Raw genomic sequence first — 241,737 nt, forward strand, 5'->3', positions numbered from 1 at the left:
ACCAAGCAAGATCAAGGAGAATTTTTTTCTCATTATCCTAAATGTCCTTGCGCTGAAGGAGGGACAGAGAGGACAGGCAGGGTGGCCAGCAGGCAGGACACAGCAGTCCGCCTTCAGGAGCCGCACCCAGCTGGGGGCCACATGCCTGGCACTGCCCTTCGCCCTCCCTTAGTTGGGACTCCCCCCTCGTAAGTGGGAATGACAGAGCCGCCCTGTCCTGGTGGTTATAAGGTTTGTGCACAAGTGGAGGAAGTGCCTGGCGCTGTGCTCGGCAGGGAGCTGGTGGGCGGTGTAGGACACCAGGTGTCCTTGCTGGGCCCCTGCTTCTGGGGACCAAGACTACAGCCATCCCCAGCCAGTCTGCCTCCGTCAGAGCTTCAGGGAGCACACCCCTCCTCCAGCTCTGCCAGGGTGGGGAGACTGCACTTTCTGGGGACTGGCACCAGTTCCCTAGAAGCACTGTGTTGCCCAGCTTTCGAGATGCCAGGACTCACAAGTCCTATGCAGGATTAAAGCATTAAAATGAATTTGGCATTTTACCCTTGAAAATGAGCATCGTGTCTCCTGTCGTTCCTTCTGTATTTTGATCCTGGGAGCTGAGTATTTGGAACTTGGAGGGATGGGGTGGCTTTCCGTGGTGAAGCCCCCTGCCCTTGGATGGGGAAGGGATTTGGAGGGAACATTGTCTCCAGCTGTCTCAAGATACGGGGATGGAGAGGGTGGCCTTTCTCCTTCTGTGTGGGAGGAAAGGCAGAGATGTCTAGCCCAGGGAACCACAAAACACAAAACAAACTAAGGAACAGAGTGGTCCATCTAAAGCCACACAGGGCCTCAGCTGACTGAGCCCATGGCTGCAGCTGGCATCAGTATTAGCTGGTGTATTCACCTCCTGGGCGTGCTATGACCGACCACCAGAAACCTAGTGGCTTAAAACAACACCCATTTATTCTCTTCTGGTTCTGAAGGGTGGAAGCCCAAAATCAGTTTCAGTGGCTCAAGGAGCAGGGCCGTCTCCTTCTGGAGGCTCCAAGGGAGAAAGAGTTGTCTCATCTTTTCCCACTTCGAGAAGCTACCTGTGTTCCAGATGCTTCTAGAAGCTGCCGGCTCCTGACACCTTCCTCACATTTCTCCAGACTTGCTCCCATGATCACATGTACAGCTTCTGTGACTCTCTTGCCACCTTCTTCGAAGAACCCTTGTGATCACACCTGGGTAATCGGATACTTTCCCCATCTAGAGACCTTTATCTTGGTCACATCACCAAGTCCCTTTGATCACATAAAGTAATATTCACAGGTTTTGGGGATTAGGATATGGATCTCTGGGGGTGGGGGGCATTACTCTAGGGGTTACTGCAGGCAGGTAACCTCATGTGCAGGCTTTTCACGAATGTTCCTGGAGCCAGGCCCCGATGAGGGCTGTGGGGACAACACACAGACACCCAACAATGTGGTGAAGAAGATGGGGCCATGCACACATGTTCTAGAACCAGAGGGCATGGAATCAACACCCAATGAGACTCGAGCAAAGGGCTGTCGGAGAGACAGAGCGAGATGAGACAAGAAAGGAAACTGAGCACAGAAGAGCACAGAAGACCTTGAAGAGCAGGTTGGAGAGTTGGGATGTGAGTCCCTGGAGGGCCTGTGATTCCCATGCCCGGCAGTTACAGAGAAGCCCCAGGGAGGCCAGGGACCCATCTGGCAATGGGGGCGACCATGTGGCACCCACTAACAAACTGAGCCTTACCTGAGCTGATCTGTGAAAGAGGCCCCGAGGCACTTCCAGCGCTCCCCTTCCATGAGATGGAGGGAGCAGCTTTACAGTCTGACGGGCTGGGTCTACACCCCTCTTACCAGCCTTAGGGAAGTCACTCCGCTGCCCTGACTCAGTTTCCCCACTTAGGAAAGGGGACTCTTAAGACTTGCCTAGCCTCTTCGCAGAGCCAGATGTGCTGAGGTGCGCAGCAGACTCTTGAAGTAAACAGCCTGGACTTGATGTTAGTTTCAGCAGGAACTGAAATGAACCAGAAAATCACGGCACTCCAGATAGTAAAGATGATCTAACCTGCGCAGTCCTGCCTCACAATCAGCTGGGAGGTTTTACTGAGATAAAATCTAATAAAAGGAAGTCTAATCTTACAGCCAGAATTGGAGAAGCCCACCCCTTATGTAAAGCTCAGAGAGGCTGTGGGACTCAGCCAAGTGGGGGGGTGAGGGGTGTCACCCTCTCACCCACCCAGCTGAGCATTGAGGGGGTGGGATCGGGATGTAGAGACTGCAAAGGCACCAGCCATCATGGGGAGAGAGCAAGAAAAGAGGACAGAGTAGAAGGCCACCAGATGTGGTGGTGAAACCAGGTGGGCCCTGCTCCACAGGAGCCAAAGTTTTCCCCCATCCCACAAAAACCAAGAGCTGGAGGGCAGGAGATACCCTCAGAAACACAAGCCAGACGCTTGCTAGGTGTCTCTAGGCAAAGGCCCCCATTTAGAAGGACAGCCTGGTGCAGGCCAACTTAAGCCTGGTTCTCTGGGGTGAAAGGTTAATTCACTATCATAACCCATTGTTCTCGATACAGAAATAATGGCTATAAATTGCTCCTTCTCCCTTCTGCCACTGGATAACGTGATTTATATGAGATTTATGATTTATATAAAAATTCCAGAATGGACTTGAGAAATATCATCAGAATCCCTCCTTTAATAGATGGGGAAAGAGAGGGCCAGACAGAGAAGGGATAGGGTCAGCCTCACTCAGTTGGTCCAACACTAGAAAGTGCTGCATGTTTCTAGCATTATTCCAGTGGTGAACCTGGGGTCAAGAATACATGGGAGATACACTGGGTGAGATACACAACAAATCTGACCCTGCAGGTAGAGCTGCCTGTGTGCAAATGAGACTTGACCCACAGGCTCTCCACCTGGCACACTGAAGCCAGGGGTTGAGGACCCCAGAGTGTTGAAGGAACGTGGACCAAACCTAGGGCCACTCTGCTAGTCACCATCACTAGAAAGTGAGGACCTCCCGGGGGGCTAGGGGATGGGGTGTAAAGGCTTTAACATCCTCTCAGCCTCCTGGTGTCGGCCCTGCATGTAACCAGATTGAGATGTGGGCATCCCAATGGGATGCAACAGGGTTGAGTGAAGCTGTCCCAGAGCCTTCCCATAGGGCCATCCAAACTAACCAAGGGCCTGTGTCTCTGTGTGCTCTCCAGGAACATCTCCAGGCTCCAAGATGGCCTTGCAGAGCTCCTTCACCTGCTGGAACGGGACCGTCCTCCAGCTCGGGCAGGCCTGCGACTTCCACCGGGACTGCGCCCAGGGTGAAGACGAGGGCCAGCTATGCAGTGAGTAGATGGGGCTTCCCTACCCTCCCCAGCCCACGCCTACAGCCCCCTGCCCACCTCACCCCAGGCACATGAGCTTGGACACCTTCCCTCACGTTCTGTGCTACTCGCGCCCTCTCAGTGGTGACTTCCAAAAGCTACATAGTCTTCAAGAGACGGAGCTGAGTTACGACCCAAATAAGATCTTGTAAGTTATGCTGGCAGCATCCTTGTGGCACAGAGGAGATGTGCAGCATAAAGCCTGACTCAGGAACATGACATTAGAAGCCCTCTGTACCCACACTCCCCTCCCTCTTCGGGCTTTCTCTTCCGCCGCCCACCTGGACCTCCCATCCGCTCAGGCTTCCATGTGCCCCAGCGCCAGGTGGGTCAGACCGCTTCTCTGTGGCTTTGCTCGTGCAGTACCCCTGGCCCAGAAGGCCCTTTCCTTCTCTGGTCACATCTGCTCTTCCAAGACTCACCTCTAGGGCACCTGGGTTGCTCAGTGGGCTAAGCATCTGCCTTTGGCTCAGGTCAGGATCTCAGGGTCCTAGGATCGAGTCCCGCATTGGGCTCCCCGACTCAACAAGGAGCCTGCTTCTCCCTCTCCCTATGCCCCACCCCCCACCACCACCACTCATTCCCTCTCTCTCTCTAAGAAATAAAAAATAAAACCTTAAAAAAAGAAAAAAAAAGACTCCCCTCCAGAATCAATCCTTCTGGGGAGGCTCTTCTGATCATTCCCACAAACATCTCCCCAACACGGACAGTCATTTCTCCTTCCTCTGCTCCCCTCCATGGGCTGCATCCATGCACCCCCCCCATACATCCATTATTTATCTGCTAACAGCTTTTTAGAACTATAATTCATATACCATTCAAGTCACCCATTTAAAGTACACACTTCAGTGTTTCTTCATCTGGCCACCATCACCACAATCTAATTTTAGGACATTTTTATCACTTCAAAGGTAACCCCGAGCCCTCTTTCCTCGTTTCTCTCCAATCTCAGCTAGCCCTAAGCAGCCCCTAATCTACTTTCTGTTTCTATAGATTTGCCTATTTGGGGCATTTCATATAAGCGGAATCACTCGGTTTGTATTCTTTTGTGGTTAACTTCTTTCACTGGCGTCATGTTTTCAAGGCCCATCCCTGTTTGTCCTGTGTAAGAACTCCCTTCCTTTTTACTGCCAAATACTGTTTCTTTGTACGGCTACTCATCTGTTCGTCAGCTGATGTCCATCTGCGTTGGTTCTACTTTCTGGCTATTATGAATTAGGCCGCTTTGAACATCCGGGTACACATTTTTAGATGGACAGATACTTTCATTTCTCTTGGGCATCTACCTAGGATTAAATTGCTGGGTCAGCTCTGCATTTAACACTTCTAAAAACTTCTAGGCTGTTTTCCAAAATACTTAGGCCATCTGACCTTCCACCAGTAACGTATAACCCTTCTAATTTCTCTGCAACCCTGTCAGCACCCATTGCGATGTCCTTATTTGTGCCAGGCTAGCGGGTGTGCACCGTCCCATTTCACCGAGGTAGTTTCCATGTCTGTCTCCCTCTCTGTGGGCAAACTGAATCTGGTAGTGTCCCCCATACCAGTATCTCCTGGCACGGCATGGGGGTCACTAACTATTTGTTGATTGAACATGACTAAATGCGTTGGGAAATTTGGTCCCCGTAGACAAAAACCACTTGCTGAGGTCATCTGGGGACAGTTAGACTCCCAGGCTAGTGCGCACTCCACCTGAATCCGGTGTTCTTAGCAGTGGCCTGGCTCCGAGTATACACACGTGTACCAGGGGAACCACAAATACTTATAAAACCCACACATTATGAGCTAGAAAATGTACTAGAGCTTCCAGCAGAGATGAATAACACAGGCCCCGTCTTCAGAATGCTGAAAATCCAGCACAGGCACAGGGAGTAAGACCACAGAGTCGGAGTAGGGAGCGGATGTATGCCTGGGGCCCAGACATGGGAGCAAATGCCTCGCCTCCCAGATACACTGGCCCTAAGACACTGTGGCCTGCAAAAGGACTTTAAAAATTAATGGTATCCCTCACATCATCTGGAAAACAGATTTTTCCCTTGGGGGGATCCAAGGAATTATTTATTTTCTTTTAAATGAAGCAATAAGGAAAATCCATTTTTCAACTTGAAAACTTCCTTTTTATATAAAACTTCCTAATGAAGTTTTCTGGTCATGATGGAATTGTGGCTGTTTAGATAAAACTTAGTCAAGACTTGCAGGTAAGCCCTTTGTTTATCCCACACTGGTCCTGGCCTTTCTCACAAAGCTCTCATGATTCACTATGCATGTGAATCAAAATGAAGCCAGCCCACCCGCGTTGCCCTGGGCAGGGGTCTGTGTGTGTCTCTCTAGTTATTGGCCCCTGCAGAATTTCCAGCAGTGCATCTGAGCTGTGTGATTTTGGTTTTCCCTTTTTAAAGGGAAAACCCACTTTGATACCCACTTCCCAGCTTGGGCACAGGTCAGGACAGCCATACCCTGATTTACAATTGGGTAAACGAAAGCACAGAGAAGGTAATTGATTTGTTCAGGGTCACACAGCATGTCAGAGACAGAACCATGATTAAAGCACTGAGCCTGTGGGATCCAGCCCATTACTGTGGGCTCAGGGCATTTTCTTACCTTTCTGGGCCCGCCATGAGTGGATTTCCAGGGCTAACTCCAAGCTTGAGGACAGCCTATCTCCTGTATGGAGGGCAACTTCCTAGGGCCCAGAGGTCTTTCCAGCCACACTTGAAAAGCTGCTCTGACCAGCTCTCAGAATGACAGCTCCACCCCGGAGGATCCCCCCACTGATTTCTTTGCTACAGAAATCACTTGCTAGGAGGAGAAGTTCAATTCAGAAGGAGGGTTATTTCGATCTTTTTCTCCTCTGATCTTGGCAGTACTCTTAGCAAATATCCTTTTCCTTTTTAGCGTGCCCCATTCTGTGTGGCATCAATGCAGCTTTCCCTATCACATTGATTGATGTTGATTCCAGAAAGCATCCCCATAGAGAAGAAAAAAATGATAATGACGGCGATGATGATGATGATGATGACGATGATGGCTAACATTTATTGAACATTTTCTGTGTGCCAGGAACTGTCCAAATACTTGTCATGTATGAACTTATTTTGTCCTCAGAATAATCCTATGTGATGCTATTATACCCATCTTAGAGATGAGGAACCTCAAGTCCATGAAACTGTTAGCCAGTGGCTGAGCAGCAGCTCAGACCCAGTCTGAACCACTGTGAACCAGATTCATTTGTTATATGAGTTTCCAGTGGTTGGTTGTACCAAGCACAACACTAGCTACATATCTACCCAGGAAGACGGGGAGGAAGGGAAAAGTCAAGTAGGGTCCAGAGCTCTGCCACAACGTTCTCCTGTGGGGAGAAGGGGGCTCAGATCATTCGTCTCCACCCTCTGGGCCTCTTTCCTCACCTGTAATAGAACCTGTAACATGATGCCCGCTGATGTGTTGATGTTTGTGTTGCATTTAGGACAATGGTCTGTGACATCACCTGGTCCTTCCCAGCTAGTCTGGAACCTGTTAGAATGTCTTCTCTGGGAAGGTGGTCACCCAAACTTGTTGGGAATGTCCAGTTCTAAGGACCCCCCCCCATGAGTGAGGGTCTCTGGCCAGGGTAGTCCACGAAGAGCTGCCATCATTGAAATTTGGAGGGGAAAGTAGGTTGGGTCCCATGAACTCCGAGCCTTAGCTCCCCATACTTGCTCCAGAAGGAAGTCCACACACGGCTTTATTCAGATAATCACACTCAATCCTGAGCACCATTGCGAGCCAGGACAAAGAGGGTACCTGAAGTGCAGGGGGCATTGCCTTTGCCTTCCTGCATCCATCATGAACATCCATTCACATCACATCCTCCAAACCACACACCACATGCCATCCTCCGTCCCTCCTTCCACTTAAACATTGCTGATACAAGTGAGATACCCCAGCATTCAGGAGCCCACCAAAGGATGTCTTCAGGGTTCCCTGTGAGTCAAGCCATAGCATCAATGTCATGTGACTCACCAGAAAAGGGTCAGGATCTCCCCATTTCCTCCCCTAATGGGTCATTGACTCACTGAGTAATCCGGGCAGCTTGCTTCCCCTCCCTGTACTCACTCACCTCCTCTGTTTCGTGGGGACACTCTTCCTGCCAGGCCAAAAAACAGTTTTTTTAAGTTTATTTCTTTATTGTAAAATAAAACATATTGGCTGTAAAATATTTGGAAAATCTAGAAAAGTACACAGGAGAAAATAACTATCACCCATAATCCTCTCAGACATTCAGAGATAACCATAATATGGTGATGTATTTCTTCTAGCATTTTTTTTCCATGACTCTATATTTTCAAGGAAGCATATAACATGTATTTATCAAAAATGTTAACAGAGCTGTCACACAGGAAGGAAAAGAAGTAGTGTCATTTGGCCTGGAGTTTACACTTGGCAGCTTCCTGCTGCTCCTGCTGAGGCCACATCTTTGTGACTCTCCCAATCTGTCTCTCTTACACTGGAATCAGGTGTCATAATTGCCAAATGTTGCAGGATTGATTGGCCCCCACGCAGGCTGATTTGGCCATCCGGCCAATGAAGTAAGAGACTCCGTTAGGGCAGTGTTTCTCGGCCACTAAAGTGCATAGGAACCACCTGGGAAATGTTAGAAATGTGGATTCTCACTCAGCAGGTGGTGATGGGGGAGCATGGCCTAAGAGTCAGCACTTCTAGCCGTTTCACCAGTGATGGGGAGGTGGGTATGGCTGGTCCCTGCACCACATATGGAGTAGAAAGGGGTTAGATGAGTGAACCCATGCCCATTTCATTCAGCAAATAAGTATTTCAATCCTACAGTGTGCTGAGCACTGAGAGGCACTTTTGGTGAATGAGAGGAGAAGGCCATGAGTTGAAACCATTGGACTCAACTCTGCACACCAACATTGGCCCTGCACATCAGCCATTGGCCCTGGCAGCAGTGTTCCAAACCTGGCCTAATCCATCAAGGGTCTTTGTTTGGATGCCCCCCACCCCACCGGCTTCCTTAGAAGTGGCTTCTCGTTGAGCTCACAATGGGTTATGTTGGCAAGAACAGCAATCCTCTCCTCCTATATCCCCTCCCGTCCTGCAAGGTTTTCGGGGTCACATAAATTGTCTGTTGACCCAACTAGTTCACCTACCTCCTCTCCCTTTATTCAAGCAGCCAAAAAGAAAGGGGCTCCCAATCCTGGCTCACCTGGATCTTAGGGAAAACCAGCACAACGATGGGCTTCCAGAAGGTGGAGAATGCCAGTGGCTTTCCTCTTTCCTGTCCAAGGAGGAAGGGATAGGTAGAGCTATGATGGGCATTTCCAGAAAGGCAGCTGAGGCATCTGTCTTCGCCCCCAGGACAGTGCTGGCTGTTGCAGTTCGTCCTCTGATGAGTCCTCTGCACCAGGAGTGATTGGTGATTAATAATGCCACCACCACTCTGTCCACTAACTCCATCGGCTTACAGAACTCCACACTCTCTGCCTTATTTGATCCTCACAACAGCCCTGTGAAATAGACACTCATATCACCCCAGCGTACAGACGATGGAGCTATGGCTCTGAGGGAAAGAGGTGACTTACACGGTAGAATCCAGCTGGTTAAGCTTAAAGCCAGGTGTCCAGATCCCAGGACTGTTGAGGCTAACTGCTCTGTGTCTGCCTCCTAAAAAGGGGAGGAGGGAGTGGTAAGCTGTGAATACTTCAACCCAGCCCTGCCTCCTCTTACTACCAGGAGCCCTTGCCTGCTAGGATCTTCCTTCATGGTCCCTGGTTTAAAGCACACTTGCAAAGGACGCTTCGTGGAAGGTCACTTCCAGCTACCAGTTAGTTTTTGAAAAAGAAGTGGATGTGGGGTCCCTTGAGAGGGCATAAAAAATAAAACAGAAAGATCTCCTTAGCTTTTGGATTTTTAATCAGAGGAACATGCGGGGCTTGGGGGGAAAATGATTTCTTCAGGGGGGTATAAATGGGAAGAGATGCTCAAAGTCAGTGACAGCTGGTTTTAATTTATAATTCTGCCTCTGTGTGAAATGCACGGAGAATCAGGGGGAAATGAGTAATAATTCACTAAGGTGCTGTCAGAGCCAGGAAGCGTTAGGGCCCTCTTTGTCAGCCTGCCATTGCCGGGAAGGCTGAGACAGAGGAAGGACACAGAGAGTGGTGGGTCCAGCTAGAGCCCCTTTCCTCCTGCTCAGAGACATAGTCCTGCTCCTTCTCCCCCAGCCTGGCCTGGGGCTGTTGGTGCAGTTGGTGGAATAGCCTAGAATGGCCCACTAGCTCCTTGGGGCTGAGTGCCTTCCCTGCAGCCATTGTTTGAGCGAGCCGCAGAAAGTGAGCTCTTTCTGACCCTCTTCTCCTTCCTTCCTCCTTCTGCGGGCACTTGGGAAATATATGGTCATAAAGCTGACTGTGGTCTTTTCAATGGGACCCGAGGTCAGCCTGATGTAGAGAAAAGGGTAAAAGGGCCCTTTATGCTGAGACAACAGATGATATAAAGGGGCCCTGTGGCTGGCATTGCTCGGCCAGGGTAAGGTAGATTAGAGCAGTAATAAACCAGCCCCAAATTTCAGGGGCTTAACATAACATTTACAGTATTTGTGCATCAAAGTGAGGGGCTCCACAGCATCTCTCGGGGCCCCAGGCTGGCAGGGGCCCTGTCATCACACAGCAGCAGTCTTAGGAACAAGAGCTCTTCTTGACCACTTCAGCAGGGAGAAAGACTGAAGAATTGCAAGAGGGGCTCTTTGCAGCCTCAATCCAGAAGCGACACACATCATTTCCACGTACATTTCTTGGGCCAGAGCCACTCATGGTGGCGTCTTGTCACTGGAAGGGAGGTGGGAGATAAAGGGGGGCAAGTAGAAAGTTTGAGCAATATATTTCTCTGCGGATGGGAGTGATTGAGAGACCAACACTGCCACTGCCTCCATCACATTCTTGTCACTGTGTCGACCATCAGAAATGTATTCCAGTGCCTTCTCCCAGGGGCACATTTGTGGTGAATCAGAATAAGGAGCACAGATTTAGAAGCAGAAGATCTGTGTTCAAGCCCAGCTGTGTTACCTACCGGCTGTGTGACCTCAGTCAGATTGCTTCACCCTCCTGAGCCCTTCTCTGTCACATATAAAACTGGGTTATTCCCCTGCTACTGCACTATTATTATTATTATTATTACTATTTTATTTTCTGAAGATCACGTCTACATGTTAGGGACTGGGCCTTCTTTTCATTGTTATCAGTATGATTAGCCATTGAGGGTCCGGCCTGGGAGCTGTAGTTGATGAAGATACTTACTAATGTTAGTTGACATTAGCGTCTTTTGCTTTCAGCAGTCCCGGAAATGACCGTGCCCCTCTGGTCTCCCTGCAGGTAAACTCCCTGCTGGTTTTTACTGCAACTTCGAGGATGGCTTCTGTGGCTGGACCCAGGGCACACTGTCATCTCACAACCCCCGGTGGCAGGTCAGAACCCTGAAGGATGCCCGGGACCAGGACCATGGAGGTACTGCTGCTCTCTACCCTTCCCCCTGGTGCACCTCTGTCAAGACAAGAGACGTAGGGCCCTACCCCAGAATAGCTGGGCCTCCCCACCCCTGCAGGGCAAGGCCAGGGGCCTCCCAGAGCTTGCCTGGGGTGCTCGCTCACAATTCCCTCTTTAGACTTTCCGGGCTTCAGAATGATCAAATCAGGCCAAGGTAGATGTCACCTCTGATTCCCTAAAATAAGAACCTAGATGAAGGATTAGCTAAAAGATGAGAAGAGTGGCAACAATAGTAGTCATTCATTCATTTACTAAGTGATTGTTGAGAACCTACTTTGTGACTGGCATGTAGGTAACTCACTGAGAGGTAAGGAAAACCCTTGACCTTGTGTCATTGACCCAAGATCGTGCCCTGGAAACCCAACCCCACATCTGGTCCATTCCCTGGAGCCCAGCCTCCTCAGCCATATGCCCCATCCCGGCCCAACTCAAGCTGGCAACTCCCACCTTCCCAGTGCCAGAGCCCAGCCTCCCTCTGCCCCTGCTGGGCTGCCAGAGGGACAAAGCCTCCACACACTCAAGAGATGGCCACCCACACCTGGGTGAGCTGATGCCCTGGGAGACATGGCTGGGGCATGGAATGAGGGAGGAATGAGGCCGGGCCTGTGAGGCCAACACAGCTCCCAAATTTGGGCTGCTGGAGAGGCCGGACCACCCAGCCATGTCCCCAGCCTTGGGCTCTACCCAGTGGCTAGGCAGGATAGAGCTGGGGTCAGGGCCGAGGGCCCTCTCTCGCCTTCTCTCACCTGCATTTGTCAGCTCTTTGTGGAGCTAGAGCCCCTGAACCAAACCCCTCCCTTTCCAAGTAAAGATCATACGTACATCCTATGGATCCCTTTAAGAATTAATAATAGTAATAGTGAAGATGCTCAAAGCATGAGAGAAGGCAGTGTCCAGCGCTACCACCAGGGATGCCAGAGCCCATGCAGTCCTGTCCTTGGCCCTCAGAGCTAACCGCACCTGAGCAAGCTGGCTTTGGCCCGTGAGGAAGACGCCTGGGTTGTTGAAGCCATGGAGACGAGAGGGACTCAGCAGGGACGAGAGCCCAGACCTCCTACTTCCCCTCCCGGCCTCCTCACCATTCAGCATCACCTCAGCACCTTGTGGAGGAGAAGAGAACAGAAATGGGGCTCAAAGCAAGACCTGATCTTCATGTCTCTGCTCTCAGCTGCGTAGCCTCCCTTGGCACCCATAGCAAGTGGATGACATACGTCTAGGGACAGGGCCCTCATGGCTTCCTAAGGTTATCCCTTCCATTGATGGCTGCAACAAAAGACCAGTCTTCCTTTCTCAGAGATAAGCTTCACTTCCCTATAAACTCTACTTATGGATCGTACTTTCTGTCTCCTGGAGCCCCTAGGAACTGTACTCTTCCCTTTCTCACCAGAGAAGCCCATCAGATATTTGAAGACACTGCTTGTGTCTTCACCGCTGGGGGCCTTTCTCTCCCTAGTCACAGGTTCTTCCTCAAGGATGGGCCACATGCGTTCTAGGCTTTCTGGCCTGTCTTGAATACTCTGCTCTGGACCCACTTGAATTTGTTACTTAGTAGTAACCCCAAAACAGACTTTACTAAGAGAGAAAAGCAGAAGTGAATAACGTCATGTGTAGGGTTCTGTGGGGTAAAGATTTCGGGAGCACCCTGGCACCCATTTCCATAGCACTGACCACCCAAAATGCTCTGTAGTCCCTGGAGGTTTCCAGATGCTTCTTCCCTACCATGTGGGGTTGGGGGCTTGTGTTCTCCCAGGTTTATAGACGGATCGTTGAGAACACACAAGCAATAGGACTTCCTCGTCAGGTCATGGGGCACAGGATGACCTGGTGGAAGAGAGTGAAAGTCGTGGAGACCAGGGGAGGGCAAAGGGCTGGCAGGGCCAGAAATGGGAGGGGTGGGGGAGGGGGAGTCCAGTGTGCTTCAGACTGCTCCTGGGCTGTGGGCTAAAGCTGGTGACCTGGGGAGATGAAAGGTACAATAGCCTGGATGTATGATGCTGGGATATTGCAGGGCACTTGGAAACCTTTGCATGAGCCAAGTTTTGTTGACAGTGACAAGTCGACTGCCTTACCCATTGGACCACAGAAAGCTGTGTCCTCAAAGATGTTCCAAGTCTAGAGAAGAATGATGCAGAGCCCATTAACCCTGCACCCTGAGGCACTTCAGTGCAGGAAGTCAGTGTGTTTCTGACACTTTTCCTCTCTGCCCCAGGCCATGCCCTGTTGCTCAGCACCACGGACAGCCCTACTTACGAAAGTGCTACAGTGACCAGCGTCACGTTTCCTGCCCCGATGAAGAACTCTCCGTGTGAGGCAAGTCTCAATGTCCCCCTCATTCTTGGACTGGTCCTCCCACCCCTCACCTTGGGTACTTCCAGCCGAACTCATAAGCAAAGTAGCCTGAGTAGTAGGGCTGCTTGTTCTCCTGGGGAGAGGACAAGATGGCATTTTGGTCATCTTTGACACAGAGTACATACACCAACACGGTGAAGTCCTATCTGCAGAGAATCTGGCCTTAAACACCCATAGCACCCACACTGGACTCTTTGCAGTGGGGTCTCAATTGAAGCAAACCCAGAAAATATTTCCAAGGCATAACACGGGAGGGTAACAGTGATCTACAAAAGACCTTCTGCAAAAGCTTTTTCATAAACATGAAGCTCTTGTGATACATTTTAAATTTTATAGCGCATCAAAAATTTTATCTATGTAAATTTCACTAAGATATGGGTGGCATTCAGTACGGTACCTCCAAAGCCACTGACCTGAATGGTTCCTGTGGCTGTAACATCTTTCGTGTGTGGACTGAGGGGCTTGACATGTTTTTTTTTAGCTTAATGTCATCATCTCTAGAGAACAAGAAATGTGCTTAGACCCAAACGTGGCCCAGTGATTAAGCTCATGGACTCTGGAGTCAATTGCCTGAGTCCAAGCTATGTTCCACCACTGAGCAGCTGTACAGTTTATTTGGGAAGTTAATAACCTTTCAGGGCCTCAGTTTTCCCACCTGGAAAGTGGGCACAATAGGAGTGCGTACCCCACAGAGGAAAGAATTAAATAAGTTACTATGTCCTCAGGGCTTATCGCAGCACCTGGCACAACTATTCATGACAATAGTTAGCCAGCAGTGCCTGGCACCCTGAGGAAGCATAAGTAAGGAGAATGGGGACGGAGGGAAAGGACATGAGCCCAAACCAGATTCCAGGTTCTCCGAGAGCTCTGCACACCTCTGCTTCTTTTGCACCACCATCAACATCTTACACTGAGTAGAAAGCCAACACGTACTTTAGATTTAGCCAGTTTTCTCTTTCTGGAAACTCACAGGAGAAATCCCTCCCTGGCTTTGTTTCAGAAATAGCTACGTGTCCCCTGAGCAATTTGTTTCCTTCCAAACTGTGGCCCGTGTGAAACTGACCAGACTCGCTTCCCCTGCGCCGGAAGCCCCGGGGAGATGTGGGGAGACGGGCTTCTGTCGCTCAGCGACACAGCTCAACTCAAGCCCTCCAGGCTTTTTGTGAGATACAAACCCACAGGCAAACACAAATTTGTTTTGTTTTTTTAATTGGAAGAATGGTCAAATTAAATCTGAAGTTCCCCTCTTAGTAAGCAAATAGGAGTTCATGGTGTATAGTCTGTGACAGCCTTTCTCTTAGCTGGATTTTCTAAACCAGCGTTTGGCCAATTTCTCCCCCTCTTCTAGTTAATTTATGTTTCCTTACTAGATTTTATGTATCTCTGTGAGCCACCTTAAGTCCTTTTTGGAAGAAGTCAGGGCACAAATAAATAGATTCATTACGTGGAATCACATCGCTGACTGTGCCTCCCAGCAGACCCCCAGGAGGGAAGGCTTCTGAAGAGGGAAATCTAAATGAGGAGAGGTGGTTGGCCTTCCTGAGAGTTCAGGGAGATCCTTAAAAGCATTTGATTTTTTTTTTAATTTATTCTTCCATAGATTTACAATGAACCTAATTTTGGAGTAAGAAATGTCAAGGTTAAAAATGCTATTTTTCTAATACTTCATCATTTCCCTGATAACCTTTGGTTGATCAATAGCTTAAACAGGTGTTTTGTTTTACTGGCCTGTTTTATTCTCCCTCTAGTCAAATTTGCTCTGGGCTATTTCTGCTATTTCCTGCCCTTTTCCAGAACTTGGCTCAGCAGGAGTAATGAAGGGAAAGTAGTGAGTACATTCCATTCTTTGCACACAGCTAGTTCATATTCAGGTTTGCAGACCATTCATCTAGTGCTGATGGGTCCCGAATCCCCAGTGTTGGGGGAAATGTTTTCATCAGAAAAATAAATAACCAAAATAGAAATATGCATTTCCAGGTTTGTAAGCCTTGCCATTTATTTTACTCGGATCCTAAATGCAGAAGGCGGCAAGTTGATTTCCTCCTCCCAGGTTGCCGAACATCAGTGACAGGGGATGGTGCATTGCTGTGTGAACTGTGTGGGATTAACTCGCGGCCTTCAAACACCACCAACTCGAAAGGGGCCTTTGCTGGCCTTGGGGACAGGTCCAGGAAGGGGACACGAAGCAGAGATGGGGGAAGGTCTCAGATGAGGGTTAAGCCCATGGGGGCCAAGAGGCTGGCCAAACTCCAGGGCTGAGTCTCAGCTCTGAGCATCTCCTCTAACCGCAGACCAGTCCTGGAAGCCCTTGGGTCCTCCCAACTCTTGGGAGTTGAAATAATTGCAGGATATCTCAAAACGCTCCCTCAAGAAACCCAACAGCCATCAGTGGATCCCCGAAAGGGAGCTGACATCGTCACCTTCTGTGCATTTCCTTGAAAATCTAGATATAACCTGACTAGGTAGGCCTCTGTTTCTCCCGTCACCAGCACATAGAAAATGTGATCATTGCGGATTCCTAGGTCTTACCCCAAGCCTCCCTGAGGACACCCCAGAGCGGGGCCTGGGAATCTGCATTTTCCAAACCTCCCCCCACAGCGATCTGGAAGCACACTGACACTCGGAAATAATTGGCCAGAGATGCGCCTGCCCGTTGTAACCGAAATTCATTCTGCGTCCGTGCAGGGAGTTTTCCTCCACTACCTGTGATGTAACTTCCCTTTTGGAGAGATGAGTCAGAAGTGGTGAGAAATGACAGGGTGGGGGACAGAGAGAGAGACAGAAGGGGCAGGGAGAGTAGCACACTGGGAGGCAGGTCCGATGCCCACCGATCAGTCACGGAGACGTAGCCAGACATTCCTCTGTGCCAGTCGGCTTCCCGGGTATTCCAGAAGGCCGCCAGCTCTAGCCTCCTGCCCCCCTCTACACATGCCCGCAGTCACCACCCCTGGCCCTGCGCGTCTCCCTGGCCCGCCTGTGCGGGCACCGCTTTCTCCTCCCTCCCCCCACACAAATGCATACGGGGCATGAATATTTAAAAACCGCTGCCTAGCCCAGCTACAAACAAGAGAGAGGGTTGTATCTTTTTTTTTTTTTTTTTTTTTTTTTTTTTTTTTTTTTTTTTGCCTCCCCCAAGCTATTCTCTGCGGGAAACTGGAGAGCCACTTACAATATATAGGTTTTATTTTTATTTTTATTTTTACTTTTATTTTTATTTTTATTCTGCTGAGCTCCAGTTCAAATAATTAAAGTTGCCACGGGGGAGGGGAGCCTTGCAGTGGCTTTCGTGTGTTCGCTCACTGTCAGACCTGCTCTGTCCGCCTGGGCTGGGAGACACACTCCGATGTGTCTAGCATCGCAGCTGCTGGTAATAAAGAGGACGGGGCGAGTCGGGAGGGGGCCTGTCTCCGCCCCTCCCCCTGCCTTTCACACAGCCCAGAAGCCTGAATGTCTCAACAAGCCCCGTGCGGTTTGAAATTCTATTTTATTTGAATAGCCTGCCTGTGACTGGAATATTTTAAACCGTGTTCTCAGGACAGAACAAGGCCTGGGGAGAGAAGAAGTAGGCTTCCCTCATTCGCTTTCCCTCTCCAAAGCATGGACGCAACTTTCCTTCTCCGCCGAGCTGCAGGAATGGAAAGGGCCCAGGAAGTGGGATAGGACCCACTTGATGGGTGGTGACACCCACGAGCAGGGGATTTCCCAGCTGCTGGTCTTCTGACCTTGCCGGAGCCACAGCCACCTCGCTCCTGCCCCTACAAACATGTCCATGCCCAGGGACATGCCCCTGGGGCCTTTCTGCCCCTGATGTCAGCCCTGTGGTGATAATGGGGTCAGCTTCCATCAGGCTGGGTCTACCGAGATGAGGACAGAAGGCCACCAGCAGGCCGCCTCGGGTCGGCGGGGGAACTGGCCCGCAGGGAAGGAGCTCTCCGTTCGGTGTCACTGAAACCAGTAAATGTGGCCCAGAGGGACGTGGGAGAGCAGCCTGGCATCTGAACTTGCCCTCCACCATCGGCTAAGCCTGGCACAAAGCCCCACTGAGAAGGGCCTCCTAGGGTAGTTAGGGCCCTGAAGGCTGGCAGCCAGGGAGTTTTCCAGCAAATTGCTCTCTGGTTGACTTGGTGAGACTTTTCAGGGTGGCAGACGTTATTCCTGGACACGGGGCCCGTATCCAAAGTAGGTAAGCCATGCCTGGTATCCTTTGGGTTTATGTAAGCTGACCCCAAGCTCTCCCCAGGGGGCAGACGATTCGGACTTTCAGACAAGATGCAGAGAAGTGCTTTTCTGACTGTTTTAAGCGTGTATTAAACTCAGTGGCAGAATCCTCCGTGGAAAGGCAAAAGACAAGGATGAGCAATCATAATTATTATAGGATGGCTTGAGGTAGAGGAGAGAACAGAAGGAGAAGACTCTTCTTCAGCAGCCCCCGCTGATTTCTCGACAAGGGCATTCTGCTCCGCTGGCTTTACGGAGCCGGTCTGGGTGCGGGCGCACGCGGGGCCGCCCAGGGTGGGAGCCGGCCTTCTCAGCCAGGCAGGAGAGGAATGTACCCAGAGATGTCGAGCCAGGAAATGCAAAAACAAGAGCAAACCCAGACCTTTCAGCCCAACCCTCATGCTCTTTCTGTCACATTGCCCTGCCCCTTGGGGCTGTAGTGTTGTTGGAGTTGGGAGGGCACCTTCTCCACTTGCGGGGCACTGGCTGCCGTGGGCCTTACTCAGAGCCCCTGCCTGCCCCCCACAGACCCCTCGTCTTTGGAGGCAGGAAGGAGACACCGCCCCATTTTGTAGCAATCCAGTCAGCCACTTAGCCTCTCCCCAGGCCGAGACTAGTCGCTGGACCCAGTTCCTGAGTGGCCGATGGGACATTGTTACTCACTAAGAGGACCTAGAAGATGTGTGCCTTGTGGGGGCCTTACCCTTCACCCCGCGTGGCCTCATTTGTTTTAGCAAATCAGGAAGAAAAAACTATTCCAAGAGGCTTCATGGTCTTGATCCTGAAGGAGGGTGTCGTTTCCTGGATCCGTTCCCCTGTCGATAGAACACGAGCCCATCTGGGGAGGAGGAGAGCCTCTCCTCTCTCTCCACTCATCCTGCGTCCAGGCTGACTGCTGACCATCGTAGGGCAAGGAGGTCCTTACCAGGCTCCACCTGGGACCACCCTGTGCCCTTGTGTGGCCAGGCAGTGCTGCACAGACACCTCAGGGTGGCTATAGAAATCCTCTTTGTAAATAGGGACCAGAGCCACACTGGGGGCATTCCAGGAAGACATCATCCCTAGCTCCCCACACATAAGCCCAAGCTCCTGGGGTCAGGTAGGTGGGGACTGGAATCCAACCCCCGTCTCACCAAATGCTGTGACATCCACTGCAGTGACAGAATGCTCATGGGGAAGACCAGCTCGCTTGTGGACAGCTCCAGACCTTGGCGCTTGCAGGATTGTCTGCGGGTTGTTTTCCCCTCTCTGTTCTCTGCCCCAGTCCCCTCCGTGATGGGAACCTTTGGGGAGCCCGGGTAGGACTCATAACGTGCTAGCTCTGTAATATCCAGCTGGGCTGCCCCCTGGATATTCTCTGCCCAGGGAGACATAATGACAGACCCCCACAGCAAGCACAGTGCCCCTCGGGCTCCCTCCTGCCCGGCGGCCCAACACACGTGCCATCACGCATGTGCAAAGGAAGGCAGCTGGTCACGCAGGGCCGGGACAAAAGGAGCATCACCAAGGCAGTATAGTGTGACGGGGAGAGCAGCTCCTTGGGGCCGCTTAGACCTCAGTGGGGCCCTGCCCCTTCGTAGTGGGGGGATCTTGTGGAGATCACTCACCTCTCCTCAGCTTCGGGATTCTCTACAGGTCTGTCAGGAGAAACTCATAGATGGGCATCAAAAGTGCCCAGCATAGTGGATGCTTAATAAATGGTGCATGTGGTTTCTGCTCGTCTACTGCTGCTGTTCCTATCACTACCTGACTTTGTGGCGAATCCAAGATCAGAGAGAGGCTTGGCGGCCGTCCTATCTGAGGGTCCTGAGTCTGGAGACTTTGACTCTGCCCTGCCCTGGCTGACCTGGCCATAAAGGGGAAGGGGGCTGTTACCCAGCTGTTACCCTGGACTGGGGTCCAGGGAAGCTAATGCTCTCCCAGAGACAAACGGACCCCTCACCCCTTCCATCCTCCCGCCGCTCCTCTCCCCACAGCCAAGAGCCGGGGGAGCAGCCTCTTCCAGTCTAGTGAAAGTTCCTTTTCTCCACTTTCTCCATGGCCTAGCCCCACCCCCACTTCCAACCTGGCAGGAGACACCTAGAAATGATAGTGTCTCTCTTTCGCAAATGAGGAGGGAGCCCACAATCATGCACGGCTGGCCCACAGTGTGGCCACAGGTCCTTAAGACATTTCCCCTGGGGGGCCCCTTGCAAACGGACAGCTGCAGTATGTAATGGGATGGTCTAAGAGAGTAGAGGAGGCACAGAGGGGGTCTGGCCAAATGACCCAGAGCAGAACATCACATGCCTGACTTTTAACATCTCTTTTTATAACTTGAGAATGAATGCCAGTTCTCTATCTTACTCTCTAGCTTTGCCTGTTTGTTTGGATTAAAAAACATGACTCACTACTTAATATGGAATGGCTAGAACTTCAGGAAGATATACCCTGATTATCTTGTGGTTTGGGGGTCCCCTCAGGAAGACCTGGGAGGCATATATCCCCCAGTTTAAGAAGCGCCAAGGAGTCTTAAGCTGGGGTGTAAGCATGGGTTACTTTGCATCAGAGAGGAAGTAGGTAGAGGTTGGAAGTGGTTCCCAGAAGCATTTTTTTTTTTTAAAGATTTTATTTATTTATTTGACAGAGAGAAATCACAAGTAGACAGAGAGGCAGGCAGAGAGAGAGAGAGGGAAGCAGGCTCCCTGCCGAGCAGAGAGCCCGATGCGGGACTCGATCCCAGGACCCTGAGATCATGACCTGAGCCGAAGGCAGTGGCTTAACCCACTGAGCCACCCAGGCGCCCCCCCAGAAGCATTTTCCAAAAGGCTTTCCCACAGACCCACTGGAAACCTAAGAGATTTGAATCCTGAGGTCAGTCTCATAATCCTATTAAGAATCCTCTATAGGGGCGCCTGGGTGGCTCAGTGGGTTAAGCCGCTGCCTTTGGCTCAGGTCATGATCTCAGGGTCCTGGGATCGAGCCCCACATCAGGCTCTCTGCTCAGCGGGGAGCCTGCTTCTTCCTCCTCTCTCTGCCTGCCTCTCTGCCTACTTGTGATCTCCGTCTGTCAAATAAATAAATAAATCTTTAAAACAAACAAAAAAAAGAATCCTCTATAATGTCGAAGACCACAGAGCCTGCCCATCTCCACAGTCACCCAGTGAGGTGAATGAATGGAACCTTCCACATTCTACAGAGGAAGAACCTCAGAGGGCTAAGGGACACCCCCCAAGGTCACAGGCTAAGGCGAGCCGAAACCAGGACTCAGATACTAATCTCCTCACTTCAAAGGCTACCCCCAAGGTAGTCAGGGGGTGGCCCCCTCAGCCTGCAGAGGGTAGGCAGCTGTAGGGACAGGATTCGAGCTGTAGCTTGGAGCCTGGCTGGGTTGGCTGGGCACGCAGATGCCTGGCAGCAGGGAGGGAGGGAAGGGCACCGAGGTCTCTCAGTCAGGCAGTAAACCAGCAAGTACTCATTTCAAACCCACCATGTGGCCAGCCATGCTGGAGATAGACTGTGAGAATCTGGGATCTCTTTGGGGTGCTTATTTGGCAGAAAAGTTAAAAATACTCTCAGTCTGACAAGTCCTGGTCTCTGTGTAGCTTAGGGATCACTCAGCTGCATCACATTAAAAAGCAAGCCAAAATTCTTAACTAGAGCCCTCAAACACCCTAACTCTTTGACCTCCTGGGAAAACGAAACCCTCTTTAGACCGGATCTGAGGAAGGAGGCTTCCTCGATGGTAAAAGCCAACTCCGGGAGCGTGTTTTAAATATCAGTCCCTTATTGTGTGGCTAGGACTATGCTGAAAATGTCACTTGTTTTGTCTTATCACCAAAACAGACTTGTGAGGAATCTTTGCCGCCGGTCCCCCCGCCCCGCCCCCTGTTCGCTGACTTAGACCATGGGACCCAGAGAAGTTAAGCAACTTGCCCCAGGTCACCCTGCTAGTAAGACGCAGAGCCAGGATGTAAACCAACATCAGGAAGCTCCAAAGCCAGATCTGCAAACACTTGAAGGTCACTGGACTGAGGTCACGTGTTTGAATCCCAGCTCTGCCCCTTATAATTCACTTGACCTCAAGCAAGTCACTCCCTGCTAACTGGGGATAAAAATACCTGTTTCCGTTGTTGCAAAGACCAAATGAAACTGTGAAAACTCTCTGTAATCCCTACAGTGTTTTATGGATGGAAACAATTACTATTATCTCCTCTTACTTTGCACAGGCAGGCAGAAGTCAGTCCACCATGAATTCAGACATTATCTGTGGTCTCGTTTCTCTTTTCAGTCAATAGCCACATGTGGGGAGATTGGAAGCATGACTTTGCTCAGTGCCTAGGACTAGCATCAGAAGGATATGCCCCTTAATCAGTCACTGACTAATTAATTGCACAGCCTAACCCTGGTCCAGGATAGGAACTAACAAAGAGACTCCTCCTTGATTCTCAAGGATCCAATAAACATGGCCCTATTGAGATCTCTGAGCCAAAATAATTCTCCCCTCAGTATGCAGAGCTGGGAAGCTGCTGGCACCTAGCGTTCTGCCATCCCTTACTGATGCGGTTGACTCTGCCAGGACACATGCTAATGGCCCAAAGGAGTCGACAGCAATTGTAACTGCAGTCGGACATAATTAATTTAATACCTTGGAGCCATTCAAAATTAATACCTCTCTATTACATGATGAAACTGAGGCATAAGGAGAATTACTATCAAGGCTCATGGGTGTGGATAAAATCCTCCTGGGCACTTGGCAGAGATCTGGATCCTGTTCAGAATCCACCTGCCAATCGTGGACCCTTGTAGCTCCTACGACAATCCTTATGACACATTCTAAAGGCCATATACAGGGGGGGCATCCTGTCGAAAGCACAGGCTCTCCCCAACTGCCAGAGTAAATACTCCCCAACGAGCCCTGGGTCCCTGCAGACACTCATGTCCATAAATTCTGTAGGACTTTCATTGCACGGACTGGATCCCGTTCCCCAGCTAAAGGATTACAGAGCGATTTCGCTGCCTCGTCCCCATCATACGCAGAGAGACGGAGGTACAGAGCAGACTGTTAGCTCAAGATCATACCATCGCAGTGTAACTCAAAAGAAAATATCACCCTTTTCTTTCCTGAAGACGGGAGAGATAACTCTCTGGGGAGACTGGAAGATAGAACACTGAACTGAAATTTTTAAACACAGCAATCTTCAGGCTGCCCCTTTCTATTTTATTTTATGAGCTGTTTGTCTCTAACGTGGTGTTCTCTGCCCACCCTTCCCGATGCAGGAGGAGGGAACTAACATTGATTGAATGTATTTGGTAGCTGGGCACTGGGCTCTTTAATGATCTTATTAAAAGTTCCCCAGCGACTCTCTGAGCAGAATATGATTGGCCCCATTTTACAGATGAAGGCTGAGGCACCGATTATGCCACAAAGACAGAACAAGTCTTTGATTTCATAGCTCATGCTCTGTCCAAAGCTCTCATTCCCCAGAAGCACCCACCTTCCCCGGTCTTCCCACAAAAGCCCACACGATATAGGCAAGAGAAACTTACCTTCCCCTAAAGGGGTGAAAAGAAAGCGCTCTCTTTTCCCCCACTTTCAAATGATGTCAGGACCCTCCTTGCTGCCTTTTAAAATGTAGTGTTTATTGTTTTTTTTTCTGATACAGAAGTGTTCTATGTTCGTTGCAAAACATTAGGAAAATACAGGAAAGCATGAAGAAAATTGAAATTGCCCACAGTCTTACCCTGCAATGGTAACCCCACTTACCACATTGGTACATTTCCTTCATGACACACAGATGTCAATTTGAGCAGAGTGAAAAGGGTTTATACAAATTTGGCATCATGCCATATGGGTATTTTATGTCTCCTTTCTTTATTTACTATTATATTTTCCTATATTAATATTATTCTTCATAAACATGCTTTTAATAGCTGCATGTACCACATTTATTTTATTGTTTTTGTTCAGGTTATGAAAAAGTAAGAGATGTTCATTGTAAAAAATTTAGGAGACCAAAGAAGGGAGAAAAAGTATACTGATAACTCCATAACCTCACCAGCCAGGGATCCCACAGTTATTATTTTTGTATATACCCTTCATGTTTTCTTGCTGTGTTTTCACAAACGGGGCTTGCTTGTAGGTTTCTCTGGCTGGCTGTTTCTGGCTTCGAAGTGATGCCTCAGAAAGCAGGAGACATGGGGTGCTGTTTTCAGAAAGGATCTCAATCTTTTAAGTCCCCTGCATGGCCAGGAATTCAGCATTTCTTAAGCCTCTGTAATTGCAAGTATTTGCCAGCATATTTTATTTGCTTGTTATCAAAAGTCTGCATCTGGTCCGCTTCTTGCTGTGCTGGGTTGATTTTTTCATTAGGCTATTTATAGCTAGAGAGTCGGTATTTATTTTATTTTTTTTTTCCAGGTGAATTAGGAAGTGGCATACAAAAACACTGGGTTTTACAGTGAGTCAATACTCTCAATTAAGGTTAATAAGAGACCACGTGGATACCAAGGAACCCTTAAAGTTATCAGTTCACACCAGAATCACAGCCCCGTGGCAGCGTAGGTGGGGAAGCAGCCTTAACCTCCATGCAGAGCTTGGATGTCCCCGACCCCAGCTCTGATCTTGGCTTCCCAGTCACTGCTGGATGGACTGGACTGCTGGGGAACATCGGGAGAGCACACACCACCACCCCAAGCAAGCTCATCTTTGAGCATCTCCCTCTCTGTTAAAAGCATTTCCTTCTTTTGCAGTGACCTAGACACTGGAGCATGCATCCTGGCTTTGTCTGTCCTGCAGGAAGTCACGCAGCCCTTCAGAAAGAGGAACAAAGGGCACCCCTTCCCCCTCATGGCATGACCTACATTTGGGGGTGCTGCCCACAGAATGGACATTATTTGATACCACAGAGTCTCTTTTGTCCAACCTCAGCCTAAATTCCACGCTGATATTTTTCTTTAATGGGTTCAAGAGATTGTTGTAAAGTTACCACGAGGTATGCATAGCAAACACGAGGCATATTCTCGACATAAAATTGCAGTAATTACCTCTGGAGGAGGAAAGGGCCATGAGAGAATTAATAGCATTAGCCCTAGCCACAATGCTGCTCTTGCCTTACGTACAGAACTTTAATTAATAAAATGACAAACACTGGTAGCACGTAATTGGAAAGTCTATCAAGACCCACTGAGTCGGGGGGAGCGGGGAAGGCCCTTGTGAAAGGGTCTGCTAGAGCCAGAAAATATAATTGCTGGTAGCGTGTTCCTGGCGTTGTCTCTTCTCACTTGTCTCATTTGCTGTCTGCATATCAAAGAGTTTATTAGTCAAAAGCTCTCATTTATAACCTATATCTACTAGGACGTGTCTAGAAGGATCAACATTTTTATTGTTACAGCCTCCAACAAATGGTATTTCTCACAAACATTATTTAGAATTTTTAGAAGATGTCTCATATTTGTGTGAATACATTTGTCATATATGTGTGTGTGTGTGTGTATGGAAACACGTGTGTGTGTGTGTGGAAACACTATATGTGTGTGTGTATGGAAACACACATGTGTTTCCATACACACACATGACGACTCATTGTCTGGCAGAGACAAAGGTTGCAAATGGTTTTAAAGCCCTCTATCTCCCTAATTCCTCTGTTACGAAGGTATTTGTGAGCTATGATCTTGTTAGAATATGAATTCTGACTTGGCAGGCCTGGGGTGGGACTTGAGACCCTACATTTCTACTGAACTCCCAGGTCATGCCAATATTGCTGGTTTATAGACCACACCTGGAGAAAGAAGGATCTGGAAAACCTTCACAATACACCTCCCAAAGATTTAAGTATCATCAAAACATATTACATGTACGAGCCCTATCAGTATGGTAGGAAACGGTACGCAGACCATAGCATGGTATCCAAGTCTGCAGCACATGGGCTCAGCGACCACAGGTGACTTCACCTACCTAAGCTTCATATGCCACATCTGAGAAATGGGCTTGATCATACCCACAGGAAGGAGTGTTGTGAGTAGAAAATGAGACAGCTTATGTAACAGTCAGTTAACAAATTATCCTATAGGACCTCAGATAGAAACTGGTCTTAGTAAGATCAAATTCCAGCAGTGTTTTTTTGCCCACTCTGAGTACCTGATCCTTAACTGTCAGTATCAAGCAAGGTCTACCTGGCATATAATGGTATCAGAGGGGTTCTTTTATCTGGGACTGTATTTATAAGGAAAATGGAAGTCTTGGAGAGGGCCTTGAGCATACAGTCTGCCCTAGAAACCACAAAGAGTCACTCTACACACTTAGATACAAATAATGAATAAGGGATATTCAGAAAGAATTGGCATCAGTACTTGAGATCTTCTAATAAAGAAATTGGTAAGAACCTGACCCTGTAGGTCCATGAGGATGGTTCTGGTCCCGTTTGCATCGCTAGGTCATCCCTGCTCACCCTCAGGGCTGTCCTCTTTCTTGGCCTAGGGATGACATGGCAGCCACATGAAGGACCTCTGCTGGGGTCTGTGTCCTCCCCCTTGCAGGAAACCACTCTTTGCACACCTTGGTGATGGTGGGCATGTGTTAAGCCATTTTTTAGTGATTAAGAATTACCTCCTGCTAGAAGTCCCAGATAAGAATGGACCCCTCACTGAGAAGGCCAAGCTACTTCTGGCCTTAAGTAGCCCCATGTCCCCAGGGGTCTCCACCTAGGATGTGCTTTAGAACCACCTGGAGAGATCTGAAAACTGCTGATGCCCAGGACCTACCCAAAACCAATGAAATCAGGATCTCTGGGGTGGGAACTCAGACTCTAGCAGTTGGGTAAACTCTCCAGGTGATTCTAATTTACAGCCCATTTGAAAGCCACTGGTATCACCATTTCATTCACCACAGGTGGGCTCTACTTCCACATTCCTTATGTCGGTAGAACCACATTTTAAGGTGGACTGGAAGGTTATGGCTATTATCATAAGAAAATGGAGACTCAGAGGGGATAAGTGCTTGGCTTAAAGCCACACAATTCAGTTACTTTGATATTGGAGCACAAACCCCAGGTTATCCTATTGTCAACAGGCAAGGAAACAAGATAGACTGATAAGCCACCCAAGAATGAATATCCATGTGGAGGGCAATTGCTTCCAGGGAATTCCGGAAAGGAAGTGGGATGAGTCATAGGAGCACAGGGGCAAGCGCCTAGAGGCTGCTTCTCTGCAGATTCTGATGCACTGAGTCCAGGATCAGACCAGAGATGCTGCCTCTCCCACAAGCTCCAGGTAACACCCGTGACACTATCCTGAACATCACACTCTGAGCAGCAAAGTGGTGACTGACTTTTACAGATAAATCTGGAATGACTGGGGATAACTACAGGTGAGAAGTATGCCAAGTGAAAGACCAGAGGTTCTAGACTGCTTACATCTGAGGAAGAATTGTATCATCTAGATACATCTCCTTACTACACACTCAGTGGGTGAAATAAAAGTGAATGGCACTTGCTTGGCAAGTACTTGGCACGTACCTTGCTAGCCCTTCACTGGCTGCCAGTTTGTGATCTCATTCTAAACCTTTTGCATCTGTTTCTAGAGATAGACTTTGCTGAAACTTAGACAGTGCATGCCTTGACTTGAATTGTAGCTGTAGATACGTGTTTTCTGCTGTAAACTTAGGTGGTGATATTGTAAGATGAAAGGAAAGCCAAATTTTTCATTCTCCTATTTATCCATAGTTCTGAAGAGTTGGATTAAGTGGTCATCTTGACCCAAGTTCTGACTGCCATGTCAAGTGCCTTGACTTGACTGTCTTTTTTTTTTAAAAATATTTATTTATTTATTTGTTTGTTTGAGAGAGAGAGAGAGCAAGCAGGGAGAGGGGAAGAGGAAGAGGGAAACAAGCAGACTCCCCACTGAGCGGGTAGCCCAGCTCAGGGCCTGATCCCAGGACCCTGAGATCACAATCTGAGCTGAAATCAAGAATCAGATGCTCAACATATTGAGCCAACCAGGTGGCCTTTGATTTGACTATCAGATGTTTTATGTCTTCACTGTCAAGTGGCTTTATTTACTTCCCTTTTTGCTACGTGCAGTACCATTGCAGTTACTCATTTAAATTCAGACTTCCTGGCTAGATGATAAGCTTCATGAAGACAGAGAAGATATATGTAAATGCAGTACAGAGTAGATATGTGTAAATATTTTTTGAATGAATAGATGATCATCTCAAGGACTGATTTCAAGAGGGATCCTGGTAGACCTCAGGAGCTAGGGATGCCCTCCCTTGGCACCCAGTACTGTTCTCACTTCCCAGGCCTTTTGGCCTAAAATATAGTGCAGGAAAGTGGAGAAAGCTCAACAGTCAGATAGCCAGTGGCCCTACTGTTGATGTGATGGCTACATCTCACTGACATGCTCATACCACTAGCAGAATCTACTTCAGACTGAAAGTTTCCTAACAATAGCTGAGACCTGGGCCATTTCAACCATAGCCAGTTAGCTGCAAGATGCATGGATCCTCTTTCCTTCCCTAGAACCCAACCCCTAGAATGCAGGAAAGTGCTAAGGAACTTCACAGGTGTCAGGTTGGTTTCTGTCCATGAAAGAGGACCTGGTAAAGACAGGAAGCTCTTCCTGGAAGTGTATCCATCTTTATATATTCTGACACTGATCAGCCCCTCATGTGCCCTCATGTGCCCTCACTTGACAATGGCTATGAAGACAAGATAAGACAGTCCCTGCCTTGAAGGAACCTGTGGTCCGAGGAGGATGGAAGGAAGACAAGGCAGCTGAACTATGTCCTATGATGATCCCAGTAGCCTCAAGCATTACATTTCAGAAGAGGGGAAAGTCATTTCTGAGACAGATGATAAGAAAAGTTTCCCTGAAAATTAGTGAATGGTTTCTTAAGTGGCGAGAAGGATAGAAGAGGTAGAGGAAATGGAAGGATCAAAAGCACGAAGGCTTTTGAAAAATGTGTAGACTACTGGGGGAAAACTACTCATCTGGTTGCTCCAAGGTAATACAGTTTTCTAGTCACTTCAAAACACAATGCAAAGGCTTATTTAGAAGCCAAAATGCCCATATGGTCAGAACTTCAAACTTGCTTTAAAGTTAGGGCTTCTTGGGGCACCTGGGTGGCTCAGTGAGTTAAAGGTCTGCCTTAGGCTCATGTCATGATCCCAGGGTTCTGGGATCGAGCCCTGCTTCGGGTTCCCCATTCAGTGAGGATTCTGCTTCTCTCTCTCCCTCTGTCCCTCACCCCTGCTTTGCTCTTTCTCTCTCTCTTTCTTTCATAAATAAACAAGATTTTTTAAAAATTAATTTAAAAAACTAAAAATAAAGTTAGGGCTTCTTTCTTTCCCTGCCATGCTTGGCCCTATTGCAGGGGAGAAGACTGAGACTGGGGAGAGGGTCTTTGATGTCTCTCTCTCCTTACTCACTCAGTTCTCCTCCTCTTTAGTCTTCTGGCTTAATTGTGATACTTGAAGATCTCAAGGACAGGAAAAGGAAAAGAGATTAAGGGGAACAAGAAAACTCTTACACGACCAGAACTGTTGTGGTGATCTGGCACTGATATTCTCTGGGTGTGACCAATGTTTAGTGCCTACTGGTTTTCACAGGGGGCACTTTTGTGCTTTCTTGGGAGATTTACCTTTCTCCTCATGCCTTCCACTATGGCTGGGAATCTTTCACCTTGATGAGGGACTATGTAGCATCCCTGGTGGTCACTTACTCTTTCCTCTGTCCTTTGGCCTCTTGAGATGCCTGTAACTTCTTTCTTCTGAGTTCTATTTACCCCTTCAAGAAGCCCCCTTGGAAAAGATCTAAAATGACCCACGTGGGCTCCCATGTACATGGCTCACTCTAGTCTACGTGCGATGTTCACACATGTTGTATACCGTCAAACTCCGGGAATGCAGGCCATTCAATGCTTCCACTTTACCTTTGTTCTGCTACCAGAGCAGCCAACCAGCCCCTTGTTCATACTTTGGATTTTCCAGGTTGGAGTTAGACAGTGTTCTGTTGAGCTTCCTAAATTGCAGGGAATTAATTGATGATATTAGGGGGTATCATTAAAATTGCTCTCTCTCTCTCTCGACTTGGGATGAAGAGGGACCCTTCTCTGCAGGAGGGTAAAGTGCTATGGAACTCATGATATACAAAAGCACACTCTAAAAACTCTCTCCTCATAGTCAATCACCAACTTTTTTAAAAATCCAAAGAGATTAAGAATTGTGTGACCTGTTTTCATCCACCCCTCACAGAAGTCCTGCATCATTGTGCTCTCAGATGTTCCTTTGAAGTATGGTATCTGTGGCCTCCGTGCTTCAGCCAAAATGGCTTTTCACCATTTTGTTAAACTATTTGTCATCTCTCATTAAGTTGCCACTATAATCCTAATAGACCTATTCTCATCTTGGAGAATACGGAACTGAGCTGCAAAAGAACCAAAGTGACAAGAACAGTTTTTGAATCCAGATCTTTCTAACTCAAACTCTTAGACCATTCTCGGATAGAGGATACATGTGACTCTGTAAGTACTGAATACATATTCACTGAATGCCTAAAAAGCTTATTTTCTTAGATTATAGAGGAACACGAATGCCTTGATATTAATTGCTAGGGAGTGAGAAAGCACTGAAGAGTCACAGATGGCAGTGGTAAACAGGAAGACATGCTTGAGATACACAAAAGAATTTAGAAGGGAGAAAGTAAAGGGAGAGGCACTTTGAGAGACCAGGGAGAGAGTTGAAAGAATAAGTGATAAAGGACACCGTGGATGCTACTTTGTCAGAGTAATGAGAACAGAAGTCAGGTTAAAAGAATTTAAAGAAAGAATGGGCAACAAGGAAATAAAAGCAGTTACATGCCAGTTATCCACAATGTTAACATCTGAATGGAGGTGCAGAAATAGGTTGCAAGTCAGAAGAGCTAGCAGGATCAAATAAAGGATATTTTTCTGGGGCAGATGAAAGCTGATATTATTTGTAGACAGAAGGGCCAGAACGCAGAAAGAGTCTGAAGATGCTGGATGGAGGAACAAAGACCAGGAGGAGGTAGAAACATGAGGGACTAACGTAGAAGAAAATGAAGGATACATCTTCTGCTAAGACAGGAAAAGAAGAAGGAAGGTGGATAAAGAAAAACCTACATGAAGAAGAAGAAGACGAAGAAGGAGAAAGGGAAAAGGAGAAGGAAGAGGGGGAGGAAGAGGAGGGAGGGAAGGAAGAAAAAGAAAGGAAGGAAGAGAGGAAAGCAGAGGGGCTGAAGGAGATTTCACCTAATATAGTAAATCTTTATCAGTAAAGTAAGAATCAAAACAATAGTCAGGAGAGTTAGGGACCAAGAGATAACAGCCTTAGTGTTTGAGGAAGAGTTTGAAACACCCACTGTGCTCTGTGCGTTCAGAAATCAACCATGGAAATCCACAGTGGAATGAGTAAGTACCAACAACAGTCCAGGGCAACACTGTGATTTCACAAAAGTCCAAATCAGCAATATTCTGTGGCCAGGGAGCAAAAGGAGAGAAAGGACATGGCAAGCAACATCCCAAGTTAGGCACTGAAGGGCATGGGCTAAGGACTGAGAGAGGTTAGTTGGCACTGGTAGGATTAAAATTTCTAGCCATGGCATCCAGACTACACAAGGAAACCAAGTAAGGTCAGGAAAAAAAAAAAAAAAAAAAAAAAACAGTTAACAGATTTGTTAAATTATCCTTGGAGTGCTCATTGGTGACAAGTATTTTTGCTACACTGGATTTGGGAAATGGGAAAGGTCTAAGGGAAGAGGTTATGGTTATAGACCAGGCTTACCTGCCTCAGATAAGTAGAACAGCACCTGGGCAAACCAGTGCCAGGTATGACCTTGTTAGTGAAGAGGTCATGTGCAACAAAGTGGAAAGTTCATGGTATGTGACATTCTTGATCAAATTATGAGGAAACTTTGAGCTCAGGGACCGGGAGAAAAAGGAATGGTGACTTACAGAAAAGCAAGTCTTCAAACAACAAGAATGAAAGAAAAGGGGGTACCAAAGCAGATGAAAATGCTAGTTTTCCACAATAGCCATTCTTTTGATTATAGGTTCTGAACAGGAATATTTGGGGCAACTATATGCTTTAGTTGTCCTAAGTTTTAAATGTTGTTTACAGACTGTTTCTATCAAACACAAAGACCAGAGATCTTGTTTATTGGATATACTGATTCTGGGCATGACTTCCCTTAAAGTCTTTTAGAATTATCAGCTGTAGTCCCTTTCGTATGTCTAGGGAACAATGCCATCGGAACCTTTAATCAAGCCACAATGAAAAAACATGATTGTAGCTTCCTTTTGTCAAAATGGATATCCTCATTCTGAAAGACAAGCGTATGGAAGTACCTCGATATGAGATTTTTATCTCACCTTTACCTACCAGTGTCCACAGGTAGCAAGTCATAGCATCCCCAGTTAGCTAACACATGGTATGGTATCGTTCAAATAAGATTATTAGAGTCTGAGGTTAGGGAGGAATAAAAATCTATGCTACCCAAAGCATTAAAGAAATTGGGTCATAAAATCACTTGTCCAAAAGTCACAAAGTGAATTGGGGCCACAGACAAGAATCTTTGGATCCACTTTAAGAAGTTCCTTTACTATCCCATGGATCTTAATATCAGCTCTGACACAGAATCCTGTGAAGTATAGGATCAATCTGAAAAAATTCCAAAATTGTCCATTGTTGCCCCTGCTCCTTGAACCTTCATGAAAGCCATCTTGGGAGACTGAGCAAAATCAGAGAGCCACCCGCTTTCCTTACTGGGCACAACTTGGCTGAGTCTCCAACACCTTTGAGAATTCCAGGAAGGGGACCTGAGGCTTCCTTTTAATATTAACAGCTCTCCTCTGGCTCTTCTCTCCCTTACAGCTCCGAATGTCCTGGCTCATCCGTGGAGTCTTGCAGGGAAATGTCTCCTTGGTGCTGGTGGAGAACAAAACTGGGAAGGAACAAAGCAGAATGGTCTGGCATGTTGCCACCAATGAAGGCTTGAGCCTGTGGCAGTGGACAGTGCTGCCTCTTCTCGATGTGACTGACAGGTGAGCCTCCACCCATTCCTGTCACTCTCTTCCTCTGTCAGCCAAAATACAGAAAGGGGTCATGTCTTCCCTCCCCCCATCCCTTCTACCCAAGATACACATGCACATGAACACATACATGGGCATACATACAAATATGTACACATGCATACATACACACATACACACACACTTTTGTAGACTTGTAGGGAGCACTGAGTTTCTCTGTGGGATTTCCATGCGAATGAGCACTCACCTCTTGCATCTCTGGCCTGGCCGGATTGGCTGCCTCCAGTGTCTGTAGCAGGAAGAAATAAAACTGAACAACTTACATTACTGCCAAATAATAATCACACTTTATAGGTATATCACATTTTCTCTTAATTAACGCATTTGCCTTACTTTCCCATTTGACACTATATTTATCCCTTATGAGCAACACAGTCTTTGGCATAGGTAATACAGACCTTATCATGCTCCTTATTCCTGACCTTTCACAAGATTCTCATTGGGAACCAAAGAGTTACCACACCAGCAAGTTGACCTCAGCATGAGGACTGGTGCTCAGGTCAGTCCAAGTCCGAGGCTTTGTGGAGTCAGGTCACTGATGCAGGTAGATGAGGGAGATGACAAATTCTTCAGTAAATAGAGGAGGGCTTCTCCCAGAGGTCCTGGCTCCTATTTGATTTCTATCAATAGTGGCTTTGTGACCTTGAACCTCTGGGTCTCAGTTTCCCCAACTTTAAACTGAGAGGGTTGGACTAGAAGATCATTGACTACTCCATGTGGCTCTAAAATGGAGCCATAACCACTGAGATCAGCGGCCACTTGTCTACCCAGGATGGCCTCAGTCTGCCACCTGCAGTCAGCCTGGGACAAGCAGTGCCTGGCCCAGCACAGCAGCTCACATGACTCCCTGGTGCAGCATACTGAGTCCTCCATGATTGGTGCACTGATCTGTTCCAGATCAAGTAAGGCAGAGGGCAGATGGTGGGAGTTTTTTTCTATAAAGGGGGCAGATATATGGCTCTGGAGGGGGAAAACCACCTTTAATAGGCTAAATGTCAAACCCAGCAATCCAGCACAGCCTCTGCATTTAGACGTTTAAAACCCATTCAAATTACCATCCTCATGGATCCACCTTTGAAAAATGAGGACAAATGGCTTAAGGCAAGACAAGGGTGATGCCAGTTGGCTTGCAGCTTTGTAAGTATAAAGTTGGGTCTCAAATTCTTCACCCAAACTTCACAGAGTCTGCTGTTTCCAAGAGCTCGTAACATGAACTCTGCTGTCATGGGAAGAAGTGATTGTCCTCACTGAGCACCAGCTTCCCACTCCTTCAGATGTGTGTGGGTTAGAGATCAAAGCCTTTGGGCATCCTGAGGTGCAGTGCTGCCCTCAGGACAAATGGATTTAATTAAAGTGGAAGAAGGGGCAGTGTGGGCACTCCCTACCATAGACTAGTCTTTTGTCCTTCGGGATTGTGGGGTTGCGTGAAGGGGATGGAGAACAGGAGGATAATGCCAGAGCCCTCCCTCCTGGGAGATGCTAAATTAATTCAGATGAATCAAAGGGCTTTTTTTCCTCCTCACTCTAGCAAGTCCTCTCTCTTTCATAACCACTCCAGGGGATTTAGAGCAAGTAAGATGTTGACTCCGTTCACTCCCATCCCCTAGAGTTTCGTTTGAAGGAGACTTTGTTCTCAGCCTCCATCCTCCCTGTTAAAGGCTGTTTACCAGACTGACATTTCCAATATTGATACTGAGACCAAACTGTCCAGTGGGAATTCAGACAAAGGCCAGCATGGTTTGATGATGCCTTGTGACCTAATAAATGTGCAATTACAGAACACATGAGTGCCCCTACTTACTGGGATCATGCCCACCACTGACATGGTCTAATGTGGGAAGCTACTCCCTCCACCCAGGGCTAGAGATGATATAGAAGGTATCAAGACCCAGAGGAAAATGGAACTGCAGGAGAATGGGCACGGCAGTTTTCAGTTGCTAAAATCACTTAGCAGTAGATGTGACTAGCCCATAAAACTAAAACAGCACTGTGGATGAAAGAGCATAGATTTCAGTATCAGATAGTCCCAAGTTTAAACCTGTCCCGGCCACTCACTAGTGATGTGTCCCCAACCAATCACTGAACCTCTCTGGGCCTTGTTGCCTACATGTGTAAGGTAAGTATAGTAGCAGTACAACTTCATAAGATTGTTATGAAACTAAATAAAACAACTGTTAAAAGCATCTATATATAGTAAGTATCAATGAATTTTATTTCCCACATCTTCCATCATCATCCCTCAGGTAGTCTGAGATAACTGATTGAAAAAAAGAGCACAAGTCTTAATCACTGATCTTCCAAATTAAACCATGTTCTATAAAACAGACATAATAAAATTTACCTCTGAAGCTTAGGGAAGTAAAGCAGTTGGTAAACTGTCTGGCTTACAGTAGGTGCTCAGTCAGTGATAACACTAACGATAACTATAAAATGACAAAAATAGTATCTCCCCACCTAATGCCGCAGAATAGGCTGGGTTGGCCAATTTAGCAATAATAACTACCCATGCAACCCTAAGATAGGGGTGAGTGTTCTTCTGAATCTTCTACCGTCAATGCTAGGTAGACTTCTTTTAAAGAAAAGTCACTGATGGAGGAGGAGCAAGAAACACATTCTTCCTTTTCCTCCCAGGGAGAGTGATCTATAGCTGCCAGATTGCCAGAAAATGAAAATGGGAAGAGGGAGAGGTAGAAGGAAATATGTAAGGGAAAGAGAAGGGAAATGGATAAAAGACAAAGACCAACTCTCTTTCTCCCCACCCTGAGGTAGCCATTAACACCTTATAAGGAAGCATCCTTCCTTAGGCAGGTCCTGGCTTTAGCTATTCAGCACCAAAGTCCCCAACCCTGGACCTTGAAGGACAGAAACTATTCCCAATGCTGTCTCAAATCTCCTCCACTCCTAGGTTCCCCAACATTACATCACACTGCATACATCACAAAGTTTTTTTTTTTTAAAGATTTTATTTATTTATTTGACAGAGAGAAATCACAAGTAGATGGAGAGGCAGGCAGAGAGAGAGAGGGAGGGAAGCAGGCTCCCTGCCGAGCAGAGAGCCCGATGCGGGACTCGATCCCAGGACCCTGAGATCATGACCTGAGCCGAAGGCAGCGGCTTAACCCACTGAGCCACCCAGGCGCCCCATCACAAAGTTTTTTGAAGCAACTTTATTAGGGTTTACAGATTAGCTCTAAACTGCTCCTAGGTTCTAGACACTTCTTTGAATTCAGTTGTGCCTTGTTAGATTCTTACAGATGTTTGCACCTTCCATTCTCTCTACTGGAAATTTTCTTCCTCTACTTTCCTTCTCCCTAACTACCACTCTTCCTTCACTTTTTAAAGACTTCTAAATAGTATACCTACAATATTTTCTCATGGCTCCTGAAATATCCCTATAATAACTTGCTATTCTTTACTATCTGTTTGTTGTTATTGTTGTTGTTGTTGTTTTAAGTACCTAAATATACACACTAACAAGACAGGGATCAAATCTATATTACATATCACTGTTCCTTGAGCATCTAGAACCATGACTAACACATCATATGCACAATAAATATGTATTTACAGAATGACGTGCTGAGAGACATTGCATACATTTCCAAATCCTAGCTGAATTAACAGAGAATTTCACTTGTTGGAATCTAGCTAACATTCTCCCTATGTTCCATCTAACAAAACAGATTAAGTCACATTACAATAAGTACCACTGCAAAGTGTTCTGTATATCAAAGCAACACCTATGTCCCATCAGATGAACCCAAGCAGCATTTGCTACTCTTACGACAAGGAATTTTCTTTAGGGACTTGCCTGGTACCTGTGCTCTCATTGTCTCTGGTCACTGTTCTGTCAGAATCACTTTGTATGAAAGACTTTGATCTTAATTGTGTTCCCTAATCCTTGTGAGTAGAGAGAGCTAGACCTGAGCACATGAGAGTGAAGAGCTATATTCACAGTGCTGCCACCACCTAGTAGTCTTTCCGTGAGGGCTCAGAGCATATGCCATCGGTATATAAAAGTTGATGATAGGGAGACATTGATCCATTGAATGGTATTTCTTACATCCATTTATAAACAGGTGAAGGGATAGAAATAATGCCACAGTCCATCATCATTTTGAAGTGTTATTAACCAACTAGGATATCAAACCATACTATAAAGAGTAACAAGAAAAATCTCCATGAGTAGTGCCCATGATGTTTTGAGCAGTGGCAGTGTCCCTGGAATACAGATATGTGCTTTCAAGGTAATTTTGAAGGACAGAACCAATTCAAATACTGACTTGATGTGTGCTTAAAAGTTATCTCATTACTTTACCTCTACCTCGTATAACTAGTTTTCTTCATTCCCTCCCCATTCAACTGCCCTTCTTTCTGTTGGAATTAATTCTACTTCTTCTCAAAATGGAAGAAAGGCATGTTCTCTCCCTTTAATCTGCCAGTCTCTTACAGGGACATAGTTTTCCTCTTTATAATCGTATATCCTAGTAAATTAAATATAATGTTTTAACACCATCTTAAGCTTTGACATGCTTACAGAGCAGAAGCAGGTGCTAAGTTTGACTCATTACAAGATGGATTTGGAAACACCATGGATCAAACCTTGTCCCACAAATCACTGCAATCATACAGCCAGAGAGAAAGTACATAACTTAACGTGCGTGTAGAGGCTCTCTTCCCCAGCACTATCATTATAAAGGCTTTTAGCTGTACCCTATATACATAGTCTAACAAGAAAAAATGTTCCCTCTGAAGATATTTAGATTTCTGTTCCTTCTGTATCCTTTGTCCTAAATGACAAGCAGTGTGTTTGACAAATGCATCTTTCAAATGGGATCTGTTAAACTGAGAGTTATGTCTTCATGTACTTAGGCCAACCTCCACAGAGCCAAGATTTTTCTCATATCCTATTCTTATTTCTCATCCACAGAATCTCCACTTTAGATGGGGTGCTATCAGTAACAATATTCGCCTTTTGTGTAGCATCTCTCTGTGATGAAAAAGGCATTTTCATTATTTACTCTTACCTGAGTAGAGAAGTAGTAACTTCCAGGGAGAAAAAATCCAGAAATTTCCAATGAACCTCAGTTTTCAGGTCTCAGCGCACTCCTAAAAAAAAAAAAAAAAAAAAAAGCTGTGTTTAATTGATATTTTTGTAAAGTGAATCACAGTTTCCTCCTAGAGCCACAAGCAGAGTTACTTGATAATGATCAGAGCTAGCTTTCTTTGAGTTCTTACTTCATGCCCGTCACTGTCAAAAATACTTAACATGCATTATCTCATTCCATCCTTATAACAGCCCTTTGGCTAAATGCTATAATTAATCCCACTTTTTATAAGAGGAATAAGAGGTCTAAGAGGTTAAATAATTTTCCCTTAACCTTTAGGCTAGATTACTTTATATATACATGCCTGAGGAAATGAAGGCACAGTACTTAGCATGTCGTAGAAAACTTGACAAGTGATTGCCATCGTTATGAATAAATTATTTTGGTTTTGGATTTTTTAGGCCACACCTCTTATTCATTTTGAGTTAGTTTATTGTCTTTCCTTTGCATCTTCCACCTTGGAAACCCATTGTCTGTTTCCCCAGTCCATTCCTGCTGAAGACCACTCCCCACCCAGCCCTTACCTGTTCTCCTTCTCTCACACTCCAGCCCAGGCAGCACCACCAGCCCAGTGGGAATGTCTCCTTGCTCTCCTGGGACACAATGGCCCTTTCCCCCACGTGCCTTTTCAAGTCACCACTCTTGCACGTCTTTGACTGTCTCCACTTCAGAACTAGAGCATAAGTCCCAATAACCACTTTTCATTTGAAAATGTATTCATGTACCATGTCTAACAAAGGCATAAAAATAAAATACATTTAACAAATCACCCTTGAGTAGAAACTAAAGTTCACTTCCATTGGGGCCAACACAGAAAATCTAGGTCATACAATAGCTACACGGTACCCAGGAGAAACCAGCAGAGGGTCAGGCCCTGCCTGAGTTCTTCACCTTCTGCCTGCCTTCCCTTCCGCAAAAGTTTCCACTTGTAGCTGCTTTGCCTCCACCATTTCCATGCAGGAAAGACACCTATGGAAGGAGTGGATGTCACCCCTGCAAACCCCAAAAACCAGTGTCAGCTGCCCCTCTACAAGGTAGGCTGTGTCAACTGTCACAGCAGCTTCTAGAACTCCCTGAACTCTGTCCCATATTCCTTGTACCCACAGCAGCCATGCACTCTGAGGCAGAGTGCTTTACCCCCTCACAACTCTAGGTATCCACTCTGTCCCACACTTCTGGGTAGCTGGGACAGATGTCATCCCCCATTTTCAGGTGAGAAGATGGAGGCACAGAAGTGTTAATCAAGGTACAGGTAGTTCATTAAACATAAAGACTCTTCCTCAGAGCTCCTTCCACCTGCTTCCATCCTCTAGTGTAAAATGGTACCAACCTCCCAAGTCACCCAGATATTATGTGTGTAACCAGCTAACACTTACTGCCCTACTTGATGCCAGACAACAGTCTTACCTGGACAAGCAATGTATTTCAGCCCTCTAGGAATGTCATCTAAGGGGAAGTCTGGTAGGAAACCAAAACCTTTGCATCACAAGGCAGTCAAGGCCAGGAAAGAAGAAAGCACAGAAAGAGAGAAGAGCATGAGGCTCAATCAAGCCACAGCTTCTGGGGCTCCTTACTTGCCAATCGGCCCCTCTCTGGTAGCCAGTTTGGGGTTCTCCCTCTGCCAGATATGCCCACACTAATGGAAGCAGAGAGCAATGACTGTCCTCCTGGGTAGTTTGCATTTGTTCATTCATTCACTATCAACAGAAGCACATCAAGGACTTGCTCAGGAGTGGCCCCAACAGGCCCCAAAGTCAGAGGAGGGGCAGTGGGAAGGGGAAGATCTCAAGGCTCTCTTTCCCAGGCAGCATCTACCCCTCCTGAGTGAGTCTGACTGCCCTGAGTCCATGTACACAGGCAAAACCCAGCACTTCCAGGGCCCTCTTCCGAGTAGGTAAAGAAACAAGATGTTCTCTGCCCCTAGCCAGCTGTGGCAGGTCAAGTGTCCCTTCCTGAAGCTACAGGGGGTGGGGATCACCACATGCTTATTAACATCAACCTGACTCAGTTCTTTGAACCAGGATAAAATGGTAGGTTCCAGTGTGATTTTAGACCAAACAGGGTGAATAACACTGATAAAACCCAGCAAGCTCAGGGCCCTTCATGGACAACTTGACTTTGCTCTTCTTGCCTTCCCCAGAGAGATGAGAGAAATAACATCCCAGAGCACTAGACCAAACTCTAGTTTGGTCTAGTCCACCTTGCCTCACTCAGGGGTGTTCTTAGTCCTGGAGTGGTATAGGGTATGCATTGTAGATGAAAGGGAGGGGTTCTTCAGAGTCCTGCAGCCAGCCAATGGCTAACTTTACCTGTCATCCTACCTCCAGGAGGGAGTTAGTCATCAACCCACCTATGTCACATACATGAAGAACACCTAAGTAACTAGGTCTGCGCTACATGAGATGTTAGTTGGGTAACACTACGCAGAGTATCATGAAACCTCCAATCCTCAGGGATACACAAAAAGAAATGTATTTCTCGCCCATGTGAAATCCAAAATGAGTGTGCTAGTTGGAGGGTGGCCTTCCATCTTGTCATCCAGGGGCCCAGGCTCCTTCTCCCTGAGGATCAATCCTTTTCTCCAGTTTTGGAGTCCTTTACATTGAGACAGCCAATGGAGAAAGAGCATGCTATGCTTACCTACAAGGGATACTGAGGAATGTAGTTTAGCTGTGAGTCCAGAAGAAAAGGAAATGGATTTGATGGGGAGAAAGAGAAAAGATATGTTGTGTCATGGAATATAGCCCCATCTCTACACATCTATCAAAGTGTCACTTGGGAATATCAGTTCCTTATTTAGCTACTCCAAGCACTGATCAGTCTTTTCCTAGAACTTTCATAATTCAAGGATGAAATCAATTCCAGGATCTATCCTAAAGCATTAATATTTCATTCCCAAAATTTTATGATGTAACAAAACCTTTACTTTCTTGCAGAAATCACTCAGAATTTCCCTCATTGAATTTTTCCTTTCTAAAATCAAAACATAAAACAAAAAGTATTTTTGAGAAGGCTTAAAACTAGCAGGATACCATAGGACAACAGTTGAAAAACTTAGCTAAATATTTTTCAAATTCCTTTTTTATTTTATTTTTATTTTTAAAAAATTTTTATTATGTTCAATGATTCATTAGTTGCATATAACACCCAGAACACATCATAACACATATCCTCCTTAATACCCATCACCTGGCTACTCCATCCCCCCATGCCCCTCTCTTCTGTAACCCTCAGTTTGTTTCCCAGACTCCAGAGTCCCTCATGGTTTGTCTCCCTCCTTAATTTCTTCCCCTTCAGTTTTCCCTCCCTTCCCCTATGGTCCTCCATGCTATTCCTTATGTTCCATGTATGAGTAAAACCATATGATAATTGTCTTTCTCTCTTTCTTTGCTTGACTTATTTCACTTAGCATAACCCCTTCCAGTTCCCTCCAGGTTGATGCATATGGTAGGTATTCATCTTTTCTGATGGCTGAATAATATTCCATTGTATCTATGAACCACATCTTCTTTTCCCATTCATCTGTTGAAAGACAGCTCAGCTCCTTCCACAGTTTGGCTATTGTGGACATTGCTGCTATGAACACTGGTGCTCATGTGCCCCTTCTTTTCACTACATCTGTATCTTTGGGATAAATACCTAGTAGTGCAATTCCTGGGTCATAGGATAACTCTGTTTTTAATGTCTCGAGGAACCTCCATACTGTTTTCCAGAGTGGCTGTTCCGGGTTGGATTCCCACCAACAGCGTTATAGGGTTCCCCTTTCTCCACATCCTTGCCAACATTTGTTGTTTCCTGCCTTGTTAATTTTTGCCATTCTAACTGGTGTAAGGAGGTGTCTCATTGTGGTTTTGGTTTGTATTTCCCTGATGGCTAGTGATGTTGAACATTTTTTCATGTGACTTTAACCATTTTTATATCTTCTTTGGAGAAGTGTCTGTTCATGTCTTCTGCCCATTCTTTAACTGGATTATTTGTTTTTTTGGATGTTGAGTTGAGAAGTTCTTTCTAGATCTTGGATATCAGCCCTTTTCTTGTCATTTGCAAATATCTTCTCCCATTCCATGGGTTGCCTCTTAGTTTTGTTGACTATTTCCTTTGCTCTGCAGAAGCTTTTTATCTTGATGAAGTCCCAAAATTTCATTTTTACTTTTTGTTTCCTTTGCCTTGGAAACTTGTCTTGAAAGAAATTGCTGTCGGCGATGTCAAAGAGGTTACTGCCTATGTTTTCCGCTAGGATTTTGATGGATTCCTGTCTCACATTGAGGTCTTTCATTCATTTCAAGTTTATCTTTGTGTATGGTATAAGAGAATGGTCTGGTTTCATTCTTCTGCATGTGGATGTCCAATTTTCCCAACACAATTTACTGAAGAGGCTTTTTTCCATTGGATATTTTTTCCTGATTTATCAAAGATTAGTTAATCACAGAGTTGAGGGGCCATTTCTGGAGTCTCTGTTCTGTTCCATTGATCTGTGTGTCTGTTTTTGTCCCAATACCGTGCTGTCTTAATGATCACAGTTCTGTAATATAGATTGAAGTCAGGCATCATGATGCTTCCACCTTTAGTTTTCTTTTTCAAAATTCCCCTAGAAATTTGGGGTCTTTTCTGGATCCATACAAATTATAGGATTGTTTGTTCCAGCTCTGTGAAAAGTGCCAATGGTATTTTGATAGGGATTGCATTGAAAGTGTAGATCAAATTCATTTTTTTATAATGCAGAGCCCTGGGCTCTAGTCACAGAGATTCTAACTCAGGAGGTCACAAGTGAGGCCAAGGATACATTTTTTTTTTTAAGTTTCGTAAGTGATTTTGATGTTTGACCACATTTGGAAGGCACCAGCATAAAATGTCAGATTCAGAGATGTCTTGTGGACAAGACAGGGAATTGAGTGACTAGGGAAGGATCGCTGTCACATTGTCAGCAAACATATATTAAGCCCCCATCAAGCACATAGGATTGAAAGGTGTGTGGGACCCAGCCTCTTGCCAGTCACAAGCCTGCATGCTGGGGATGGGGACAAACACGGAGCATACACTGAGAGGCAAACAGTAACACATGCAGTATTATGCAGAGTCTGACAGCATGGAAAGCGGTCAGATGGCGTGGTGGCCTCCCTGTCAGGGTGGATATCATGGAGAACATAGATTACTATAAGACGGACCTTGATATATATCTGTATCAATATCAACATCGATATATAGATATATAAATTTAGATCTTCCAGAAGTGGGACAGGGACAAGAGCATTCCAAAGAATGCTCATCAGGGTGAGTGGCGGCTTATAGGCAGGAATGTTTTATGTGGGTTCGTTCAAGAAGAGCCAACTACATTGTGTCAGAGAATCCTTGGGAGAAGGTAAGCATGGATATTGGGCCACATAGTTTGGACTCTGCACTACAGAGGATGGGAAACCAGAGCAAGAAGACTATTGAAAGCTCTGTGAGGGACCAAATGTGAAATGCTCTGAGCCTGGAAGTAGAAATCAGAAGGAGGGGAGAGGGGCTGGAGGAGAAGAGGCCTCTTCTGTTGCCACCTTCTATGGTGCCATTGGCTCAGGACAGCCTTGGGCCAACCCTCCTAGAAGAGAGGGAGAGATGTGGCTGGGGGCTCAGCAGCACACTGTGCAGCAAGGCATAGATATATACAAATCAAACATTCATAACTATGAAAAGATCTGGCCCTTTTCTTTCTCAGAAAATATCCCAGATCACTGGAGCAAGGACTAGATTAGCAATTCTGAGCTTTAAATCCTATTTCTAACACCGATTTACTGTGACGTTTGGGACAAGTTGTTGCTTTTGATTGCTAAGTTTCCACAATCAAGAGTGCAAAGCAGTGAGACAGATCCTGCCTGTGAGCCTGGTTTTAAGAAGTAGTCGCTCAAAATGGCAATAAGTGAACCCCTTTAGAATAACAGGATGTTTGGATCTGCTCGAGATTTCCTCGGTGATATCCACAGCTCAATATTCAAGTCAACAGATGCACGTGTTTTTCATAACACTTAGTGCCTCTGAGGATGTAGACCTAAGTTCTCGACCTTTCTCTCCCCAAGCACAAAGTTTGGAATTTAGGGGGAAACTGGATGCTGGTATTTGGAACAAAGCAGAATCCAATTCTATGCATGCTGTTCTCTAAGATCTCATCGATGCTCACCACTTCCACTCTCACCTCTGTGCAGGTGACACAGGGTCCTTATCTCACCTGAGTCTCATACCTGGGTTTCTGGCTGCCTGACTGGCATCCTTCCCATGCTTTCAGTATGCCCCCAACACCCCGCTTCTATGTGATTCTTCTGTCCATAGCCCTACCATTATCCTAGACATTCAGTTCTTCAAAATCTTTCTTGACTTCTCTCTCACTGCCCAGATTCAGTGTTTTCCCAGGTTGTACACTCTAGCTCTATGGGGGCAGAGCTAAAAAGATGTATGGAAATCTCCTAGTCACTGAATAATATGAGTCACCTATCATCTGAATTCCTCAAGGTCAAGGTCGATGTCTTGCGCATCTCTATACTCCCAGCTGCAGACACAGTGCATGAACACAGAGTAGGAGCTCTAATAGTCTTTACCCAAAGGCAGAAGGGGAGATACAGAACTTACAACACTGCTGAGGAGGCACAGATTTCTAATAAAAATATAAAACAGGAACAATGAACTAGAAACTAGAATGCTAAAGGAAAGCTTCCGTTCTTAAAAATAGATTAATCTACATCACAGAGTTGTGTGTGTGTTTTCAAACCAAGATGTTGCCTAACAAATTTCTGTGACTTGCCCAGGGTCCTACCAAGTATGTAGCCCAGTCCTCACTCCACTCTACCTTTTGAAACTCAGCCCTCAACAAGCAGAGAAAGCTGCTAATCCACCCTCATAAAGATATTTCTGTCAGTCAGGAAAGAAGGGAACCAGCAACCACCCTTTTCCTGGGTCTTCTCACCATGAACAGTGCCTCTGTCTCTGGCATCCTCTCAGCCCTCAAAGCCATAATCCCACACAGCAGCAAAGAGTAGAGGAAGAGACCAGGGTTGGACATGTCTTTGTGTCCTGAGAAAGGTACAGTAGATGTCTCAGTCTCTTGAGCAGAATGGATACAGATGCCATCTAGCTCTGGATGGCCTTCCAAAGGACCCCAGTTGTTCCAAGGGATCCCTGGGCCAAGGGCATGACCCCTCCTTCCTCAGGGCACCTGACAGTTTGGAGCCTGCTGAGCAGGTGTATCTGTGCACAGAACCACCACCACCACCACCACCCCCGCCAATCCCCGCCAGGTCAGGGCTCCAAGAAGCAAGATCTGCCCTTCTCCTTTTCCTTCAAATTTAGGATGCAGAATGAGAAAATGAAAGCGCAAAGTGGGAACTTGCCAGAGTAGAGCATCTTCCCGTCCTGCAGTCTGGTGGAACACCCTCGTGGGAGGCCTTGCCGACTGGTGGCATGCCAGGGCAAACGTGGGAACCAGGACCATTAGTCACACACAGCCAGTGCCTGGAAGCCTGGGACTGAGATTGTTGAAGAGTGGGAGTGATTTTCTCTGCTTGCTAAGCTTGGCTAAAAAACTCATTTTCTCCCCTCTTCCACCCCATAGGGCTCCCTCACAAAAGCCAGTTCATTGTGAAAGATCTCTATGGCCTTTGGCAACCTGGGAATCACTCTGTAGTGACTCCCTTTCACTGCTGTGGGGATCATGATCCCCGGAAGGGAAACCAAGTCAGAGGATGGTAAATTCCTTCTGAGAGTTAGGGCTGAGCAGGAAGAGAGGGTGCTTTCAGCCACTGAGTCTGGCCGTTAATGTCCAGACCCACTTTCCTATCTCAGAGCTGACTTCCAGAGTCAGGCCAGGCACCCATGTCCAGTGCGGGTCATGGTGATCTGAGCCAGGCTGGTCCCGGCAACCCAAAGCCGGCCGTCAGCCGCTCCTCTTCGACCGGTATCCGAAGTCAGTTATGCAGATAATAGGATGGATGCTGCAGGGCCTTCTCATCACATACATTATTCTAATAGAAATGCATAACGCGACCCGAGCTCTGTGACAGTCCATTTTAGAAGACTTTTGCCGAGCAAATCAAGTGCTCAGGGAGAAATTGGAGAAAGCATTTTTCCTCAGCAGTATCTGCCAGCTCGATCCTAAGCAGCCAGAGCCCAGACAAGCCCCAGCTGCGAAAAGGGTTGCGGAACACTGCCCCCCCTCCAAGCCCACTAAATGGTCCAGAGGAATCTGAGACGTGGTGCCCATCCGTTAAATAAATGCCTTTTACCCAGGCGGGCCATTCTTTCTTGCTCTCTCTCTCTAAAGCCTTGCTATTCCCCCAGTCCACATTCAGACACACACCTTTTTGTCAGCTACTTAAAATCATTAAGTGAACTTAATTAGGTTTGTCCATCCCCAAGGCTGCCACGGTGGCAAATAAGGCATTATATTCACTGTCCATTAGCAGTCTGTTGCCTGAACGAGACTGTGCCTTTTTGGAGCGGTGCATGAGCCATGTCAGCATTTCCGATGCAGAGATCTGCCCGGTGAGCCTGGGAGACAATCAGTTTCAAGGCTGTCCCCTCCATACCTGGCCCACTGCCCCAGTGGCCACCTCCCTGAACCACCCCCCACCCCGGGACCAGTTTTCAACAGGCCTCTCTCTAAAGCCAAGCAAGAACAGAGTTGAGGGGTACGTTCTTTGTGCGAAGACAGGCTCCAACCGAGATCTCAAGCCAAGTCTGTTTTATCAACAAGTTCCAAACCCCACCAGCTGGAAAAAAAGAAAAACAACAATAATCCATGCAATCAAAAGTGTCTTATTTGGAAAAACTGAAAGAGCTGAGCAGGTGTAAACTATTGAGGGGCAGGGAGTGGAATCAACTGCTAAAGGCTAGAAAGAGCTCAGCTGCCTTGTTCTTAAATAGCACGGAGTAGCGAGGGAGCTGGAGGAGGCCCAGAGAGCTTGCTCCTCCCTTCTCCTTGACCAGGCTGCCCAGAGAAGGAGGGCTAGGTTCTCCTAGCCGTGAGGGCTCAGCTTTCTTTCTCCACACAGGGCTAAGGCTTCAGGATAAAGAGCGCAGGAGTAACCAAACATTTGTTAAAACCACCTGATATTCCCAATCCTGGAAGTAATGCAGCATGGACCTTGCCTTTCCTTAGACTCAGGGAAGTCCATCTGCTGCATGCTAGAACATTCCCTCAACCCTAGAGCAGTCTAACTGGTGCATGCTAGAATGTTCCCTCAATCCTAGAGCAGTCTAACTGGTGCATGCTAGAACTTTCCCTCAATCCTAGAGAGTCTAACTGGTGCATGCTAGAACTTTCCCTCAATCCTAGAGAGTCTAACTGGTGCATGCTAGAACTTTCCCTCAATCCTAGAGAGTCTAACTGATGCATGCTAGAACTTTCCCTCCTCCTGGAGCAGTCTAACTGGTGCATGCTAGAACTTTCCCTTCATCCTAGAGCAGTCTAACTGGTGCATGCTAGAACTTTCCCTCAATCCCAAACCACTCCACCTAGTATATACCTAGTATAGACAAGACCCAAGGCCACAGCTGATCTGGAGAGTGACTTGGTATCTGCACTTTTGGGGGAAAGCAATAGGAAAAACTGGTTGCATCAGAAAGACTAAGAACCTTAAGGAAATCTCACTCATCCTCAGCAGGGAGGGGAGAGAAGCAGAGCCAAGAGCAATCTCTTCTTCCCCTGAGGTTCAGCTGAAGACACTCAACCAGGTACCATCCAACACAGAGAATCCCAAATCTCCTGAATCTAGGTGGCCCTAATGGCCACCGGCCTCTTGCCTGGTGCCCCGAAGAACAGAAACTCCCAGATGGGTCCTGCTGTCCCCTCCCTGCCCCTGAACCTGCCACTGCCAGAGACTATTCCCAGAATGCCTCTGCTCCATACCTGCTGTCCCCACACCCCAGCGTGACCCACCTTCGTCCCTCCCCCTCCGACCCCCTCCCTGCAGCCTCTGGAGTCTGGGGCACTTGGGGCAGGGTCGGCAGGGTGGCCTTGTGGGTGGAGGGAGGCCTCGTTGCATGTTTACATCTGACTCGACATCTGATTGAGTCTTCCCTGATTGTTAGGAGTGTTCCTGACTCCGACTATGTGCAATTCCCTATGTCAATCAAACTCTTTTAAACAGCAGCTGCCACTGCTGTTGCCTTGCAGAGCACTTTAGAAACTCTTCTATTTAGAGACCATTCCAGCCCAGCCTGCACCATGCCATCCATGCTAAGAGGCCCAGTGGCGGGTGGAGAACCTTGCAGCCCTAAACTCTCAGTAATGAAGAAGGAGAGCAGAGAGAAGGGAGGGAAAGCAGGCGAGAGAGGGGAGCTGTGTATCTCCCAGAAAGGGCCCACTTCGGGCAAAACAGGGGTTTTGTCCCTCTCCCCCGTGCTCAGCAGGTGCATACAGGTAATTCACTCGCTCTGGCAGCCCAGGCCACCTGGAAGGGACACCCAGGATGCTCGGCACCTGGCCTGGCCCCTCAGCCTGTGGATGACAGATGAGGAGCTGGTGACCTGGAGTGGAGAAATGGGAAAGGTGGGCCGTGGGGCCTTCCCCACCGCTCTTCCACCCAGGGATGTGATTCTTTCTAGTCGCCATCCCCGAGGGGCTCTGTGCACCTGTTCTCTTGCGGTCTGCAAGCAACCTCTCTCCTCACCCTGGCAGCTTCTGTAAACAGAACAAGACCACAGTGTCCCAGCCCCTGTTTGGCCCCTCAGAATGCCAGGCCTGGGTTTGTCCGGGCTGACCCGGGCTGGAGCTGGGGACTTATCCACGGGCCGCGTCCCCTGGGGAAATCTAAGGAAACCGTGACCTCACTGCGGCTCATGGAGAAGTCTGAGGCTGTGTGGCTGTGTGTACCCACTGGCCGCTCACCGCATCCTTCCGCACCCCTCACACGTGAACCACAGGGGCCCGGCCCTGTGCTGAGCCGTTCCTCACTCTGGTTCCTCCGCCGCAGATGCCCTCCCCTCACTGTTCCTCGCCCCACATCCTGGTCTTCCTTTGAAACCCACTTCAAGGCTGCCTTCTCTGTGAGCAAACCTAAGTAGGTTTACTATTAATTCAGGCTGCTCTGTGTTGGTTACAAACACTTCCAGGGATCAGAGCCAAATTATTTAATATTCAACAATGGGTCAGGCACCACACAGAGCAACCCCAGTGGAGACTGACATTGGCTAAGATGCCAGATCCTTGAGGAACCGCTCCCCCCCCCCCCCGCCACCGCTACACTGTGCCGGGGGTTAACCTCTCTGTTGCTAAATAATGAGAAAAACAGGGGGTACCCAGGAAGAAGCCAGGCTGCCTGAGGCAACAAGCAGGGGACACTTGGGGGACAGTGGCTGTTATCAGTTGGCACAAAGCTATTTTAGTAATGACTTCGGCTCCCTCAGGGAGCACCTGCTGAATATCAAGCCTACCGATTCCTGCCCGCCCTCCCCACCCAGTAAGTGAAAGAGGTCTCCGAGGAGTTTCTGAGCCGTTTCAGGGAGCCCCGCACCAAGCCCCAAACTCCAGAACGGATTAACCTATGGAACAATCCCTCAGACAGGGAAGTAGAGGACAGCTCCCTTATCACAACTGCTCTGCCATGAAGGAAGACTGACCAAAAGGGCAGCTGTGAGCCCCTCATGGGCACACGGCCGCCCGACGCTGAGTCCTGCCAGGTGACCGACCCACGCCGTTCCTCACCCAGGGTCCTCTTACCACACCTACAGGTTCTGGCTGCAGATGGTTGCTTGGTGGGGACAAGGATCCAGAGCTACTGTGGCTTTTGACAATATCTCCATCAGCCTGGACTGCTACCTCACCAGTGAGTTCCCCCTGTCCCTGTCACTTGTCCCCAACCCAGACGACCCACGGCCACACTCTCCCTCCTTAACCTGAGCCCACCCGCCTCCCCCACCTTCCCTGGGCATATTTCTCTCTCTCTCCCTTAAACCGAGCCTCACTTAACTCAGCCCGTGGGGTCTTCTCTTCTCTAGTCAGTGGGGAGGACAAGATGCCACAGAATACGGCACCCAAATCAAGAAATCTGTTTGAGAGAAACCCAAGCAAGGAGCCGAAAGCCTGGGAAAATACAAGAGAGACTCCCATCTTTGACCCCACAGGTAAGGGTTCGACTTACAAACTTGAGCGAGGTCGTTTTGTTGTTGTTGTTGTTGTTGTTGTTGCAAAAGGCAGAAGAAAGATACGGGCTGTGATGGCGGTAGGGAGCTGTGTTTAAAGAATAAAAGAGTCAACCGCTAAAAGGACCATCACCTACACCCTGGCTGTGTGGCTGTAAAAGAAGGTCATTAGGGTCTCTAATTTTCTGGCCGAATGGATCATCTGGAAGTTGAGCGAACTTCTCCTCTGTGCCTAGGGAGGACCCAGGAACAGACCCTGAGTACCAAGCCAATCTCCTTTCCTCAAACTCCGTCCCTTGAAATCACTCCCCCTTTACAGAGCAAAGCAAACCTTACACCAGATTTCTTCTCTTCCTAAATAGTGTTGGGTCCACTGTGCAAAGCCGGGCTAGCCCATCACAGGTAAAGGCCCAAAATCTTCAGATTCAACACGATTCCCCAAAGCTTGGCTGCCTTCCAAAGCTGTCTGATTCAGCATCTTCTGGGCTGAAGGACTTCCCATGGGGACTTCAAACACAGTCTTCTTCAGCCTCTGGCTCTAAACCATGGTGTGACTTCTCAGCTATTCTTCGTACCAGGAGGAAATCTCTTAGAATCGGTTTCCAAAGCCAGTATGATGTTCCTGAGCAGATGCTAGATCTGTGAGCCTCGCCCCAGAGAAGCTGGGGCCTGACACTAGCAGGTCAAGGGGTTCCCCCAGGTGGTCTGGGTGCCTGGGTATGGGAGTGAGATGAGTAATCTGGAGAAGCATGTGCACAGCACTGTCCACCCACACCCTTTTTCCTATAAAAGATCACTTTATTAAAATCACAATAGATAAATGATAAATTTCTGCTTATAATGTGAAATCCTTGTTTAGTGCAAAGTTCAAAGGAAAAAAAACACCTTCATACTAAATTCATTGACTCTCAACTTATTTCATAAATATCAGCTTTGGTTTATCTTCAAAGAAAGAAACCCCTTCCTTTCTCTGGTTGAAAAGCCACCCCAGGTGTAGCTCTCTCTGTCCCGGATTCCTGCCTGATCGAGCGGCCGGACCAGGGGGAAAGGGTTCGTTGCTTTTCCCCCTCACCTCTCCCCTCTCCTCCCTTCCTCTTTAACTAAAACCTCAGAACACCCTTTCATTTGTCCACATGAAAGGGAACCTGCTGCCTCTATTTCCCTACTCTGCCCCGTTGTTCATGAAAACAGCCAAGGTGAGGCAAGCGACCTTCTGTCCATCGTCCGCCGCCCCGCCACCCCCCCCCGGGGACAGACCTCCAGGACTCCCTGGGTCCTGGTCAGTGACTGCCTCCCTGCAGTGCATTCAGGACAGGTTCAGCAAACCTCGTGGCAGACCCTGGCCCCACCTTGCCACCAGCACTGATTACATAGCAGGGGCTCTGGGAACACCTGTGGATTGACAGGGGGTCAGAGAGCGGGGGGGAGGCCTGAGGCTTGAGCTCAGTTCTCGGATTTTAGCAGCCAGCACTTAGCAATCTGACTCCCGGTTTATTGCCATATGACTCCCACTGTCCCTAAAAGGCTCATCGATGAGGGTCTGCCCAGTGGCCAATCAGACTAACAAAATCATGAGGCAACTGGAAAGCAGCCATGCTCCCCACCACCTCCAAATAGAAGCAGCAGCGAGTGGCTGCCCGAGAGTCCGGAGCTTCCTCTGCTGCCCAACCCAGCCTCAGAGCAGGGGTCAGGGGTTGGGGGGCGGTGATCAGCATTCCATCTCCAGACTCCCTTCTGCAATGATCCCACCTCCAAGGGAAGAGGACGCTGAGGCAAATTCAACCCCCAGCAGCCTCAGTGGGTTCCTTGGAAAGGCTTTAGAAAACTGAATACAGAGGCCATGTTTTCCCAGGAACCCACTCTTGCGCTGGGGAGCTCAAGGGGAGGGAGAAACTGAGGTAGGCTCCCAGCTGACAGATGTCCCAGCCCCAGCACCCCCTGATTCATCAGGAAAGGCAGGAGCAGGGTCACCCTTCCCCACCCCCACAGGACAAGCCCATCACGCCCCCTGGGTGCCACTCATGGTCAGGGAGATCAGGCCACCCTGGGTCCATGCTGTGGCCCTCCCTCATCTAGCTTTCATCTAGAACTACAAACGGTTCCTGTACACTTCCTCTGTGGCCAGTTACGTGCTCAGAGATGCTGAGCGGAGCAAGACCCAGGTCAGGGGGTCAAAGAACTCCAGTCTACAAGAGAGCACGGATAGACGGGGAGGAGTGGCCTGTGAGCCAGCAGGTGACGGCCTGCGAGGTGAAGCTGGGCCCAGCTCTGAGCTTCTGCCTGCGAGGGCCTCTAGAGAAGAAGGGGCGGGGGGGGGGGGGGGGGGGGGTTGGGGGGGCCTGCAGTGTGAGGGGAGGGGAAGGGAAGGAGCTATCAGGAGCCCATCTGCCTGCTTGACACCGGGCCGGGTGTTTCATACACCAACCCATCCCGACTTCACTCTGGCCAGGGAGAGTGGTTGTCATTACCACTGTGGGATGAGAAGATGGTTGAGAGGGATGAGTCCCCCAGAAGGTAGCGAATGGAGCCAGGATGTGACCCTGAAGTCTACAATCTTTCAGCCAACTAAGCCACTCCAGGTAGCCAAGTCTAGAGAGTAACACTGAACATGGGGAAGAGCAGGAGAGCTTCCCAGACAAAAGGCCCAGCCTGTCCAGGAAACACATCAGTTCCCAGCCTTCCAGCCAAGGATGGGGGAGACCAGATAACAAGATGTCCTTGCCAACGTTCAACGCTGTCAGTTTCTGCGGCGCTGGGCCAAGGGCAGCTGGTGGCATTTCCACTCTCCTCCTGGCAAGTGTTAGAGCACCTCCTAAAACAAAAAGGTTACACAGGGGCTTTTAAAAACAGTCACTCACAACACTCCCTAAACACTCTGCACATCCCCTGAGTCAGGCCCGCGATGAGGTCCTGACCTCCATCCAGCCCTAGGGGTTCCTTCACCCCGAAGCCCACAGGGCAGAGCTGAGCGCCTGGAGCTTCTAGGCAGGGGAAAGCCTGTCCAGGTGCTTCGTGGAGCTTTCTCGGAAGCCTGAGTCACTTTAGCTAATCAGATGAAGAAACTGAGAGAGAAAACGGGGCAAGTATTAAGTCTGGGAAAATTACATTTGTCAGCTTTGCACATACAATTACGTTAACCAAATGCTTGGGATAATGCAATCACAGGGCTGCAGAGCTCGCTCTCTCTCTCTCTCTCTGTCTCTCTCTCAGCAGTAATGAATGTGCAGGCAGGCTCTGTCACCGCCCACCAAAGCCCAGAAAAGGACAGACAGGACCCTCAAGGCCCATGACCCTGCCTCAGCTTCCTTACCCCTCTCTCCTTCTCCTGTGAGCTCACGTGTTGTATAGGGAGAGCAGAAAACTTACATGAGAACCAGCCCAAACCTTGGGCCCAACCCACAAGTATTAGTAGCTCACGGAGCCCTGGCATCAAACTACACTCTCGCCTCTGAGTTGGTTAGTTATGGTTGGTTTACTGCCTTCTGAGTTCTCATCTCTTGCCAAAGGGCAGGGGGACAATTAAAACTACATAGGACCATGGAAAGAGCACTGGACCAGGAGTCAGCAGGTCTGTGCCCAGCCTTGGCAGGCCTGCACTAGCAGGCTGTGGTCCTGGGGAGGGTCCTGCCCCCGCACAACCTTCTCTCTCCTCATCTAACAGCTGGGGCGTGTCAGTAAGGCCCCCAAGTAGCAGAGCTAGAGGAGAGCCGCTAATGCTAAGGCAAAGGCAAGAAAACTGCTTCTTTTAATAGTCCAGGTTTAAAGTAGACATCTCCAGGTCCCTCCCCATCACCAGCCCCACGGTTTTAAGAGCTGAAGGGATAGGGTGTAAGGGAGCCAGAGCTTCCTTGGTCCATCTCTCTAATGAACCCATGGCATTGTTCATGTGCCCAGAAGAAAGGGTGGCAGACTGTCCATTTCCACACACGCTCCTACGGTTCAAGAACAGATGCCAATTTCAATGAGAAAGTTTTATGTGTTTCATATAAATTGATTGAGTCTATTTCTGCTAAATGCATTATCCATTCACCACAGAACAACTATTAGAGTTAATAGAATTTGTAGTGAGAGCCATTATGGTCCACGCGTGCCCTTCTGGGGATGACAGCATTGTTGCAAGGCGGGCTTGCCAGGGCCCGGCCCCCTCCCTCAGAACCTGTCTTCTCGTTTCCACCAGAACCTTCTGCGTTCACGCGCTGCAGGCCGGGTCTAGCTCACTGTGGTGGCATGCCCACATAGTGGGGAGTTGCAGAGTTCCTGACCAAATAAATGTACTGTAATCCAGCCCCAAACAAATCATAGCATCCTGTGGGCACTGCACGTAGCTCCCTACAAGCAGCAGGGAGCTGGGGTCACTGCTTTTGCCTTAGCTCCTTACTGTGGGCCAGTTTGGGAGGCAGGAGGGGAGGACAGGAAACAAGTAAGAAGAGAAGCCCCGGGGAGCCCCACTCACCCCCCGCAGTGGGGAGGGAGTAGGGGGGCGGGGTGGAGGGAACAACTCCATTCGGATGCTCGTCTCCATTGCATCATTAACAGCCTTCCCCAGGGATGCCCAGTGACAGAATCTGGGACTTCCTGAGGGCAGCAGGGACCCAGAGCCACCCCAGGCTTTCTCCCGCTGTGGCCTCACACCATCTCCTTCCGGTCACCTTGCCAGGGGAGGGAGGACCCAGAGTGCTGCTCCTTCAAAATCAAGCTTCCTGGTCCACAAGGACCTGTGGAATCTGAATGGCTAGGAAGAGGAGGTCACACTCTGCATTTTTAACAAACTCTCAAGGAAAGCCTGATTTGAAGTAAAGCGTCACAACCCCAAAGGGCAGCCTGACCTCTTGAACACAGATGAGGAGGAGCCTAGGCCTGGGGAAGCGGAGGGGCTTCCTCGGAGTCACATGGCATACTTTTATGTCTTTCTCTCTCAGACAGCAAAGCATTTTGTCGTGTCCTCTTTTCACACCTGAAAACCACCAGTCACTGGGCGGGACTGGGTGTCAGCAACTCTCCTGGGCTCTTCATACGTGTTATCTCGTTAGTTGGGACTCTTAATACAATCCCCCTTGTACAGATGAGGAAACAGGCCCACAGGGGGTGAGTAAACTTGCCTTAAGTTATACAACTTGTGTAAAAGGCTAAAAAAACATGGTGCTTTTTAAAATCATGTAGAGAAATTAAGTTTTCTAAGCCAGGTAACATTTGGAACCCCATTTTTAAAAATTTTTTTATTTTTTTAAGGTTTTATTTATTTGTTTGAGAGAGAGAGAGAGATAGCATGAGCCAGGGAGCAGCAGGCAGAGGGAGAGGAAGGGCAGGCTCCCCACTGAGCAAGGAGTCCAATGTGGGACTCGCTCACAGGACCCTGAGATGGTGACCTGAGGCGAAGGCAGAAGCTCAACTGACTGAACCACCCAGGTGCCCCGAGTTGTGATAAATCTTAAAGGAATTCTACCATTGACTAGTATTCTAGAGGAATCTCTTCTCTGAAAAAAAAAAAAAAAAAAAAAAAAAAAAAAAAAAAAAACACCTCTGTGCCTAAAGATTTGCTTAGAGCGCATCTGCCTCTTCACCCATCCTCCAAACGGCACCCTAGTCGCATGATGTCCCCCCACACACTTAAGAAAGCTCATAATGGCAGCTAAATGGCTGCCCTGGCCCTCTGTGCACCCCAGTTCTCACTGGTGCACATGGGACACACTTTTGTCAGCACCCATTCGCCTGAGGGGAGCAGTTCCTTAGGACTTGGGCAGGCATGGGCCGTAGATAGAATCCTGGGGACTAGTTTGGGTGGCTGGCCATTTTCCTCTCAGCTGGCCTGCTTTTTTTTTTTTTTTAATTCATTTTTTATTTATTTTCAGCATAACAGTATTAATTATTTTTGCACCACACCCAGTGCTCCATGCAATCCATGCCCTCTATAATACCCACCACCTGGTACCCCGACCTCCCACCCCCCCACCCCTTCAAAACCCTTAGATTGTTTTTCAGAGTCCATGGTCTCTCATGGTTCACCGCCCCTTCCAATTTCCCCCAACTCCCTTCTCCTATCTCCCCATGTCCTCCATGCTATTTGTTATGCTCCACAAATAAGTGAAACCATATGATAATTGACTCTCTCTGCTTGACTTATTTCACTCAGCATAATCTCTTCCAGTCCCATCCATGTTGCTACAAAAGTTGGGTATTCATCCTTTCTGATGGAGGCATAATACTCCATACTGTATATGGGACATATCTTCCTTATCCATTTGTCCGTTGAAGGGCATCTTGGTTCTTTCCACAGTTTGGCGACCGTGGCCGTTGCTGCTATAAACATTGGGGTACAGATTGCCCTTCTTTTCATGACATCTGTATCTTTGGGATAAATACCCAGTAGTGCAATGGCAGGGTCATAGGGAAGTTCTATTTTTAATTTCTTGAGGAATCTCCACACTGTTCTCCAAAGAGGTTGACCCCCTTCCACTGTTGGTGGGAATGCAAGTTGGTGCAGCCTCTTTGGAGCTGGCCTGCTTTTTAACCAAGTGTTGTGGATTATCACCTACTAATAGCAAGGGAACTCGTGAGCACTCGTGAAGCACCAGCCTTAACAAGGCTCGTGGGCCCCGGTCCCGGCGGCAGGTTCAGTGCCCGCCGATTACCATGTCACTCTTCATTTGAGAGCGGCTCCCTTCCCTGGAAGCTAAAGCACCCGGGCTCCCAGAAGAGATGCGGCGTGGAACTAATTCCCGATACGTGGGCCTCACGACTGCCCTTCAAGAGTCTCTTCCAGTGCAAGAGGTTGTGTGTGTTGCAGACCCTGTCAGCACCCCCAAGATGTGGCCTGCGTGGTTGTCAAGGGAGAGAGAGCCCTTCCACGGGGATCTGGGGACAGCTCAGGGGGGAGGGGAAGGCTGAGCTGGAGGCTTGCTCACCCACTGCCCCCACCCCAAGGGATCCCCCACCAGCAACAGCTTCCGGGCCAATAGTTCACAGGCTGCCCCCTTGGATCTGTACCCCAGTTACTAAGCACATTCAGCTTCTTTCCTTTGGTCCTTACAGCGCCCCAGGGTCCCCGAGGATAGACGTCACTAACAGAAAGCCGGATGGCATGGCTGTTTGTTTGTTTGTTTGTTGAAATATAGTTGACACACAACGTTACATTAGTTTCAGGCGTACAACACAGTGAGTCAGCAAATCTATACATTACGCTATGCCCCCACCCCCACCCCCCCCAGTGTAGACCCCACCTGGCACCACACAACACCATTGCGATACCATTGACCAGACTCCCTGCGCTGTATACTGTGACATCCCTGTGACTTACTCAGTCCCTGACCAGAAGCCCGAACCTCCCACGCCGCTTCACCCATCCTGTGTCTGGCGTACTTTTCAAGAGCACAGACTCCCTGGGTTCACGTCCCAGCTACGCCATTTACTTTAAGCTACTTCCTCCTCCTTCTGTGCCTTTGCTTCCCCATGTCAAAAATAAAATTACAAATAATATAAAATAAAATAAAGTGAAATGAAATGGTGCTCGATGACAGGATTAGGGGAGTGCATGCCTGTCCCAGTCAGAAAGAGCAGGACATGAAGTGAGCTGTCTCAGCCATGGCTGTTTCCTCATTTCAGAAGTGAGGAGACAGAATCAGAAAGGTTCTGTGGCTTGTCCCCCCCAGCCAAGTGCAGAGCCAGGCTCCAGACTCAAGCTGGCAACCTCCGGAGTCTTCCCTCTCTAACCCCATGCCCGCTGGGAGGAATCCCAAATACCACCCAGCTGCTGAAAAGGGAAAAGCTCTTGCTGCATCCAGATCGACTGGCTTTCTCTTTCCAACTCAGAAAATTCAGCTCAGCATTCAACACAGAAAACATTGCTGCTTTCTAGTCAATGTGATCTTAGAATTCCCAGAATCCCCCCAAAAAATCATGTAGGGCTGAGTTTCAATTCACCAAGCTTTACAAGCATGTACAGTATGCATGCTCTGTGCCAAGCCAGGTGCTGGGTGCCCCGGGGCCTGCTGCTGGGAGGGGACCAAAGCGCTGCTCTTGAAAAATGCACTACCCAGAGCCGGGTCCACAGAAGCCTGAGATGAAACCCCTGCTCTCTTAGCACGAGGGAGATCCTGGCTCCCTTTCCAGTTTATAATTCAGATTGCATCTGGAATTCAGACGGGTCTTCCCACTCTATGGCTCTGATTTTACCCTGTGCTGGATGGTGAGGAGGTCTTCATCCAAGATCAGCGCATTGCGAATTCTACCGAACGGAGCATCCTCTTTGAAAAGAATTCTAGGGTCCTTTGAGAAAGGAAGGATACTATGCTGTTACAACAGAACTTCCCAGCCCTGGGCCCCACTGGCCAAACAGCATGGCATTATCCAGCTCCGATGGCCTCAAAAACACCTCATGAACCCCCAGTTTAATGCTGTGTGGTGGTTGGAATCATAGCCAAGCTGCAGATAAAATGGCTTAACACCAGGGCATGGCTCCTGTTAGCAGAAGACAGGTCCACTGCCTTTCTCTCCTCCGGATGGCCTAAAAAAACATGTTGCTTTTACCCGTTTGTTCCAGGGAAAGGTTGTATAAGTGGGAGACAACAAATGATCCGGGAACTCTGGTCTCAGCACAGCTTGATTAAGATCATTTAGCTCCAAGACCAGCAGAATACAAAAGGCCCCTCCATCAGCGCAAATACATTAAGCACTTGTTTTGGGGAAAGATCATTTTTAATTATCGCCCTATTCCCAGACTTGCTGGATCAGCCTGCAGAGCAAACCTGCATACCTTGGAGCCTATTCAGTTTTCTGCTTGCTGCAGCAAAGCTTCAGTGGTCCTGGACAGAGAGATGTTTTGTTCTATTCTGTTCTGTTCTGTTCTAATTCATCTGGGCCCAGAGCTGGACAGAGAAGCTAAGAGGAGAAAGGGTGAAATACTAACTCTAGATCACATAAAGGGATGCCCCCTCCTCCACTTGCTCCTCCACTGGCAAGAGGAAAAGGAACAAGAGGTGGAATCACCCCAACCATCACCGAATCAAGAAAGAGAGAGAAGACGCCTGGAAGAATGCAGCCTAGCCAGGGTCCTCCACACTTGGTGCTTACACAGAAGATGGGGAGTTTTGGAGGTGGCTAGAGAGTGATCTAGTGCTTTATAACAAATTACCATAAATGCAGTAGCTTAAAACAACACACATCTGTTCTATTCCTCTCTGTTGGTCAGGAAACTAAGCACAGTTCATCTGGGTTTTCTGCTTTATCGTTTCTCATATGGTTGCAATCAAGGTGTTAGCTAGGGCAGGGTCTTATCTGAAAGCTCAAGTGGGGAAGATGTCCCTCCCAAGTTCACTCGATTGTTGGCAGTCCTTGAGAAGCCTAGGAAGAGAGGAGGAGGAGGGAAAGGGAGAAGGACAAAGAGAGAGTCTGCAAGCAAGATGAAAGTTACAATCTTATGTAATGTAATCATGAAAATGACATCCCATCCCCTTTACCATATTCTGTTGCTCAGAAGCAATGCACGGGTCTCACCCATACTCAAAGGACCGAGACTAAGCAAGGTGTGACTACTAGGACACAGAGATCACTAGAGACCATCTTAGAACCTCCTGCAATGGGCTTTTGGGTGCCAGAGATCACCTGATTACTGGGAAACTTTGAGAAATTGTGCAGACTCAAGCCTATCCAACACTTAAATATTCAGAAAACACCCCATGAGTGCCAGTCCCTAGCAAAATGATAAATGGGTTGGTCAAGAATCCTGGAGACTACACTATATGTTAATAAAATGCTAGAGGCAAGTTATTAAAACAAACAAACAAACAAACAGAAAGAATCCTGGAGACTAAGGCTCTAGCTTTGCAATTTCAGTAGAATCAAACATTCTGGACCCCAGTTTTTTCTTTTGTGTGTAAAGCAGGGAGAATAGTTACCTGCCACACTTCTTTTTCAGATCTGGCTATTGTAGTGAGGAGGCATGTATCTCTAGCAGGCATGGAAGGGTACAAAAGAATATGCTAATATAAAACATTCTTATGATATTGTTATTAACATTATTATTAAAATATATCATGGAAAACATTGGGCTGGCTCACTCATCCCTCCATATGTTGTCCTCTCTAAATTTTCAGCGTATTTATAATCTTCCTCCTCCCCAAACTATGAGCTGTGCACCTTTTTTTATACATACTTTTTTTATACTGTGTGTTCTGACTATATTTTTCCTGAATTTTTTTGCAAAAGTTGCAAGCAAATCCCAGCTCTGTACTTTTAAAGCTAAAAAGGGTGGAGAGGTAGTATTTTGCGCTTTGGGTCCTTTTGTACAATCAGTTCAGTTCATCTTCAATTTGCAAATTAAGCCCTCGAACTGCTTTTGGGGGAAATACATGACTTTTGTGGGGCTACAGAGGATTGCCCCAAAAAGACCTGCTCACTGATCTAAGTTGAAAGAGGAATTTTAGTCTTTTAAAGCTCGTCAAAATCTCCATCAGATGAGGACTCCAGGACTTCCTCCAGGAGCAGGTTTTTAATCAAATCCCGAAAGATTGGATCTGAGAGGCCTGATTTGGTTTTTATAGCCAATATTGACAGTATCTTCATAACAATGTGAGCACATTTTACCCATTTAATTATTATTTTTTAAGTGACTGACAGATTGATCCCATTCCAAGATTAACGTTAACAAGTGAGGAAAATAAGGCATGGTTTGGGTTTGTCCAACAACCTGACAGAATCAGGAAAACTCCCCGGGGCCTCAGAATAACTACCTGGAAGAGAGGGCTCTTTTTCCCTCAACTGGTTTATGACTTTGGTCCTACTAACTAGTCCATACAGTCTCTCAGTTGACAGTTTCCGTCAACAGTCAAGTCAGTGGAGGGTCCACACTACTAAGGAGTAGGACCCAAGCGTTCTCTTCAAGACTGCGGGGCTCCCTTCTTTTCAGTCCTGCGGGTGTGGTTTTATGCCTGTGAGTGTGTGCTGGTGTTTGAATGACAACGTGGAGCTGTGTGCTGTCTCCTCGGGAGCCTACCCCTTTCTATTGTGTAGTCACGGCTCAGAGACAAAATACCTTTCCACAAACACTTGTTTCTACCAGGACTACCTGAATCTTTCCACCCTCTCTTGCTCTAAGGCTAATTCAGGAACACAAAGGGCCAAAGGCGCTCCCACCAAACCATGCGTGGTACCCTCAGCATGCACGAGCTCTTCCCCCTGACCCCTCGAGTGGCTTTGAGGGCTGGCATTTGGCCTACTCCCTTCTTTCTGTATTGTTTGGTTCTTCACGCAACAAAGGTATATTAACTTCCTCTTATGTGACTGGCACTGTTTTAGGCCCTGGAGACAAAGCAGTGAATAGCATCATCTAAGCCTCACGTAGGCTTACAGAGCTTATACGCCAGTGAGGGTGAAGGGCAACGAACAAGTGTATGGGGATATATTTCATATTTTATGTTCTGTGAAGAAAATAAAGCAAGTTAAGGGGACAGAAATGACAGTGGCAAAGCATATGTGGTGTGTGAACAGAGAAAATTTCAGATTCCTTCAGGTGTGGATCAGAGCAGAAACAGACGATGCTATTTGTTGCTGACACTGAAGTCCTACTTTTTACCCCTAAGCGGATGTGGCCTGGGAAAACCTCCAAGGCCCTCATGATATAGCTACAGCTCTCATTAAGGTCAAGGTCTTGACTGTGAATTGACCTTGTGCAGAGACACAGCCAGGGGTGGGTGAAGAAGTGGGGGGCATGCCTGGGCTGAGCAGGCCAGGTGGGGGAAATGACCCAAATGCCTGGCTTCCCACCTGGGGAAAGGCAAGCTGAAGGCCATGTACAGTGTCTAAAGAAGTTTTAGAAACATACTGCCTCTCTAAGCCAGCATCACTGAGGGATAGCAGCAGGAGTTTCTGATCATTGGTGTTTTTACTCTAACTAAGCAGGTGGGAGACATTGGTTCTAGAAGGGTCCATTCAGATTGAAGTAGGACCCAGACAATGGCTGGGAGCCCAAGGAAGGGTCCAGTGCCATAACAAAAGGTACTTTTTGATGATTGCTGACAATTAGTTCAGTGGCCTTATACATGACTAGTGTCATTAATTCAGGGCCTGATGATGGGGAGATGCACATCTCTGTGATCTTCTTGGCCTTTTCCCCATGTTTGTTTCTTATGATGCTGCATTTCTAGCCATCATGGTGGCATCAGAGGCAGGAATAAAAAAGAAGTGTCTCTTCTCCCCTTTTCTCCAGCCCTCTCAGAGACTTTGCCTTCTCTTTTTGGTCTACCATTTGGTCCTACCTCTTCCCCGACTACCCCACTACTTACCCGTCTGCCCTTGACATTTGGATTTCCCACCCTCTCAGGTGTCCTTTTCCCCCAGTTAATCCTAGAATTGGTCTAGGATGGATCTAACTGATCTTGGATGGATCCAAGACCCAGACCCCAAAGTCAGGACATTTGTTCTTTCTAGTTCCAAATCACTTGGCCAGTTGGGCCAGTGGCCTTCATCTGTCCATCCATCAGAAGTTTTCCAGTCACAAAGGCCTTGTAAAGGATTTTACCCCTTCATGACTTAGAACCAGGCAATAAGCAAGAACTACCAAGAATAAAGCAATGAAGTGTTCTAGCCTCCTGTACTGTTGCCCCTCTCTCCTGAGGCAGTGAATCCTGTTAACATAACCCCCATGGTCAAGCACCAGACTAAGGTCATCTCTCCCCCCAGTCCATGGAGAAGAGCAGATACGGGCAAAAACAATGACTCTTCAGGCCTGCTTGTGGCAAGACTGGTGTTTGAACCACCCCCAATTCCCACTTGAAACTCAAAACCAAATCCATTATGTGTAACCCCCAGATGGGTGCATATACAACACCCCTCTCCCTATCAAATACTTTATTAACACAACTCTGGCCTGAAGCCGACTGGGGAATAACAAAATTAGCCCTGAGGACTCCCTTAACTTAATTTTTACAGCTACGCTTTCAGGAGAGTGTTTTTCCTGTGACCTTTCCCTTCTCTCATGTGTTACTGACTTTCCCTCAGGGAGCAGGGGGTGGCTGAGAACACAACAAGCAGCCATTACAGGAGCCATTAAAAACTCCCTCAGATTGCCAGGTGTCAGAACTGTTTAGGGTAATTCTGTCCTGAAAACAGCTTTTATCTCAACAGCCCTGCCTTGTTGCCCATTGATGGGGAGCTGCCTCACTGGTTCCCTTCCACGAAGGGCTATCTGCCTCCCAGCAGAGAGGGACATGGGCCTCTGGTCTTTGTTCTCTGGGGGACCTCAGTATTTTTAGGCATCCTGCCTGTCTAGTGGAACAGTGTGAGGGGCAAAGGAGATGATGATACAACAGTAAAACACAGATCACGCGCAGAGCGTTTCTAGCACAGAAGACAGGGCTGGTGTTTTTAATTATTCTTACACCTCCTAATGTCTCATCAGCAAAAAAGAACAAAAGAGTAAGGGCCAGAAATCTTTGCCCAAATGAACATGGCTGTGTGTGTGTGTGAGTGTGGTGTGTGAATGTGTGGAGTGTGCAAGTGGGTCTTAAGTGTGGTGTGAGAGTTTGTGTGATGTGTGTGAGTGAGTGTGAGTGTGAGCATGTGAGTTTTGTGGTGGGTGTGTGAGTGTTTGGAGGCTATGTATGGTATGTGAGTGTGTGTGAGTGTTTGAGAGTATGTGTGTGAGAGTTTGCAGGGTGGGTGTGAGAGTATTTGTTGGAGTGTGCGTGTGTCATGCAAAGAAACTCAGTCTAAGAAGCAAACTAGAACATGGAAAATTCTGAAAACTGTGTTGTAGGAAGAGTAAATGTGACCAGCCTCTCCTCACTTAGCCCCAGATTTAACTTTTCTACATAGTCGCCTATCTGGTAAGATAAAATGATTCCTCCCTCTTCCCTATCTGCTGACCTAACATGGTTTTCAGGGGCTAAACTAGCTGGAGGATGGGCATGCTACATAAATGGGCTGTAATTAAGGCATGGAAATTGAAGGCCTTAAAAGTCCTGGCCCTGTTGACTCAAAATCTTAGTAATGTCTTTCTACCTAAAGTTAGACTTCCAGAAACTTCCACCATCTACTAAATACAAGTACCAAAATATCAATATATTCCAAAACTGAGATAAAGGCTTCCTGCAGCTAGTTGGTCCTCACCCTGATGCAGAAATAGGGGGCCACTCTCACACCCTCACCCAACACTGAGTATAAAATTATACATAGTAGAACATGCTGAAGCACTAAGAAAACATACATGATGGTGAGAGAGAAGAAAGTGAATTAGTATAAACTGTTTATATCTGAGGCCATTTAATGAAGGGACAAATAGCCGAAACAACTGGTTAAATCTTGTGTGGCACTATCAATAAAAAGTTAAATTATACTTAGTGGGCTTTATCCCAAAAAAGGCAGACATGATATAACAGCAAGTTCTAGGCCATGGTTTTTGGAGATGTCCCTGATATGTAGTCTGAAAAACCCTGCAGCCCCAGGAGTAGAATGAGGGCGACAGACCTGACCAGAGAGATAATATAAAAGGGCTAATCAAAGCAAGTGACCTCAAGTGATTCTCGAGGATTCTGGGAAGATGGCAGTCATGGTGTGGTACCAGCATAGTTGTCTATCTTTCTGAATCTAAACGCAAAGCAACTGTATATCAAAACTGAAAACCCACGGATATTTACAACAAAATTTTTTTATTAAAAAATACCCAAAATAAAATTAATGAGGACAAAGTACAACCACCATAAGATCTGTCTGATATCAGCATCTGAGCAAGAAAAAGGAGATGAAGACAACAGGCTGTCTTATAAACCTAAGAGCATGAGAAAATCACTGACAGATACTTGCTGGAAATAACTTGACAGCTGATCTAAAAACCATTGTTGAATCTGGGAGAGGCTTTGTCCAGTCCAAGGATATGTGAGTATAAGGGGCCATGGTGATGTTTGAAAGAGCAAGGGGGACTGGGCCATCAGGAAAGAGCCCATACTAAGAAGAAATTTCTGGGTGTCAAATCAACATAGGATAGGAGTAACAGATAGATAAATAGATGATAGATAGATAGATAGATAGATAGATATCCAGATAAATATGAAGGAAAGAAACAGAGCCAGAAATGTTTGAAGGCAAAACTTGTATTTTTCAACACTATATGAAGAAAAGAATAGAAGGAGCTCTGTGAAGTTAGGAAAGTCCTGAACTCTAAGAGTCCTAGAAAATTAGTTTCATGTAAAAATGCATAGGTATTATATGGTGACTAACATAACATAATTAATTGATTAACTAAATTTTTTTAAATTAAAAATAAAAATTCATAGGTATCAAGACCAAATCCCATCCACATTACAATAAGAATTTTAGAGGAGCATAGAGGACGAAACAACAACCCCACATTAAAGTGAAAGCATACCAGAAAGACACACCTACAAAAGAGATCAAAATTTTAACCGATTTCCAAATGAGCTGACATTAAAACAGTGATACAAGACATGAAAAAATAACATAAGCCAGTGTTACAAAAGATCAAAAACTAAGTGATGAAACTCATAAAAGAATTTGAGATAAAAGGAAAAAATAATTTCAGAAATGAAAACTAAATTAGAAAGTATGCAAGAGCAAATACACACCACAGTTAATGCCTTACAAGAAATACAAGGTGAAAAGAGAAAAAAATTTTTAAGTAAAAAAATGACATCCATCAAGATAGGCAGAGAAGATCCAACATGCAGATAACAGGAGTGCCTGAAGAAAATTTGGAGAAAGGGAACAAAACAAATGCTTAAAGCTATATTCAAGGAAATTTTCCTTATTGTATTTAATTATTAAAAGAGCACACTGCGTTACTAACCTAGGTGAGCAATACCTAAGGGTATTCTAGTAAAATTGCTGAAAATTAAAGAAAAAGAAGAAAAGGACATTGGGCTCCTAAGCAAAAATAGCAAGTGATTTATTAGAGTATGAAATTTAGATTATCATCAAGTTTTTCATAGTACTACTTTATACCAGAAAAAAGTGGCGTAATGTATTTAATATACTCAAGGGAAAAATATTATCAATATCCAAGAACTCAAAGAATATTATTCCCATAAGCCCTTCCTAAGGAATCTATGGAAACAAGCTTCAGACAACCAAAGTAACTAGAGATATTCAGCATGACTGTTAAGAGCATTAAACATACAGCACTTTTAGAAGTGAGACTAACTAAAGGTTAAAGAGGAAAAAGTATTGTATGTAATGGTGATATGTCCAAACAGTGTAGCTAGAGTACAACTTCAGGAAATTATAGGAGAAAGGATAGCACATACACCAAAACAAAAACAAAACAAAACAAAACAAAAAAACTCCTCTCAGTTTTTTTTTTTTATTCTATTTTTAGAGAGAGAGAATGCAAGCAGGATCATGGGGGAGGGGCAGAGGTTGAAAGAGAATCTGAAGCGGGCTCCATGCCCAGCAAAGAGCCCAGCGAGTGGCTTGATCTCACAACCCTGAGATCCCGACCTGAGCCGAAATCAAGAGTCAGATGTTAGCCACCTGAGCCACCCAGGGTTTCCTGATCTCAGTTTTTATATCAATGATGGTAAAGTAGCAGTTACTATTATGCGTATTATGAAGGATAAAGTAATTGATTAATTATAGAATATTCTAAATCTATTATCCCCTGTGTTCGTGAGAACCAAGATTCTCAGTGTGGGAAAAAAAAGCAGATGTAATAGAGAAGAGATTAAATTTAAAACGTTGTAGTCCTGAATTTGAGCTGAAAGTATCATTGTGAGCTCATGAGGTATTTTGTCATATATGTATGTATCTACTTCATGTGTATGTAGGTTTATACTGAAAAACATACAAGTATCTTAGCTCTATCTTCTAAAGAAACCTAGAAACAATCACCAGACCACTAACAGTAAGTGTCTATGGGACCTAGATTGTGTACTTAAAGGGTGTTTTTTCACTAAAAGAAATCAAAGCTTTTGAGAAGATGACTGAGTCCAGGTCGAGGGAAGGAATATTTCATCGTACCAGATAGTAGGGGAGAAAAATAACTCAGGTAGCTACCACTGAGCAAAAATGTGAGAATATGAACTTCTTTATTTTATTTATTTTATTTTATTTTTTAAAGATTTTTATCTACTTATTTGACAAAGAGAGATCACAAGTAGGCAGAGAGAAGTGGGGAGGAAACAGGCTCCCTGCTGAGCAGAGAGCCCCATGGGGGCCTCCATCCCAGGACCCTGAGATCATGACCTGAGCTGAAGGCAGAGGCTTAGCCCAATGAGCCACCCAGGTGCCCGAGAATATGAACTTCTAAAGGATAATAATTGTGATTAAGTAAAACTCAGTAATATGTTTTAATTCACGGAGTAATAAATATACATAAATAACTAATTTTTTAACTCCAGAGGATGATAGAAAATGAATCCATCATCTTGAAAACTGTAAATAAGTTGAAAGAATTGAGCACCCTTCCTATATGAACTATACCACTTGGTAACTAAATAGTAGATGAAAGGAAACATCTCCTTATAGATTCCAACTAATAAATGAGTGAAAAAGATACCATTTGAATATCATTATTTTGCAATTCCCAATAAATAAATGGAGCTAAGCATTAAGTCTCAATAACTGCTAATGTTAAAAAAAATCACTGATCACATATCTAGAAGGGGATGCTGCTCCATTATTTAAAGATTTGAGACAGATGATAGAAATGTTTAATCTCTTGATGGCTATACTTGATGGTACTACTTTTATTTTTCCCTAATAAGGAGAACAATTTATAAATTTTCATAATGTACCCCCAAAAGCGTTACTTTTTCCAATTTATAATAAAAAGTGGTGTCATATACACTTATGGATGGTGAGTGATTATATTTACTTGGATTTGGGTCATGACTTTATTTAATGGTAACTACAGTGGCCATCAAAATGGCTCCATATGCCACAGTTCCCGTGAAGTTCAGCTCACTCAACAGATACAGATAGAATTCAATTCCATGGATCAGAATCAAAATGGTACCAAAATATCCATCTGCTGCATTGAGTGCTTCTCTGTGGTACAGTCATATAGGCCTTCAACGGGAGGCAGATTCTTATTATTGTGATTAATAGTAATGGTTGAAAACTTATTTTCCTTGGTATCACGCTTTATTTCTTTGCATTCAATTGAGCAGATAAGATGGCTTAGCAACAGTAATAAAACTAGTACAATCACGGTCTAGCCTATTTTTTTAGCATTGTGCAGTATATTACTAATTGATTTGTTTCTTCTTGGAGGGTACTGCAATATACTTAAAATGAAACCCGGTATTTAATGGACATTTCCTTACTCAGCTGTCTATAACCAATCACTGTTTCGATGTTTGTGGGTTCTTTGTACAATTTAGATGTGAATGAGTATTAAACTAGTTTTCCAGTGTATGGTATAAGTAGGACAAGATAAAGCAGTTCTTTTTTTTCTTTCCTAAATGAGTTTTAATACAATAGTTTTGGTCTTATTTTTGTTGGGTTGATTTTTTTTTTCCCCCAAGAGAAAAGAACCAGAGTTCCTCCTTCCCCCACCCCCAATCCAGGCTCCTCCTTGGGGGGGGCATTTGATCCTCCTGTAGCTCCACAGAGCCTCAGGGACCAATGTAGACTCTCATCTAGGGGGAAACAAGGACCCTTGTGCTCTCAGACTGGCAGCTCAGCATCAAGCCCACTGCACCACTATTCTAACTATGACCTTGATCTTCTTACCAAAAATCAAGCTTTTGCCTTATAGCTTCATAATCCCTCTCTCTTATATCTCTGTTTCCTGGCCTTGTAAACATCCCAGTTACTAGATTTTCCTTTTGACACTTCCTGTCTCTCCATGGCCTCTCTGGGGACTAGAGTCCTGATGCTGAGCACCTGTTTTCCCTGGCTTATGCCTATGACTGCCTAAAGCCTGCTCTTTGCTAGGCTGTGATACTATTGGGCCACAGTTCTGAGGCTGAGAGTCCACCCACCAGGCTATCCTGACCAAACTCTCACCTGTCCCCTCATGGTTGGCCTGCCTACTCTCTGGGCCTGAGAAAACTTGGTATGGTCTCTCCTGGTTTTAAGTGAGCCCAAGGCTTATGGATTTAAAAGGAAAACAAAACAAAACAAAACAAAAAAACAAAACCAGACTCTCAAACAAGTTCTGTGAGGATTTCCTGGTGCGTCTAGCACCTCTTCAGGTCTTGAACTGGAACTCAGATGATCTGTGCCTAATTCCCAGCTTGACTGATTATTCTATCTGCCTTCACTTAGAACAGATCTCATCCCTGGATATCTTGCCTGATGTTCTGCCTCTTCCTGCTCCCACGGTACCATTCCAGATGCCTCCTCTGGGGCCCTCTTAGGCCCATGGCTGTTAATACCACCACACTCAGAGAAGCAGTAATTTACAGTTACATCCATGAACCTACCTCTCAAGCAAGGATCTGGACATTATTATGGCCTGCTGCCAGCAAGCCTTAACCCAATGCTCAGCTGAGGGGGGGGCCAACGCTGTGTTAAGCACTTTAGAGGGACACCAGAAATAAAGCAGAATAACATTGTCCCTGTCCCCTTGCATAAAGCCACAAGAACCCACAGTTCTGGTAACCTTATCTCAAAAAACAGATTCAAGCATTAAAATCCTAGGAAGGACACAGGATCAGGAACTCATATAAGGACAATCTGAAAAGGCTAGAAGTCTTCAGGACAAGAAGATGGGCTTGATCACCACCAAAGGATCTTTGGACATAGAAGGAAGAGCCTCTAATTTCTAGTTCTTTCTCTAAAGCTGATTTACTCAGAAAAATCTCCCATTTCTAGAATGTTCTTTCTCCATTTCAGTGATGAAGTAGGTGGACCTAGTTCACAAATCTGGTTGCTTCTCCTTAAAAAGCTTTTACAAAATGTAAGTAATGTCCTTCCCCAATCATTACCCAACCTAGTATTTACTAATTGGAATCTCTAGAGCTCTGAAATTCATACTTTTAAATGTCCTTTTAAAAGGTCTGGGACCACTGAATTCGGTGATCTCCAGGGTCCCATCTTGCTGTGACATTCTATTATGTCAGATTCCAGACAGAAAGAGCAAAGGGAACCAACAGAATGAAGTTTGAGCAAGGCAAGCCCACACACATAAGAAGCAGGAGAGCCCTTGGACAATGGGCAATGAACTCAGAAACCCCATTCCCCTAAGACGTAAAGCTGGTGGGAAACATAAACTGATTCCAAGCAACTTCAAGCAGATTTATGAGGGTCGGGTCCATCCGAGCCGGGAGGACCACCATGCCTCGAAGGCTGCTGAAAGCAAGAGAATTCTAGCTGTATAAATCATGGATCTGACCTGGGATGGCAAATCTGTTCCCATGGAATCCACTCTGGAAAGAATTTTCTCTCTGGACCTTTCCATCAGAAATCACTGAAAATAAAAACAAAATGTTGTGTATAGAAACCACCTGAGACTAATATATGTCCACTGAGTTGGGAAAATACTGATCCCTTTATTGAGAAAGAGCCATAATGTCCCCCTTTTATGGAATGGTGAACATAAATCTTGAGATTGGGTGTCTCTGCTTCCAACAGTTAGAAATTGAACAGGAAGTTACACAACTTTAAACTGTGTTCATCATGCATCTCTAATGCCAAATGTTCTTCTATGCACTTTGCTTAGGTCATCATTCAGTAGTCTCACTAAGTCCAGTCTTGCTTCATTCAGATTAGGAGACTGAGACTCAGAGGGGTGTATGATTTACCCCAGGTATCATAGCTGGTCAGGGGCAAAATCCAGGATAGGAAAAGTTAGCTCATCAAGATCCAAAGACCATGCTTCTCTTCCTACCTCACCAAATGTCCTACCTGGTCAAGAACTACAATCCCAGCCTCTCTGGGAATGTCCCACAACATTTAGAGCAATGTTAACCCAGACTGAAGTTGAAAGTGGGTCCCACGAAAGGGAAAATGCTCAGGTAGTGTGCCATGCCCATACCTTCAGCTCTCTTCCTCAGTGCACTCTTAAGAAAAAAAGAAATCACACATGTATATGCTTTAATTTCCAGGACTGAGTTAACTGCATGGATTGTCATGCCTCTGCCCCGGACTGAGAAGGCTGCCCGCAAACCCAGGCTGCTTGCTTTAGGCACACATTGAATCTGAGAATAGCTTTCAAAGAGTTGGAGATCATATGGACCAAGTGGATTTTTCTACTTCCTTTCCAGAAGGAAGGAAGTCCTCCTTCCTTTTTTTTTTCTGTCCCCATTCTCATCCCCAACTCACTGAGTTTAAATCCCTAGGTGCTGCTGGTAGAGGATCCATGTTGACGGAAAGTCCTCTGGTCACATTTCCTATTGTCAAGAACAGCACCTGCCCTGGGTGTAGGCAGGAGTCATGGACACAACTCATATTTTTAGAGTTCTGGACTTTACAAAGCCTGTTATATCCCTTGCTTCCTTTTAATCCTCATGCCAATTCAGCCACTTTTATAGACCAAGGAACTCTATCAAGGTCCCACAACCAATAACTGATAAGGCTGCCCCTAAATCTGTGTCCTTTTCCATTCACCACTTGAGGACAGCCCACACTTAGGATTTGGCTGCTGGAGATATGGATAAAAAGGCAACTGGCCAAGAGAGTGCTGCTAAAATGCACTCAGTATTCAAAGAGTTAGCTCTTTGAAGTAACAGGTTACTCCTTTAGAGTATAGAAAGAATCAACCATTCACACCCAACATGAATGGATTCATCTCCTTCTTGCCCTTGAAACAACCTTCAGAAACCAAACAGAGATCAACATCTCCATTTCAAAAAGTGAAGCCAACTGAGAAAGGATTTGAATACACAGTGTTGTATAGCTTTATGCCTTGGAATCTCAGCTAGAACTTTGGTCTCTGACCTTGGGGTCAGGGCAGTGTCACAAAAGCCCCCACACACACTCATCAAGTTTCTAGATCATCAAAACTACCCAGTACAGTCTCAATCTGATTGCTTGTAATTTTAGCAGCCCAAATTAAGCTTTCATTTCCACATCATTAAATTAGTTAAAAGTCTTCAAAGATTTTTCACTTCAACGTTTTAGTGAGCAAAACTATACCAAATTAATTTTTTCACAATGTTTTCTATAGGTAGAATTTAACTTCATCACATTAGAGGGAAACTGGAGTCTATGTCCAATTTACTCTTTTGAGCTTCCCCAAGCTAAGAGGATCTTATATGCATATGCCCAGCCTTTGGGAGCAGGTTCAATGCAGTCACATTGCATTATGTCACAGTAGCATAGACTGAACACCTGTTGGTTTGCCCAGCATTGGGCCAGACTCGGTGAGAAACGAGGAGAGGGTCCAGCCACTGCCCACGCCTGTCTTACCTGAAGGGGGTCTTCAACCGAAGGGATTTTTTTCTTTACCGTCCTGTGTTTTAGATAGTTCCATCCCTCCTTCTTAAGACTGGATCAGTCAGCTCCATCTGTGTCTCTCCCCTCATATCTGACCAGGCCCTGGCACAGAGTAGATCCTCAACAGACATTTCCAGTTTGAATGGCTGATTGGTGTTTCTTGCCCGGGCCTTGGTGCCATATTGGAACGTGGGTTCAGGGCCATGGAGCGGACAGCTCAGAGGCAGCCCAGGGAAGCCTCTGGAAGAGGGAGGGCCAGGCCAAGTGAGTGATTACCTTTCCTCTTGTGCCGCAGTTCACTGGCTGTTCACCACGTGCGGGGCCAGTGGGCCCCACGGCCCCACACAGGCCCAGTGTAACAACGCCTACCGGAATTCCAACCTGAGCGTGGTGGTGGGGAGCGAGGGTCCCCTGAAAGGCATCCAGACCTGGAAGGTGCCAGCCACCGACACCTACAGGTGCGTATGGGGGAGGGGGAGGCCAAGGGACAGATCTCCCCTTCTGAAGATGATGGGGTGCTGCCTGCGGGTGCATGCCCTCAGGGTGCCTGGGCACACCGAGGCTCAGAGGCCACGGACTCTGGCCCATAGTGGGGTATAAGGGCTGGAGATGGGGAGATTTGGGATAATGGGATATGGCAATAAAGATGTGTCCTCTGTCCTCAAGGAGCCCACAGTCTGTTTGTGGAGATGATATTCACGTGTGAGCTAGCTTCAGAATATTCTTTATTACTAATAATTGTAATTATAGTGGATTCTTTGAGTATTGCTTGATGCTGTTCGCATGAGTCAGCACATGTGAAATGTTTGGGAAACAGACGTACGATGGACATGATGCTCTCACCCTTGAGCCTCCTGCCCTGGGCCTTCACTATTCACAAGTAAAGCAGCTGTTCTCAGGTTCTTGTCCCACACCCAACCCCAACTACGCAATATTCCAACAGAGCAAGGCCAGGCCAGAGGGAGGCCTGACTCAATGGGCCACTTTGCTCATACGTGAAGCTGATGGCAAGGCTCAGACCAGTGGTTCTCAACCATCGAAATGACTGGACATCTGGTTAATACAGATTACCGACCTCACTCACAGAGTGTCTCATTTCGTAGGCCTGGAGTGGGGCTCAAGGATATGAATATTAAGAAAACTTTTATGCTATCCATTTTTATATGAATGAAGCAAATATGACAAAATATTGACATTTATTGGATCCGGGTTGGGAAGGGAGACATCAGGGGTATTCATCACGCTGGTTGTATTCATTCATTGAGAACGTGAATTCCTAACAGGTTCCCAGGTGATGCTAATACGGCCCCAAAGAGTGACTGGATTAGGTTGAACCCTTGTGTGTAGTCCTCCCACAGCTCTGTGAACAAGGCCCGGGCTGCAGTCTTCATTTTACACAAGAGGAAACTGAGGCTCAGAGAATGGGGTGCCTCCCCACAGACACACAGACTCGCAGACACGCAGGTCGGATAAAACCTGAAGCACAGGCTTGCTGAGGCTCCTCCCACAGCGAACAGCGAACAGCAGGCTTAAACAGGAAGCAGCTTAATCATGACCTTGCTGGTGCAAATGCCCCCCTGTGGCTGAACACAGTGGGATGTGAGCTCTCTTTCCCCTTCCTCAGCCCCCAACCCCCAGAAGGAAAGGAGCGTCTCAGGTTGCCTGGTTTTCTCCGGTTTTCTCTGTAGCCCCACCCCTGGGACCTCAGTATAAATGCATCTCAGGGGGAGCCCTAAGTGCTTTTTAAATGACATTCTGGTCAGGAATGCAGTAACAAGGTTTGGCTGCAATCAAATTAGCTGCTCTAGGTTCCACACTTCCCCAACAAATGGTTGCAGACACCCAGCCACCCCGGATCTGCCACACTGAGCAGGCCGGGTCTCTCCCTCCTGCCTGGCTGAGGTTCCCCAGCTCAGTCACTGTCCCAGAGAGATGGAGAGGAGTGTTCACTGAGGACTCACCAAGTATTTCTCCCCCTTTTAGCAATGAGGCAGATGTCATTACTATGATTATTGATATTCCCTTGTTTCCATAGGGGGAAACTGGAGTCAGCAGCTTAGCAACAGACCAAAGGCCACATAACTAGTAAACCCAGCGTCCTCTGGCCCAAAGGTTGTGTGTTCTTTCCACAAAAGCCCACACCTGGACTCTGCTTTCAGGGGACAGGAGGAACACGAAAGGGAAAGTAGGCCTAGCAGTCATGCACCACCCACCTCCAGGAAGCCTCTGGAACCGAAAGCCTGGGAGGAGAGGCCCCATCACCTGCAGGGATGCTGGCCTGCCCAGCCCTGGGGGCAGAGCCCCGCATGTAAGAAGCAGTGTGAAGGAGAGAGCAGAGGAGCTGGGAGACAGACTGCCACCTCACCAGTGAACGCCCAGCAAGACCCACTGTCCCATCCCCATCCAGGGCGACTCCCAAGCCAGACAGGCTGTAAGTCCCTTCCTGCCCCGACCACAAAGATCTACAAATAGGAGGCACCATGAGCAGGGTTCCTTTTGGGCTGCATTCCCCTTGAGACTGCGAATCAGACCCACTTCCAGACTTGAGCAGGTCATTGAATCGCTTGAGGCTCTGTTTCTGTAAAAGGCAGGGATTGAGGGTGTTAATATCTGCCCAGCGGGGATCTTGCCAAGATGACGTACAAGTGCCTCGCATAACACTAACACGTCTGCGCACTGGGTGTTCCCCGGCCCGTGGGCAGAGAGACCAGAGGGAGCAGGGAGAACATCTGGCTGCAGGCAGTGGCCGGAAGCATTTCCAGAACAGCTTGATCCCACAGGGTCTACTTCCTGACTTCTCTGTTTCTAAGGACTTTTTTCTGACTTCCTCACGTGGGCCCCATGTTTCAAAAGATCTCGCCTGGCAGACAACCTGTACTTATTAAATAAGCACTAATTCATTCCCCTCCTTTTTATTAATCACAAGCACATCTAAGTCTAGCCAGTTTTCTGATCTGCATGAATTGCCACGTATTGCCGCACTTCCCTCATAGAACCCCAGCCCAAATCGGGGCACAGTTTCTCTTTCTCTCTGGAATATTGAAATGAGCTCGCGGCCCCCACCATTGCTGGGCAAACCTCATTGGAAACAGGGACAAGGAGCCGTCTTGCTGTTGAAGCGTAACACTTGGATGTGTCCAGGTTGACAAAGGGGATATTTTGAACCGTAGGACATAATGAAGCTGGCCTGAGATCAAAAAGGGAAGAGTTAAAACTGAAAAACATTAGGGTTTTTTAGTTGTTTTTGAAATCTTGGGATTTTTTAACCCTTCAAAGGCTGTAACAGATATTTCTGACCTTGACACTGGAGGAGGCTCAGGGCTTGGACAGTAATGCATATTGATTGTATAATTTAGTATCAAAGAACCAGACCATTTAATGATTTGCCTTTTAGACCACATCAAAACATCCCCACATCAAAATATCCATGTTGACAAGTCAGGTGCCCTCTTTCTGAAAGACATATTCCCCATATTAACTACTTCTTGTTTGGTAAGGGCAGTTCATCTAGTGAGAAAGACACGGGACACATCATGTTTTCTCAAGAGGAGAGAAAAAGGTGAGAAAGGGCAGGAGCGTTTCTTATGCTCTCCCCCTGTTCCTGGAAGAGGGTGAGTCTGGCTGCTTCCTGAGGTCTGGCACCTTTATTGTTCCCACGGACTTCTCTATGGCTAATGAGAGAGGTGACACCATATGCCCAGTGTATGTCACGGTGGGGCCACCATTGTCTGGAGCTTCCTCGGGGATACACACGGATGAAAGTGTGCCCTTATCGGTCAGTTATCCTGGGCCTATCTCTCACCCTTTATTTCTTTGCCCACCACCACAAAGGAAGAAACCCAGAAAGAGGGAGAGGAAGAAGAGGCTGGGGGACAGGAAACAGCAGGCTTAAGGAGGGAAATTTAGGGACGACATCTAAGTCCCCATCGCCTCCTGAGCCGCCTGCTTCCCTGCCTTGGGCTTCCCTTCCCCTGGATTTGCCTCTGTCAAAGTAGTGATGCGCTCACTCCCTCCCAGTACCTATGTCCCAGCATCCAAACCTGCTCCCTTCCACTTCCCAGGTCTCTGTGGACGGCACTCAGCGCAGATTAGGACACTGCCTGGCACTAAGTATATGAAGGTGTACAAGATCCACTCTGTGCCTACAAGGAGCCAGTGGGGGTGTCGGACATAGAAACAAAGCATTGATGCGCGATGTAGAAAGTCCTTCGGGGAAGGTTTGCTTCAGGCACTGCTGTCAGAGGCCGGGGAAGGGCCTGAGTTCATGAATGGCTTCCACAGGGAGACAGAACTTGAGTTCAGTCTTGAAGGTGATAGAGTTATCCACAAAGAGGAGGGGAGGAAGGAGCCCCTGGGGCCGGAGCCTCCCATCCCGAATGCCGTTAGCGCCCCCTGGCGCCGGCTTGGGGGACATGCGCGCCTGGAGGCGGGGACCCGGGATGGAAAGGCGGCGGGAGTGGAGTCCTGAGGAGCTAAGCCAGGGGCAGGGAGATACACACGGAGGGACCCGGTGGGGCCAAGAAGTGTTTGGGAGGTGGAATCAGCGTGATTGTAGGACTGAGGGAGGAGGCAGAGCCCAGGTGACAGGCCGTGATTGGGGGCTGAGGAGGCAGGACGGCGAGTGACAGCTGCCATCTCCAGGAGCTTGACTGAGAAGGACAGGCAAGAATTAGGGCAACAGCCAGAGTGACGCCTGATGAAGGGAGATTTCTGGGTCACAGCACTGAGTGACCATGTCTTGAGTGTGCCCGGGGAGTGGGGGGGAGGTGGCCAAAGTGGGGCGCTGAAAGGGCATGGATGCTGGGGCTGTGGGGGGCTCCCCCTCACGGGGGAGCAGAGACAGACTGCTGGGGACTTGGTGTGACTCTGTGTGACCTACCCCACACAGGGCCCACTCAGTAGATATCGGCGGCCCGTCTCACTCTTCCTGCCTTCTTCTCCCGTCTGTCCCTCCCTTCCTCCCCCCTGCCTGCCTTCCTGCTTCTCCAGGGCTCCGCATCTCTCCTCACCCTCCGTCCTCCGCGGCCCCACCACCACACACACAGATCATTTATAAAAACATTTGTCAAGCACGGCCCACAGCTCCTGACGGCAGTTCTCTCATGGTTCACTTGTTCCTCAGACATAACGTACAAGAGGTCCCGGGTCCCAGCTGGAGCCAGCAAATCCTGCCGGCTGACCCGGGCCACAGCTGTTCCTGATGGTCTCCATCACTGACACTCAATTTCCCCACCTGGCTCCGGGGACCGGTGTGTGCAGCTGGATGACACCGTCATTCAGCCCGGTCCACCCACAGCTGTGCAGCTCTTACGTGGGCCGATCACCGACTAGGCGCTCGCAAGAGGACTGAGTCTCTGGAGCCTCTCGCCATCTTTGCAAAGACCGCAAGGCAGAAAAGTTGAATTAACAGTCCACAACGCCAATAAAGTTCTAGACAATTGCAGAAGAGAGTCGCAGGCATGATCAATTGCCAGAGTAATTGTGCAGATAGCCATCGCCATGAGGAGCACAGAGCAAGGAAAGTCAGAGGCAGGGAGATTGCACCAAGATTGATGGGCTGCAGGCAGAATGGGGTTCGGGTCCAAATTCTGCCAGTGACATCATGTGACCTTGAAAGTGTGCTTTCCCTTCTCTCCGGCGGCCCTGTCCTAGAGGGAGGGGCTGTAGAGGGAGGTTGCTGAGATCCTTTCCAGCGCTGGTATTTCTAAGAGTGTAGGACTGTATTGGTCAGGGAGGTTGGAGGAAGATTTGAACCATGAGCCTTGCTCAATGGAGCAATCCAGGACAGAGCTGGGGCTGCGAGAAGGGAGTGCCTCCTCCACTCGCCCTATACCGCCGACCCCCAGCGGGGTCTCCTGCCGGCTCCAAGGACCCATCTAGAGAACACAACTATACATCTAAACACAGATTTCCCATGCACTGAGCCCTTACATACACAGCCCCACAAAAACCCTACAGGCTAGGACAGGCATGGCAGATCTTACCCCCGATTTTGCAGAGGAGAAAACCAAGAAGCAAAGGAGAGGAGGGACTCACCCAAGGTCCCACTGGGAAGTAGAGGCAGAGCCCAGAGTCAGGTACAGGAGAGAAATAAGGAGCTTCACGTAGCTCCAAGTGGGGTTGGCTCACTCCCGTCGCCCCCCCCCCCGCAGTGTCCCCGCAGAGTCACGGCGCTGACAGGCCACCATGCCCCACACTAGCTCGCCGCCTCCCAGGATCCGGCAGGCAGCCACTTTGATTTGCTGCTAATTCTTTATTTTAAAAAGATTCACAACTCAATTACATCAGGTAACAATGGCTCACAGTCAATAATACAAAACGCAAACCCAATAAACATCCGTTCTGACCAGGGGGCACGGATTGAGATGAGGAAAAACAAAACCAAAAAAAAAAAAAAATTACTGCGTCAGCTCGTCAAGAACAGTGTCTTATAATTTCCAGTAAATTGGAAGCACTGCAAGTCATTTTCCCCAGTTGAGTGGCAGGTGTATTTGTTGTCATTTGTCAACCATCAAAAATCGTCTACAGGGGATGGGGTAGATGCTTTGGAGAGTCGGGCTGTGGTAATTATTCTGGCACGAGTTTGTGGGACATGAGTCACAGGACGGGGAGTCCTCAGACATGCCAAGGCTGCCTGTGCCCCCACTGGTCCTTACAGAGGTGGGTCCGTCTGTACCAGGGAGGAAGGTTCCTTTCCCCCTCAGGGCCTTGAGCAACAGCTTGGATTTGGACCCAGTTGTGTCTGCATTCAAGCCCATGCATTTCTCTCGGAGGCATGGCCCCCTCCAGAGATAAGCATTGTAAGCAGCATCTAGAAGCTTCTAAAGGAGTGCAGCGCTATGGTGAGATGTCAGGCCCCAGAGGGCTGGCGAGGGAGGTGCTGCTTCTCCTACAGTTAGTCCAGGAAGGCAGTCACCTGCCTGCTCCCCTGCCTTTAAGACAGCCCCTCCTCCAGGCTGGAAACGTGGGACTGAGGCCAACACAGGAAAGTGAAACCGGCTGTTGATAGCTGGTGGCCAAGCTCTACTGTGTACTCTGTAGAGCCCACCCAGCCTAGAGTCCTACCTTGCACTTGGCATTCCTATGCAGTCTTCTCAAATCCATTACTTCTCCTCATGAGGACCGGGTCCTTGTCCTCATTTTTGTCCCTTGGTGGGGAAGCTGAGGCTCCTAGAGGTTAACCAGCTCGCCCCAGGTCACCCAGCCAGAGCGCCCAGTATATGGCTCTGAACTCGGGCCTCTTGGCATCGCGCCTCATTGCCAAGAGCTAGGACTAGACCTAGATGGGGCTGGGGCTCGTATTTGGGGGTGGGAGTGGCAGGAGAGATAGGAAAGAAGGGCTGGGAAGGAAAAAGGAGTCAGAAACAAACAACTTCTAAAATATAATAATCTGGCTAAATTTAATCTGCCGGAGTTCCGTATGATTCATAATGCATGCAGATTGATGTAAATGACTATGCAAATGATGCAGGAAGGGCTGAGCCGGGGTATAGCTTACCTCTCAGCCATAGCGCAAGTGGGCTGGACAAGGTCTCTGCCTCCGGCGGCAGTTTTCCAAGCAAACCACACCTTCAGGTTGAAAGGATTTTCTCCGGATAAAGCCCTGGAAATACCAAGTAGTGAGCAGAACCAAGGCAGGCCCCGTCCCCCCCCCCGCCCCCCCGACCACACGCTCTCTCTAGATTCTACACAGTTCATCCCTGGAGCGGGGGTGGGGGGCAATGGGAGTGAGCCCCACCACCACCCACCCCTGCCCTAGGCTTCCCTTCTCTGAGCTAAATAATCCTGCTGCTTGCCTGTCACCAATATGTCTTCCTTTCCCTCAACAGTCCTGGCCACCTTCTCCATTTCTAATGGGTCAGGAGCGACGCTGGGCCAGTAGCATGTGGGACCGCGCTGCCATGCATCCAGATAAGCCTCGCACCAGCATGTTGGAGAGAACGTGGCCTCTTTGAGGGGATGGGGGCTTGGACCAGGGTCTGCCAGTGACCAGCTGTGTAGCCTCAGATGAGTTTTTTGGTCTCTGAGCCTCAGTGTCCTCACCTGTCAAGTGAATTACTAGCAGCTACTGTTTATGGCTACTGGGGAGATGCCCTATGCATTCACACCTGCCGCCTTGTAGGATGCTCAGGAACCAGCCCCTACCCCGTCCTGCAGAGCCGGGTCCTCTCGCTGCCCAGCTCCGGCACCTGCTGCAGCCACACCTACCAGAGGCTTCCCTGCCTCTTCACTTCCACTCACACAAGCCCGACTCCTATCCTTCACCTCTGTCTCCCTGTGTGACCATCCTGCCCATCCGACATCTCTGCCACGAGGACAAGTTCAGACCTCAGTCCCCAACATCCAGCAGTGGCATGCCACTGCTCCATTGCCTGTCATGGTCCTGTCTCCCTTCCCAGCCCCGAACACCTATCTGACTTTCAGGACTTCGTGCCAAGATTGTCACTTTCTCGGGGCTTTCACCTATGATCTCCTTTTGACGTTGAACCTCTCTGCTACCCTGTGAGTTCAGAGAAGATACAATTCTTCTTTGACTTCTGGGACTCCAAGAGGACACATAGCTAGGAAACGGTCCACTCTGGTCATAGAAACCCAGAGCCTCTCTGTCTCCCTAATACAGCCACTCTTAGGGTGAGACTCCTCTTTTCATAATGGTAACTGCCTCTCCAGTTTCTTTGGAAGCCCCAGGAGGTGCGGAAGCCCATTTCCAGTCTCCCCTTATGCATACAGCCTTGAGCCATGTCAGCTTTCAGTGAGCTCCAGTCCGTGTCTGGCCACCAACAGGGTGACAGACATCAGACTCTCCATGGCATTCCATGGAGATCTCAGGTCTTCACCTGCCGCATTAGCAATCAGCCAGCCCTCCAGGCTTCTCTCTGCACAGAGGGGCTTAGTTCTGCCTTAGGAGAGCCCCCAGGAGGCCCCTCGCACTTGAGACATGAGACGTTTCCTAGAATTACAGGTGGAGAAGCCACCACGTGTGCACATGTACAAACCGCCTCACATCTCTTCCTGAATGCTTTCCATAAAGGACCTTGGATCTGAATGCATGGAGACATGAAAACCTCCCAAGACCCTTTCCCTGGCAGATGGTCTCTGGGGAGGCATTTGAAACTAGCGTGCAGCTGTCTTCAAGACATGCTGCTTTTCTGATAAGGTTCGCCAGTTGAGTTCTTCTCCTCCTGTCCTTGTGTGACTCCATCTCGACAACCTAAGAGGCACAGAAATAATCCTGCGCTCCCCCTCAACTCTGCTTTTATTCACCATGATTTGTTGTTTTCTGTATACACTTGGCTCTAGAAAGAGTTACTAGTGGGAATAAACAGTCTGTGCTCAGAAACCCTGCTCACCTCGGGAATGACCTCAGTCATTCCATGTGGGACCTCCTTGTGTCTAGACCCAGGGAACTTGAAAACTGTATACCCAGTCAATGACTGTGACTTCCACCATTAATAATAACAATAACAACAATAATACATAATATAAGTTGTAATAATTGTATGATACTATGGATAACTTATGTGTCAGCCACAGTTCTATGGCTACATGTCTTAATTCTTTTAATCTCATACACATACATGCTAGAATGTAGGTTCACTTATTATCCCCATTTTACAGATGTAGAACAGGAACATTAAGTCATTTATTTGTCTAAGGTCACATGAGTCCTTTGATCTCAAAAAGGGAAAGAAACCATAATGGGACATGCCAGGTGTTCAGGAAATCATCACCCCAACACCCCCCCATGAAAACGGACTCTCCCTGCCTTCCCTCTCCTTCTCCCTCTCTTCTCTCTCATACCCCGTACTGGTTCTTTACCTTCCTGGCCCTGGGAATGAGGCAGTTCCTTAGCCCTCTGTCAACAGGACTGTACTTTTCTTACTGTGGGCAAAGGAAGCCTCCTTGCTGACCTCATGGCTGACACAAGGTGCAGTAGGGGAAGAACCATCAGGACCACGATGGTGGGGCGCTGAGCCCCCTGGGAGCTCCTGGGTTGGCAGGAAGGGAATCAGTCTTCATGTGCTTTGTTCCACTGCAGCATCTCAGGCTACGGAGCTGCTGGTGGGAAAGGCGGGAAGAACACCATGATGCGGTCCCATGGAGTGTCTGTGCTGGGCATCTTCAACCTGGAGAAGGGCGACACTCTGTACATCCTGGTTGGACAACAGGGGGAAGACGCCTGCCCCAGCGTAAGTTTCCAGAACAGGGACCAGGATCTCCATCACAATCACAGAACCCCGGGCGGCCCTTTGGAGGGCATCAACCATGGATACCCTCCTTCTGGGAGCTCGTATTTCAAAGATGGCGGGACTCACCCCTCGTTCTGCCTACACATGCCCCTCCCCTTCCGGGCCCATTTGGGTATGGCTGTTGGGGTTTCACATCCCCACGGGAACCAAGGAAGAGGCACGGGTTTTGAGAGTGACCCTTAAAACTTAAGAACTGGATCCTACTTGAGTGGGTAAATGGTTGTTCTTCTCAGCAGACTACATGCTAAAGCCCATCTCCTACACTTGCTTGCTGGGGCACCATTGTCTTTAGCCCTATTATAAACAGGACATTTTACAGATGGGAAAATCAAGAGCACAGAAGGGAAGGGACTTTTCCAAAGCCACTCACAATGCCGCACGGAGGAGGGACTCTGGCTCCCACTAGTGCCGTGCCCCATACTTTGGGGCATTGGTTTCTATGCCCTTTTCCCCTTCCTCACTTAGAGCCCATCATCTGACAAGCCAGACTGCCACTCTCTGCAGCCCCAGAGACAGCCTGTCTTTCTGGATTCTGATCCCATTGGGGTATTCACCTGTCAAACAGTGAGCGCTCCCATGGCAGGACTTGAGAAAGCCAGCAGGGATCCAAAACCGCCAGGAGAATGAGACTCTGAAGACTAAGAATGTAGCAGCCGTGGAGACTCTGGGCATCCCAGTGGTTTGCCTCTTGTCTGGGTTGGGGGAGACAGGACCCTGGTGGTGCGGGCTGGCCTGGCAGGAACACGGTACTGTGAGGCCAGGCCGCACCCTCCCCTGAAGCCCAGCTTCCACTTAGGGTGGGGCCCCGGCAGGGAGCTGGGTCCCAGGCCCCTTCTCCAAGAGCCATTCGAGAGCAGCCTTGGGAGACAGATGTGGGAACCAGGACTACCCAGGAAGCAGTACGATTCCACAAAATAAACTCAGGTCTCCTGAAAGCCGGGCCTCAGGCTGGGAGCAACAGGGAGAGTAAAGCTCGCATCCCCCACCCCCACCCCAACCGCCGGCGCTCAAACAAAGCAACAGGAGTAAGCGCGGCAGGTGCAACCTTGCACGTGAGAAATGTCTGGACCGCAACTTTTATTTAGCAACTATAATCAGGACTTTCGAACCTGATATAATATATTAAGTCATTAAGTTACAGGCTGCTGTAATTTCCACAGGAATGTATCGAGTGCTAATGTAATTCTTTCATCTAAGCAGAGAGATTGCATTGACTTCTGCAAGGGACTTTTACTTGATTGGATTGTAATCAGTTATGTCTTTTCACAGGACTAAGTCCTTTTTTTTTTTTTTTAAATTCAATTGTAATCTACTTGTTCCTCGGGGCTGCCGCACTTTATCATGTTATTAATCAACCTACTTGCTCTCAAACTTTGGGAATGCACAAGGAGAGTTCTAAAGAAGCCCAGGCTCAGCTGGGCCCCCTGCTGGTAGGGCCGGAGATAGCAGGGAGGGGGAGAAAGGCGGTATGGGGTGGGAGGAGGGCAGTTAGTCCTGGGTCTTCCCTGTGGCCCCACACCTCCTCCTGCAGGAGTCACTGGGACAGAGAGAAAGAAGGATATTTTGTCACACTACTTCAATCTCCAGTCCTCTCTAAGCAGAAAAATGGTGCCTAAAGAGGATCCTCTAGTGAATGGAGTGCACTCTTAAGAATTAAACTGCAGAATTTGGCAGCTTTCCTGGTTCAACAGCACATCTGTGTGCAGTCGCTCTTCCTTTGTGCCTGGTCACACCTGAGCCTGACATGGGCTTCAGCCGCTGAGAACCCCCTCGGCTACTGCTCCTCCAGTTCTCCCAAGCCTCATCTGGTGGCATGACCACGCAGTCTGGTGGCACGGCTTTCTTGACATCAGCATTATTGGCATTTTGGAGAGGATGAGTCTTTGTTGTGGACAACTGTTATGGGCACCGTAGGCTCTCTAGCAGTCTCGCTGGCTTCTATCCCCCTAATGCAGGTAGCATCCTCCAGGATTAACGATCAAAAATGTGTCCAGATATGACCAGGTGTCCCCAGAGTAGAAAAACCACTGGCCTAAATGTTACATTTCACAACTTCCATCACTCGCAAGGCAGAAATTGTGAGGGTCAGCACCTACCCAGACAGCCCCCAATTATTCAAATGTATTCAACAAATATCTATCAGTCACTGTTCTAGCAACTTGAGATATATCCATGAACAAAAGAAAAATCTTTGCTCTGAAGGAGCTAACGTTCCCACTGGGGGACAAGGGAAGAACAATAACTAGTAATATTAGCCATCAGAGCACCCGGAAGTGAAAGTGCACCAGTGAACGGAAGTAGGGTAACAAGAGTCAGGTGCGTAGGGTAAGTTGCGATTATAGATAGGGTGGTCGAGGGAAGCTTATTGAACAAAGCTGAGCATTTGGCCATGAAAGGGATCGAACCAGGAACATATCTGGGGATGGTAGCCAAGCAGAAGCCAAGACATTGAGGTGGGAGGGTTCATCCAGGGTAAGTAGGGGGAGCAAGAGTGAGAGTTGGTGAGAGATGAGGTGATCAGGCCACCATCAGGACATTTTTAAGCTATAGGAGGGTTTTGAGCCTAAAGGTGGGAAAAGGTGGGATAGGGAGCAGCTGTGATTTATAAGACTCACTTTGGCCGCTGTACAGCGAAGAGTTCACTTGGGACCAAGGGAAGAGTCAACATAATGAATTCAGTGGTTACTTCATTAGTCCAGACAAGAGATGATGGTGGCTTGGGTGAAGATGGTGACATGAAGATGATGAAGATGGTGGCTGAATTCTGGACATATTTGGGATGCAAAATCAAAAGGATTTCCTGCCCAACTAGCTCAAGAACTGAGACAAAGAAAAGATCAAGGATGACTCCAAGAATTGCACTTGAGCCATGGGAATAAGGGAGCTGCCGTCACCTGAGCTGGGAATGGTGTAGAGGGAGCAGGTTTGGGAGCAAGGTAGGAGAGGTCTGGTGGACAGCCTGGTGGAGACTTCTGGAAGCCAGCAGAGATGGGCAGTGGAGGATGGGCGAGAGTCTGGACTCTCATTAGAAGAAAGGCCATTCCCCAGCTCAACTGCTCCCTCCTTCCCACTTCTGCAATCCCAGACACCTCGAAATTCCGTTCACAGGAAGAGGGCATCCCCAAAGGGTGGAGGTCCTACTGCCGCTGGACAGAGAGATGGGGAGCAGGGTGTAAGAGCACAGACCTTCTTCATATCACTGGTTCAGACTGGACAGCCCCTCGACTTACACAGGAAGAGGCAGGTCCAGGAAAGTGAGGTTCCTCACCCGACGTGACTCAGCAAATCTCCATCAAGAAGCCAGATTGGACCCTGTATTTTGTGCTCCGCTGTGGCCAGTGGACATCCCACATTTGGGTCCCCTGGCCCCAGGCTCAGCCCTCCGGGCATGCCCCTGCCATCTCATGCTCACCCCCGGCAGCAGTTAGCAGGGTTTCCCACTCCCAGCCCATCCCCTCTACCTCCCACCTGGACAGCCCACACACACACACACACACAGGAGAAATGTCAGCTCTCTACAATAGCAATTCAGAACCTTCCACCCGCACTAAATCCACTCTAAAAAATATCAAATTATTTCCATCATTAAATCCAAAATGCCATAAAACAAATTGCATCTTGGCTATTTATCTGGAAATTTCTGTAGCACTCATTGCCGGCACCCCTGAGTGCTTTAGCATAAGGAGTGGCTCAAGATGAATTGCCGTGTCCACTGGCTGGTTACACAGCAGCATTCAATGGAAATGTGGTGTTTTATTGGCCTTTTTTCTAATAAGTGAAAGAAAAGCCATTTTCCTCCAAAGTCGGGTGGATGTTTGGAGCGTTCTTCTTAGCTGCTGTGCCAGACAAACAGGCTGATTCTTCCAGAAGCCCTGCCCTCTTTATTGGGGGATTCCCGGATTCTGGGTCCCAGGGATTTCCTGCACAACCCCAGGGACTCCTAGATGCCTGAGCCTACACCGGGAGCACATGAAATAGCAGCAGCTGTTTATTGAGTCCCTAACACAGGAGACACCCCCCTAGACACCTCTCCTAAAGCCTGTGGCTGTGTGTACTGTGTGTCTGCATTCCCATTCCACACCTGGAGGTCAGAGAGGTTGGAGCACCTACTTCTCAGTCATCCAGGGGTATCTGCAGATTCCTGGGGCCCCACCCTGTTCTCCGTCATGGACACAGAGAGCTCCATTTCGGACTATGCAGGGGATTTATGGAGGCAAGAAGTGGGACCTTAGATGGGAGGGAAGAGGTGTCCAAAATGGAGAAATGATTTTCCCAAAGGTGGGCTGGGAATAAATCTGAGCTTGGCCTCGCACTGCTGTGTCCTTTCCCCACGATACTTCAAAACTGAAACTTCTCAAAAAAAACCTTCAATGACTCACCACTGCCTAGAGAATGAAGTCTGACTGTATTTAAGGCTGCTGGCCATTATCTGACTGTCCAGTTGAATTCCCTGACTCACTCGCATTTACACTCCCTCCAGCCCTACCTCACCATCTAGGGCCTTTGTCATCCCTTCTTCAGAGTCTGGAGGATGCTAACAGGTCCTCCTAGACTGTTTCTCTGTCCTAAAATGGACTTCTCTGAACCAAAGAGACTCCTTGTACTTTTCCCCAAATTCCCCTCTTTCTCCCTGGGCTCATGCTAGTCTCTTCCCCTCGAGTGCCCTAACTTTGCTTCATTCTCTGTTTTAAAATCTCCCTGTCCTTCAAGGCCCAACTAAACACCACTTCCTACAGGCAGTCCCCCTTGATTACCAGTCAGCAACAAAGCTGCTTGCTACCCCCCATCTTCCCATGCATTTTCTATCAAAGCTGTCCTATGGTCCTTCTCTAATACTCTCTAGTGACAGTTATCTGCATGTGTATATATATATTTGTCACTTCAGTTCTACCAGAACTATCTGAGAGGTCATCAGAGCCCATCATGAAGCACTGAAGGTCTGCTGGCAAGTAGAGAACCTTGGGCACCAACCTGAGGGGCTTTTTGTTTCACAGACAAACCGACTAATCCAGAAAGTCTGCATTGGAGAGAACAACGTGATAGAAGAAGAAATTCGTGTGAACAGAAGTGTGCATGAGTGGGCCGGAGGGGGCGGAGGCGGGGGCGGAGCCACCTACGTGTTTAAGGTAAGTCTGGTGGCCCCAGCTCACCTCGGGCATCACGGACCCAGGACGTGGGCTTCTCATGACAACCCTGGGAATAGAGCATGTCAGGTGTCTTTAGCCCCATCCAGAGATGAGCAAAGCAAGGCCCAGAGGGATGTAGGGGTCCCTATCTGAATGAGAAGAAGCAGGTTCTTTCTTCTCTTGCCAACGTCCCAGTCCAATGGCCCCATGCAGGTGTTGCCGACCCTCCCTCAGAGTTCCAGATGGTCCCACGGTGCCCTCCTCTGTCCCACGGTGGGTTTTTCTGATATGATCAAAAGCAGGCAAAGGCTTCTGCTAGGTCCTCGCACCTGGACAGTGATGCTGAGGGCTTAAACTTGAAGTTACGGAGGTCAGAGCCAGAGGCCCCAGAGAGCAGGGAGGAATGGGGGTGCAGAGAGCCATGCTTATAAGCACCAGCGCCCAGTCCTCTGAGGCCAGGGTGAGCAGCTTCTAGAAAAGATCCATCCCACCTCTTTAGTGCTTTTCTTCTTGGACTGAACCCTGACGGGTATGGGAGCTGGGGCGGGGGATGGGGAGAGCGGACGGGTTGCTGCAACACGGGGTCAAAGCCCTCCGACCACAGGGATGTCACCCAGAGCCCAGCAAACACCCTGACACTCTGAATGCGGCAGTGGCTCAGGAGTCCCTGGAGTGGGAGCCCCGCTTGCTTTCTCAGTCTCTGGTCATCTCCCCGGACAGATGAAGGACGGCGTGCCAGTGCCCCTGATCATTGCAGCCGGCGGTGGCGGCAGGGCCTATGGGGCCAAGACAGACACGTTCCACCCAGAGAGACTGGAGAATAACTCCTCGGTGCTGGGGCTGAACGGCAACTCCGGAGCCGCAGGTAAGACGCCGCAAGCCCGCACCTCCCCCGGACCGGCCCCCGGGACTGTGTGCACTCGGGCTCGGCCCGGCATCATCACACACCTGCATCCCGGTTGCTGGTGCTTGAGAAGCTGGGAGCTCTGGAGGCTGGTACCCACGTTGAGGGAGGGAGGGCGGGCTACAGCCTGGGGACCTGGAGGTGTCTTTACTGACGTGGGGTCTGAATTGCAGAGATCCCCGAGCACAGGAGACAGGCAGCCTCCCTGGGACGGGCAGCCCAGCCTCCCCAGCTTTCCTCAAATGCAGATGGACGTGAGCAGGTGGCAGCAACGTGGGCACAGTCAGGCCTCCCTGGCCCTGTGGTTAGCGCCTCCAGGCCCCGGGCTACCAGCTCGCACGTCTAGCTGGAAAAGCTCTTTCAGGAACCTCCTTGGTCTGGCAATCCATGCTCCCAAGTGAGAGCCAGCCACACAGAAATCGGAGACGGACACCGAAGGGGGTGTGAATTCGGATTCCTCGGAAGCCGGCCATGTCTGAAGAGAAAATGCGGTTCAGTTTTATATTTTCTTTTCTCCACAGTCAGACCAAGGATCTTGGGAGGCATTTAAGATTCGAGGTTAATTAAGCAAGTACTCAAACTTGCCCTCCTAGTGAGAGATGGCTAGAAGAGAAGGAAGCGTAGAAATGGGGGTTGGGACCTCAGTGAGGACAAGGACGACCCAGTGCTGGTCCTGGCGCTCTGGCAGGTTGTTTTATTTTCCATATATTTGCTTAAAAGCTCTAAGACAGAGTGGGGGTGGGGGTCAGAAACCCCCCAGCCTGGGATTGCTCTGGGCGCAAGGTAGAGTCACGGGCACCGGTGGGGAGGTGGGCAGGGGCAGACACGGTATCAGGGCGAGGTCATCCTAATTTATTTACCACGCTCACGGCCCACTTCAGGTCCCTAATGTTGCCAAGGGGCCTTCCCTTTGCCCCGAGACATCAATGGCCCTGAAAGGCCCATGTGCCACCCTCTGGCTGACAGAAGGGAGGCCAGCTGCTTGAAACCCAGGCCAGATGCCACAGGCCTGCAGCTCCCAAAGCTGACTTTCCTGGGGGCCTCGATTCAGTTCTGATCGTCCCTGTTCTAGACGGAGCTTGTTCCTGACCTTGGCCTCCTGTCCTAAAACCCGGCTCCTTCTCTCTAGCACAGTAGTGATCTCCAGCTTCAGATCCCACACCTAGACGTCCCTCTGCTGCCCCCTGGGGGTCCAGAAGCGCCTCTGCCACACATTCTTCCAGAAGGCCCTTCCAGGCCCGTTAACCCTCGTGGTTCCACAGACCCACGACGGCTGTTTCTCCAGGTCCTCCCCACCCATCGCCTGCTGGAACGGAGAACATGGTGGGGTCTTCTGGAGCAGACTGCCTGTTGAAATGTCATATGGAACAATATAGGAGGACACAGAGAGGGCCCTGGACTCTCAAGGGCCAGCAGGAGAGATTGACTGTGGCTGGCCTGTGGCCTAAAGATAAAGTTGCCTTCGACCTCAGCTCTGTAAATAACATTTCCTCCCCGAGAGTTCAGAGCAGTCCCAGGCGTTGGGAAGCACAGCTCCAGTGACTGTCATCCCGAGGGGACTGCCCACCCCTTTCCTCAACCCCTACCCCAACCCCATCTTCCCATCTCCCCTGCCCCTGACCTTGGAGCAGCTCTTTAGAAGTGGTCCAGCAAAACGAAGCTTCAGAGTGTGAAAACCTCTGCACACCGATTTTCTACCTCTCACGCCCAACCGTCATGGTTTAGGAAGCGTTTGGCACGCCCACTGTCCCCTTCGGTCTGAACACCAACCCAATGAGGCAAGTCTTACTATCCCCGAGCTACAGGTGAGGAAACTGAGGCTCAGAACGGAGAATAGCTGGCCCACGGTTTCAGAGCCAGTAACACAATAAAGCCCACTGGGTTGTCTGGCCTAGTCCAGGATCCGTGTAGAGGAGCCCCGCCGCAGTGACCCCAGCAGGGTTTTGATGGTTGGCTGCCCACAGACCGGCAGGTCCCAGTCCTTGCTGGGATGCGAAGCATTAAAGAAACCAAGTCCCCACATGGCTGTGGCCAAAGCCGGTCTCACGAGGGCAGAGGGCACACTCTTGTTTTTCCAGCTGTGGATCCTGAAACCCGGAGCCCTCCCCAGCCGCTGGGCGCTGTTGCCGGAGCAAGCATCCTCAGAGTCCACAGCGTCCTGCCTCCCCTGGCCGGCACCCCCTTATTTGGGGTTTTCTCCATCTCTTCCTGCAGGTGGCGGAGGTGGCTGGAATGATAACACTTCCTTGCTGTGGTCTGGAAAATCTTTGCTGGAGGGTGCCACCGGAGGACATTCCTGCCCCCAGGCCATGAAGAAGTGGGGGTGGGAGACCAGAGGGGGTTTCGGAGGGGGTGGAGGGGGGTGCTCCTCAGGTGGAGGAGGCGGAGGATATATAGGTAAAGATGATTCGTGTTCAAGGTGTCACTCCCTCCCCTCTTAGTCCTAGGCTCTCCCTGTCCTCTCCCTGGCCCTCGCCTGCCCTCCCCTGCCCACCCCAAGTGTGGACTGTGATGTCACCATGCACGCCTTCCTCTCAGCCCCATAGGACCAGCCAGAGGCAGGGTGTTGGCTCTCGCGCCAACATCCTGCCTCGAGGCTTCAATACCAACAGCTTCAAGACCTCGTGCATTCTTGATGACCACCCCCCCAAAGCCAATGATCAAGGGCTTTGATTTCCTAGACTATTCTCTGAGCAACCCCTAATGGCGCACCGGCACGAGAACCTTGGCAGCCACACTCCCCAGGCCCGTGCCTCCCTTTGGACGTCCTGGCCTGAGTCTTTGCCAAGCCATTTCCCTGAGGGCCTGGTCTGTGGCCTCTGGCCTCACCCTCTCCCTTCCCTGCCCCAGCCCACCAGCTTCCAGAACTTTGCCCCTCTCTATGCCGAGGGGCAGCCCCAGCCCAGCCCGTCAGCCAGCTGCCAGCCACTGGCCCCAGCTCTCCTCCGAGCTTCAGAGCAGAGCTGGAGAGCCTTCTGAAGCTGCGAGGCTGGGAGGCTGGGAGGCTGGAAGACGGAGGCTCCGTCATCCCCACAGATTAGGAAACAATGCATGCCCGCACTGTGATGTTCTGTCTGTGTTTTGCTTTACGCTGTGTGTGAGATGCTTGTGTTGACCAGACGCTCTTCTTTTCCAAACTCTGGGTGGGAGGGAGGAGCCTGAGGGGGGAGCCCAGAGATCACCCAGCCCAGCTGAAAGGAGGGACAGGAGCCTAAAGGCACAGGGGCCCATCCCCTCCCCCCCCCATGCCTCAGCCTGACCCCATGGGACTGGAGAGCAACTCCTCAGTGCTACTGGCCTGGCCAGTTCTGGAAAAGGCAGCAAGGGGCTAGTCCAGCCTGAGGACACGAGACCCCTTCTGATTCTTGTTCACATGACCTGCTTCCCAGCAGCCCCAGTGCAGTGGCGGGGCCTCCCCGGTAAGGGGCTGGCCCGGACCTGGAGGGAAGGCGGCCCTGACACCCCTCATCTACTGAGCCCCTCCCCAAGTGCCACCCCTGTGCCCCAGGCCTCCCTTCCCTCCCCACCGCCCCACCCTGAGGCCCTTCCCCGCCCCGGGGGGCCCCCTGCATGCCCCGCTGAGCGCAGATGTGCTGAGACCTGGGCCCCCCGCCTCTCTGCGCTCAACTCTTCTCTGGTTTGGCACAGGCGGCAACGCGGCCTCAAACAATGACCCCGAGATGGACGGGGAGGACGGGGTTTCCTTCATCAGTCCGCTGGGCACCCTGTACACCCCTGCTCTAAAAGGTATCCCCTCCGCCAAGCGACACAACTGACCCGCTCCGGCCAGTTCTCCCGCCCAGACAAAACCTCAGGGCCACGGACACGAGTCCAAGATACAAAGGCACGATCACGGGTCCCTCACAGGCCAGGCTTCCCGCCGCTCATCTCAGCAGGATGTGTGGTCTGATCCAGACCTAGAGGCAAAAGACTGACTTTCAGGCAGGCCGGTCCTAGAAAATGCAACAGTTATAGTCCCCGGAGCTGGGCTAGCCAGCCCGAGGGGCTCACACTCGGAGCCTCCCCTCTGCCTGCAAAAATGCATCCTCGTGTCTCCTGAGCTGCTTCAGATGCGTCAGGGACATCCCTCCCCACCGCGGTCCTTCAGGGGAGGGGGGACAGAGGGACGGGGGCCAGAGAACCCACCCCAACCCGCTAGAGATAAAGCAGAGACGCCAGGAGCAGGGTGCGGGGTGGCGCGGGCTGGTCCTCCCTGCCACGAGCCGAGGCTGACCCTCCCTTCTTGTCGCCAGTGATGGAGGGCCACGGGGAAGTGAATATTAAGCATTATCTAAACTGCAGCCACTGTGAGGGAGACGAGTGCCACATGGACCCCGAGAGCCACAAGGTCATCTGCTTCTGTGACCACGGGACAGTGCTGGCTGAGGATGGCGTCTCCTGCATCGGTAAGAGGGCAGGGAGCGCGGTGACGGGCCCAGAGAATGAACCGACGGTGGCTGCAGCTGGTGTCTGTGATTCTGGGACACCTCAGACATAGTTTTGTAAGCATCTGACCCCTGTCTGTCTGCCCCAATACGGGCGCTCTGAGGACTGGGCAGAGGGTCCTGTGTGTGAAAGGCAGGTCGTGGCCGAGGAGAAAGCCCCAACGTGTCCAGTCCCACTTGTAAGCCAGGGCGTGAGCCCCCACACTCCTACCAAGGGACATTTCTGTCTACACTGAACACCCACCCTGCATGCCAGGGACCTCACTGCCCCATCGAGAGTTTGCAAGCTGGACTTGCAAAACCTCTCAGGTGCTTGAAGACAGAGCTGTGTCCTCCTCCTGCTACAAGTCTCCAGATGGAATAAGGCATTTGTTCCATCAGTTCACACGGGACACTTTTGTGTCTTCTCCCCATCCCGTGCCCTGTGTCTGCTGGCGTTCCAGTGACGATGTCCTTGTGAGATCTAGTGTCCAGGACCAGGCAGGCTGTCCCGGTGTGGGCTGTGCAGGTGCGCACCCAGACCCTCTCTCCGGCACTCCGGGCCCAGTGCGCAGGGACCGTGGGCAGTAACTCAGCCGCCGGTGTCACTCTCAGGCACCCTCTGCTCCTGGGTCGTCCTGAGTCTGTGCCCACCTAAGGACTCTGAATCTCTTCCATAGCCATTCCTGGCTCACCTTCCTACCCTCCTACTGTCGTTGTGCCCTTGACATCTGGGATCAATGTCCAGAATTTGATATTTATCCCTGCCAGGAGTTCCCTTCACCCAAAAGCTACTATTGAAAGTCGTAAACCAGAATGAGCCCACTTCCTGCCCCCAGCCCTCTGCAGAAGAAGGCCTCCAGGGTGGGGGAGGAGCGGCTGGCATTGATCCAGGTTGGGGAGGGTATTTCTGTCTGGGAGCTAGCTCCGAGGGCGATCAGCGATGTCACTAGTGCCCCACTGGGACCTATCTTGCAGTGTCTCCCACCCCAGAGCCCCACCTGCCGCTCTCACTGGTCCTGTCTGTCGTGACCTCCGCCCTCGTGGCCGCCCTGGTCCTGGCTTTCTCAGGCATCATGATTGGTGAGTGTGCCAGAGTCCTGGGGCTTCCGGGGCGGCATGGGGTTGGGGGCGGGGTCATGAGGATGGCCGATCAGGTGGAACAGAACACATCTCCTGCTTTGCTGTTGATACAGAGGTGTCGCTTTGGGTGGGTGGTGATTAGAGCAGTCCAAGCCAGCCTCAATAGAAGACCCCTCCCCCAGCCCCCAGCACCACGTTCCTTCCCTAGAGGAACTGCTGATTCCATGCTTCGACCCCATATTGAGCCTTCTACAGGCACTCTGCAGAGGAGGACACAGTCGCTAAAGATTGCCTCACCCCCAAAGTTCACTTCCAGCTGCCATCAGACATAGGCTCCCGGGGACACCTGGCTTTGCTCACTCCCCAGGGAACACCCCCAGCCCCGCCCTTCCCCACGTCAAGCAGGCAATGCAAAGTTAGTTTATAAGTGTTTCTGTTAGGCCTGTGAGCCAAGGAGCTGATAGACAGGTCTCAGAGGGCTCACCGTGGTCAAGTCAGGCCCTTACTGCTGGAAATGCACGGGGCTGGAGGCCAGGGACATGAAGGCAGGCAGAGGGAAGGCTCAGCAGGCTTTCAGAGCAGCCCCTTTGGGGGGCTGGGGGGCCAGTTAGGGAGTCAGGGGTGGACAGGGGGAGGGCAACCGGCATTATTTCTCTATATGACGCCGTCTTTCCAAGAGACAGGATGATGAGAGCGTCCACTTGCTGCACACTTACCACGTGCCAGGTGACTTACACACTTTGGGTCACTGAATCCTCGCTTAGCTCCAGAGTGCGGTTGGTCCATTTCAGAGAGGCGGGCCCTGAGCCCACAGCCGTTGATTTGCTTGCCCTGGCCTCTGACTAGGGCGGCTGCGCTTTCCAAACAGAAGCCATTTTGTGCATCCCAGGTTCGTCCTACCTCCCACGGACTTGGCCCTACAGAATGTTCTCACGGATGGACAGTAAGAGCAGGAATAATGGTCACCCACCCTGGTAGAGCTCTTCAGAATTTTTCAAAACCATCTTACATTGGTGGCTTCATTTCGTTATGCCATCCCCAAGGGTAGGGAGAGGGGGGCGGGGGTGCTTAGGGGACAAGCAGGAGTTACTGTCCCTGCTGGCAGAGAAGGAAGCTGGGCCCAAAGAGGGCGCGTGACCTGGTTGGTGTTGCTGAGCCTGTAAATAATGGAGGTGGAGTTAGAATGCCCACGGGTCCTCTGGCGCCGGCGGAGAGAGCTTTTCGGTCCCTGGCAGTTTCCAGCTGTAGGAAGCCAAGGGACCAGGACACCCAGCTGCATTCTCAAGGCCACCGCCACGTTTGGCCCACCCAGCGACAGCGCTGAGCAGACTGAGGCAGGTCCGTCCCGGGGAGACAGGGAACCCCCTCTGAGGGCCGACTTTGTCTTTGGAACTTGCGGCAATCTTGCTGAAACTTGTTTAGACTGCGTGGCCCTCCTGGGTCTTCCCTCAACCTTCCCTCCATGCTCACACTGGGGGTCAGACTTTCACCACCGCCTGATGGCTCTCCCAGCCTGCCCCTCCCCACCACCACTCAGCCATTTCCTCTGATGAAATCCTTGCACGCTGAATCCTGTCTTGGGTCTGCTCCTCAGAGGACCCCAGCTGACGGGCTTCTGCATAGGAGACAATCAAATCTCGTCCATTTACTTGATTTTAAACTGTCCATCTCCTTTAAATGATCTTTCATTTTGTTATTCTTACTAAGTGTGATAGAAACGTTTAGATCCCTAAGGAGAAGATGGAGATCCAGGAGGGCTTCCTGGAGGAGGCAGCCCATCCTGGGCTCCAAGGGGCCAGGCGACCTGGTCCAGGCCGCGTTGGGCCGCTTTGCAGCTAACCTTCGTCTGTGCATAGTGTACCGCCGGAAGCACCAGGAGCTGCAGGCCATGCAGATGGAGCTTCAGAGCCCGGAGTACAAGCTGAGCAAACTCCGCACCTCCACCATCATGACGGACTACAACCCCAACTACTGCTTTGCTGGCAAGACCTCCTCTATCAGTGACCTGAAGGAGGTGCCTCGGAAGAACATCACCCTCATCCGGTGAGTGCCCCACTCCGGGCGGCGGGGGAGGGGGATGGCGCATGGGGAGGAGTCCTGGGGGGCTGGATGTCATTCCTGTACCGTGGATTTTTCTAGCCACAAGAGGCGAGCAAAGCCACCTCTCGGGTCATTTCCAGCCCTCCCGGGAGAAGGCTTCATGTCCAGGGCCATTTGGGGAGGTATTAATTGTTTATTTCAACAGCCCATCTATTTACGGGGTTTGCAGTGAGAGGAGGGCCTGCCTCAAAATCCACTCTAGAGCTCGCTCCGGAGTCCTCTAGGCCCCGCCTTCTCCAGGTGGAGCCAAGTGCCCCTCTCGCAGCTTCCAGAGCCCCCCATGCCTTCCTCCATCACGGACTGAGCACAGCCCGCAGGAGTGTCTGCCAGTGATCTGTCCCTCCCCAGGGCGTGGGAGCCTCTCCCCAGGCAGGGCCGTGTCTTCACCTCTGCAACCCCAGCAGAGATCAAAGTCTTAGTCAGTCTTCATTGAATGAATGAACGTTCAACCAGTGTCCTGAATTCCCGGTTGGAACCTTTCTTACCGGGTTTCAGATAAGGTAGTGGAGGCCTGGGGTGGTCTAGTAAGGCCAGGTGTGGGGGGCGTTGCGTGTGTATGTGACCCCCTGCCTCTTGTGTGTCTCCTTCTCCTGCCCCCCACCTCCGCCGCTCTGCCTCACCCTGCCTTTTCCTGCGCGCAGGGGGCTGGGCCACGGTGCGTTTGGGGAGGTGTATGAAGGTCAGGTGTCTGGAGCGCCCAGCGACCCGAGCCCCCTGCAAGTGGCCGTAAAGGTAAGAGGCGGCCCCACCTTGGGCCTGACCTTGGCCGGCAGTCTCTGTGGGCCTCAGCTCTGGCCGACAGCCTCCGCCCGCCTTGGCTCACAGCCTTCTCCTTCTCACCCTCCCCTTCTGTGCCCAGACGCTGCCGGAAGTGTGTTCTGAACAGGACGAACTGGATTTCCTCATGGAGGCCCTGATTATCAGGTAACTAAAGCCACAGAGAGGCACCTGCTCCCCGGCTAGACATTCCTGTCAGTCTCCAAGGGAAGCGGTGTTGTCCCCCAGCGCCCCCTTCCTCTCCACCAGTAGACGCCCTAAAATTCTTAACACAGCCTACCGGAGGGAAATAGCCCCAGGTGGTTGTCCGGGAAAAATATCTCTGCGGCCTAATAATGGAGATGTCACTCTGCCTTCAACGAGCACCCCTGTGTCATCCAGCGGGGTGCTCCCTTTTCTTAATCGCATGCTAGTTGTTGACAGGGGAAGACATACACTTTTAACCCAGGTGACTCTTCCACAAGGCCCTTCCCCAAACCAGCTCTCAGATCTTGTGGAAAGGAAATGCTCCCTAAGATGAGGAAGGCCCCCGCACCCTGGTCCCGACCAGCTGGCTTGCACCCTTCAGCATGTGGCTCTGGGGCCCCTCCCTGGAAATCTCAGTGCCCAGGGCTCCTGAGGGCATGTGCTCTGGCAGCAGATCGCCTTCAAGAGGACACAGGTGCTTGACCTTGATATCTTACCATGCTTACGGCCTCCTCTGACACAGGAGAGCCTCGAACCTCCAGACAAAATGGAGTGTTTGGGGTTCCCATCCCCCACCGTGTGGAAGTGGCAGGGGAATAAGGCCAGGACGGCCTGTGAGGTGCCCATGGGGCATAGATCTCAGAGGATGGGCTCCCTTGCTCTTAGGGTAACATATTTAACGATTAGACACGTAAGCCGTGATTGCTGAATACAACTTGGAAAGTGTAAGTTGATATGGAAGGAGACCCAAATCATGCCATCTCTCAGTTGGCTGCTAGCCCATCACTACCGGATTTCAGTGAAGAGCGGTGTGGTCCTTCAGCTCTGCACGACTGTGCCCACAAGGAGTGCACCGGCCCTATTGCCACCCCCCCCATGTCCTAACAGGATCCCATTAACAAGAAGACCCAAATCGTAGGGCCTCGTGGCCAGACTCAGTCCCTCCCCATGAGCACCCCCAGGGAATGTGCCTAGGGCCCTCTTCCTCACTCTCGTTCACATGCGTTCCCTGGAGGAAGCAGTTCCTTCAGCTTCTCTGCCTGACGGCTTCCACGAAGAGCTCCCCCATGAATCCTAGGCAGCAGTCCGTGCCCCGATGTCCAAGAGCCTGGTCACTCTCTCCACCCCTACTCCCTCACCAAGGACTGCGTGGCGTCCTCCTGCCTCCTGTCCAGCACTGAACCCCTGCCCGGCATGCCCTCTGCTTCTGCCTGCTGAGCGGTGAGATGCCCCCCAACCTAGGCCCCTTGTGGGATCCCTGCTACCCACACTTACATAATGTGGTTGCAGAAAACAGAACTTGGTTTCCCACTTTTCCTGCTTAAGATTTTCCCAGACTCAGCTCAGTTAAATGTGGTCACTCCCCCTCTGCTCTGCAGCAAATTCAACCACCAGAACATCGTGCGCTGCATTGGGGTCAGTCTGCAGGCCCTACCCCGCTTCATCCTGCTGGAACTCATGGCAGGAGGAGACCTCAAGTCCTTCCTCCGGGAGACCCGCCCTCGCCCGGTGAGTGAGGCCCAGTGTCGCCCTCGTGGTTGCGCCAGGGAATGGAGCAGAGGCCGGGAGGAGTGAGAGTGGGCAGCCCGAGGAGCCACACCCTCAGCGAGAGGGGAGTCGACCCTGGGGCTCAGATGTGGGGGAACGGCCGGGAGAGAGGGGACAGAAAGGGGGACACCGGCTGAGCCCATCCTGGGGAGCTTGAGCCGGGCTTGTGCAAGGGGTCCTCCCACCTGAATCCACTTTTGTGGCCTGCTGATTCCAAGAATTAGGGACAAGCACAGAGGGGACTCTCATGCCGGCCATGTCATTCGCTCAGCTGACTTGGGGACAGGGCATTCTACGTCTACTCATTCTCAACCCCACTAGCTTCATCTCTTAAGTGGGGACATCCTGACCTTGTAGATTTCCTGTGAAAATAAAATACTGAAATATTTATGAAGGTTCTGCATGTGTGTCGTGATTAAGGGGCTGGAGCTTGGGGGAGCCAAGAAACCTAGGTAGACCCAGGAATGAGTCACCACCCCCAGCCCTGACTGGCCATTAGACAACCATGTGGCTTCGGACTGTGAGTGTCCTAACCTCAGGACCGGCAGTGTGAAATCCAAGGGCTGGACTGGACCATCCCAGAGATGGTTCTGAACTCTAAGACGTAGCCCACAGGGCATACCCTGAGTCCAGCTGCCCACTCCTATCTCTGCTGGGGTCTTCAGGAGGCCTTCAGCATCAGGAACTGAAGCACAGCTGATCCCCGAGCCAGGACCTCAGCTGCTGGACTGTGACAACCACAGGGAAGACTGGTACTCTCCCCACCCCCAGGAAAGCCGAGCAAGAAGATAGCAGCTTTGCTGCAGAAAGCCCAGAGCTGAACACAATGTTTTCAGGGACTTGGACTGGAGGCTGAAACCTGGAAAGGTCACACCTGCCCTCATCCCCACTGTCAATCAGATTAAAGTTAGGATCCCTGAGCCCTGGGAGCCTCACGTGACCTCTCAGCCTCTGAGAAGAAACCGGTCTAACTCCCTGCAAAGATGAGCGTGCGCAGCTGTCACAGCCAGCAGGTGGCCAAAGGGAGCAGCGAGCTAGACCAGCCCGGTCTCATGATAACCGTCATCAGCATTGCCTTCATCTTCCTCGTGGTGACCACATTTCTGAAAATGCCCTCATGTGCAGTAGAGGGTGTAGATCTTACCTTAATTTCACAAGTAAGAACACTGTGACTCAGAGAGGTTAGGTGACTTGCTGAGGTCACACAGGAAGCGGAAGAGCCGAGACGAGAACTCAGAGCTTGGGACGCCTGATTCAGAGCTCACTCCAGCCTACCATCTGCTTATCCCAATGATCCTCTTCAGGAAGCCAAGGACTACCAAGATGAGGTTGGGTCACTGAGTGCCCATACAGCCAGCTGTGCCAGCATCTGCGCCAGGTATGGGCACCAGCCTCAAGACCTTCCCACCACCACTCAGCAAGTCAAAGACCTTCAACTCTTGTGCCCGGAGATTCTCAGTAGTGCTTCTGGCTTAGGTCAAATAAAGACACATGGCATCACACTTTGGAAAGAGACCTAGCTCTGGTTTTCCTCCTGGACATTCCCGAGGCTTGAGAAGGCAATATTGTGCACACAAACGACAGAATTGCTTGTACAGGGAACTGGGACCCCGTCACTTGGCAAGACCAAGGACTTGGGGGTGGCGGTGGAACTTCCCTCTCTCTTGCAAGCAAAAGCATCTCTCTAGTATGATAATAAGGATGATTGGGGTATTGCCCCAAAGAGCAAAGTACCAGCAAGGAAAGGCAGATCATTCCCACCTCACCACCTCCTACCCCTGCTCCACCCTAAGGAGCCTGAGGCCAGGTTGTGATCTCTCAGGGCAGGTGTTGCCCAGGGGATGGGGATGCCCACAGCCGGAAGCTGGTCGACTCTCCTGGGAGAGCTGCTTCTGAGGGTCAGGATCCCACTCACCAAATCCACTCTTCTAAGCCTTGACCCCACTCCCTCCATGTGGCTCTCTTTGCCAGCCCCGCCCCCAAGTCCTGGTAGCGCCCCCACATCCTCCTCGCTTTCACACGCACCCACCCATCCTAGGTGAGCTGGTCCTTCCCGAGGTGCCCCCAACAGAAGGAATTTTACGTGTTGGATGATAGCTCCCCAGAGGGAGCCCTGGCACGTATCTGTGGCCGCAGCTTCCCTGGGGGGTTGGGAGATTTGCTGGACATTGGGCATGGATTCCCAGAGCCACAGAAGCCAGCTTAGCCAGGTGGGGACTGGGTTGACTACAAGAAAGGAATATCCATTGTCATGGGCAGGGGGCGCTATACTGGTAACGCTCACGGGATGAAGGATGGAGGGACTGGCCAGTGAGCATCGCTGCTGGAGAAGTACGCACTGAAAGATGGTGGGTAGAGCTGTAACGTTCTTTTGGATTCCAAGGCCTGAGTTCCCCCTGGTCCGTTTGTTCGAACGCCCTGAGACTCTCAGGACTTCCCTGAGACCTGCTGTGTGCAAGTGCTTGGCTGGGCATTCAGAGTCAGACAAGGTCTCGGTCCTCTGTTCCTGCCATCTCGTGGGTCCAGCAGCTGCACAGACTATCAGAACCGAAGGACCTCTGGCTTTAGACAACAGGTGTGCGGACATGAAGTGACAGAACCAATATGTACAGGCACGATGGGACAGAACGGATGCTCCAGCCAACCCCGTCCGTCATGGAAACAAAATTCATAAAAACCTCATTTGGTCCCAGGACCCCACCTTCTCAAGAAGGAAAGAGTCATGTCAAAATAATTTTACAGACCCAATCTTTATTCAACAAATATTTATTGAGGGTTTAAGATACGCCTGATACAGGCTAATAGCCATCTTTGGTATCCATTGATTCAATCAATAATGACAGAAGCCATTAAGGGGTCAGTAACCTCTCAATTAAAGGCAGCAGTCATTAACCACAACAGTGTCTGTACCTATTTGGAACATGGCAATGCCCATGGGTAGTGGCTCTGAGAAGATGCTTCCAGACACAGGAGGCTCCTGGATCCCAGAGATCACAGTGTCCAGGTGAAAGCCTCGGCTTTGGGCTCCAAGGTTGCCAGACCAGTTCTGGCTCCAAAACGCATTGGGGGATTTGGTGCCGGTGAAAAGTCGGCCACATCAGGAGCCAGGAAATACGAGGCCCCAGCAGCAGGAACTTCTCAACCTTTCGGGCAATGCTGCTTTTTGTACCTGCTTCTTCCTTTCGCCTTTCTCTCTTGCTCTTATATGCATAGATTTGAAATAAATCCTTATCCTGGGTGCTCCTGGCTGGCTCAGTCAGTTAAACATCTGATCTTGGTTTCGGTTCATGATCTCAGGGTCCTGAGATCGAGCCCCGTGTCGGGCTCCATGCTCAGCAGGGAATCTGCTTGAGATTCTCTCTCTCTCTCCCTCTCCCTCTGCCCCTCCCCTGCTCACTCGCTCTCTCTCTAAAATAAATAAGTAAATCTTTAAAATACACACCTATTCTGGTTTTCACTGGTGAAACAGTTCCTAACCCCTGTCCTGTGACTCTTCCCCTCTAAATGGCCCAGGAGCAGCTACTTTAGGAAGGAACAGATACCAATATTATCCTGCGTTTTATTAGTATATACGTTACCTTTTGGGGAAAGCCCCTCAGAAGCTGTAACCAAAGAAATTGTTCTCCTTCGCTGGGCCCGTTTTCTCACTTGTAAAAGTAGGCTCTTGGTCTAAACAGCATCCCTGAAGGGAACACCAGTGCCCCGAGGAGCTATGTGCTCACATGCATGCTTGAAGGAATGCTGTGGACAGACGCATGATCAGAGAGCATTGCTCTCCTATTGATTCATGGTGGACATCAGTGTCGAGCAAAGACGGATAATTCCTGCGCACAGGGAACCGATCCGACCCAGGAATGCCCAGGCCTGTTTGATCAAATTCCATCCCACAAGCCCACCTTGGGAAATACTGAGCAAAATCCTCTCTGAGTACTGGAGAAGGTCTATGTCCATGACCGTGGCTGCCCAAAGAATGGACAGCTGCTGAAGGAAGTGCCACACTGAGTGGCAAATCGCTGAAACAAAACAAAACAAACAAACAAACAAAAAGAACAAAAAACCCTGATTCCAACTCCTTCTTTGCCCAGGATCGATACAAATGCCATTGGACATGAGAGCTATGCTCTGCATTGCTGGTTTATCAGTTTGACACAACAACTAAACCTTCCCCAGTTCTCCCCCAGACACACACACTCCCACACACGCGCGCACACACACACACAGCTTGCCAGCTACCCGCTTCTGTGCTGACTGATTAGTGGAGCAGTTAATTTGCTCTGAGCCGCTGAAGACAGGGAGCTCAGATAAACCTGGCCCGTGGGTTAATGCCTGGAAAGATTTAGTCCCTGCAGCAGCCTAGGCATTCAGACATCAATGGTCCTTGCTTCCTGAGTGATGGAGGCTAAGACACAAAGACACTCAGGGGAAGCTATGGCCGGTCCTCTCTTAGAGGAACAGCGCATTTTCCTGGAGAGAGAGAGAGAAGATATCTCTAATACTATAGCCAAAAGGATTAATATTTCCCTTGGAACTGTATTACTTTTTCACCCCCAGGAGACGGGTACTCTCTCCCAGTGCCCAGTGGTTCTGACCCTAATCAGGCCCTTAGAGAAGCCAGACACAGGGGCCGTTTGCTGAGACTACCGTGGTCCTCCAGGCAGCCCACCGTGACTGCAGACCCCTTCATGAAGGATTCACTCTGGGCCTCTTGCTGTGGGTCCTTGTAATAATCTAGCGAGGGTGATAAGAACACGCCTCTTTCTCAGACAGGGATACCAGCTTGGAAAGAGGCAAAGCAATTAGTCCCAGGCCACACAGTGAGTATTGGATGAGCAGGGATGAAGCCGAGGTCAGCCCAACTGGCCACTGCACTATGTTGCTACTGCGTTTGTGGGCTGTATTCTGAATCAGCTGTACTGAGAATATGAGTCCTCAGGCTGTACACAGTACTGTGCCCTGTGCCCATGTGTTCTCCCTCTCTCCTTGGGCATGTTATCCTGAACAGCCCAGTTTTAACTCCTAGGATGCTGCCTCCCCCAACCCAGATCTTTAAAGCCCAGCTCCCTGCTATAGGCTGTGTGACCTGAAGGGAATCACTTAGCCTCTCTGAGCCCTCAGCCTTCTCTTTCATATGGAGATACCCTCTCTTCCCCACAACTGCACAAGATGTTGCATCAAAGGAGGTCATGTGCATGGACTTGCTGTAGATCATAAAGGCATTTCCTGATGTTCCGTGGGCAGACAGTATTCCCTTCTCTAAGTTGTCTCCCCCAGAATCGAAGCATGCCCTAGAGCTGCTTGCCTCCTCTCCACCTCCCCCAGATCCATACTATTGCTCCAAGCAGTCCCAAGGAGGCCTAGATCTGGGGCAGAGAAAACTCCCAGCCGCCGTCTGGGTAAATCATAATTCAGCTGTCATCGATCAGCCACCCCTCAGTGTTCCCCTGAACTGCCGCCGTGTGCTGAGCGTCGCGCTGGGTACCGGGAAGTGGACACTGAAATCCCCCCTCGGGGACCTCACAGTTTACTGTGACTTTTGCAGCAGCAAAGTGAATGTGACACTGAGTGATAACAGGCTGCTGCAGACTTTGGGGGTTTTAAGAAGGGCTGCAGCCTTCTTGGAAAGTCTGCTGCGAGTCCAGCAAGGCTGCGGAGGAAGCCGGGACGAGCTGCACCCCGGGGGTGGGGTGATCTCTCTCTTTTTGCACAAGAGACTTCATGTAGAAACGCTCGATGTCGCTCTTCACCTGCCCAGCATTTCCTGAAAACTCCTCTTGGTCAGTCAGTCCACTTTAGATCTACGACTGCTTGAAGAAGATTAGCTCTTTAAACATTTTAAAACATTGAAACAGAACACTTTAAAAAAAAAAAAAGAAAGAAAGAAAGAAACACTTATCTCCCTTGATTTCTTCTCAAGATTTGTTCGTAAGATCGGCAGGTTTGCGTGTTTGTGGAGATTGTGGTGGAAGAACGAGCAAAATACACGGAAAGGGGGCGGGACCCTGCCCCATCCTGGGTTGCTCTCAGCCCCGGCTGCGTATTGCATGGACCTTGGGGGCTGTGAACTTGCAAACACTATGCACCCCGCAGAGAGGTGGCTTCGTTGGTCGGGGTTGAGCCCCGGGCATGGGTGTTGAGAGCCGCCCCCGTGATTTCCCGAGGTGCGGCCGGGGCTGAGACCCAGCGGGGCAGGGCGTCCCTGTTCGCTCCTTGTCAGCTCTTAAAGCCCGCGTTGCAGATCTTCTCTGCCCATGAATTCTGGTCAGTGGATCGCTTCTGTCTCTCCCACAGAACCAGCCCTCCTCCCTGGCCATGCTGGACCTTCTGCATGTGGCTCGGGACATCGCCTGTGGCTGTCAGTATCTGGAGGAAAATCACTTCATCCACCGGTGAGTCAAAGCGATCTTGCTCGTCCCTCTGCCTTCTGTGTGCTGCCCTGTGTGTCTCCAGGGCTCAGGTCTGCCCCCTGCAGAGTACAATGGCAGGTGTCTCTCCAGACTTGTCTGGATGACTCAACTTCGCTAGTCTTTAAGATAATTACTGACCCGGTCAGGGCTTCATTTACCTCATATGTAAAATGGGTATCATAAAAGATCAATCCCGGTGCCGGAGATGAGACAAGCTGTTCTTGACCTTGTGTGGGGATTCCCACCTGCACCTTGCAGTCTGCTATCACTTTAACGTTTTTCCTGTCTAGAAAACCAAGCTCCTTAAGGGCAGTTAGAGGAGCTCCTATTTTCACATATTTGACTATGGGTGACTTGAAGGCAGTTTTATTTCTCTTCATACCCCTGTTACATCGCAGGGCACAATTCATGTCTGTTGGATACAGTAATTTTTTTCTAAAATACTCTGAAATGAAGCATGTTCATTTTTTTTTTTTTTGGCTTCCATACTTCATTTCCTCTTTTCTATAGGACCCTTACATTTAAATGGCGTTTGATTAGGACATCAAATCCACGTGTAATGCTCTAGACATGATAGATAATACGTATTTCTTTCCATGTGGATGTTGATGACTTTCTCAGCTGACACCTTGATTCTGAAATCTGAGAAGTCAAATAGATTGTTAGGCTCTTTGCAAAGCTCTTCCTAATGATATGCTTCTCAGTTAGTAAATACGAGCCTGGTGAATGAATGAACAATCACTTTTTTAACGCATGTCTTCAAAGAGTATAAGACATGTTCGAAATAATTAGAATATGTAAGTACAAAGCAGGAAATGAGAGAAGCTGTGTGAGTTCAGAAATGGAAAAAGCACGTAAGCAGATAGCAAGCTATGCTTTCTGCCCTAATAAAAACGGAGAAATTAAAGATCAAGAAGGGCACTCGCCTGGGCTCCTAAAGTCGTTCCTAAAACCAGGCAATAAACATTCACACCAGCATATCCTTCCACTGTCACTCCATCCCTTCGGTCTTCAGATCTTCCTCTTGATTCTAACTCTGTCCGACTCACAGATCTTCTGCTTAATAGAAACAACAGGAGTGAAAAAGGAGCTGGGACCAGTCCTTCAGGTTCTCCTCCAAAGCCACGCCCTCTGCCTCAAAGCACGGGCAGCCCTGCCATTGTTCTCCTCCAAAGCCACGCCCTCTGCCTCAAAGCACGGGCAGCCCTGCCATTGTTCTTGCCCTTTCTGTGGTGCCCAGAACTTTCCATAAATCTCAGCTCTGGGCTCCACTGCTGCTCAGACAGGACAAGGTTGTGGTCTTCTTGGGATTCATTCTTGGCTAGAGCCATCTTTCCACCTGCTTTCTGTGTCCTCTAAGTCTGGACTCACTGGAGAGCGAGCTGGGCGGTCACCTTGGTGACTCTGGCCACCTGCCTTCCCTTCTCCCCGAGATCATTTCTGCTTTCTGGTCTCCACCCCATGTTCATTACCAAGCATCCGGATTCTCCCGGCTGAGGGAATCATGTTCTTCTTTCCTCTAATGTTTTAAAACCTGCTTTCCTGAAGCCGTGAGACATGCCAACTACATCCGGTGCTCTCTTCTTATAGATGATGAGAAACCAGGATCACAGTCACTCTGGGTTCCTACCACTTCCACATCTGTACATGGTTATTGAAGGTCAGAAGTGCATCCCCGAGTCATCATCTATTGCTACTTTTATCTTTTTTGAGAAGTAAAATTGTCAAAGACCAAATCAGGAATGTAGGATCTGCAAAGAGGATCTGCTTTATAAGCACAAGGCAACATGGAACAGAAATTGTCCATCCCAAAACACAGCTTTTCTTCTGGGCTAACTGGCATTAGGAAAGCATCTTTCACACCTCCTCGCCGCCGGCCAGGAGCTCTGTGAACGCACTCTCACGGCACTGTGGCCTCTCATGCTCCCTCCTCCACCAAGGTCCGCCACAAGATTCTCACAGGTTCCCGGGCATGCACATCTCCAGAATTCAGAGCAGAACTCCTTTCCCAGATGCATAGGCTCCCATTTTTCTATTAGATCTGTTTCCTTTGGACATGGTTTATTGCCATTTCAAGAATTATGGGTCGTTCTACCAATTCTTGGTGTGTTCTCTGATATCACGTTCACTTTTTTGCCATTAAATTCAAGATCACTTCTTTAAGCAAACATTTCATGCGCATCAGTGTAAAGACCTTCCTGGAGATATAAATATTGTTTCTGGTCTATTTCAGAGTATTTCTCTTGAGAAATGATGGCTATATATCCTACTACTTTTCTTCTTTTTGATGTCATATATGTTATGCTTTCATAGTTTTATTAGGGCATTTTATGCACCATTGGTCCTCAAAATTCAGCTGAAACCCTCTGTATCAGGTCAGTGGTATTAACACCAATTTCCCTCTCTGCCCCACTCTTCTGGTATCTTAAGTGCCCTAATGACCGCCCCCGCCCCCAGTCCAGATCCTATTTCTTTTCCCCACATCCTCATTTCTCTACCAAAGATCAGGACCTTTGGGAAACTGATGAAAATAGGAAAATGTTACCTGTACTCCCTAAGAAATGCTTTTTTTTTTCTGCCCAGGTCTTCAATATTATTAGAGACTTTCTCTAGACTTTCCAGACTTTCTCTAGATGCATCCTTCATTCTCACATGCATGTCAAGAATGGGTAAGCCGTTGATGACTGGATGAGTCTGGAGAGTTCTGATCATGCCTTCCAGGCATGCTACAGGAAAATAGGCCATCTGGAGTGCAATGGCAAGAAGACATGATAACTGGGGCGCCTGGGTGGCTCAGTGGTTTGGGCTGCTGCCTTCGGCTCGGGTCATGATCTCAGGGTCCTGGGATCGAGCCCCGCATCGGGCTCTCTGCTCCGCAGGAAGCCTGCTTCCCTCTCTCTCTCTCTCTCTCTCTCTCTCTGCCTGCCTCTCTGCCTACTTGTGATCTCTGTCTGTCAAATAAATAAATAAAATCTTTAAAAAAAAAAAAAAAGAAGACATGATAACTTTATGACTTGAAAGAAATGATTCCTCGGTCCCAGAGCTGTGACGCATACAGCTTAGCAAAGGCATTAGTGAAAATCATGGATGTAAGAACAATAGTAGCTTATTTAAAAAGAAAACTAGAATTACTGGGGAATACTATGACCTGCTTGAACTTGGTATCATGGAAGCCATGCTCTCCCAGAACACTCCCCCAGGCAACTGGCAGAAACCAACAGCAGTCTGCACAAAACAATAACCTGAGCCAAATGGCATTTCTTATGTCCCTATACGATCTTCTTTTAGCTTAAGTTTTTTTTTAATAGAACGAGAACAGTGCCCTGTATCTTCTAGGGTTGTTGTGATAATCACCTAGGAAGCACTTAGAACAATGCTTAGTACAGAGTAAAAGGCCAATAAATTCTAGTTCCTATTATCATTACTTTCATTATTATTATCCCATTAAACATTTTCAATCATCTCCCCAAATCCGTTTCCACTTGCCTGTTAGTTCTGAGGGCTAGAATGGCTCTAACTATTTCTCTCAGACTGGAGTGTAGTGTAGTCCAGGAAAGAGAGGGCAGAGAAGGGAACTACTTGAACTTGAGATTGGAGGTGAAAATCCCTGTGATGAATATTACCTGTGTGTCTTCCCAGAAATAAAATTAGGAAGTGCATTGTGTCTTTCCTTTTTTTCTTCCCAGGGACATTGCTGCCAGAAACTGCCTCTTGACCTGCCCAGGTCCCGGCAGAGTGGCCAAGATCGGAGATTTTGGAATGGCCCGGGACATCTACAGGTGAGCAAAGATGGCGGTTACCCATCAAAGCCCCGTCCCCTCAGGAGAGAATGGGACGTGGCTGCCTATGCCCTAAGTCATCTCTGGTACCGTCCATTGACCACCTAACATTTCCTTAAGGCCTTTTCTAAGACATATGGCACCTCAGCTAGTGCATGTGCCTGGTGTGATCCTAATTCTAAGATCACAATGGCTGCCCTCACTGACACCATGTTCTTAAGGAGATCATCTTTCTGGTTCCAACTCTCTAATCCCAGAATGTTCTCAGGCACAGAATAACCCAGATACCTGATATGGAAAAAAATCTCAGTAAGGTTTTACTTCACCCCTCTCCTCTATACTCAGGAATTCTAAGTGGACTTGGCTTCCATCACTCCAGACAGGAGCACCCCAGAACTGACAGCAGAACAGCTGGCTGCCCAGTCTTCTCTACCTACCCCGGGAGCCGCGGGAGGGGGCGTTCAGAGCCCGTAGCTAAGCTTCATCTCTTCATCCCTGTCATAGTCTCAAGGGCACGTTAAAAAATAAAATAATTTTTCTAATGAAAAAGAAAGCTCTTCTGCTGTCCTTTGCCTCACGCTTCTCTTCCCAACCCCTTGTTTCATTTTCAGCTGATTATTTATGACCGTGACTGGCTGTGTGAGCAAGTCACTCCTTAGCATGGTCACTAACTGCGCACCCTCCAGTCCAGGGGTGGAGCAGGGAGAGATGGTCACAGAGAGCTTTCAGTCCTTAGAGAGTACAGGGGACCCCCAAAGTACCCTGGTCCCCTGTAGAACTGGTAGTGATCAACACGGGAGGAAATGCTGACGGCACCCCGTTCCTGCAGGGTAGCAGCGCGGGTGATCGGGGGTTCCGCTCTCCCTTCTCTTTACCTCTCAGAGGCTCAGCGCCCCTCCCCCTCCCTTCTGGGAATACCCAGGATTCCCCTCCGTTCAACAGATGAAAGTTGCAGCAAGCTGACTTAGCGAGCGAGCCCTTCCCCTCCATCTTCAGCTCTGACGGCTCCCCTGCCCTAGCTTTACCACCCCAACCGGTCCACAGCTCCACTGTGCCCACACACGTGTGTGATGTCATGCGTCAGGAATGGTCTTCCAGAGAGTTCCTCACCATTCAGCTCCCTCGGCCCCGGTCTGTGATGCTCTTCCTGTCTCTCACCACTGCCTCTGTGTCCCTGAGCTTCGCACACACCTCCATCACCATACGTGTTTGTCTCCACTGCAGGTGTCGGTATGTCTGTTCCTCCCACTCCACGCTGGGGCGAGAGAAACTGTGACTTATTCACGTCCTCAGCACTCAGCGGAGTAAACACTCAGTCCAGGGGTCCCCCTTTATCCTCAGTTTCCCTTTCGCCAGTTTCAGTTTTCATGGTCAACAGTGTGGTCTGAAGGCAGGTGACCCTCCTTCTGACATACCGTCAGCAGGTCAAGAGTCACCTAACTTCCTGTCCCAATGCCTGTGTCTCTGGGCCCACCCCATCCCCTCACACAGGCTTGTTATCATCTCACGTCAACCCAAGAAGTAGGGTGAGGACAGGACGGGGAGATACTTTGAGAGAGAGACGCCCCATTCACATTTCTATCACTGTACTGTTAATAACTGTTCTGTAGTATTAATAGTGTTCGTTATTAATCTCTCCCTGAGCCTAATTTATAAATCAAACTTTATCATAGACATGTATATAGGAGAAAATCCGGGGACCTGTAAGATTTGGTACTATCTGTGGCTTCAGGCGTCCACTGGCGGTCTCGGGAGGATAACTCACATGGATGAGGGGAGACCATTGTCCATGTTTGTTGAAGCGTTACTCTGGGCAACTGGTGGGGAGCTGCCTCCCCGAGCACACCCCAGCAGGAGAACGCAGGGCTACAGGAGAAGCTGGCTTCAAAGGCGTGAGCTAACTTACTAGTTTTTGTTAGTGATGTCATTAACGCAGCTCATGATAAAAACTGTTCGGTCACCTCACAACTTGGGAGGCAGCTCTGCCACCAGCCCTGTGTTCTCGGCTGGGGTGTGCTGGGGGGAGGCAGCGTCCCTCTGGCTCCCCAGAGCTCTGCTGAGCTCTGCTACTGAACGAAACACCGCACGAGTCCCACGGAGGATCCAAAGCAGACAAGACACAGGCCCTGCTCTCAGTGCCTCCAGGTCGGATCTTCCGTGAGTGTGGGCCTCAGGCCCCAGCTGGAGTACTGTTAGTCCTTGTGAGCTAGACCACACGAAACCCATCTAGGGAAACGTGCCCATCTGCCAGCGGATACTCTAGTCATTGCAGTGGGCCGCTTCCTGTTAAATGACACCAAAGTTCTCCCCTTCATTTTCAACGACCTGTGTGCCCCTCCTCTCCTTCCGAGGCCTGAGAACCCCTCACTCATCTCAGTCCTGGAATGGCCGCAGCCCATGGTTGCCTGGCAGAGCTCCCACTCGGAGCCCCCCTCCAGGACCAAGCGTGGGTCACCTCTTCTCCCCACAGAGCCAGCTACTACCGCAAAGGAGGTTGCGCCATGCTGCCCGTCAAGTGGATGCCTCCAGAGGCCTTCATGGAAGGAATATTTACTTCCAAAACAGACACATGGTGAGTCTTTGCGTGGCCGTCCTGCGGGTCTCGCTGTGGGCCTCACACCAGTGCTCCCGAGCAAGTGCTCCCATGCTATCTCACGGGGAGGGGCAGAGGAGACGCGTCCATGCACCTCTGCGCAGGGGCTGTTGGAGGCGGGCAAGGATCCAAACCCACAGAAAGGCCTGTGGGGCCCAAGTTACTCCCCCCACCCTGAGGGCTCAGGCATCGCCGAGACTCTGCCTTGCTTGCCTTGCTGACCAGTGTCCAGGAGACGCCGAGCCCCCTCACCGGGGACTACGCGTGGAGAGACACAGGATTTGGGGTTTTTTCTCCAAACTCCAAAGTTGGGTTTATTCCAGGAAGGCAACGTTGAGGTAATATTAGAAAAATTGATCAATGACATTCTCTCCACCAACAGAAAAAAGGAGAAAATAATTATCAGCACGAAAGTGCTGTAGGCTTAGTGGGGTTGGGACCCACTCTACAGGTAAAACTGAGAGTGGAAAACACCGCACGTGAGCTCTCCAGAACTTACTCGTCCTGCATAGCTGACACTTTGGGCTCCCAGACCAACAGCTCCCCACGTTCTCCTTCCTCCTGCCCGTGCAACCTCCATCCCGCCCTCCGCTTCTCTGATGCCGCCTCGAGGGGACAGCCTGCAGCAGGTGTCCCTCTGTGCCTGGCTTGGTCACTCAACATCCGGTCCTCTGGGTTCATCCAAGTGGTCGAAAATGGCAGGATTTTCTTCTCTTTGAAGGCTGAATAATATTCCGTGGTTTATACGCACGCCACGTTTTCTTGATCCATCATCTGCCGGTGGGTATTTAGGTGGCTTCCACACGTCGGCTGTTTCGAATAACCCTGCAGTGAACTCGGGACTGCAGATCTCTCTTCGAGATACGGGCTCTGTTTCCACTGGCTGTAGACCCAGAAATGGGATAGCTGGATTGTAAGGTAGTTCTGTTTCTACGGTTTTGAGGAAATATCTGTGCTTTTTTATATTTTACATTCTATGAGAGCAACATAGAATTTGAAATGGCAGATTAAATTAGTGCTATCTGCCAAATACACGTGTACATGTGCACACACATGCACATGCACCCACATGCACACGCACATGCACACACATGCACGCACGCACACCCGCACGCACGCACGCACACATGCACGCACACATGCTCACTCACACACATGTGCACCCACATGAACACATACACATGTACACACAAGCACACGTCCATACACACACGCACACACATGCATACAACACAAAAGGAAGTCTTCTTTACTTGTAGAAAAACCCACAAGGACAAAAATGACAACAATGACAAAAATTTGGAAACTGGGTGGTACCTTACTTAGGAAACTGGAACATTATATTGAGGTCCAGAAACAGCCTGGTTCACACTGCAGAAAATCCCAGAAAGGCCCAGAAGCTGAAGGTGCCAGGCACCCCTGGCCGCAGAGAGCAGTAGACAGGAAACTCGGTTACAGACATGTTTAAAAAGTAAGCAGATCGTTGGCCCATTCCCTCACCCCCATCTCTCCCCTACCATCGCACAAAACCAGGGGTTCCCTCTGCGAAGAGATGGAATTAAAGCCTTTCTGGTGTTGGGCACATCAAGACATCACTGAGGATGAATCTCTGTTAGAAACAGGGATACATCTTTTTTTTTAAAATAGAGCTCTGTAGACGCCATGATTTTATCCCAGGATACTGCACTGATTTTGGATGTCCGGCCTCCAGAGCTGGGAGAAATCAAACTCCTGTGGTCTCAAGCCAACAAGTGTGTGGCGGTTTGTTACAGCAGCCACAAGAGACTGATACTCCCAGGGAAACACGCAAGCCAGCTGGCCCCCCAAGGGACAGGATCCACAAGAGCTTCCCATCGGCTTTGCACTGTCCCAGTCATAAAATACGAACAGGCAGCCAAGAACCCACGAAGGCTTGAGAGTAGAGTCTAATCTGAAAGAAACAAACATCTAAAGAGGGAACTTGGAGGAAGAAAAATACAAAGCTTAGGAAAACTTGTAAAAACCCTAATATCCTCAGAAAGATAAATTATTGCAACCATAATCTAAGGATGAAAGATTTTTTAAAACAAGGCTTTTAGAGAAAAGAGTTCTTAGAAAGTAAAAATAGAGAGTGCTCAAGGAGATGGCGCATTAGTCCCCTGAAGCTTGTGTGACTGCACACAGCAACGTCAGGTCAGGTGATCAAGGTCAATGTCAGCAGTGACTGATCTCATTGATAGCTTGTGCCCTTGATATGCTGTGATAAAAATGACATTTAACCTCTGTGGTCTTTCTCCCCACACCCAACAACTCCCATCTAATCATAAGAGAAGCAGACGAATCCCAGGTGGGCATTCTACTAAAGCGCAGACCAATACTCCTCAAAACTGTCAAGATCATCAAAACCAAGGAAACCCTGAGAAGTTGTCACAGTCAAGAAGAGCCTAAGGAAACATGACAACTATGTATAATGTGATATTCTAACGGGGTCCTGGAACAGAAAAAGTAAATTCGGCAAAAGCTAAAGAAATCTGAAATAAACTGCAAGTTTTAGTTATTAATGATCCCTTAATATTGGCTCATTAATTGTAACAAATGTACCATATGAATGTAAGACGCTAAAAGTAGGGAAAACTGGATGTGCAGTATGTGGGAACTCTGTGTATTATCTGCTTCATTTATTTACAATCTAAAACTGTTCTCAAGAAATTTATTTTTTTACTATGATGATAGATATGTAAAAGTAACAGAAAGCTCGGAAGACAGAGTTAAATAAATCATCAAGAAATAAAACAACTAGGGGCTCCTGGGTGGCTCGGTTGGTTAAGATCTGCCGTCAGCTCAGGTCATGATTCCAGGGTCCTGGGATCCAGCCCTGGGTGAGGCTCTCTCCTCAGCGGGGAGCCTGCTTCCCCCTCCACCTCTGCCTGCCCCTCCCCCTGCTTGTGCACTCGCTTGCACACTTTCTCTCTCTCTGGTCAAATAAATAAAATCTTAAAGAAGAAGGAGGAGGAGGAAACAAATATAAGCAAATGGGACATATAGGAAAGAAAGGAAGAGAAAATTAAGAGGATTAGACAATTAGGTCCAGTTAGCTGACAAATAGGAATCCCAAAAAGAATGTACAGAAGAAATGAAGGGAATAAAGATATCAAAGAAATAATTCAAGAAGATTTTCCAGAACAGAAAAGCATACATGTGCAGAACAAAAGCATCCACCAAGTGCCAAGGTCAATGGATCAAAAGAGCCACATGAAAGCATGTCATCATGAAATTTCAGACCAACGGTGATCATGATTCTGTAAGCTTCTAAGGAGAAAAAGAAAATAATTGTAGTAAAATATGGTCAGAGATAAAAACAGAGAGTCCAAATGGCATCGAATTTCTCAACAGCAACACAGGAAACCAAGAAGACAAGGAATGAGAGTCCCCGGATTGGGAAAGCCTGTGTGGAAGTAACGTCACGAAATGGCGGAGCCACAGTGATCGGAGCCCAGTCTCTGACCCGCGTTTGTCCATGTGAGCAGGAGCCTTTGTTGTTTTAAGTTGCTGAGATCTGACTTACCCAAACCCGGTGGATCTCAGTGTGGTCCTCGGATCAACAGCACGGGCATCACGCGGGATGTGTTAGAAATGTAGGTTCTTAGCCCCTACCTCACGCCTAATGGAATAGGAAGTCTAGGGGTGGGGCCCAGGAATCTGTGTTTTAAGGAGCCCTCCAGGTGATTCCATGTGCACCAAAGTTAGGGCACCACCAGCTGCCCGATCCAGATGCCGAGAATAAGTTAGGTAATTAGGTAATTGTTCTGAGCACTTGTCTCTCGTACGAGCCAGGAATCCCACTTCCACCTGTCTACATTAGACGGACGTTGACAAAAAGGGACTCGGGCAAGGATGCTCGCTTGCAACGTGGTTTGTAATAGAGAAAAAGCACAAAGTATCCTACGTCTCCCTCAAATGGGGAATGGAAAATAAATTGTGGTTTACTGATATCACGGGAAAGTCCCCAGCGGAATAAAAGAGCACCCCAGACACCTGCATCAACACGGATAAATCTGTATGCAACCTTCGGTGGAAGAAAGACAAGTTCCAGAAGGGTAGAATATCATTATATATCATTTTAAATATAAAAATCGAGTCTATAATACAGATTCTTTACTGTTTATGCTTTCACACATTGTGAAAACTATGAAAACACAGATGGGAAGGCTGCGTTCTCACTTCAGTGGGGGGAGGGGAGAGAGGAAGGAGGAGAGGAGGTAGGGCGGGACTTGACGATGTCGATCTTATTTCTTCCAAAAGAAAAGGGGACTGGGCATCTCAGTACCTAAATAGCTATCAAATTACATTTTCTTTAAAAAGTTTAGATTGTTTCCTAATTATTTCCTAATTAAAACACTTAAAGACACAGGTAAATTGCATAACCTTGAATACTGATGAGGGCCGGCGAGACAAAAAAGCGGATGATCAAGAGTGGAGGGGCGGAGGGGCCCCGGGAGGGAAGCTGCGTCATACAGAGGGCGGGGAGGGCTCCATGGAGGAGGTGACAGTCTAATGCCTGAATGGCAGAAAGATGGAAAGATCTGGAAGATTTTTTCCAGGCTGAAGAGGAAGTCAAGTATAAAACGCCAGTGGCAGGAGCAAGACGACTGTGTTTGAGGAATGAAAATGAGTCTTCTCAGCTGGCCCCCCCAGTGAACACGGGGGCGGGGGGAGCAGAACAGTGGTAGGTGAGTGAGAAGGGCAGGCAGGGACCAGACATAGAGGTTAAGGGATGTGGATTTTATTTAGCACACAGTGGGATGCTCCCTGAAAGGCTGAAAGCCAGAGTTTGACAAGGTCTTTAAATATACATATATAATATCACTCCGGCTGCCAATGAAGAGAGACTGGAATGGGACAGGGGAAGATGGGGAGATCCTACCCATGTCAAGATAAGAGAACAGAGAGACTAGGCTTAGTGGTCGGGGGAGGGGGGAGGGGCGGTGTTAGCAGTGGCGGGATTCACGCTCTGTCTTGAAGGTGGCTGACAGGGCTGATGAAAGTCGGCCATGGAGTGGGAGGTGTGGAAAGAGTGAGATCAAGGGCGACTGCTAGTTGCCATCACTGGAGAGAACGGAGGGGTGAGTCGGGTGTGGAAAGAGCTTTTGCACAAGTCCAGTATGAGATGCCTGTAAGACAGGCCAGCGGAGACGTTGAGTGGACTTCTGCTCTGTGAGTCTGAAGGTTCAGGGGAAGTGTAAAAGAAGTGGAATCAGCAGGCTGCATATTTAAATACAACACAAGCTTTTTTTTTTTTTCTAAGCGTAGCCGACCTGTAATGCACAACATAGGGATTGCACAAGTCCACACATGACGCTGTGCTCCCACAACCTGGCCGCCGTCTCTCACCCTAGAGCCCTATTACAATACCAGCAACCTATTCATTCCCTCTGCCCTACCTCCATCCCCAAGATTTACTCATTCTGTAACCGGAAGCCCATACATTTTTGACTCCCAGTTTTCCAAAAACTGTGCTCCGCCCTCTACCACACCTCAAGACAATCTTCCAGGTGTGAAGAGGGGAAAATAAAATGAAACTTAAAAAGACTGATAAGCACAGCACAACTTGTGATTTTTAAAACCTTCTCATCCGATTAGCTTCATTGAAATTTTTGAAGTAATTCAGGCAGCAACCACTTAATTTGTTTCTACCATTTCAGGCAAAGCAAGTTTAAAACCAAGAGCAGGAGAGTGGGATTTTTAAAAAATACTTGTTTTTATTTGACTTTGAATGTTTCAGTGCAAAGCTGTGGGCCCTATTGCTCCTAATGAGGAAAGACTTATAGTGATTAAAGAACCATCTGGCATACAAAATACAGATTTACTTGATCTGTGAGGTTGCTAGACAAAATAAAAGATGACCAGTTAAAATTGAATTTCAGATGAAGAGTGCGTAATTTTTTAGTATAAGTACGTCCCACACAATATTTAGGATATACTTATATTCTAAAAGCATTTCTTATATTTCCTGAACAAATTTGCCTGGATGTCCTGTATGGTTATTTGCTAAAGCTAACAACTCTCCCTACCTGAAATTATCAAAGTTCTATGACCTGCACTACTTCTTGTCCCTTTGAACTTCAAACCAAGAAAATAAACATCTATTTGCCACCTGTATGCTGGTTCTCTCAAAGGACACTACAATCTATTTCCTCTAGCTATCTAGACGGGCAGAAAACAGACATCCGGAATACTTGAGGCCTTGCTGCCAGGCCTTTGCATGATTTTTGCTTATTTTGTTTTGCCTTGGAGGAAAACAAACCACCAAGCAGAGAAAAATAATATATGTACCAGGCAACTTGTAGGTACCAGAGTCAAGGGATCTAATAACGTATTCCAGTCTGTTTCAGATTAATTGCATAATAACCTCTGCTTCAGCCTTCTCACCTGAAAAATATGGAAAATATCTTTACCCAATGCTCCTCACTAGAATCTTTGAAATTTCACCAAGCTGATGTACTTTTTGTCCCTTTGGATATGGAGGAGCTGTAGTTCTCTCCAATTTTTGATAAAATATTTATTAACATCCAAAAACTACAACCAGATACAAAAACAAAGATAGATGTGCTTTTCCCCCCAAAAAGCTAATAATGTAATTCAAAGTTTAAAATTAAAATTTTAGGGGCCCCTAGGTGGCTCAGTGGGTTGGGCCTCTGACTTCAGCTCTGGTCATGATCTCGGGGTCCCACATGGGGCTCTCTGCTCAGTGGGGAGCCTGCTTCCCCATCTCTCTCTGACTGCCTCTCTGCCTACTTGTGATCTCTGTCTGTCAAATGGATAAATAAAATCTTAAAAAATAAATAAATAAAATAACTAAAAATTTTAGTCAAAATATGAAAGGAGATGATTCTGAAACATATTTTAAAGTTCATTTAAAACAAATAACAAATGAGAATTCAGGTGTATTTCTTTAAAAAGAGAAATAACCCCAAAAGTGCCTACCAGGTATTAAAGCATAAATATACAAAAAGTTAACATAGAATTGTCTCAATGCAAGAAACAGACATAGGGACACCTGGGTGGCTCAGTCAGTTGAGCGTCTGCCTTCAGCTCAGGTCATGATCCCAGTGTTCTGGGATCGAGTCCCGCATCAGGCTCCCTGCTCAGCAGAGAGCCTGCTTCTCCCTCTCCCTGTGTTGCTCCCCCTCCTTGTGGGCACTCCTCTACCTCTATCAAATAAATAAAATCTTGAAGGAAAGAATGAAAGAAAGAAAGAAAAGAAAAGAAACAGACATAGAGATGAAGTGACTAGAGAGCCCAGAAACCTGTTTTACACACAAGTCAATAAGGGGGAAAGTATTCTATGCATAGTGTTGGAAGAGCGGTTGTTTGCAAAACAATTCAATTCAGAACACTTACCTCACACCATGCCCCAGACTAAGTTCTCAGATCCAGCTGAGGAGGAAGAACAAATACAAGAAAACAGCAAGTACTCATCTAATCTTTAGTGAAAGAAGGAGTGCATAATCTGTAAAACAGATGAAGGAAATCACAAATTAAAGAAAAAATAAATTTGACTACCTAAACACAAAATTGTTGGTAGTTTTAGCAAGCCACTGATAGAAGTACTTCAATTTTGAATAAAGGTGAACATCTCTGATAAAGTATGTCTACAAATCAAAAAGAAATTGGATAAATACGAAACAGCATGTAGCTACAAATGGGCAAAAGATACAAACAATTCATGGAAGGGAAAAAAAGGAAGTCAATTAATAAATACTTGAGAAAACACTCAACAGTGTTAATTACCAAGTCGATATAATTTAAAAGGTTCTATCATTTTTTTTCCCTTAAAATCATTCCAAGTTGTCATTTTTGATGATACTCAATGTCGGTGACTGTCTGATGCTTTCACACACAATGCTGGCCGCTTGTGATCAGAATCACACTTGGAAGTATGGCAGTGGACAGTAGGTGTCAAGAATTTTTCGATGTTCATATTCTCTTGGTCTAGTAATTTGATTCGAATTATCCTAGATTTTACTAGATTATCTTAATCCTAAATTTGAGGATTTTGTCCTAAGAAAGTTGTCCTTTTAAAAAAATGCATCACAGATTTAAAAGATGGTCCTCAGTCTTTTAAATATTTTTAAAAATTGAAGACAGTATGGAAACGGTAAGGCACATCGTGGCACAACGACTCGATGGAATGTTTTATGGCCATTTAAGATGTTTCTATGAGCACAGAAAATGTTATGCTATAATAGAAATTGCAAAAAAGAGTCAAGGTTCAAAATTGCGTTTGAAATAGAACTGCAGTTATGTAAAAGAAATCTAAGTACAGAAACTTGACCGGAACAAAAAAATAACGTGCTCATCATGGTTATCTTTTTACGGAGCATCACCTGTGACTACTTTCTCATTTTTTTTAATTTTTATTTTTTTTAAGGATTTTATTTATTTATTTGACAGAGAGAGATCACAAGTAGGCAGAGAGGCAGGCAGAGAGAGAGGAGGAGGAAGCAGTCTCCCTGCAGAGAGAGAGGAGGAAGCAGGCTCCCTGCAGAGCAGAGAGCCTGATGTGGGGCTCGATCCCAGGACCCTGGGATCATGACCTGAGCCAAAGGCAGAGGCTTTATTTAACCCACTGAGCCACCCAGGTGCCCCTCTCATTCTTTTTTTTTTTTTTTTTTAAATTTTTGTTGTCCATATTAAGAATTCTCAACTGCAGGAAAACATGTAATAAAATTTAAATCTAATGTTTGTGCGTATGTGTGTGTTTCTGTGTGTGTATGTCTATGTGTGTATATGTGTACATATGGACCTGTATGATCTCTTCTGTCCTGTGCACAGGTCCTTTGGAGTGCTGCTGTGGGAGATATTTTCTCTTGGATACATGCCATACCCCAGCAAAAGCAACCAGGAAGTTCTGGAGTTCGTTACCAGCGGAGGACGGATGGACCCCCCTAAGAATTGTCCTGGGCCCGTGTATGACTCTTTTAGAAACATTTCTACCAGTTGCTAGAGACGGTTTTTCTTTGCAAAAAATATTGCAGCCACACACACTTCTTTTGGTTTTAAGATGGAGGGGGCAGATGGTTGACCTCTTTTAATATGCCCCAGATTAGGAGTATGTCTGTGACTTCAGTGAGGGGAGTTCGTCTTCCGGCCCCTTGAATGCAGTAATGTCATGCCTGAAGAGTTATCCTCTGTCGGGGTGGAGACTGTGGACTCACTCCTCAACACCCCCTGGCAGTCTGTGTCTGGGACTCTCTCCACCCCCTTCAACTCCCATGCTGCCCTGCACCATCTGTCTTAAGTCTCCTTTGACTATTTCCATTCCCTGCATTTTCTGCTGCCCGGTCTGGCATCCCTCACCTCCGTCCCACAAGCGAGGCAGATGGGAAATAGAATATTCTTCCCCAGAGGTGACTTTAGTTCAGAAATGCAATGAGAGGAGCCATATTTCACGTCAATGCCAGGATGTCTGTTCATGAGCTCTGGTGTTCTAGCACCTTCACACCTGGGCACGATTTCTCGGCCCATCAGCAGAGGGCAGCAGATGCCAACCACATGGGACCTAGATGAGGAGTCGCTCTCCAAGACAGTGCCCCCTCTTGTCCCCCTTAGAGAAGTGCTGGGAAAATGTATTCACCCCTCTTCCTCCTGGTTTTAATGAGCGTGTTTGCTCTTCTTTCAGATACCGGATAATGACCCAGTGCTGGCAACATCAGCCTGAAGATAGGCCCAACTTTGCCATAATTTTGGAGAGGATCGAATACTGCACCCAGGTATAAGCATTTTCCCCCTTGACCAGCCTTTATATGGAAAAGATGGCAAACACCAAACTGCGAAATGAATGTTAAGCCGGCCAGAAAATATGAGTTATTGACGGCCATGAGCGTGATTGTCGATCTGTGAAGTAAGCTGAGTGGTACCTCTGTTTGCCCATTTTGTGTATCAGCGCCGGCTACTGCCTCTTCCTTCGCCAACACAGGACGCAGCTGCAGACCTCCCAATACTATTAGGGAGTCAGTTCACCTCCTGAGTAGCAACTGAATCCCTCCTGGGTAGCTAATGTTTTTTAGACAAAACTGGAGCATCAGAGAAGTATGAAAAACACGTGCTCTCTAATGTTCTCTACTGTGGCTAGAGAAATAATAATGTGAAATATTTCCCAGTATAGAATTGCTAAACTGGATGCCCAGTGACAAATATTAGAGGGATTTGAGGAAGGAACAAGGTAAGCTGGAGAAATCTGAACATCACAAATAGGATTCGTGCAGCATCTGTAACACACAAATCATTTTTCCTCATTTTTATCCTCAGATTCATAAAATATCCCCACTTTCCAGATGAGTTGAGGCTTGGAGAACTCCTCCAAGCCACGTAGTTTCCTGGCAGTACCGCTGGTCCCTATGCGCATCCTTCTCCCATTTCCTTCAGACAGGACTCTAAATTCTCTTTCTTACGCCATTTTGGCAGACCCTGCCTCCGGCCTCAAGAAAGAAGAGGCCAAGAATCCATTCCCCCCTGCCCCCGCCTATCTGTGCATGGACCCCCGTTCTCACCCCCCTCCTCACGTGTCAGTGGAGGGGGCGGCCCTCTCCCTCAGAGGAGCCCCTCAGCCTGCACCACCAGCTGCCCCTCAGGGACCCGCCCTCCCTCCGGCACTATCTCCCCTCCATACCTCGGCTTCTTTCCCTCTCTGGGCTGTCACTGTGCCAGGGTGTGTGACTCTGGAGAGTATTCCAGAAGTCGGGACAGGGAACCACTACCTCCCCAAATCGCCTCATCTTGGTTGGGACAGAAGCTCAGAAGCGAGGGGACTGGCTTTTATCTAAATGGACTTCGTCTGTCAAGTTTTGTGGCTCCTTCAGAAAACTTGCCATCCAGTGAACAGCATCTTGGGTGATTATACTGTAATGCTAATGGACCAGACCCACTTAACTATAGACACATTGGAGTAATTCTTCTCCCAGGCATATAACATCCCTCTTAAAAGCAGGCAGTTCTGTACAAGCATATTTTGAATGACTCCCCATAGAGAATGAATAATTAACAGGGAAGGAAGGAAAGAATAAGAGAATCCGAAGGTAGTGGTTTTTATTCTTATACTCTTTTTATTGATGACAACTGGACCAGCGCACTCTTCTGCTACACTGAAGCAATGGTTTTCCCAATTTGCATAAAATATTAATGAATGAAATTCCCCCAAGCTTAAGTTTTCCTTCCACAGATTTTCTTCAGATCTCTGGCAAATGCTTCTGCTGTTCTGTGTTACCATCCATTGCTATAAAAATGATCTAGCACAGACTTGGTTTCATAAGGGGCATTCCTCACAGCACGGCTGTTCCTTCTGGGCTTCAAAAGGGTCTGGTCGGATGCAGACCAGATAAAGCACCACTGTGCCCCCCGCACACAGAAGGCACGATGATATAACACAGGGCACGTGATCAAGTGTCGCCCATCCAAACACGATGAAGTGGGAGGTAGCTAGGAAGAGAAGAGGTAAACCTTGTGAGCCAACACAGCGTGTCTCCTCCTGCCCCACCCCGGTCCCACGTGTGCATATACACACACACACACACACACACGTGAGGTCACAGCCTTTTCAGTGGAGGGGATTTGATTGGGAATAGACTGGAATTATTTTTTGGACAGATTTATAATTTTTCTAAATCCACGAATCTGTAGGACCCAAAGGCGATCTCTGGAAAGCCACTCCCCTGTGCCCAGACACCTCTAGACAGGGCTTACCCTCCACACTCTTCAAGGATGAGGACGGCTCCCCATTCCTCTCCTATTCCCCAGTGTCTGTAAATTAATATATTCCCAGGGAACACCGGATGGTCTCCTCATCTGGAAAATAAGTCTGGATGAGACGCTCGCTAAGGTATCCTCCAGAGCCAGCACTTTTGGTCTGTGATTCAGCGTCTTAATCTGTTTCTCCCGCTTGCAGGACCCAGATGTGATCAACACTGCTTTGCCCGTAGAGTATGGGCCGCTCGTGGAAGAGGAGGAGAAGGTGCCCATGAGGCCCCAAGACCCGGAGGACATGCCTCCTCTCCTTGTCTCTCCCCCACCAGCCAAACGGGAGGAAGGCCAGGATCCCGCTGGCCCGCCCCCCCGGCCTTCCACGTCCTCTGGCAAAGCCGTGAAGAAGCCCGCGGCGGCCGAGCTCTCTGTGCAAGTCCCCAGAGGGCCAGCCGTGGAAGGAGGACACGTGAACATGGCATTCTCCCAGTCCAACCCGCCGTCAGAGCTGCACAAAGTCCAGGGATCCAGAAACAAACCGACCAGCCTCTGGAACCCCACGTACGGCTCGTGGTTTACAGAGAAACCCACCAAAAAGAACAATCCCCCCGCAAAGGAGGAGCTCCGGGAGAGGGCACACCTGGGGCGCGAGGGAGGCTGTACTGTGCCACCGAACGTGGCAGCTGGCCGACTCCCGGGCGCCTCTCTGCTCCTCGAGCCGTCCTCGCTGACGGCCAGCATGCAGGACGTGCCCCTGTTCCGGCTGCGTCACTTTCCATGCGGGAATGTCAACTACGGCTACCAACAGCAGGGCCTGCCCCTCGAGGCCACCGCTGCCCCCGGCGCCGCTCATTACGAGGACGCCCTTCTGAAAAGCCAGCCTGGGCCCTGAGTCCCCGCCCGGCCCGGCCCCTCACTTCTCTTCCTTGGGAAGCTTGAGCCCCACGGAGGAGGGACAGGTCGTGGCTCCTCCAACACGAGAGACCAAACGTCGCTTTTCATTTCGTGCCAACTTGTTTTCAAGTGCCCCCTACACAGCTCTATTTTCAAAACGCTTTAGAGAAAGGTTTGGAGCATGGGTTCATCTTATTCCTTCACAAAAGACGACGACATCACAGGGACAAGTGGTGACTGCAAGGGCCCTGGTTCGGTGGCAGGAGGTTTCCTGTGCGTGGCCGACTGCCGTGTCCATCTGAGAGGGGTGTGTTCTGTTCGGCGCGGTCCACACTAGCTGCTCCTGCGTCTCCGAGTTGGAGTCACGGGTGTTTCCCGACCTTGCGGGTGTGGACCTGGACCACGCGAGGTGGGGAGGGAACAGACACCAAGGCGTTATTTACTTGTCAGGAGCTGGCATGGGGAAAGACGCTCTTTACCAGGAAAGAAAAAATCAGACAACTAGAGGCAATGTCCCTTTAGGGGACGTCTGGATGCTTCCAAGTGTGCCGATTTCGCTGGTGATTGTAAACACGTGAGGACTAGTTACGGTACCATAGAGAAAACGCGCTTTTATCTATCAGAACGGAAAGCAGATATTCCGCGGACTCTGAGGATGATAACGACACAGCCCGTCCGGTTCCAGAGATTCAAACATCCTGTCGCTATACCTCATGCCTTAAGAAAACCCTCCTACGAAAGGGGCACAGAGTGCGAGGTTTCCTACTAGATTAAAAACTCGAGATTTGAGTTCTTACTTAATTTAAAACTTCCCACTAATTAAAATCAACTCTGATCATTTAAAAGCAAAAATTGTAAGCAGCAGCGACACATCGAAGCACAGACACACGTCCCTCCATGGGCCTCGGTGTCGATCCATCCCAGGCCCAAATCCTCCAACGGTTTCCATCACGAAGGTTAAGCACAGGGAGATTGCAGCTGCAGGGGCAGGCGGGTCACTGGACAGCCCGGGCCCTCGGTGGCCCTGCGAGGTGCAGTGTCCGCCCTTCCAGCGTGCACCTACCTTCGTCCCCCTGTGGCACGTGATCCCAGCGTACATGGGAACACGGATTTGCTCACGTAAGGCCTCAGCGTCCTTGGTATAGCTACCAAATGCAGATGGGAACAGGACTCTCTGGGTGGCAAAGGAAGAGCGGGCACTGGAGAGCAGAGACTGACACACAATAGTGGGGGCTCCCAACGTGGGTTTTCCCATAGGACACTGGTCTCCATGAAAAAGAAAAGGGAGTGCGTTAAGCTTTCCACACACATACTTGCGCAATAAGGCTTTATCAGTGACCTCTCATTTCATGCTTGCTTTCTGCTTCTCCCCCGTTCCTCTGCTCAGCTGCTTTCCTGGTGGTAGCTGTGCAGAAACATCGCACTGGGTGGAGAGCATTTTCCGTGACCTGCTAGGCTCTAAGCATTCCCAGGCAAAACGACTGTATATAATATCCACCTTTCCCCCTGCCTCCTCACTCTCCCCTAGGTCACAAGCATCGTTGCAGATGTGGGAAAGCCATTCTGTTCCAGGCCAATACTGGACAAGCGTCCATTCTGTTGGAGGCAGATGCCTTGCCCTGGTCAGGGGTCCTGCACATCTGGAAAAGCGCTCACACCCTGGACACCACTTTTCCTTTATCCTAACTGCCAAAAATATTCTCACCAGACCACCGATGATGCTGAAACGTCAACGAACTCGTCTCTAAAGAACCGTATCAGCGAAGTTTTGGCCCTTGCCAGGAGCAAAAGTAAATAATCTAATTATATAAACATAATTCTCATTCATAAACCACTAGCGGGCCCACGAACAATGCATCGAGAGACACTCTCCTAAAGGTCGATGACAGAGGAACTGACAAGAACTGAGAAGAACCGTTTCATTTTATATCCGTTTAACACCAGTAACCAGTTAAACAGGGAGCATGCTACCCGGCGAAGTAGCCAACTCTTTATTGTCATTAATGGAGAGGGGGGATCGTATCCCTTCCTCTTCTTAAAAACTACAAATCCATTACATTTTCAGGTTGTGCCTTACTACCACTGAGTTTGATTTGCTGATTCTAATTGTCTTCATTGGTATCAATTTTCATGTAAATGATAGTCAAGTCTTCAAAGCCTGTGTACATGGATAAGTAAATAAACAACTCCATACTGAGATATCATGACCTCAAGATGTTTCATTTAATTCGCTGGAAGCCCTAGGTATTGCCAGGCCATTAACCTGGACCGCTGGCCACTCGGTCACACCCTACCCATGTGGCTGTGGCAATTCATGTAGATGCTGTGGATTCTCTGACTTATTAACGCTGAGAGAAGAGTCCTACCTAGAGCCCAAACAGGCACAATTAGAGTTTATAGAAGCCATGTTGATGAAACCATAAGCTAGAATAATGATTTATGGTTCATGTATGTAAGGAAGCTCATCACACGTGCACAGCCCTACCCCTGGGAAACGGACGATTTCTAAGGGAATGACCAGTTTAATATGTGGCACCTCAAAATCACAGCACATTTCAAAAGGGCAGGAAAACAAGCTTAATTTTTCTTAAAGACTATGATCTACTCACTGGTCAAAAGACTGGATTCTCTCCCACCAGTTAGGTTGGGAGTCCCGGCTCTCCTTGGGGTATCAGTCCTGGCTGTCCCCGTGTCTCCATGTACAATGGGGAAAATGGCTTCCCGTCCTCACGGCCCCTCAGGCTGATTACAAACTGTGTCTAAACACAAGTCCTCCCTCGTACATCCCTTCAACTCCCAAGTGACTCAGGCTGGGCGTGGGGGAGAATTTCAAAGTTCAGAATGTGCCTCAGCGTCCCTGCCTCTCTACCACCAAAGCTCAGTGAGAGTTCTTGCACCCACCGCTCTGGGCCTCTGGGTTCTCCCGGTGGCGCCATATTGGATTGCATCTGTCACTCGTGTAATCACAGGAGCAAGAACCCTCCTGGCCCCCAGTCCTTCTCAGCTCAAAAGAATGTAAAGACTCTACCACACTTAGAACTGTTTAATGTTAAAAATAAACATCACAGAAAGGAAGTTATTTTATCAGCCTGAGTAATTAAAAAAAAAAATTCTGGCATCTTCGTATAAGATGACAAACTTGGCAAACTCTCTAGCTATAACTTATTATATAACTACAGGTTAACTTTACTCCACTAAGAAATTCTACATGATCAGGCTGGTTTAATAGATTTTTCTCCAATAATAGCAGGATTCATATTCACATGAGCTTCAGAGACCTAAAATCAAGAAGCATATGAATTCAGACTACCCTTGATAACAGGCTCCCCATGACAAGACTCATAAAACCATATGAAGTGTGTTGTCAATCTGTCTTTAGCTAATGCCTTTTTAAATGGGTCCCCAAAGAACATACAATTTGACTTTCCTAAGTTCACTGCAGCAGATGGTTCCCCATGTTGGGCGAACATGCAAAACAAAACCCAACATTCCCGTAATCCTCCACAGGATGCCCTAAAATAAAAGAGAATTATTGAGAACAAACAGTAAGGCTTCTGGTAAGATTCTGTTTTCCTTTCGTATTCTGAGTAGGTGTATTTAATTTTTAATGAGCAACTCAAGTACAAAGCTTGTTTTTAGCTCTCACTTAACTTGGAAACATTGGAAACGCTCAGTGTAGGAACAGAATATTCCAAGCGATGCTGGGGAGGAGAAGTATGAACTAGAACCACAAATCTACACCGATGACCTCCCCCTCTTCGGTATTCAGTTCACGTTAAACGGGTATGCTACCCTTCCCTGTAATGATGGCTCTACCAGGCCAACCTCAGAAGGCTCAGAAACACCAAAATCCACGTGCATTGCTGGCCCCATGTCCACTGCACGGATGCCTCTGCTCCATACTCGCCAGGTCTCTCCCAACTCCAGCCGTCCACCATGGCTCCTGCCTCCTCGGAAGCAATTACAATTATTTATCCTGCCATCGCTCACATGCGTGTTTGTAGGCACATGGCAGCTGGTAGGAGGTTGAAAGGCAGTCTTATTTTAAAGGAACTCCCTCGAAGCCTCAGCCTCTAGAATATGTATGTTCTAGAGATAATATTTGCTGATAGAGATGAATATCAGACGGACAAAACTTTGGCTGATTAGAAAACCGTGGATAGCTTAGCACTGCTCGGCAGGCAGCTAGACTTCAAGAACCCACGCCCCAGTGACTGCAGCAAGTTCCGGGAAGGCTCTGCTTTCTTAATTCACAACACTGACCGTCTGGTCTCAAAGCTCCTTCCAGCTCTGAGGTCAGTGATTCTAGGAGACTTTTCCTCTGCGTAAGGCAAATTCCGGCAGGACTGGTGTGGGGCTGCATGTGTGTGTGTGTGTGTGTGTGTGTGATTGTGTGTGTGTGTTTAAAGATGTTATTTATTTATTTCACAGAGAGCTCACAAGTAGGCAGAGAGGCAGGCAGACAGAGGGGGGAAGCAGGTTCCCTGCTGCACAGAGGCCGATGCGGGGCTCGATCCTAGGACCCTGAGATCATGACCTGAGCTGAAGGCAGAGGCTTAACCCACTGAGCCACCCGGGTGCCCCTGCAGGTGTGTTCTTTTCCTTGATCTAGGCACCTGGACTCTTGATTCTCCGTACATTTAGAGCCAAAGCTGATTAATTCAGTGCATCAGCCCAGTGAGCCAAGTTATAGTCTTTATACAGAAAGAGACCAGAAAGAAGTTTAGTATCAGTTCTCCGTTTATTCTATTCAAAGATCTCTTTAACAAATCATAAAGTTATTAACACAGCAAAAAAGTTAATGGGGTGGTTTCCCGAAAGCAGGAAAAGCTGCAGGACGAAGAGAATTGAATGACCTTCACGCCTTCGGTGCGTAACACTCATTTCTCTTTTTTATGTCTGCTACAATTGCAGACTTATTGGCAAAGTAGAACAATAAAACTTATCTCTGGAAGGTTTTCCACGCCTGACATTTCACAACAGGTCAGATGCACTTCCTGTCCATCAATGGGCAGTCTCCATTCCCAGAGCCAGATACAAAGCCCAGAATGAGTGACCAGTTTGAGAACAGGAGGTGTCTGCAGAGCCGGGCATCCCTCGGCAGGTGTCACGGTGCCATTATGATAAGGAATTCATTCATAACAGGATTCCTCTCCCCCAGCTACACAGACTAGAGAGAAGCCCTCTTTTCAGGTTTACAGACACACTCACAGCAACTGGATGGCAATTTTTTGAACATGTTGTAAATAATAGAGCTTTAGAGTGGACCTAGAAATAGGGAATCCTCAAAGAAAGCCCATTCAGATATCCCACCAAAAGATAAGATTGTGAAGACTTGCCTGCAAATTTTCTACATGTTAGTACTCCTAATACTAGAGAAAAAATTTTAAAAACGTAAGCCTGTTTGCATTATTCCAAATAAGATTTATGGAGTATTTCACAGTTCCCAGAAGAAATAGAGTGATACTAAAGACAGATTCTTCTAGCTCACGTGTGCACCAGTGAGCAGCTAGTGAAGTTTCATACACGGCAGGAAACATGCAGAACATCACCCGAATTCTCCTCGGTCACACAACAGGCAGCGTGAAGTGAGGTGCCCTGGAACTTCCTGTGATTTCTTTATTCCCTAAACTCTATTCCCTTCAAGAAAAGGGAAAGAGCACTTGAGAAAATTATAACTTTTTAAACTCATATGTATAATCTACTGGAATTATTTTTAGAAACTCACTTTTTTTTAGCAGGTTCAGTGAAGGGGACTGAAGTTTGACACTTTAGTCTTCTCTGTTGTCTCTAATGCAAAATCCATTTGCCCTGCCATCAATATGGGACTTTTTGTGACAACTGAAATTCATTTGAAGATCCACCTTAGGACTTTTTTTTTTTTTTTTTTTTGCCAGAGATGCTGGAGAGTGACCCCTATCCTTCATGATGAGAACTGTGAGGAACAGTCAGTATCTGGAACACTGTGGACCGAGATTTAAGCTGAATCTCAGAAGTCATATTAGAAAAAGTAGGAAGAGAATGCTGGAAGCTTTGTGCATGACTTTACCATGATTCATTTCTTTGTCAGGCTGATTTGACTTGTCAGGTGAGGAACAGTGAGTTCCGTCCTCCAGGAGGTAAGTCTAGCTTGAGTAAAGCCAGCCTGAGCTCTGCCGGAAGACCGTGGGCTCTAGGGGACTGGCTCGGAGGTTGCAGCTTCTGGGTGTCTACACTTCCTACATGTTAGAAATGCCTAACATTCCATTTCAGTGCAGGACAAGTAGATTTCTGAGACTCCCTGTTCCATTCCCTCTACCCAGTTCTACCAACTTTGATAGAATGCCCAATCCTGAGACCACACGCCTCTAGACAAGAAAGCCCGCAGGGACCTGCATGCAGGTAAATAGTCATACCTACAGGAATAACAAATTTGTCCGCCTGGGTTCATTTAGGATTTTAGAGCTGAATTTATGCCAGATTTGTGGGCATTTTTAAAATGACACTAGTCATCTTTAGGAACAGATTTTATTTTAAGCGAAGGGCCTCAATTTAAACACCTAGAAACACCTTTGCTAATATAACTCAGATCTCCACAGTCTCCTGTACCCCAACTGTGACCCCTACACTTCCCTGGGTAGGAAATGATGTAAATGTTGAAACTTGTTGCTGCTGTATCGTGAAAATTCTCTTCACTGTAAGACAGTCTAAAGGAACAAGATGGGGTGGGGCTCCCATACCTCTTGGTACCCCTCTTTGCAAGGGAGAGGCCGTAAGCAGAAACTCGGCGTCATTCCTGCAGAGCATAATGAGGATGCAGCCCCGTCTGTAACGCGTGCTCACCGACCATAATTCCTATGCATGTGCTTCCACCCCCACCCCCGCCGCTCCTGTGAAAAGGAGCATTAGCAAAAATTTTGGTAAAGGAAATCCTTTTTGCCTATGGAAAGGGATAATATTCTGCTTATAAAAAAATCTTAACATGTCCTATTTAACTTGTTCAGCCTACAAGCATCATTAGCAACTGTCTGTTGTATATTCAAGCAGCTTGAATGTGACACTGTAAATAACGGCCGATGTATCAAGGGATATTGTTAAATAATTACTGAAAACATATGTGACGTTGTGAGTTTCGTATTAACTACTGTATTTGTTTAAGTACAGCAAAGCACAGGGCATGAAGAAAAATAAAAAATAAATTCTATTGGCTTGTAATGTGGTGATACACAGTATGTCTCAGAGTCGAACATTTAGATAAAAACTGTCCAGTGAGTAGTTACAATTACCAGATTCATTTCTTAATTAAGAAAGATTCTTAACACCTTGGGTCTCTAGCCATTTGTCAATGTGGCTTAAATAATATTATCACATGTTCTAAGTGGACAAAGGTCCAAAATGAAACTCTGAAATAAAAATGTTTGGCCCCAGAGACCAACGCTGTGCACACTCCTCAGTATTCGACCTTACATAGGAAGACGTTCTCGGAGTTACGGTCCCACCAGAACAGAAATTCAAAGCCGTCCCAGGGAAAGCACACAGGCAGGTGCCTCCGGTGACCCTGCTGTTCTTCCCTCCCCTTCTCTTATCAGCCCGAGCATCCTTCTTTCTCTGCAAGTTAGACTCCCACGATTCTAACCTTCCTTGTCCAGCACAATTACCTGTCCCAGGGCCTGGTCTCTTGAGGCCGCCTGTCTGAAGCTAGCTAGCTAATCTCCCTACTTTCAATGGCCTTCATGGCCCCCGGTCATCCCGCAAGCATTCCCTGAGCATCTACTTGGTGCCCGTATTACTCCAGGTGTCAGGGATAAAGCAATGAATTAGTCAAATCCCTCCCTCCATCGAGTGAGAGAGGAGAAAAATAAGAAGCAAGAAGTCTAACATGACCAAGGATGGTAAATACCAAGAAGAAAAATCACACGTGAGGAGGCTGGTATATGGTTCTGGAGAGGAGGGTGCCAGCGTCTCAGACCAAGACTGCAAGGTCTCAGAGTTCAGAGTCAGCAAATACCTGCACCTGAACACTTTGAAGCACTTAATAATATTCCGACCAAATCACCCTAAAATAAAAAAAATGAAAGCTTTGTAGTAGAATATAGGTCATTATTTATATGTTTTTTTAAATCTAAATTCAAAATAGTTTATTTTGCACTAAATTAACAAATGCAATCCCACTGGTATTTTTTAAAAAGTGAAACAATTTTAGAAAACTCTAGAAACCCATTCTCCTTCTCTTAAATGGCTCTTTGTCCATCAAAATGGGATAGCAGGAGGGTGGCTAAAAACACAACTTCATTTGTTGAGTAGAAAGCATGATACTTTTTAAGGCTCCAGAGGGAAAGGACAAATCTGAGTCATCGTGGTGAGACAAAAAAGTTAAGCTCTCTGAGTTACTGAGAGAAGGGGAGATCAGGGAGTGTGACGACAAGATAACATTCCAAAACCGAAACAGCTTCCCTTTTTTATTGATGCTCAAGAACTGAACTGAGAATGACATTTAATAAGCAAAACACAAATGAAAACACCTAATCTGTATGTGTAGTATATGTAAACATACACATTACTTGGATTTAATGACCCTAGTCTAACTACGAGAACAACTGTTTCCCTGACCTTAGAGTTGGCGTTACTGTTTCTGGGAGTGTTTCATATTTAACAGGAAGAATTATGGATATCCAAGTTCAGAGTAGGCATGAATTTCATATTAAGGTATAAATAGAGTTTTAAAGAAATAAGCTGTGTAATAAAATAAGTTTACTTTTGAATTGCAATACAGGCATTTTCTTCGATCAATAAAAATATTCCTTAATTATAAAGCAGCCATACTTCGCAAATGTATATCAGGAAAATAGCTCTGGCAATATTTGAAATACCACACTTCTTTTTAAAAAGGCAGCAAAGCAACAGAATTTAGATTTTAAATAGTATATTGCAAAATAGTTCAACATATTATTTCTAAGCACAAAGCGAGCTCCCGTTCTAAAGGATACTTTCAATCTTTTAAAGTAAATTGTTTTGATATTTCTGTGTAGTTTAAAGGCTAAATATCTACAATAAAAGATAAATCTTTACACATATAGGACATAAACGTCAATACATAGCACACACAAATGGTTTACATTATATCACTCTGTTTTGAAGACCAGTTTCTTAATGTGTGCTCAAAAAGAAATACAAAAGCATGATACAGTTCTGTAGCTTTGTAACAGGCTGAATTCCACAACAACGGAAAATACAAAAACAGCAGAGATAGCAAACACAACTCCAGTCTTATGAATAGAACCAAAAACATTGAGAAATCATAAACATTTAAAAATGAGTAACTATTAGATTCTTCCTAACACATCTCAATTTACTCTCTTCTCTTAAATATAAGTTTTCTAAATGTTTTTCATATCACAGGAAGAAATAATGGCAAATCCTCCGCAAAGATGAAAGTGCATTATGTTCTGAAAGTGCTTCGTGTGTGTTTTATAGATATGTCCAATAAGGATTTAGACAAGTATGTGCAAAAATATTCCAATTATGACTTGAATTCTTAAACCTAATGAGGGGGTTTTGTAGTTCATTCAGATGAGGCAACTGCCAGCTCGGAAGAAAACTCTGTGATTACATACTGTGTATAGAGGAGAGAGCACAAGCCCCAGGGTCAGGAGACCACCATTCGATTCCGAGCTCTGTTAATCAGCTAGTGAGAGACCCGGGCAGGAGAAGGACTGCTCTAGTGCTTCCGTTTCTCTCTCTGGCAATGGCTGAGAGGCTCAGCCGAAGAGCCTCAAAGGCCCACCCGACTCCAGGGTTTTAACGTCTCTCATGAGGCATTCCTGAAAGGGCAGGTCATTTCACACCAAAAAATATAAAAAATACATGAATCACAGAGCCGCTCTTCTACTGTATTACTAGTACCGAAAGAAAAACTCTAAGAATACTGGACAGGAAAAGGTATGTGAAGGTCATATGTTAACCAAAGCTTGTGAAAACTCTTAAAATGACAGCCTATGAAAAACCCAATATTATGTGCAAAAACGAAAGAGTAAGCAACATCAGTTGGTTACCTAATGGCACGTGTTATTTTTTTCCCCTAAGTCTCAGAATTTTCTTGGCTCTAAAGCTTTTTAAAAGCTCTTAAAAATATTTAGTTTGAACTTGTCTTAAGAGAACCATGGTACCCACAGTTCAGATTTCTAGCTTTCTAAAGGAGTCTGTCTGAATTGTTATAATGGTTATTTTTAGGAGACTAGCTCTACTTTCAAATCTAAAATAATGGGCTAAATAAACCATTGGCCGTGGACTCTCTATTTTACATGTGTATATGAGCTCCCCGAATATGCTAGAAGTGGAACTCAACAGTTCTCATCCACAAGCTTTGAACCATTTATTCCCCGATAGGTCACTCTGCTGGGCCTAACTAAGACCCCGTGGTTTGGCTTACAGGTGAAATAGCGCGTGTCGCCCACTGCTCCGTCGTTTCTCCCCTTGGCACTTCGCAGCTCGAGTCCGAGCCAGATCCCAGAAGCAAAGTCAGTGGGGCCCACGTACCTAACGGTCCCCATCTCGTTCGAGCTGGTGAGGAGGACCTGGGAGCCCTCGTGCAGCTTCACGCTCCCTTCCAGGCTCCCGGCGCTGGTGGCGCTGCTCCAGCTGCGGCGCAGGGCGGGTTTCGATCTGGCGGAGGGAAGAGCCAGGGGCCTGTCAGCAGGGGAGCAACACGGGCCACGCGTCCCATTCCTGCCCCCCTCAACCCCCCCACACCCCCACCCCCACCCCCGGCTTGCAACTCGCTCGTAAAACAAACAAAGCGCTCTGTGTTCACACCCGCACTGTTTCTATTCCAAACAGCAATGTTAGGATATACTTTGGTTCAACATTTGAAACGTCTTTTCTCTCTTGGTTATTTTAATAGTACCCTAATCTGGATTGAAGACTTCACTAGCAATTTCTAAACACACACACACACACACACACACACACACACACACACACACTATCTTTACTTTATGTTTTACTTTGTAAAACAGCCACTAGAAAAAATACACTTATAAACTGTTTAAATGCGCTCAATTATCAAAGCAAAAAAAAAAAAAAAAATGCAGTGTTAGGGCTGAGGTAAATTAAAATGAACTTCTGTTCACTTTTTAAATATCATTTACCTGAAAAACAATGTTTAGAAACTGCTCATCTATAACTTTATAAAATAAGTTTATATACGTCATTTCTGAATGAACTCCAGCCACACCTCAGGCTTTAGGCCCCTCCCAGCCACTAACAGGGAGGAGGAGCTTAGTTCCCAGGAGCAGGACTCTTCCTCTTTTCTCTGCAAAATGTTCTTTAGAATGTACTGCCTCCTGGCACCCGCCACCAACCTGACCTGAGGACAAAACCACTGAGCTCCCACACGGGAAGTGATCCAGGGCCTCAGGCGATACTGCCCCAGTGCTCCTCACGGTCACTGCCAAGTCGCTGGGCCTGAAACCGGCTGTCCTCTGTGACCTAAGATTTCCCCAAATCACCACCACCGCAGCCTTGCACACTCCATCCGCATGGCACCTCTCCTCCAAAACAAACCTCCTCCCCGTCCCCACTGCAGAGACAAGGCAGAACCTACTACCGAAACCACACGGTGCTGGGAAGAAACCAGGTCCTACCGATCCTCTAGTGCATCCTACCATCTGGGTTTCCTAACACACTATCACACACAACGTCTCATTTCCTTCCATTAATGACCCTGTAAGAAAGAAGACCTAATTTCATGGGTAAGAAAATTGAGGTCCAAAGATTTGTCCCAAGCCACATTTGCCAACACGTGACAGAATTCTAGTTAGAAAACATAATGGGAAAAAAGTATTATTTGTCACAAATGTACACATATGATGATAAGGTTAACAAAGAATACTTAATACCTGCTGGGAAAAGCACAAACCTTTACTGAGAAACACAAAAGAAAAATATCCGAGCTTTGCTCCTGGATAGAAACATAGTTGTGTCAATTCTCCCTGAATTCACCCCCCAGAGGGATAGTTTGCAACCTCACAAATCACTCTAAGTTTCTCATTAAAATGATGCTGTGTATCATTTCCTGAGCACCTACTATCTGCCAGGAACTCTCCATCCATTATCTTCTCCAACCTTACCCAAGCCACTGCCGTGATATTATCTCCTTTCAAATGGAAGATGAATTTGAGAATAAAAAAAAATGAAGCTATTTGCCTCCGATCAGAGAGATGGCGAAGAGGACAGATGGGGCTCCCATACAAGGCGGTAACAAGCACAAAGAGGCCAGGCGCTTACAGCCACAGATGGGTGTTAGTAATTAAGACAAAACTGGAAACTAACACCGCAAAGATTTACATTGCCAGCATGTTAAGTTCTAAAGTCATTGCAACTAAAACAATGCGGCTCTGGCACAAGAATGTACTTCTGTGTGACACAGAAAAGATACCTTAGAGAAATACGCATACTTTTTTTTTTTTCTCATGTGATTGAAAAAGGAAACTTCAAATCAGTAGGGACAGGAGTGAACATTCAACTAGGAGTGCTGTAAAAATCATCTAGGGGAAAAGAATATGATTCTTACCAGTCACTGTATGTTAAAATAATTTCTAAGTAAATTTAACAGCTAAATACATACCTTAGAAAACAGGAAAGAACCAGAAGGAAATAGACCGGATATCTACCTGAACACACAAGCGCACACACACACACACACACAGGTGGGAAGGGAGGGAAACCAGACACATGTATGAAAAGTCTGGCATCTACTGTTCGTTAAATTATTATTTTTTTTCACTAATTACCACCATAAAAATGTTTCCATATCACAAGACAGTCTTTTAAAATACTGCAAAAGCCACACCAAGGAAAATTGTTAAAGATTACAGGATTTAATAAGGGAAAAAGCTTTCAGAGGGTATGGAGAGTATGATTTGTCCAATTTGGTTTAAAATTCAGATACATGCTTTAGGGAAAAAAAATGAGAGAGTATATACCAAAATGGAAGTGATAATTTCATTTAGGTGATAAAAATTACAGATTATCTTTATCTGCACTTAGGTTCTTTAATAATTTTTCAATTTTGTACAATCAGCTTTCATAATCAAAAAAAGTTTTCAGAGAAATAAGTCATACATGAATTCAAGGTCTAAACCAAAAATTCATGGTTTGGGTGAGGAGTTAACATTAAATAAGAATGATCTGATTCCAGTTACGTCTAATAGCTCTAAAAGCTCAGGGAAGAGAGAAACTTGGAATTACAGTACATTTAGGAGCTACTTACTAAAAAACATTAACTGACCACGCATGAAACGACTGGGGCGAGGTTCTAGATTTGTGTGTAATACTCAGTAAACCGTCATCAGTGCCACGGTACCAACCGCGCGCGGTGCAGAGCACAGAGACAGGAGGCCCTCCAGCCTCCCCTAAGGGCCAGGGAAGAGCCTTCCTTGAGGAAGTGACACATCAGCCTCACTGGTGAGGGCGAAGGCAGGGAACGCAGACAGGAGCGTGCACGCAGGTGGCCCTCACGTGCTGCGCCAACAAATGTGGATTTCGTCGTGTTTGAGAATCGAGAAGCTTCAAGGCACAATGAATACAAATGCATGGTGTGATCTCATGGAATACACAGCGAACCGGATTGGGAGTTCTGCCTCAAGACATTCGAATTTGAGCTGATCGTGTGAACCGTGTCAACAGGCTGGACTCCACAGCCGGGATGCGCGGTGATGGCATGGGCAGGAGTGGAGAGAAGCTGGTGAGGACCGGGCTGCGTGTGGCAACGGGACCCAGACGCAGGCCGGATGCCAGGTGGGAGAGGACAGACTCCTCAGGACAACCAGGGCGCTGTGGTGCCCCGTTCAGATTCCAAGCCCCCTCTCTCTCTACCCCTACCCTTGGCATTAGATACACATAGAATTCTGAAGACAGGCGACCTGTGTCAAGCCGCCTGCCATCATGTTGTCCTCTGAATGAAATGGGTTCATCACGGTCATCTTGACACATGACGTGGAAAACCAGATCCTGTCCCCATTTCCTCACGTCCTCTCTCATGTGGGGCAGGCAGGTCCTTTGCACGAACCTTTCCAGTTTCCTCCCCCAGCATTTCCATACCGCTACATTTTCCATGTTTCTTCTGGAAGTATCACTTATTTCCATAAGAGCAAACAAGAAGATGGTAGTGTGTGGGGAATCTCAATGTACTTATTTTTCAACTCAGTCTTCATAATGCATCAGGTTTCCAGCCTAGTCACAGTACAGTACCCGATCCTCTCTGTGCCCCTGGCAGATGGCCAGCTGTCACTCTCATGTCTGCACTAGCCCAAGGTCACAGACAGCTCTCCTGATACCTGCCAACGCCCTCTTGTTCCTTAGAACGGCAGCCACCAAACATTTCAGTCTCATACTCTATAAACAGAAATCAATTATTTTTAAAATTGATTTTATACACTCAATAAACAGGTACTAGTTTATTTCTTTTTTTTTCTTTTTTTTATAACAGGTACCAGAGTCTCAATCTATACAAGTACCAGTAAAGCTACATTTCTTTGATTTTTATAGAAAATAAAGAGAAGGTCCTCACATTTTCCTCAGGTCAGCAGATGATCCATACCTGTTGCATAATCCCCATGGTTCAGATTTCTCGTCCTTCCCTTGGTTCCCTGGACCTCGTGCTCCCCCACCCCCAGCATCGCTCAAGACCGCTGACACTGGCTCCCACCCCGGGTCCCTCATATGCCCATGGTCTCTTCTTGGTATTTATTCCATTCTGCCTAAGAAGTCTTGGATATCTTCAAGAAACTGGAACAGAGAGTCACTGCCCTGAACATGCTCAGCTACTCAAGCGAGGAGACCAATTTTAACACTCTTGAAACTGGTGAAAGTTTGGAGGAAAGAAAAAAAATGAAAATAATACCCCTAGCCAACACAGCTAAACAGTACCTAGCAGCGTCTTAGGACGAACAGGGATGGCAAGTGAAATTTCAGATCCTTGTGACACCTCGAGTGACTTCTTACCAGATGATAAAAACTGCCTTCCTGCTGCTCAGCTGACAGCCCGGTTCCCGCGCCTGGGCTCCACCTGCTAGCGGCTTCCAGAGCGCCACACGTAAGCAAGGATGTGGCCTTCCTCCTCAGTGAGTCCTGTTTCCCTTTCCCACCCACCCCTCCACAGCCCTCGGCATTAGCCCTTAGATTAACTAGAAAAAATTTAAATTAAAAAAATAAAAATACATTAAAAAAAAAAAGAACTCCTTTATCCAATCAATCTAGAAGAGCCTCGTGTTTCTCTAAAAATAAAAATTTTCAAAATTGTCAGGAAAATATCAGGGGGAGTAAAGTGGGTCTGAGGGAAATATATAAAAGAAAAAGAAAAGAAAAGATTCTATAAAGAAACAACAACCAAAAAGGCATTTTGAGCAGTATATTCTACAAAAGGAAGTGGGAATATTATTTAAAAGAATACTAACATAACTTTATGCAAACAGACCTGACATTTCTTCCATGTGATGCTGAAAATATTAAATCAAATCTCCCACTAATGAAGTAAACAGTTTAAAATCAATCCACCCTATTCAATAATAACACGAAAGGTAAATCCCTCCACCTCTTATTAATGGTACTAAATCTCTCTGAAAATATATGCAGCATACTACTGTTAGTCACCAGTGACATTTTTAATTGAGTTTTTGCGGGGGAAGGAGGGAAGACTCAGCTCAATGCACTCATCACACCTTTTCTCCAAAGTGCTAAAATTCTACTGAGCAGCTCAAAAGGTACAAATCTACTTTCTTCCTTCACAGAATCCTGTCATATTCATCTTGAAAAGTGTTTTTCTACATCTTATTAATACTCACTTGGCAAAAGCATTTCTTCTGTTAATCTCTTTTTGGGAAGAAGCAGAAGTCGTACTGAAACTTCTCCTAAAACCTAAATGCCAAAGTTAAGGTCAAAAGAGGAAAAATAAATCATAAATTTGCAGTCCTCATTAAAAGTTATCATCTATCATTTCTCTATAGGTGTTCTATTTTATCAAGTGTTTCTCTGGAAAAAGAAAGCAAAGAAAGTAAGTACATACAAAATATAATAGAAGTTTGGATTTTTTGACAAATTTTTATCTTTCTCATCAAACAATGTATATGTATAAATAAGTTAAGATCATGACATTCCATTTGGAGGTTATTATAAAATTTCTTGAAAACCAAATAAAACTAAATTAGAGACTGATAAAGTTGAATCTTTTTATTCTCAAATATTATAATCTTGATAAATCCTATGAAAGAGAGAATAAAAATGGCTTAAAAACGCTATTACTAAATATGCCATTTATAAAATATTGAACATTAATTTCAGAGTTTATGATTCTTGGCATTCGCAAATGACAGAGTCATTTAAAAGAAATAAAAAGATTTCATGAAAGGTACATTTTTAAAAAGATGTTTCTAAAAAAGAGTAAGATTTCCAGTTCTGGAAAGTTATGGCAGAGCAGATGTGCTGAATCAATCTCCTGACTGAAGTGAGTATAATTTTAAACAACCATTTTTATATATATATATATATATATATATATATATATATATATTTGAGCGGGTACAAGGCACAATTTCAAAGACACCACCAACCAAAAAGACAACCCATGAGAAGTAACCAAGCACCAGAGCAATCTATCAACTTGTATCACAGGATTGCCATTAAATTCTAGAGAACTCTGGCTGCACAGGAGGTGGGAAAGGAATAAAATCTGGGGCCTAACAAAAGGGGGACTCTAGCACAAGACTCCTTTTTAAAATGAGGATCCCAACCAGCTCACCCGCAATGTAAGTTAAGTGAGAAACAGAATGAAACACCATTCCAACAAAACAAAATAAAGTGGCTGTGTCAAACTTAATGCTTAGAAGGTGGCAAGATTTTTCTCCCTTCAAAATTTGCGATCATAAGTCAAATTCATTTTATCTATGAAATTTAAAAAAAATTGCAGGGAATATAAGTTACAGTAGTCCCAGGTTGGCAGTACCTCTAGGAGTAACTGGCAGAAGTAAACACAATCTTCTCTGGAGGCATCAACTCAGGCCTCAAAGAATTCCTGTACATTAAATTCTGAGTAGAATAAGCATCTCACAATAATAAATTACAAAATCCACAAGGAAAGAAGGTACTGTGAGTTAGGCTCACAAAAACAGATGGGCAGAATCATAAGTTAGGCTCACAAAGACTTCAGGTATGGAATTACTTAATGTAAAAGATAACAATATTTAAGATGTTTAAAAAGATAAAAGGAAGACTTAGAAATATGAGGGAAATAACAAGTGATAATAAGTAACTACAAAACATATTTGTAAAAAGGAAAAAAGAAATGAAATTTTTCTAACTAAAAATTTGGTGGCTGGGTTAAACAGCAGAATAAACATCATTGAAGAAAGAATCAGGAAACATGAAGATAGAGCTGAAGATGTCTAGAATACAATCCAAAAAGACCAAGGTGAAAAATACAAGAGATGCAAGGGAAAGTGAGGAAGTCTAGGACACTAGTCATCAGAGTGTCTGAAGGAGATAATAAAGAGATTAATAAAGGAGAAATATTTTAAGTATACAGACAAGAGTTTTAAAGAATTAATCAAAGATATTAATTCCCAGATCCAGGAAGACCCTTGATAACAAACAGGAAAAACAAACAACATCTAGACAACATCATAGTGAAACTATACAACACTAAGGAAATAGAGAAGACCTTTAACGGCTGTCAAAAAGAAAGATAAATCACCTACAAAAGTATAGGTTAGGCAGACTCATAGCAGATGTCTCAAAAAAGTGATGCAATACAGAAAATAATAAAATTATATTGTTAATGTACAGGGAGAAAACATCTTTCCAACTCAGATTTTCACCGTTAGTTTTACCCAGTAAATCTATCATTAGAAAAGAGAAAAACTGAGAGACAGACCCTTTCTAAAATAAATTTTTAAAAATATACATGTGGTAGGGGCACATGGGTGGTTCATTTGGTTAAGCTTCTGTCTTTGGCTCAGATCATGATTCCCGGGTCCTGAAATCAAGCCCCACATCAGGTTCCCTACTCAGTGGGGAATCTGCTTCTGCTTCTCCTTCTCCCTCTCCCTCTGTGCTCACTTGCTCTCTCTCTCTCTCAAATAAATACATAAATCTTTAAAATATTTATACACACAAATACATCCACACACCCACACACACGTATACAAATGTGGTAGGAACAGAATGATCTCTGAAGTTCTGAAGATTAATTCTGAAGATTAAGGACTAAAGACACTGGTAAAAATGTGAGCAAATTAAATATTGGTTATTAATTATATAAAAACTGTTATAATAATGTAAAACTTGTGGGGGAAATTAAATAGAAGTTGAATAACCTAGCTTCTAAGGATTTTCTATCACATGGGAAAGAGTACACATGATGATTAGCTTTAGAATTTGCTAAGTATGTATGTCAAAGTACCTACAATAAATATTAAGAAGTATGTTCATACCGTATAACTTTCATTCAAGTAGAGAAGAATGGAGTAAGAACAAGAAGGGGTAGGAATAAAACTAGAATAAAAGTAAGCCACAAGTATAAAAAAAATTGTAAAAATAGCAAATAAATAGCATAAATAAATCCAAAGACATGGGTTCTTACAATAAACATAAATAGGTGAAACTCTGGGGTTAAAGGCAAACATTGTCAAATCGTATTTTCTTAAAGAAGTGAAATCCAATCATATTCTATTTAGAAAATATTTCAAAAACACAAGGATATAGAAAAGTTACAAGACAACTGATAGAAAAAGATATGTTAAGCAAATACTTCACCAAAAGAAAGCTGATAGAAGGTAAAAAGAATTATTTAAAAAGCAACACCACTTACATTAGCATCAAAAAATGAAATATATTGGTATAAATCTAGTAAGACGTGTAAAATCTGTATGAGAAAAACTATAAAACTCTGATGAAAGAAATCAAGTAAGATAAATCAGTATTCCATGTTCACGGATAGACTCAAAATTGTGAAGACATTAGTTCTTCCCCCATTTGATCTATACAATCAAGGCAATCCCAATCAAAATCCCAAAAAATTATTTTATAGAAACCAACTATTTGGGAAGTTTGTATGAAGAGGCAAAAAGCCCAGAAAAACTAGCATAACACTGAGGAAGATCAAGAAGAAACTTGAAGAATCACTATAAAGCTATAGCAGTTAAGACAAAATGGTATTAATGAAAGATAACAAGAGCAATGGAACAGAACCGAAAGCCCAGAAATAGATCCACACAATGTAGTCAGCTGATCTCTGACAAAAGAGCAGACGTACTTCAAGGGAGAAAGATAGACTTCAACAAATAGCCCTAAAATATGCAAAAAAAAAAAAAAAATCCAAACACAAACTTTACACCTTTCACAAAAATTAACTCCTTGAACAAGTGATCTACATGGAAAATACAAAACTGTAAACTACTAAAAAGATAACACAGGGCGCCTGGGTGGCTCAGTGGGTTAAGCCGCTGCCTTCGGCTCAGGTCATGATCTCAGGGTCCTGGGATCGAGGCCCGCATCGGGCTCTCTGCTCAGCAGGGAGCCTGCTTCTCTCTCTCTCTCTCTGCCTGCCTCTCCATCTACTTGTGATTTCTCTCTGTCAAATAAATAAATAAAATCTTTAAAAAAAAAAAAAAAAAAAAAAAAAGATAACACAGGAGAAACACAGGATGACCTTGAGTTCAATGATGACATTTCAGATATAGCACCAAAAGCACAATTCATGGAAGAAAAAAAAAAAAAAAGATACCCTGGAGTTTGCTAAAATTAAAGACTTCTGCTCTGCAATAGACCGTTAAGGCAATGCAAAGACAAGCTACAGACTAGAGAAAATATTTCCAAAACACATTCTGATAAAGGTCTAGGATTCAAAATATACAACAACAACAACAACAAAAACCTGCTTAAAACTCAATAATAAGAAAAAAATTTTTAAAGAATTAAAACTTGATAATGAGAAAACAATGAACACACAATTTTTAAAATGAGCAAAAGACCAGGAAGAATAATTCACCAAAGAAAACGGACAGATGGAAAATATGTGCAAAGATCTTCAACTTCTATTATGAACTGAATTGTGCCCCCATTAAAGTCCTAATCCCCAGCACCTCAGAATTCGACTGTATTTGGAGACAAGGCCTTTAAAGTGGCAATTATGTTATAATCAGATGAAATAGGTCAGCCCTAATCCAAGATGACTGGTGTCCTTCAAAGAAGAGATTAAAACACAGACACATAGGCAGAAAAAGACTTTGTTAAGACATGAGAGAAAGACCCCCATCTCAAGGCAAAACAAGAGCCTTAGAAGAAACCAACCCTGCCAACACGTTGATCTTGGACTTCTGGCGTCCAGAATTTTGAGAGAGTAATTCCTTTGCTTAAGCCACATGATCTCTGGTACTTTGTTATGCTAGCCTTAGCAAACTAATATGACATCATACATCATCAGGGAATTTCAAATGGAAACAACAGCTAGATGGTACTACACAGTACATTAGAATGTGTATTAGAATGGTGAAAACCCACAAGCCATAAAATTAACCTCAACAAAGTATTTAAGGGCTAGTTATATAAATCACTCTTACACAGACGGTTATCCTATGGGAAAAAAATGAAATCAGACCCTCACTATACACAAAATCAATTCCAGGTGAACTGATAAATATGAAAAGCAAAAATACAAAACAAAACTTTTAGAAAGCAATATAGGAAAATATCTGTGTGAGGTCTGTTTTAGGAAAAGATTTCCTAAGATAAAACATGAAGAACATAATGGTTTGCTATTTTTTTTAAAGATTTTATTTATTTGTCAGAGAGAAAGAGAGGCACGCAGAGGGAGAAGCAGGCTCCCCACTGAGCAAGGAACCTGATGCAAGACTCAATCCCAGGACCCTGGGATCATGGCCTGAGCAGAAGGCAGATGCTTAACCCACCCAGGCCTCCCAGTGGTTGGCTATTTTGACTACTTAAAACTTTTAAATATCTGCTTATCAAAAGACACCAAACAGGTGGTAGGGGCGGGAGAACGCAAAAGATAAGTCAAAAACCAGGCAAGCAAGATATTCACAACACACAAGACTGGCAAAGTATTAGTGTCCAAAATGTATATAGAAACCTACAAATTAACAAGAAAAGCCAACCAAAAGAAAACTGGGCAAGAGACTTGAACAGGTATGTCATAAAAGAGAAAATGCATATGGCCCATCAACATGAAAAAAATGAGGCTCCACCTCATTTATAATCTGAAAAATGCAAATTAAAACCAAAAGGTAGAATTTAAATCCATTAGATGGGCAAAGACTTCTAAACAGGACTAAGGTTGGTGAGATAAGGAGCTGCAGAGTCACTGCTCACGGGCAGGTGCTCTGCGAATAGTCTGCCATTACGCAGGGAGGCTGAAGATCTGGGTGGCCCCTGCCTCGTGCAATCCTAGAGAAACCTTGGCAAATGTGTGCAATAATCTAGTTCTTAACAGTAAAAAAACAAATGTGTCACAAATATCCATCAAGTATAGAATGAACAGTATCTTTTAATAGAACACTAACAAAATAACCAACAATTAAATTTATATACATTTTATAATATATATTATTTATTAATATATCTATATAAGCATGATAAAGATATTTTTAAAAATCAAGGGAATAATTAATACAAAATTCAACACTCATAATCTGAGGACAAGGTATATGAGAAGGGAAGCAGATGAGACTAGGGGATACTCCTGGCTTCTACTGTTCAGGTCACCTTCAGCAACAGGGCAGGTAACAGATGTCTGCTTTATCATTACATAAACTATATAAAGGCATTTACTCTTTGGTATACACATGTATTTCACAATAAAACATTTTTTGATGAATAAAAGCAAACAAATAATTATTTGGAACATAAAACTGTATAAACCTACCAGGATAAGAATGATTCTGTTTATTCGAAGAAATTTCTGAAAGAGTATCCAGGGAATCCGTTACCCTGTGAATAAAGCAAACCTAATTAGCAAACCTCACTGGAAGAAGTAGCAAGTGTTCAGTTTTAGGACTGGCTCTCAACTGAGGCTTTCACACCAATGTTATTTCTTATTTCACCTATTCAACAAACATTTATTGAGCATCTATTAGGAGCCAGGAACGAACTTGAAGCTGGCAGAGAAGACAGGCAATAACAAAACAGAAGAGAGCCTTGTTATCGAACGAGTAATGAGGAAAAAGTCAACTTAAAGTAAATTCATTTAAAATGGGGACTTGACATTATTTCTTTGGAACTTTATCTTCACAGATAAAACTAAAAAAACCTGAAAATAAATTTGTTTTATGTTGACTTTAACAAATGTTTGATCAGAATTATAAAAACATCACAGTCTTAAATTGAAAAAAAAAAAAAAAGATACTGACTCGGGCCATCTATGCATGTAATTTTCTGATAAAACTGCATGGGTAAGTACAAGCCAGCATCCTTTACTTTATATCTGACTCTTGGCACAACCATAAAGGTAACTTTGCTGACAGGTCTGTCTGTATTTTTTAATATTCAAATCATTCTTCATTGTTGAAAGGCCAATCTTCCCAGTCTTATTCTCGTTCGGTTGTTTACTGACCTGACCCACAAAGCCTTTATGCTGTCACCCGCTTCCTGCAGGACACTTGGTCACTAGCCAGGAATCCTGCAACCCTCGCGCTATCTGCAATGCCACCTTGCACTTCGTGTGCGTTGTTCTCACATGATTTATGCCCACGGCAATCAGCAAGAGACTGATGAACGCAGAGACTAGGACTTGATGAAGAGGACAGATAATTAGGTGGTGATGGGTAGTTGAGAAGAACTTAATTCTAAAAGTGATCAGTTCATTAATAATAAGTACACAATTGTGAGAATAAGAATAAGAAAATTAATACCGTGCTGATGAAGACCACCTAGGCAAAAAATAGGTAAGTAGGTAGAGAGATAAGATCAGATCTAGTCAAGCAAGTTTTCTTGGAATTTCTGCAAAGAAATATTGGATGATTTACATATTATTAGGGAAAAAAAAAAAAGCTATGAATTCAGTGAAAGCTGGGTGATAGTAGAAAGCTATCCAAGCAGAGAAAATAATCTGTGCACAGATTCTCAGAGGCACATTTTTTTTCTTAATGGAAAGGAGGGAAAAAAAGACAACCACAGTCTGGAGGAGTGGGACTGGGATTGGTCACTACTTGATTAAGACTGTCCTCAAGCAGTCCCCAGTTTAAAATTCTTTCTTCTTGAAGATCAGTGGTGTCTTTGAAGAGCTCTAAAGCTGGTTTTAAATTAGAAATTCCTCAAAATCAGGGACCTTGTCTGTTTTATTTGCTTATAGAATGCCTAGCACAGCACAAAGTGCTAAAAGACACTTAATAGTATTTGATGATGATGAATGAGACAATCAGAAGATGACAGGAAGACAGCTGGATCGAGAGAGCAGTTCATTTAGAGAGAGAGCCCTGTATCTTCTAAGAAGAGGGGGATGCTTTTAAATGAATCACCTTAAAGAAGACCAAATAGAAGGCGAGGAAAAAAGAAAAAAGTAAAACCATGTGTTCCTTAAACAAAGCAAGAAAAAGAAAGTGAAACCATGAGAAAGAAAGTGGCTTCCTAATATTAGTGGGCGGAAAGCTGTTACAGCTAAAGCAACACTGCACTAGATTCAGTCAGTATTTACTGTGTTTAAAATATGCACACTATGTCCTCTGGGTGATCAAACATAAAATGAAGAACCCCAGTTCTCACAACTGAGAGACAAATGAAACTTGTAAGAGACTATAGCAATGTGTTAATGAAGATCTGTCCAAAGCAATAAGAGAACCCAGAAGACGGGGACTCAGCATAGATTTTACCATAAATCACTCACTGAGAAGACATCGGTCCTAAAGAAAGTCAGCAATCCTCTTTTAATCATGACAGGGTACTGGTTAAGAACATACACTCAACTACCTGGGTTCAAATCCCCACTTGGGAGCTGTGCACCCCTGCACAACTCAACTTCCCTCTGCCCTACTTTCTCCACCTGTGAAACAGGTCCTGACCCAGAGGGAGCTTCCAAGGGAACAGTACTGCGGCGCTCGTAGCTGTGCGGCCACACACAAGTGCGGTGCATTGGCTACTACCTTTTTCCTTATTTATAAAATGCCTACCACAAAACAGCACACTGTCTAAAAGCAAGGGCTTGGGAAACACACAAAATAACAAATCTGGGCTGAGTCCAGCACCATCATTGAGTAGTGTAAGACAGACCAAAATACGCCACTCCAGAACATGCCACCCTGGCATAAGGATTATTTTGAGCTAAAGACACTTGAGAACCAACAAATGCAGGGAGAGGCTTTCTCTGAACTCTCCTTATCTGCCTAAAACAGGTGCTCCCCACAAAGAGCTCTTTTGTCCTATATCTCCTCCCCAGCAGTTGCATCAAGCAGGGAAGACGGACTCTTGTCATAGACCCAGACAGACACTGTCACTGACTATCTTATCTCCCATTGGGTTATCTTTCCTAAAAACCACAGGCCCTCCCACAAGTGGCCTTTTTCTCTCTCCACTTCTCCTAGTAAGACGGTCTATAAAAACTCCAATCTCTCCTCTTATATGGGTACTCACATCATTCTGTGATGCCTAGGTGCATGCGAATTCATATGTAATAAATTTGTCTGCCTTTTCTCCTGTGCATCTATCTGTTGTCAATTTAGTTCACAGACAGCACTCCCAAACCCCCTCAGCAACTACTGACCCTAAGAGGGTAGAGGAAAATTTTTTGCTCCCCTATACTAACTATATGGCTTCAGCTAAGTCACTCGATCTCTTGAAATTTTTCTTCACTGGTGAAATGGAACCATCAGAACACTTTACAACTCACTGGGTTTGAGGAGGATTAACAAAATATGCATCTAAAGTAGACTGTACAGAGCGGACCTTTAACTAAATGCTCAATAAATGTTTGTCACCATTATTGTTCTTTTCTTTTTTAAAGATTTATTTTATTTATTTGAGAGTGAGAGAGGAGAAGTCAGAGGGAGAGGAAGACTCCCTGCTGAGCTGGGAGCCCATTGAGGGACTCAATCCTGGGACTCCAGGATCATGACCTGAGCCAAAGACAGTTGCTCAACCAACTGAGCCCCTAGGCGCCCCTCATTATTGTTCTTTTCCAGCTTACCTGACCCAATACTTAGGAGGATCAAATGAAACAACACTGAACTGAAGATACTTCATACACTGCAAAGCATTACCTATGTTCAATACTATACTGTCATAAATAATGAGGGGGAAAAGTACATCAAAGGAGGAAATTAATATAATAAAAATCACATGAAATTATTAAGAAAAACAAAGTGAGGTGGAAGATAGGTATAAAAACTCTGAAATCTGCCCGGAGGCAGGCCCATAGCCCAGCTAGAAGGGAACTAGACGGGGCTCCAGGATGTGACGGCAGACCCATTCTCATGAATGTGACTCCACCATGTATGTTCTTTCCCATGGGAAGATTAGCGTCCTGTTTCCCCTCCACCGAAGAACACACCAAGCCAACTTCTTCAGCACATAAGTCATTTCATGAAATGGTACCTGGAATTTCACAGGGACTTTTTTCCGCTCAACTTGTTTTTTAAAGCCAGGACGAGCTGGTACCGAAGTGTAGCATCTTAAGGAGCAACACCGAGGAGGTACATTATATATAAACCCTTAAAGCTTCACTTCCCCCAAAGATCTACTGCCTATCTATTTTTGAAAACTAAAGAAATCAGAGGAAAAAGCCATTTTGGTTCCATTAGGGTTGGAGGAGAATGAATGGGGTGCCTGCTGGCAGGAAATTTAATGTAGTTAGGATGTGACTGAAGCAATCAGAGAGCATTTTTACTTTTGTTTGCATGACAGATTAAGCTCGCTGCTCTCACTGTTCTTAGCAGCAAACGCCACTTCTAATAGCCTACACATACTCATAGGGTTTGCAAATGAGGAATAAAGGAGGGTTTTAAAATTGCAAATCCTCAGCAAAGCGAATTTAGCTTTCCATGAGCCTTCTCTCTGAAGAAGGTGGTTGGTTAACCCCTTGAACGAAGACACGAGCTGTAGTCAGTGCATGTCTTTAATGTAAAATGAGGAAGTCTTAACTATAAACCATTGCAAATTACAAAAAGGTCTTGTGGAAAAACATAAATTTCATTTTTCTCACCTTTGTACCCTGGATGGGGGAGCAAATATTCCGTATCTTGGAGAACAACTAAAGTACTGCACACCTCCAACTGAACCATCATTCTTGCCATGGGGTTTCTCAAGCTCTATACCGTACCAATATCCTAGAACAAGAATATTGGATTTTAAAAGCCTCTGCATTTTACCCAAAATGGTTATGCTATTATACAAACCCAACGCCCGAATGGCTTAACATTTTCACAAAATGACCAAAATGATGGAAGAGCATCATGATCATTGAGCTTTCAAATGATAAAATTTGAAAATTGGAAAAAATGAACAGGAAAAACATTTTACAAGCACAATTACAGAGTTGTACATTAAAGGAGAGGGATAAAATACACAAATTTGGCATAGATTAGCTATTATGCAAGTAGTGTTATGACCACAGTATATCTACAAGTCATAATGAACCAAAAAAAAAAAAATCTGCCCTTGACTCAATGATACGGCTTGTTTCAGTGAGAGCAGTACAACACAACACTGAGCTGTATGAATCATAACGTTCATGTGCAATCTCTTCCTTTCATTCTCCCAACCTCCCAGCATCACAAACAGTTCTTGGATAATTGAGGGAGGACAAAAGTAATTTGGAAAATATGATTAGACTTCATGGTGACTCTTGTTTTTCTCTTTTTGTTTCCCCACCCAGGATGAAGAGAAAAATCATAATACTTAACCGTAGAGAAAAGATTTAGATTAGCTAGTAGGAGGAATTTTCTAAAAGGTTTAAGTATGCAAAAGGGCCCTCTCTGAGGAAACTTTGGCTCCTTTTCTAGAGGGCAAAACTACAGCAGTGAGGCTGCTTTCAGTGTGGTGAGAATTAGGTAAACAAACACATACTCCTACTCTGAATATATACATAGTTACTCTTGGAAGAAGGATCCTCAAATGGAGGGGACCTCAAGACCCGTTAAAAGTCTCTACTGATCTGTTCATTTTTACTTAAAAGTAGAATACAGTAGTAATTGGATCTGGTATCAAATAAAAAATAAGAATACAGATATTGAGAAACTTACTGTAAATCCTAAATTCCAAAATACAAAAATATTGTTTCTTTCAGATTGCTAATTCAAAGAGTCTGTATAGCCTCAAAAATGGCAATCTCAAAGTTCTTCAGTCTATTCCTCGTATGTTCAAAAAGATGACACTTGAGCCCATTTTTTGATACTTTTGTACTGAAAAACTAATGCATGACCACGGTCTCCTATACTTAAGCAGTGTACAAGTACAGAGTCAACAAACTTACTTCTTAGCCATACGAATGCTCTGGAAATAGGGCATCACATTTCTGAATGTCACTAACCAAGGTTGTCTGGTTGTCATTTTTATTTCAGAGTGACACAGTTCCAACTCTCAATGTTACAGTGTACCATACAATGGCAACATGTTTATCATATGACTCTTGAAAAAGTGTACCATGCCACAGAAAGACAGTATGACAAGTGTTAACAATTGTGACTATACCTTGTCTGGTAGTGGTATATATTGTTTCCCATTTAAATGGTAATTTTTTTTCTAATAAAAAGGCTAAAGAGGCTAAAGATGACCTCTTTTAGGTCTAGATCTTATAATCTAAAGAGTTTCCATTAATTAGGACTGTTCTCTAGAACTAACTGATCTAAATTTTGGTGCCATTAAGACATAGATGCTACTGCTTTCTAAAGGAACTGAATGACTTTAACAGAAAAGTTTCCAACTTTATACTTGCTTATGACTGACTACCCAAATTTCTAAATGCTTAACCAAAGGAATTTAAAAATTAAAAGTCAACCTAAAATAAAGAACTGTATCCAGTGAACCAAACCATTTCTAACCTTGTTTAATATAGAGAAAGGGAACTCAAAAGACATGGACATTGTGAAAAATACCCTACCTCGGGGATTCTTGAGTTTTTATTTGATAACTATATTAAGACCATCCTAACTCACCTCAATTATTACCTGGAGACCTGTGAGAGACATGAATTATACAACACACAGCCCATCTCAAATCAATTAGGTGGACTGCAATTATAAGTGGGATAATGGAACAAGACTGTGCTGGGAGACAATCCTCCACGGCTTGCTCATGCTTCTGTATGTTTTACGAAGAGAGGCGTTGTCTTTTCATGGATGTCTGCACAGAGGACAGCCTTGGAGGACAGAGACAGAGTGCGGAAGGCAGGCCCCACACCAAATACAGGCATGCGCGTTGTCTAATATAAAGGTTCAGATTGCTGAAACTCAGGGCTCTTCTCCTGTAGCATAAAACACAGGGTGTGCCGGTGTCACACACACACACACACACACACACACCGGGAACTGGGGCTCAGGGAGCGAATGCAAGAAAACGCTGACCCTCTGCTTCTGCCACTGCTGGGACCGTGGAAGTCCTGTCTCTGAATCGGGAGCCTAACATCTTCCATCAGCATCTATGAAACGGTGGCAATCTAACTTGTCAGCTTACACACATAGGGTAAAATCAGATCCCTCACAGTTCTTGACAGAATGCTACAAATTTAAAATCAATGTTCTGGGTAACCTTTTCCTAAAATCCTGCAATGCCACCATGTGTCAAAATAGCATATTGCCATTGAAAATACACAAACATGGTTTAATTCAATGGGCTTCTATATTTAAAATTAAAATCACTGAAAATGCAAAGAAAGCTGATCTTTACTTTTGGAAACACAATATTAAGTCTAGATTGGAATGAATATGTAAATACACAAACATGTATTTTTAAGGTCCCAGGGTGCACAGAAGCTTTTTCTTTTTCCCTCGAACTGGTTTGTTGACTTCTTCTCTAAGCCACTCACATAAAGGCTATATCCTGTGAACTCATTTTAAGAATATCTACTTACCCAAAGGATACAAAAATACTGATTCCAAGGGGCACATGCACCCCAATGCTTATAGCAGCATTACCAATAATAGTCAAATTATGGACAGAGCCCAAGTGTCTATCAGCTGATGAATGGTTAAAGAAGATGTGGTATAAACCCCCTGGAATATTACTCAGCCGTCAAAAAGAATGAAATCTTGCCATTTGCCACAATGTGGATGGAACAAGAGTGTATTACGCTAAGTGAAGTAAGTCAGGCAGGGAAAGACAAATATATGATTTCACTCGTGTGGAATTTAAGAAACAAAACAGATGAATATAGGGGAAGGGAAAGAAAAAAAAAGGGAGGGGGGAAACAAACTATAAGAGACTCTTAACTATAGAGAACAAACTGAGGGTTGCTGGAGGGGAGGCTGGAGGATGAGCTAGACGGATGAGGAGGGCACTTGTGGTGAGCACTGGGTGTCACATGTAAGGGAGGAATCACTGAATTCTACATCCGAAACCAATTTTACTGCATATGTCAACCAGAATTTAAATAAAAACTTGGAATTTTAAAAAAAGGAATATACTTAGCAAAAATCTAATCCTGATGTTTTCTCTGTTACTGAGCACTCCTGGCAATCGGTGCGAGTGAAGCTGGAGAATGACAATGAACTTTAACATGAGACAACTTAGAAGACAGCTGGCAAGGAGACATCGCGGACAACAGGTAGCCTGAGTCTGGTCGGAACTTCCACCGTTGCAGGGCTTCGCCAGCGCCACAGCTAACCAACGTCCCCGAGAACTGGTCATCAGGAACTACCCACATTTATAATTTTAAGCCTTTTGTATTCTGAAGGGCTCAAACTGAGCCGAGAGCGCAGAGATGGGTTACCTGGAGCAAAGTTCGTTGTCCCGAAGAACTTCACGGTGCCGACTCTCTGGCCCACCACCAGCACTCGGTCTCCGAGGTGGGGCTCTCCTGCACAGCGGCTGTTAATTGCTACACAGGCTCCTGAGGAACTCAACCCTGTTTAGTTGGTGGGTGGGAGAAGGGGGGGGGCACAGGAAAAGAGAAGGGAAAAAAGCGAAGGGAAAGGGAAAAAAAAAGAAGAAGAACCTCAAAAAGCATATTAGCTGAAAAGTCACCACGTGCTCTCACCAGTCTAGCTATTGAGAGATTTCAGTGTGTGACCCTTTCCTGATGTACGCCCCCCACGGATGCGGATCTCACGTGGGGGGTCAAGACATTCAAAGAACTTGGAAAGGGTTTCCTGAAAAAATGACCGCCACGAGCACCTGACACACACTGTTCCTGATAAAGCATTGATTTTACCCAGATTTCCTGGGGCGCACTGCTAGAACAGAGGCCAACATTCCTTTTCTGTAAAGGGCCAGGGAGCGAGGATGTGAGGCAGTGCAGGCTGTGCCGTGTCTATAGGAACTATTCGGCTCTGCTACCCTAGCAGGAAAGCGCACCTAGACAAGGCAGGCATGGTATGTTCCAGTAAAACTTTATAGAAATAGGCGGCAGGTTGGAATCAGCCCGTGGACTCTACTAAAATGTTCTGCTAAAATGCTAGAATCAGAGTCATTCACTGGGACCCAGTGTGAATTACACATACAGGAATATGATCTGAACCTGAAAAGTGTCGTAAGTCTCCACTTAGCTCACACTGATTTCCCTATTAGGAATCAAACCACTCCCCCTCACCTTGATTGAAACCTAATCCCTGAAATGCCCACTATTAAATGTCAGAGGTCCTAGAGAAATACTGTCTGGAAAGCTGTTCAATTATAACAGAGAAAAAGTGGGCCCTTGAGGCTTCTCCCCCCAGTCCATAAACTGACTTGAGCTACCACCAGAGAGCGCCTACAGAAGCCTCTGTGAAGGCAGGGGACAGAGGGTAAGTCACATCACCAACGGTAGAGAGACTAACGCCATGGCAACAAATGAGGAACACAAACCCAGAGGGCGGGCAGGTGTGGATAAAGTGCTATACTAAAAAGTCCTAGGTACTCGTAATAACTAATATTTCCAATGCACTCCACAGTTTACAAAGTGCCTTCCATAGAATTATAACTACAGGAGACACAAACCCAGGAATTAACTAAGACATGGTGTTCACGGGCAGTCGATGGCACAGCCCGATTAGAGCCCAGGCCCTATGAGCACAAGTCCTCAGACGGGTCCCCAGGCTAAGACAGCACCTTCGACCACGGGGTCCAATGGTGCTGAGAACACAGACACCCTCCCTCACCTCCGCCACTCCCCGAATCTCATCTTTCTGCGCCTCCTCAGCCTCACTTCCCAGTATCTACACCCCTCAGATGCAAATGTATGGAGAAAGCGAAGTATCTATTCACTCTAGAAAAGTGTGCTAGGAAAACGTCTCTGAGGTCCTGAACCTGGGACTTCCTCTCACGATCTCCCGTTCTCGCTCCCTCCCCTTCTAAAAGGTCTTCTTGATCATTTTAACTGACAGGTCTCTTCATCCACTACTGTCTAAGCCTACATCATGCTTAAATTTATAAAAAGAGAAAAAAATATGTAGGTACACTAGAATTACTTCTTATAAAAAGTAAAACAGATACTTCCTTACCCACATGTACATTTTAAAAATCAAGTAAACGTCAAAAGCCCAAATTCCAGGTGAAAGAGGGCCTTGCAGTGTGACTACAGCGAGGACAAGTGGGATGGCTACATCCCTGCCTCGGTGCCTCTGTTCCTCGGGAGGCTAGACAGAAACTGCTTGCAGGGGAAGGAGACCTACTCTGAAATTACAGGTTCCAAGTCAACAATTTCTGGTAAAACTTCTGGGTTCTCCACTTTCAGAGTCCCAACCTGTAAAGTTGATCACTTCAGTGCTGCCACTGAGGGCTCCTCCCCGTCACTGCACAGTATTTTAAAGAGAAAAAAAATCCTGTCATGAACATTTTCTGTAACAGAATATTGCTTCAGTACAACTTTGGTAAAAAGTATGTGAACAAGAATCTGGTCATTATTATGAGGTTCACGGAGAACAATTTAGACCAAAATGGTTTCATTTCCTCTCCAGACAAGTTTGCTGTGTCGCCAAGTAAGTGAGGGGCAGGATGTTGCCTATGTGTCGACTCCGGCAAGGTGTCTGCTGTGAAGCAGTTTCTACGTCCTCACACATAACCGGAGAAAGGTGGACTGAGCAAGGGTTACTGCAGGGCTCGCCACATCCCAACGGGTCACCATCGTCAACAAGTCAGGAGAGCCACTGACCCTCTCCTGCCCAGGGTTAAACGAGGACTTGAACTTCAATATGAAGATGACACAAAAGTATGTGGGAAAGCAGCGGGATGAAAGCTCCCACGCCCAGCTGAATGGGAACTCAGGTAAGGTCCCACGGGGAGCAGCAACGTGAAGGGCCCTGGCCAGAGGCTCCCTCGGAGCCGGGACAACAGTGTGGCCGCCGCATGGGAGGAGAGGCCTTACACCGTGCTTGTGTCCACAGTTCAGCTCTCTACGGGCTGGCCATGACCGGTCTGAAGACCCGGGAGCTGGAGGAAGAGTGGAAGGTCCCTGGGACGGAGGCAAACCAGAACGGCAGCCAAGGAAGCAGCAGACCGACCACAGGCTAGAGCCCAGGTGTGCCCCTTAGAAACTGCCGCCAGGCACCAGTGACTTACCTCCCTAAGCCTCGGGTCCCTCATTCACATACAGTGAGGATGAGAATAAGGGTACCTACCCATGGGTTTGAGAATTAAGTGACATAAGGTATGTAAAGTACTTAGAATAGAACCTGAAATAGTAAGTATACAATACACGTTAGTTATTATTACATCTAGATTAGAAAACAGATGAGAAAGTTAATAAACCGTACGGTTTCCACGTTATCTGAGGATCTATCATAAAGTTCTAAAATGAACCTTAAAGGGTCAGAGGCGTTACATGCATGTCAAAGGGAAGAAGTGAGTGCAGACAAGCAACACGGGGGTGGGGGGGCACCGGGAGGAAGGCGGGGAGACCGAGGACGCTCACAGGGGGGGAGGGGCACGGGAAAGACAGAAGAGGACAAGTAGTTCAATCTGACTGAAGTTAAAGTTTCCTTCTACACATTTTAAAAAGAGCAAATCTACTTACAAACAAACCAAGATTAAAAACACCAAGAAAGCCTGGTTGAAAAAGCCATAGATACCAGCACTGGCTCTAGAGGAGACAGACGGGCTTTTGCTCATTGTCTTCTTGTTATTGCCACGTGCATTCAGTTTCTTGGGGTAGCTCGGTTTGTGTTCCAAAGACGAGGTGGAGGAGGAGCTGCTGATGGAGCCAAGCAGGGTACCTAAAACCGGTGAAGAAGAAGAACGCATCGCAGTGTGGACCATAAGAAGTGAACCAACAAGATGACTTTCCAGGTAAATCCCTCTGAAACCCGCCATTTAGCTTTCTCAGCTGTGGATTGCCTAGCGTTGAATTAAATGCCTGGTTTCGTCCAACTGTCCTGCAGTTCATGCAGACAAGACTTCACCACTCAAGCAATTGTGCCGTGAGGACTCCCGCTGCATGAGGACACTCTCACAGGAGAGCACCTGTCACATCGGGTTCCCTTAAGTCGACTACCTCCTTTGCTTCCCACGCTCGCTCTCACCTCCCACTCTAGATGGCTTAGTAGAATCCAATCTTATTTACACTTAGAAAGTCTTTCTCACAGGGCGCCTGGACGGCTCCGTGGGTTAAGCCTCTGCCTTTGGCTCAGGTCATGATCTCAGGGTCCTGGGATCATGCCCTGCATCGGGCTCTCTGCTCAGCAGGGAGCCTGCTTCCTACCCCACCCCTGCCTTCTTCTCTGCCTACTTGTGATCTCTGTCAAATAAATAAATAAAATCTTAAAAAAAAAAAGTTTATCTCACCTCCCAGTCTAGATGGCTTAGTAGAATCCAATCTTATTTACACTTAAAAAATCTATTAATTTGTTTTAAGATAAAAAAGGGTGGTATTAAAATGTTTTGAGTTAACCTAAAGGCAAGCAGGAATACTCCTGAAAGTGCTGTTCATGCTCTAGTCACCCAGTGATTTGACTGCTGAAGACAATTTTAAACATTTTTATCAAACCGTCTATACTCGGAGTTTCCTTTTAGTCTCCCATTTAAGTTAACCTGGTAGCTCTCTATTAAGCATACACAGAGGCACAACACAGCATTTTATACCAAAACCATGTATATACACTTTTCGATGAGCTGCTTAATGTATTTCCGAGGGTAATTTTTTACTGCAATGATTTTTCTCTCAAAAACATTAAAACTTAGCTCCCATGTAAGCTTTATCACTATGTCATTTTAAAGTCCCATCAGTAAATTAAATCTTTAGAATGGACATTATAAGATTATTTTACCATCTTTCTCTGTTACAGGTTTCAGCTCTTCCCCAGGAGGCAATGACAGTGTTGATTCAGAAGCACTCTTTTTTGAGGTCATTAATCCTAGCACATAGAAATAAGACACTTTCAGCAATAAAGAACGTCAACATTAAACACACAAATGTGCTTGCTGTTTAAAGTACAGATATCCCTCGTTATTTAAATCTCTTCTACTTCTGGAAACATCTGGACAGTAAATTCACAGACAGCAGGGGCCGGTCCAAGATTTCATTACATGAAGGGGCGGGGGAGGGTCGTGGAGAACGCATTCTTAGCCCCCCTGAAAACTTCAATCAATTTCCTCAAATACCACCAAGGTCTCTTTTAGACCTATTTAACAATCCACTAAGGAATTCTAAATACTATAAAAGAGTTAAAGCCCAGCTACCTAGCTGTTTGACTCTTCACGCACTCATTAGTGTGTCCGCACAAGGCCAGCGGACGGCGCGAAGCTCACGCAGCCGGAGGATGACCACAGCACACGCACCAGGCCTGGCCTCGACTTGCAAACTCCACTCACGTGTCTGCAGATCAGCTACAGAAGACTTTCTGCCTGGGGAATTCTGGGTAAAAATGTTTGCCAACCGTTGTAGCCACTCGACACGAAAGCGAACGTCAGACAGTGAGGAGCCCCACACTCTCTGCCCTTGGCACTCTGACAATGACCGCCCCGCCATCACCACACCCAGGTGTCACAAAAGGAGTCACTTTAAAAAAGGAAATGCCCGCGAGTAATGCTTCGTCTTGTGAAGACTTCTGTTTCCAATTCTACAGAACCAGATTATTTAACTAGGAAACCTAATGGACTACGCCCAGTTTTAAATTCCATCAAGGACCCATTTCGATTCTTCCTGCTTAGGAAGCAACTGAGTGAAGGACTGTTGCACTCTGAGCCTCACGAGTGTGAGCGAGACATGGTCCCCACCTGAAAGGAGCACCTTTTCAATTCAGAATGGTAGAATGATGTGAGCATGAAGAACTAAAATATTAGGACATTTATTGATAAGTACAACACAGAGGAAAGAGGGAATAATTGTGGTTACAAAGATAAATTAATGCCTCACAAGGAGATCACATTCTGTGATAGGTCTTGAAAGACAGGTAAGACTTCCAGGGCACCTGTGTGGTTCAGTCAGTCAAGTGTCTGTCTCCAGCTCAGGTCATGATCTCAGGGACCTGGGATCAAGCCTCACACGGGGCTCCCACCTTAGCAAAGAGTCTGCTTCTCTCTCTCCTTCTACCACACCCACCCCTGCCATGGTCCCTCTCTTTCTCAAATAAATAAATACAATATTTTAAAAAGAAAAGACAAGACTTCTTCCAGAGCATACTGGAGTAGGTATGTTCAGAAAGAACTGAAGACAGACATTCTAGATGGACAAAAAGAAAAGAAAAATCTTAAGGACAGGGTCAGAGATGGACAAGTAGCATGGCTGGAATACAGAGTACTTTTGGGACTTGGGAGAAGACAGACTGGGTAGACAGGCCAGGGAGAAATCTCAAGGGAGGACGGTGCCAGATAAGGACCTGGTCCTCTTGTGGAAGGAATGTGCCTCTGATGGACTTGGTGAAGGAGGGCTGGCACAAACAGAGGAGAGAATAACGTCCCCCTGACAGCAAAGTTTAGAAGGAAGCGAGAGGGGCAGAAGTAGGAAGCACGGACCAGGGAGAAATTCTAACAACAGGCAGAATGAAGACCAGAGTAACAGCAGCAGGAACTGAATAGGGGGTGGGTAAGAGAGACTCTGTGCAGACACCCCACAGAGCGCATTTCTTATTTTTCAGTTTGTTTGTTTGTTTTTAATTTATTTAACAGAGAGAAACTAGGCAGAGAGGCAGGCAGAGAGAGAAGAGGAAGCAGGCTCCCTGCAGAGCAGAGAGCTCCATGGGGGGCTCGATCCCAAGACCCTGGGATCATGACCCGAGCCAAAGGCAGAGGCTTTAACCCACTGAGCCACCCAGGCGCCCCTCTTATTTTTCAGTTTTAACATGTCCATTTGGTTCTTTCTTATTTGAATTTTTTAACTGAGTCCCTGGAGATTCACATGCAGTTGTATAAAGTAATACAGGGAAATCTCTTACATCCTTTGCCCAATTTCCACAAAGGTAATTTTTTACATAACTATAGTGTAATCCCACAAACAGGATGCCAACATTGGTATAATCCACCAATCTTAGGTTGCCCCAGTTTTAAACCAAACTCCTCTGTGTGTCCGTGCACACATGCGTGTTGGCTCACACACCATTTGGTTCTTTTTTATATCTTAATTTCTCTGAACTTTCTTTCCACTTATTTCCACTTATTAACATTAATTCTTAAAGAACATTTAATGCATTATTTAAAGTCTTTGTCTATGTCATGTCTGTGTCCTGTTAGGGTTGGCAACCTTTAATTGTCTTTTTCCTTGAGAGATGTTGAGATTTTCCAGGTTTTTCAATTTTGAGCCATTTGGGATTGTATCCTATACATTTTGAATATTACGCTGTGGGACTCTAGGTCTTATTTAAGTCCTATGGAGAAAATTTATTATTTTGTTTTACGAAGGAGTCAGCCCAATCCAGTTCAGACTAGACATCCCTACCCAACTTCTGTGCACTGTGGTTCCAATGTCAGTTCAGTTTCCAAAGCCTTTTAGGGATCTTTCCCCTATGATGTACTATCCCATTGTGCCTGGGACCTGGGCGGTGATCTACCCCAGAGGCCAAAGCCTGTGCTCAGATCCACACATGCACCACTGGAGAGCAAGCCCAGGAGTTCACACCCAACATTCTGAGATCACTTTCTTGAGCTCCCTCTTCTCCATGGTCTCCCTGCTACTTTCTTGCTCCTGGAGGCATCCGTTTCTGGTATCTGGGCAGGATGCCTAGGCTTTAGTTTCCCTGCTCAGTCATACAGTCTCCTGTATGACTCCTTGGAAACAAACAGAAGGCAAACGAGTGGGGATTCCACCACATTCTCAGGACTATGGTTTCTCTGGTCAGAGAAAAGGGTTCCCCTCCTGTGGGGTTTCAGGTGCTTCACCCCCAGCGCTGATGCACCAGGCAGGACTGCCAAGGGACCGACCGACCGACCGGCATGGGAATGAACCAAAGTGGGGGGGGGAGTGTGGCAGGGAGACTATTAAAAAAAAGGGGGTTTCTTCCATTTTCTGTATAGTAGGAGACCCATTTCCTAATCCTTAGACCAGAAACAGAGGGCTTCTCTTTGGGCTTCCCTTCCAATAATGGCTGTGAACTTCTGGGATTCAGGTTAAAAGGATACCATTTACTAATGCATCAAAAAGTATGAACTACCTAGGAACAGACCTAAAAAAAATGGTACAAAAATAGCTGTAGAGAAAAATCAGAAAATCTTACTGACATATTTTTACAGGACCCAATTAAATATAGCAATATTCCAAGCTTACAATTTAAAGACTGAATATTGTAAAGATGTCAGTTCTTCCCAAATTGACTTATGGTTTAAATGCAAAACCAATAAAACTTTAGTAGATATTTTTTTAAAGAAACTTAACAGCTTATTCTAAAATTTATATGGAAGTATGATTTATAACAATCCAAACAGGCAAGACACTGTTTAAGAATACGGTAGGAAGCTTTCCTCTACTAGATATCAAGATTTATTTGTTAAAAACTATAGTAGTTAGGAAGTATGAACTGACATAGAAATATTCAAATAGCTCAATGGAAGAGAGCAGAAAGGCCAACCAATTCTTGGACAAAGTCCTTGAATCATAGTGGAAAGCCCTTCTGCTTCAGCCACTGATACATTAGCAAGCGCTTACTGAGCACGTATTTTGTGCGAGGAACTACTACAAAAGTACAGAATACTCTCACATTCCATTTAAAGTTTAAAATTTTGCTGAGAGGATAAAGGATCTGCACAAAACGAAGCAACTGGAGGGCAAGACCCAAACTAACAAATAATTGTGTGGTGTGGATACAAGCGTACACAAAGGCAGATGGAAGAGAAACATCAAAGTGATCTGGGTCCCCAGGGAACTTTTCTTGGAGAAGCAGCATCGAAATAAGGAGGTAAATCACAGCTAGGGCCTCAAAAGACAGAAATGAAATCACTGCACTCGGAGAAACAGCACGAGACAAAGTATGGAGGGAAGAGTGAGGACAAGCAACCACAGTTCGACCACGACATAGCCAGAGACCCTGTTACACACAGCAAGGACTCAGACTGCCAGTCTAGAGAGTCAGGACTTCTTCTGATTAAAAAAGAAGTCACTAAAATTCTTGAATAGATGAGAAACATAAAGCTGGTTGTGTTTATAAGGATTTATCAGAGGTCTAAAATCGAGCGTGGAGGTTAGATGAGGGGGTGAGGAAGCTATGCAGGTGGTAGGAAAGAAAGGAGCAAGTGTAAAATTTTCTTGTCAGGAATCAAAATCATAAACCATGACTGACGTCTAAAAACATGTAAGATGCAGATTTTATTAAATTCAGGCTCCAGAGTTATCTAACAAAAAAGTTAGAAGTTAAAAAGAAGTTAAAAAAAAGTTAAAAAGAAGCACACTAAGCATCAGGCAGTCCGCAAGAGAAATCAAAAAAAAAAAAAAAAAAAAACACCCTGAAGAAGAGATTTAACCTTCTGGTTTGACCTACCAGTGTTTACTTTTGACGTTACATGAGTTACATCAATTTTCTGAGACCTGATGAGAGCCACAGCTTTTCCAGAAGAAGTGTGTGCTATATTCTTCCTTCGATCTTTTGCCTTACTTATCTTTGAAAGCGGTGCAAAAATACCTAAGTGGGGAAGGGAGGGCTTGAGTTAGTGTGAAGCAATGAGAAGCATTTCAGATAAAGGGGTAAGTACATCCATTTAGTAACATAAATCTTTAAGATCCTTTTTAGTGCCTACCAGATATCCTGTAAGGCGAGACAGGAAAAAAAGCGAGATGCAGTACTTGCCCTCAGGGAGCTTACAATCTAGCTGTCAAGAAGAACCACATACACAGCAATTTAAGAATCACATACAAGATGCATAATCAGGTATTATGTCTCTTATTCAGGGATAAGAGAAATGAGTGAACCTAATAGTTTTCCATCATAGTAATTTCTGATTAAGCTATTGGCTCTTGTAAATTTGTACGATCTTACTGGAAGACAAAAATTTCTAACCTAAGCCACTTTGTGGAAATAAATGATAAGGAAATAGAGATGTGTGCAAAAGTTACAAAGTTACACTTTTATGGTATGAGGAAAAGATAGATTTCAAAAGCCAAAACAATTTCTTGCTTACTACTACTATGATCCAATTACACTTTTGGAAATTAATTATGAAAAATAATCCAAATGGAGGGAAAAGACTGTATATCTGAGTATATCATCATCACAATGTCATTCATAAGTAGGAGAAAGCAAGTATGTGGCAATAGGATGAATGAATGAACTACACCCATGAACTATTACATCACCATCAATAAATAAATCCATAAAAACTGAAAATACAGAAAAGCATGAAAATTATCAAGAAAATAAAAATGAAATTATATAGTTGACTACATTATGATCATATCAGAGAAAAGTTTTATGTGTGGATGTAAGAAATACTGTAAAAAACTGAAAACCAAAACATATTTATGGGAACAATCAGATTACTCTTGAATTCTCTTTCAAATTTGTTATTAATGCATTATAATGTTGTTTAATGAATTTTTTTTCCTTAATCTGTGGAAGGTTACATGGTTTTTCTTTCAAGGTCTTAGTAGAAAATTTCCACACAGTATTATTCCACATAATATCTTCAATATTTATATAAAGTAAATATTTAGTTCTATGGCTTTAAAAGATTTCTACAGCATATAAAACCCCACCTAATATAAGTTCTCATTCTTCTTGGTTTTTTTTTTTTTTTAAGATTTTATTTATTTGTTTTACAGAGATCACAAGTAGAGAGGCAGGCAGAGAGAGAGAGGGGAAGCAGGCTCCCTGCTGCGCAGAGAAGCCTGATTCGGGGCTTGATCCCAGGACCCTGAGATCATGACCTGAACCGAAGGCAGAGGCTTAACCACTGAGCCACCCAGGTGCCCCTCATTCTTCCTGTTTTTTTTTTCTTTTAAAGATTTTTATTTATTTATTTTGAGAGAGAGAGAGAGAGACAAAGCAAAGTGAGAGAGAGCGTGAGAGGGGAGGTCAGAGGGAGAAGCAGACTCCCCATGGAGCTGGGAGCCCAATGTGGGACTTGATCCCAGGACTCTGGGACCACGAGCCAACCCGAAGGCAGTTGCTTAACTAACTGAGCCACCCAGGCACCCCACATTCTTCCTGTTTTTTAATGAAATAAATAATTTGGAAGATCAAAACTAAATTTAGAGCAATGACTAGCTCCACCTGAAGACTAAAGTGCATGCAGAATAGGGGCTAAAGTTCCTAGTAAGTAACTCGTGCTCATCAAAGTACCGAAGGGACTTTGCTCAGATCTTGACATATAATCGTAAAGCTTAACTAAAATAAACACATAGGGAAGAATTATTTTTAAATAGTAGAATAACACATTTCTAGATAAACATGGCCCCCATTTTACCACAACTCCTCCCAAAACTCCACCAAAATATTAGTAAGGAATAAAAACAATATAAACTCTGAAGAAAAAAGAAAATGATTAAAAAAGAGGGAAAAAAATACTAAAAGCTCCTAAAGATTTTGCAACTTTTACACAGCAATGCTGAGAACTCAAGATAGTAGCTGACAAGCCAAGAGCCCAGAAGCCACATCCTGCCCCCCACCTCTTGTCGTCAAGACCCAACAGCACCCAGGTGTTTACACACAGTCTACTGCTGCTTCTTCACTATGACAGAAAAGCTGAATAGCTGAGTGAGAGACTGTGTGGCTCTTGGCAACTATAATACTTCCTCTGGCCTTTTACAGGAAGTTTGCCAAACTCCATCACATGTCAGACCATCACCTTCTAAATACTAAGAGAATATGAGTTCCAGCCTAATATGCCTTATCCCATCAAACTATCATATGAAGTGTGAGGGTAGAAATAAACATATTTTTGGAATGGAAGGCTTCAAAAAATTCATCTCCCTCGAGCCCTTTGTCAAAAAGCTACTAGAGGATGTACTTCACCAAAACGAAGAGGTAAACCAAGAGAAAAAATAACTTAGAATAATGAAGGGGCCCAATTTTCCTCCTCATAATATGAAGACAGTAGAGGTTTAAAACTGGCAAAACCAGGGGCGCCTGGGTGGCTCAGTGGGCTAAAGCCTCTGCCTTCAGCTCAGGTCATGATCCCGGAGTCCTGGAATCGAGCCCCTCATTGGGCTCTCTGCTCAGCAGGGAGCCTACTTCCTCCTCTCTCTCTCTCTCTGCCGGCCTCTCCAACTACTTGTGATCTCTGTCAAATAAATAAATAAAATCTTAAAAAAAAAAAAAAAAAAACTGGAAAAATCAGGGGTGCCTGGCTGGCTCAGTCAGTAGAGCATGTGACTCTTGATCTCTGGGTTGTGAGCTCACCCCCCAAGTCAGGCGTGGATATTACTTAAAAACAAAATCTTTTAGGGGCACCTGGGTGGTTTAGTCTGTTAAGCATCTACCTTCAGCTTAGGTCATGATCCCAGGGTCCTGAGATTGAACCCTGCATTGGGCTCCCTGCTCTGCTTCTCCCTCTTTCCCTCCTCCTCACTTGTACATGCTCTGTCTCTCTCAAGTAAATAAATATTTTTTTAAAAAAAAAAACCCTTTATTAAAAAAATATAAAAATCTTTAAAAGAATAAAAATAAAATTGGAAAAATCAAGAGAGATTCTTGTATTATTTACAAATATAAATATTAATATCAGAAGATATAACTAAAGATATTGAAATGGTTCTTGCCTCAAAAGGGCAGGACTCAGGGTCAGGGAAGGGCAAGCCAGGGAAGGATTTAACTAATGTTTTTTATAAACCTTATGATACAATTTGACTTATGTATTCACTTTGGTAATAATTAAAACACATAAAAATTATATTGCCAAGTATTAAAATTTATTATAAAAATTTTCATAATTGCTAAAACTTAGAAGCAACCAAGATATCCTTTAGTAGATGAATGGGTAAATAAATTGTAGTACATCCAGACACTGGACTATTATTCAGGGCTAAAAAGACATGAGCTATCAACCCATGAAAAGACATGAAGAAAACTTAAATGCAAATTACACAGGTAAAGAAGCCAGTTTGAAGAGGCCAGGTTAGCACTACAGAATTCCAACGATAGGACAGTCTGGAAAAGACAAAACTAAGACGACAGTAAAAAGACCAGTGGCTGCAAGGAGTTGAGCAGGGAGGGGAGGAACAGGAAGAGCACAGAGGATTCTCAGGGCAGTGACAAAACTCTGTACGATACTGTAGTGATAAAGAGATGTCATTCAACACTTGTCCTAACCCACAGAACATTCACCACTAAGGGTGAACCCCAGTGTAAACTTTGGACTCTGATGATGACGAGTTAGTGTAGGTTCCTCTGTGTTAAGAAGTGTACCCTCCCGTAAAGGGACACTGATAATGGGAGTGGCTCCGCATGCATGAAAATAGAGAATACAAAGGAAATCTCTGCACCTTCCTCTCAATTTTGTTTTGAACCTAAGGAGCTCTTTAAAAAAAAAAAAGGGGGGGGGGCGCCTGGCTGGGTGGCTCAGTGGTTTGGGCTGCTGCCTTCGGCTCGGGTCATGATCTCAGGGTCCTGGGATCGAGCCCCGCATTGGGCTCTCTGCTCCGCAGGAGGCCTGCTTCCCTCTCTCTCTCTCTCTCTCTCTCTCTGTCTGCCTCTCTGCCTACTTGTGATCTCTGTCTGTCAAATAAATAAAATCTTTAAAAAAAAAGTATAAAAATTATAAAACTTCTACAATTGAAAAAGTCTAACATGGATGAGAATCAGCAGATCAGTTGTACAAAATAATACTGAAACAGACTATAGCATTTATAAGAATTTATAATAAAGGAAGCACAACAAGCCAAAGGAAAAACAATATGGGGGGGTAGAAATCTATTGCTGAGAAGAGACAAATTCTTTGGTTTCTGCTTCAGGCAACTCTCATTTTTCCGTAATCCAACACATGATCCTTGCCCCCACCCCCAAAACTTGGCTTTAAGCATGTGAAAGGGACAGAAACAAGGTCCTTGGGGCCTCCAGCTTTGTCCTCATCAAGCATGGAGAGCCTTGGGATGATGAGATTTGGGGGGCAACATACATTGTGCTACCCGCTAAGCCTTTCCCGTGACTCTGACATGCGCCCTATATGTTGTTAGCAGTTTTGATCCTTCTCTCAGTCTGCTTGACAGCTGCCACAATTAGCTAATGCAGAAAAGTTAAAATCAAATTCTTAACTTAATTCCACACAACCACCCAGATATATGGCAAATGGGTTAAATAATTAAGTGTTAAAAATTAAAACATTCAAAAGAATAAAATATATAGTTTTAAATTAATCCTTGAATTAGAAAGAACTATCTAAGCATAAAAACAATGTTAAGAAATCATAAAGAAAAGTCTTTTAACTACATAAAACTCTATGCCAAAACACTGCAAATAAAGTTCAAAGGCAAATGACAAACTGAGCAAAATATCATGTGGAAACTGTAAGTTTAACATCTTAAATATGTATTTGTATTTCTAAAGTTTTGAAAAACCCACTAATCTCAATTATTTCATTAGCATGTAATATGAACAATTATTTCTTAGCAATTGCCAGGATAACACACAAACACATATACAGAATATATATATATATGTTAATATGCATATGATATTAATATGCATGTATATGTTAATGTGTATATTAACATAAATATTGTGAATATATACACAAAATATATATATTGTATAATATATGCATATTAACATATATATAAAACACAAAACATTTTAAGTGTTTTATTTTACCACAATCAGAGAAATATGAATCCAAACAAATTTTTACCCATCAAATTTAAGAAAATGGAGCCATTAAAAATCACATTTTTAAACAGTATTTAATGATTTGGAGAAATTATAATAGCATGTCAAGTAAAAATATAAAATATATAACCATATATCAACCAAATTTTGCAAAAAGAAATAAGCAGAAGAAACATACGGGTGATTTTTATTTTCTTCTTTTAACCTTTTTTATGGTTTTCACATTTTATACAATATTTTTATAGTCAACAAAATGATGCTCCATCTTAAGTGTATGACAAAAGGAAACTGATAATTTTGATAAATTTAGAACAACTAGCAAATAGCTACCATTTGTTGAGTACTTAACAGGGAATTAAGCACTGTTCAGGGTGCTTTATACATTTATCAACACATTTAATCGTCATACAAACTCTTGAGGTATTACTGGCCCCATTTTACAGAAGGCAAGCTTCTATAGAAGAGGCACAAGAAGAGAATTAAGATCACATAACTGGTAGGTGGAGAGGCTGATTCACACCCAAGCAAGGACTTCAGCATGAGACCAGAGGACCATCTGTGGAGCTACAACTGAAATACTATACAACCAGGGAAGTTAACGTTCTAGAAGAATATTTCATGGCAAGGAAAAACAGTCACCAACATAGCAAGTGACAAATTTAATTCAATATGTCAAGGAGTCTGTCCGTGTGTATGTATATGAGAGAGAGAAAGAATATGAATTTAAAGAAATGTCTTGTCAGAAAGAAAATCATCCCACCTCAGAATATAGTTATAAAGTTCGCTTCACTTGCTTTTCCAAGTTTTCAAGCTTTTCAACCCCCAGAGTTCTGTTTCCTTGATAACAAAGTCGCTCTCTCAGTCACAACAGCCCCTGAGCAGGACTTATGGAAGGTCACGGAACGGGATGTACTCTTGCTGAGTCACCATCTCCCAATCACTATACTGCTCACAGCAGGGAAAGAGCAGCCCTTTCATTAACTACATAGATAACCAGGAGAAAAGCTCTACTTAAAAACAATTGAAGAGTAGGGATATCTGGGTGGCCCAGTTGGTTAAGTTTGGTTAAGCATCCAGCTCTTCATTTCAGCTCCAATCATGAACTCAAGGTCATGAGATTAAACTCCACATTGGGCTTCAGGCTCTGTGAAGAGTCTGCTTGGGGTTTTCTCCCCCCTCTCCCTCTGCCCCTCCCACTGATCATGCTCTCTGTTCTCCAAATAAATAAATAAAAAATATTTTTTTAAAAACATAAAAATAAAAATAAATAAAAGTAAATTTGATTATCTTAAACTAATTCTCATTAAGTTAGATAGTATCTACCTTACCATATTTGGGGGCACATTTAAAGTACTGGATTTTCCCAACACTTCCATTGTTTTTCCCTTCTGGTTCATCCAGCTCAATGCCAGCCCACTGCCCACTTGCAAATTCAGTTGTTCCACAAAATCTTAATGTTCCAACCTAAAGAAAACATAAATCAGAATAAATTTTGAGGATTACTAGTAATTCTAAATGTGCCACTCTTACAACTTTACCAGGGAAGTTTTTAAAAACCATTCTCTCTAAGTAGACATTAGAAGAGGAATATTACCAGGGATAAAAAGAGGTATTATATAATGATAAGAGTCAATTCACCAAAAAGAATCCTAAATCTGTATGCACCTAACAACTCATTTTAGAAAATCTCCAAACATTTGGAAATTGAAAAATATACTGCCAAATAACCCATGGTGCAAGAAAAATTTAAAAACATTTTAAATTGAGTGAAAATGGTAACATAATATACAAAAATTTATAGGATGCAGCAAAAGCAGTGCTTAGAGGGAAATTTATAGCATGAAACACTTGTATTAGAGAAGGTCTCAAGTCAATGACCTAAAATTTCATTTTAAGAAACTAGAAAGTGAAGACCCAAAGCAAGCAGGAGAGAAACAGTAAAGATAAGAAATTACAGGGTACCTGGGTGGCTCAGTCAGTTAAGTGTCTGCATTCAGCTCAGGACATGATCCCGGGATCTTGGGATCAAGCTCCACATCAGGCTCCCTGCTATGCAGTGAGCCTGCTTCTCCCTCTCCCTCTGCCCCACCCCCAGCTCATGCTCTCTCTCTCTCAATCTCATAAATAAATAAAATCTTTTAAAAAAAGGTAAGAAATTAAGAACAGAAAAAATAGAGAAAATCAATGAAACAAAAACTGGTTCTTCATAAGGAAGGTAAGATTGATAAACATATAGCTAGGGACCAAGAAAACAAACGAGGGAGAAGACATAAACTGCACACATCATGAATGAAAACAGGACATCATGACATTCCTTCAGTCATTTAAAACATGGTAAGAAAATACTTTGAATGACCCTGTGCCTATAAATTTAACAAATGAGATAAAAAGTTCCAACTCCTAGAAAGGTGCAAACTGTCAAAGCTCACACCTGGATTATAGTTAAAAACCTTCTAAAAAACAAAAACAACAACAAACCCTTCAGAACCATATGGACTTACTGGTGGATTCTACCAAAGAATTTAAAGGAAGAGTAATCATCACTACACAAACCTAGTATATAAAAGTGGAAGGACTAATTCTCAACTCATCCCCAGCATTACCTTGATACCAAAACCAGACACAAAGATCCTCAACAAAATAAAAGCAAATTAAATAATCATGATTATTTACATATGATATCCCACACAAACAAAAAAGCCAAGAGAATTAATAAATTTAGCAAGGTTATAAGATATATGGTCAATATACAAAAATCAACTATATTTTTATGTGTAATTTCCAAAACACCACTATTTACAGTAGCACCAAAGATCATGAAAAACTTTGGCATAAATATAACAAAGCATAGCAATATCTAAGATATACTTAAAATACGATTGGCAAGAAAGAAGTCAAACTTTCATTATTTGCAGACATGGTACTCTACGTAGAAAACCCAAAAAAAGACTCCACCAAAAAAACTGCTAGAACTCATACATGAATTCAGCAAAATTGCAGGATACAAAATCAATGTGCATAAATCTGTTGCATTTTTATACACAAGTAATGAAACAGCAGCAAAGGAAATCAAGGAATTGATTCCATTTGCAATTGCACAAAAACAATAAGATACCTAGGAATAAATCTAACTAAAGAGTTCAAAATCTGTACTCTGAAAACTATAGAATACTTATGAAAGAAATTGACAAGGACACAAAGAAATGGAAAAGCATTCCATGTTCATGGATTAGAAGAACAAATATTGTTAAAATGTCTATACTAGGGACACCTGGGTGGCTCAGTCAGTTAAGTGTCTGCCTTTGGCTTAGGTCATGATCCCAGGGTCCTGGGATCAAGTCCCACATTAGACTCCCAGCTCCACGGGGAGCCTGCTTCTCTCTCCACCCTTTACCCCACTCATCCTCTCTCTCAAATGAATAAATAAAATCTTTGGCAAACAAAAATTTAAAAAAACATCTAGGGGTGCCTGGGTGGCTCAGTTGGTTAAGCTGCTGCCTTTGGCTCAGGTCGTTAACCCAGGGTCCTGGGATCAAGTGCTGCATCGGGCTCCCTGCTCAGCAGAGAGCCTGCATCTCTCTCTCTCCCTCTACCTGCTGCTCTGCTTACTTAGGCTCTCTATCTCTCTGTCAAATAAATAAATAAAAATCTTTAAAAAGAAAATGTCTATACTACCTCAAGCAGTCTACACATTTAATGCAATCTCTACCAAATTACCACCAGCATTTTTCACAGAGCTGGAACAAACACTCCTAAAATTTGTATAGAACCACAAAAGACCCTGAATAGCCAAAAGCAATTCTGAAAAAGAAAATCAGAACTGGAGGAATCACAATTCCAGATTTCAAGCTACATTACAAAGCTATAATCTTCAAGACAGTATGGTACTGGCATAAAAACAGGACACATAGGTCCATGGAAAAGAATAGAGAGCCCAGAAATGAACCCACAACTATATGGTCAACCAATTTTAAACAAAGCAGGAAAGAATATCCAGTGGAAAAAAGATAGTTTCTCTAACAAATGATGTTGGAGAAAATGGACAGCTACATGCAGAAGAAGGAAACTAGACCATGTTCTTACACCATAAAAAAAAATTAATTAAAAATGGATAAAAGATCTTAACATGAAACAGGAAACCATCAAAATTCCAGAGAACACAAGCAGAAACATCTTTGCCCTTGGCCATAGCAACTTCTTACTAGACACGTCACAACAGGCAAGGGAAACAAAAGGAAAAATGAACTATTGGGACTTCATCAAGAATAAAAGCTTCTGTCTGCACAGCAAAAAATAATAATAATAATAATAATAACAAAAAAAACAATCAACAAAACTAAAAGGCAGAATGGGAGAAGATATTTGCAAAGGTGACATATCAGATAAAGGGCTAGTATCCAAAATATATAAAGAATATATCAAACTCACCCCCCCCCCAAAAAAATAACCCAGTTAAGAAATGAGCAGATGACATGAATAGATACTTTTCCAAAGAAGACATCCAGATCACTAACGGACACATGAAAAGAAGCCCAACATCACTCATCATCAGGGAAAGACAAATCAAAACCATGACGAGATACCACCTCACACCTGTCAGAATGGCTAAAATTAACAGCACAAAAACAACAGGTATTGATGAGCATGGGGAGAAAGGAGATCCCTCTTGTACCGCTGGTGGGAATGCAAACTGATGCAGCCACTCTGGAAAACAGTATGGAAGTTCCTCAAAAGGTTAAAAATAGAAACACCCTACAATCCATCAATTGCACCACGAGGGATTTACCTAAAGATACAAAAACACTGATCTGAAGGGATACATGCACCCCAATGTTTACAACAGCGTTATTAACAATAGCCAAACCATGGAGAGAGCCCAAATGTCTATCAACCAATGAATGGATAAAGAAGATGTGGAATATAACTCAACCCTAAAAAAGTGAAATCTTGTCATTTGCAGTGATGTGGATGGAGCTAGAGTGTATCGTGCTAAGTGAAATAAGTCAGAGAAAAATACTACATGATCTCACTCATATGTGGAATTTAAGAAAGAAAACAGATGAACATATAGGAAGGGGGGAAAGAAAAAAAAGAAGGAAACAAGTCATTAGAGATTCTGAATGCTAGAGAACAAACTGAGGTGATGGAGAGAGATGGGGATGGGCTAGATGGGCTTTAAGGAGGGCACATGTTATGATGAGCACTAGGTGTATGTAAGTGATGAATCACTGAATTCTACCTTCAGAAACTAGTATTGTACTGTATGTTAACTACCTGAAATGTATATAGATAAATGTTTAAAACTACAAAACTGACGAAACAAGTCAAAAACCTACTAAACAGAGATGTATTGCAACTTGCGGTCTTTTTTATTTTATTTATTTATTTTAGAGAAAGAGAGTGAGCACAAGCAGGGAGAGGGAAGAAGGAAAGGAAAAGAGAGAATCTCAAGCAGACTCCATGCTGATTACAGAGCCCAACACTGAGCTCAATCCCATGACCCTGACCCTGAGATCATGACCCAAGCTGAAATCAAGAGTCAGCTACCTAACCAACTGAGCCACACAGGAGCCCCGATTACGCTTGGGTTTAAAGACTCCATATCTTCAAGATATCTGTTCTCCTCAACTGATCTATGTCAATACGACTTCATTCAAAATCCCAGCGGGATTTTTTGCATGATTTAAGATCCATAAGCTGATTCTACAATGTATATGGAAAGACAAAGGAACAAAAAATAAACAAAACAAACTTGAAGGCCTGATGTCATGTGATTGCAAGATTTACCATAAAGCTACAGCAATCATGACAGACTAGTACTGAAGAAAGGGTAATCATTAGATCCACAGAGTAAAATAAAATCCAGAAATACACCCATACACCTAAGGTCAGATGACAAAGGGGAAAGGGTGATTTAAGAGACAAATAACGGTGTTTTCAAAATATGGTGATGGAACAAATAAGTAATCAGATGCAAAAAAAGAGAGAGAAACTCTATCTATACGTAGTATTTTGTATAAAAGTTAATTCAAAATTGAATATAAAACTAAATGTAAAACCTGAAAGTATAAACTTCTGGGAGAAAATCTATGTACTATATCTTCTACTGTCCTATGACACTATACAAAATTTCTTGGCTATGCTAAACACAAAATCCATATAAGAAAAAGTTGATAAAATGGGCTTCATCAAAATTTCAAACTTCCACTTTTTGAAAGAAATTCCTAAAAGGATGACAAGGCAAGCAACAGAGTGAGACAAAGCATGACAGAAGCAAGACTGTCCTTGTGACGATCAGGTTAAACCCAGCTGACTGGGACAAACACACTCATTATACACTTCTGTTTTTGTGCAGCTTCAAATTACCCAAAATGAAAACAACAGAATAACTCTTCTAAACATCCATTCTGAGACACAGAACAGGAATTCTGAAGAGGCTGAATATTAACCCCAAGTTAAAAAAAAAAAAAAAAAAAGCTAACAAATGTCCAAATGTCCTGGGAATATATTCTTTTGGAAGCTGGTAACTGTCACTCTCAATCATTTGTCTGGAGCTTACCTTCCTTTCTCAAGCAATTTTCTCAGTAAATCAAGCTTCCAGATTTGGGTATTTTCTGCAAGACTCATGTCACCCTCCCCACAAGCCCACCCAAATATTTACACATAACTGAGTTAGGAAACAGGAACTCCCTGGTCCCTTCTCCATACCCAGCTCCCTATTAACCCTAAAGCTAAAGAAAATGAAACAGCCATTCCCTGAGGTATTAAAAAAAAAAAAAAAAAAGAATGGCTGGCGACAAGACAGCACCATAAGGACACTGACACTTTGGAGAAAAAGAGGCATCTGGAGTATCTTCAGTAGGCCAGGGGCTGGGGCCTCTTCCTCATTTCCACATACATTTTTATTATGACTTTAAAATAACAACTAAGGTTTCTCTATCTATAGGATCTCAAAGCCAAATATCCATGGATGGTAAGAGTCTCCTTTGCTCCATTACCTGCTGGTAGCTGTAGTGGGAAAACCCACTGGGGGCAGCAGGGGGGCTGCAGGAAAGCCCTCCAGGCTCAGCAAAGTCTCAGCTCGGGCCTCCAAAGGCACCCAGCAGCCCTGCTGAACCCCACTGTCCCACCCAGCAGAGGGGCCTTCGGTATTCCGTCCGGGGGTAAGCCTGCCCCTCAGTTTTGCCATTGCCATTAAGTCTGTTCCTATTTGCACACTGCACTTTTTCTAAAACCTCAAAACTCTGGCCACACTGTATGGCCACACTGTGACCTCGGCCACAGCCGCAGAGACGGCGGTTACTTCCTGTACCTTCTGTCCTGCGATAATGACACGATCCCCCAACTTCAGACCGAGGGACGAGAGCATCGCCTTGCTGGTGACGCGGTCACAGTTCGGAAGCAGGGGCTTTGAAATGTCACACGACAGGGGCGCCGCGTCTAACAGCATCTGCTTGATTTCTTTAGCGGTCGCCGCGGCATCGGCCATCTCTAATGGCATTTCCACTGGGTCCGGGACCACGTCAGCAGGGATCTGTCCTTTGTCATTCTGCAAATACACAGAAGAGAACATTTTTACTCCATATCACTTATAGCTCTACACAGTCATACAGTTATTTAAAAAAAAAAAAAAAGTGAAAAAAAAATTAAGTTCAATTCATTCACTGTGTCATCAAACTATTTACTGAACATTGACAACGTGCCAGGGGCCGTCCCAAATGCTCCGGATGCCCCAGCGAGGAGAAAAAGCCCTGTCCTCAGAGAGCACGCCCTCTGGTGGGAGAGACAAACCACACACAAACGAGTGAAAGAGACGGTCCATCCAATGGTTAAAAAGTGGCAGAGAGAGAAGCAGTTCCGAGAAGGGAAGGAGAGACCACCAGGAGGGTGGCATCTAGGCACGCAGCATGGCCAGGGAGGGACGCCTGGGGAGCTCCGTGCAGGCAGCTGGTCGGGGAAGGCGCCCCAGCTCGAAACGTGAATGCTGGAGCTCGTGAGTGGATGGCATCCCTGGCCACGTGGGTGTAGACACAGAAGTCACAGCATTGACTGGCCTCCCAACACCAGGTCCAAGATTCTGCCGCCTCGGCCGTGTGACCTCACCCACCCTGTCCACACAGGGAGTGACTCAGATTTCAGGAACAGAAAGTACAGTTTCAGTACTTCTAAAGTGTGGACGATAATCAAGAAAACAGGCCTGGTCTCACTATAAAGGACAGACTGCCTCCTTGGATTTAATGCTCCAACAAGACACAATGGTCAGTTACAAGCCCACTAACATCTGCGTGGCATTTCTATAACCAAATCCTATCATCTAAATTGTCTCATTTGATTCTCACGTCAAGAAAAAGCTTACGAATAAGACAGATTAAAAATCCATGCCGAGAGTATTTATTGTAGTAGAAGCTACAATAACCAACTGAACAAGTAAAATATGACTATCATTTCTAGTTTGCCAATTAGAGAAATTCAGCAAGGAAAGTTAATGACGTCTTCCAAGTCATTTATTGGATTCCTGGCAGATGGGACATCGGAAGCCATGTCTGGGACCGGCTACACTCAGCCCTCCTCCTACTTAGGGCTATCCTTCCCTCAAACACGGAATCTCTCTTTATGTTCCTCAACAAAAAAAAAAAAAAAAAAAAAAAATTACGAGTTACGGGAGAGTTTCCAGACTATAATCTTCTTTTAATGTGATTAACTGAGATTTCCTGTGCTGAGAAACTTCTTTTCCTTATCTTCTCTGCTGACAACGACCTTCAAATGATCCATATGGATGAAAGAATGAGGCTTTTAGAACACACTTAGTTTGTGAGTGCCTCACAGTTTTTGTTTTAAAATTCAGGTCAGCTTGGTCCTAAGTAAAAGCATGGCGGGGAGACACGTCATCAGATTTCTGGGATGGTGATGGGGCTGTTTTAAAGAATTTCAGATTTCAAAGAAAATATACAAAATATAATAAAGGTATGTATAGCAATTACATGTGCTCTTGATAAAAAGGAGGGAGGAGTTTTTTTAAAACCTTGTACTGATGAGTTGTAAGCTATACTGACAAAGACTATTTTACTTTAGGTTTTTAAGTCCTCACCTTTCTAGAGTAAGTCACACACTTATGTTAATTCTGATAAAATTTGGCAACTAAAATTTCCGTTAAAAAAATTATAATAAAATTTGGGGCGCCTGGGTGGCTCAATGGGTTAAGCCGCTGCCTTCGGCTCGGGTCATGATCTCGGGGTGCTGGGATCAAGTCCCGCATCAGGCTCTCTGCTCAGCAGCTTCCCCCCTCTCTCTCTCTGCCTGCCTCTCTGCCTACTTGTGATCTCTCTCTGTCAAATAAATAAATAAAATCTTTAAAAAAAAATTATAATAAAATTTTAAAAATGATGATGTCATGCTAACATAAGAAGGCTTGCTCATGATTAGTTACAGAATTCCAATTTCTTCTAAAATTGTGGGTACCAGAGTATGAGCCAAGGGCTACTGCTGACGCACATGTTGGCTGCTTTTCTTTTGTTGTTAAGTATTAACCATCAAAATACAATAATTTATTATTGTTTCTGGCTTGAATTGGACATTTACCTCAATGACATGCCTCACTGCTTTTTATTAGATTCAAAATAGTCTCTCCACTAAGGAGGTTCTGTCAACAGTAATACTAGGAAAAATAAAAACATATCACCTTCACATTCCAGCCAAATTGGGGGATCAGCTCCTAGCCTTGGTGAATGCTAGTCTCCTCTGTCTAAAAGGCTTTTCAGACCTCCCTCCTCCAACTGTGTTTAGGTGCCCAATGTCACCTTTGCCAGAAAGACTTAGCGAGATGCCCCTCATCTGTGCCCACCCCCACATCGCAACCCACGGAATGTCAATGCACAACAGCAAAACTACTTGTCCATCCTCCCCTCTAGACTGTATTCTCTTTGGGGACAAAGACTTTTATTTATTGTATTCTCCCCGTGCCCAAGAAATAACAGGGAAGGCGAGAGGGGGAGTGGGGTCAAGATAGAGGGAAGAAGGGTTAATTAACTAATGATGGGGGTAAAACCGAAGGAACAGCGGCAGGAAGAAGCCAGGAGGAGACGGGAAGCTAGAAAGCAGAGAGAAGAGGACAAGGTGGGGAGGGAGAGGCTTTTTCAAACCCTGCCCCCACCCTTCCCTTCAAAGGATGGCCCAGACCCAGTTAAAAATGCCTGCCAGAGGAAGTCACTGCTATTCATATTGAGGAAAAGAACAGTGACAGCCACTCTGTAAAGACAACGAAGTACCAGAAGGCTTGAAGATTATGAAATTCATCCTGTGTGTTAACTTCGTAAATTTACTAATTTACATGATTACCATGAAAAAATTCACTTTTCCTTTAATTTTTAAAGGTTTACTATACTCCTAAATGTGCATTTTCAAAAATTTTCTGGAATAAAATTTCTTTCTAAAAGAATTAAAATATGATTTAATATAAAGCTTTCACTATAACATATGCATTTTAATTTGATAATTAATTCTTTATAAATATACCAAAAAACTAAATAAAAACAAACTCAAAGATGATGACAATTTACGGAACATTTTACCTCACTGAATGAAAGGAAATTTTATAGAACTTATCAGGATAAGGGGACTGAAATTCACTGCTATGCCTTATATTTATTGGAGATAAAGTTCCATTGCTCTTTCTACGCAGCACAGAAACATAAATTCTTTACTCGTATGAGTTCCATAACAACATCCAGATCAACTCTTTACTGGAAGATAATGTTAGACATTTTAACTCTTTAAATATTTTTCACTTTTAATTTAACCTCTTACCCTAAATGCTGGATTTGCTCCAAGCTCCAACAAGCATCTCACAGTACTTGCGCACAAGTTATAAGCAGCGATATGCAGAGCTGTTCCAAAATTAAAGTCACTGCAAGTGGCATCTACATCTGCAATTAAACATCGCCAAGTATATTAACTAAAAATTTAAATTTAGCTATGATAATATAAAAGGAGACAGGTGGAATTGTTTTTTTTTTTCTGGTTGGGGTGGGGAGGGAGAACTCAACCCCACCCACTAGAAGCACCATTTCACAATGGAACCAAATCTTCATATTACAATCTAGTTAACCAAAATTTTCTCAGTACAATAAAATTTCACTATAACATGGGCTGGTATTATCATAGATTTTCCAGCTATCACAAACTAAACTCTATAAATTATATTTAAAATAAATAAATGGCAATAATTCATGTTTGTAAACGTAACGATCTTAACACAGTCTCTCATGAGCCTCTTGCATATATGTTGTGACAGCTACAATGAGGTAGTAAGGTGTAGGTCAGGAACCAGCCCATAGGCAAACACAACTCACCATCCACTTTTATAAACAGCGTTTTATTGGAACATAGCCACAAATATGTATTTATATATTCTCTATGGCTAGCTTCCTGATGTAACTGCAAAATCAAGTAGCTGCACTGGCCCACGAAGCTGACAGTATTTCCTACCTGGCCCTTCACATAAAATGTAGTAGGTAAAACAATGCAGAATTTTCAAATCGGGAATAAGTTAAAGACTAATTAAATGTACAAATCCTCTTAAATCATATTCATTTGTAATACTGTATTCAACAAATGAATTTGGACTTCATGGTAGGAAAAAAGAATCTTGCAATTCTAAGGACATTTTAATAACTTTCAATAAATCAATAGCATATAAGATGATATTCTTAGATACAAGAAATCTTCCAGATTTGGGAGTCCCATTTTGCATATTTTTGATAACAAGGGTTTAATATATCTGGTTCTACTGATTCTATTTTAATCTAAACCACACCGCCCCACATGAACTACCTACAATTGCAAACAACTAAAACATGCTCAGGACAAACCTTCTTGAGTTATTAAAGACACTGTAAAATCAAAAGAGGCTTTCTTCCTAACATCAGTCAAAAATTAGAAGGTAAAAGTTACAGATAAAATGGAAGACTATACAAAGCAGAGTGAGAAACAAACATTCTGGGAAATTTACCTACTGAATTGTTACTAAAACAAGTCTTCTATGAATATGGATAACACGGTATACCACTCAGCTTTAACTTAGAGTAATACTACTGCATTTGCTCTCATATTTTTCTCAATAGAAAACTGACCCACTGAGAGGACCAGAGAGAAAGTCAAAACACCAGCACTGTAATAGAGACTGTCTGATACTCAATTTCAGGATATTACCATCAAAATAGGAAGAGGGGTGGAAACCTGAATTTGTATCCTTCTTTAATCAGAGAATTTCAGAACCAAATGCCATCTAAAACACATTTTATGATTTCGATGCTTAGGACTGAAAGCTTTGTTGTTCTATTTCTGGCTACTCAAGACAAAAGAATTATATAGCACAGAGATTCAATTACACTTCATAAAATCCATGTTATATGGGGAATTTGCAGAGATATAAAAACCCAGAGAACACTGTCTTACTTTGTAACTCTTTATACTAAACCTTTTGTTTAACAACAGCAATTAATCTTTAGTAAAGATATTAAACTATTCCTGAGAAAAAATGTTCATATGGAACAAGATGGATTAGAAGCAGAAATCTCTTTGAATTTTAATTTTTATGCCACTAATAAAGTGTCAACTAAGAACATCAAATGGTTGGTGAGCTTACAGTACTTGCCTTTTGGTTTAGATGTCTTCAATATCACTTTTATAAGCTCAGGGACATCAAAATAAGCAGCATAGTGCAAAGCATTCATATTTGTCCAGCGACTCCGTAAACTAACATCTGCTCCCAGATCAATAAGTTGAGTTGCAAATTTTACAGCTGTATCAACATCACCTAAAGAAAGTTTTCTATATTATTTTTCTCCAGTACAACCGGAAGTTTCAATGGATAGCTAGCTACTACCTTATTTGAAAAGCCAGAGCAAATAGCATACTGAATCAACATACACACCTCAAAAATTTCACTTACAAGGAATTTTTTCTAAAAAAAATCATACTCAGAAATAGGGATAAACACTCAGTTGTAAAGATGTTCATCACAGTACTTTGTATTTGGAATAAAATTTTGAAACTAAACTACTTTATAAATAAATAGACTATTTTGTTCTAAAATAAAATTCTAAAAGTACAATAATATGAAATTGGTTAAATCATAAGTGATTCGCATACTAGGATACTATAAAGCCAATAAAAGCAATGCCCAGACCAGTGCTACTCAGCATGCTCTGTGCACCACTACCAGTCCCAAACTGTCATTTCTCTGTCCTTTGGATAACCCTTTTCTTTTTCCCAATGCAATAATTTCTTCAGAATATATGAATTAAAATGTAATATTATGCCATCTGAAAAACAATTAGGCTTGTATTTTAAGTCTTTATTTGATTTTTCTTATTATAATTTCATTTGTTTTTGTTTTTGTTTTACAAAAATCAGTCCATGATGGATTGTAAGAAAAAAAAAGTCCTTCACTGTTAACAGCTTCTTAAGAAGCATTTATTGGACTACTGAAACAGGGAGAGATACTCACAATACATAGTTAAGTAACAGAGGCAGATTTATACATTGGTGAAGCACAGAACACCAATCTGGGAAAACATGCATATGTTAGGTATACAGGAATACTCCTTAGGCCTGAAAACTGGGGTCTGTGAGGACTGGGATGCTTGGAAAACAGCTTGGATTATCTAACCTTGCTGTAAACTCTCAGGAACATTCGAGAGTGCTACCAGTAACTCTCACCTACTGAGAATGCAGCTATGCAGCCTGTTCTAGAAAAGCTGGGAGGTGTCAGGAGACTAGAAAGACTCCCACCCCTGAGAAAAGAGGGGGAAGGGAACACAGTTTTGGGGAGGACCCAACTGTATGCTTGCCTGTTCAGGGGACGTTATTATCATCAGCTAGGTGCCCTCCCAGGGACTCTGGTGGCATAACACAGCTTATACAAACACAAATACAGATGTCTTAAGCCACTAGCTGATTCACCACACACTTACCGATACCGTGAGCTCCAGATTTGCAAGTGTAATGTAAGAGAGTCATATCCGTCAGTCCATCTCTGTCATTCACGTTGCAGCCTCTCTTAAGAATCTGAGGAAACCAAGAAGATGTGACAACATGATGACTGAACACTGATTTCAAACCCACACTGGGAATTAAGTTAATCCATCCTATCAGAATTAGTTCTCAATAAAATGAGTAGCTAGAACTGGCTTCTCTTAAGGATAAATTTTAAAGTCTACATCCAATAGCAATAATGAAAATAATTTGTCACTAGACTGAAGGAAAATCTTAAAGACCATTTCCAGGTAATCTGGCACTCTAAGTATGTCCCTTAGCCTCTCAAGGGATAAGCAAAATTTTCATTCTAATGGGTGTAATGGTATTTGAAAAAATATGTAAGCTCTCTCTTCTTACATGACAATATGCAGGTCAAAAAACCCAATTATTCTTTCTTGCTTCCTTCAAAAAATCAAACATTTTTGAAAACTATATTGAAGCCTACATCTTTACCAGACCACCCAAAAGTATAGATAAAACATGTTGGTAATCAAATCTCCTCATGAAATGTATTTTTTAAAGTCTACAGAATAAAGGTGTACAAAGAAAGGAAGTATGTTATGTATGAGTCTCTAACATCAGAATCTCTAACATCAGAACTTTAGGCATAAGCAAGTGAGGAGCATGAGGGAACAATAGAAAGAAGGAACAATACTAACTCAACTGCCCCATGCAAAGCCTAGAGATACAAAGAACAAACATCAGAATTTTTAAAAGATTTTTCATTTACCATCACCTTTCCATTCAGATGGTGGGGTCTGCTCGGGGAGAAGGTTGGGAGCATCTATACAATTAAAAATCCTAACAATACAAAATGTAAAATGGAAGAATTCCTTACCTCATTGCCAATAATGTCAATGTTTTGTTGGACCTGAGGAACCCACTGTCTTAAAATGGCAAATAATTCTGATACAGAAGTTTTGGGATCAAAGAGAATTTCCTGGCATGATGTATCATTAGGATCAAAGAAAGAAAACTCTGTTTGAAATAAAAAAAAAAAAAGGTGTAAATTAAACTTATTAAAAGTGCCAAATAAATATATTGAAAATAATAAAAATAAGATTAGGGCTTAAATGATGAAGATATTTTTATTTTTTTATTTTTTTATTTTTTGATACAGATATTTTTAGATGTAAGAAAAAGTAGGTTTACATTAAGCAATTTTCAGAACCAAAGTCAAAAGAGCCAAAAAATATGCAGCATTCCTGAATTGTTGTGGGAAAGAGATTTCTGGGCACCATACCACATTTTATTAGAGACAGAACAAAAAATGTGAGCGCACCAGTCTCAGACCTTGAACTTTCCAACAACTACTTCTAAGGCACAGAAAATCTGTCAGATTTTATCAATATTTTCAGCTTTCACAACATAAATATGGCATGAACAGTAGACTCACATCTATAATTAAAACACACAGAAAAGGGGGAAATGCCAAAATATCAACTGGCGTGCAATTTTATATAAATTCTTTTTACTTCTCTGTGTTTACTTAATTTTTCTATAAGAGACAGGCATTACCCTCTACCCCCTGAAGACGCGTGATAACCGTGATGCCAACTGACAAGGGACCGACAGCTGGTGATGCAGAAGTGAAACCCTGGGCCAGAGTGACGGGGTGATTTGGGGATGTGTATTAGTAAAAACATGGAATACTAGCAAAATTGAACATGATTGAAATACGTCTTAAAACTTTTCTAAGATTCACAGAAAACTTTGGTCAGCCTATGGTTAAAGAAGAGACTGGAAGAAAATCAGATTCTACTATCTCAAACAAACCAAAAAAAAAAAAAAAAAAAAAAAAAAAAGGTGGGGGGAACAGGCAGGGAGTCTAAAAAACCAGAAGTATCTAAGGGAGGAAAGCATGAGAGAACCAACATTCGCTGAGTACTTACAACTTACCAGACACCCTACACATCCTCACAAGCACCCTACCTGGGAAGTACTATTATTCTCACTTTGCAGGTAAAGAAACCAAAGCTCAGACTAAATCATACTTGCTCCAAGTCACACAGCTAGTAATTGGCACATCTGGGGGTAGAAAACCAGATCTGTATCCAAAGTCTATATTGTGCTGACTCTGTAAGAGAATTCACTATTGAAGTCAGCTTTTAATAACATACATGAGTAGCAGGATTCATGTTGGTTTTTTTAATGCTCTTTGCATTTGTATATATTTTCCAAAATCATACTATATACACATAATTCATACTTTAGAATCAGGGTAACTAAAAGGTGAGTGGAAAAGCACAAAACCAAGTGTGCATATGAAGGGAGAGCTGCGGTCTGCTAGAGAGAATCAGAAAAGCGAAAACTAAAGTGACATACTATCTAAAATATTTGACAACAGAATGGCCCTCTAGGTACAGAAAGGAAGACTTAGAAAAGAACAGGTATCCAATAGAGAGAAGAACCTTGCATGGTTTCTTGAACACAGTTTTGGGTAAATTTCTTATAATAGCAGCTGACTAGATGGGGTGGGGGTCGGGGTATCTAACTGATTATTCAATAAATATTTATGGATCAGTCCCTTTTCTAAGCATTGGGCATTGATAGGGGAGAAGTTTCTAAATATATACCTAGAGACTCTTCGGAATGTGTCCACAGGAGACACGTTCAAGAATTTTTATTCTAGCATCAAGTATAATGGCAAAAAAGCTGGGCTGAAACATCTCTCCTTAAAGGAATGGATAGAATTGTTATACTCTATTTTTTGCTTTTTAACAACTAAAGAAATGAATTAGATATCTAAATCATGAGTTGATAAGGCTAGGTTTCAAAAAACATACAGATTGATAAATTAAGCTGCAGAATAATATGCAGTTTCTATCATTTACATAAAACTACAAATACACAGAACAATACTACATATCACTTAAGTATACCCATTTATGTAATAAACATCTAATAACATGGTCTGGAATATTCATACTATATATATGATATTGGTTGCCTCTGGAGAGCAAGGGGAATAGAACCAAAAGAAAATAGAGGCAATTTCAACTTTAAGGCTTTCTTGTAACTAAAAAATAAAAGAGCTAAAGGAAAAAATTACAAAAGTGGTAATATTTATCCTTTCTGATGATAGATATACGTGGCTTATATGTTTGCTACTATATTTTGTGCATTTTTACATGATTTCCTATTTTTTAAAAAAGGAAAAACAATGGAAAAAGCATCCCATACACAGTATCAATGGAAGTAGCAGACATGCCAATGAATGTGTGAGACTTCTTTATAGAAAACTGGAAGAGGAAAGTTGACTTCAGTGAGTGAGACACATCATGTTATGGAACTAAAAAATATCTAAAGCTGCCAATTTTACCAAGAACAATTATTTAAAATAATTTCAACTCTAATCAATATCTCACCAGGATTTATTTGTGAGAGGAGATACAGAATTACTCTATGGTTCATCAGTAGCAGAGTTTTCCAAACATAAACTTAGATAGGAATCAGGTAGGGATGTTGTTACAATGTTAATTTTGGGAACTGTCCCACTTTATGTCAGGATGGATATAATTTCAACTCTAATCAAATCTAGTCATTAGGACTAGATTTACTCTGCCACCTGAAACATCAAAAAACAAACAAACAAAGGAAATAGATAAAATGCAGATTTCAAGGACACTGGACATCAAAGCAATGGAAGACAGTGATCATAAGAGACAGGATACAAATAAGGTGTGTCTTACAATTTCCCCAACTATCTGCCTTGAGAGTTTCCAGGTCCCAATGCAGAGAGAGGGGAAACCAAGAGAAGCACAGAAGACTCTCTGAGTTACAGAGACAACACTGAGACCCAAGGAAATCCACAGAATAGAGAGCTAGAATTCACAGAAAAGAATATCAGAGAGGAGAGAGATACACAGCAAGAGAACCCCAAAGATCTATGAAAGGTCTTACAGAGTGTTTAATATATGCTTGTGAGGAAAACTTGAAAGAACCATCCCAACAGATTAAAAAGATTAGAGCCCAGTGCTCATAAAGGGCATAAAACAGTACCTGTTCAGATGAATGGATAAAGACGATATGGCGCATGTACACACACACACACACACACACACACACACACACACCGGAATATTACTCAGCCATCAAAAAGAATGAAATCTTGCCATTTGCAACGACATGGATGGAACTAGAGGGCATCATGTTAAGTGGCTTAAGTCAGTCAGAGAAAGAAAAATATCATATGATTTCACTCATATGTGGAATTTAAGAAACAAAACAGATGAACACAGGGGAAGGGAAGGAAAAATAAGACAAAAACAGAGAGGGAAATAAACCATAAGAGAGACTCTTAACTATAGGAAACAAACTGAGTGTTGCTGGAGGGAAGATGAGCGGGAGGATGGAGTTACTGGCTTATGGGCTTTAAGGAGGGCACCAGATGGAATGAACAATGGGTGTTATACACAAGTGATGAATCACTAAATTCTACCTCTTAAACTAATAATACATTATATGTTAATTAAATTGAATTTAAATTTAAAATAAGTAAATGAAAGAAAAGAAAAATAAAATAGTGCCTCTACCCACAAAAAAGACTAGAAAAAAAATTCACAGGGCACTGGGTAGAATCCTGAATACTGAGGAATAATTGGCCACAGATTAGCACTACTCCAGAACCACCTAACAAATCATAACAAGACCTGAAAGGGCCAAACTATTTCCAAGGAACTTAACTGCATCCCACAACAAAATTCAAGAACACTTACAGGAATAGAAAAATATCCAGCACCCAACAGGTAAATTCACAATCTCTGGCATCCAATCACAGATTGCCAGGCTTGTAAAAAAAAGGGGAAAACATGAACCATAATCAGGGATAATCAACTGAAACAGACCTAGAGTTGAAACAAAACTACAATTAACAGAAACGAACATTACAACAGCCATTATAACTGTATTCCAAATGTTCAAAGTTTAAGTGGAGACATGGATGACATGAAAAAGACCCAAATCGCACTTGAGAGAGGAGAACAACAGCTGTGATGAAAACTGCACTGGATGAGATCAGCTGATCACACATGACAGACGAAAAGATGAATGAACTTGAAGACATAGTAACAGAAACTATTCAAAATAAAACACAAAAAGAATTTTTTTAAATACGAAGAAAAGCATCAGTGAGTTGTGGGACAACTTCTAGTGGTTTAATGTTCATGTAAACTGGATTGTCTGAAAGGGTCATGGGGCAGAAAAAAATATTTGAAGATATGATGATCTCCCAAACTTGATGAAAACTGAAACCAACAGGTCTGAGAAGCTTCACAGGCCCCACACAGAAGCACATAAAGAAAATCACACCAAGACACATCATAGTAAAATCGCTCAACACCAGAGATAAAGAGAAAATCTCAAAAGCAGCCAGGGGACACACACACACACAAAAAGTCATTACATTCAGAAAAATAAAAATTACAGCAGATTTCCTATCAGAAACAATGCAAGTAAAAAGACAATGGAGCAACATCTTTAAGCACTGAAAGAAAAAACTATTAACCTAGAATTCTATACTCAGCAAACCTATTTCTGAAAAAAAAAGGTAACATAAAGATGTTCCTAGACATCTAAAAGCTGCAGGCGTTCCTCACCAGCAGATCTGCACCACATGAGATGTTCAATGAAGCCCTTCAGAGAGAAGGAAAATGGAATATCCAGGAAATCTAGATCTGCACAATAGAATAAAGAACACTAGAAAACATAACTAAATGGGCAAATAAGATATGTTACCATTACTTAAATCCCTTTAAGAGGTAACTCACTCTTTAAGGAAAAACAGTAACAATGTGTCATGGGGTTTATAACATACGTGATATGCATTCTGTGTAATCTGGATTCCAAAACTCTTCATATAGCCTTGCAGGGTAACCACCTGGAGAATCAACACTGACCTGCATGTCTAACCTGTGGTTTGTGCAGTTGGTTTTTCTTTATTTCTTGTTTTAATCTCATTATCAGTCTCACATTCAATGGCTCTCATCACACTCAGGATAAAATACAAATTCCTTACCAAGGCCTCAATAATCCTGCATGATCTGCCCCCTGCCTTCCTCTCCATCTCTTCTCCTGTCATTCTGCCCCTCAGCCACTATGCTTCTCAGCCACCATGGTCTTCCATTAATTCTTAGGATATACCAAAGTTTCTTCCCCCCTGTGCCTTAACATCCTACTCTTCTGCCTGGAATACTTCTTTCCAGGCTCTTCTTGTGACCAGCTTCTTCTGACTCCAGACAACCACCCCATCTGCAACAGACACTCTGAATCATTATCCCCCTCACAGCACCCTGCTTCTGTTCTCCACAAAATTCATTATAATATTTATTTTTTTATTAATTTGTTTATTGTCTTTCCCCACTAAAATGTCTGCCTCAGTCACTGTGCTATCCCCAGCATCTAGGACAGTACCTGGCATATAATGGGCCCTCAATAAATAATAAATACAATTCAGGATGCCCCTTTACAAGGGAACACTGACTACACTGTACCAAGAAGGAGACGACTAGAATGAAAAGGGTCTAGAAATCCTGACACTGAGGGACTGATGAAGGAACCAGAAACATGGAGCCTAAGGAACGACAGGCTAAATAAAAATATTCAAATTACCTCCAAACATTTGAATGCTCTCATATAAAGAAGTATGTTCCACATATCAAAAACAAGCATCAATTGGCCAAAGTTTCAAGAAGACATATTTTGAGTCTATATATAAAAACAACTTTATCACAACTAAAACTTTTTAACCATGAAATGGACTGTTTCATTAGTTCCCCACTACTGAAGTTATCCAAGTGGCTGAGTGGTTATTCATCAGAGATCCTGAAAATAGAACCTCTATACTAAGAAGTTATGAGTAGGGAAAGTTGACCTACAGGTCCATTCAGATTCCAAGAATGTATAATTCTAAGCATATAGGCAATGTTTAATTTCAGTTTACAAAGGGGCCAATGGCCATTATCGCCTTACATTTAATGTATTTATTCAACAAACACAGACTGAGCAACTAATCAACAAATCACTAGTTAGTCCTATGAAGGTAAACAAAAACAAAGCATGATTGCTACTCCATCCCAAAACCTAGGAAAGGAAATAAGACAATTGTGACTCAGGATAGAACGAAGTAAGTGCCATAAGTAAGGCACAAAGTGCTTTAGTAAAGGTTTTTCCTGCATAATTGATTTTGTTATATCCGAAAATAAACCCAGTCCATGTGTTATAAAAGCTGCAAATAACTCCCAGGGTCAAGGCACAAGTTTTATGCAATGCTTTTGATGATTGCACAGCAAGCTGCTTTAGAACCTGAACTTAGAGGTGAGTAATTATTAGAGTAGATATGACTAAAGAGATAAATTCCCCAACTAATAATTTTAAATCTACTAACATTTAAAAATTGTATTTCTGAACAGAAAATAATAATAATAAATAGAAAATGCATGATCTCTGCCTCCAAAACAATTTGAAATGATGACCCAATACTTTACTTGAAAAATTCTAACTATACGAGAAATGTAACAAATCCTTTAAATTTATCTCCTGGTTTTCTTTTATTCCTTTATCTATGATCTGATAAAATATAGTTCTGGGGAAATAAGCCTAAATAGATAAAAGCTAGAATAGCTATAAATTTATATTTTACAAAGGAGATTTAAGTGAACTGATTTAAATACAAACCAATCTTACTCCACATTCCAAGGAAAGGTCTCATACTCTCCTCCTAAGTACATGGCTTTTCTTTTTTTTTTGTAGTTTTACCATATTTGTGTATACATTATAATTACAATGGAAGACAAGTGAGACAGGATCCAAATTATGCTTGCTTATGTACTGAAACACACAATTTGTTACATCGTCCCCCAAATTTGGATCATTTCAGCAGTGATTATTTGGTAAATTAGATCCTAGCATTTCAGACACAGGAGGGCCCTTAGAGATGGCTAGCTCATAATATTTTGCTGTGTCTTAATACATGGTTTTTTAAGCAAGTCAGTATATTTAACCAAAATAAATACATCAATAGCAAAAGAATGCAAGATGTCTAGCACCACTGCATTCTAAAATAAGATCCTCTAAATCTATCATGGTGCTTAAAATGAACATTTTTGCATAATAAAAATGCTGACAGCAAAATAAAGCATTTAGCTTAAGAGGCAGAAAAAAGCAATAAACAATTGTATTTTTGAAAAAGGAAAACTAGCAATTTTATGAAAACCATGGCAAAGGATTTCAGGAAAGATTATGAATACAAAAAGGGCATTAGACAGATGTCAAGTCTCCAGGCTGTAGGAAATACACACAGCTACTCAACGTACCGCAGTCCGAAGGCATTGGTGCTGCAGAAATGGAAAAAACAACTGGTGTCTCAGAACCTGGAAATAAAAACGGGTATCTTCCGATCAAAGAATTTCCTTCTACTGGAAAATCTGGAAGGTCCTCTATGGTCATCTTCTAGAAAGCCACCTTTAATGAGAGAGAGAAAAAAGTCAACCTATTACATTTATATGCAGCTTAAAATGATTGACTTCAATCACAATAAAAGCATACTTTCTTTTAATATATAACCTACTGATATTTTTTTAAGATTTTATGTTTTAAAGTAATCTCTACACCTAGCATGGGACTCGAGCTTAGAACCCTGAGAGCAACTGTCACATGTGCCCCCGACTGAGCCAGCCAAGCATCCCAACCTACTGACACCGTACACTTCAACCTTCAAGAATCTCTTTCAGAGGGACACCTGGGTGGCTCAGTTGGTTGGGTCACTGCCTTCAGCTTAGGTTGTGATCCCAGCGTCCTGCGATCAAGTCCCACACCGGGCGCCTTGCTCAGCGGGGAGCCTGCTTCTCTCTCTGCCTGCTTGTGCTCCTCCCCCTCTCTCTCTCTGACAAATAAATAAATAAATAAAATCTTTAAAAGAAAAAAAAAAAAGAATCTCTTTTAGAGAGGAAGGGGAAAAACAAAACTTCCTTCTAGCAAACTGCTGAATATATGTTGCTTCCTACCTCTCTTATAGACATGTAATCTTTTTAGACAAAGCCCGGCAGTAATAAAAAGCTATGCATTACCCAATAATAGGTGAAAATTTTTTTTAAATGCTGAGTTAATCTAAATGGGTGAAGTTCTCTTTACTCGCAGTAATTAGGGACATAATATCCCTTGTAGATATATCTCTATCTGACACAGGGTCTGACACAGGTTATATTACCTATCATCCAGTAATAGCTCTTGTCGTATGCTCACCACATGAAAATCATCTACTTTAGAATGTTCTCATTGTTTTCTGAAATCCCAGAAAACTTCACTGAAATGAATTACATCGCTTAGACAAATACGGACCTAAGAGCTTACTGGTATTGTTCACTTCTTACCAATGTACAAGACCTCTTCAGTCTACCCCAGCAGGAGCTGGAAGGCCATGCTTTGTAAACACATTACTTATATTACCTTCTTCCCAAGGAGCATGAGAGCTTAGAATCAATGTGCTCTAAAGGGGACCGCTGTTGCAGCCTAGCTCATTTGGAAATGGCAGAGAAAATGTAAACTTGAACTAGAAAGGCAAAAAAGCATCCAGTTTTCTTCTGTACCAAATCTTTAAAGTCTGAAGTATTGTGAATCTGTATATGTTTTAAATATAAGCAAAAACCATATTTCAAAAACTAAATAAAAATGATTTTTCAACCATCTTAGTAGAAAGAATAAATCAAGATAGTTAACTGCTAGCTTACTCTACCAGCTAATGACGTGCCACATATTACCCAACGTGTGTTCAATTATACTCCATACGCCAGTCCTCTATCTAACGTAACCATCTTTACTCCACCATCACCACGCTGTGCCAAAGAACAGCCACCTGTCTGAGCCAACTGATTCCTTGCCAACTTGACTCATATGTTTTCTGAGAGTAGCAGGAACTGGTCAAGAGTACAGTGATTTCTTTTTCTCATGAAGTACATGTTTTTATGGATGTGTGGATTCTGTATTAAAGGACCTAACCCAGTGTTAACTATGTTAAAGGAACTCAAGTTCTCTTGCATGCTAAAGTTACTTGCCACCCAATACTTTGAATCATTTTGATGGTAACTCTGCCGCATAAACAGAGAAACAATAAGGAACTGGTACCACACAGCAAGGTGATCTTCCTCAAATACTTCAATTCCAAAAAGTAACACACACCCCGAAGATGGCCCTTCTTCAATATTACAGCTTCTCAGTGCTAAAAGTAACTTGGGATTTCTAAGTTTCGGCCTCTACTTCCTTGGCAGTAAATTTGGGCAAAAAGTTCTAAACAGCATATGAAGCTTCCTTTGAAGTCAAGGAACAGAGGCAGCTCTTCTCCCCATGGGCCCTGTCCCTGTGCTTTAATAAAACTTACCTCTTTGGCACCAAAAATAAGTAAGTAAATAAAAATAAGAAAAAGTCAAGGGACAGAAACAAAGCTCAGTAACTATTAAGGAACCACTATGAACAAAGCACCACACTGTTCTAGATATTTCAGAGAATACAGACATGAGGAACAGAGAGCCCATGCTTGCTCGGTAGCTTACCATTTACTAGGATGAATAAAATAACCACGGACAATGAGAATGGGATACATTCTTTAACATAAGGGCAATGAACAATTGCCATCGGGGCCCCTGACAATTAGAAATGGTCTAATGAAGAAAACATCTCCCCAGGTGGGTCTTGAAAGATGAGTGGGCAGACACCAGGGCAGAAATTTCAAAGACGAGCACACTGAAGAAACTGTGGGCTGGAGCTCGGGCAGTCTAGGCACACCGTTAAACAGGAAGGGTGTAATGGTTTTTAGGACTATAGTTGGGAGTATTTTATATGCCTGATCGAAGACCAAACCACTTAATTCCACAAGCACTGGAAACCCCTGATTTTTTAAAGGGAGAGTGTCCTGATTCAAAGTGTGTTTTAGGAAGATTAATCTGACTGCAATCACACTTTGGAATTCAGGTATGTTTTTTTATACTCCCAATTCTCCAGCCAAGTGATTAAGTGGCTATGTTTCTGAATTGATTAAGAGGAAGCCACCTTTAAAAACCTCCCTTTCAAAGGGTAGAGATTCTCATCCAAAAATGTTTTTTGAACGAGATCCTGAGATCACCTGTCATTTCCCTGCAGGCTAGAGATCCCGGGAGATCCTTAAAGAACTGTATCTTATACAACTACAACTTGCCACAGGAGCTAGACTAGTGTCTTACCTATTTATTACTCAAATCCTTGATTCAGGGTGGAAAGATGACTCATTGAACAAGATGTAATAAATGTCATCATTTTATATGTTAGGTACTTTAAGCCCAGAGAAACTACAATATCACCTGATCAATGTACGGAACATTCTTTGGACTTTGTGTCTGCCTTGCATTTTTCCCTAGTCCCATTTCCTTTCCTTTATGAAAAACTCAACATTCTACCTTTTGCCCACTTAAGAAAACTGCACATCTCTAAAAACCTTGGTCAAGTTTTAGAACCCTTTCTGCAAGCAGTCTCTGGATCTGAAGATCTAGGACACTTGGGATCTGGATCAAACTTAGTCAAACCAGAATCCAATTCTCCAAACTGATTCAAACAGGAATCTCATCCTACACCATTACCCCCAAACCGGCTCTGAGTAAATGCAACTTGTAACATGGCTCTAGGAGCTCATTTTCCAAGGATTCCTGGCCCATTCCCTAATACAGAATGGGGGTGAGTGGAGATGCCCAGTAATTTCTTCAGAGTGGTTCGGGGCTAGTAGGCCTCACTAAGGAACCTCACTGAGGTCAAGAGACTCTCTTGGTTTTATCTAGAATATGGTTCAAAGGCAGCATCTCTGAGCTATTCAATGAACACGGTATCTAAGCTGTGTCCACACAAGTTGGAATCATGAGGCCTTTCAGTTCAAACTCATATTGTATCTCGCCATGAGTCTTTATATTCACTAGACTCCCAGGAAAGTACTATAACTGAAATAAGCATTTAAACCATATCTCTAAGTATCCTTTAAAAATTAAAAATAGAAAAAATAAAAAATAGAATTACTACATGACCTAGTGATTCCACTACTTGGTATTTAATCAAAGAAAATGAAAATGCTAATTCAAAAAAATATATGCACCCTGTGTTTATTGCAGCATTATGTACAATAGCCAAGATGCAGAAACAACCCAAGGGTCCATCCATAGATGAATGGATGAATATGTGTGTGTGTGTGTATTTGTGTGTGTGTGTGTGTGTGTGTGTGTGATATTGGTCATAAAAAACGAATGAGATCTTGCCATTTACAACAATATGGATGGGCCTAGAGGGCATAATGTTAAGTGAAATAAGTCAGAGAAAGATAAATACCATATGAGTTCATTCAAATGTGGAATATAAGAAACAAAACAAAGGAACAAAAAAGGGAAAAAGGTTCAGGGAGGTGGGAGCAAAAAGAAGAAAGGAAGGAAGGAAGGAAAAACTCTTAAATACAGGGAACAAACCAGTGATTGCTAGAGGGGAGCTGGGTGGGAGGTGAGTGAAAAGGATAAAGAATATGAAGAATATACTTACCACGATAAGCAATGAATCATATACCGAATGTTGAGTCACACACACACACATATATATAAACACACACACATATATATACATATCTATAAAACACTGTTAATTATACTTTAATAAAAGATGATAAAAATGATTTATGTAGAATCTCCAGTTACCCATTTATTTTTTACATACATGCATCTGTTCAATCACTAAACAGGTATTTACGGTATTTAATACTTAGCTGACACTGGGCTCTAGAGAGATTATAAAAGACACCTGCCCTCAAGAAGTTCATTTAGTCACTCAACAAACATTTACTCAGAATTTCTAAGTTCTAGGCTGAAGCAAAGGGAAAGAAAATAGCTATGCCCCTATCCTCACACAGATTAGGGCCTAGTACAGGATTCCTATAAGAAAGCTGTAAGTACTATATAGTTGTAACAAGTGCTGGATTCAAGAAGGCCAGTGGAAGCTTCCTGAAGGACTAAAAATTTATAGCTGCGGTATCCAAGTAGGTAGCTTCTAGACACATGTGGCTATTTAAATTAAAAAATCAGTTCTTCCATTGCTCTAGCCTCGTACGAGTACTTAAAAGCCACAAGTGGCTAGTGCCTACCCCATTGAAACAGGGCAGAAACATTTCCCTCCTTGAAGAAAGTTCTACTAAATATCACTGAAGCAAAGCAGTGCTGCTCAAACTCCAGATAAGAAAATAATAAACAGCAAGAAACAAATAAAGGTTAACAAACAAAACGAGCCAACAGCAGCGCAACTGATTATACATAATTAACAAGGGAACAGTAAGCCTAAAAGTAACCAGATATGTGTAGGTTTAAACAGAGCTGATTCTATAACATAAACATCACTAGTACACGTTTCAAAATTAGAGGTGTTATAAACAATAAAAGACACCATATAAATATCACTTTTTTAAAAGGCCCTGCTGGTGGGAACTGTATCTGGTAAATCTGAAATATCTGAAATAAACATTACAAATACTATGCCACTTGCTAAATCTTCTATACAATCGAAATAAAAATTTTCATTACGTTTCCAAATCTGATCTTACAGCCCTGGTAGTCCATTATCAAACGAAGGCAATAAAAATGCATATTAATGTTAGCAAAGTAAGATGCGTTCTGCATAACAGAAACGCAGAAAGCTAAACTTCTGCCATTTTTAATGCCCTGCTTTTCGTCCATCGTTGCTATATGTCCCGCACCGCCTGATATCCTGTCTTCTAGACGACCTACTCCAAATTTTGCAGAAGATTCACAAATGTCAATGTGAAAATGAAGTACAAGTATTTGGGGGATGTTTCCAAGGAGGAGAGTGTTTCCTGACTCAAATATTTCAAATGCACCGATTGATACTATGATATTGCTACAATATGAACCACAGCCGAGCTGGGAACATAGAGTAAGTTATTATCCCAGGAGAATATCATCCTCTGATACATATCAAAACATTGTCTCAGTTTAAATCCAAACTGCCTCTTGAGTCTCTGCATGAACGAATCACCTGACATCTAAAAGAAAGCTGACATTATAAACCCATCAATCTACTCTACAAGGATGAGGTCTCAACCCGGTCTCTGTGTAGAGCAGGTCTCCGTGCCAGGGCTCCCCCCAACTTCCCTTCCCCATTCCCACGACTTAGAATTAAGGAATCTCGGGACGGCCAAAGACCGGAAGCAAAGTCACTGGGTTTCGCGTCGCATTCCCCCTGGCACAGGTTTCTCCAACAATCTACGAAGCCGGGGGAGGCCCGAGAGCCAGGAGGAGGCCCGCCGCAGGAAATAGACGGAGGGCGGCGCGGCGCACGCAGCACCTCGGCGCGCGGGTGGCGCTCCCAGGGCGCCCGGGCGGCCGGGGCTGCGGCGGAAAGGGGGTAGGGGGTGAGCAACCAAGGGGGTGCGCAACCAAGACCCCGCGCCGCACCTCATCCGAAAGTTAAAGCACCCACCTCCCCGAAGGTGGGCCGCGTCGCCCCCGCCCCCGGCGCCGCCCCAAGGAGGCCTGCGGGCGCCCGCGACACCTGCACCACAGGACGCGGCCGCGGGGCTCCCGGGGCCTCCGCGCCGCCCTCCCAGAGCCGCCAACCGCCCCTCGGCCACCGCGCCCCCGCCCAGCCGGCCCGGAGCCCCTGCGCGCTCCCGCCCCACCTGCTCCTGCGGTCCTGTCTGGGCGGCCGGCCGCGAACGCGGAGTCACGGAGGCAAGGCCGAGAGGCGCGCTCCTCCGCCGGTCTCCGCTGTCCCGCCGCGCTGCCTCCCGCCGCGCCGCTGCCCGACCTCGGCCGGCCCCTCCCGCCTGCCGCCTCCGCGCGCGCCGAGCCGGGCCCCACGCGGGGTCGGCGCGCGCGCAGTGCAGGCGCCCCGGCCGCGCGCAGGCCTCGGCCCCAGCCCCGCGCACGCGCCGGGACCCGCGAGGGTTCGTGGGGAGGCGGGTGCTGCGGAGGCGGGGAGCGCGCCCCTGTGCTCGTGCGTCTTCTGTCTGCGCCCCCGCGGCCCCCCAGCCCACGCAAGGCGGGGGGACTCCAGGTCAGGACTGTCTGGGGTTAAGCTTGCGTGGCGGTGGTGCTGCTGTGACATTTTCACCGCAGCTCGAGGGAAGCTCTCGGAGGAACCCCGCCGGGCCCGGGGCAGTGAGCCGGAGAAGCTGCCCTTGGCGCGCTGTATTTCTTCATTAAAGCCCTAAGTCCTAAGCTAACCTCTGGGGCTAGGAGCGCCCTCACGGGCATCTCAAGGGCAGCGATGGCGTCTTCCCTGTTTGGGGGCTCCCCTGTGTCTAACTCTGTGCATGGCCCAGGGTAGGTCCATCAGCCTGTTTGAAGGTCTTACCGTAAAAAGCCCACTCCGTGGTATACCCAAATTGAATAATTACCTCTGAAGGTGTCAGTGTAGAGGCAGAAGAGGAAACTGGAGTAGTCATCCCAGAACTTTTTTTCCTATACTGCTTTGCTCATTTCTTATCTTCGTCTCTCTTGGTCCCCGGTCCCATCCCCCAAGAGCCAGCAGGTGGTGAAACTGTGACAACTAACAGACTTAAATGCTGACATCCTGGTTCTCCATCATGCAGAGAAGGAAAGGTGTTGCCTGACACTTAATGAGTCCCCTTAATGAAGGAACTTAATGAGTCCATTGTTTCCCCATGACTGAGGTTTATAACACTGAATCACTGGTGTTACACTATAACAACTCTCTCTGAGGCCTTTTTGTTCTGGCTCTGATGTACAGATTAGTACAATGCGCTTCTGTGTTCACCAAGCACAGCGCCTGGCCATAGCAGATGTTGAACGCATGAACGTCTCTGTGTCTGCAGGAGCAGAGGTAAGTGCCGGGGGCCCACCAGAGCATCTTTGCCTGTTTGAATCATCCATTCCAGGGACTAGAAAAGGCCCCCTTCCAGTCGCTCGAGTCTCCCTTATGGCATCCTTTCACCAAATGGCCATAGTTGAAAGCCTTCAGTAACCAGAAACTCACTTCCTTTGAAAACAGCCATTTTATCACAGATCAACCTTGTTGACAGGGACTTCTTACCTTGAGCTAAACCCAGCTCTCAAATTTTCCTTCTTACTGGGTTTCTAGCCTGGGAGTTTCCAGATCATGTCTGACTCCAATTCAAGGTATCCAGGACAAGCATTCCCTATCCCTTAGCTGCTCCTTTTAAGAAACAGCAAGATCCACCAGCATGTTAAAGGACTCTAAGATGCGCCCCAGCTTGTCTAGAGCTCACAAATGAACAGGAGTATCCTGTTGCATGCAGAGAGGATAAAAACTCTTACCTCTTTCTAGGTCCTATGCTTCTTTTAGCACAGCTCAAAATATCAAAAGACTTGTTTGCAGGAGTCCCATTACCTTGTTAAATGGGGTGGGACATACTGCCAACTGAAATCGGTAGAACTTGTGCAATATTTAAACACCGTGACCATCCCACAGTCCCTGGTCAGCTGCCAGTTTCTCTGTGCCTGCAAGTTTAGCATCTTCATGCACTCTCAGGGATGATAATGGGACACAGATGCTTCCTCCCTTTGGGGCTTCCACCTCCCTCTCCCTGATCTCATCTTACCCTGTTTTTTTGTCTGACCCCACCCACCTCTTGAACTGGTTGAAAGAAGGCAATCTGCCTTTGGTTGGCTTTCAGCAACTTTAAATGAGTCTTATTGTCGATGAGCCACAAAAACTCAGAAAGATCTGTGTGTAACAGAAGTTTCCAGAGATATACGCTTCACTTTTATTGCTGATTTAAGTTATCCCTCCAAGACACCACTATTAGTAGGTGACAGGGTGTGGCTAGCTGAGTTGTTTTTAACTATAATAAAACTTTTCTGTTAGAACCAGTGCGGTCACACTTTTCTGCTACACCTAAATACAAAATAGTTGAGAGGCAATTTCCCAGGTTAACAAGCCATTAGGGGGAGACTCTCCTACTCACCTGGTTGCCTTTGTCCAACACAAAGGCAACACACACACACACACACAACACACATACACACACACAATTGAGTTTACACCATAAACCATCACTAAGATGGTTCATGGGGTAATATTTCCTAGAACACCCCATGGATCATACAAGTATGACTGGGTATTGCCCATTTAAAAAGAGTTGGACTGGGCAGTGACATAGGGCCAGAACCTGGAAATTGAACCATCTACTGGGATGTAGGCTTATGGGGATATGGTCTAGCTGCACCTGCTAAGATGCAGTTATATCTAAGGCCCAGCAAGGTCCCCAGACAACAAGGTTGTCCTAGGAGGGTGTGATCAGCATTGGTGATCATGGCCCCAAGAGGTGATCAGCATTGGTGATCAGCACCAGCGTGGAGAAGGGGCAGTGCTGACTGACTACTACATGGCCCTCACCAGTGGGATTTTACTTCCTTCACTTTACAAATGAAGAAACAGACTCCAGGAGATTGTAGAACTTGCTCAGTGCACTCCGGGACAGAAAAAGATTCAAGCCTAAGTCTATCTGATGTAGAGCCCTGTGTTGATCCACAGGAGTTTGTGTTTTCTATTTTGTATTACCTGCACAGGGTCTCCTTTTGTGCATTCAGGACTCAGAAATGCTGTGTCACACAGCATGGATCATTCAGAAATTCAGTCAGGCAGTCAGAAAGTCAGCATCAACTGCTAGAGATTTACCCCAAAGATACAAAGGCAGTGATCTGAAGGGGCACCTGCACTGCAACGTCTATGGCAGCAATGTCCACAATAGCCAACTATGGAAAAAGCCCAGATTCCCATCAGCAGATGAATGGATAAAGATGTGATACACACACAGACACACACACACATATACACACAATGGAATATTAGCCATAAAAAAAAATGAAATCTTGCTATTTGTAATGACATGGATGAAACTAGAGGGTATTATGCTAAGTGAAAGAAGTGAATCAGAGAAAGACAATTATCATATGATATCACTTGTATGTGGAATTTAAGAAGGAAGAAGAGCATAGAGGAAGGGAGGGAAAAATAAAAGAAGATGAAATCAGAGAGGGAGACAAACCAAAAAAGATTCTCTTTCTTTTTTCTTTAAAGATTTTATTTATTTGACAGAGATCACAAGTAGGCAGAGAGGCAGGTAGAGAGAGAGGGGGAAGCTGGCTCTCCGCCAAGCAGAGAGCCCAACGTGGGGCTCAATCCCACGACCCGAGATCATGACCTGAGCCGAAGGCAGAGGCGTAAACCACTAGCCACCCAGGCACCCCAAGGCTCTCTTTAAGAAGAAAAAAAAATGTGTATTTGAGATAGAGAACATGAGCAGGGAGAGGGGCAGAGGGAGAGGGAAGAAAAGCAGCAGACTCCCCGCTGAGTAGGAAGCTCAACTCAGGCTCAGTCCCAGGACCCTGGGATCACAATTGGAGCCTAAGGCAGATGCTTAACTGACTGAGCCACCCAGCCCCCCAAAAGAAACTCTTAACCATAGGAAACAAGCTGAGGGTTGCTAGAGGGGAGAGAGGGAGCAGGATGGGGTAACTGAGTGATAGACATTAGGGAGGGCACATGATGGATATTAAGGAGAGCATTGGGAGTTATATACAACTGATGAATCACTGAACTCTACCTCTGAAGAATACACTATATGTTAATTAACTGAATACACTATAATTAAGTGTATAATATAACTAGATAGTGTATAATATACACTACAATATAAGTGTATAATATAACTATAATATAATTAAGAATACACTATATGTTAATTAACTGAATATAAATTTAATTTAATTTAACTTAAAGATGTAAAATAAAAAGAAATTCACCATTAAAAAGGTCTTTCAACAGCTAACAGGACCCAAACCACGAGAAAAGGGTTGGGGACATAGGCAGGAGTAGACCAATTCACTGGTCTTCTGTGGACTGAGATATCGGACAGGATATCATATCATTCACAGAAGAAGACAAGGGCTCCGTTTCCAGACTCTGGTTGTACAGGGCATTGGGACCTTAAGAGACATTCAGCTGTCAGAACTGGGATGTCAGGTAGGCACTGACACCAGCTAGCAGAAGCAGTTAAATGCAAAACATCAGAGCACTGAGCAGATCCCCTAAAATCTTTATATTTGCAAATGCTATGATCATCAGCATAGAAAAAGTAACAAAATCAACTATTAGAAGTAATAAGTGAGTTCCAGAAGGTTGACAAGTACAAGATCAAATGCTAAAAGTAGCTTCTTTTATATTGGCAGGGGGTAACCAGAAAATAAATTAGACAATAAGAATCACAATCGCAATAAAACTCTAAAGCATAATATCCAGGAATTAACCTAACAGCTTGCAAGAACTTTATGGAGAAAATGTTAAAATTCTATTTAAGAACATAAAAGAAGATTGAATAAGTGAAGCAATGCCATGCATCGGACGTCTGGACATTGTAAAAATCCATTTAATTTCTAAATTCAATATTCTACCAACCAAAATTCCAGCAGGAATTCAAATTTTAAGGAGCTTCAGTACATTTATAAAATACATGCGGAAAAATAAAATGTTTAATGGGTAAGTCAGTTTTGAAAAGCAAGAGCCAAGAGAGGAAACCTGGCCTGCCAAATGTTGTTATTACCACAGTAATAAAAACAGTGTGGTCCTAGTAAAGGAGCAGATAGAACAGAGGACTATGAAGCAGACCCATGAGACCTCAATATATAAAAAGGCTGTACCACATATCAATGAGAAAAATATACATTATTTAGAAGATATTGTTGGGGAAACTGGCTTAGTTAAATGGCTACCATATACAAAGGTGAACTAAAGACCTGCATTTGAAAGGTAGATAAAATGTAGGAGAATATCTTTATGAATTTGGGGTAGGGATTTATTTCATAAAACAAGACTGCAAAAGCACGAACCTTAAAACAAAAACCTGGGAGATTTGACTATATCACAATTAAGGCTTTTTCCAATGAAAAATACCATAGAAAAAGTTAAAGCATCTGACAAATTGAGAGAAGATATGCATGTTCAAAAGCAGTTAGGGATTACTATCTAAAATATGTAAGGAACTTTTGCAGATCAACAAAAAGAAGTCAGAAAAATCCAATTTAAAAATGAGAAAAGGATACAAAATGGGCCACTCACAGAAGAGCCAGAATGGCAAGCTTAGGAGAGATGCTCAAACCACTAGTGAAGAGAGAGAATAGAAATGCAAAGGATACGGTACTACCTATAGCCACAATACACTGGTGTGTTGAAAAAAATAGCTGTCAGGGCCAGGGTGGGGGCGGTCCTCATTTTTAGGGTTTGTCAACTTCTGTGGTGCCAATACACTCACCCCTGCCAATTTCAGACTACCAGCATGAGGCCATTGAACAAGGAGTTCCGAAGAAATGTGTTCAGTCTGCTCTTGTGAGCCCGTTCCAACACGCCGCTGCTTCCCCCATCCGCTTGGCAAAAATTAGTCCAATGGTCCCAAATACTGGGAAAGATATGGGGAAATGGGAATCCTCATGCACTGTTGATGGGAATTTAAATTGGTAATACATTCCATTGAGCCATCTGGCGGTATTTGGTGAAAAAAGCATCAGCATGCTTTATGACTCGGCAATCACCCTCCTAGATATGCCTCTGAGAAACTGACTTTTTTTCAAGGTTCCCTTATTTATTTTAGAGAGAGAGCTCAAGCGGGGAGACGGGCAGATCGAGAAGGAGAAGCAGACTTCCCACTGAGCACAGAGACTGACACAATGCAGGGCTCTATCTCACAACCCTGAGATCATGACCTGAAACCAAGAGTCAGACACAACCAACTGAGCCACCCAAGTGCTCCTCTGTGTAACCTTCTTCATGTGGCTTCTAGAAAGCCATTCTCTCATATACTAGATGATCTCATCCAATCCATGGCTTTAAATGCCATCTCTATTTTCATGATTCCAAAATTTCTATCTCTAGCCCTGAACTTCAGACATATCTCCAACTGCCTACTCGACATCTAATCTGTAGTGTATTGTAAGCATCTCAAATATAGCGTGTTCAGAATAGAACCCTTCCCCATGAACTTCCCTTGTCAGTAAATGACAGCTGCAGTCTTTTGTTTGCTCCCTGGAGTCATCCTTCCTTTCCTTCATAGTTCTGGTTTCCCAAACCAAAGTTCCATTTTTTTTTTAAAAAGCTCATAGTATTTGATTATTATTTATTTGAGAGAGCACAGCATGGGAAGCTGCAGAGGGAGAGGAAGGGGGAGAAGCAGGCTCCCCACTGGGCAGAGAGCCTGATGTGGGGCTTGATCTCAGGACCCTGAGATCATGGTCTGAGCCGAAGGCGGACACTTAACCGACTGAGCCACCCAGATGCCCCTACCCATGACATCATTTATTGTTGAAGAAATTTATCAATACCACTAAAGTCTTGACAAATCAATAGTCACCAGAGGCCCAGGAACTTCTTCCTACTGTCAGCCGGTGTTACTATCCTCTGACCCATCTCCTTTTCTTTCTCAAAGCTTCAGGTAGGGACCTGCCTGCTGAAGAGGACCCACAAACGGAAGACCCCACAAGCCTCATTATCTGAATCCATGGGTCTTATTCCTGGTTGCCTGTTGGAATCCCTAGATATCACAAAATAAACCCTAGAGACTCCCTCAAATATTCTAACTCAACTGGCCTGATTTAAGAGTCACGCTTTTCTAAAGGTTTATCATCTTTTTTGTTAGTCTGACTCCCAAAAAGACACTAACAAATGATGTTTTCAAAGCCAACCAGTTCCTGTGTAGGAAACTACTTCCCAGGCCCTCCTGTTGGTGCCACTCCCAAATGCTGTGTGACACAACCACTTTTAAAAGTCGTCTTTATGGGCCTACATAAAGGAAGGAGGAACAAAGGGAATGTTTCATGGTTTCAGGATTAAAACTGCCAGTCCAAGAACTAAATTTTTCAAACTGACTGCTCAAAGCTTTGGACGCCAAGACACTTCTAGAAACATCTCTGGCACACAGTAATGGCATCAAGACAGTTTCCCCAGGATGTTCATTAACCAAGCCTCTAGATATATCACTTATAGAAAATGTGAAATGTAAAGGAATATCGTAAACCCCACCATAAGGATGCAATAAAGCCAAATCCAAAATGTGGGAACTTCTACAGGGCAGATAACCTAAGTCACATAGTCAAAAAGGAACTAAGGGAAATTGGTATAGATCAAAAGAGACATAAGAGCTCTATCCACAACCTACAATGTGCAGAGCATTTGAATCTGGGTGCAGAGAGATGTTAAAAAAAAAAAAAAGCGGAGAGGGGGCGCGCCTGGGTGGCTCAGTGGGTTAAAGCCTCTGCTTTCGGCTCAGGTCACCATCCCAGGGTCCTGGGATTGAGCCCCACATCTGGCTCTCTGCTCAGCAGGGGGCTTGCTTCTCTTCCTCTCTCTCTCTCTGCCTGCCTCTCTGCCTACTTGTGATCTCTGTCAAATAAATAAATAAAATCTTTAATATATATATATCGAGAGAGAGAGAGAGAGTTGGGGGAAATTTAACCAGAATTGAACATTAAATTATATCAAGAAATTTTTGTTAATTTCTTTAAGTATGAGAATAACATTGCAATTATGTTTTTATCAAAAAGTCCTTATCTGTTAGAGATTCATGATAAAGTATTTATGATAAAACGTTTAATGTCCAGGATTTGCTTTATAGTGTCCCATCAAAAATAACTGTGTGATTGGGAATGCACATTAGTCCAACCACTATGGAAAACAATATAGAGGTTCCTCAAAAAATTTAAAGTTTACTGTACAGCCCAGCAATTCCACTTCTGGGTTTATACCAAAGGAAATGAAAGAAGGAGTTCGGTGAGATATCTGCACTCCCATGTTTATGACATTACTCACAATAGCCATCATATGGAGACAACCTAAATGCCCATCAAGGGATGAATGGATTAAAAAACATGGGATACATATGCACAATGGAATATTATACAGTCATGAGCAAGGATAGCCTCCCATTTGCAACAACATGGATGGACTTTGAGCAATTACACGAAGTCAAACAAAGAAAGATAAATACTATATGATATCACTTTTATGTAGAACCTAAAAAAGTTAAAACTGTAAAAATTAGAGATTACCAGGGGATGGAGTTGGGGGGGTGGGTGGATAAGAGTGATGGTGTTTAAAGACACAAATTTACAATGAATAATAAATAACTCTTACAGATACAATGAATCTAGACAATAATGTACTGTAATTATGTAATGTGATAAATGTCACTAAACTGGCAATCATACTACAATATATAAATGTATCAAAATAACATGTTAAACCAACAACACCTTAAACCAACAAAATGTTGGTTTCAATTAAAAAATGTGTGCATGATGGGAGGAATAGATGAAGCAAGAATGGCAAAATGTTGATCATTATTAAAGCTGAATGATAGGCATATTATTCTTTCTTCTTTTGCATAAATTTGAAATTTTTTCCATAATAAAAAGCTTCAAAAGAGAAAGCTCCAGAGGGCAGCGACTTTAGTCTATTCCTATCAGTGCTGTATCCTCAGTACCTAGAACAGTACTTGGCACATAATAAGAATTCAATAAGTAATTGTTGATAGAAGGGCCCAATTCTTTAAGATCTCAGTCTCAATATAACTATGTAAGTTATATATTATATAACTATGTATAACTATTATGTCTAAGGAGTTTAGAAATCACAGAAGTTGCCTGTGTATCACAGGCATGAACACACTCTAAAATGGGAAGTTTTCATACCTCTCTAAAGCTCTATCAAGTTGTCTTTCCAGCAACTGCTTACAAAACCAATACAGATTCATCCCCGTTCACTGTAAGCCATCAGCTGCTTAATAGCATCTTGATTAGGGGGTAAGAGAATGTCAGACCGCTGGAGCTCCCTGCGTGGGTAGAGAGCAGTTTGCATCTTGTCAACAATGTATCAAATGACTCACCTAACAAAGAAAGCCATTGACAGACCAATTAGCTGGTACTGAGTCATGAGAAAGTCTCCGTGGTGACTAAAACCTGCATCGATAATGAGATGGATTCTGACATTCCTCATCTAACCGTACTTGCAACTGCAAGGAATAGTTAGGGCAAAAATAAATGTGAATTGCGTTTTTAGATTCACAGGAGGTTCAACCCAAGAATAATAAGTTACAGTTTATCTTTTTAAGGTCCATCAAAAAATCCTGTGCAGTGTCTTTATCATCATCAAAACAATCAGAACCATAAGCACTGAATGACACTTAGAAAGGCAACCAAATTGCCATACTGGTCCATCAAATCACCAGAAATAAACTGAATGCCTCCCAGCAGAAGGAAGTATGGACTCTACCGCAGTGTAAGATTCGCCCTGTGTGTTTTAGGAGAAGAGGAAGAGTGTTGGGGCTGCAATTACACAACGACCTGAGTTGGTACCCCAGAACCATCTCTCCCAGGCTCTGTAAACCTAGCAGACCACTTAACTTCACTGAGCCTTTGTCCTGTTGTAAAATGAGATCATGAACACTTAATTCTGGGGCACCTGGTGGCTCAGTGGGTCAAGCATCCCACTCCTGATTTCAGCTCAGGTCGTGATCTCCGGGTCATCTGCTTGAGATGCTCCCCCCTCCCTCTCTCGTTGCCCCTCCCCCCACTCACAAGCTCTCTTGCGCATACACGCTCTCTCTAAAATAAATAAATAAAATCTTAAAAAAAAAATACCTGCCTCCAAGTGTCATGCATTCAAGGCCTGACTCCAAGTGGGTGCTCAGTAACTACCTGGATGAAAACTATAGCGTGTGGTCATGAACCATGAGCAGGAGAAAAGAATACCAACAACCTGTCAAAGAAACGGTGTTAGTCCTAGGGATTTCCCAAGAGGGAGAACACTTTGCAGGAGGAGGTGATCAGGGGGAAGGCTTCAAGTTAAGCCTTTCTTGAGTTTAGTGGGGGAGGATGATGAGCTCCCATTACAGAAATGAGGAACCAGCATTTACTGAGAGTTTAGTAAGTGCTATGCATTGTTCTAAGCACTTTCATGAATTATTTTACTCCTGAAGGAGAAATATCATTTTAGTTTCACCTTCCAGTTGGAGAAATAAAGGCATAGAGTAGTTAGGAGCTTGCTCAAGATCACACAGCAGGGGCAACTGGGTTTCCATAATAAACCCAGTGGTTTATTATGGTGGTTTATTACAGTGGGTTAAGCGTCTGACTCTTGGTTTACACTCAGGGTTGTGAGATCGAGTCCCACATGGGGCTCTGCACTGAGCATGGAGTCTGCTTAAGTTTCTCTCTCCTCTCCCTCTGTCCCTCCCCACCCCCGGCAATAAATAAATCTAAAAAAAAAAAAAAAGTCACACAGTAAATAGCAGGATCAGGATTTGCACCCAGGCAGTCTAGTTCAAGAGATTAAACACTTAACCATGATGCTTTGCAAAAGAAAGGATGGGAAGCAGAAAAGCTAACCATATGTTTGAAGGATGGAAAGTCACAGAGCCTGTGGTATAGACTGGTAGGGGATGAGCTGGAAAGGGAGTTCGAGACTCGACCAAGGATGGCCTTGAATGTCACAAAAGGAGGCTAAGAGACTGTTGTGGGATTGAAGAAAAACCACCGTAGAATCTATCAACAATGTTCAAAACAGAAACTCTTACCTAAACTTTATGCCCCATATCTGTTACACTCTCTTAATAAAAAGCCTGAAACAAAAGCACACTTAAAAATTCAAGCATTTTGAAGTGAAATTTAACAACTAAGAATAAAGTTGCCTTAAGAGTGTTTGCCTTTATCAATTCAATTTAACTAGTTCTTTTAAATAGCAAGTTATTTTCACAAATGATTTCTCCACAGACAGCTTAATTTAACTTAGGGTAACATATGCACAGTAATGACCTGCATTCGAAATGAAGCTGAGACAAGTTATACAGATGTCATTGGGGAATGGAAATCTTTTTTTCTTTATTGTTTCTGCCTTTCCCATAGCACCCCATTAACCACTTTGCAGCATAACAATAACACCTACATATCACCACTTGGTTACCACTTGGTTATTATATAATAATGTAATAACATAATGATCTTTTGGATACGTGTGCATTGCACAGAAGCACAGTCCTGGGGGGAAACTCCAGCCACTTTGCTTCCTTGGGTGCTGTCCAACCACAAGGTGCTGACGGACTTGCTTCCCACCCTATTGCTTTCCCACTTCTTGGCACCATGATTTCTGTTTCTCCAGCCTCACCCAAACACTACCTCACACTTCAGAACAGGGAGTCTCTCAAGGTTCAGCTTGTCAAGGAAGGCACCACCCACCTACCAAGGAGCTATATTTTCACTAATTTAGGGGCATTGTTGCTAGGAACAATAGCCTAGCCCCTTTGTAAGCCAAGGCCAGTGACATCATAGTCATTTTTGTGCCTCTATTGCAAAGGCCACTGGCCATGCTCAGGTCTCAGTTGCATGTAAGATTAGCCAGCCTCAGGCACAGTCCACACATTCCCTCAGCTCCTGCAGTCTGAAAAGGCTCAAGAAAAGAGGTGTGGCCTCTGAGGGGAGCTTCTGGCCTTCATTTGTCAAGCATTTACTAAATAACTCTTGGGGGCGCCTGGGTGGCTCAGTGGTTAAGCCGCTGCCTTCGGCTCAGGTCATGATCTCAGGGTCCTGGGATCGAGTCCCGCATCGGGCTCTCTGCTCAGCAGGGAGCCTGCTTCCTCCTCTCTCTCTCTCTCTGCCTGCCTCTCTGCCTACTTGTGATCTCTCTCTCTCTGTCAAATAAATAAATAAATAATCTTTAAAAAAAAAAAATAACTCTTGGTATCAGTAAATACCATTAGATATCACTTTGTCTTTGGGGACTTTCTAACCTGAGAGAAAGAAATTAAAATTCAAAAAACTGGGGAACAGGATAGACTCCCAGACTTTGAAGTCAGACATACAGGGTTTGCCTGAAACTGAAAGGGTTTCTCAGAAGTGGCACTTTCAATTTTAAAAGCCAGGACACTGCCAAAGATACCAGAACAAGCTGATCACCCTACAGACAGATCAAAGTTCAAATTTAATGAGCTGTGTGATCTTGAACAAATAAAATAACCTCTCAAGACTCAGCTTCCTCTGGGGTGCCTGAGTGGCTCAGTGGGTTAAAGCCTCTGCCTTCAGCTCAGATCATGATCCCAGGGTCCTGGGATCCAGCCCTGCATTGAGCACTCTGCTCAGCAGGGAGCTTGCTTCCCCCTCTCTCACTCTGCCTGTTTATCTGCCTACTTGTAATCTTTGTCTGTCAAATAAATAAATAAAATCTTAAAAAAAAAAAAAAAGACTCAGCTTCCTCATTTATAGAATTGGTATCATAGTGATGTGAGAAACAAAGGCAGAAGAAAAAATTACTAAATTTCCTTACTGCCTACAGTCTATGGAGGAGTCCTTGAAACAGGCAGAGTGACATTCCTCTAGGGACTCAACTGCCAGGATGTTGACACTTTGCTAAGGGCAAAAGGCAATCCTAGCCAGATCTGCACCTACCTCCACCCCAGGACCCTGTAAACCTACTTTAACATATAAAAAATTCTTTGGAAATTACCTTTATCTTTAAACCCCCCAAGAAACGTGTTGGTAATCATGTCCCAAGCATTTGGCCCACTGATATATATCTGAAGGTTTTTTTCATGACTAGGGTTTTAAAAGATGGTAATAAATGATATTTTCCCAATAGCAAGCCCCCTCAAGGTTCTGGAAACCTTGCTTCCAAATTCCTTAGAGACTTGTGCTATCTTTACTCCCCTCCCAACTTGAAAGTCTATAATGGGCCACTCCTCATGACCCTGGTGCAGCTCTAGCTACCCACCAGCCCTGTCCCCATGCTTCAATAAAACCACCTTCTTGCACCAAAGATGTCTCAAGAATTCCTTCTTGAATGTCAGCTTCGAATCCCAATGTCTTTTCTACAGCAATAATAGGACCTACTTTATCACATAGTTCTTCTAAGAACTCAATAAGCTATTGTATTAAAAAAAAAAAAAAAAAAAAAAAAAAAAAAACTAAACACAAGGTCTGATGCTGAATAGTTTCTCCAGAAGTGTGAATACTGTATATGTAATCAATAATTATAAGATAGCATGTAATGAGAGGCTCAATTAGGTATTTTAGCAACTAAAAAGAAAAATCATATAAAGAAGAATTAGAGCATAAGAAAATGTTCCAGAGACGCCTGGGTGGCTCAGTTGGTTAAGCAGCCGCCTTCGGCTCAGGTCATGATCCCAGCATCCTGAGATCGAGTCCCACATCAGGCTCCTTGCTCGGCAGGGAGCCTGCTTCTCCCTCTGCTGCCATTCTGTCTGCCTGTGCTTGCTCTCTCTCCTTCTCTCTGACAAATAAATAAAATCTTAAAAAAAAAGAAAAAAAAGAAAAAGAAAATGTTCCATAGTGGTAGGGTTGAAACATAAAATACAGACTGCCTGATTAAATTTTAATTTCAGAGAACAAGTACTTTTTTAGTATAAGTAGGTAGCAAATTATTTTTTTAAATTATTATCTATCTGAAATTCAAACTTGGCTGGACATATCTGGATATCTTATTTGCTTAAAATGGTAAGCAAGAAGAGAAAAATGCCAGGCAGAAGGATGAACATGAGTGGCAGTGGACCCAACACGAGAGCAATGCATGAGATAGTCTTGTGCGTTTTTAGAGGGAACACCTTCAGATCCAGGCCAAAGAGCTAGATTTGAGGCAGAATACCTGGGAGAGTTGGAGGGAAGGTGCCGGGTCCTGGGATGAGGTAGGGATCAAAAGGAAGGGAGTCTTCAGATAAAGGACAAAAGAGCCTTTGTGACGGGAAAGAATGGATCTGTGGTTTTGACCCCAAGGCACAATGACAGGGACTCTATCGTCAAGGAGATCTGGTATGTGGCTGTCCTCACAGTCAGGTGCCTAGCCTGAACTCAGGGTTGGGGTGGGGAGGGCGTGGAGAAAGAGTCGGATGATGAGGTGAAGGCAGGTAAGGTCTGTGGAGAAGGCATGACTGGAATTCTGGATATGAATGTGTCCTCTCCCTGTGAACACTTCTTTGAATCCCTGCAGTGTTATTACTGATGAACTGAATAAGCAATTACATGTAACTCTAGAGAGGCCTCATGAGGTAAGTTAACTGAGACCAAGAAAAAGAAGTTTATAAAAAATATATATATTAGGGCATTTAATGCCCTCCTTGCTCTTCCCTTAGTTGTAAGAAGAGATTAAAGCTTTGGAATTCATACAATTCCTTCATAGGCTTTCCTCTATCCTGAAAGACCCCACACGGTTCTCTACCCGCCCCCCCCCACACTCCCATCCCCCGCCCCCAGTAATGACTGAGTTCTTCAAAGAGAGTGAGTTCAATGCAGCCAGCCAGTGAGGGGCCTGGGGAACTCCGGAACTTCCCTGGCACCTGCATCACTGTTTTTGAACTCCCCAGTAGGTTGCATTTTTTTCCTGAGGTGCATATGCGAAATTCTAGTCTTGGGGCAAATGAAAAACCCACAGCCCCATTTGGTAGTTTTTCCCCAGAAGGGCAGTACTTCTCTTTAGAAATACTTCCTGGAGTGAACCTGTAATTCTGATTCAAAGAAACAAGTGTTTCAGAATATCTGCCTTGAGGTATATGTGAAACCAAAAACCAATGGTCCTAAAAGAACCAGACCCAAAGGATCTGCTTAGAAACTCACCTTGAAGCACATTATCAAGTTCTGATGACTCACACTGACATTCTTCAAGGTCATATCCCAACTCTGCCCAATGTGATAAACCATTCCCACTTCTACATCCTTGTATGGGCCATTCTTTCCGCTTACACTTTGCCTGCAGTCTACCTCCACCTATCCAAATCCTACTACCTTTCCAGAACCTTCTTACACCTCATCTATGGAGAGCTAACTCTCTAATTTCTCCCATTTCACTAAAGAAGGACACATTTCAAAACCCAATTATATGCTATTCTGTCCACTAGTCACTCATATGGAAGCATTTTCCCCTGCTTTTCCAGTGAGGCTGCAAACTCTGGGAGGGCAGGGAACATTTCTTTTGTATGCCTAAAAGCACTCCATACCTACTTGCTGTATTAAATTTAAAATTGGAAGTTGTAACAAATGTACCACACTAATGTGAAAATGTTAATAAGAGGGGAAACTGCCAAGGGGCAGAAGGAGCTTAGAGGAACGCCCTATACTATATGTAGTTTTCTATAAGCCTAAAACTACTCTCAAATAAATAAATAAAATCTTTTAAAAATAATCGTAAGTAAAGTTTTGGGGCACCTGGGTGGTTCAGAGGGTTAAGGCTCTGCCTTCAGCTCAGGTCATGGTCTCAGAGTTCTGGGATCCAGCCCCACATTGGGCTCTCTGCTCAGCAGGGTGCCTGCTCCCCTTCCCCCATCCCCCACCAACTTGTGATCTCTCTCTGTCAAATAAATAAATAAAATCTTAAAAAGTAATAATAATAAGTAAAGCTTGTATGGAAAGGCAAAAGGCCCAGAATGACCAGCACAGTGTTGAAGAAGAGCAAAGTCAAAGGACAGATGAGACTTAAACACGTAATAAAGCTACAGTATTCAAGGGAGCATAGTATTGGCAAAAGAAAAGACAAAAAGATCAGTGGAATAGAATACAGAGCAAAATATACCCACACAAGAATATACCTACACAAATACAGTCAACCTCTCTTTCACAAAGGAGCAAAGAGAATTCAATGGAAAAAGAGAAATGCTTCCATAAATGATGCTGGAACCAAGAAGAATTAGAGCATAAGAAAATGTTCCAGAGACGCCTGGGTGGCTCAGTTGGTTAAGCAGCCGCCTTCGGCTCAGGTCATGATCCCAGCATCCTGAGATCGAGTCCCACATCAGGCTCCTTGCTCGGCAGGGAGCCTGCTTCTCCCTCTCCCTCTGCACATTCACATACAGAAAAATGAGTCTAGACGCAGACCTTACATTTCTCCCAAAAACTAACTCAAAATGGATTGTGGGTATATATGTAAAATGCAAAGTTACAAAACTTCTCGAAAATAACATAAAAGACAAACTAATGACCTTGCATTTGGTAATGACTCTTTAGATACAACACCAAATACAAGATACACTGTCAAATACAATACCAAAAACAAGCTGAACTTCATTGGAACTTAAATTTTCTGCTCTGCAGAGACCCTGTTAAAAGAATGAAAAGCAACCATAGACTGGGGGGAAAATCTTTGCAAAACACATATCTAATGAAGGACTTGTACCCAAAATATACAAAGAACTCCTAAAACTCAGCAGTAAGAAAACAACTCAACTTAGGAAAATGATCTGAACAGACTTCAGCGAAGAAGATGGCAGGTAAACGATGTGAAGAGATTCTCAAAATCATATGCTATCGGGGAACTGCAAATTAAAACAACAATGAGATCCTACTACACATCTATTAGAATGGCTAAAATCCCAAACAGTGACACCACCAAATTTGGGCAAGAATGTGGAGAAAAAGGAGCTCTTATTCATTGCTGGTGGGAATGAAAAATGGTTCAGCTAATTTGAAAGACAGTTTGGCAGTGCCTTACAAAGCTACGTACTATATAGTCTTACCTTGCGATGTAGCGGGATCACTCCTAGGTTTTTACCCAGGTGATTTGAAAATTTGTCTCCAAAAACCTGCACATGAATGTTTTTACCAGAGTTCTTCATAATTACCAAAAACTGCAGATAACCAACATGTCCCTCAGTTAGGGAATAAATAAACAAATTGTGGTACATCTATACAATGCAGTATTGAAACTGATAATAAGAAATGAGTTATCAACCCATAAAAAATATATGGAGGACCCCTAAATATAGATTGTTAAATGAAAGAAGGCAGTTTGAAAGGGCTACATACTATACATACTATATGATTCCAACTGTATGACATACTGGAAAAGGTGAAAGAAGAGAGACAGTAAGAAAATCAGTATTTGCTAGGGGCTGGGGAGGGAGGAAGAGAAGGATGAACAGAGCACCAGGGATTTTTAAGGGCAGTGAAACCATTCTGGAAGACGCAGTAAAGATGGGTACATGATATTATGCATTTGTCGATAGCGAAAGAATATACACCCCAGGGCCGCCTGGGGGGCTCAGTGGGTTAAGCCTCTACCTTCAGCTCGGGTCACAGTCTCAGGGTCCTAGGATCGAGCCCCGCATCAAGCCCCTCATCAGGCTGTCTGCTCAGTGGGGTGCCTGCTTCCCCCTCTCTCCCTGCCTGCCTCTCTACCTTCTTGTGATCTCTCTCTCTGTCAGATAAATAAAATCTTAAAAATATATATATATATACCACAAAGAGTGAACTGTCATGGAAATTAAGAACCTCAGTTAATAGTAATGTATCAATATTGGCTCATCAATTGTTAAAAATTTTTTTTAAAAAGAGTGAATTGTGAAGCATTTTTAATACTTCATTCCGTTTTCAGCACTGAAATGCCTGACCTTTTGGGGTCGTTGGGGTTATTACGTAGCAAAGGATACAGTCCTGTGAAATGTGTCTAAACCGACTCACAGCCTATGTCCAGCTACTGCAACCCATGTTAACGCGTCCGAAATAACAGTGTGCTTCGTTCCGGACGCTCAAGTGTGCCTGAGCACGGACGCAGGGTCATCAGAGGCCTGGGTGGGCCTGAGACTCATTTTATAATGAAACTTACCCAGTCATGATACTGTCTTCTCAATGTCACCCAGGGGGAAAAAATGTCAATTTCTCATGGGTCTTCCTCAGCCAGAGCACCAGTTGTTTGGAGTGGATGGGAGTCTGTGAAAATAGGTGTTTTCATAATGGGCCCCCTCGGGCCCATACGCAGTTCCCAATTACAGAAAGCCAGCGTGGTGGAGGCTGGCTTTGACTTGATTCCCGGTGGTGGAGGCCTCCTCAGAGCGCACCCCAGCCAGGCTTTTCTACTGGTAGCGAATACATAATAATGACATTGCCTGCGGTGCTATGGATACCAGATTTAAAGGGCCAGAGACCGGAGTTATGACCTTGAACCTACCTCTGAGGCTGCGGGCAGCAATGGCGGCAGAAGAAGAATGGCTAACACGGTCTGGCCCTTCACTTCACGGCCAGGAAGAGGTCTGGACGCTGAGGAGACTCTCCCAATGGGAGACTGGGGAATCAATAACCACACTTGCTTGCCCCTCCCCCATGTCCCGGGCCAGGGAACCGCCTCACAACGCCCCCCACCCCACAAAGGCAAAGGACTGTGGAGAGTAGATCTGGAGGGGGCAAACCAGATACCAGCGCCGCCTGCGTCAGAAGTTGACAACCCAGGCTGGGCATCCTTAGAACTCCAGAAACTGTTCTTTTTCTCCATCAACACGTGCTGGTTAGCTCTGCTCTCTGCTATCAAGAGAACATTTTGAAGAGAAATTTGAATGGATTTTTGTCATGATTTCTGATGAGAAGACATCGTGTTACCTTTTGAGCTGCAGCCAACAGATAAAATAATCGCTTGGAAAAGCAGCCTACGGATTCCATGGTCTGTTCTGGAGATTTTGCTGACACCTGGCTGCCTGTAATTATCGGAGCCAGTCACTGACTCGAGTGTGCAAAAATGTAATTTTCTCTATTCTTCTATAATTGAGTGTAATTTCTGCCTTGAGCCTCCATTCCGCCTCAAAGCAGAGAAAATTTAATCTAGTCACTCTCAAATAAACTCATTCAAATTCAGTCATTTCTTAGCCAATTCAAGTTTATAATTCAGCCACAATTAGGTTTAAAACTCTCTCTCTCTCTTTCTCCCTCTGCTTCTCTTCTCTGGAACTGATCTCAGCTCTCAAGGGCTTATCCGAGGAACCCCACATCTTGGTCTTAATCCGTCCTGTCCCGCACCCTTGAGAGGTGACCTGGGTGGTCTGTGGGACATAAGGGGGTTCCCATTAGTTGTCTCTGTTGAGAGGACACCTCCATCCTCACCCAGTTTTCAGCCTCATCCTGGTCTGGCTGACCCCCTGGCTTTCTCTCTTTTTCTAGTAGATTTGCTCTACATGGAAGACTTCAGGACATTGTAGGTTTCCTCTTACACCAGTATGACCTGTGGGAGATGGGGTGGGCAAGTCTCCCATCTTTTTGTACATAGACATGCCACACCAGCCTTCCTACTCTGTCACTTCAAGGTGACATGAGGCACTTCTCCCTAAGGCTTGCTGACTTGCTATCTCCTGGTGTCAGGCTACGGCCCAGGAAGGAGGCACGAGAACCTCTTCTCTCAGGCCCCTCCAGATGAGGCCTTACGATCAGAAGTCCCACACTCACACATAACCCTGTGGCTTCTCTCCCAACATCTTTCCCATTCCTAGCTCAGGAGGTATTCTCTAACTATTGGAAGAGGTGGAGGGAGGGGGCGTTGTCTGTCTCCTCCAATCCCTTTGGAGATCTTTTCTGTCCTATCCTTGAGTGGAGCCTTTGAACGTCCAGTCAGAGCTTCACTGAGAGGCTCCCCCACCATGGGCATTAGGAAAGGGGCCTGAGATACCCTGAAAAGATCTGAGGAGTATTAAGAAGAGACAAAGTCACATCAATTAACATTCCACATCTCAGTCTACCACCACATGGTCTGCTTTATTTCTATGTGCTATTTTACCTTGTGAGGCACAACTAACCATAATTAGACTAATTTTACTTCATGACTGATGTTGGCTCAGAAGAAAATTCTAAAAGAGATGATTCTAAAAACTTGGGGACTTGGGAAATAGCTACTTGTGGAAATACATGTTTCTGCACATGCCTGCCACCCCACCAATCCCGAGGCCCCATCTCTCCATTTCTGACTACTCATTTGGATATGCAAACTACTGAAGCATGATGGTGATCAAATTTGCCTCTTAACCTTAACCAAATTCACCTTACACATTTTCAAGTCACCCCATTAGTTTGCCATTTTGTGGCCCCAAAGAACTTAATATCATGTCAGCCAGTTCACTACCATTTTAAGAATTCTTTAATACACTAAAACCAGTCCCAGAAATTCTCAAGAGGCCATGATTGACAGTTATCCTTCCTCAAATATGTCCATTTCAAATGTGTCCTTGAAATATGCTAACTGTTCCAGAGACAAAACTCAATCTATTAAGTCATAACCCTCATTTCATGGGAATCTAATATTTAAAAAATAATAACTTCCTAAAATAATGATACTAATAACTTCCCAAACTTAAATTTGTTCAGGGATTTTACAAGGTATAAATCTAACCTTTCTAAACATGACAACGAAATTAAAAATTATAAAGGAAAAGACCGAAGAGGTGATCATGTGAAATGAAAACTTCCATACTCCAAAAAATATCATAAATAAAATTAAAAAGAAAAAGGAAAATTAAAAAAAAAAACCATACTGGCAACATAGCAACGTATATGACCAAATGAAATACCAATATACTGGAGATTAACAAAGCAAGGCTAAATACCCCAATATCTAAAAATGAGCAAAGGATATACGAGTAATCCCTGAAAGAACATATGCTAGTGGCCAACAGAGCATATAGTATTTAAAATACACAAGCTCTTCAATAAACTCATGAATGCAAATAGAAACGAGATGTCATTTTTCCTCTTTAAAATCAACGATTTTTTAAAGGACAGTATCCAATGCTGGCAGGTTTGTAATAAAGCAGATACATATGCACATCGTTGGCTGGGAATGTAGACTGTTATAATCTTTCTTCCTGGAGAGTACTTCCATAATTTGTACCAAAAGCCTTAAAAATATTTATATTCAGGGGGAACATGACTCTCCACTCCCTAAGTGTGGCTTCCCCTCCCACTTCCAAAGAGTACAGTAGAGAAAGAGGATGGGGAAATAACTTCATGGCTGAGCAGTCTCACACATACCACATCAGCCTGGAGATCAAGGTCAACATCAGCCATTGTAAATCATGTTGATAGTGTGTACTCTTGATATGATATAATAAAAATGGCACATTACCTCTACGATCCTCCTCTCAAAAACCCATAACTCCAATCTAATCATGAGAAAACATCAGACAATCCGCACTGAGGGACAGCCAACAATTTGACCCGTACTTCTCAAAACTGTCAAGGTTATCAAAAACAAGAGAAGTTTGAGACTGTCCTAGTCAAGAGGAGTCTAAGAAGTCATAAGGACTAAATGTAATGTAGTTTTCCAGATGGGATTCTGAAAAAGAAAAAATGACATTAGGTAAAAACGAAGGAATTCTGGGGGTGCCTGGGTGGCTCAGTCTTTAAGTATCTGCCTTCAGCTCAGGTCACGATTCCAGGCTCCTAAGATTAAGCCCCACATCAGGCTCCCTGCTTGGCAAGCCTGCCTCTTCTGCTCCCTCTGCCTGCTGTTCCCCATGCTGTGCTTTCTCCCCTCTCTCTGTCAAATAAATAAATAAAATCTTTAAAAAAAACAAAAACAAAAACAAAAAAACACTTAAGGAATTCTGAATAAAGTGTGGGCTTCAGCTAATAAGATTTGTTTAATAATGATAATAAATATACCACACTAATGTAAGTTGTTATTATAAGGAAAACTGTGTTGAGGGGGATTATATGGGAACTCTCTGCTCAATTTTTCTGTAAACTTAAAACTACTCTAGAAAAAGTAAGTCAATTAAATTATTATAATGTTTATATTCTTTGGCTAAGCAATTCCACATCCAGGAACCATCCTTAGGAAATAATCACAAATGTGGTCAAAGATTTCCCCACAAAGATATTTCAGTATTATTTAAAATAGAGATGACCTAAATGTGGGAAAGACAGGAGCCTGAGAGTCAGCCAGACCTGAGGCTCAAGTCCCCATCTCACCACTTTCAAGATGTTCATCTTTGCTGGGCATGGGCTTTTCAGATGTATCCTGTACATCTGGCCACCGTCTCTTGTCTCCAATCTAGCTATGCCACAGAAGAGAAATGTGTGGTTACGTCTATATGCATTTCTGCGAAGACTTCGCTCTAGGAAACATTTGCATGGGACAAGAAAAGTTAACAAATTCATAATTTGTACTTTGATATATACATACAGACTCTGCTATTCGTCTTTTCATTAAAGTAAGAGATTGTTGATTATATACAACAGGATTTTTCCCTTAATTATTTTGAAGCAGTGTATCATGGAAAATATTTATAATGTGTTTTTAGTGAACAAGGATAATATAATGGTGTGTACAATGTGATTAACAGATTTGCAGAAGATGTATATATAAGTGGAAGAAGAGAGCGGAAGGTAATAAGCAAAAATAAAATTACAATGTTTTTGAAATGCAAGCATGTTTATGAAATGCAAACATTTTTGCTGAAATCAACATCTTTTACTTTAAAATATCCCTGGGAATAGAAGTCCAAGCTTCGTTTTCCTCTGCTAGCCACTCTATTCAGTAGTTAATATGAAGCTATTTTACATCTTTCATTCCTTGGCCCCAACCACCACTCTGGATAGCCAGCATCCCAGGAGGTGAGCCAGCTGAGGGCCAGAGACCTGGAATCTGGGCTGAGGTCAGAGATGGCAGAGCATGGGATTTCCTGTGGGATCTAGAATTTAGAGCTAGGGGCTATCTGAAAGTCCCCATTCGGGGACAAAATCAAAATCAATGGTCTTCCAGCCAAGTCATCAATCCAAAGGGATTAGAGACAGAAAAAGTTTAGAAGGGCAACCTGCAGAGCAAATCTGAAGTTACTTCTCATAGACTCCTGCAAGCCTCCTCCTGGTGGGGCCAGAATCTGAGGGTGTCACTGAAAAGTCCAACAGGAGATGAATCATCAATCCTAAGTGAAGCTTGAAACACAGATATTTATCCAAAAAAAAATGCCATAGGAATAACACCAGCATTGAAATCAGAGAGACCTGGATCCAAATCCCACATCAGCTATATGTTAGTTATAGGACCTGAGCAAATTATCTGACCCTTTTCAGATTCTGTGTCCTCATCTGGAAACATGGGTGTGGCAAAGGACACTACTTGGCCACCAAAACTTGGGGCTCCCCTTCCATGGTATAGAGATGTTGCTGAAAAGTGGTTGTCCTGCCAGGGACTGATGACATTTCCCAGCCCCTCTGCATCTAAATGAGGACATGGAACAAGACCTAGGCATTAAAATGTGAGCAACAATGATGGGTATCAACTCTGAGCAAGGACGGTTGAGTATCTGGTATGCCTTCCCCACACTCTCCCCCTTCTGCCTTGGAGGTCATGATTGAAACTGTTGACATGGGGCACCTGGGTGGCTCAATCGTTAAGCATCTGCCTTCTGCTCAGGTCATGATCCCTGTTGTGGCGAGGGTGGGGGATTGGTCCCTGCCCAGCAGGGAGTCTGCTTCTTCCTCTCCCTCTGCCCCTCCCCCTTGCTTGTGCATGCACGCTCTCTCTCTCTCTGTCCATGTCCATTAAACATATAAATGGAGGGTACATTTAGGATACTTCGATTCCAAATTTAGTCTACAGAGTATAGATGAAATTTATTTTGGTGGATCCTCAGAGACATCTCAGAGTTAAGTAATCCCCCTCCAGAGATACCATAAAATGACTGTGTGTCTGATTAAGACCATAAGCCACACATATGAAGGTGGGGTAAAAATAGGGTTTCTAACGTGATCACCAAAAGAGAAGCCACTTACGGCAGACACTTGAAGGTCACATTGTGATTTCTGATAGAATTGCTTATCACATGGGGGCACCTGGGTGGCACAGTCCATTAAACATCTGACTCTTGTTTCTGGCTCAGGTTGTGATCTCACGGTCATGAGATTAAGGCCCATGTTGGTCTCTCTCTCCCTTTTAAAAAATTGCAACTCTGGATGGATTACACCAACATATATAACAATAACCAGATTAATTTTTTAATGACGGGTAGTGATTCTCCTCAGCAAAGCAGGAGAGGTGAGCCAGTGAAATGATACATGTAAAGTTCCCAACACCACACCTGGAACACAAACATTAGCTCCTTTTTCCTGTCAGCTCACCACAACAGTTGTGTATTGCCTATTTATCCGACATCTAGACCAGGGAATTGTGTGCAGAGATCATCTCTTCAGATCTGAAGGACCAGATACACCCAAGGCCTTGGATAATAGGAAATGTTTCTTAGCTTTTAAGGTTCAGGAATGCTCACTTGTGACGCTGACAGAACTTGAGAAATAAGACATCTTATCGGATTGCTTAAATGAACTACAGTTTGGCTCAAAATTGATGCCAGAATAGAACCCTCTTATACTGATCAATTGTTTGAAAGGCACATGATTTCAAAAATGGGGTAGAATTTATTTAACATGCTGAAGGGCAAGGATAACCCTTAGTAAGTTAATGTTTACCTTACATAGTTATCTTGTCAATGTCACAGTTTGACCTATGAATGCTATGTCCAGATTTTTAAATTTCTGGTGACTTTTCTTTGGAATGTGGGGACTAATTTTTGTCTCCTTGAGTTTGAACTGTCTTAGAGACTATCTTCCAAAAATTAAAATGTGGAGAAAGTGAAGGTGTATGCTTTCTGAGATGAGGATAGAGTGGCCTCCTTCTTGCTCTCTCGGACAGCTCACTCTAGGGAAAATCAGCTGCCATGTTGTAAGAACATTTAAGCAGGCCTGTGGAGAGGTCCACCTGATGAGGGACTGATGATTCCTGTAGACATCAAGCAAAGAATTGAGACTTTCTGTCAACAGTCATGTGAATGATCTACTACCTTGGCAGCGAGTCAACCAGCCACAGTCAAGTCCTCAGATGACTGCAACCCTGGTTAATGTCTTGACTGCAACCTCATGAAAGACCCTTAGCCAGAACCACCCTGTGAGTTGCTCCTGAATTCCCAACCCACAGAAACCTGTTTCATAATGAAACAATGTTTGCTGTTTTAAGCTGCTAAATTTTGAGGTAATTTGTTATGCAACAATAGGCAACTAATATAGGGGCCCTTTTCCACAAACCAAGAGCATTATACTGGGACTCTTCTAGGCACAAATTAAAGCATACAGTTGCATTTTAGTTGTGTATATATGTTAACATACATAAAGTACACAACTTAAGTGTACAACTCAAGGAATTTGTACATATATGTAAACACTACCCAGGTCAAGATAGAGAACATTTCCACTACTCTAAGAAATTCCCCATGGGATGCCTGGGTGGCTCAGTTGGTTGGACGACTGCCTTTGGCTCAGGTCATGATCCCGGAGTCCCGGGATCGAGTCCCGCATCGGGCTCCCAGCTCCACAGGGAGTCTGCTTCTCTCTCTGACCTTCTCCTCGCTCATGTTCTCTCTCACTGTCTCTGTCTCAAATAAATAAATAAAATCTTGAAAAAAAAAAAAAAAAAAAAAAAAAAAAAAAAAAAAAAAAAAAAAAGAAATTCCCCATGCCCATATCTAGTTAATAACTCTTCCCCCCCATAGCCACGTTTCTGAGTTCTATAACTAGATTGTTTTGCATGTTGTTGAACTTTATACAAATGGAATTATTCCGTATGTACTCCTGCATGCCCAGCTTCTTTCACTCAGCATAATAGTTTTTAATTTTATATTGTTACATATTTCAGTAGGTTGCTAGTCTTATTCCTGGGAAGTATTCCATTGTACAATTATGCCAAATTTATTTATTTCCCTACTGACAGACATTTGGCTTATCTCCAATTTGAGGGCATTATGAATAAAGCTAGTAGGAATATTCTTGTCCCTTTGAAGACCTAGTCATTCAATGCTGTCAATATTCTTGTTCTTTTGAGGACCTAGGAATTCAATACTCTTGGCTTAAATCTTAGGAGTGGAACTGATGGGTCATAGGGTGGGTGTACACTTAACTATCAAACAAGCTTCTAGAGTAGTTGGATCATCTTACATTTCCACTCAAAGAAATTTTTTTTTCCCATTTGAGGCAAACTCAGTTTGAAAAGAAAGAAAAACAAAAGTTAGTCTTGATGAAAAGTGAGTGGCAATGAATAAAGAGCTTCTTAAATTATTTGGAGTAGTCAAGAAAACCATTCCCCAAGGCACAGAGCTTCTGACAGCTGACCCTCTGGGCAAATATTTTTATTTTGATCGTTGGTTTGGACATCATTTTAGCCACTTAGACCAAAGGTTTTCATAAAGATGATTTGACCAGGGCCCTAAATCCCGAGAGAAGAATTTACATAAAGAACCCTTCAGATGAGCTTTCCCATTCGGCTAAATGGAAGAATTTTCCCACATGGCATGCTTGTTTACTGAGCCTGCCTAGCTCCATGACAAATGAAACAACTTCTTGATGCCTAACACAGCCCCCAGGCACTGAGTAAGCTGCGTGTTTCCCATGAGTTCAGCCTCAAACAAACAGATTGGATAACTTTCATAATTATGCACTCTGGGGCATAGGGCTGTGATAGGCTCAGGCTCCGCACACAGCCCCAGCAGCCTGTCCCCAGCTTGCTCCCGGCATAGGAGGTGTCTCTATGTCCTTTCTGGTTCTGAAACCAGCCTGACGCTCACGGGATTATTTTCATCATTTGTATAGGGTTCTGTAAGAGAGAATGAAAACAGCCAGAATATCAAGTCCAATCTCAAGTAACTTCAGAAGATACTCAATGCGATCTTTTTTTTTTTTTTTTCCTATTAGGAAAATTAGAAATTGGCAACCAACAAAAATGAGAAATGGTTCAGTTAAAAAAAAAAAAAAACCCTTAGTATGCAGATGATGGGAATTGTGTATTTAAGGGCAGAGGAATGACATGAGGAGGAAATACTGAGGCCACAGTGTGCTGAGCAACGAGCCATTCTACACCCACGGAAGGGCCAAAACCCAGATCCAGAGCTGCATTATTTCCAGGTAATTCAGGAAAGGATTGGGGCTTGGTCCTGGACTAATTCATGAATTTTCTCATGACTTTTATTATTATAAGTGGCTTAGATGCCAGGAGGAAAGGAATAAAGAATTTATTTTCTTCCTTTTCTCTCTCTCCCTCTCTCCCTCCCTTCTTTCGTTCCTCTTTCTTTTTTAATTTACCACTGGCCAGGCACTCACCAAGCATGAGTTAACTTAATTCCTACAACAGCTCCATAAAGTACGTACCATTATACCCATTCCAAAGATGGTCTTGACCTCAGGGAGTTTAAATGACTTTCTTCTCCCAACTCAAAAGAGAAGGAGCAGGATTTGAACCCAAGTCTCTCTACTCCTCGCTCTAGACTTCTGACAGTTTTTACAAAATTAAAAGAAATATTAAAATGAGCAGACTCTACCCTTCACTATGGACAAGGACTCCACGCTCAGATTGTGTAAAAGCTGTGGTCAAAAAGGAAAATACATTTTTCCTTAATGTTCTACTCCTAATGACCAATGGCTCCCTGCTGCCTAGGGTTGGCTTATTCTCCTATGAGAAAGATTTAATTAAAATCCTCTTTCTTTTTTTTTTTGTTGTTGATTTTTGTTCGTTTTGCTTGTGTTTTTGGTTTTTTTTTAAGATTTTATTTATTTATTTGATAGAGATCACAAATAGGCAGAGAGGCAGGCAGAGGGTGGGGGGGGGGAGCAGGCTCCCTGCTGAGCAGAGAGCCCTATGAGGGCTTGATCCCAGGTCCCCAGGATCATGACCTGAGCTGAAGGCAGAGGCTTTAACCCACTGAGCCATCCAGGCACCCCTAAAAGCCTCTTTCTTTGAGAGCATTGCCTCCCTGAGCCCCTCTGCTCCATAGGGACCAGCCTTGAACTTTACATGATAGTGAGTTTTCTCTGCTTTCCCCTCCAAACCAGGGAAGACGGCTCCGCGGCTATTAAACTCACTTTCTAGTGTAAAGAGAAGCCACATTGCCTTCTCTATTCCCTGTCTTATTTAGAGAAGTTCTCTAACGCTAGAGCCGTTGTGTTTGTATAAGCCACACAAACAACAATGTATTGCTCCAATTACTGTCGATTGTGTTTTGGGGTCTCCTTGATAATAGCAGGTTGGAGCACACTTGGCTGGGTTGCCCTTATTAAACTGTGAAGGTCACTTCTCCGCCTGGATCTGTAGCCGGTGAGCCCTCCCTTCTCTTCCACAAATAACGTCTCTTCCAGAGCTTTCTGCAATTAGGGCTCATTTCTCTAGGTTTCATATGGCAGGCGTCTGAACAGAATTAAAAGCATAAGCACGTGCAAAAATAATCCGCTTCCCAAGATAGTAAATGCTGAGAAGTTCTATATTAGAACACACTGCGAGTGCTGACTGGCTAGGCCATGATTAACCTAATAGGCTTAAAGTTCCACTTGCCATCCACATCTGTCGGGACCGGAGCAGAACGCAGGCGCATAATCCACAAGACTGAGGTCCTGGAGAACTGCCCCGCTGCTTACTCACTGCGGAGGGTTCAAGACACAGAGCAACAAGACCACAGGCACCGCGGCCTCTTCGCAGTGGGGCCAAGGAAGGAAGGAAAGGGGGCTCCAAGGACCCGGTGCCATGGACCTCAGAGCATTCTGGCCTGGAAATTGCCTGGACCGACTCGTAAGGCTGCCTTTCACTCGTATTTCAAGGACAGTTCTCTGAAAACTGTGAAGACTGTGGGTAGGAGAGGTCTTACAGGCTGAAATCATGGGGTGCACACCTTCTCACAGTGACATTGTTAATAGCGTTGCTAAGAGTGGCATCCAGTTTTTTAAAAAGCCCAAAGCAATTCTTCCAGGATGTCAGAGGGGCAGTGAAAGATGCTCTATCCCTTTGCTGGTTCCAAGCTGCACCTGCTATGATTCTGGGGGAGACCCATCCCAGGGACAGAGGCTGGCAGAGGAACAGCCAAGGGTCGGGTGGACCCAAAGCCCAGCGGAAGGTCTCTATCGGCGCACAAGAGATCTCACTGCAGGCCAAGGGAAAGCTATGGAGGGAATGCCCCTAGAAAGTGAAACCTCGCCGCCCCAGCTGGACAAGTCACAAAGCCACAGGGCTAAGGACCTTCCATCCAAGACGCAGAGCTCCCACAGGTCACAAGGGGCAGGCTTTTCCAGGGAAGAGAGTGAAGAAAGGAACACCCAGCAAAGGAAGCTGAGATGCCACACATGTGACCAACAGGACCATTGCTGCCAAACCATCCTTCCTGCTCATGAGCCTGAAAGCAAGGTGGATTTCCCTGAGCCCCTGGTGAAGGCCCACCAGCACGCCTACACCTACCTCCACTCCTGCCTCTCCAAGTACGAAGCAATCCTGTGCCTCATCCATCAGGCCACCCAGACCCAAGAGCTGTTGCAGCCTATGGTCACCTTCCTGCTGCTGTGCTTTGATGAGGTCAACCAGCTCTTGGGCGAGATCTCCAAGGATGGAGAAATGCTCCTCCAGGAAGTCCGGGAGGATCTGGCTTGGCCGTTGAGAAAAGGAGAGTCCCAGGAGCGGCCAGACCTCCTGCAGCAGCTTCTGCAGTACACAGTCAGCAAGCTGCTGGGGCTCAGTGGCACGGTGGCCTCCATCACCAGCAGCTACCTGGAGGGCTCCAGCAGTTACCACCATGCCACTGCGAGCCTCTTGGGAAAGAAGCTGAGCACAAAGAGGGCTGCAGATGAATGCCTCCTAAGGGCTCTGGGGCAGCTGGAGAGCTTGGCAAGTGGCCACGGGGACCCTGGGATGCAAGGTGGACCCTTGTGCTCTGAGGACAGCGGCATCGGTGGGGACAATGAGTCTGTGCAGCTGGGGGACAGGCTGGGCAAGCAAGCCAGCTGGGACTCGGGGTCAGAGCCCGCAGAATGCAAGCCAGTGCATTCAGCCACGGGGGAAGCCAGGCTGTCGGGAAAGACCTGGCAGCAAAGTCCTTCCCGGATGGGTGCAGACAGACCCCAGGACTGCCCCCTCTCCAGGCCTCCAACTGCAAAGGTGCAGCCCGCGGCACAGTGGGGAGCAGGTAGCCCACGCCCCTCAAGCCCAGGCCCAAAAACGATGACCGCCAGGCCTCTGGGGATGGGCGAAAGTACCCTGTGTGAGTCCCCTGGGATCGGGGTCTCCATGGAAGCAGATCTTTCTAAAAGTTCCAGGTTAATAGACACTCCTTCCTTCAGTGAAGGGGAGGACAGTAGCCCAGAGGGGGAGGAAGACCAGCTGAGCGGTATGAGTCCCTGTCCATGGCAGGAAAAGTCTTCCCCTCCAAGGCCACGCTCTTCACCTGGTGGCCCAGAGAGCCCATTTCAGCCACACCCCAGGAGGCTCGATAGCCCCGAAGCTCAGGAAATGATTCTGAAGATGAAGGAGGCAATCAGTGAAAGGATCAAGTTTGTCCCTGTGCCTTCTGGGACCCAGGACTGGGCCGATGAGGAGGAGCGGAGGACAGCGGTCTCCCCAAGACCCAACACAGCCAGCGGCAGCAGCAGGGCCGCTGTGAGGCAGAGGAGGTCCCAGTCAGAGGGGTGTCTGCAGAGCCACATGGAGGACCCCACCTTCCAGGAGCTGCGGAGGGTCCAGAGAGACCTGAGCCGGAGGCTGGAGGCATTTTACGCCCTGCGTGCACGGCAGCAGGGACGGAGCCCGGAGCGGGTGCGGCAGCCCCAAGCTGCGGCTCTGAGGCCTGACACCTGCAGGGGCTCCCAGAACAACACCATCAGCAAGCTGAAGGCCTCCCTCACCAAGAACTTCGTCATTTTGCCAAGTCAGGACAAGAGTATCTTGCAGAAATGTGGTCCCCGTCCCGAGGGTGAAGAGCCCCGGCCAGGGGAGGGGGAGGGGCTGCCAATCACCATCCCGTCGGGTGAGAAGACCAGTGAGGCTCCAGGGGCCGAGGACTGGAATGTCAGGGGCCGTCCCAGCAGAACATCCGTCAAGAAACTCATTGAAACCTTCAGTCCCACCAAGAGTCTGAGGACCCTAGAGGACTCTAAGGACGCTGGGCCAAGCCCCTGCCTCAGGAAGTGGGGGATCCCCATCATGCCTCCCAGATTTCCCATTTACAGGGGGCTTGCCCCTTTGTATCCCAAGCCCCGAATTTCTCCAGCAGCAAGTAGAGAATCTCTCCAGGAGGGCCCAGGCTGGAGGCCTTTATCGCCTATCTTCCCCCGTCTGCTGACATCAGGAGCGCCCAAGAAGGAGGACCTCAGTGTCAACAGTGAACCAGAAGATGACCCAGAGCATCTCCCTCCACCGCCTCCGGAAATCCTGATGGACAAGTCGTTCACCTCTCTGGAGCCCCCGGAGAGCAGCACGCCAGCAGAGAGCTCTCCCAAGGGGACCCATGTGCCAGGGCTGGGAGGGGCCGACCCTGCCCGGAGAACGTGGGCTTCCCCGAAGCTAAGAGCCTCCATGAGCCCCACTGACCTACTACCCAGCAAGAGCGCGACTGCCCCCACCAGGCCCCACAGCACAGGACTAGGGGGCAGCAAGAGCGGCTGCGGTACCAGAAAACTCACCATGGACCTGAGCCGCCCGTCAGTAACCAGCAGATACCAAGAGGTGGAGGGCAGAGGGGCTCCAAGTCAGGCTCCCACAGACAGGGTCACCAGCCTGTCCAAGCATCCCCAGAAGGCCATCCCCTGGCACCACTCCAGCCACACATCTGGGCAGAACAGGACCTTGGAACCCAGCCTGGCCAGGCCAACACGAGGGTCGCATTCTCCTGAAGCCCCCAGGCAGAGTCAGGAGAGAAGCCCCCTGCTGGTCAGGAAGGCCTCTTCCACGAGGGGATACTGGACACCCCGAGCGGACAGGAGGCATCCCTCCTCTCACAGACCTGCCCAGCCAAGTGCTCCCCCCGTGCATGGCTCCCCCAGCCCACCGGTCAGCCCTCCGATAAGCCCCACGGTGCTCAGCCCCGCAACGATGAAGGAAGGAGCATCCCCCCCACCCCGGCACAGGCCTCCCAACACTCCCCCGGTGAGCCCACCCGCACAGCACACCTCCAGCCCCGCTACCCAGCACACAGAAGCGAGCTCCTCTTCCTCTGCCACCTCCCCCTCCCCACCACCAGTATCCCCAGCTCTGGGGCACAAGCAAACAAGAGACTCCGAGGACAGTCAGGCAGCCACGGCCAAAGCGTCTGGGAACACACGTTCCATATTCTGTCCAGCCACCTCCTCTCTGTTTGAGGCGGCCCTGCCACCTTCGACAGCCCGCCCACTTGCCACAGCATCGCTGCCCCCTGAAGCTGGCGGCCCTCGCGGGACCCCCGCAGGGGGCTGGAAGAGCTCAGGGCCACGGCAGAGGGCAGGCTCACAGCGGGGCATGGCTCTGTGTGCCCTCAACCCTCAGCCTTTCATCAGAAGGACAGCTTCTGACCGCCGGCCAAGTGTCCGCCTTCGGCTGCCTGTCTCCGGCGCCCCCAGCGACGCTTGTCAACCAGCGCTCTGCAGGAGCAGGTAAGGAGGGTCCTCGGGCCAGAGCCGAGAGCCCCTTGGGGTCATCTGGGTCAGTAGTTTCCAGACTGTGCTCCAAGGGGAGAGGCCGAGGACAGGGAACTGCGATATGACCTGCCTCCCGCCATCGGACCCATCCTTGAGCAGCCGCACTTTCATCTGTCACTCATTTCAGGCTCCCAGGAAAGATTTTTTTTATTTTATTTTTATTTATTTGAAAGAAATCACAAATAGGCAGAGAGGCAGGCTTTAACAGAGAGAGAGGAAGGGAAGCAGGCTCCCTGCTGAGCAGAAAACCCGATGTGGGGCTCGATCCCAGGACCCTGGGATCATGACCCGAGCCAAAGGATGAAGCTTTAACTCACTGAGCCACCCAGGCGCCCCCTCCCAAGAAAGATCTTAACTGAGAGAAGCTCTGCTGTGTTAAAAATAGAGTTTAAAACAATCACCTTAATCCAAGCATACCCTCCCCTTTATTTTACATTTGCGGTAGAAGGCGAAGTGAGGTTCCCCCCCCCCCCCCCCGCACTGAGCCACAGTCAAGCCGTCTGGAACCAGCGACCAGATTTCTGTTGTCTCTGGTTTACTGAGGTTCTCAGCCTTGCAGTCCCCACAACCCCTTTAAAACTCTTAAGAATTACGGAGAACCCAAAAGAACCTTTGAGTAGGTGGGTTGTATCTCTCCCTTTTTACTGTATTATAAATTACCTAAAATATCTACGAATTCATTTTCTCAATGACCCCCACTATCCTTCACCATTAAAAAGTAGGTATATTTTCCACGACCAATACATTTAGTGAAAAGAGGGTCCTTGTCTTATATTTTTGCAAATCCCTTTCATGTCTGGCTTCCAGGAAAGAGGGCGGCCTGCTCAGAACCTCAGAACCGCTTCTGCAGTCCATCTGGAGTGATATCACACAGGACGTAGACAGGAAAAGTCCTGCATTTATGAAAGAATGAGTGGAAAAGGCAAATGATATCTTGGTAGTATTTTGAAAATAGTTTTGACCTCATAGATGCCCCTCCAAAGTGTCTCGGGGACACCCAGGGGACATGCCTTGAGATGTCCTAGAGGTATGGAATATAAAGGTTTAGCTTTCCCACAACCCCAAAGACTTGCCTCTACTTTCCTTCCACTCTAGCCTCACCTCCATCTCCCCGTGTGGAGGTGTGGAGGGCAAGAAAAAGACCCTTTCGTGGGCATTGAGTACCAGAATCGGCGGAAGGATGGCCATCCCTACCCTTGGCAGACTGAGTTCCCAGTGTGTGTCGCTTGGGAGGGCAGCTGACTTGCATGTCATTGGCCCAGCCATGCAGGCAGGCCTGGGCATGGGATAGTAGCCGATCATGAATCATGGTAGAGCCAGTGCCTGAACATGGAAAGAAAGATACATGTGCCCAAGTGGGTAGAACACATGGGGAAATGGCATCTCTTCCAGAATGCAGCCTAGGGAGAAAACTCTGAGACCTGTTGGAGAAATCTCTTATCAATGTGTCTCGATATCAGATTGGACAAAGTTCAACCGTCCTGGTCCTTGCTATCTTTGAAAGGCCCCCTGCTGCGACAATCTGCAGTTTATCTCGGCCAGAGTGACACGGGTTACGGGACTGACTCCACAGTCCGTTGAGGCATACATGGTAATTTTTTACAAAGTGCTCTGCAGCCGATTTTGAATAAAGTTATTATCTAGGGAAAGTTGTGCATTATTATAGTTATATAAACTTCCCCAGCCACTTGAAAGAAATGAAATATTGATTATTTTTTGCAAGAATCTTAATGTAATGCTGCTGCTCTTTTCTTAAATCTAAAATGAACTTCCTACAGCACAGTGCTTTTCATCTAAGAACCTCTATAAATGTTAATGCATTACTCCTCGCACTGGCCACTTACTCTCTTATTACATTTCTAAAACTGCGCCCTTCAGGAGAAGAGCTCGGGAGAACAGGGACAATAAAATGGCATTAATTAAAAACACTAACATTTTAAAACAGCAGTAGCAATAATAAAGTAACATAAAATTGTTCAAGAAGAAAATAATGCCCTTCTCTCAGGCATCTCCACAGAACAGGGCAGCCTAAAAGGTTGTTTTATGTCCTGAATCTCAATACTTAGGGAGATGGGGTAGATGGGATGGGGGCGGGGGCAGCGAGAAGTGCTTATAGCTTGAAAGAAAGGATTCGTAAACAGGAGACTTCCCAAGGTTGCCTGAAAGGTCACAATAATGGCTCATACTCCTTCCCCTGCCTCCTGGTAAGACCCCACCTCCAAGCCACTCGGAGCTGAACCTGTTGAATGTGAAGGGAAAATGCTCACCACCCCCCATCCCTCGACCCCTCTGCCCCTGTACAGTGGACATCTGCGAGCAGAAGCATGCCAGCAGGGAGTGTTTCTCACTCTATAGATGCATTTTTTTTTTTTTTAACCTGCCCTCCTGCATATCAGAAACCAGACCGAGGAGGTAGGCATGATTTGCCTGAGATCGTGTAACTAGCCAACAGGCCAGTGGGAGAGAGCCAGAAAGACTCAGAACAGGCTGTTTCCCCAAGCAGGGACTTGTAGGAATGCAACCGCCCCATGGTATCTTGCATCAGAGGCGGGATGACCTGGCCTACCCCTGGCATTGACCTACTTCTCGTCATCCCGTGCCAGGCACAAAGCCCTTTTATAGAAAAAATGATGATGTTTATATCCTCCCGATCTTGGGGTCCAGGGGATTGGCAACGGTCCTTGGAGTCTCACCGAGGAAGCTCAGTCACTAAGCTGTAGCTGTTACTTATGCTTTGAATCCCCTGACGGAGGTGCCATCTCTGGGTCTTAGCACACTGGGGCACTGTGAGCATTCAAGAAGGGTCCAGACTTTCTCCCCTCAATACAGTGCTTTTAGCCTTTGCTTGGACTGGACCACCCAGGCAGAGGCTCTTAGCAGCGCAATCCCCCAACCCTGTTTCTTGGATCAGGCTCCCAACCCACCAGCCGGGCAGTGGCTACACATCCTGCCTCCCCAGCCTTTCTGGGATCAGGCGGATCCCAGTCGCCGCGTGGCAAGCAGGAAAATCTACCTCCAAGCCTGAGCCTCAACCTGGCTGGGGTGGGAGAAGACACAGTTCTAGGACAAAATCCTTTGTCACCTCCACTGACCGAAGACACTGGCCCTGCCCGTCCCGTTCTCCTGCCAGCACCTCCAGTCGTGGAGCGGCAAAGGGTCCTCCATGAGGTGCATCAGGCTGGTCCTGAGCGCAGAATCACCCTCAGAATCAGGCAGGGACCAGAAATGGGTCCGCGGCGCGGCTGAGGCTGGCTCTGAGGAACACAGGGAGACGCTCAGGGCGGAAAAATCCCGGGTATGCCCATTTCAGTTCCCACCCCACCTCACCCCACATTCCGGCCACCCCCATCCTAGTGGGATCCCAACTCAGACTTGCCCTCCGCTGGTTGGACAGCTCGGGGAAGCCTAACCACAGAACCAGGCGCACTGCGTGATAAAACTCCGGGGATGGCGGAGAAACCGCTGTCACTATCGGAGAGAAGGACCTTCTGGTCTCCGCACGTGGGGAGCCGGGTCCAATCCTGGACCTGAGATGACTGACAGCGAGGCTCTGACCCTCAGGTGCCTACCCGTTATGTGACAGGGTGGTCCCTCATTTCCTGTCCAGGGCTGACTTCCTGTTCATGCTAGCAAGCAGAGTGACTGCAGGCTGTTTACTGAGCACTTACCATGTGCTCATTCCAAGCGACCTGTGAGATGCGCACTTTTATCATCTCTGTTCTACAAAGAGAGCAATGAACTTGCTCCAGGATACGCAGCTAGTAAGTGCAGAACTTGAACCCGGACAGCCGGACTCCCACTTCCAGGCAGGAGCAGTGAGGCCAGCCAGCCAGCACAGGGCCCCTGTGGCCCTCGGAGCTGGTCCCCCTTCTGGCCTCAGCTGGCTCCGCACTTGTGGTCCTTCTCCATGCTGCACCCACAGTGCACACTCGGGGTCCCTCTCCCCTCAAAGCCCCTCCTCTCGCGGTGTCACTCAGCAGCTGGGAGGCTCTGTCCTAGCCAGATGCCAGGCTTGGGCCAGGCACTTTCCCTTTAACTCCGTTCAGGAAAAGGGAGGCAGCTGAGCAAAGCAGGGTGCGGTGGGGTTTTGTTTTGTTTGGGTTTTTTTTTTTTTTGCTGTTATTGTTGGTATTATTTTTAATTCGACTAGCTAAGCCTTGCCCTTTATTAAATAAGAAGTGCTTTAAAAAAACAAAAATAAAATAAAGGCCCAGCTCCCAGAGTTCCTGAGGGAGCTGCTTTGTTCAGAGCAGCGGGATCCTGGGCGTGAGGGGAAGAACAGGACTCCTGCTGTCCGCACAGACCCCTGGGCTCGGTTCCCACGGTGCCAACCACGGCACGCGGGCACACACCAGGACGGCACCAGCCAGGCAGACCTGGTGAGGGAGGGCGGAGGCGGGGCACTGGGAGTCCATGGGCCTGTGGCTGAGACAGATAGCGAGGGACTGAGGGACTGAGAGAGGCAGGGTGGAGGTGGAGGGGGCGGGAGGGGGAGCCAGAAGGAACAACTGAGGAGCGTCTGATCAGCAGCTGTCCTTTCTCTCTGCAGCAGCAGTGAGGAGAGCCCCAAGAAGGACACAGAGCCATGGAACAGCCCCTGTGCCCCAGAACTGAGGGGTGGTGGCAGGGGCGCGTCTCCCCCAGAGCTCTTCGTGTTGGGCCAAGGGCTGCAACGGGAAGCCCGAGCCAGCCACACCCAGGACAAGCCTCAACAGAGGGAAGTAGCCTGACCGGCTAACCAGCAGGGTCACACGGATGCCAGCCACCCCACAAGGCGATGGGTGACAGCCAAGCATCAGACTGTCCCAGGGAGGGTGGCCAACCAAACTCCTACTGAAGCGTCCTAGAAAGATCTGGAAGGTGCACTGCCCAGAGAGTCTGCTGAGTTCTAAACCTTTGCCATTTTCGGTCCCAGATTCTGGTTTGCATTGGGGTACAAAGGTTAACTACAACCTTGGACCCTGGCGCTCTTTAATCCTTCAAGTACTGGCCTTAATTTAGGGGAAAAATGCATTTGTTGCAGGCTGCTTGGTGGGCTGGGGGAGGGGGGGTTGCTGGGGTGAGTTTCATGGACTTATTTAACCCCCACAATAAAGAATGAAGCAGATAGCGCCCCTCTCCCCACCCCCGAGCCTGAAAGTGTCGTGCCTGTGCCTGACGTCACACAGCCAGGAAGAGAACAGAGCAAAAATTCCAACAGGTGTGCCTGGCACCAGAATCCCTTGGTTTTTTGTTCCATTTCGTTGCCTATGACTATTCCCTCACACCATCTGCCTAAAGCAAACATAGTTGTACAAATGGTTGGAAAGCGTGGCGGTTTGTTTTTTGGTTTTTTGTTTTAAGATTAAGTAGTGGCCCAGGGTTGCGGCCACGCCACTGATGAGAGCTTTGTTTAGGAGCCGATCGCTCCAGAGATAGGAAGACTGAGGAGGAATGGAGACACACACCCTCCTCCTTCTCCTCCTTCCCCAGCACAGACCAAAACCCTCCACCCATAGCTTCCAGCCCACTCCCACGGCTGAGCAGCCTGGGATCAGGATCGTGTCTCAGGGGCGTGTCTTGGGTGCTCTGCCCCACACATCCCCACGCCTCTCCGATGGGCTGGGTACGACCCAGCCTTGCAAATACACAGCCTGCCCTGCACGTCCCACGGGGGCTGGAGCTCGCGGACATGCACACGTGCACGCATACAAACCCTCGTGCGCACGCCGGTCTCCCCAGGCGGCTTCTCCGCTAGCTTCATTGCCCAGTCATCCGCACAACTTCTGCCGAGGTTGAAAGGGAGGTGAAGAACTCCTGCTCCTGCCCAAACCCCGCTTCTGCCAATGCTCTAGATATTGGCTGCAGATCTTGGAATGTTTCCATGGGCGGCTGTGGAGGGCTTTCTTTTTAGAAACGAATTTGCAGTAATTGGGTGATTCAATACCGGCTCAAGAATTCTCAGCCACGGGTATAGCTAAGGGACCAACCCCCAGATCTGCAGCAAAGCTGATTTTTTTTTTTTTTTAAGTTTGGGAAAATTATAGACTTCAAATCCTTTCTTGTTGAAATAGATCCTGGCTCAAGAAGATGTCCTCTGGGTCCTGGGGAAGATACCATCTGTAAATGGATTCACTGTGACTTTTCCAGTTATTAAAGTAGGGGTGACAAGGATGATCTCTTCCAAGGCACCCAAGGAACAGATGATTAAACTGCCGGAGGCGCCGCACCGCCCCCACTCTGTTGGGAGGTGTCTGTCCCCACCCACACGGCTGCCTAGTGTCCCAGCGGAGTTCCGCGGCAGCAGGGTGGGTTCCCGGGCCGAGCCACACGCAGGGGTGAGTGGGTGGCCACAGGAAATGGGAGGAAGTCCAGCTCCCGGGGCAGGCAGGGCATGGCTGAGGTAAGTGTGTGAGAACAGCCAGGTTTAGGACACAGTCTGCCCACCTGGGCAGGCCAGCTGCGGTGGGCCCCGGGTGGGCTGGGCACTGAGCCGAGCAGAGGAGAAGCCAGCAGGCAGAGAGGGAGGCAGCTCACAGATAATCGGCTTCAGGGAGAAGCAGACCCTGTCGGGCTAGGGCTTAGGGGCAGACTTCCCGAGGTCTGAAGAAACACAGCAGAAACAGAGAAACAAAGCGGGGGCTGGCCGGGGGCACCATTCATGAAATGGTGAGACAGCGTGGGGGTGTAACCACAGGAGCAATAAAAAGTTGAGTTCTGGGAACCAGAATAGGAAGTGGGAGCCAGATCCGTAGGAGGCGGAAGCAAGGCCGAGCTCCCTGTAAAAGCGCCCCCTCTTAGAGGGCCGGGGCTGGTTTGAGTCTGTAGGTGGGGGCCGAGTGCACCCCGCGGCAGCCACAAAAGTAGGTGTGAGTGGCTGGGCGCCAGGCAGCCTATTCCCTCCCGGAAGGAGTCAGCATCAGAGAGAATGCCCTGGAAGAGTTTGGAATGAGCTTCCCTGAGGGCGCCTGGCAGGAGGCTCTCTGAGAGCAGAGGTCGCCCTCTCCCCCGAGCTAGGCTGCTGACAGTGGCTGACACCCACCGTTCTCCCCATGGCAGAGGAACACAGGGTTTCCAGGGTCCCTGCGTCAGTCCTGGAACGGGTCAGGACTCCTCCTCACCTCTCCACATTTACTGAGCACCTACTAAGACCAGGGCAGTGCTGGGCTCCTGCTGTATATCCCTATACATGATGCAGTGAGAGGCCTCCAGGCCCGAGCATCAAGGACAATGAACTGATAGAGACTATCATGTTGGCCACGGACCCAGCTGCTTTAAGAACCTCAAGTCAGCTTCCCCTGGGGTAAAGCAGAGGGGTCTCCAAGGCCAAGGTGCTGGGAGGCACTAAAGGTCAAAGGTGAAGCAGGGCCCAGCTAGCATCAGACCAGATGGGTCACAGATGCTTTCTGGCTACCATCCCAACCACCAGACTTAGGTCAAACTACAGGTGAATTACACACTGTGCAAAAGAAATTAAATGTACCACAGCAGGCAACTTGTGTGGCTTTGACTCAGTTTCCCCCTCCTTAAGACCAGGCCTTTACTCAAACCCGTGTCTCTGCCTTGGAAAGCACACTGCTGGTGTTCACGAGGGACAAGCCCAATCCCACAACTTCTCAGATGGGTCACTCTCACCCAACCCACCTTCCCTCCACCCAAGAACCTTGTCCTTGCTCAGCCCAACCCACTTCCTATGCTTGAAGGAGTAGGAAGAGCAGGGTTTCCCTTTCGTCTTGTCTTTTTCAAATAACGTCACCAACGGACCCAACCCATTAAAGACTCATGAGTCTGCACATTTCCTTCCCAAAGCTGGAAACCAAGAAGGAATGTTGGGTATAAAGGCCCAAGAGAGCCCACCACAGAAAAGATCAGTTTAAGACGTGCATATTATACCCATATTCCTGTTTGGGCCAACTCTCTTCCAGGGGTGCCCGGCCACCGTCAACACCCATGGAGACCCCCAGAGCCGAGGAGAGGGAAGTGCTTCCCCTCTTCTGCTAACCCATTAGGAACGCAGCATACAGCTCTGCCCCAAGGGAAAAACATAATTTTCCAGTTCCATCAAAAGGACTCATGGGGGAAAAAAGCAGATATAATATTCTGGTGGAACAGTGTTAGCTTTTTGCAAGTATAAATACAATCTTCAAGATGACGTACAGCTTCTGTCCACAGCCTGGGTCTGTGTGGCGGTTCACCCTAAGCAGCACCTAGTTCTTTCCTTACATCGTATACCCAGTTCAGAACCTGAAATAATCCATGTCAGTAGATAAGTCAGGGCAGATGACCAAAGAGACTTTTCCAGCGCTGTGCAAAGCTTACGTTTGACAAGACTTGTCTCGTCCACCCCACAACATGAATGAAAGGGGTTTGAGAAATATTCTTTTTTCTGAAATAAACCAGTGTTTTGCACATATCAGGGGAGCTGGTGCAGTGAATTCGAAGTGTCAACCTGTTTGTCTATCGATCATTCATTCGGTTGATGGCTTACAGGCTGCCCACACCCACCGCATCTTCCCAAGGAAAGCCTTGCAAAGGTAATATATTTTTAAGTAGCCACACATCAGATAAGCTGTTCAACCACCATAAGGTAAATATGTTCTGGGCCTCCATTAACAGAACACGTTATGCTGCGCCGTGGTTCACTCCCTGGGCCTACCTGAAGTTTCAATAAACTTCCATCAATCCATCCCGACATTTTTATGAAATGTAATTAAAGATTCGTTGCACATGCAGAGGAGCAAACGGTTCATTCACTCTGCACTCTAATTCAATTTTATGGAGGACCTTGGACACTGCTGGCTTGATTACTGAAGCCTCATGGACTTCAGAAAGTAACTTGACCGATAGCCTATGGGCCCTGTGACTACAGAGTTCCACCCGGGTAGCAGCTTGGATCCTGAATGCCGTCATTCCAGACAGCCCCGAAGTCCCACACACAAGTCAACAACCTGTTTTGGCTGGAATGGCAGCCCCAGCAGGAGTCAGGCAGTGCCTGGACAGGATAAGCCGGGTGGGCCTGCATTGGAGGAAGAAGATGAAGGGAGAAGGAGGAGACAGGAGGAGGGCGCGGTGCGTGTGTCGGTCACCCTAGGGAGCCAGAGTCTCTCCCGCTCCTAATGGTTGGAACTGGGAGCCAGAAGCCTGATGCCCCACAGCCCCATTCCATAGCCCTGCAATCCAGCTCCTGGGGACCCATTCTTTGATCCAGAAAGCTGTGATGGGCACGCCAGCCTCCATACCCTACCATCTCCAAGACACAGGCAGACTCACTTCTACCAAACCATCTTTTTTGAGCCCCCTGGAAGAACTGAGCTGACGAGCCCTCACTACCTCTGTTTGTAAAGTTCATCTCCACCATCTCTGCATGTCGAGATTCTGAGCAAGAAGAGAAAGTGCGGTTTCCCCCTCATTCCAAATCGGGGCTTTGATTCTTGGAGAAAGTTAAAAACATCTGTCAAACTCAGCTAGAATTGACTTCCTTCTCTGCAGGATTCCATGTCTTTCGAAGTGAAAAGACTTTAAAACATCTTGCTTGCCATCACGACTACAAATGTCAAATATTCCAAATGGAGGGGGGAAAATTAAGCTTCAGAATTTCCCACTTATTTGCATGCTGAGTCGTGGGTGATCTGTCAGTCAGATGCCGGGATTGACTTCACTGCCGTCTGAACAGAAAGTCTTACTGGGCTGAGGCTAGAGTTAATAATAATTATGCCTTTTCTTTGTGTGTAACACTCTACATTTTCAAAATGCATTTATCTATACTATCTATATTAGATTTTTTTTTAAATCCCATGAGATGAAAAGCAAGTCTTTTTTTTTTTTTTTTTCAACACCTTTGACAAATGAAAAAAAGAAGGCTGAGGGATGTCAAAGACATTTGGCTGGCTAGTGGAGCTCCCCAGCTCCTGCCCAGCCTTGGTTCTAACACCAACTGCCAGCAGGAGTGAGGTTACTCCAAAAGATACCACAACCTTCCATGGAAGAAACGCTCAGTTTTCTCCAACATTTACAAATAGGAAATTGTTTTTCAGATCCAGCCAAAGGCCAGCTGTAAGTTTAGCCATTCCTCTGAAACTAGTTTGCATGGAAATTCAGAACAATATTTCCAAGAGAATTATTTACTATAATCACCTTTACGCACCTCAACCACTCCCCGTCCGTCCCCTGCACACACATATAAAACTGCCCCTGGCAGGAAGGAAGAAAAATGATAAGACTTCCCCCTCCCCCAAAAGTCTTTGCTCCTTGTTGCTGTGAACCCCCAAAGAGGGCTTTCAAGGGAACCCCCATCCCCCCGCCCCGGGGCTGGAAGAGATGGCACCTGAGCAGACCGCTCTCTCCCAATTTATGGCCAGTGCCCCAAAGTACTAAAAAACATCAGATGAGACAGAAGGGAAATATAGACCCTGGGAAACAAATTGCCTTCGTGAAAATTATTTATCTAGCTTTTTTTTCTCCCCCTCTCCTTTGGAAGGGGACAGGATCGGCTGTGTTTATAAAACCTGATGACTTTTTAAAGCTATTGTTTAGTTAATGACTGCTGACACCAGCTGCAGAGGTGCTGGGTCTCTTTCTCCATGTAAAGATTCTCAAGGAGAACCCAAGGTGACGCTGATAGCAGCTGTCAACCCACAGAGAGGTAATTATAAAGCCGTGATTAAAACGAAACAAAACCTTCAAATGTTATAGCCTTCTTCACAGAGACACCAGGTGACGGGATACGGAGAAGACAGAACACCGCCCCCCTCCACAGAAGCCCCTGGAAGGATAAGGACCAAACTGGAATCCCTCCTGGACCCAGCCGCAGAAACGCCCACCTGGTAAGCAACCCCACGGGACTGCAGGAGCCCAGCTGGGAGCACGGGGTTAGGGCACTGCTTCCCCAAGCCAGCTGCCCAGTAGGGGGAAACGGGGACATAATCAAAGTGTACCAGCTTCCAATGAGAAGATCCACAAATTCTGGGGACCTAATGTATGGCCTCGCAATTACAGCTAATAAATTTATATTATCTACTCGAATGTTGCTATGAGAATAAAACGCAACACAAAAAGAAGCGCTAGTTATGTGATGGGACGGGGGAGTTCGCTAATGCTATGCGGGTGATTGCTTTGCAAGACAGACATGGATCAAATCAACACATTGTACATCTTCAACTCACACGAGGTTCTATGTCAGTTATGTGGCAATAAAGCTGACGCAGGAGAATAGAAAGAAAAGACAGCGCCCTGGGCCCTGCCCTATACCAATGGAATCAAAATCCCTGGGGGTAAGCCCCTGATATCAGGATTTATTTCCATCTCCCCAGAAGATGCTGAGGCAGAGTGAGTGGAGAAACATGAAGGAGGGAAGAGAAAACAAGACGGGAAGCTTGACCTGGGGGCAGCTTCTCCTCAAGGCCCAGAAACTGAAGCACTTAAGTATTCTCAGACAAATTGAGTCCTTCATCCTTCCACTGGAGGGAGAAGGGAGCCCTTCCATAGCTAGAAGCTGTATGCCCAGCCCCGACAGCATCTTCCGGAGGCAGAGCTCCCGCCTGCGCACACAGCCGAGCAAAGGACGGGCGCTTGGCTCAGACCTACTCCCCATCCCCCACGCTCCATCTTCACTGGTCACCACTGGCCATCCGTGAGGCCTCCTTCTCACGGGCCCAGGCTAATATGTTGTTTTCCCTTTGCTTTAGAAGTGATATGTGGGGGGCGCCTGGGTGGCTCAATCAGTAAGCTGTCCAACTCTTGATTTCACTTCAGGTCACAATCCCAGGGGCATAAGATCGAGCCCCCTGTCGTGCCCCAAGCTCAGCAGGAGTCTGCTTGAGATTCTCTCTCTCTCTCTCAAATAAATAAATCTTTAAAAAAAAAAAAAATTAAAGTAATGATGTGAGAAACCTTTTGAGACTGAAATTTCCTGAGGTTCCCCACACCCCCGCCCCAGAACAAGAACCACCCAGCCCCTCCCCAGTGGGGTTGGGCCAGAGGCGTTGCCCGCAGAGCCCAGCTGCCCAGAGACTAGATTTAAACTTAAAACAGTGAAGGAAAACAGAACCTTGCAGAGTTATTTGCTTTTCAGCTGTTTTAGCTGTATTAAACACCTCCACCCAGGAGGGTGGGTCTGGAGCTGGGGGTGGGAAGCTTCCATTTTGAAGGTGCACTTGGAAGACAGGACGATGACTTTGAGCTTTGTCTCTGCCTTCAAAACCCCTGCCTGGGGGCACCTGGGTGGCTCAGTGGGTTAAAGCCTCTGCCTTTGGCTCAGGTCATGGTCCCAGGGTCCTGGGAACG

General features: G+C 45.6%; 5 protein-coding genes across 9 annotated transcripts; 4 read left to right on the top strand and 1 right to left on the bottom strand.

Moving 5' to 3' along the window:
• Positions 1–3,221: 3,221 nt before the first annotated feature.
• Positions 3,222–15,083, top strand: LOC123390225 (ALK tyrosine kinase receptor-like). Its single transcript, XM_045073895.1, has 4 exons — positions 3,222–3,342; positions 10,749–10,880; positions 13,129–13,229; positions 15,063–15,083. The coding sequence occupies exons 1-4, from the start codon at positions 3,231–3,233 to the stop codon at positions 15,081–15,083; spliced, it is 366 nt and encodes a 121-aa protein (XP_044929830.1). The 5' UTR covers positions 3,222–3,230.
• A 17,282-nt stretch (positions 15,084–32,365) lies between these two features.
• On the top strand, positions 32,366–91,378 carry LOC123390226 (ALK tyrosine kinase receptor-like). The gene is made up of 8 exons (XM_045073897.1): positions 32,366–32,526; positions 49,383–49,477; positions 49,650–49,775; positions 72,415–72,577; positions 82,159–82,309; positions 87,364–87,495; positions 88,216–88,491; positions 91,250–91,378. The coding sequence occupies exons 1-8, from the start codon at positions 32,447–32,449 to the stop codon at positions 91,376–91,378; spliced, it is 1,152 nt and encodes a 383-aa protein (XP_044929832.1). The 5' UTR covers positions 32,366–32,446.
• A 675-nt stretch (positions 91,379–92,053) lies between these two features.
• On the top strand, positions 92,054–123,903 carry ALK (ALK receptor tyrosine kinase). Its single transcript, XM_004777468.3, has 13 exons — positions 92,054–92,146; positions 92,653–92,805; positions 93,802–93,906; positions 95,763–95,949; positions 96,648–96,738; positions 96,866–96,930; positions 98,349–98,478; positions 104,806–104,903; positions 108,608–108,700; positions 111,171–111,272; positions 120,108–120,242; positions 120,955–121,045; positions 123,217–123,903. Exons 1-13 carry the CDS (start codon positions 92,080–92,082, stop codon positions 123,901–123,903), a joined length of 2,004 nt encoding a protein of 667 aa, XP_004777525.2. The 5' UTR covers positions 92,054–92,079.
• CLIP4 (CAP-Gly domain containing linker protein family member 4) lies at positions 122,344–215,101 on the bottom strand. Of its 4 annotated transcripts, none has more exons than XM_045073883.1 (18): positions 214,859–215,101; positions 190,540–190,687; positions 183,066–183,205; positions 182,164–182,257; positions 180,843–181,004; positions 178,994–179,112; positions 175,503–175,739; positions 169,519–169,654; positions 162,914–163,054; positions 158,276–158,362; positions 157,082–157,225; positions 153,808–153,942; positions 150,085–150,208; positions 145,819–145,883; positions 139,727–139,799; positions 134,421–134,546; positions 123,015–124,300; positions 122,344–122,750 (listed from the first exon to the last, which is right to left on the bottom strand). In XM_045073883.1, the coding sequence occupies exons 2-17, from the start codon at positions 190,670–190,672 to the stop codon at positions 124,093–124,095; spliced, it is 2,124 nt and encodes a 707-aa protein (XP_044929818.1). In that variant the 5' UTR covers positions 190,673–190,687; positions 214,859–215,101; the 3' UTR covers positions 122,344–122,750; positions 123,015–124,092. The 4 variants fall into 4 exon arrangements, with proteins under 4 accessions (XP_044929818.1, XP_044929819.1, XP_004777524.1 ...); XM_045073884.1 differs by lacking the exon at positions 214,859–215,101 and adding an exon at positions 196,911–197,062; XM_004777467.3 differs by lacking the exon at positions 123,015–124,300.
• A 10,329-nt stretch (positions 215,102–225,430) lies between these two features.
• PCARE (photoreceptor cilium actin regulator) lies at positions 225,431–234,778 on the top strand. Of its 2 annotated transcripts, none has more exons than XM_004777469.3 (2): positions 225,431–229,431; positions 234,026–234,778. In XM_004777469.3, the coding sequence occupies exons 1-2, from the start codon at positions 225,701–225,703 to the stop codon at positions 234,204–234,206; spliced, it is 3,912 nt and encodes a 1,303-aa protein (XP_004777526.2). In that variant the 5' UTR covers positions 225,431–225,700; the 3' UTR covers positions 234,207–234,778. The 2 variants fall into 2 exon arrangements, 1 of the variants encoding a protein (XP_004777526.2); XR_001177092.2 differs by lacking the exon at positions 225,431–229,431 and adding an exon at positions 233,685–233,855 and having other exon boundaries at positions 234,026–234,154.
• The last annotated feature ends 6,959 nt before the right edge of the window (positions 234,779–241,737 follow it).

This window comes from Mustela putorius, unplaced genomic scaffold (assembly GCF_011764305.1).
Source record: "Mustela putorius furo isolate JIRA1106 unplaced genomic scaffold, ASM1176430v1.1 tig00537293_pilon_pilon_pilon, whole genome shotgun sequence".
NCBI classification, from domain to species: Eukaryota; Metazoa; Chordata; class Mammalia; order Carnivora; family Mustelidae; genus Mustela; species Mustela putorius.

Excerpts from the sequence above, each read along its gene's own strand:
- LOC123390225 (XM_045073895.1), top strand. The coding sequence starts at position 3,231 with ATGGCCTTGCAGAGCTCCTTCACCTGCTGGAACGGGACCGTCCTCCAG. Across the intron at positions 10,881-13,128 it reads CCGGGACCAGGACCATGGAG|GCCATGCCCTGTTGCTCAGC; the intron begins GTACTGCTGCTC and ends TCTCTGCCCCAG. Across the intron at positions 13,230-15,062 it reads TGAAGAACTCTCCGTGTGAG|AACTTGGCTCAGCAGGAGTA; the intron begins GCAAGTCTCAAT and ends GCCCTTTTCCAG.
- LOC123390226 (XM_045073897.1), top strand. The coding sequence starts at position 32,447 with ATGGTCTGGCATGTTGCCACCAATGAAGGCTTGAGCCTGTGGCAGTGG. Across the intron at positions 49,478-49,649 it reads CCTGGACTGCTACCTCACCA|TCAGTGGGGAGGACAAGATG; the intron begins GTGAGTTCCCCC and ends TCTCTTCTCTAG. Across the intron at positions 88,492-91,249 it reads GCTGGGAGCTCTGGAGGCTG|CCCACCAGCTTCCAGAACTT; the intron begins GTACCCACGTTG and ends TCCCTGCCCCAG.
- ALK (XM_004777468.3), top strand. The coding sequence starts at position 92,080 with ATGGACGGGGAGGACGGGGTTTCCTTCATCAGTCCGCTGGGCACCCTG. Across the intron at positions 93,907-95,762 it reads TTTCTCAGGCATCATGATTG|TGTACCGCCGGAAGCACCAG; the intron begins GTGAGTGTGCCA and ends GTCTGTGCATAG. Across the intron at positions 95,950-96,647 it reads AAGAACATCACCCTCATCCG|GGGGCTGGGCCACGGTGCGT; the intron begins GTGAGTGCCCCA and ends TCCTGCGCGCAG.
- CLIP4 (XM_045073883.1), bottom strand. The coding sequence starts at position 190,672 with ATGACCATAGAGGACCTTCCAGATTTTCCAGTAGAAGGAAATTCTTTG. Across the intron at positions 163,055-169,518 it reads TAAATGTGCCCCCAAATATG|GTATTTTTGCACCGCTTTCA; the intron begins GTAAGGTAGATA and ends TTCCCCACTTAG. Across the intron at positions 153,943-157,081 it reads CTCCTCTAGAGCCAGTGCTG|GGTTGAGTTCCTCAGGAGCC; the intron begins GTATCTATGGCT and ends CCAACTAAACAG.
- PCARE (XM_004777469.3), top strand. The coding sequence starts at position 225,701 with ATGGGGTGCACACCTTCTCACAGTGACATTGTTAATAGCGTTGCTAAG. Across the intron at positions 229,432-234,025 it reads CCAGCGCTCTGCAGGAGCAG|CAGCAGTGAGGAGAGCCCCA; the intron begins GTAAGGAGGGTC and ends TTCTCTCTGCAG.